The 265,944-nt window shown below is 40.5% G+C and overlaps 45 protein-coding genes and 1 long non-coding RNA gene across 65 annotated transcripts; 22 read left to right on the top strand and 24 right to left on the bottom strand.

The window, feature by feature from the left end:
• Positions 1-45,301: 45,301 nt before the first annotated feature.
• On the top strand, positions 45,302-47,487 carry LOC130685545 (ceramide synthase 6-like). Of its 2 annotated transcripts, XR_009421430.1 has the most exons (6): positions 45,302-45,615; positions 45,681-46,035; positions 46,093-46,433; positions 46,531-46,675; positions 46,753-47,241; positions 47,327-47,487. XR_009421430.1 is itself a non-coding variant. In XM_057508860.2 (5 exons), exons 1-5 carry the CDS (start codon positions 45,422-45,424, stop codon positions 46,900-46,902), a joined length of 1,185 nt encoding a protein of 394 aa, XP_057364843.1. In that variant the 5' UTR covers positions 45,302-45,421; the 3' UTR covers positions 46,903-47,487. The 2 variants fall into 2 exon arrangements, 1 of the variants encoding a protein (XP_057364843.1); XM_057508860.2 differs by having other exon boundaries at positions 46,753-47,487.
• A 705-nt stretch (positions 47,488-48,192) lies between these two features.
• LOC130685472 (zinc finger and BTB domain-containing protein 14-like) lies at positions 48,193-51,023 on the top strand. Its single transcript, XM_057508773.2, has 7 exons — positions 48,193-48,389; positions 48,664-48,806; positions 48,928-48,972; positions 49,049-49,336; positions 49,409-49,775; positions 49,838-50,027; positions 50,088-51,023. Exons 2-7 carry the CDS (start codon positions 48,666-48,668, stop codon positions 50,443-50,445), a joined length of 1,389 nt encoding a protein of 462 aa, XP_057364756.1. The 5' UTR covers positions 48,193-48,389; positions 48,664-48,665; the 3' UTR covers positions 50,446-51,023.
• Positions 51,024-53,646: 2,623 nt separating this feature from the next.
• Positions 53,647-56,483, bottom strand: LOC130685440 (delta-1-pyrroline-5-carboxylate dehydrogenase, mitochondrial-like). The gene is made up of 11 exons (XM_057508742.2): positions 56,183-56,483; positions 56,034-56,122; positions 55,832-55,965; positions 55,714-55,761; positions 55,436-55,650; positions 55,298-55,370; positions 55,139-55,234; positions 54,893-55,080; positions 54,603-54,825; positions 54,048-54,534; positions 53,647-53,986 (listed from the first exon to the last, which is right to left on the bottom strand). The coding sequence occupies exons 1-11, from the start codon at positions 56,242-56,244 to the stop codon at positions 53,871-53,873; spliced, it is 1,731 nt and encodes a 576-aa protein (XP_057364725.1). The 5' UTR covers positions 56,245-56,483; the 3' UTR covers positions 53,647-53,870.
• A 4,606-nt stretch (positions 56,484-61,089) lies between these two features.
• On the top strand, positions 61,090-63,108 carry LOC130685845 (transformer-2 protein homolog alpha-like). 2 transcript variants are annotated; one of them, XM_059496240.1, is made up of 7 exons: positions 61,090-61,225; positions 61,419-61,472; positions 61,638-61,908; positions 61,985-62,113; positions 62,174-62,349; positions 62,413-62,553; positions 63,009-63,108. In XM_059496240.1, coding segments are annotated over exons 2-7 (753 nt in total). In that variant the 5' UTR covers positions 61,090-61,225; positions 61,419-61,437; the 3' UTR covers positions 63,010-63,108. The 2 variants fall into 2 exon arrangements, with proteins under 2 accessions (XP_059352223.1, XP_057365117.1); XM_057509134.2 differs by lacking the exon at positions 63,009-63,108 and adding an exon at positions 62,635-62,862 and having other exon boundaries at positions 61,092-61,225; positions 62,413-62,546.
• Positions 63,109-64,009: 901 nt separating this feature from the next.
• On the bottom strand, positions 64,010-67,192 carry LOC130685555 (uncharacterized). Its single transcript, XM_057508873.2, has 4 exons — positions 67,031-67,192; positions 65,415-65,731; positions 64,771-65,327; positions 64,010-64,314 (listed from the first exon to the last, which is right to left on the bottom strand). The coding sequence occupies exons 1-4, from the start codon at positions 67,076-67,078 to the stop codon at positions 64,202-64,204; spliced, it is 1,035 nt and encodes a 344-aa protein (XP_057364856.1). The 5' UTR covers positions 67,079-67,192; the 3' UTR covers positions 64,010-64,201.
• A 949-nt stretch (positions 67,193-68,141) lies between these two features.
• Positions 68,142-70,403, bottom strand: LOC130685681 (uncharacterized). The gene is made up of 6 exons (XM_057509013.2): positions 70,332-70,403; positions 69,676-70,034; positions 69,409-69,604; positions 69,122-69,308; positions 68,905-69,050; positions 68,142-68,718 (listed from the first exon to the last, which is right to left on the bottom strand). The coding sequence occupies exons 1-6, from the start codon at positions 70,401-70,403 to the stop codon at positions 68,329-68,331; spliced, it is 1,350 nt and encodes a 449-aa protein (XP_057364996.2). The 3' UTR covers positions 68,142-68,328.
• Positions 70,404-71,306: 903 nt separating this feature from the next.
• On the top strand, positions 71,307-73,371 carry LOC130685671 (26S proteasome non-ATPase regulatory subunit 10-like). 2 transcript variants are annotated; one of them, XM_059496073.1, is made up of 7 exons: positions 71,307-71,520; positions 72,217-72,396; positions 72,470-72,583; positions 72,655-72,706; positions 72,784-72,939; positions 73,029-73,187; positions 73,266-73,371. In XM_059496073.1, exons 2-7 carry the CDS (start codon positions 72,253-72,255, stop codon positions 73,304-73,306), a joined length of 666 nt encoding a protein of 221 aa, XP_059352056.1. In that variant the 5' UTR covers positions 71,307-71,520; positions 72,217-72,252; the 3' UTR covers positions 73,307-73,371. The 2 variants fall into 2 exon arrangements, with proteins under 2 accessions (XP_059352056.1, XP_057364985.1); XM_057509002.2 differs by having other exon boundaries at positions 71,307-71,530.
• On the bottom strand, positions 73,315-74,266 carry LOC130686823 (gamma-aminobutyric acid receptor-associated protein). The gene is made up of 2 exons (XM_057509992.2): positions 74,025-74,266; positions 73,315-73,843 (listed from the first exon to the last, which is right to left on the bottom strand). The coding sequence occupies exons 1-2, from the start codon at positions 74,112-74,114 to the stop codon at positions 73,580-73,582; spliced, it is 354 nt and encodes a 117-aa protein (XP_057365975.1). The 5' UTR covers positions 74,115-74,266; the 3' UTR covers positions 73,315-73,579.
• Positions 74,267-76,279: 2,013 nt separating this feature from the next.
• LOC130685267 (thyroid receptor-interacting protein 11-like) lies at positions 76,280-88,189 on the bottom strand. 3 transcript variants are annotated; one of them, XM_057508544.1, is made up of 13 exons: positions 88,031-88,189; positions 87,769-87,848; positions 87,615-87,704; positions 82,943-83,002; positions 81,751-81,826; positions 81,609-81,670; positions 80,873-81,052; positions 79,016-80,812; positions 78,382-78,955; positions 76,978-77,059; positions 76,668-76,899; positions 76,533-76,610; positions 76,280-76,467 (listed from the first exon to the last, which is right to left on the bottom strand). In XM_057508544.1, exons 1-13 carry the CDS (start codon positions 88,122-88,124, stop codon positions 76,357-76,359), a joined length of 3,516 nt encoding a protein of 1,171 aa, XP_057364527.1. In that variant the 5' UTR covers positions 88,125-88,189; the 3' UTR covers positions 76,280-76,356. The 3 variants fall into 3 exon arrangements, with proteins under 3 accessions (XP_057364527.1, XP_057364536.1, XP_059352205.1); XM_057508553.1 differs by lacking the exon at positions 82,943-83,002; XM_059496222.1 differs by lacking the exons at positions 82,943-83,002; positions 87,615-87,704; positions 87,769-87,848; positions 88,031-88,189 and adding an exon at positions 82,265-82,294.
• On the top strand, positions 87,120-88,737 carry LOC130685744 (uncharacterized). Its single transcript, XM_057509071.2, has 4 exons — positions 87,120-87,168; positions 88,192-88,299; positions 88,371-88,538; positions 88,602-88,737. The coding sequence occupies exons 1-4, from the start codon at positions 87,135-87,137 to the stop codon at positions 88,673-88,675; spliced, it is 384 nt and encodes a 127-aa protein (XP_057365054.1). The 5' UTR covers positions 87,120-87,134; the 3' UTR covers positions 88,676-88,737.
• On the bottom strand, positions 88,736-90,729 carry LOC130685829 (presenilin homolog). The gene is made up of 7 exons (XM_059496234.1): positions 90,276-90,729; positions 90,006-90,215; positions 89,729-89,949; positions 89,525-89,623; positions 89,228-89,467; positions 89,055-89,167; positions 88,736-88,995 (listed from the first exon to the last, which is right to left on the bottom strand). Exons 1-7 carry the CDS (start codon positions 90,572-90,574, stop codon positions 88,840-88,842), a joined length of 1,338 nt encoding a protein of 445 aa, XP_059352217.1. The 5' UTR covers positions 90,575-90,729; the 3' UTR covers positions 88,736-88,839.
• A 2,760-nt stretch (positions 90,730-93,489) lies between these two features.
• On the bottom strand, positions 93,490-96,583 carry LOC130685431 (V-type proton ATPase catalytic subunit A). Its single transcript, XM_057508730.2, has 11 exons — positions 96,460-96,583; positions 96,072-96,184; positions 95,785-96,012; positions 95,529-95,723; positions 95,373-95,467; positions 95,034-95,305; positions 94,841-94,967; positions 94,518-94,766; positions 94,254-94,460; positions 93,986-94,175; positions 93,490-93,900 (listed from the first exon to the last, which is right to left on the bottom strand). Exons 1-11 carry the CDS (start codon positions 96,542-96,544, stop codon positions 93,808-93,810), a joined length of 1,854 nt encoding a protein of 617 aa, XP_057364713.1. The 5' UTR covers positions 96,545-96,583; the 3' UTR covers positions 93,490-93,807.
• Positions 96,584-96,863: 280 nt separating this feature from the next.
• LOC130686833 (large ribosomal subunit protein mL41-like) lies at positions 96,864-98,037 on the top strand. The gene is made up of 5 exons (XM_057510001.1): positions 96,864-96,870; positions 97,165-97,178; positions 97,261-97,522; positions 97,591-97,691; positions 97,752-98,037. Exons 1-5 carry the CDS (start codon positions 96,864-96,866, stop codon positions 97,968-97,970), a joined length of 603 nt encoding a protein of 200 aa, XP_057365984.1. The 3' UTR covers positions 97,971-98,037.
• Positions 98,038-98,385: 348 nt separating this feature from the next.
• LOC130685410 (serine/threonine-protein kinase SIK2-like) lies at positions 98,386-106,456 on the bottom strand. The gene is made up of 7 exons (XM_057508710.2): positions 104,806-106,456; positions 103,227-103,343; positions 103,029-103,092; positions 100,318-100,433; positions 100,070-100,240; positions 99,811-99,934; positions 98,386-99,732 (listed from the first exon to the last, which is right to left on the bottom strand). Exons 1-7 carry the CDS (start codon positions 104,983-104,985, stop codon positions 98,531-98,533), a joined length of 1,974 nt encoding a protein of 657 aa, XP_057364693.1. The 5' UTR covers positions 104,986-106,456; the 3' UTR covers positions 98,386-98,530.
• Positions 106,457-106,571: 115 nt separating this feature from the next.
• LOC130685724 (endoplasmic reticulum-Golgi intermediate compartment protein 2-like) lies at positions 106,572-108,814 on the bottom strand. The gene is made up of 7 exons (XM_057509051.2): positions 108,552-108,814; positions 108,326-108,481; positions 108,050-108,266; positions 107,711-107,961; positions 107,481-107,655; positions 107,294-107,400; positions 106,572-106,766 (listed from the first exon to the last, which is right to left on the bottom strand). Exons 1-7 carry the CDS (start codon positions 108,652-108,654, stop codon positions 106,672-106,674), a joined length of 1,104 nt encoding a protein of 367 aa, XP_057365034.1. The 5' UTR covers positions 108,655-108,814; the 3' UTR covers positions 106,572-106,671.
• Positions 108,815-109,015: 201 nt separating this feature from the next.
• LOC130685564 (DNA-(apurinic or apyrimidinic site) endonuclease-like) lies at positions 109,016-110,654 on the top strand. Its single transcript, XM_057508885.2, has 6 exons — positions 109,016-109,416; positions 109,485-109,755; positions 109,818-109,918; positions 109,998-110,040; positions 110,165-110,348; positions 110,422-110,654. Exons 1-6 carry the CDS (start codon positions 109,105-109,107, stop codon positions 110,537-110,539), a joined length of 1,029 nt encoding a protein of 342 aa, XP_057364868.1. The 5' UTR covers positions 109,016-109,104; the 3' UTR covers positions 110,540-110,654.
• A 266-nt stretch (positions 110,655-110,920) lies between these two features.
• On the bottom strand, positions 110,921-115,671 carry LOC130685258 (chromosome-associated kinesin KIF4-like). The gene is made up of 15 exons (XM_057508533.2): positions 115,493-115,671; positions 115,027-115,428; positions 114,732-114,968; positions 114,434-114,668; positions 113,951-114,330; positions 113,652-113,890; positions 113,210-113,574; positions 112,805-113,152; positions 112,444-112,748; positions 112,217-112,369; positions 112,030-112,155; positions 111,828-111,970; positions 111,400-111,769; positions 111,197-111,309; positions 110,921-111,120 (listed from the first exon to the last, which is right to left on the bottom strand). Exons 1-15 carry the CDS (start codon positions 115,520-115,522, stop codon positions 111,012-111,014), a joined length of 3,555 nt encoding a protein of 1,184 aa, XP_057364516.1. The 5' UTR covers positions 115,523-115,671; the 3' UTR covers positions 110,921-111,011.
• Positions 115,672-116,358: 687 nt separating this feature from the next.
• LOC130685279 (receptor-type guanylate cyclase Gyc76C-like) lies at positions 116,359-122,355 on the top strand. Its single transcript, XM_057508566.2, has 20 exons — positions 116,359-116,547; positions 116,944-117,417; positions 117,483-117,557; positions 117,617-117,887; positions 117,951-118,097; positions 118,156-118,430; positions 118,492-118,675; positions 118,730-118,884; positions 118,943-119,218; positions 119,376-119,510; positions 119,570-119,674; positions 119,747-119,984; positions 120,087-120,236; positions 120,298-120,362; positions 120,424-120,545; positions 120,608-120,727; positions 120,793-120,916; positions 120,979-121,077; positions 121,191-121,332; positions 121,508-122,355. The coding sequence occupies exons 2-20, from the start codon at positions 116,989-116,991 to the stop codon at positions 121,882-121,884; spliced, it is 3,489 nt and encodes a 1,162-aa protein (XP_057364549.1). The 5' UTR covers positions 116,359-116,547; positions 116,944-116,988; the 3' UTR covers positions 121,885-122,355.
• Positions 122,356-122,756: 401 nt separating this feature from the next.
• On the top strand, positions 122,757-123,542 carry LOC130685735 (uncharacterized). Its single transcript, XM_057509062.2, has 4 exons — positions 122,757-122,886; positions 122,964-123,091; positions 123,192-123,322; positions 123,416-123,542. Exons 1-4 carry the CDS (start codon positions 122,806-122,808, stop codon positions 123,523-123,525), a joined length of 450 nt encoding a protein of 149 aa, XP_057365045.1. The 5' UTR covers positions 122,757-122,805; the 3' UTR covers positions 123,526-123,542.
• Positions 123,543-124,266: 724 nt separating this feature from the next.
• LOC130685692 (uncharacterized) lies at positions 124,267-125,206 on the top strand. 2 transcript variants are annotated; one of them, XM_059496241.1, is made up of 4 exons: positions 124,267-124,479; positions 124,554-124,678; positions 124,752-124,922; positions 125,006-125,206. In XM_059496241.1, exons 1-4 carry the CDS (start codon positions 124,390-124,392, stop codon positions 125,130-125,132), a joined length of 513 nt encoding a protein of 170 aa, XP_059352224.1. In that variant the 5' UTR covers positions 124,267-124,389; the 3' UTR covers positions 125,133-125,206. The 2 variants fall into 2 exon arrangements, with proteins under 2 accessions (XP_059352224.1, XP_057365004.1); XM_057509021.2 differs by having other exon boundaries at positions 124,270-124,479; positions 124,752-124,918; positions 125,002-125,198.
• Positions 125,207-125,370: 164 nt separating this feature from the next.
• Positions 125,371-127,731, top strand: LOC130685512 (bestrophin-2-like). Of its 2 annotated transcripts, none has more exons than XM_057508818.2 (10): positions 125,371-125,788; positions 125,855-125,877; positions 125,961-126,049; positions 126,157-126,202; positions 126,266-126,432; positions 126,511-126,665; positions 126,722-126,799; positions 126,874-127,020; positions 127,096-127,334; positions 127,412-127,731. In XM_057508818.2, exons 1-10 carry the CDS (start codon positions 125,639-125,641, stop codon positions 127,587-127,589), a joined length of 1,272 nt encoding a protein of 423 aa, XP_057364801.1. In that variant the 5' UTR covers positions 125,371-125,638; the 3' UTR covers positions 127,590-127,731. The 2 variants fall into 2 exon arrangements, with proteins under 2 accessions (XP_057364801.1, XP_059352019.1); XM_059496036.1 differs by having other exon boundaries at positions 127,408-127,454.
• Positions 127,732-128,499: 768 nt separating this feature from the next.
• On the bottom strand, positions 128,500-131,606 carry LOC130685376 (ribosomal RNA processing protein 1 homolog). Its single transcript, XM_057508680.2, has 8 exons — positions 131,362-131,606; positions 131,075-131,298; positions 130,821-131,012; positions 130,226-130,758; positions 129,656-130,163; positions 129,211-129,447; positions 129,073-129,148; positions 128,500-128,823 (listed from the first exon to the last, which is right to left on the bottom strand). Exons 1-8 carry the CDS (start codon positions 131,549-131,551, stop codon positions 128,654-128,656), a joined length of 2,130 nt encoding a protein of 709 aa, XP_057364663.1. The 5' UTR covers positions 131,552-131,606; the 3' UTR covers positions 128,500-128,653.
• A 3,207-nt stretch (positions 131,607-134,813) lies between these two features.
• LOC130686842 (gremlin-2-like) lies at positions 134,814-135,647 on the bottom strand. The gene has a single exon (XM_057510013.2). It carries the CDS (start codon positions 135,645-135,647, stop codon positions 135,027-135,029), a length of 621 nt encoding a protein of 206 aa, XP_057365996.1. The 3' UTR covers positions 134,814-135,026.
• A 1,317-nt stretch (positions 135,648-136,964) lies between these two features.
• Positions 136,965-139,955, bottom strand: LOC130685836 (neuroendocrine protein 7B2-like). 4 transcript variants are annotated; one of them, XM_059496237.1, is made up of 10 exons: positions 139,740-139,947; positions 139,453-139,534; positions 139,101-139,210; positions 138,723-138,913; positions 138,243-138,380; positions 138,088-138,182; positions 137,917-138,024; positions 137,715-137,759; positions 137,432-137,509; positions 136,965-137,257 (listed from the first exon to the last, which is right to left on the bottom strand). In XM_059496237.1, the coding sequence occupies exons 1-10, from the start codon at positions 139,763-139,765 to the stop codon at positions 137,186-137,188; spliced, it is 945 nt and encodes a 314-aa protein (XP_059352220.1). In that variant the 5' UTR covers positions 139,766-139,947; the 3' UTR covers positions 136,965-137,185. The 4 variants fall into 4 exon arrangements, with proteins under 4 accessions (XP_059352220.1, XP_057365106.1, XP_059352222.1 ...); XM_057509123.2 differs by having other exon boundaries at positions 138,243-138,374; XM_059496238.1 differs by lacking the exons at positions 136,965-137,257; positions 137,432-137,509 and adding an exon at positions 137,577-137,637 and having other exon boundaries at positions 137,674-137,759; positions 139,740-139,955.
• A 2,345-nt stretch (positions 139,956-142,300) lies between these two features.
• LOC130685480 (uncharacterized) lies at positions 142,301-180,883 on the top strand. 2 transcript variants are annotated; one of them, XM_059496235.1, is made up of 9 exons: positions 142,301-142,305; positions 178,908-179,423; positions 179,510-179,635; positions 179,712-179,793; positions 179,872-180,009; positions 180,081-180,174; positions 180,248-180,364; positions 180,432-180,580; positions 180,651-180,883. In XM_059496235.1, exons 2-9 carry the CDS (start codon positions 178,928-178,930, stop codon positions 180,775-180,777), a joined length of 1,329 nt encoding a protein of 442 aa, XP_059352218.1. In that variant the 5' UTR covers positions 142,301-142,305; positions 178,908-178,927; the 3' UTR covers positions 180,778-180,883. The 2 variants fall into 2 exon arrangements, with proteins under 2 accessions (XP_059352218.1, XP_057364762.1); XM_057508779.2 differs by lacking the exon at positions 142,301-142,305 and adding an exon at positions 176,637-176,979 and having other exon boundaries at positions 178,894-179,423.
• Positions 149,972-152,510, top strand: LOC130685535 (uncharacterized). The gene is made up of 3 exons (XM_057508850.2): positions 149,972-150,114; positions 150,261-151,337; positions 151,447-152,510. Exons 2-3 carry the CDS (start codon positions 150,261-150,263, stop codon positions 151,591-151,593), a joined length of 1,224 nt encoding a protein of 407 aa, XP_057364833.1. The 5' UTR covers positions 149,972-150,114; the 3' UTR covers positions 151,594-152,510.
• Positions 153,140-155,648, bottom strand: LOC130686853 (acid-sensing ion channel 2-like). The gene is made up of 9 exons (XM_057510023.1): positions 155,498-155,648; positions 155,317-155,420; positions 155,004-155,125; positions 154,758-154,914; positions 154,282-154,566; positions 153,925-154,173; positions 153,693-153,809; positions 153,377-153,443; positions 153,140-153,306 (listed from the first exon to the last, which is right to left on the bottom strand). Exons 1-9 carry the CDS (start codon positions 155,646-155,648, stop codon positions 153,140-153,142), a joined length of 1,419 nt encoding a protein of 472 aa, XP_057366006.1.
• LOC130685571 (aldo-keto reductase family 1 member B1-like) lies at positions 156,753-158,555 on the bottom strand. Its single transcript, XM_057508898.2, has 6 exons — positions 158,265-158,555; positions 157,920-158,087; positions 157,628-157,744; positions 157,363-157,557; positions 157,078-157,284; positions 156,753-156,973 (listed from the first exon to the last, which is right to left on the bottom strand). Exons 1-6 carry the CDS (start codon positions 158,337-158,339, stop codon positions 156,782-156,784), a joined length of 954 nt encoding a protein of 317 aa, XP_057364881.1. The 5' UTR covers positions 158,340-158,555; the 3' UTR covers positions 156,753-156,781.
• LOC130685584 (aldo-keto reductase family 1 member B1-like) lies at positions 159,511-161,100 on the bottom strand. Its single transcript, XM_057508903.2, has 7 exons — positions 160,966-161,100; positions 160,851-160,906; positions 160,664-160,775; positions 160,446-160,562; positions 160,156-160,350; positions 159,886-160,089; positions 159,511-159,770 (listed from the first exon to the last, which is right to left on the bottom strand). The coding sequence occupies exons 1-7, from the start codon at positions 161,038-161,040 to the stop codon at positions 159,579-159,581; spliced, it is 951 nt and encodes a 316-aa protein (XP_057364886.1). The 5' UTR covers positions 161,041-161,100; the 3' UTR covers positions 159,511-159,578.
• Positions 161,818-163,132, top strand: LOC130685664 (putative cyclin-dependent serine/threonine-protein kinase DDB_G0272797/DDB_G0274007). The gene is made up of 4 exons (XM_057508990.2): positions 161,818-161,962; positions 162,028-162,468; positions 162,526-162,674; positions 162,733-163,132. The coding sequence occupies exons 2-4, from the start codon at positions 162,038-162,040 to the stop codon at positions 162,909-162,911; spliced, it is 759 nt and encodes a 252-aa protein (XP_057364973.1). The 5' UTR covers positions 161,818-161,962; positions 162,028-162,037; the 3' UTR covers positions 162,912-163,132.
• On the bottom strand, positions 164,700-165,508 carry LOC130686864 (uncharacterized). Its single transcript, XM_057510035.2, has one exon. The coding sequence runs from the start codon at positions 165,506-165,508 to the stop codon at positions 164,762-164,764; it is 747 nt and encodes a 248-aa protein (XP_057366018.2). The 3' UTR covers positions 164,700-164,761.
• On the top strand, positions 167,944-176,127 carry LOC130685819 (hexokinase type 2-like). Of its 3 annotated transcripts, none has more exons than XM_059496232.1 (9): positions 167,944-168,122; positions 171,793-171,955; positions 172,474-172,559; positions 172,635-172,688; positions 172,768-172,962; positions 173,020-173,333; positions 173,404-173,559; positions 173,678-173,954; positions 174,332-176,127. In XM_059496232.1, the coding sequence occupies exons 1-9, from the start codon at positions 168,090-168,092 to the stop codon at positions 174,422-174,424; spliced, it is 1,371 nt and encodes a 456-aa protein (XP_059352215.1). In that variant the 5' UTR covers positions 167,944-168,089; the 3' UTR covers positions 174,425-176,127. The 3 variants fall into 3 exon arrangements, with proteins under 3 accessions (XP_059352215.1, XP_059352214.1, XP_057365081.1); XM_059496231.1 differs by lacking the exon at positions 167,944-168,122 and adding an exon at positions 169,017-169,252; XM_057509098.2 differs by lacking the exon at positions 167,944-168,122 and adding an exon at positions 171,216-171,367.
• A 140-nt stretch (positions 180,884-181,023) lies between the features above and the next one.
• Positions 181,024-182,805, top strand: LOC130685493 (complement C1q tumor necrosis factor-related protein 2-like). The gene is made up of 4 exons (XM_057508795.2): positions 181,024-181,553; positions 181,609-182,343; positions 182,423-182,553; positions 182,644-182,805. The coding sequence occupies exons 1-4, from the start codon at positions 181,171-181,173 to the stop codon at positions 182,709-182,711; spliced, it is 1,317 nt and encodes a 438-aa protein (XP_057364778.1). The 5' UTR covers positions 181,024-181,170; the 3' UTR covers positions 182,712-182,805.
• A 2,126-nt stretch (positions 182,806-184,931) lies between these two features.
• LOC130685310 (A disintegrin and metalloproteinase with thrombospondin motifs adt-1-like) lies at positions 184,932-189,484 on the bottom strand. 2 transcript variants are annotated; one of them, XM_057508612.2, is made up of 18 exons: positions 189,143-189,191; positions 189,008-189,050; positions 188,779-188,909; positions 188,389-188,700; positions 188,084-188,268; positions 187,887-188,014; positions 187,664-187,769; positions 187,470-187,604; positions 187,302-187,408; positions 187,056-187,231; positions 186,806-186,999; positions 186,692-186,743; positions 186,515-186,632; positions 186,282-186,451; positions 185,752-186,213; positions 185,594-185,687; positions 185,390-185,535; positions 184,932-185,291 (listed from the first exon to the last, which is right to left on the bottom strand). In XM_057508612.2, exons 3-18 carry the CDS (start codon positions 188,779-188,781, stop codon positions 185,262-185,264), a joined length of 2,418 nt encoding a protein of 805 aa, XP_057364595.1. In that variant the 5' UTR covers positions 188,782-188,909; positions 189,008-189,050; positions 189,143-189,191; the 3' UTR covers positions 184,932-185,261. The 2 variants fall into 2 exon arrangements, with proteins under 2 accessions (XP_057364595.1, XP_057364584.1); XM_057508601.2 differs by adding an exon at positions 189,258-189,484 and having other exon boundaries at positions 185,088-185,291; positions 188,779-189,050.
• A 275-nt stretch (positions 189,485-189,759) lies between these two features.
• On the bottom strand, positions 189,760-192,256 carry LOC130685594 (probable dimethyladenosine transferase). Of its 2 annotated transcripts, none has more exons than XM_057508915.2 (7): positions 192,081-192,256; positions 191,851-192,017; positions 191,453-191,782; positions 191,173-191,394; positions 191,000-191,106; positions 190,842-190,922; positions 189,760-190,100 (listed from the first exon to the last, which is right to left on the bottom strand). In XM_057508915.2, the coding sequence occupies exons 1-6, from the start codon at positions 192,142-192,144 to the stop codon at positions 190,880-190,882; spliced, it is 933 nt and encodes a 310-aa protein (XP_057364898.1). In that variant the 5' UTR covers positions 192,145-192,256; the 3' UTR covers positions 189,760-190,100; positions 190,842-190,879. The 2 variants fall into 2 exon arrangements, with proteins under 2 accessions (XP_057364898.1, XP_057364914.1); XM_057508931.2 differs by lacking the exon at positions 189,760-190,100 and adding an exon at positions 190,659-190,753.
• Positions 192,257-193,536: 1,280 nt separating this feature from the next.
• On the top strand, positions 193,537-198,392 carry LOC130685329 (glutamate receptor ionotropic, kainate 2-like). The gene is made up of 19 exons (XM_059496224.1): positions 193,537-194,137; positions 194,201-194,377; positions 194,450-194,688; positions 194,770-194,927; positions 195,035-195,179; positions 195,284-195,451; positions 195,534-195,686; positions 195,759-195,837; positions 195,931-196,070; positions 196,131-196,337; positions 196,400-196,448; positions 196,519-196,554; positions 196,687-196,825; positions 196,943-197,080; positions 197,150-197,348; positions 197,443-197,468; positions 197,539-197,744; positions 197,841-197,956; positions 198,027-198,392. Exons 1-19 carry the CDS (start codon positions 194,050-194,052, stop codon positions 198,294-198,296), a joined length of 2,733 nt encoding a protein of 910 aa, XP_059352207.1. The 5' UTR covers positions 193,537-194,049; the 3' UTR covers positions 198,297-198,392.
• Positions 198,393-211,206: 12,814 nt separating this feature from the next.
• Positions 211,207-223,078, top strand: LOC130686875 (protein patched-like). The gene is made up of 11 exons (XM_057510039.2): positions 211,207-211,356; positions 211,902-212,094; positions 214,739-214,943; positions 217,835-217,904; positions 217,999-218,096; positions 218,976-219,090; positions 219,230-219,322; positions 219,459-219,580; positions 219,667-219,814; positions 219,952-222,222; positions 222,301-223,078. Exons 1-11 carry the CDS (start codon positions 211,207-211,209, stop codon positions 222,856-222,858), a joined length of 4,023 nt encoding a protein of 1,340 aa, XP_057366022.1. The 3' UTR covers positions 222,859-223,078.
• Positions 223,079-224,170: 1,092 nt separating this feature from the next.
• Positions 224,171-225,366, top strand: LOC130685861 (uncharacterized). The gene is made up of 2 exons (XR_008999717.1): positions 224,171-224,610; positions 224,674-225,366. It is a non-coding gene; the product is annotated as an uncharacterized LOC130685861 (long non-coding RNA).
• LOC130685461 (cytochrome P450 2C70-like) lies at positions 224,732-227,113 on the bottom strand. Its single transcript, XM_057508764.2, has 9 exons — positions 226,882-227,113; positions 226,423-226,573; positions 226,211-226,350; positions 225,959-226,149; positions 225,697-225,899; positions 225,467-225,629; positions 225,260-225,374; positions 225,011-225,170; positions 224,732-224,935 (listed from the first exon to the last, which is right to left on the bottom strand). The coding sequence occupies exons 1-9, from the start codon at positions 227,083-227,085 to the stop codon at positions 224,751-224,753; spliced, it is 1,512 nt and encodes a 503-aa protein (XP_057364747.1). The 5' UTR covers positions 227,086-227,113; the 3' UTR covers positions 224,732-224,750.
• A 1,130-nt stretch (positions 227,114-228,243) lies between these two features.
• LOC130685800 (tripeptidyl-peptidase 2-like) lies at positions 228,244-233,666 on the top strand. Its single transcript, XM_057509092.1, has 22 exons — positions 228,244-228,518; positions 228,580-228,705; positions 228,770-228,812; positions 228,877-229,159; positions 229,218-229,381; positions 229,456-229,696; positions 229,760-229,890; positions 229,948-230,040; positions 230,104-230,244; positions 230,309-230,783; positions 230,843-231,015; positions 231,080-231,246; positions 231,308-231,528; positions 231,602-231,727; positions 231,783-231,891; positions 231,984-232,067; positions 232,124-232,284; positions 232,346-232,424; positions 232,575-232,725; positions 232,785-233,016; positions 233,138-233,309; positions 233,383-233,666. The coding sequence occupies exons 1-22, from the start codon at positions 228,270-228,272 to the stop codon at positions 233,590-233,592; spliced, it is 3,831 nt and encodes a 1,276-aa protein (XP_057365075.1). The 5' UTR covers positions 228,244-228,269; the 3' UTR covers positions 233,593-233,666.
• A 2,244-nt stretch (positions 233,667-235,910) lies between these two features.
• LOC130685299 (DNA excision repair protein ERCC-5-like) lies at positions 235,911-241,423 on the bottom strand. The gene is made up of 14 exons (XM_059496223.1): positions 241,405-241,423; positions 241,212-241,333; positions 241,058-241,138; positions 240,906-241,000; positions 240,645-240,847; positions 240,348-240,567; positions 238,862-240,214; positions 238,565-238,778; positions 238,404-238,463; positions 238,252-238,342; positions 238,071-238,153; positions 236,535-236,722; positions 236,293-236,464; positions 235,911-236,215 (listed from the first exon to the last, which is right to left on the bottom strand). The coding sequence occupies exons 2-14, from the start codon at positions 241,297-241,299 to the stop codon at positions 235,944-235,946; spliced, it is 3,120 nt and encodes a 1,039-aa protein (XP_059352206.1). The 5' UTR covers positions 241,300-241,333; positions 241,405-241,423; the 3' UTR covers positions 235,911-235,943.
• A 1,291-nt stretch (positions 241,424-242,714) lies between these two features.
• On the top strand, positions 242,715-246,934 carry LOC130685808 (ubiquitin-protein ligase E3C-like). The gene is made up of 14 exons (XM_057509094.2): positions 242,715-242,927; positions 243,005-243,482; positions 243,545-243,698; positions 243,769-243,965; positions 244,025-244,182; positions 244,249-244,397; positions 244,462-244,703; positions 244,766-244,962; positions 245,025-245,211; positions 245,269-245,505; positions 245,568-245,812; positions 245,881-246,096; positions 246,182-246,310; positions 246,375-246,934. Exons 1-14 carry the CDS (start codon positions 242,808-242,810, stop codon positions 246,798-246,800), a joined length of 3,135 nt encoding a protein of 1,044 aa, XP_057365077.1. The 5' UTR covers positions 242,715-242,807; the 3' UTR covers positions 246,801-246,934.
• A 22-nt stretch (positions 246,935-246,956) lies between these two features.
• On the bottom strand, positions 246,957-258,220 carry LOC130685249 (SLIT-ROBO Rho GTPase-activating protein 1-like). Of its 5 annotated transcripts, none has more exons than XM_059496276.1 (15): positions 257,719-258,220; positions 254,102-254,285; positions 252,891-253,056; positions 252,224-252,574; positions 252,067-252,153; positions 251,853-251,993; positions 251,456-251,764; positions 250,862-251,381; positions 250,696-250,801; positions 250,379-250,597; positions 250,237-250,307; positions 250,088-250,132; positions 249,569-249,971; positions 249,277-249,490; positions 246,957-248,756 (listed from the first exon to the last, which is right to left on the bottom strand). In XM_059496276.1, the coding sequence occupies exons 1-15, from the start codon at positions 257,858-257,860 to the stop codon at positions 247,503-247,505; spliced, it is 4,212 nt and encodes a 1,403-aa protein (XP_059352259.1). In that variant the 5' UTR covers positions 257,861-258,220; the 3' UTR covers positions 246,957-247,502. The 5 variants fall into 5 exon arrangements, with proteins under 5 accessions (XP_059352259.1, XP_057364504.1, XP_059352261.1 ...); XM_057508521.2 differs by having other exon boundaries at positions 246,957-248,759; positions 257,719-258,219; XM_059496278.1 differs by lacking the exon at positions 257,719-258,220 and adding an exon at positions 256,450-256,558 and having other exon boundaries at positions 246,957-248,759.
• Positions 258,221-258,472: 252 nt separating this feature from the next.
• Positions 258,473-258,990, top strand: LOC130685769 (probable protein BRICK1-B). The gene is made up of 3 exons (XM_057509086.2): positions 258,473-258,640; positions 258,711-258,793; positions 258,861-258,990. The coding sequence occupies exons 1-3, from the start codon at positions 258,526-258,528 to the stop codon at positions 258,885-258,887; spliced, it is 225 nt and encodes a 74-aa protein (XP_057365069.1). The 5' UTR covers positions 258,473-258,525; the 3' UTR covers positions 258,888-258,990.
• A 945-nt stretch (positions 258,991-259,935) lies between these two features.
• LOC130685632 (protein rolling stone-like) lies at positions 259,936-261,193 on the bottom strand. The gene is made up of 4 exons (XM_057508960.2): positions 261,038-261,193; positions 260,715-260,937; positions 260,523-260,633; positions 259,936-260,413 (listed from the first exon to the last, which is right to left on the bottom strand). Exons 1-4 carry the CDS (start codon positions 261,119-261,121, stop codon positions 260,013-260,015), a joined length of 819 nt encoding a protein of 272 aa, XP_057364943.1. The 5' UTR covers positions 261,122-261,193; the 3' UTR covers positions 259,936-260,012.
• Positions 261,194-262,217: 1,024 nt separating this feature from the next.
• LOC130685615 (protein rolling stone-like) lies at positions 262,218-263,756 on the bottom strand. The gene is made up of 4 exons (XM_057508943.2): positions 263,478-263,756; positions 263,179-263,395; positions 263,000-263,116; positions 262,218-262,941 (listed from the first exon to the last, which is right to left on the bottom strand). The coding sequence occupies exons 1-4, from the start codon at positions 263,559-263,561 to the stop codon at positions 262,514-262,516; spliced, it is 846 nt and encodes a 281-aa protein (XP_057364926.1). The 5' UTR covers positions 263,562-263,756; the 3' UTR covers positions 262,218-262,513.
• Positions 263,757-265,944: the final 2,188 nt, after the last annotated feature.

Raw genomic sequence — 265,944 nt, 5'->3', positions numbered from 1 at the left:
CTTTGCTTTCTTCAATTATCTCACTCTCTACGCCTTTGCCTCAGTTCTCATCGTCAGGATTGGATTAGCTGAATTGGACCATGTTCCTTATAGTAGTCAGACTTTGACGCGTACACACTCGTTGTGTATACACAGCACATAAATCATCAATTATCTACATACTCCAGCCGGGCAGCTGTAGAAGAAGTGTGTATACGTACATCTACCCATGTATATATGTATATATGTTTACACATTGTTGTTGGACTAATAGAACTGTGCAGCGTTTAGGCTCGAGAGACGAAAGAATTGAGAAAATAACAAGAAAGAACATGGCAGATGAAATGAAGAGAGACAGGCATAGAAAATGAAAAAAAAAAGAAAGAAAAGCTTTCCTGGTAGGAAAGAGTGGGAGGGCCGACCACTGGGAATGATGAAGAAGAGGTTCCCGTTGATTGGATACACGTCTTTGATTGAATTCCTCGGGCCGTCGGCATTTGTTGTTTCGCACGCTCCTCTGAGTTCACAGACGATGTTTACACACTCAGCCAAAGTTATACAAGATTATTTTTCTCATCCTTCTTTTTTTTTTTTCTTGTTCTATTTAGACTCCACATGCTGGACGCCGTCAGCCAAGCAGCTGGAAATGCATAGTACCCCTCCTGACAGCTCCCGGCAAACTCGGTTTTTCTTCTTCCAGAAGTCAAAGCTTCTTCTTTGATTATCACCCGTAACGGCCGTTATAACAACAACGGAGAGAAAGAAAGGTAAGCGCCTTGTCATTTCGTTTTTGTCGTTTCTGTCTCGATCCCATAAGAAGGTGTGCTCTTCCACGTAGAAACCAATTCTGATTTGCAACAGCAACACAAAGAAGCGGCTGATTGGGTAAAAAGGGAGGGAGAAAACAATAAGCTTTAAGCTGGTATAAATATAGCGAAAGCTATAAAGAAGTATAGACAGAGAGGGAAGCTGTCGCTGCACAGCTCAATAGTTTTCTTATTGTGTTACGTACACGACCGAGAGATTGAGGTGATCAAGCATTTTGGCTGGCTTGTCCGGGGTCATTCGATTGCGTAGCCAACGAACGTGAACCCGTTATCGGTGCGCTGCTGTTCGTGACGCACAGTCTATCGGGATAGGGGTGGAGAGTTGCACTATTGATTCGCTGATCAACCGAGAGACTGTCTGCAGACACATCACTGTCCGTCTCCCTTTGCTTTTTTTTTCTACGCTCTTTTTTTTTTGTCTCGTCATTTAACAAAGACTGCATTATCGAGGTGATTTGGCAAAAGAGTACGTATTTTTTCTTAACTACGCAGTTGCACCTGACGCATTTCTTCAGGCCATTTGAATTGCTGGAATTTTGTTTGTTTGTTTTTTTTTTCTTTTTTTTTTTTTTTTTTGCATGAAATGAAGTAGCGATGAATCAATAGTTGATGTGGTGCTTGCCAACAGAATTTTTCTGAATTTTCCTGGAAGTCCTATTTCGTCTTCTCCCTTTTTTTACGTTCAAGAACGTAAAAAAAAGTTCTTGCCTGTTTCTCGATTTGAACCAGATCTATTCGACCGCAAAAAAAAAAAACCTTCGTCGTCGATGACTTGGGTCTCTCCCTTTTTTTTTTTTGCACTCTCAAAATATCAAATCCTAAAGCCGCGTGACGTGATACAACCGTATTGATCCGCTTCGTGATGAGACCTTTTGCCTACCCAGCTGAAGGCGCCCGCAACCCTCTGCTATGTAGACTTTAGCGCCGACAAAACGGGTCCCGAAAGCGCCACAAAAAAAGAGGGGGAAAATGCCCGAATGACGACAACGCCCGGCCATTGTTACAGGCTTCTTTTTTTTTTTTTTTTTTATGTATGTATATATTTATACTTAAATAGCCCTATTCAATGTAGTCTAGCCTTCTGGCCCGTCCCTGACATCCATAATAATCGTCATTGCCGTCTGGCCCCGTTTTTCCTAAACTGCCTGTTCTCTTTCTTTCTACCGTCCTTTGCTTGGATAATTGCGTTAATGTATACGTACACATACAAAAGTAAGACGATACATCGATCCGATTAAGACAGCTTGTCCTCACGTTGATGCGTATACATGTTCCAAAGTCGCGTTATATACGTGCACGGACGAATAGACTCTAATTAGTGGCCAACATGGACGACGGGGATAATTTATAGAGCGCAGACCTTGGCTGCCACTCTCGGCAATTTTCATACACGGAAGGCAGAATTCAATTTGATGTGACTGATGGTCCAAAGATCTTATAAGTGCACATGAGACGTGCTATTCATTAACAACGAACCCAGTTCGACAATGGCTACGGCGACATATTGTCCGTGCTATTTTCAGCTACGGTTTTTCTTTTCTTTCTTTCCCTCGCAACATCGACCAATTCTATTTGTTCTTACAACACTAGCAGCGCCTTTTCTCCCCCCATTTGTAACGTATACAAAATAGCCGGCTAAATGGTCACTCTAAATATATACACTGACGTGTTTTACGATGCATTTTATGAAAGAAAAAGGATGGCTTTAAAGGTTATCTCGCGGCATTGAAGACGGGCGGTAGGACAAGCGCATTTCCTATCTTTTTTTTTTTTTTTTTTTTTTTTTTTACCGATAATTAGAGCTGAAAAGAGCTGCGGAACGCCGAAGAACTGACTTACGGTTGGCTAACTTGCCTTTGTTAGCGCTATCGATTCGGATACTAGGAATTAGGATTGCCGACAAAACTCGACATTGTTGGACAAGAGCGACGAACAGCTGGCATCGATCCTCGCATGGCCAAGACTTGGCTATTCCTTTTGCCGCAGACCCAAAGTTTCCTCTTGGAAAGGATAACAAACATCAACTGAATCAATTGCAAAACTTCGTGGAATGTGAATGCTCTTTTTCTTTTGGCTTGTTGGTACGAATTCGAGGTCGGAAAGTCTGGCCTGCGTAACGTGAATCAAATGCTGCATCCTACGGCGCTTTCGGGTTATGGATGCTCAAGTGGGTGTACGTAGCATAAAAGACAGTGCACCATCGTTTGTATAGACAAGTAAAAATAGTGTGGGTGGAATACGCTGGCGTATCCTTCGTCGAACCCTTTACCAATTCAACGAATTTTCAAAACACACTTGGCATTTAAGTTTTCTGTTTTCTTGCCGAAAATAAGGCGGCAGTCGCTTCCTATAAGTCACGCTCATCCGATCAAAGGCATTGCGCATCAGTTAGTTTTTTTTTTCTAAGTTTTTCATGGATGTCGCCCTTTCCGCCCCATCCTTTTTTGATTTTTCAATGAAGAACATGAAACCGACAAGAGAATTAGCGATAATCGGTGAGAATGATGGAGTCTTCACGGAGACTAGATATACGCAGTACATCTAACGGTAAAAAAAATCGTGTAGTCTTTGATGATATCATGTGGAACAAAGAAAGCTCTATGGGGATGAAATCAATCACGACACTGTCGTGGTACTAGCGGGAAATCAAAACACGAAACGATTAAAACGAGAGGGAGGAAAACAACTGCGGTTCGTCGTGCGCGTCCTACAGGCGAACAAAGTTAGACGAAAGATGATCAGAACTAGATTTTCAAACACAATAAAAAAGAGGGCTGTGCCGTAAGTGTCTGTCAAAATGTCTAAAGTATTACTGATTGTACAGCCAAATGTAAACAACAACAGACACACACACACACGAATGTCAGACAGTATGCGTACTACTGGACGCGCGCGGCCATTTCCATTATAACGGAGTCCATTTGCATGGAACACCCCACCTACTTTCCCATGTCACTCACGGACATTTTTCTTGTGATTTCTGTTCCTTTCAGTTTACACATTTTTCATGTTTAAATCTCGAGAAAAAAAAAACTTGATTGCGACCTCATTTCGGTAAGACCCGCATACGTCGGGCAAGTGTGTGTTGACGTTATCCTGTTGATGGAAACCTTGTTTCAAAACACACCGGTGATGGAGGAGAGACGTGGGCGTCATTATAACTGCGTGCGGAAATGAGACAAAAGTCAACGACCTTCCTCCTTTTTTTTTTTTTTTTTTTTTTTTTTTTTTTTTTTTCAAATGGTGACACAAAGTACCATCTTGTCGCCTCAGTGCCTCACGCCGTTGACGATGGCAAGTGTGTAGACGTGTTTGATGATTCACGTGCGACGTCGTTGCACATCAATCGACCATTTTAATCATAGAAAACGGTTTACCAATTCTTGAAAAAGACAATCAAAAAACAAATTAAATCGTTCACATCGTCTGCTGCCATTACGAAGAATTGCATTTGTTTTTTAAAAGATGTATTAAAGGCTGTTGATTGCGAGCGAACGTTACACGTAGAGTCATCGGAAAGCGACGGGACGTAAAAAAAAGGGGGTTAGCGAACGTAATCGAACAGCGCCCGCGTTTCACGGCCGTCAAGTGCTGAGCCAAGTTCGGAAATTACTCGTGTGAATCGTGATAATCGTAATGGAGGAAGGAAGGGGGTAACGAAAAGCTTCCAGCTCGCTTGATCTATTATATTACAAGCGGGCTGCCCGCCTTTTTTTTTTTTTTTTTTTATGCCGAGGGTTGACTATACCCGAACGACCACGAATACTAAGACCAAAAGCTGAGTGACTCTTTGATGGTATATAGCGACTCACGTTTTTACTAGCATTATGTTATATGTGTTTATTTTTTTCTATGCTATCGTTTCACCTCCTCGGCCTCCCGTCGTGCCCTTTATTATTTATGGGCACCCATTTTTTATTTAGCGTTCTTTTTTTATTCTTAATTTTTATTTGTAATGCTTCTCTTTTTTGTGTGCGGGAGGCGTTGATCGTTCGGCTGACGGGAATTCCCGCAGCTCAACATCATCCTGTTAATGATGTGCGAGTTGAACTGATGATTTCGATGGCTCCCGAATCCTTGTGTGTGTGTGCAAGCGTATAGACGTAATAACATAATCAGCAATCATAAATCACGGATCCCATTTTTATTTTCAAGGCTCGCTTCCTTTACGGTTGATTATATTTAATGGCGATAGCTCCGCATCGGCTCAATTGATCAACGAAATTCTTTTTTTCTCACATTTCGAAATATGGAATATTTGAATTTAAAAAAAAAATGATATCGGAATTGTAACGAAAGAAAGTGACGAATAAAACGGACACGAAAACAAAAGGAAGAAGAGAAATGAAAAAAAAAGGAGAAAAACAATCAGCATGGCCGGCTATTCTCTCGTCTGAAAAGGATTAGTTTCTCTATACGCGTGTCTTTTGTTGGCTTCGTTGAGGCTTTCGGGACAACAAAGAAGCAACTGAGGGAAAGAAAAAAAGAGCAGAAAACGAGAAGCGGATGATTACAACAATGAGTCGCGAGGCGCGTTCTGTCGTCATACGCTTCGGAAATCCGCCATTGTGCCCGCCCGTCGAGTCAAATTATTGCGGGCTTTCAATCATTTTTTTTTTTTTTTATCCCTTTTTTCCTCCCTCCTTTTTATGTCTTTCTTGACACGAGATTGCCTGTTTCTCTCTTGTCTCCGTTGCTTTCTCGTTTCGTCTTCAATCTTCTGTTGTTCATCGTTCTCTCGGAGACGGCCAACCAGTTTGAGCATGAGGGTACAGAACGAAACGCATTTCTTTTTGGACATACAACAGGGAAAGGAGGGATTTGTGCGCTACACGACCCAGCTTTTATGCCTAAGTATCTGTAGTCTACACAATGCGATGAATAGCGAACGATCTAGATTGCGCCAACGTGTAGACATGCTGCGTGTAAACATAATATAACCATCAATCGGTAAGAAAAAAATATCGACATTTTATTATTTCCCCTGTTTGTTTTTTTTGGAGGGTAAAATGGCAAACGACAGAAAGACGTGGATGAAACAGACGAGGTAAAAGGCACACTGCGTTGCTTTCCGGAATATTAAACAGAAGGCGGATATATAATATAAAATAAAGGGTGAATCTCTTTGACAAGGATATGATGGCAAGGATGTATCGTCTCGTCTTTGCGACATTTTTACGTGGGTGTGTTTCCATTTTTGATCCGTTGATTTTTTTTTTTTTTTTTTCTTCCGTAGCCTAGGGTCTCGCTTTGCAGCTGACAATCCGATTGACTTTACTGCACGCACCAATCGCTTTGAGTCCAATCTTCTAGTTTCCTTTTTTCTTTTGCCTTTTTTTTTTCTGTTAACATTTCGATTTGATCAATAACAAGCGGAAACGATTTTCAGTGACTCGATGCTACCCGTCTTCTTCGTTTTTTTTTTTTTTTTTTTTTTTTTGTTTTGTTCATTCACTCGACGCAACTGGAAGCAGCCGCCCTGTTGTTTCTATTTATATATACACAGTGATGCAATGGGCGGAAAGAGCGGCACGAATGGCATATGAAAGTGGCATCACGAAACGTGAATCTACACTCGCGAAATATGGCAAACGACTTGCGTAGGAAATGACGTTGCCATTTTTTATGATGATAAATTCTTTTGCGTTCTTTTTGTTCTTTTTTTTTTTTGCATTTCGTTTTCGCTATTTGTTTTCGTGTAGGTCATTTATTTTTTTTTGTTTGTCACGACCTCTTTTATTATTCGTTTTTGTTTGCTCTTTTCCTCTTTGATTGCGATCGGAACATTCGCAATCTACCCGAGATTTTTAAACGATTTTTTCTTTTCGGGAAGAACCAATTAAAGTTTTCGGGAGTCTTAGACGACAGTAATCTGAGTATTAAAATAGTAATTTAGGAACACCCACGCTCCCGCTCTTGGGTGTCGATTACGATGAAAGCTCTTCGAGACATGAAACTCCGCTTTTTGCCCTTGTTATTCTCCGGCCAGGGCTTCCTTTCATCTTACACAGCATTAAATATAGTAAATGATCGCGTGGCTCTTTGATAGTTGCCCGTCGCCAGAGAGCGTAGACAGACGAAACTGTGAAAGATGATGGCTAGAAGTGCCCCCGTTCAGAGTGCGTCAAAAAGAGAAAACGCAGTAAAAAAAAAAAAAAAAAAAAAAGTAGGAAGAAAAGAAGAAGAGCAATGATTAACGATCTCTTCTGCTGGCATTGACAAGCCAAGAGACCAGACCCGCCATTTCCTGTTGGCTTTCTATCTCTGAAAAATGCACGAAAGTGAGCTGGCTAGCTTTGTTGGCGGCTGCTGGCCGCGTACCAATAACCGCATTCGATCAAGGACCATAAACTGTTTTCGAACGGGACGTATTCGCAGTCAAGATCGATATTGTACAAAATGTATTGGACACGTTTCCTTTTTTTTTTTTTTTTGGAGGGGGTATTTTTCGGGATGCTTCCGTTGTGTCGGGGCCGCCAGCGTGCAATCGTTCCTGCCGATCTTTTCCTAATATTTTCATTGTCAGATTGTCCCACTTTCTCTCTCACACTCTCTCTTTTTCTGACGGTGAAAAAGCAGATTAAACTAAACACGACACGGGCCATTATCTTAATGAAGCCGGAAATCCTCCCTCTATAATTTATTGCTATCTCTCTATCTACTGTTTTTATATTCATTTATGTTTATTTCGTTATTTTCTTGTTGTCTTGTTGGTTAATGAACTACCCAATTTCTCTCCTCACTCCATCTCCGTCTTTCGGGCCCTCCGCCTCCTGGCATCGTCTTGTCAACTATTACCAGAGTCCATCCTTCATGAAATTCATCTGCGTGCGCGCTCTTCGTCAATGACTCACGTTAAACGATGGAATCAAACAGCTCGTTGCAAAAAAAAAAAAAAACGGGGCTTTAAAGACTAAAAACTTAAGCCAAACAGAGATTCTATTCAACAGTGTCTATGTATAGAATGTGATGCGCACGAACACTGACGCTGTAAGAAACTCAATCCGGGGCTGTGTGATTTTCATTCCGGAGGCGCACGGCTGTGTGACCGTCTTGTGTGTTAGCCGAGTGAAAAGCTCCGGCATTTAGTGACACACGACGGGCTCGCACAACACAAAGAGAAACAAAATTCAATAGAGTTTGAATTGTCGTTGTCGTGGGCCCCGCTCACGATGACCGGGCAACTTTGTGATATCACCTTGACATCGAGTGCGGGGTTCAGCACCGCAGACCTTTTAAGTTAAAGAAGGAAGAAAAAAAAAAAAGTTCGTTGTTGTCTCCTTTCGTAGCTTTTTTTTTTTTTTTTTATTCTTCTTTTTCCATCTCTTTTCTCCCCACTCTTTCGTTTCTTCAGTACCCGTAAAAAAAAAACGTGTGGTTGATGATTCCGGCCGCGACCGTCGCTCTTTTGTTGGATGGCGCCACCGTGTACAGGAGACGGTGAATCATTTAATCAGATCTGGCCAAATAGTTTTTCTTTGTCTCGTCACCAAGTTGGACGATTCCGATCGTGTTGCATTCTTTCTTTTCAAAAAAGAACATTGCTGTCTAGAGACGATGAATCTTTGAACGGTCCTCACCGTAGCCGTTTGTTAGGGAAACGATAAATGAAAGAGCAAAGAGGCCGAAGAAAAGAAGAACACACGGTGGAAAGAAGTGGGGGACAGACATGACCGGTTGCGGTTCAAAGTTCACGATCCTTTTTCTTTTGTGTTATCGTGAGCGACATTGGCAGGAAACAACGGCGCGTATCGACTCGATCGTTTTCAGTCAAGTCCCTCGGGCGCTATCCGACCGGAACGCCGACTCCGGTTCGTTGCTTATTTTTATTCACCGGCAGACGGTGCGTGTGTATTATTGCCTCTTTTTATTTTATTTTTTTTTATTTTTTTCCTACTTCTTCTCCCTCTATTTGCTTTTGTTATTTTTGTCCACAAGTAAAATAGCACCGGCTACGAAGTGGCAATAACGGGGCATCCGTCTGCAAACACGAATGAAGAAATCAAAATGAGTAAAAAATATAGAAAACTAAAAAAAAAAAAAAAAAAAAAAAAAAAAAAAAAGAAATAGAAATAAAACTGGCAATGACGTGTGCGCTACCGGCTGGAAAGGGAAAAAAAAATCGACTTCAAAGTTATTGTCGCCTTAATGATACGCTGCGGATGTTTGTAATCTCCACCAGTCTAACTATAAGATGCAGAACATCGTCGTTTGCTTTCATAGTTCCCCTTCTATTCTGTTGTTTGACGACCCTCTTTTTTTTTTTTTTTTTTTTTTGAATAAAAAAAAATAAAAGAGCGTATTGAGGAAGAAAGAAAGGGGCATGAAGTATTATCTACCAAAGAAGGAAGGAGGGTCGAGGTCGGCCGGGTCACGGCGCTTGATGATACACGACATGCACGGCGCAAACCCCCTTCCAAAAAATTCCAGACGAGTCCCGACGCCAATTTCCATACCACGGACTAATTGTATACTAAAAGTGCAAGGTGTGTGCATCCTCATGTTGACTATTTCTAAAAATGAAACCGCCTCGTCTCTCTACACTCTATAACGGTGTGTACCACTGTTATATAGCCCCCCTCTTTTTTTTTTTTAGTGGGGAAGGAAATGAGGTGGTTTCAATTCGTCTTTCTCGCTCTGCCTATTCTTATCGTTCTATTGATTTGTCGAGCACGACACAAGGCAATAGCCTACACGATTCGATGCTTTCCAGTTGCCTTTCTTTTTTTCTATTCTTTTTAACATTTTTTTTTTTTTCACTCCCCTCTTTCTTTCCATCTATTGTTGGGGGGAGGTATATCGAGACACTCACTATTTGTGGGGTTGCTCCGGCAATCAACCAAGTCGAAGCAATAAACACCTCCGTCTTCGCTTCTTGTCGAAAAAGGGAGCCTCGTATTCAATCTATCGTTCGTGATGGGAGGGAGGCACACGTTGGACACGCCAATAACTATAAGTCGATTGAAGAGATGGTGTGTGTGTGTGTGTGTGGGCGACCAATGGCCAACGGTCCGTTTGTCTTGATCTATGGTAACGACCAGCAGCTTGTCTGTTCTTCGTTGGAAGACGCTCGACAATCGAACGTAATTGATAGATTGGAGCAAGACAAGGACGAAGGCGAACGATGTAGCCGACCTTTTTTTTTTTTTTTTTTTTTTCTCTTTTTTTGGCCTTTTACCTTCACTTGAATGGATTGCACATTGTCGTGTGTTTTCTCGTCTTAAAGCGCATAACACCGTTGCTCTGGGAAACGAATCAAGTCGCAGTTATGACCACCACCACACCAATCAAACTTGAGCTTTTACGTAACCGCATTGTATACTATATTCAATCTATAAATAGATGTCCGGCTGAGCGATAAGGAAGAGATGAGCCTTGATGCGCGCGAATAATTCGAATGTTCATGCAAGTTTTCTGTTGGGCCTAATCTTGGCAACCAAACGTGACAACTCATTTTTCACGGTGATGGCCAGTTGTGTAAAAAAAACAAAATCATTTCGTAGTCTGCGAAATTTTCTTTTCTTTTGAAATCGATGCCAAGTGTACGTGGTGAAATGAGTCGAACACGGTTGATCTTTTCTTTTTTTTTTTCCCCCCTGCGTCTTCCGTCAGCGTTCAAACGGCGAACATGCACTTTTAGTTTGGCTGCTTTGTGTATACACTGCGTACCGGGGCTGCAAGTGTTTGATCTTTCCAACAGTCGGATGGCCGCTGAAAAGGTTAAATATTGACAAGACCTTGTGCAAATGGTGGCCCGCGTCTAGCGCTAAATGGCGACGAGACCGCAAAGCCCAAAAACAAATGACGCTGGATTATTAAGTGGACAGCACATAGCCACATAGAAAAGAAAGGGAATTGACAAAGAATCGAGTTCTTCTTCTTCTTCTTCTCCTCTCTATTCGACGACGACAACAAAGGAAAGCGAAGTTTCATTGGGTCGCACACAACGCGTCTTTTTTCATTACTAAGCGACTCTGTTTCGTCTCAACAATCAAGTTCCCACGATACAGTGGTTTTTCATTTGATTCAAGTCCAACCCCCTTTTTTTTTCGTCTACCCTTTTCGGGTTTTTTTTTTTTTTTATTTTATTTTTAGCTTGCAATCAATGTTGGAACGTCTGGAAACGACACAAAAAGTATAGTGGCATATAAAAAAACGCTTGCGCGTCTCTTTCCCAAAGTCAGTGTTCTAGAAAAAAAAAAATATATTGGAGTTTGAATAACAAAGTCTTCCAGTGAGATTGTTACGTTGTCTCTTGTAAATCGGCCCCAACAGTCTGATCCTTACTTGTTTAGACCCACTCACGGAAGTATTTCAATGCCGCATTCCCGTTTTCAAAGACGTTTTCTTTTTTTTTTGTTTTGTTTCCTCCGTCTTTTTTTTTTTCAGTTTGTTTTTGTTTTTCAACTATTCCGTCTTTCAAAACGCATCGTTTTATGCTCAACGACGACACGTCAATATCCCTAAAGGATTTCCGTAATGTTAAAAGTTTTCGCTTGTCTCCATCGCTCTTCGTTTGCACATTGATTTATTGATTGCCTTTGTTTTTACAGTGTTGGTACCGGTACGTGATGGCGTGACAGTCAATGACTGTTGCTTCGCATTTTTATTGGTTTTCGCGTTTCGTAACGTGAAAAGAAAGAAAAACTAAAAGATCGAGATTGAAAAAAAAAACAAACAAACAAACAAACAGACGAGATAGTCTAAGAAATGAACGAATGTTTGCCAGGACAACTTGCAGTTGTATTAGGAATGAGGGGGGATAGTCTATAAAGAAAACAATAACGTTAAAACAATGGCTACAGATAGGGAAGTCGTCGCTTGTCCACGGCTGGTTGAGAAAGAACGTAAGAAAACGAGCAAAGATGGTGGGCGATGACAAGTAGCCAAAGCTGAACAGCCTTTCGTTTGCCCAGGGGTAGCACTGAAACGCATCAGAGAACGACAAGAAAAAAGAAAGAACATCATTGGACCCGAACGAAATTTGCCTATTTTTTTTTTTTTACTTGAAAATAATATAAATCTTTTAAAAGCTCGATGCAAAGGGCTGGTGTCAATGATCCGGCGGAACGTTGCTACCGGGGTCTCGCTTTTAAACTCTGTGGGAGTTTAATCTTGAATCATCATAACCAAAACCGACTACATAATAGCTGTAAAGGCCAACTACAATGGCAAGGGGGGAGCGCAAGGCCGAATTCCGAGAAACCGAAGCTTTTGTCCTTTGAAAAACACAGTGCCAGTCAGAAAATGTTGGCACTTGGTTCTACTGTTTAATTCCGCTTCAAAAATATCTTACTGCCATTTCAATTGTTCCATGTTACCGCCGTTTAGCGTATCGTACCGACATAATGTGCACAACCACTACTTGGTTAATAGAAAATAGAATTGTTGATTCGTATGGTCATTTCTAAAACCAAATAGACGACGTATTTGTTCGTCAAGGATAGAATGCCAAAGTCTCCGACGATGACGATTTTGATTTGAGCTAGCCGCTGCGAGGCTTGTGTGTATTGAAAATATTGTTGCGTCATGTCGAAACAGTTTTCAATCCCCGCTCTATCAATGTTGAGCCATAACTCAAACAGTGACGAATGTTCCGACAGCATTCAACAGAGAGTTTAGCTCATGGCAGTTATAAAACAAATAAAGAACAAGCGTTTCTTTCGAAACGCGTAACTTTGTATTTTTTTTTTTTTTTTTTTTTTTTTTAAGAAATCAGATAAAGTCAATAACAAATTTGCTTTTATAACACAATAGCTTGTTGTTTCAGAAAGAGGTTGGCGTTATTCGGTTATTGTGATGCGCTCTCTGGCAGGAATTTTTTTTTTACTTTGTTTGAGCACATCATAAGTTGGCCTTGTTTCCTCTTTCTGCTCTTGTTGTAATTATAATTATTTTGTACTCTATCTGTCACAGTCTATTCCCCCCCCCCATTCCTGTTGGCTGACTTGGCTTGCCACACACCCAGCAGGTACTACACAGTATCTTTCACGCTCTGCCTACTGATTTACCGTACATTCTCTTTGTCCCCTCCGCTTATTTTGTTGGATTATTCAGCCTAGTACAAAGGAAAAAGATAGGGAAAACAGATTCATGTTATTTTTTTAAATCAAATAACAAATAAGTGCAGGGTTCTTTTTGTGTGTGTGTGTGTGTGTGCTCCGGACGGGCGTGTCGTTAGCGGAATCCGGTCGACAAAAAAAAAAAAATGTAGGAAATGCTGAAAAGAATGAAAGTGGGACGTGGGGAGGAGGACGTCAACTCAAATGACCTCCTCCCCACGCAAAATCGAATAGGGAAAAATAAAAATCCCTCTTTTTTTTTTTTTTCTCGTCATTCTTACATGCGTGCGTGGCTCTTTTTCTCCATTCCATCTTTAATTGCGCTGAATAACAAGACACGAGTCGACGAGGAACGATATGAAAAGACTAAAGATAAGTTGATATTGCAGTTAGTATACCCGTCTATAGGACAAGAGTAGGAAAGAAGAACACGTGCAGAGAGAGAGTTTTCTAAGGCTTCCTGTGTCGGTTATATCAACAATCGCAGATCGAAAAGAGAATGAGGAACAAGAAGCCAGTGACATTTGACATGTACGGCTTTCTCTGTCCTCTCGTTCTTTCTTCTCCAAGTTCAAGTATTACACATCTAATAATACGGATATGTGGTACACATGGAAGATCAAGATGGGGGTTCGTAAGACGTGATCGGCTAACGGAACCATATCCTTCTTTTCCCTTTATGGCACATAACCGTGAAAAACAAAGACATGGTGAGATAACGTCTGTTTGACGCAAAAAAAAAAAAAAACATACTGGGAAATCGCTATGACAGTTGAGCATTCAAAATAACGGCTGGTTCAGGTCTAGACGTGCAGCTGATTACCTTCGTAATCCCGGCACCTTTTGTTTTATTTTTATGAAAATATTTAATAAAAATGGAATTTCTAAGAGTTTCGCCAGTTTCATAATTTTGGAAGCGGATAGTCATGTTGACTGGAATTTCAAGTCTTTTCTTTTTTTTTTTTTTTTAGTCGTAAATCTAAAGTTAAAATGCGGTGGAGCGTGAGGGCGACACGTGCATGCCTAATTGTATCCAATTGCGTTGGACGTTACCGTCCGACACCGAAACCATCGCCATCTCTCACCTCGCCCACTTGTATTTTCGTCGACGGTTTGGCTTATTTATTTGAATTTTTTTCTTTTTGTGTGTGCATGTTCCCTCAACTCTTTTGCCACAAGATCAGGTTATGTCCACCAACTGCGTGTAAACTCCCTCTCATTTTTTTTTTTTTTTTTTACAAACATTTATTTAGTTTTTTCTTCGATTTTTTTTTTTTTTTTTTTTTTTTTTTAGCCCATTCGTCACGAAGCAAAACGAGTTTTTAGAATAGGGCAACGTTTCCGACATTTCTCGGGGCTTGGGGTTGATGTATTATCGACCTAAAGTCGCCTAGTGCACTGCTGTATATGTGTATCGAGGATTGAGCTTCGAAATGTATTCATGAGATTCCAATGGAGGGGAATTTTCTTGGAAAACGAATGTGCCAGAGACGTAAGACCTATGAACACGTTCAAGTGTGTACACTCGGACGGATCACGCAAGAAAACGGGGCTTGTTGCTTTGCTTGGGTTTACTTTCAGCCCCAGTAGCTTTTGTGCACGGGCCCAATTCGATTATTCAACTCTATACTCGAACTAATTACCTCGTCGACCTTAACGCCCTGTCCTCAGAAACTTGGTCGAAAAAAAAAAAAAAAAAGAACGTTGGCCGATGTCGTCTGCATGCCTAAGAGCTCGCTTTGCATCCGCATTGCTCCGGACCTACGCATCTCTGTACTCAACTCACCGTCTTCTTTGTTAAAGAGATTTGTTGTTGTTAAATGGTCGTTTGGTGCCGCATGTTAGACGTTGTTTTAAAGTACCTTTTGTTGGGGATTTTTCTTTACCAACGGCAATGTAGAAAAGGCAGGATTCGTTCCACTATCGAAAATTTCCTGGAATGTTTTGGGGTTGTTTCGTTTTCAGTTTCGCTTGTCCCGCGAACCTAACGGCGATGGCTTCGAATTTCACGGGGAAAATTTCCCCTTTTTTTTCCTTCACCTTTTTATTTTTATTTTTTTTTTTTTGAGGGGGGGGGGTGTTTTTTTCCAACTTCATCTCGTCGTTTCGGTGGTACAGCCCATTAAGAAATGAACATAACAAGCACACACACGTCAACTTGTCTTTCCGCCCTTTTTCTTTGGTGTAGTAGAGGGTATTTTTTTATCCCCCCTCCAATTATCCGGAAAATATGAAACTGGAGAGTTGATGTTAATCTATTCTGCCTTCGTTATGAGCGAAAAAAAAACAAAAAACAAACGGGACGGACGGTGAAACTTAAAAAAAAAAACGACTTGACTTTTGACTGGATTTTTTGCCCGGCGACCGGTTTTGCCTTGTTCCATTTCCTGCCCGCCAAAGACACCCCATACGCTGATAAGCCATTAACAGTGAGATGAAGCTTGACGTCATCTTAATCATTCAAATGAGCCGTTGCTTTCTTGAGCAAACAAACTATCTCCACTTCGTTTTCAGGATGTGGATTCGGGCGTGCGCCAATCGGATTCGGGAAAATGTTCACGAAAAAAAAAAAAAGGAACAGGGGGGAACGGGGAAAAATGTGAACGATTCATTTCAATCAATTTAGACACATTTTAGATTGAACTAAGAAAGAAAAAAAAAAAGGAAACGAAATAGCATAAAACTCTGTGCAATAGACAAATCAAATGAAGTATCGAGCGAAGGACCGGTTTTATCTGTTACAAGATGATTGATGGTGTCTGTCTATCATCGGCGTTACCGTTCGCAACGGATGCACGTCGTGCCTTGGGCTTGATTTTGTACTAAATGTTGGCTTGTTGTTTTTGTGTGTTGACAGAAAATATCGGGTGGCCTGGGCTGGAGCACAAACCGAATGGAACAATGAAGAAACAGAGGGCGTTCTCCTCACTGGCGAACATCGTGCAGGAAGTCGATCGGGTTGAGTCGTTGGCTCTTTTGATGTCTTCCAGTCGGAGACACGCAGAATTACGGCGAACGAAGAAAAGAAACAACAACAGCAAAAAAAAAATGGGAAGATTCCGGATGAACGCGGACAGTACCCCCCCGCACTCCACGAACGGATGGGAGGAGCCCTTTTTTCTGTGAACAAAAACGAATCTGACAGACACGATTTACGTCTACCAGCCAACGACCAGGTAACAGGTAACAATTCCAAATAACAATATACAAGTAATGCACCAAACTCTAAAAGCATGTCTTCAAAAATGGCGAAAGAAGTCGAAAACACATTAGCAAAGGATACCCTGTATCCGTAAATATGGAACCCTTACACAAATGGCGGGAAATGTTTTGTCCTTTGTGCCGCTGTAATTTTTGTTTCACAGCCAATGTATGGAAGGAAACCATTTTGTTTTCAGCAATCGAGAGGGAAGGGGTTAGAAAAAGCAAAACAATGCAAACATAGCAGCGGCACAAACACGTTCCCGCCACGTGCAGAGCTCCCATCTTTTTCGATTTCTCTTAATGTCACTTTCATTTCCAAAATCAAATTAAATATAATTACATTTTTATTTCTGGCTCTTCCTCCCTTCTTTCTCGTCCTTGCCACTGGCATTTTTTTTTTTGTTTCGTTCTGTTAGCCAGTGCAAGTGTAATTTTATATCAACGACAACGCCGAGGTTGTGCGTCTACGTGTCCGTGTGCGCGCGCGCGAACCATTGCCTCCATGTGTGTGTGTAATGGGGCCGAGGGTTTAAAGCAACGTCGGTGTAGTTGCTAAGCCCGCAGTCTTTGGTTGGCTTTTCGACAGTCTACACCTCTCGTCTTTTGTTGGACTGCCATTCTCGTGGCCTCCCTGTACCTTCGATTCCTATCATTCCTGACATCCTTTGTTGCGTTTCTCGTTGCCACTCATTCGTCTTATCCTGCCCTGATATTACACGCCTTCGTTTTCATAGACTTGTGGTGATGGAATTATACATTTAAAGTGTTGTGTGTTAACGTAGACGCTATCGAGTCATCTGTCCTGATCACCCAGTGAAAGCGCCTTGCAGTTTCCAGCTCTGCTCAACGTGGTCGACTCGAGTTTTCGGAAGTCAATGCACAGGTTAGTTACCATCCTGTTCTTATTTCATTTTTCTGAAAGTTTCATTGTCCCCCATGTTTTTGTCGAACAAAAACTGACAATGGATTTGTTGCTATGTAAGAGCTGGCGTAGAAAATGGCCGCTGACAATATCAGTATGGCATTTTTTTCTGTGTACCCGTAGCTTTTAAAAGAAGGAAATCTTTGTAGCTCTTTCTCTTTCCCTTTGTTTCGTTCATTGTCATTATTTTGAAACGCCGAATATCGATAGGGAAGCCATACCAATTCGAACTGGAAGGGCAACATTAGCGAGGGCAGAACACTCGGGATAACTTGAACGTGGAAATGATCAGATACTGTCTAATGCGAAGCATTTCATTGCGTATTCATTTCAGTGAATCGGGATGAAATACTAGGCCTGTAGGGGGTGGGGGGGGGGAGGAAACGACATTCTTGGCTTCGTGGTCGTGACTGTGTGGGGGCATAGGCTCTTAAGTATCTGTTTATACGTGTGTATTAAATACCTAGAGCTATAGACGAATGAAAAGGAAACCTTAAGCTTTAAGCTTTAGAACGCCCTTCAACCTTTTTCTCTGTTTCTTTTTTTTTCTCGCCATCTATCATCTTTTTTTTTTCTTTTTTTTTTCGTTTTTTTTTATGGCGTAAGTAACGAAGCCTTATCTTAACCCCGGAGTCATTTTTACAGAGAATTCGTTTGCTGGTTTTGAGAAGGAAAAACATTTCAGCGCCAACAAAACTTATCATTGAATATTTCCGCTGTCTTTCTCTGATATTGAATGATGGATTTGGATAATGAGCCTACCTGCATTGGCTGTCAGGCCCACTGTTGGTGTGGTCGAAGAGAAAGTTGTTTTTGAGTTAATGCATGGATTGAGCAAAGATGGAAGTAGGCACACACACACAGACACACACAAAAACGAGAATAATTCGGTGACAAATTCGAAACGTGTTTAAAAAGATTGGAGTCGGCGATTGGAGAAAGAGGTGACGAACGGTAGAGAATGAGGTGAATGTGTTTCTTTATTGGGGGGGGGGGAGAGAGATGTTGTCGATTCGAAACTTAACCGGGCACCTGTTCTTTTATTCCTTGTCATTATCATTCTTTATCGTATCTGATGCTGAATTGTTAAGCATATCGTTTCCGGCTATTGTTTTTTTTTTTGGTTTTTACCTGGGCCACCTGATGAAATCGATCATTAAGTATTTCCTGGTTCGGTGATTTAGTCCGCTAGCTCATTAGAGCGCAACCGACCAACTCCTCGACTCGATGGGCAACGATGGCAAACTGACAACCCGTCGACAGTCAGGTCACGGATTTTATTTCTAGTTTTTTTGGAGTATTTTTTTTTTTCTTTAGTTTTTTTTTTTTTTTTTACCTTGACTTATCTTCTTTGATCGCCGCCTCGTTGTTCTCTTCGGCATCAATAAAAAACATTCAAATCGTTGGCGCGTAACTTCCAAATGAACGTTCCGTCGTGCGCTGGCACGTTTGACATCGTGTACGTTGCGCCATGGCCGACTGGATCGGCATTTTTTTTTGTTACTTTTTTTTTTTAATCATTTGAAAATTCCCGCGCCTTAAATTGCTCTTTTAAAGTCGCATTCACGGTTTTAATTGTTTTGGTCCCTTAAGAGCAATTCTATCATTAAAAATTCTTCACCGGAAGGAGCTAAATAGGTTAAGAAGATTTGATGTTTCTCCGTGAATACGGTCCGTAATTTCATTGACCAGGCCATTAATCCGCCGATTACCCTTCGGCTGCGCTAGTCGGATAAGGCAATTTTGTTTGCATTTCCATCTCCATGTTTTTTTAACGATTTTTTTTTTAAATAGCGGTTGACATAATTCTAAACATGGCCGCTCTTCCGCCCTTATTTTTTTTGTCCATGAATTGATACCACTGTGTGGGTGTCTCGCATGATGATAATCCCCATCCTGTGTGTCTGCCACCACCAACTGCCTTTTCCGACTTGGCAGTCCTTATGCGTGTATGAATTATTGATTGACAAGCTAGCATAAATTTTTCTTTTTCTCTCCCTTTATTCCTCGTGTTTTTATTTTATTCCATATTTTTTATTATTGCCTTTTTTATTCCCCACTTTTCCTCTTCCGTCCAACCAGTCCCCGTTCCGGGGCAGCTCCAGACGATTTTATTTATTTTTTTTTTGTTGCACATGAACGAACCTATATATTTAACCCGCATAATCCTATCCATTAAGTCTGGCCTCAAACCCCGGAGACCTGAGCACTCCGCGTACTCTCTTCGATCGAACCCCGTTGTTGGTTTTTCTTTTTTTTTTTTTTCTTTCTGGATTTCATTATTTTTCTCTTGCGCATATCCGGAGACTTTAACATGCGCATATAGAAAACAGATTCTCTTTTCTTTTTTTTTTTTTCGCGTAATATCCAGTATATAAATATATGTATATATAGACTTACGAATGGCTACTGTGCGCAACGCCTGGATGGGATGGACACTACAAAAGAGATGAGAAAGAAGTTGCAAGAAGCCGAAAAAAAAAAGAGGAAATCATAAAAAAAAAAAAAAAAGTGTCTATAAAGGCTGGCTTTTTTTTTTTTTTTTTTCTTTTTTTCTCTCTCTCTCGCTCCTCTTACTCTTTCCCGGAGGTGCCCGTATGGGCACACATAGAATGTAAGAGAAAGAGAGAGAGACTTACGACCGTGCGGATACCCACAAGATGAGGGCCATATATTCACTAGTACCTATATCTATGCGTCGATAACTCTCTCTTTCCCGACTGACTCGTTCCGGTTGCCACTGAAGCCCTCGCCAGACAGTAGAGTGGGTGGAAATGAACTTTTTTGTGGGGGGGTGGGAGAGGGGTGGGACATCAAAAAGCCCCGAATATCCCACAGCGAATATAATAGAATCGTTAACTCAAACGTGTTCCAAGTAAAAAAAAAAAAAAAAAAGGAAGAAGCAATAGAATGAAAATGAAGAAAAAGAAAAAAAAAAGGGACACAAAGGAAACCTTACTTCGTGCGTTTCTAGCGTTGCTAGCGTTGGTGACTGAAGAAGGTGACTAACGACCCGCAACGCTTGTAACAGTAAAAAGAAAAAAGGAGGGCTGGGAGAGCGACAAGTCAAAAGAAAACCCTCAACGACAAAAAGAGAAATAAGAGAAACAGATAAAAAGAGACAAAAGAAAATGCTATGGCAGAAGAAAATGTAAATAACCCCTCCACCAAAAAAAAAAAAAAAAAAAAGAAACCCGCTTCACGTGTTCACATGATCGTCGATGCGGAACTATCAAATAGTTGCACTGCAACGCGAGAACGAAAGGTGCGGCCCACCTTTTCACGTCGGACGTGGTCGCTAAATCTGCTCCCCAAAAATGGCAACGAATTAAATGAAGAAAATAAATAAACAAGAAATCAAATAGCAGAAACTATCGAATTGAAAGCCAACACTCGCACCAAAAAAAAAATAATAATAATAAACCGACCTTTTTTCGTTCCCGAGTTTGAACCGTCATCTTTCCCTCGTCTTCTATTCATATCGTATATTATTTGTGTGTCCCCGCTGTGTGCGTTGCGCGTCCATCTTGACTCGAGTCCCACTCTTTCTCTTGTCTACCGTAAATGGTCACTTCCGTTGACGTGGGTGCGTGCACACACCTCCCATCTCTCGCGAGTGTCTCTTTGTCTTTCGCTTCACACTCTCCCGGCATGCTGCGTTTATTTGTTTATTCTGATCAAATATTGGTTTTATTATACCAACCTTCTCCCTTTTTTTTTTTTTTTTTTTTCGTTTCCCTCCATACACGTCAGTGCCTCTATGGGTTCGTTTAAAAAAAAAAAAAAAAAAAAAATAGAAAGGATAGTAAGACAACAACTCAAGAGTCCCCACAAGAAGAAAAAAAAATGTCGCGCCCTCCCTCCCCTCAACGAGCCGATGTTGAATAATTGAGCCTCTCTGTGAGATGGTATGCGCGCATTATAGTGATGGGCGTCGTAGATTTAGGGCTCCTTCTGCAATGGCTTCTGGAGCTCTCTTTTGTTCGTCGAGGGTTTCTGTCTGTTTCACCTTTTCTCTTTAATGTTTTCTACATCGTAGGAGTTTTTTGTTTTTTTTTTTAACTGCTTTTGATATTATTCAATTTTGTGTGTGTGATCATTTTATTTTTTTTTACATCCGTCGTTGATGGCTGTCCCACAAAAAGTAAGGATGTATCCACTTTTCGCTTGCACCTGTCATTTCATATGCTCGACGTTGGCGAGGATATTAAAGTTTGCGCATAAAAAAGATTATTTTTTGGAATCTTTAGTTTTTATTCGTGTCCATTGTCAACGTAGCGCTGCGTTAAAAAAAAAAATGCATTTTGATGGTAGCTTCATCAACGACTGTAACGTGTTCGTCTTGGGCTTTCATTGTTTACCTCTTTGTTGTTTGAGAAGCTCTATGTGGGGCTAGGCAAAACAAAAAAAAACAAAAAACAAAAGCGATGCATTAGGGAAATGATGAAAAATGGAAAGAATCTCAAAAATCGTGCCGAGTTCAAACCGCAGCTACCGGAGAGCGTCGAGATCACCGTTAGATGATCCCCCCCCCCCCCTTTTTTTTTTCCTTCTCCATTTTCTTGTAGATTATCAACAAGAGGAAAGCGTCAAAAGTTCGAAATTATTATTATTTTTTTTTTTTTTTTTAACCGACTCGGATTTTGTGGCTACGGGGCCGACGAGGTCAAAGCTCTTTTCGGTTGATATCAGAATTTATTTTATTTGTCTTTAAGGAAAAGAAATTATTATTCCGTTTTCTTTCATTTGTCTTTTCCTCCTCCACTTTTTATTTCCTTTTCTGCATCAAGTAGCGAATGAGGCAAAAAGAACGAAACAAAAAACGTAGCGAAGGAATAAGGATATCAGGGGAGGAAAAATGATGGAACGAGTTCCCACCCACTATCCCCTCCTTTCAGGAAAAGCAAAAGAGAAAGACAAAAAAAAAAACAAGCGGATAGGACGTAGAAGTCCTTTGAACCCCCCCCCCCCCTTTTTTTTTTAAATATAACAGAAAAATGCCCCGGTCTTTAAAAAAAAAAAAAAAAACAACGTCGACTTTGTTTCGAATCGTTGTCGACGTCGTTGTCATCGTTCGAAAAACGACCGACACAACAAAGTGCTGACATGGCGGTTCCTAGTAGAGTGGGCTTTCGCTCTAAAGAATCGAGCGACGGTAACTATGGGAAGTGTCATCGCTACGTAATTTTTGGGCTTTTTCAATGATGATGGAAGAGCAATTTATAAATTGTGTGTCTGCGTGGTTATGCGTGTGTGTGTGTGCGAAGCTTTTGATTTGGTAATGAGCGACGAGCTCTCGCAGGATCCTCTTTGCGTGACTACAGGACGAACGATTCAAAAGAAAAATGAAAAACTAAAAAAAAAAAAGGGAATGAAAAGGACAGGATGAAACATGGAAGTACCGAGCGTGTGCATACAACGAACAATGCCAAGGGAAAAAAAAAAAAACAAACATTAAAGTGACAACTCTCAATCAAAAAAAAAAAAAAAAAAGAGTCCAATGGCCGATGTGTGAAAAGTTTTTTTTGGCTGCTGTCCAAACTGGCGGCCGCCTGCCAGAAAAGTATCGAACGTCAAACGATCGCGCCCGTCTGATTGCCGTTTTTTTTTTTTTTTTTGTTTTTTATTTTATTTGTCCGTCTTTTTTTATATACATTTTTTTTCGTAGCGTCCAATCGTTTCAAATCGCCCGCCATACTTACCCTGACTTCTTGATCATTTTATCGTCGGTTCCTCAAGGACAAGATTTTGTTTTAGACAATACAAACTTGCGGGCTTTTCTGTGAAACAAAAGAGGGAAAAAAAAAAAAAAAAAAAAAAAACTAAATAAAACAATAGTGCAGTGAAAATTAGGTATGAACTACCATGTTTGTATTTTTTTAACCTGTTTTTTTTTTTTGTTTTGTTTTTCTTGCGTTGGTTTTGCGTGGCGTTGATGGATGAAATGCCTGTTCATGTGATGTGATCCCATGCCATATACGACGTTTATCGCGTCATTTTCGAATTCGCCTCTCAGAAGCGCGATATGTTTTTCATTTGAATTTGGATTGATTTAAGACCCATGGTAATGCAAATCAATTGCCTGCCCTCCCCCTTCCCCCCCAAAAAAATTCGCTATCGAACGTGTTAAACAACGTACCACTCGCAATAGCTTTCCTTTAACAGTGACAAAGAATCATCTCGAAAATACGTGTATGCGTACTCCTCCTATTTTTAAATGACGCCCTTTCCGTCTTTTAGCGCCGTCGTCAGTTGTTTGGCCTTTTTTTTTTGGGGGGGGGGGGGGTTTCCTACCCCTCGTCTGCTTATTTTTTTTTTTCCTTCTGTGAACCACAATGACTTGTAGAGACCGGTTACCATGCCATTGTCGTCGTAATGGGTTAATTAGCGTGCAACATGCACTGAACAAAAAATAAATTAAACGAAAAAGATGTTGGACGGGCGAAATAATGTAACGAATGAGCATCGAGAATTTCAAAAAAAAAAAAAAAAAAGAAGTGGGGGAGGTAGACAGAGAGGCTGGACTGGTTGGCTCTCGTGTAAGACATCACGCAACCCGCTGCTGTATCATGCCTCATCTTCTAAATCTGTCTCGCAATTTTCAGTGTCGGTCGCAGCTCTGACTGGGGCGTCGCTTGTGTTACACGATACAGAGCTTTCTCACGTGAGACGATCGCACTATATACGGTCCGCAAACGTTATGCATTTTTCATTTTGAGAAAAATTTCGCTTAGAATTTGACTCTTGTATAAAAAAAAATAGATCGTTTTTAAAATGGCAGTTTTCTTTCATTTTTGTTTGAAGGATTGATTTGGAGCCCATACGTCACGGGAAACGGGATTCTTGCGGCGCGGCCATCTTGTGGGCGTCGCGATAACGACAATGGCGTCACTCCTCCTCATTCCTGAAATATCTTCGCTTTTTTTTTTACTACAGCCCATCGGAAACACGCCGTTGAAAAACACGTTTACTGCACCGGTAAGTGTTAACAACAACAAGAATTTCTATAAAGAAACTGTAGAACGGAGAGGCGGGGTGCTGTTTAGTATGTGTACGATGTAATAGATAATGGGCAAAAAACATGTGGATCCATCTTGGCGCCGTCTCAGATCCCCGCAATATACCTGGATCACGTTAATGAGACTCATTGGCGAAGCCCGTTAGGGGGACCCCCTTCTGATGATGATCGTCATCACGGCCATCGTATTTTCAAGTCCCAAATAAGGGGAGAAAAGAATGGGAGGGTTAGCGATAGGACCGGCGGCATTGCTGGCCGTTGACGCCGGATCCAAACTAACAGAAAACGCCTTTTTTTTTTTTTTTTTTCCCTTTCTTTTCCTTTATGTCTGACATACAATGCAACTTGTACACAACCGTAGGTGCTAGCGTATGTATAGCTCGCGATAGCGGTCACGTGTCACGTAGGAGAAGTTGGCAAGCCGGTCTTGTCTTGCAACAATTTTCTAGAGTGTGGGAAAACGGAGAAAAGCGCATGAAATTTAAATGGGAGAACAACGACAGCCCCCCCCCCCCCCCCCCAAAAAAAAAAAAAAAAATAAATGCCTAATGGGGTTATCGAGGTTGGTCTTGCGAGTTAAATGGCTTGTTTGGGATGGCATCTTCGTGCCTCATGTCGATCAAAAAATTTTTATTTTATTTTTTTCTCGTTGATTACAAAAACGCGCCAAGGTACGTGAAGTCGTTCAAACACACGCAACTTGTCCGGCCGTGAGTTTAAACGATTTCCAGTTGAAGTCGCTAGAACCCCAATTTTTTTTTTTTCTTTCGGGGATTATCTTAAAGGCTTGCCTGTTATCGTAGATGATTACATTCCAATCTGCTTGTTTTGGTAGTTTCTTTTGTTCCCAATTAAAAAAAAAAAAAAAAAAAGTTGTTTGAAAAAAAGAAATGCAAAATTAGGCAACGATGATTAAATGTGAAAAGTAAGGAAATATCACAACGACAGAAACATTATCTTTTTTTTTTTTTTTTTTTTTTTTTAAAGTGTAGTCTGTAACTTTGTTCGGCTTCCTCACCGGAGTATAACCCCCCCCCCCCCCCCCCCCCCCCCCCCTTCTTCCGCTTCTTTTGTACATTTTTTTTTTTTTCACGCCATTTTGCTTTTTTTTTTTTTTTTTTTCTTGCGCCTTTTTTGATGTTTCTCCCAATCGAAAATGTTAAGGTCTGATGCTCACTTTTTGTTGTATCGCTCTTCCTCTCCTGGAAAATCCCGGACCGGTGGTGACGACGTCTGTTTTCACCCGTTTTACCTCCACCGGTCCAAGGCCGCGACTAATCCCCAACCTTCTCCTCCTCCTCCTCCCCCCGCCCTTCCTCCGTACCTGTCCCGCAACTGTACACAGTTGCCTCTCTCTCTCTCTACCTTCTAAAGACTCTCTCACGGTTATTCACGCGGCTCGTAGAATAGCCGCATTTTCTATTTCTCTTTCTTCACCGTCCACACTGTAGAAAATAACTTTCTTTAGGGCGAGGGGGGGAGGGGGAGAGGGAGGGGAGCCATGTGTACCATCGTCTTTCATTCTCCCTCGATTCGTCTGTTAGAGCACATTGAACTTTTATTTTTAATTCCCTCGCCGTCTTTCTTTCTCTCTCTTGATGATTGCCACTCTGGTTGTGCGGAATGACATAGAAGAAAGAAAGAAAGAAAGAAAGAGCAGCAAAACAAACTCCTGGAATTGCTGGCTCGAGTTCACTTGAACGCGGTCCAAGTTTTTGCGGGCGACATACTCGCGGCTGTACATCTGAGTGTTGTTGCGCATCGTTTCCTCCGCTCTTCCCCTGCTTGCGTTTGTTGTTTTTGTTTTGATTTTTCTTTTCAAAATATTTGTATGCGTCTGTGCATACAAAACGATGAGAGAGAGAGGATCCATGCCTTTATAAGGTCGTCAAATGCTTGGCGTACAAGTACCCGCCTAGTTTTTTGTTTTCCCCCCCCCCTTTTTTTCTCTTTTCAATGTTTTTGCTTGTTTTTGTTTGTTTTTTTCTCCGTGTATGTGCGCATCGGCGTGATGAGGATTTTTCGTGATGAGTAGCGACGGTCGTGTCAAGCGCGGGCCCACCTTTTCAACTTACCATCCGACTGAGAAACGCTACCACCGAGAAGGAGGGAGAAACGTAGTGGGATGGGAACACAAGAAAAAAAAAAGAGTAACGTGACGGGAGGGAAAAAAAAAAGAAAAAGGAAGAGGTTGAAATAGGATACGAAGAAGAAGAAGAAGAAGGAAAAAAAAAAGCAACGATAAGTAGAGAAAATAAGAGAACAATAATAATAGTTTGTAGACAACAGCGTGAATTCCCGATTTGTGCTATCTCGCGGAAAGAAAGAGGGCGCATTATTTTATTTTTTTTTACTTTTTTCAAACCAACGCGAATTAAGGCGACGCCGAAAACAAAACAAAACGTGAAAAGAAAAAGAACAAGTTGAACAAGAAGAAGAAGAAAAAAAGCAGAGTTTTTTTACAAGCCTGCGGGAGCTGGTGAGGGAGCCAACTTACCTTGACCAAGGACGTTGTGACGTCATTCACCAGCAGGATGTGAACATGATCGTAAAATATAATCATCTCTCCCCCCCCCACACACACATTTTCCCCCCTCCTGGTCCCCGCCTATCTACTACTCTTTCGGGTTGATCCCGACCAAAGGCGAAGAAGTAGAAAGAGAGAGAGAGAGAGAGAGAGAGAAGAAAAAAAAAAGGTGATGAGATGATGATGACGAAAAAAAAAATAAATGAAAAAAATGGGGGGGGGAACAAACTTTTACAAATGTTTTTCCTACGCTGCTTCTTGCAGAGGTGCCTGACTGTGTTAAGGACGATGGGGTGGTGCCTCTGCCTAGTGGTTTTCATGTTACGTACGTACGAGGAGGACGCCCTATGGTCTGGAAGGAAAGGGGGGGAGGAGGAGGAGAAAGAAATGCGTTTAATTGATAACGATTTTTTTTTTGTGTGTGTGTGTGGAACCGCGTGGAATGTCTCGTGTGTCATTTGAAGGAAATTTTTTTTTATTTTTCTTCATTCTTTTTGTTCGCCCCGTTCATATTTTATTGTCGAACGGAGAATCAGAAGAAAGTAGGGGATGATGAAAGAAAGAGAGAGAGAGAGAAAAAAAAAAAAAAAAAAAAAAAAAAAAGAACTGGATAAAGCAGTGCATAAAGGGATGAAGAAAAAAAAAAGGGCCTGCAAGCGAAGATATATTAGACACAAGAAGAAGAATAGGAAGAAGGAAAAGGATGAAAAAAGCAAAGAAGAGAATCCACGGTAACGTTTTCTTAATGTACACTCGTCCGAACCGGATGAATCAAACTCTAATAGCGATGACGGAATACGGTTGGTCATACAATCAGTTAAAATGCGGGGAAGTAAAAAAAAAAAAAACGAAGAAGAGCTGAGTCATTTTCCAACGCTGTAACGCTGTCGGAAACAAAAGAAGAACAGACAACAAAAAAAAAATGAGGGGGAAAATTCCCGAAAAAAAAAAAAAAAAAAAGAAAAGAAATTGAATAATACGAAAAAAAAAGAAAAAAAGAAATCAATGAAAAGAATTGGACATCCGCAAGAGTGGACCGCTGGACACGACAAACAACAACAGGTCGGTGCAAAAAAAAAAAACCCGACAGCCTTTGAATGAGAGTCCCCCCCCCCAACCCTCACCGAGTAGCCCCACAATTCGGCACGCCGTGTGATGATGGAATTTCCAGTCCAAAAAACACACTCACACGCACGAAAAAAAAAGGACTTCAATGCAAAAAAAAAAAAAAAAAAAAGGGAGGAAAAAGAACAAAAATATAAATATACACAGTACTATATATATACCCTCGTGCCAAAGCCGGAAGGGCGTTTACCTCTCGACTGTCAAAAAAGAGTGGGGGGGAAAAAAAAAGGGAGAGATTTGTGTGCGCCCTCCTCCTGTTCGGCACAAATAATACGGACGATCTCCCCCCCCCCCCCCCCCCCCCCCCCCCCCCCCACTCGTGTCCTTTCTCACTTGTTACTCCTCATCCGTTTGTCAGATGAAACATTGCAACCAAAATAAAACACGACAAATCCGGGGGCCATGGAGAGTCAAAAAAAAAAAAAAAAAAAAAAAAAAAAAAGAGCGAAATAGAAGGAATGACATCAGCGCGCGAGAAGGAGACGTCAAAAGCGCACGACAGCGGACGCGGATCTCATTCTAATGGAATCAATAGCAAAAGAGGAGGGGAGGGGAGGGAGGACACACAAGAGAAACGGGATCGGGCGGTAGTGTAGAGCTTCTGGCACGAACGAAACTGTACAAATGCACGGATGCAGTAAGGGCGTCGATACCTTGTCCTGCCCCCGCGTTCCATGTTTTGTTTTTTTGTTTTTTTCAGCTATTTTCATTCTCGGTTCGTTTCCTTTCTCGTTCAACGTTTTCTTACATTGCAATCGTCTTTTCTCGCTTTCGTTCCAAATCAGTTGGTGATCGTTATCTTTTTCTTTTCTTTCATACGTTTCTCTTACAATTCTGTTAAAAAAAAAAAAAAAAAGAAAGAAAGAAAAGAAATGCGTGTTTTTTATCCGCGCAACGGTCCGCCCCGATGGTCTCGCAAACGGAAGAAGCGATCGATTGTCGGCTTAGTTTGGGAACACATCCAGCGCTTTGTAAGGGGAAAAAGAAAAATGCATCGACTCTTATTCCTACGCGTTTTTTTTTTTTTTTTTGGGGGGGGGGGGGGGGGGGGGGGCTTGTCGTTACAAGACTGTACAAACACAACGTCTCCGTATGTTTGTATCAGCAAAAATACACACGCACGTGCTGCATGGCAGTGCATATATAGGCCTTGTTACGACTCGGCCACCAATGCTCCAGTCCTCGTTATCTGTCGGAAAGGAAAATGTACAAGAGAAAATATATATAAAAAAAAAAAAAAAAGGAAGAGTGTGTGTGTGTGTATTCGTTCCGTTTCCTTCTCTTTATTTTTCCTGTGCGTCATTTGGCCAGGACCGAAAAAGGAAGAATATAAAAAGGACTGGAACATTTTTTTTTTTTTTTTCTACTTTCCCCTGTTTTGTTTCGTCTCTTTTACTTTTCAAAGTGAGGTCTCGGTGCAGCTGTTTTGGCACAGGCGTGTTGTATAGCTGGTATCATTTCTAAATGTGTGCATGCTTGTGGGTGTGTTCCGCCGCGTGTGTGTGTGTGTGTGTGTGTGTCAGCGAGTCTATCTATGGTACTGCCGGCTGTGCCCAGTATCAATGTCTTTTTTTCTTTTTTTTTTCTCTCTCTCTCTCTCTCTCTCTCTCTTTCTCTCTCCCGGCTTGTTCTCTTCCCTTATTCGCAGCCACACTCACGGCAGCCCTTGTGTCATCCATTTGATGTTTTTTATTTGTAGTTTGACAGTTGTCTTGTTTGTGCGAATGATGTCGTTTTCTTTCATCGGAACCTACTCGATAGCTGTCGGGACTGAATTTATTTAATTGGTTCATTAATATTTTAATGGCGAGCCGAAAAACACGAAGGGGAGCCCTACCATTTGCACTTGACCGTTTTCGCTCCGTAAAAAGAAATAAGGAAAAGGGGGGGGGGGGGGGGGGAGAGAGATGAAAGGAACACCGGGGTTTTCTCCACCTGGCCGCGGACGGAATTGTGTGTTATCTGGCGGTGAGCCATGCCCTAGTCTTCTAATGGATTGGAACATATGGTCACATCGTATGGTCAAACATATATTTCCCTGTTAAATGTGAACATTTTCTTCTTCTTTTTTTTCAAAAATGTCCTTTATTTTTTTCTTCTTCCCCACCCTAACCCTGAACGACGAATAAGAGAGAGGCGTTTGATTTCCGTGAACGCCTTGAACGCGAAAGAAAAAGAAAAGTTCCCCTTTCAAAAAAAAATAAATAAAATAATCTTTTGGATTCAGTTCAAATCCGCCTTCCGGACTGAATGTGACTCTTCATTTCGCTTTTCGTTTATCGGGAAGAAAAAAAAATTAAATAAAAAGTAGGATTGCTTTTTTTTTTTTTTTTGTTTGGAAAAATCTACAGGGGGTTTCTTGTTCCATTTTTGTGGTTGGCATTTTTAACTCCCTTTTTTTTTTTTTTTTTTTTTTTCGTGTGTGTTTCATTCTGGTTATGTGGTGTCCCTTTATAGTGGCCGATGTCATCGACTCGTTGATCGTCATCAACAGTCCCCGGCCAGTCGGCAGTGCGTTGTGCCGGACGCAGAAGAAAACTTGGGACAATAACAGAGAAACGAGTCAAATAAATTTGGAACTTCACACACGTACACACACACACACACACACACAAAAAAAAAATTAAAGGGAAATAAGAAAAAGAAAAAGCCGAAGACACAAAAAAGAATTGAAGGGGCGAAGGAATATAAAGCTGAAATTAGAAATTGAGGCGAACCTTTGAGTGCGTTAGTTGATTAGAACTGGTATTGAGCTGACTGTAAAAAAAAACAAAAATTTAAAAAAAAAAAAAAAAAAAAAAAAAAAAAACCTGCAACAGAACAAAACAAAAAGAAAGGGAGGAGTCGGTTGGATAACGACACGAATGACGACAAACGACCCCGAAAATTATTCGATTTTCCCGCGGAATGTTTCATTTCTTGGTAACGCCCCCCCCCCTTTTTTTTTTTTTTTTTTGTTTATTCGAAATGCCCAGCAATTGGCTAAATTTTGCTTGTTTTTTTCAGATGAAAATCTTATTTTATTTTTTTTTTTTGCTTGGATACTGTCAATTAAAAATTTCACCATTTTCAAATTATTATTAATTTTTTTTTTAAGAGTTGATCTCAATTTCGCAAAATAAAAAAATCGTGAGCGAGTTGATAGGTCGGGAGAGAGCAGCTAACCCGCAAGACTCCCGGGCCGACACGAGTTCCGTCACCCGAAGGAAAAAAAAGGTACGGACTTGGCCGTCTTAGTGGCGCCAAAATATCCAGCCCCGAGTAACTCAGTCGAGAGAGTTTTTTTTTTTTTTTTTAGAAGGGAAAAAAAAAAAAAGACCTTCTTCCTTTCTTTTTCGCTCTTTTTTATTTCTTTGTTGTTGTAAAAATTTGGAAAAAAAAAAAGAAGAAAGATGAAGCAACCAGAGAAATTGGAAGTCAGCATCTAGTGGAACATCAGCTGAGAAGCTCTTTAAAAAAAAACAAAAAAAAAACAGTCGGGATTTTTCGGGAGTAGAAAAACGAGTTGAAGGAACACGCCGCTAGAGGCGCTGGTGTGCGAATGACGTCAACCTCGGTTTAGGTTGAAAGAGGAGGGGGAGGGATGAATAACAACAGGCAGTCACGCTCGCCCAGTCGACAGTCTCTCTCCAGATATCCCTTCTCTCATTCGCTCTCTCGCTCGCTCTCCCCCACTTGTTTTTCTCGTTTTTTTTTTTTTTTTTTGTTTGTTTCATTTTTTTTTTTTAAGGGAAAATAAAAACGAAAATTCTTATTTCCTCGGTTTCCCGGTCCAGACCAGACCAGACCAGAAAGTGTGTGCTCTGCGTGTGCGCGTCGAGTGGATTTTGGTGGCGTGCGCTCCGTCGACGCACACACAGTCGTCGCCCAGTCGCGGTTCGCACCGGATCCCCCTCATTTCTTTTTTTTTTTTTTTTTTTTAAGTTTTTTCTTCTTTACTTCGCTCCTCGTTTCCCCCCCCCCCTTTTTTTTCTTTTCATTTGACTCTTTCTCTCTCTCTCTCTCTCTCTCTCTCGATTCGTTCAAAGTTAGTGAAGCTTGCCCCCGCCAGCAATGTCGACCTTTGTTGGAAAGAAAAAACCGAACGCCCCAAACGTTCATCTCGCACGGATGGATGGCTAGTCCTGTGCAACTTTGGCATTTATCAAGTCTCTTTCTCTCACACACACACACACACACACACACACACAGCCACCGCGAGATAAGAGCTCGAAACCGGAGTGGACCTTTTTTTTTTTTCATTTCGAAATCATCGACATTCTCTTTTTTTAAACGACAAAAATCTCAAACAAACTTCCACGAAATTCGTGTGATTTTTTTTTTTTTCTCTCACATTTGTGGTGATTGATTTCTGAGGGGGGAGGAGAGCGAGGTTTACCAGTGAACATATTTCTTTTTGTACCGTCCAATTGGTTTTTCCAACAACGCCAATTTCATTTCGGGTAAGTCTTATTTGTCTTTAAAAAAAAAAAATATTTTTTTTTTTTGTTCTTTCTATTAGGTTGCCTCCCTTCCCTTTTTTTTATTAGGCGTAAACCGCATTTGATCAATAAAAAAAAAAAAAGAAAAAAAAAAAGAGCGGTGGTATGCGTGTCGGTTGGCCGCGGCCGGGTCGATCGGTCGTTTTCGGTAATTTTAGTTTATGTGACGGCGATTGGCGTTGCGTTTCGCCCCTTACCATAGCCGCCAATGTGTTGTGTTCTTCTGTTTGAGTGGAACGAGACAAACACTCTTCTTGATTAGTGAGACAACCAAGATGAGGCAAAAAGAAAATGGGGAAACAAAAGTTGAGCAACGGTCGTCAGCCGCATCGATTTTTCTCCTTCGTGATACCCAGGCCATTTCTGGGCTCTTGTTTTTTTTTCTTTTGCTCGTTTCGTCACGTCAGGAAGGTGTTCCCTCCTTTCATCTTCTCATATTCGTTTTTTTTTTTTTAAATATTCCAAACCGGCTCGATTGGACAGCACTAGATCGTCTTGCTTAGTTTGGCCTTTTTCTCCTTTTGCAGACGTTATTAGCTCATCATTTATTCCTGATTTATTTTCTCTTTTCACTTCTCCTCTCTTTTGATTTGGGGTCAGTAATGAGTCAAGTTTATTATGCAAAAGAAAAACGGGATTAAGAAAAAAAAAAAGAAAGGAAAGAAGGACTAAAAGGGGCGAAATGTTCCGAGACGAGTTTACAGACGTGCCACCCGTTTTTTTTTTTTTTTTTTTTTTTTTTTTTATTCCGCATAATTCCAAAGGCACGGCAACCTTGGTCTCATGCCATCACGCACCTGGTCGTGCCGGTTGGTTTTATTTTTAGGAAAAAATAATAATTCCGCTGAAACTAGGAATCGTTTAGTTTTTGTTTTTTTTTCGTTTTTTTTTTAAAGATTGTCAGACGCCAGTCGTAGACCCTTAATTAAATTCAAATGACGTGTATGTATGTGATTACATGGTTGGTATGCATATGCATGTGTATGTGTGTGTGTGTGTGTGTGTGTGGTGAAGGGATTGAGTTTTGGAGGGGGAAAGGTGGGGCGTGAGTTGCCGTTGAAATTCAATCCGATTTATGTGTTACCATCCGAGTGCGGACAAAGTGGCCGTCGTGGCAGGACGTCTGTCAGCCAAAGACGAGTTTAACAATTTATTATTTTTTTTATTTATTTTTTTTTTTATGTTTTTGTCGAGTGTTTTTTTTTTCGAAAGGTAATTGATTATCTTGCGCACTCTGAACCTTTTCCGGTTGCGCTTTGTATCCGTTTTCATCCATTTCATGCTCGTCTTGCATCGCTCGTCTTGCGCAAACTGTTCGATTTGAATCCGATCCACAGGGTTTGTGTTTTCTGGATGGCACATTTCATTAAGATGCACGTCTTCCGATGCCAACAGAGTCCAAAGAGGATTTGTTAGGGCGGCTTTGGATATCCTCATTACGTGTAGTAGAGCTTTGACTATTAATGGCGTTTCTCCATTTTCGGCCTATTCTGTACACACCGAGGCAGCAAACGACTAATGAAGAACAAAAAAAAAAAAGAGACAAGCAGTTTGTTCTATTCGCTTCTATTTTATTATACAGCCAAACTCTTGTTAAGTCTGGCAATGGGGTCGCCACTTGGCTGCGACCCGCTTGCCCGCTGCTTGCACTGCAGATTGGTCGCTTCAGTTTGTGGGTGGAGGACATTTTGTCAGACGAAAAAGAAGGGAGAAAAAAGGCGAAACAAAAGAAGAAGACGAAGAAAAAAAAAAGTACATGTAAGAAGAATTGCGCCACAGGGCGAATAAGAGAGAAGAAGGAAAAAAAAAAAAAAAAAAAAAAAACCAGTTTCTTATCTATAAAAGGTAACCTCGTTTCCTGGTGTTTCCCCCCTCCTTCACGTATATATCTGCGTTTCACGTCGCATTGGCTATCTCGCCATCAAAATCATCACTCTCCCCACCATCCCAAACATCCGTTACCACCCTCTTCTTTTCTCCGGGAAAAAAAAACGGACTTTTTATTTCGTTCAAACTGTCTTCACGCCGTGTGGCGCATCCAACCGCTCTCCTCTCTTATCCGGCATCCATTTTAATATATCATCCGACGCTCGCCGAGTTCCCTCGTGACTCGTCTAGATTTTTTTTTTTTTTTTCAACGATGATATCTAATATCTAACATGGCATAGCCCACAGTAATGTAGCATATATACATGGCAGTTCATCTTGTGCAATTCCCTCCCCATTTGGTCGGGTGTGTGTGTGTGTATATATATATATATATAATGTAAGTACGTGCGTTCCAGCCCAGCCTTTTTCTTTTTTTTTTTTTTTTTTTTTTGTTTGCATCATCAGTTTTGGTTGAATAGAAGACGCAGCCGTACTGGGGCGTCGTCTCATCCGGATGGAATTTTTTTTTCTTCTTAGTTTGCTCTTTTTTTTTTTCACGGTTTTTTTTTTTTTCTTTCATTCGTTTCTTTTGAATTCTGACAAAAATGGACGACCGGCACGAACTTTCCTGTTTCACGGTAAACACGACACAGAGCCATTTTATTTATTTTTTTTCCCCCCTTCCAAAATCTACATTTTGTACCTGAAGTTTTGTTCTTTTTTTTTTTTTTTGCGGTAAGAGTTGAGCTAAAATACGCACATACTCACACGCAGTATATAATAGCACTCCCTTCAACTCTTTTGGGTACGTAATCGATCCGGTTGCAGGCCAGCAACGCCAAAAGAATTCACGTTTTTCTTTCTTTTTTTTTTTTCGTGATTCTTTTCGTTTCTATTGTTTTAGTGCATCCCTTTTTTTTTTTTCATCTTTTTGTTTAGTCGAGTGCCTATTTTTGTTTTTTCCATACCTTGATGAAGCGACACTTTGAAGTTGAAGATGCGAGAGCGCGTTTTTGATTCGATGCTGGGAAATGAGAGCCGTTGTTTTTGATCGAGTTTCTCTTTCACGCTACCAGATCCGGCTGCTAAAAATAAGCGACGGACCTGCCCGTTCTATACCGAGGCCATTTGCCTGTGCAACCTCGTCTGTTTCATTATGCGCACACTGCTGCTCACGAAGGGCAATTTTTTTTTTTTTTTTTTTTTCTCGCGGTTCTCTTCTTTTCGATTCAACCGTGAAACAGTCCGTTTTCATCTGTTCGTTTTGCCCACGTGAGTCGCCCGAACGCTCGTGCACGTGCCGGGTGACTAACGGAATTCAAACATTGACACATTTTCCCTTTCCACCTATCCTTTTTGAGACACGCGAATCCGTTTCGCATTTCATTTTTTTTTTTTTTTCTATTCAAAAGTTTCGTTCTTTTCTTCTTCGTGTTTCGTCTTGCTTTTGATGCGGCTTCTGAATTTTCCCTATTGTTCGTGTCGTCATTGTTGCATTTGTCTTTTCCGGCCCCCTTCTATTTTGCCCTATTGAATACGCTGTTTTTTTTTGTTTTTTTTTTAGGGGCAATCAGAAGAAAAAAAAAAAAGAGGGTTTTTGTATCGTGCGGGAAACGGGGGATATTTGTGTGTGCCGGATGGTCGTGGATCAAAAGTTAAAGAGGTTACTTCGAGCGTGTCGTCCTCTCTTGGATGGCCGATGTCGGGTACGCCACTCGGTGGCAGCAGCAACATCTTCTCTTTTGTTCTGCTTTTCGGTCCTGGCCAACCCCGACGGCCAACAGTTAAAATAAAAAGTAGACCGACGAGGGTTGGGAGCAGGGCGTTGGTCCTTCTGCGCGAGCTCGTCACGGTTTCATTCTCCCCTTCTTCGTCGTGACTTATCACCGTGAACTCACCGAAAGAGTGCGTAGTCTTCTCTTTCCTCTTTTTTTTTTTTTTTCTTTTTTTTCCTTTTTCATGGCTCATTTTCTTTCTTTTCAAAACCTCGACATAAAGGGGGGAGAGAGAGAAAAAAAAACAAACATCCTTCAAATTGAGGAAACGCACGGAATCCGCCCCCTGAAAAAAAAAAAAAAAAAAAGAAGAGAAAACTGTAGTCCCGATTTGCAGATAAGCACGTCATGTTTAATATGTAGTCTACATAGTTGCCTAGTTGCACGACGTGTGTATAGCGGTACAGACAAGTTATTGGGATGAGATTGATTCCAATCCGCGCTCTTTAAAAAAAAAAAAAAAAAAAATAGAGGGCAAAACTAACGGCTCGGTGCATCCGCACCAGACTGAATCGGCCCGATGGTGTTTGGAGACGGGAAGCGGATGAGGATGGATCGCGAGTCGTTGGCCCGCTTATTAGGGAAACCGATTTCCTCTTTGTCTGACATGCGTGACCATCAAACACTGACGTTCTTCATTTTTTTTTTTTTTTTTTTTTCGCCTCTGTCTTTCGTGTCTGGACGCGGGACAACCTCTCGTCGGAACAGACATAGACGCGTCAAAACTGCGTGAGCTCGTTGATTGAACATGGAACAGTGTTATGTGTCTGATGCATAGAAAAAAAAGGGGGTTACTTGGGGCTCGGTCCGTACGTGTCTCCACCTTTTTTTTTTGTAGATATGAGCGTGAACAATAGAGAAAGGACGAACTCACTGGAACAACTTTGTTTTTTTTTTTTTTGTTTGTACACATTTATTCTCTTTTGTTTTCTTTGTTGTTGTTGTTTGACGGTTTTTATTTTGTCGGGACCGGTCAATGGAGTAATCCATCACGTTTTTGTTTCCATATTCTTTGTTACCATGTGCTAACTCGTTTGGTATTTTCCGAAGAACCGGGGAAGGGTTTTTGCCATCGTTTTTCCAAGTTTTGTTTTCTGGTTTACGAAAACTTTCATCTTGGCGCGCCAAGTTTTTTTGCGTTTTTTTTTTTTTTTTTTCTTTTTCATTATTTATTTATTTTTTTATTTTCCACTCGTTTCGAACGAAAATGCCATCATCAACCAACCACCGTGTTTTCTTCCCTTTTTTTTTTTTTTTTTTTAAAGCGTTTTCTCTTTGTTTTTTTTTTTTTTATATCTTTCATGTTGTTTTTCTTGTTTCGTTGTTGTTGTTGTTTAAGACTTTGTCATTCCGCTAAGTGCGTTTTTAATTTTCATTTACGTTCGGAGTGCTCGAAACAGGTCAGAGTTCAGGTCATGTCGTGTAACGGCAAAGAAGCAAGGCCTTTTCTTTTTTTTCTTTTCCCCCCATTCGTTGCGGCCATTTTGGCTCTACCAGGATATACGAAAGAAAAAAAAAAAAGATTGGAACGATGACGCTTCTGGGAAATAGAGCCATTTTTGAGCTGTGATGGAAAACCGCTTGTGAAGGATGATACTTAATTAGGGAAACCAAGGGGAAAACAAAAACAAAACAAGAAATCGAAAAGATAAACGCTCGTAAGCGAAGAAAGCAACGGTTTCTACGGCCTTGCGGAAGGCGGGAAAAATGAAACGCGTTCATCGGCAGTCATCCCGAAGGGGAACCAGACCCGACAGACACCAGAAGCAATCTGCTTATTTTCTCCCATCTTTCCATTCCCTTTTCTTTCCTTTTTTTTCTTTCTCCTTTTCATTTTCTGGAACATTTTTTTTATTTTTTTTTATTTTAAATTTGGTGTTACAGACGGTTCGACCGTAATAGAAGAGTCAAGGGCCGCAATCAAGTCGCGACGTCGTCAACAACACGGGAATATTTAAAGACAAAAAAAAAAAAAAAAAAAAAAAAAAGGAAAAAGAGTTGCTAATCTGAAAATAATGACCCATCCCCAATGATGGCCCGTTGGCCGCCTTGTCCGTCTTTTTCCCGTCGGCTGCGCTGTCTCCCCCCCCCCCTTTCTTTTTTCTTTCTCGTCAACATGTTTATGTCATTAACGAAGAATCATAGAGAAAAGAAAAAAAAAAAAACGAAAGAGACTTGTTCGTTCGCAACCAAAGAAGCCTGTCCGTCTCTTACTCGTCTACTACGTGTGTGTGTGTGTGTGTGTGTAAAGAGCTCTTTGTGCCTTGATTCATACGTACCAGTTTTTGGCGTGGCTTGCAACTACGGCAGCTACGGTTTTTTTTTTTATCTTACCTTAATCCACACGCACAAACGAAACGGACGGAATCGTGCGTGTCGAGACAGATTTTTTTGCCCACATCTGTGAAGTGTTTCTGACCTCTTTTTTTTTTTTTTTCCATCACTTTGTCTTTCCTTTGTGTGTGTGCGTATGCAGTTCTCCCCTGTTGAACTGATGTAGTTGTTTCGTATCACACACTGTCACGCCCTTGCAGTCGCCATACTTTAAAAAAGTCCCGCGATATCGCCAAGTTGTTCAAGCGGTTGGACAAATTATCCAAATTTTTTAAAATTTCGATGATATCACGATAGTTTGCGTTGTGAACCATTAGCGTGTTTTTTTTTTTGTTTTTTTTTCGTTTATGGAGCTTTACAAAATAGTTGAGTTGAATAATTATCATGTTTTTTTTTTTTTTTTTTTTTTTTTTTTTTTAAACATCCGTGTGCGTGCAAAACAGTGTAAGTGAGAAGGCGAATGAAAAGGGGAAAAGGCAGAGCCGTTTTGAAACTGCAGTTGTGTATGGAGGTGCAGTCGGTCATGATGATCAACAGCTGCTCTACGCTGGCCCTCAATTTAGAACGTATTTCGTTTTGCGTGCTCGTCTTTTTCGTCTCGTTTCCAGCCTTTTCGAATTGATTACCTCGCTCGTTTCATGAGTGATCATATGAGACAGGCCAACAAACTCGCCCTGTGTCACTCACTGTTTGTAACCTGACGTAAATTGTCTACGCATACGGACCACTACTCGACACAGTAGATCTTTTATTATTATTATTATTCGTTTTCTTTTCTCCGTTGACTGACGCAGGGCTTCTTGTACGCGTAACTTGTTTCCGAGAAGCCCCTCTTCAGGATTATAATAAAACTCGTTCTGTGTGTCTGACTAAACTCATCTTTTCGTCTTCAATCAAAACGAGAAGGAAAATAAATAAATGAAAACGTTGGTCAAGTTTAGAAATGGAAGAACAAGTGGGAAAGAGGTGGATGTGGGGAATTAGAAGGAGAAAAGCCATTTATTTATTTATTTGATTTATTTAAACGTCAAGATTATTCAGCAGTTTTCTTTCTTTTTTTTTTTTTTTTTCTTGCCTTTCTTCCCTTCTTTTTGAATATTATTGTAATTATTATTATTATTATTCTATTTCCTCTAGTGGTCAGACGAAGTGAGAACACACGCTGCGGCCAGGACCCAGAAAAAAAGCTTTGCGGGACTTGGGTCTGTTATGATGGGAACGTGATTCCCGCCACCTCATTGCCGCTGCTGGCCATGCATGAAAGCAAACTCCTTAACGCTAGAAGAGCTTTAGTCCGTCCGAAAGGCCGGCAATGGTTGCCGAAACCCATCTCTCTCTTTCTCTCTCTCTCTCTTTCTCCAACCCGCTGGCAAATCACTTAAAAAGACTGCGGTCGATTGGGAACTCGAGTACCAGCCAACGACTGGTTTTCTTTCCCCCCTCTTGTTGAAGTCAAAATAAAACGAAGATGGGGAAAGACAGAAAAAAGAAATCAAATCCAAATCGAAAAAGAATTGTGACGTGATAAAACCCTGAAAAAAAAAAAAAAAAAAAATGTGACGGGTTTAAAATTCCCCCCCATCTTCTTGTATATATTTATGTATATTTTGTTTGTGTGATAGATCTCTTTCTCTTCCCTAATCTTCCCCTCGATTTTTTTTTAAAAATTTTTTTTAAATTTTTATTTTCTTGTTTTGGGTTGGACAAACATTCTCTCCTCTCTTGAAGACGGACTGGCTTTTTGGCATCTTTTTAGCCATGCGGGCGCCCTATTCTCGACTGCTGCTATAAAGATCGTGAGAGCTCCCGCCCGTCTTGCGCGTGAGTCCTCGTACGCGTCGTTATCGTTCTCTTCTTCTTCTTTCCTTCACTTGGTCGTTTTCGGTTCAACAGAGGACGAAGAAGAAGAAGAAAAATGAAAAAGCTTTAAGGGACAATTGGGAAACGATTCAAAATGGATATCGACTAGACAGTTGGTGGGTTTTGTTTTTATTTTATCCCCGTTTATTTCTTTTTCTGTCGCAGATCGAACGAGGTCGTTTTGATTTATTTTTTTTTTCCCCTCTCCGCTGCCGTGCCCTCTAGTAACGATTTTTTGTTTTGTTTCTTTTCGGACGGCACTAACCCCGACGCGGATCGCCCCGGATGGGTGTGAAGCACGCGCTCGGTCACGACCAAGCGCGTGCGCTCCGTCTGCCAAAGGGCGTCGTCTTGGTTCGTTCCAACAAAGACGTCCTCCTTTTTCTTGATTCCTTTTTTCCCCGGCCAAGCCAATCGCAGATCTGTGCGGACTCGGTTTTCATTTCTCTCTCTTTTCTCCCGGTTATTGTGTAAGCCCTCAACCCGAACACACCGATTCGCCTTTACCCCGTACGCCACACAGACCATCTTTGACGTCGACAAGAAGACGAGGGGAAAACCGAAAGAAGACGAAGAGACGCTGACGCGTGCAAACGCAATCCCTTTTCTTTTTTTTTTTCTTTTTTTTTTTTGTTTGTTATCTATTTTCTTCTTTCTCTTCCCCCCCCCCCAAAAAAAGTCTTTTTTCTGTCTGCCTTTCCTTTTTTTTTTTTTTTTTTTTTTTTTTTTTCCAGACGTTTTGTATATAGCCCCGAGACTCGGGAATGATGGATCGTTTTTTTTTTTTTTTTTTCTTTCTTTCTCTCTTGGTTATACATCAAGAAGAAGGAAAAGGAAAAAAGAGGGGGTGTATAGTGCTGTTACTAGCTTTCTTATATGGCCAGAGTCTCCTTTGGAGCGTACTGGAAATAATTTGTTCAACTGTCAGTAAATTTGTCTCGCGCCCTTGCTCATTCCTCTCCACCCCCCCTATCATACATCAAGCTGATTTTCCCTTTTAGAAACGACTACTGCACAAATGTTCGTGATCGCAACGTTCAATGTGTCGGCGTTCGGCAAAAATCTCCGTGCTAAAAACGCGCTTTTTGGCCGAGCACATAGTCTACCAAGACTAGAGAGAGTCATTGCTACTCAAATGCAATCGTGTGCGATGGTTAACTTTGAGGCAACACGGAAAGAAGAAGAAAAAAAAACGTTTTCTGGTTCGTGAACAAAGAAAATAACTTGAAATCTATTTGTTCCTTTTTGCTTAGTGAGTTTCCAGCAAGGGCTCCAGTCGCTTCCAAAATTGTTCTAGCGTCATTGGTAGTAGTCATTTTTCATATGTTATTTCTTCCTCTTTTCTCTTCATTTTCTACGTTATTTTATTTTTTTTTTTTCCAACTTTTTCGAACAGAAAAACGCCCAAAAAAAACCCGGTCCGTCTTTTTTCTCCCCATCACCCACCCTTTTTTTTTTTTTTATATATATATATATCCTTTTCTCGCAACTGGGCGAAGCAAACGTTTCCAATGAGGTTTCAAGTCGTAACGCTTCTTCTACAAACAAAATCTACAGACATACGCAGACGCGCGCATATTGAAAGAATGACGGACAGACAGCTACGGTCTTTCCTTTTTCTGTTTTGAAAAATTTTTCATTTTTGAATTTTTTTTTTTTTCTCCAGTTCTTGACCAATCCCCCTCGTAGAAGAAGCCTGTGGCCCGTCTCTTGTTGAAGAGGTTTTTTGGTGAGTCGGTAGGATGTAAAAATCATCAGTATTTGTGCAGCCACTTTGAGTTAAAGACTGTGCGTCCAACTCGGTCCGCCTTTTCTCGCACTGTGTAACGCTCATTCGTAAAAAAAAAAAAAAAAAAATGTGCCTAAACATCTGGAGGCGTTTGTGGTGGACGAACTTGTCGACAAGGATGGAGTTGGGTTTTTCTTGGTTTTGATTTGTGTCTTTTTAGGAGCCATTATGAATTGCGCGCGTGAAGTCAGGCACGAGCGTGACGGTGACATCATGGAACGCTGGCGTCATCGAGTTGGAAGAGCGCACGTCCCTCACGCTCCGCCTGGCCGATTGTACGAGTCTCTTTTTTTTTTTTTTTTCATTTATATGAACAGAATTTGATTTGTTTTGTTTGCCAACACTTTTTCACGTCTGCCTGTCGGGCCTGATCCTTTGCTCAACCTGTGATCGTAAACTTAGCATTACCCTCCGTCAAGGGAGGAGGTGAGCAAAGTTTCAGGTGCGTCAGTTTGTTTCGTGCATCTCATCTGACGAAAATTATCACGAGCTGCGTTTGTTTTTTTTTTTTTAACTTGTCGATTGCTACACATCAAAACTCGTCGTCGAGATCGGTGTATTTTCGCTCTCAGCCTGATTCTTGCTCGACCTATGCCTATAACAATGTGCGAGGTGAGCAAAGTTTCAGGTGCGTAAGCGGCACCGGCAATCATCGGATCAATTCAACGCCTCCATTCACTTAAACCGTATTTTTTTTTCTTGAATAATCATCGTGATTCGTTCAATTGCTTTGTTCCGCAAATATTACGTGTGGTGCAACATGTTCGCCGAGCTTTCGTTTGTTTTTTTTTTATGTTGTTCGTCTTGAATAATACACGACGTGCTTGCGAATTAAAACAGAGTAATGATTGGGTTTTTTTTTTTTTTTTATTTGCGGGTGCTGCGTTAGCGATGGCTGATGGGGTCGATGAGAACACGGTAAGAATGGCAGCGGCGGTCCACATCGTTGGTTGCCGATATGGCCGGCCGCGCGCACACCGAAACACGAACGCTGACACGTCCACGCGCATTTTTTTTTTTTTTCGATGAGAAAAGAACAGCGGGCGTTTATTCGAAACGTTGACACGAAAGACGAATGAGAGACGGCCAGGAAAAAAAAAAGAAGGGGGCGCCTGCCACAGCCCTCCACCACATCATTAAATAATCATAAGACGAAAGAGAGAGAAAAAAAAAAAGGGCTGAACGAAAATGACCGTGTCATCGTGTTCATTCTTTTTTTTTTTTTTTTTTCTCTTCTCTAGACACAGCCTTTTTGCTTTGCTTGTGTTACCTGTTTGTATTATTATAGCTCTCTATCGACCTCCCTTTTTCTTTCCATCTTTATCTAACGACAAGTGGGCGACCCCATCGCAGCGCCCTTCTCCACATTCGTGTAGCTTTAACCGCTTTTCATCGTTCGGTAGTCGGCAGTCGTACTGACGACGTTCAAACATGACGGCACTAATATCACAAGAAATCGTTGACCTGATGTAGTCTCTCGACTGCAGAGCGAATCGCAGACGGTCAACATTGACTCCTAGATAATTCCAGAAGTGGTTTGTCCTTTTTCCATTTTCGTTTCACATTTCTCCTAGTTTTTGGCGAATTAGAGGGGCACAAAGAAAACGCCCTTCAGTAATTGAAACCTGCGTCACCTGCGTCACCAATTTTAATAATCGACATAAAACAACGAGGGTTAAAAAATGGAATTGGGCAGTTGAAAACAAGGTGGGGTAAGTGAAAAAGAACAGTTGGCTTTAAACTGAAAACGAGGAACGAAAAAAGGCACATTAAAGACGGACTAAAAATAAAATGCAAATTTGCCATTGTCAACGCGAAATTGATTTATGAAAGTCACGTTTGTTTTATTTCCCAAAGCAACCACGTACGTATGTCTATGTATATGTGTCTGCATTTATATCCAAAAAGTCTAGTGCATGTATAAATCTATACGGTTTAGTTGTTTTCGTCCGATGATGTGTGCCAGGAAACTACCAAGAGCTTGAAAGAGCCATTTGTTAACTCTCATTTTGGAAGATGGGCAGGAAATGGCTGGGAAATATGGCGCAAATATAAATGTTTTTTTAAAAAAGAAAAAGTTAAGAACAAACCCGATTGGGACAACAGCCAGTTAGTACAGGATTGTATCCTGTCCTTCTTTCCTTTTGTGATGGCTAACTTCGAATGGAGAGGCCGTTACTTAAGTACTGAACGTTTGTCTCTATGGTTTTTCTATGGGAAAAAAAAGTGTTGGAATAATAACCGGTCAGTGGGTCTGGTTCTCGTCTCGGCCCGACGAAGCGTGGGGCTTGCCCAGACGGCAGCCCATTTATTATATACCGTGCACGCACCGCGCGCATATCACGCTTCGAAGGTGCTCCCAAACGGCCCCGATAATTTGTCAAGCCGACTTTCTCGATGTCTTCTTCTCTCCAGACAGTTTCTCTCCTTTCGGCCCTTGTTTTCACACACACATGTCGTGATGTTTAAGTCATGATGTCGGTCGTTCGGTTCCGTTATTTTTTTGTTTTCTGAGCAAATGAAATTCATCGATCATAGGCCTTCCCTATCTGTCATCAGCTGATAAGCACTCACGTATGTAAATACTTTATGAAAATTCTTTTAAAAAAGAATCATCAGAATTTGATCGATAATAACACAGTATCGATCGCGAACAAGCAACGTATTAATGTGTAACTAGCTTATAGCTACCAACGATGTTTCGACTTCGATTTTTCGCGAAAGACGGTCTGCTAATGTATGTTACTCCAATGGTAATCTCGTCAGTGTACGCGGGGACAAAATGCCGTTAAAGAAAGACTAACACGGGGCAAAAAAAAAAAAGTTCAGGATTCAAAGCGTGCGCACTGCGTTATGCTTGTAGACAGTGCATGGCTTTGAGTAAATCCTCCCGAAGGAATGACATGTGACCATGAAGATAAAGTGATTTCGTTGTCATTGATGAATACACTAGGCTAGGTGCGGTTTCATTGCCTTGCAATTTAGTGTGTCTGTTTTTTTTTTCCTTCTTCCTTTTTATTTTATTATTATTTTGTTCTTTTTTAGGCGGAAAGAGGGAGCTTTTTCCTCAGTGCCCTATATTCGATAGACTATACTTGGGCGTGGTTTCTATTTAACAAACACTCACCGGCCTGCCATTAGCTCCAAAATCAATACGGGCAACGTCGTGTTTCTGGTCTACGGTTTAGTCGTTTGTTTTATAATCGTGTGTGGAAACGACTACGCCATACTGAAAATCTGTTTGTTGCGAGAAGAAAAAAAAAACAACAAGAACAATGACACTTTTATCGAGTTCTATCGATATTGGTTCTAGAGAATCGTGAGTAACAATAAACAATGTATTTTTCAACAAATGATGTGACTCATCAAACTAGTCACAATGCTTTATTATTCTAAGCAGATAAAAACTGAGAGATGGTAGACAACATCGATAAACACCCGCGCGACCGCTTCGTTTGTGTTCTCCGCGCACATAGCTTTGCCGGCCCTTAGGAAATTTGTTTGGCAACGGTGCACACTATGGAAAAATAAATTAAAGAAACAAGACAAAAAAAAAGGAGAAAAAGTGAAGTCAGATTCGGGCGGAAGGAAACTGAAGTTTATAATCGGATGTGTTTACATCGGATTGTTTAAATTTCCTTGTACGAAAATGGTAGTGAATTTTTTAAGCCAGATGTCAGAATCATTCTGGTCGTCAGACGTATGGTTACCTCCTGGAGTCACCTGGAAAGATATCGAACCTAATGAGCAAAATCAACATATTGCGTATCCCCGCTTTAGTGACATTTGGTATCCTGTTTTATTTTCATTTGCTCTCACTTTTCTCAGGCTGTTATTTGAAAAGTAAGTCTTACATATAAAAGATAAAGCTGTATGCCATAACCACCACTTGGTTTTGTATTCCACAGGTATGTTTTCTTTCCGTTGGGCATAGCCAATGGTTTGAGACCTGTCAGACCATGGAAGGGACAGGCTCCTGACAATCCTGTACTTGAGAAGGCCTTCCTTGTTGCCCGAAAAGGCAGATTGAACTACAAACAGATTCAAGGACTTGCAAAGCAGTTGGATTGGTCTGAGCGGCAAGTGGAAAGATGGATACGTATGAGAAGAATGATGGACCGCCCCTCAACACTTGTCAAGTTCATGGAATGTGGCTGGAGATTCAGTTATTATGGATTTGCATTTGTCTATGGAGTGTATACCCTATGGGATAAACCATGGTTTTGGGATATCAACGAGTGCTGGTACACTTTTCCACATCAGGTAACCAAACATTACACCAATAACCTAACAAGCTCACTCAAAGTCATATCTTCTTAGGGAGTGACAAATGATGTGTGGTGGCACTATATGATGTCACTCAGTTTCTATTGGTCTCTACTCTTCTCTATGTTTGAGGACATCAAGAGGAAAGATTTTTGGGAAATGTTGACTCATCATTTTGTTACCATTATCCTGTTGGTTTTATCGTGGACGTGCAACTTGATTCGAGCAGGGACCCTAGTTCTTGTGATACACGATTGCGCCGATATTTTCTTAGAATTGGCAAAAATGATGAAGTACATCAAGTGGCAACGTACCTGCGATGTATTGTTTGGCATTTTCACGGTTACCTGGATAGGTACGCGGCTGGTGATTTACCCATATTGGTTCCTTTACAGGTACGCCTACGTTTCTATGGTTAATACCTCATATTTTCATTCAGTATTTTAAATATTTTAATTTATTTATCTTTTTAAACTCATCATTTGTTCACAGTACGTGTATTGGTGCCAAGAAGATTGTGCCCATGTTTCCTGCGTACTACATTTTCAACTCGTTGTTACTTATGTTACTGCTTTTGCACATCATCTGGACGTATTTCATACTTAAAGTATTATATCGAGCCATCCTTTCAGGACAGGTATTGTATACACTTATTCTGTGACCCCACTCATGAAAACTACGTATAGTATAATCTTTTTTTTAAATGCTATACAGATGGAAAAAGATTCGCGCAGCTCATCCAGCGAATATTTCAGCGAAGATAATAGTAAATCTGGCAATTCATCAGCCTCGCCCACGACTCCATCCAAGCGATTGCCAGTAAAGTTAGGCAGTCACAGTCGAGAACACAAAAATTCCAAATAGTCGAAATGATCGTGGTCCAATAAAGTTCAGAGTATTTGCTGAGCCTAAGCCTTTTTCTCTTGTAATCACATGGCTTGAGAAACATCAAATACGGTATGGTTTCAAGTATGAAAAAGTATGAATATTCTTAAATAAACGTAGGCATATTGTTTTTACTAAAAAGTGGATGGAAATCGTTTCGTTTCCTAAGAACGGAATAACTGCACTATCATAATTTTTTGGAGTGTGTGTGTGTGTGTGTGTGCGTGTGTGTGTGTGTGTGTGTGTGTGTGTGTGTGCATCAATCTGTGGTCGATGTTCGGTATTCAGCAGCGTCTTGTCCTGCTGGTCTTTGTTGAGGTATTTCACTTCCCACTACTGACCTTCTCCTCTACTTCTTTTCGTTTTTTAAATAGCCCATTTTTGCCCCTACCCTCCTCTGCAGTTGTCTTCCCCAAAGTTATCTGATTAACCGTATGATGTGCATCAGCAGCAGTGCCTTTACTTACGCAAAGCAAAAAGAAATCGCTTCATCTGCCGATCTAATTCTTCCGCCAAGTTGTTTTCCGTTTGTTTATGAATTGCTGTAATAAAACAGTTTCGATGGTTTCATCAGGGACATTTACTGCGGTTTTTGCAATCACCCCTTTTCGTACTGTGTTTGTTTCTACCCACTGTTTTATTGTTCAATAGAATAACCTCGAGAGCTTTGATTTCCAAACTGTCGAAGTTTCTTGTGAAACGTATTAGTATCGCTAAAAATAACTGTTGCAAGCATTTCTTTTCGAATAGTAAAATGCTTTCTGCTCACACCGTGCAAAGATAATTTTGGGTTTAGAAAATATAATCCACGCTGCTAAACAAGCTGAACTTCGTTGACGGACAAGTTAATATTGGATAGATACCGAATTGTTTTTCGTAAGGTGTTCTTAAAATTTTTTAAATGTTTTTCTTTTCAGTGAACATTAGCATAAAACCGAAGAATTTACGTACGCAGACTGCAAGAAGTTGGAGAACAGTCGTACGAGAACTGCTTAAGGCGGGATTTCGTCAAACACCGTTATAAGACTTGTTTTTTGAATAACGTAATGGCCAAAATCGTGTATTTTGTTAAACCTTGAATTGGTAAATGTTTACTTCGCTGTTTAATCATGGTAATCACATTCGATTTTAAGCCTACCCTGGCCACGTATCGGCTCAAGAAGTCAAGATTGACATTCAGAGATTGTTTATTTTTAACACCAGAAAGGGCCGATTTCCTGCTGTGAACTGACAACGTAGCATCATTTCCATTCCCGTCTAGTAAAGAAAATGAAAGCAGACGCTTATCAAACAGGGTTATTGCGGGGAATAACCGGAAAGAAAAAAACAAGAAATCCTTGAAGTTGTGTTTGTATAAAATACACGCTAGTTGCTTGCGGCTCGAATATTCCTTAAGGGGTACCAGAATTTCCTATATAGTGAGTGTGCTGATCTTGGTGCCCTGGTAGAATGCTACGATAAACCGAGTAAGTAACCCGTATCTATTTTTTCAAAAGTTCGAATTGTAATGCCCGTTAATGCAGTCTTTTCGACACTAATGAAACGATTTTCCCATTTATTAAGTGCTTATTTTTCGTGACAGTTTAAATGTTCTATTAAATTGCTTTGTGTAGTATCTGATTTGGTTTGATTTTCATGCCCAATAGCAAAATGCTTGAAAATCAGCAATCAAGTTGGGAAATAGAATATTATGTGGTGATAGCTTGCCTTGAGGATTTTCATTGGATATTTTCTTTTTAGGCATGGCTAATGAACAAGAATTTTTCCTTCGCTGGAATAATCATCAGTCCAATCTCATAACTGCATTTCATGACCTGAGGATTGGTGAAGATTTTGTTGATGTAACTCTAGCTTGTGAAGGCCAAAGCTTACAAGCTCACAAGGTAAAAAACAAGGTTTTATTTTGTTTTATTTTATTTTAATTTTCAGTACAAGTATATTACTTGAGCCAATAATCATCTCCTCTATGTGAAACACTTAATCAAATTTTTTTTCTATTTAAAGGTGGTATTGTCAGCCTGCAGTCCATATTTCAGAGATTTATTAAAGGTAAATAATTTATATTTGTGAGTGAAATGATAGGAATTTACAACTTAAATAATTGATTTTATTATTTTCGCCATAGACAACACCATGCAAACATCCAGTTATTGTTTTAAAAGACATTCTGTTTTACGACCTTTTAGCATTAGTCGAATTTGTTTATCACGGAGAAGTGAGAGTCAAGCACCAAAGACTTCCATCTTTTCTGAGGACGGCCGAAGTACTTAAAGTTCGGGGTCTCACTGAATCTTCGTCCGAATTGAAAACTTATCAGTTATCCGAGAGTAATTCTTCAGTTCTACGTGTACGCAATAATAACCCTCCATCAGTATCCGATTCCATATCGGATAATGACTTGATTTCAACTCAGGTGTGTATATAACAACTCATGACGTCTGGAGAATCGTAATTACACAATGCATATTTATTTTACTTCCTGTAGTTGGGGGACTCTTCCATGTTTTCCTCGGGTCCAGAAAATGTCGGAGCCGATTCAATTGGGCATTTGGCGAATGTTAAAATAGAAGAAGTGGATCTCGATTCGGTTTCTGATGAAAATGACGATTTAATAGGATCTCCTGGAACATTCCAATTCCAACAAGGGCGGAATATCGCTACAAGTGCTGAAGAAAAAAAAGAGCAACGAAGAGACGAGGATGCGTTAATTCCTCCTCTATTAACTCTTCAGAGTTTCGCAAGGATACCTGTGTCAGACCCACAAGATATTGCACCATCTTTCAACCAATATTCAAATCGAGCATTTTCTGTACCCGGTCATGATGAAACACGGCAACAACTAGAGACATCTGGTAATAATTTCAAAAATTTGGTTCCAGGTTGTTCAATACCAAAAAGTTCAATCTTCTGTCAGATCAAAATGAATGTGACATTCATCCTGGCCGGACACCAGGCCGTATGTCAACCTCTGACCGACCGCGATGGCCATGCCCATTCTGTATGCGACTCTTGTCAAGCCGTTCCAGCGTAAGGCGACATATTGAGGATCGTCATACTAACGACACTTCGCGACATCCCTGCCCTCTGTGTGAACGTCTTTACAGGTTTGTTACATGAAATGATTGCATAATTTAGAAAACCATGTATCTATATTGTTTTTACAGAACCCGAAACAGTCTTCAATATCACTTATCGACTGCCCATCGGGATCGTGAACCTGGCCCTAGAGGACGACCGCGCACCCGCCCACGATCACCGATGGAAAATAACGTGACCAAAAATAAAAGTCCTTTTGAATCTGAAATGAGTTCTGGATACCAGAGCAGCATCTCAATTCCATTCGTCAATTTGAACAGGAATTCTTTATCGGGAAATCAGCAGCCATCTTCGACGGGTAAGGGCAACCCGTCTGGAACTAAAAGTCCTGATGAGTTGGAAATGAACCTAGGAAATCAAATCAATATTTCTCATCCATGCACACAGCTAAATCGCAGTCCCCCGGCTGGGATTCCCCCAGCGTAAATTGCTGCAAATAAGCAGATTTCCGTGATTGTGAAAAGAGGTTAATCGCATTGGTGGTAACTAATGCGAATAATTGTGGCAAAGGCTTTAAACAATGGTTTAAACATAGTAAAACGTGGGTGCCTTCGTTAGAGGGAAAAGGCCCTTGAGGTTCGTTTGGTGTTTTTTAAATGTATTAACTTTGCCATATTTAAACCGCTATAACGGCACTGTGTACAAGCATCTCTCATTATATGTAGGATATAAGGAAAAGCTCGAGTTCTAACTTAAATGCTCTAAACTGTGTTACTCCATGTAAATTCAAATTATGTCCTTCATGACTTGTTAACTGTTTCCCCAAACTTTATCCAGAAAGGCCTGTGCCATATCAAACCATTTTTGTTTTAGCGAAACGTATCGTTTCACGTTTCTTGATATTTATTTAGATTTGAAAGATTATAACTCGGAACGGCCAGCTGGCTCGTAGCTTCTGCCAGCATTATGTGCTCCAAACTCCTACCGGTTGCAATCGTAGTAAACTTTGTACGATATGTACGTTCCCTCTTTTTTTTTTTTTACCTATGTGATATACAGAAAATATACTCGGTAATGTACCGTGATGGTTAATTTTTAAAATTTATCTCTCATAATCGTTCTATTTCCTAGGTCAAGAAAAGATTACTTCTAGGTACGGCCTAGAAGGAGAACTGTAATGTCCAATTAAACGGACATTTATTTTTCTGAAGTTCAGGCTACAAGGATAGCTAACACGACTGCGGTGTAACGTGCTTTCGGTGTGCTAAGTCGATTTTAGAGATCCTCGTTGATTTCGAATGTAAAGTATATTTTATCACTGAGTAAAGTTCAGATTTTGGAAAAAACAAAATTTGGAAAGATTTTGGAAAAAACAAAAAATTGGTGGAAAATTAGTTTTTACTGCTTAGGTTGTTTTGTAGGTTAGTTTATTTTTCGAGAACTTTTGCTGTCTTGAATGATTTAAAGATCCAATGCAAATCCGCAAAAAATTGGATTTGCTTAAATAATTTTTAAGTTTTCACAAAAAAAGTACACCTCTTGAAGTTATATAATAAATTACACGTTATACTTCATTGGTTCCAGGAAAATTATTCATCTTCTCGCCAAAGCAGCTATTTTAAAAATATATTGAATATTGTGCTGTAGCACGATTGCGCTATACCGCACCAGCACGCCAGCACTTCTTAGTTTTTTCCGTTTATTTCAAAAATTTATGATTTTAATGACAAATACAAGCCAATTTTAGAGATCTTCGTTCACTGGGAATGTAAGTGTATTTTATCATTGAGTAAATTGAAGATTTTTGAAATAAATATATTTGGTGGAAAAGTTAGGCTTGTATTTGTCGGGCTTGTTTTGTAGGGTTTAAAGTTCCATTGGCTAAATTTTAAATTAGGTTTAAAATACATCATTTCGATCGGAAATTGAATAAAAAAGCGCAAAAATTAAGTTTATTTTTCCAATTGGCTTATATTTTTGCAGATTAACGTAAAAAATCATAACATAAAGTAGGTACGACTACAGCACACTGTTTCCGTTTATTTCAAGAACGGTTCATTTAACGAGACAATAAATCACTGAATCAGAATCAGCGTTCAATTCTGATGATACCGTATGATTTGTGTTCAATTTCAAGAGATGCCGTTTTTGGCCGATTTTGCCAAAAGTGGGAAGGGTATAGCCTTCCCACTTTTTCATTTTTGGCTAAATTTTAGATTTGGCTTAAAGCACATGATTTAGATTTAAAACTGAACGAGAATTACAAATATCAAGTTTGTTTTCTCTTTGGACAAATAGTTTTTGAGAAAAACGTAAAAAACGGTCGGTCAGCTGAAGTTTATTGTTCATAAATTACGTTTATTTCAAAAACGCCTAATTTGACAGAAAACCGAATAGCTTTTCCTGATTCAGTGTTAAATTTGGGTTATACCGTGTGATTTTAATCGAATTCCAAGAAGTGTCGGTTTTTTCAAATTTTGACAAAAATGAGAAGGCTATTGCCTTCTCACTTTTTCATTTTTGGCCAAATTTCAAATTTGACTTAAAATAAATGATTTCGATTCAGAATTGAATGCTGATCAAGGAAATCATGTTTAATTTTCAATGAGCTTTGTCGTTTTTTAAAGAAACGTAAAAAACGTAAAAATAAGAAAAGTCGCGCTTGTTTTGTCGGTCTTATTTTGTCGGGCTTAATGTTCTATTGGCTAAATTTTAAATTAGGTTTAAAATACATCATTTCGATCGGAAATTGAATAAAAAGCGCAAAAATTAAGTTTATTTTTCCACTTGGCTTATATTTTTGCAGATTAACGTTAAAAATCATAACATAAAGTAGGTGCGACTACAGCTTATTTTTCCCCCTTATTTCAAGAACGGTTCGATTAACGAGAAAATAGATCACTGAATCAGAATCAGCGTTCAATTGTGATGATACCGTGTGATTTGTGTTCAATTTTAAGAGGTTTCGTTTTTGGCCGATTTTGACAAAAGTGGGAAGGGTATAGCCTTCCCACTTTTTCATTTTTGGCCAAATTTCAAATTTGGCTTAGAATACATGATTCCGATTCAGAATTGAATGCTGATCACGGAAATCAAGTTTATTTTTCAACGAGCCTGATAGTTTTTTTAATAAACGTAAAAAACGAAAAAATAAAAAAAGTCGGGCTTATTTTATAGTCGGGCTTAATTTTTAAAACTTTTTTCTGTAAAAACTGACACTCGTCGGAATTGGTTGAAAATCACACAATATACTCACAATTAAATGCTGTTTCCGGGAAAATTGTTTTTTTTTTCATTAAGTCAACCATTATTGAAATACACCGCAAAACTAAAGCGACAGTACAACCGATTTTGACAAAAGTGGGAAGTGTATTGCCTTCCCACATTTGCATTATTGGACAACTTATAATTTTATATTACTGTTCGGGAATCGTAACTTCAGCGTATCACACCACAGCTCAACAAAGAGCCATGAATACATCTTGTTTATTGACTGTATCTCCGTTTCTTCTATAGGCAACGTATAGGCATTTCAAGTAATTATGAAAACAAAGATAGAAGAATAATGGTAAACGGCTTAATAACGCCTAAATAAGACCGAATAAAGGAGCCTGACTTTTCCCATTTTTTTAAATTACCTATTTAATTGCAAATACCAAAGAGAGTAATAAACCGAAGTCCGACAAATAAAGAACTAATGGCGTATGTTTGCCATTAAAACATATATTTGGATTGGCAGACTAGATAAAAAATGATAGTGTTTACAAAGAGAATAATTCTAACAATTTTAAAGACAATTTTCGATCTATTTACTAACACTTTAACTGCCAAAAAGTTCGACAAAGTTTCTGACGACTTGTGCTCGTCGTTTGAGTTAAAATGATTGTCGCTATTTTTATTTCAAGAACGATTTATTTTTCCATATGAGGATACCTGAACTGTGTCAGATGATTGAAAGACTGCTTGATGGCCTGTGGACTTGTCCACCGAAGCAAATAATGCGGGCTTCCCGCTTTGTCGTTAGTTCCTACGTTTAGATGACAGTAAATATTTGGAGCTTATGCAATTGGGTACTGAATTTTTCTTACCTGACAACCGACCCCCTCCAAAAGGTTGCTGGCCGACAACAGCGCCAGTTGACTTGTCGTTGATATAGAAGTTTCCAGCAGACATTTTTAGGCGTTCTGCGGCTTGTACTAGGAATTCACGATCCTCTGCAAACACTGCTCCCGTTAACGCGAAGGATGTAGAAGAATCAACTAGTTCTAATGTTTCCTCCACTGCGTTATCGTCATAAACGAATGCAGTAAGCACAGGCCCAAAAATCTCCTCAACCATTATGCGATCCCGCGGATTTTTGGTTTCTAACAACGTTGGGTGAATAAAATAACCGACACTCTTATCTCGATGTCCCCCAGCAATGATTTCGAGGTGAGGGGCCTCTTCAGCGTGTTTGATGTAGGAGGCTATGCGATTGTACGCCCGTTCATCAATGACTGATGATGTGAAGGTATCAAATTCGGTAACCGGTCCAATTTTCATTTGCTTCATACCCTCTACGAGGCCTTCTTTTATCTGCAGTGATAAAATAAAGGTTTACTGAGCAACGAGGATACCGTTAGTTAGCAAGCTATTCTTTCGACCTGTTTCCACAACGAAGATGGAACATAAAGCCTGGAACATGCCGAGCACTTTTGCCCAGAATACTCGAAAGCACCACGAAGGGTAGAGTTAACGACGTGTTCGACGTTTGCAGAAGAATGGACAAAATGATAGTTCTTCCCTCCACACTCGCCAACCAGCCGCGGTAAATTCCGAAAACGGTCCACATTTTGTCCTACTTGCTTCCACAACCAGTGAAATGTTCTATCATAGAGGGGAAAAAATTATTGCGATTTTTCGGCGTCTAATTCTAACTGCTTTCTAGAGTTACGGAACAGATCCAGTAAAATTAATGGCACTTAAGTGGGGAGAGGTGGTAATACCACGGCCAAATGTAGGCCCCTCTGCCGGTACGAAATTCACAACACCAGGCGGAATTCCGCTCTCCTCCATCAATCGGAACACGATATAATTAGATAACATTGCTGTGTCCGACGGTTTCCAGAGCACCACATTTCCCTAAAGCCAGAGCCCAATTAAGTACCACAAAATACTAACTTGGTATAAGAAAATAAACCATAATAGCAGGAGCATATGCAAGGTTTCCTCCTATTGCTGTAAAATTGAAAGGTGAAACGGCAGCAATAAATCCCTCGAGTCCTCTGTGCCGTACCTGCACAAAACAAGGAACACAATGACTCAACTTGCTTCAATGGTGCATATATCTTTGTCGTACTGAATTCCTTATATACGGATCGACATTCACGGGTTGGTAATCATACAACCTCTGAGCAAATTCTGCGTTGAATCTAAAAATTTTATTTATTTAGATTTTATAAATTTCGAAATATTGTTACTATTCGCTTTGACTTACCTTAAAAAGTCCGCCAATTCACAAGCTGCATCGATTTCAGCTTGAAATACCGTTTTTCCTTGGCCTAGCATTGTTGACGCAATAAGCTGGCTTCGGTATTTTGTAGATACCAAATCTCCTGCTTTTAGAAAAATATCAATTTTTTTGTGCAAAGGAACCTTCTCCCATGACTTTCTAGCTTCTAATGAAGCACTGATGGATTTTTGCAGCAATTCCTAATTTCACAATGTAACCATTAAAAAAGAAAACAAACAATCTTCCATTGGCTGTTAAATTACAGGAGTAGCATAACAAAATTTTGCTATCTTTTTCTGGTGATTAGATGGCTATATAAGGAAAAACAATAGTGAGTTAGTATATCACATGATCTGTACAACCATAACACATGTAGGATACCATCGTTTGGTAATGAACATCATCAGTCCAATATTCCTTGCCAGCAATTACAATTGGGATTTCTTCACAAGTGGACTGTCTGTGTTGCAATGCATCTTCTAGTAAGGATCTTTCTGAACTGCCTTTAAAATAATCTAAGGTAATCATAGACAGAAGGTCAAACACAAGCGTCACATAGCAGGTTGTTTACAGTCCATTTTACCCAGGATAGGTTCATTCACCAAATTAATTGGTTGAGCAACAGGTTCTTGAATGATGGGTGGTCCACTGAGACATCTCAAAAATGATTTCCTAAATTAGTAAAGACTAGTAGAGATTATTCACATAGCTTACAATTTGATATGTTCTCACCCCACATAGAGTCTTTTGGTAGATAAAAGATGAAGAGTAGATTTTGTAATAGAGGAAATCATTCTAAGGAAGTCTGTTGTATGTCAAATAGTGTAAAATTAAAAATGCAAAGCGCAGAAAGTGCAGCTACAGTAGGAATCTTTTGGTTCTCTTTCAGCTAAGAAAGGCAGCACCCACAACCTGATAAGCAGAAGTATATGGCAAACGTATGAATAGTGAAGGTCACGTATTCGACAACATGTTTTAAATTCTGGGAGCGTGAGAGGAGGGTGGGCTAGCGGCAGCAGATATCATATTATCAAGGTTATTGTTTCACAGCACGTTAGATTGAATATCCCACGATTTAACAGAATACATGCACAAAACAATTGTAGTTACCAAGTTTTAAAACAGAAAATAATATGTAACATTATTAGTATGGAACGTTATTACTTTTGCCGTAGGTAATTCGCGTTATTCGAGATCTTAATCCAGACGACAGATTGTTTTGCTATTGTTTACTTTACGGAGTTTTCAGATTTGGACGAGTAGATGGCGCTGCCTAACATTAAAAAAAATTCCATAATTTAAATTTTTGGAATAAAAATTTCGTTACTTCTAGCGCCATCTAGCGGTCAGATTTCTAGCTAGTTATCTACATCCACTCACCGAATATTTCTGCTGCATAGCGCTAGTGCTGTAGCGTACTGGCGCTTGGGCTTATTTATTCGGGCTTAAAATTTTTTTTCGGCAAAAACTGACACTCATCGGAGTTGGTTGAATATCACAGGATACAATCAAAATTTAATGCTGATCCGGAAAAATTGCTATTTTTTTCATTATATTAATCGTTTTTGAAATACATTGAATATTTCTGCTGCATCGCTCTAGCGCTGTAGCGTACTGGCGCGCTAGCATTGCGTCAAATATTTAGCGTATTTCAAAAACGATTAACTTAATGAAAAAAATGAAGGATGTCACATGATTCAGCAAAATACATCCAACAGAGTTGAGGTGGCCAGTCACACGGTGTTGGTCGTGCCACGTTTCCAAAGGAAAATTAGGAACTCACGCGATTCAGCGGTGGGAAAACCGAAGCAGTTAAGACGTTCAATTACGACATTAAACTGAGAATGACCTTCAATGCCGCTTCCATTGCACTATTTCTACTTGAGCCACGTTTCTTAAGATGGAAAGTCAGAGCTTGCGTATAAACCATGATAGCATCGTACGCATAAGCAGCGTTAATGGAGGGGGCAGCAAGGACACCACATCCTTTCAGAAATTCTATCTATTACGAGCTACAATTTTCACCATTTTTGAAGCCATTGCATACCTTGTCTGTTGGGTGTTTTGGCTGGAAAACAGTCGAAGTCGCCGCAAGGATTTCAGCTGTTCGTTTGCAATGTCGTGGATAATCATAATTTTTCCAGGTGTCGTTTTCGCTTTAAGTTTTTTGGCTTACGTTTGTTTGGAGCCTGTGATGTGTTGGGTAACCAAGTGTTTTGAGTAGTGTCAAGGCAGCTGAACAGGATCTAGTTACCACAAATCATGGTACTATAAAAGATGCGATAGAGGCGCTGCTAGATCCAATGTCGGATACGCCCACAATTTGTATTGTGGCGTCATGAACAAACATAAATTAATTAAAAAACATAATTGTTACACTACATTAAAATACAATCAAATACATGTGAAGAATAGTTTGAAATCCAACGCACGTGAAAAAATCTTAAATAATGATTCTAGTCGAAATAAACTGGTACCAAGGAACAAACTTTTTAGCAAGTCTCTGCGCTATTGCTTAAGTAGAGCCGAGCATATGAGCATTTTAAATTCTATTTTAACGCCTAAAACTTTTGCAAAAATGGAGTTTGTACACTTAAACACGCGTTTGGGCTTCAAACACCCTAGCAATCCACCTCGTTGTAGTTGTTGTTCATTGTGTGATGTACCTCATACTAACAGGGTTCCTGCCAAATTTGGCTCCGAGGAATCTACTAGCAGTCATCTCCCGTCTAATTGGACAAACAGCGATGTAAAACCACCGTCTATAAAGAACTAGCGCCCGCAGGTAAAGAACTCCCGCGGACAACCAGCAATGGAAAACCCATACCCATGGGAAACCAGCGATGGAAAACCCATACCCATGGGAAACCAGCGATGGAAAACCAGGACCCATGGGAAACCAGCGATGGAAAACCAGGATCCATGGGCAACCAGCGATGGAAAACCAGGGCCCACGCATAACCAGGAGACGCACACAAGCCAAAGGACAACCGATGATGGAGAGCTAGCGCCCCTAGAAAACCAAAGTCCAGGGACAAGCAGCAGTGAAGAATCGACGCCCGGTTGTAGGGGCATTAAAAAACCGAAAAAAGAGGTTATAATAAAAAAACCTTCGGAATCTGCAACGCAGAAGGCTATGGATGCAAAGGCTGCGCGGTCCCCTTATGCTGCGGTCTTTTCGCCATCATATTCCTGGCAATGCTTTTCGTTGGTGGTCTGCTTCTTTTCATGTATTTTGCAGGTCTATAAAGAACTAGCGCCCGCAGGTAAAGAACTCCCACGGACAACCAGCGATGGAAAACCCATACCCATGGGAAACCAGCGATGGAAAACCCATACCCATGGGAAACCAGCGATGGAAAACCAGGACCCATGGGCAACCAGCGATGGAAAAGCAGGGCCCACGCATAACCAGGAGACGCACACAAGCTCAAGGACAACCGATGATGGAGAGCTAGCGCCCCCAGAAAATCAGAGTCCAGGGACAAGCAGCGATGAAAAATCGACGACCGGTCGTAGGGGCATTCAAGAACAAAAAAAAAAGAGGTGGCAATAAAAACAGTCTCCGGAATCTGCAATACAAAAGGCTATGGATGTAAAGGCTGCGCGGTCCCCTTATGCTGCGGTCTTTTCGCCATCATATTCCTGGCAATGCTTTTCGTTGGTGGTCTGCTTTTTTTCATGTATTTTGCAGGTATCAGCAGCATAAGTATTTGTTCTGAACCAATGTCCCTGGAAGATGTAGCTACTGAACCTTCATGCGTCACTCTGAACTATCTTTTCAGGGATAACGTTGAAAATAATTCCGTTCAAGAGCAAACGCAAGACGACTAGTGTAAGTTAAACGAAATTTAAAATTTATGCGGTCGTGCGTAAAAATGGAGGATGCCAAAAATTTCTCAAACACTCCCGGAAACGGAAGAAAACCTTGCGACCGGAAGCCAAATGTTTATTCTAAGAAAACTGAAATGTGCCATTGATGCGATGAAAAACCAACGGCAGCCGGCAGCCAGCTGACGTGACTGGCTGCCGGATCCTAACTATAACTGTGTACCACCCAAATGATGACCAGAATACTAGATTAAGAAACTAACCTGACCGTTGTCAGTATTGTTTGTGTGTGTCGTAATCCCCCAGTTGCGTCAGACGTAGCTGGGAATTGATTATTGCAATTATAACATAACGTGAAAGGTTTTGATTTTTAGGTAACAATTCAGTTTGCTGCCCCTTTTTGTGCCCAGCAGATGGCACCTTAACGGAAACTTTAAAATTAGCTGAACCTTTTGTTGCCACTTAATGGCAGCATATTAGAGACTGAGACAATCCAAGTAGGAAGCCAACATGGTCTCACTACATATGTACTAAGTACACATAGTTGCAGATGCACTTTTTCTTATGGGCTAAACGCGCAGGGCGTCAGTCAATTTTTTTTTTGGTATGCTGTCTGCTTGTAGTTTTTCCATGCGGAAGATGCGCTTAAACGTAGTTTTCCACGCGGAAATGTGGAAAAAGATCTTTAAAATTGTAAATTTAATGAGAACCGATGGAATAAACTTGCTTAACTTATCTTAGTTAATTTCTGCGATTTGCAATCTAAGACGGATATTAAAATTCGCTAGGCACAAACAAAATGTAAATATTTACTTATAATAAAAATTTATTTCCACCTATTTACAATTTTTACAATTTGAACTTAATGGTTTGTCAAAAACCACTTTTTCAAACGCAATTTTTGGGGTTAAATGAAGCATCTTAAAAGCAATCGTTTATAACAAGTTGTTCCTGGAAACACCAGCAACAAAAATATTACAATGATTGCGTGTTTTGACGAAGATTAAGCATCAAACGATCAATGCAAAGTTTCGTATTTTTCACACACCCCCTCCTCTTTGTAAAATCATGAAAGCCTTTAATAATTATTTATGAGGAAAATAAACAGTCAAAATTTACAAATTTTGCATCAATTGATAGCTCTTTTCAAGAGCTATCTAATTCCATGAAATTTATGAAAATTATTAAATTATGAAAAGGAAAAAGTTTAAGCGTGACATCTATTTTTTTTTGTTTTTATCAGTTGCGTCGCGTAGAACCTTAGATTGAAAAACAGCAAAAATACATTTTGCCTTTAAGATTTTTTCCCTTTGAAAATGTTGATAACAATTACCCAAAAATAGATAGCCTTACCAAGGGCTATTTACTGTAAATAATCAACTAATTATTGTAATTAATTTAGCTGACAAATAATTAAAAAATTGTTTCTCTAATATTCTTTTATTTCAATTACCATACCAATTGTACATATTCAGTATATAAGTACAATATATAATATATATAATAGTATTGTATATATATAATAATATTGTGTATATATATTAGTAATATATGTACATGTAGTAATATCTATATACAGTATAATTTTAATATATATATTAGTATTTGTATTATACACCATTATGTACGGCGCGATTATGTACTTAGTAGTACATATTGCCTCGCCAGCCTGTAGAAGAATGATCACGGCTTATCGGCGAGGAGCCTTACTTCACGAACAGCATGAGAAGCAATAAAACAATTAATGATATATGGCAACGTTCACTACGACACCTATGAAGCGAAAGCAAAACTAAAACACGATAATTCGAACCACGCCGCACTTCAGTCATCATCACCCCATGTAGTACGCCATTGATGCTCTTACTCTCAGCATTGTTGGATTCCCGCCAGACACCATTTTCAAGGGTTTGATAAGAACTTCGTTTCTTTTTGACTACTGAGGTAAGCGTATCGAGTCCCCTTTTTAAATACTATCATTAGGTGTAACGTGAACCGTAAGAAATTGCTAGCGTTCACCTCACTTCTCCGCAATTAAAAAGAAAACAGAGGTGGCTTGTATAAGCACGTCCACTAGGGACTTAAGCCTGGTAGGTCGCAAGTTAATGCTTCTAAATAACGTCTTCTGTCTTTGCAGGGGAATTTTTAACATAGCTATGGACTCTCCTAGGCGGAAAGATTCTCCCTCAGGGTAAGCAAAATATATTTTACAAATTTGTTTGTTACTAGTTGTACCTTCTACGATTGAACATGAGCTTGGGTACCTGATTTTGATATAACTTTTTATTTCTAGCTAAGTTTTTCTAGCTTTATTCTTTTATCAGAAAGTTTTTGACATTGGCAATTGTTAAATTAGGAATTATCGCCATCATAAGGATAGAGGACGTAGTAGATCACCTGGACACCGCCATCAAGGACGTCGTTCTCGTTCTTATGAAGATGATAGAGGAGACAGAAGACATCATGACAGACGGGATAGAGGTGCGGAGAGAGGAGGAGATAGAGGAGGTGATCGCTACCACAGCCGTTCCAGATCTCCCATGTCAGGCAGGAAACGCCATAACAACATGGGTGGCAGTCATCGTGGTGGAGGAGGTGGTGGTGGAGGAGGAGGAGGTGGACCACCAGTAAGTGATTTTTTATACATCATACATAGATATTTTGTTATACAATACTTGAATAATAATTGTGTTTAATCTGCAGGATAATCCAGAACCTACCCGTTGCCTTGGTGTATTTGGAATGGGACTGTATACAACAGAAACTGAATTACAGCATGTGTTTGCTAAGTATGGTCCTCTAGAGAAAGTACAAGTTGTTAAAGATGCAAAGGTAATAGATACATCACAAAAGTTGCTAAATAAGCCGATGTAAGGAAAAATTTAAATCCAGACTGGCCGTTCACGAGGATTCGCCTTTGTTTACTTCGAGAGTTTAGAAGACGCAAAGTTGGCGAAAGAGCAATGCACAGGCCTAGAAATTGATGGTCGACGCATCAGGGTGGATTACTCAATTACTCAGCGACCCCATACTCCTACTCCAGGCATCTACATGGGAAGACCAACCATGTAAGAAAATGCTACATTATTACGTTTCCACTTTTTCAAGAATTGGTGATTTTTTTTAAACAGAACAAGTGGACGATACGACAGGTATGACCGCAATGAAAGAGGATATCGTCGGTCACCTTCGCCCTACTATGAGAAAAATTATCGTTCCAGCCGCCGGGGATACGAGCGCTCACGTTCGCGATCCTATTCACCACGTAAGTAGTTAAACAAACAGTAAAAGTTAGCCATATCTGTTGGTTAAAATTTCATTAAGGGTTTTGTTTTCTCTTAACTAATTATCAGGCCGTTATTGATGACAACCGATGAAAAACGGATCCGTTTTTTTGTCCTTTTCTTCATTCTAAAACCATTAGTTTTCCCGTCTTTTAAAATCGGATTTTTTTTTCACCCAACCTAGTTTTTCACGTGGGCAGTGATTTTTTTTTTTAACCCTACAAATCCCCTTTGTGTGTGTGCCCCATTCCCGAAATTCATCCCTTCAGGCACTTAATACAATAGTCGGTGTGTCTGTGCAAACGGTGTAACTGTCGATTAAGCTTAAATTTGTCGCTATTAGATAATTTTATAGAAAAGCTTAATTTAACGATGGACATTTTAATCATCCGGTATTAACGATGAAGTTATATTTTTCCCTGTTTCTTGCAAAGGTCAGCAAGACACTCGTGAGAAGTTTTGGAAGAGAGAAGTTTGACGAAGTTGATTTGAGTCAAGAACAGAAAAAGGAAAAGACAGCTCAGAAAACAGAAAAAATCGCATGGTCGGTTTGCTGTGGAAAAGGGGGAAAATTCGTTCACTGAAAAAAGGTCACTCCGAAGAGGTCGTGTTGAAAATTAACAACTCAACCGCTACCACGTTCGATGTCGGCAAGCACAGCAGTCGAAACTTATTTCCAAGATTCAGAGAACGGAAGATGAAAGCTATCTTCTGATGTCGAGTGATTAATTCGAGCATCATTCACGCTGATTGAATTGATTGACATCCAGTAAGTAGGGCTCTAAGACAATGCAGTTTGTTTGAACTGACATTTCATGTTGGTTTGGATTTATACTTCTTGATGGAATCTACAGAAACAATCCATCATAAACAGGCGGTATATGGACACCTAAATCATGTATTATTTCTGCTTCTCAAGAGTTTGACAGCGGGGATAAGGCCCAATTGTATACTGTTCCTTGACCGTGAAGCTTGTTGGGACCGACTTGCAATTGTTAGAAGAGAAAAATTAAGTACACTCGACTGAGCAGAAGTTCATCGTACGTGTGCACGGATGCATGGAGAAATAAATCAGTTGGAGGATCGTCGTTCACTATCAGCTCCGCCTCACGGTCCCAGTTGATAAATTGAAGCCGTCTGCCTTTCAAACCAGTCATTCGAAGCCAAAAATGTATTAATTTTCTGTCAAGTTCAAATTGACAAACGTCGTGCACGCGTGAAGCAGGTTGTATTCCTGATATCCATTTACTATGATAGCCGCTCAATCTTAGTCACCCTTTGTCTGTTTCGTTTATCTACAAATTTTTTTCTTTTTCGAATAGACCATCGTCATTAAGTAAAATAATGGATTCTACGAAGGATTATTTTTTTATGTGTAACGAAGAAAACTAGTAGATAATTGATTAGTTGTATTGACATTAATGACGTACATCAAAAGTAATCAAAGATTATAGGAGGACAAATTGGGATCCCCGTGCTCGTGGAAATTGCTACGTGTTGCCATCTTCCGAAGTCGTTGACATAAATAACTAATTTAGTTTCACGCACAGCAGATTCTTTTAACATTCTAACATTGTGGAGCTGAACAAAAATAGCGAGGTGTGTCGAGAGGACGATGTTGATGCACTCAAGTCTTTTAATAAGAAAAATGCGGTAAGCGATTGTAGGCTCTAGAAGGACGCGACCAACCACCTTTAGCTGCAAGTGACGCAATATTGCGTTTGTTGGATATAATTTCATCTGAATCGTCTAAAGATAGAAATTTTGTATTAGTTGTTTATTCTTAGTTTTAGAATGGTTTCGAAATGTATGTTTACATCAAGTTTATCTAAACCAAAGACTGTGCATATGAATTTCAATTTTCCGTCTGATTTGTTTCGTACAGGACGAAAAAGAAAATGGTCCGCATACGTTAAATGGTATTAGATATGACAGCTATATCATGGCAAGAGAACTTTGAATTTAAAAGTTTGTTTAACTGGCTGATCTCACTGAGCTTGGCAAACGTTTTGTATTGCTTTCTTCAGCTTTATATCAAAAGAGGATTCTCTTTGATAAGACCCTTTGTTTCTATGCTGAGTTGAAATAGCTAGAGATGGATCGAAGGCGCAACTCTCGTATAAGACGAGAATAAGCAAGTTATTGCCCTATTGGAATTTTTTCTATTCCTAAAAGAAAAGTATCTACCATCCCAATTTTTATTACCTGTTTGTTCTTCATCTTCCCCCAATCCAAGGATAACGTCGTCGGTAAATATGTCTTCAGTTGGATATTCCTCCGCTTGATTATTAAACTGAAGATTCTCACTGGTATCTGCTATCTCTGATCGGTGAACTGGATGGCGAAGCGCTCCCCAATCGATTGAAGTTCTCTTACCTGGCAAAGGAATGGCAGTTGACCCTTTGTATTGAACAAAAGGAGCAGTTGCTTTGGGACCAGTTGGAAGACCATTATTTCGGGCTAAAGCGCCTAGAAATTTCTTGCTTATCGAATTGACATTGGCGGAATTGGCTCGAGCTTCAGACAACAATCGTAGCAATCGGCTGACTGCTCTAGCCCTTGCCTCGTTGTGCGGAGGAGTAAGTATCTCGAAATTTTTGTTGCTTTTAACTCCAACATTAGGGTTGCCCCGGATCAGGACCGAGTTGGGGCGTTGGTTATTTATTCCCATGACATCTGGATATCGTTTGTCTTTGATTACGTCGTCGTCCGTGCTCTGTACATACTCCACAAAGTCGGATCCGGGTGTCATAATTTTTTTCCTGGCAATTAAGTCGTCAGAGCAATAACATTAATAATTTCATGGCTATAGCTTTCCGTCGCAGAGCTTTTTGGCAAATAAATAGTACCAATCCCTTCCAGCTGACAACGGCCATTCGGCTGCGTTAAATTTGTTGAAAGGTCCTGGCAAGCCACGAAAAGCTGCAATCGAACCGATATGCCTTCGCTGCCTTCTATTGTGCGCCGGACCCGCCTTCTCCACCGGCTGCTGGGCTGACTTTGGTTGATTATGCAGCAGAAGAGCTGCGGCGCCATCATTGTTGTTGGATTCGGCTTGCGCGTCAATAGGATATGGGCGATCTGCTCCGGACATGGCATTTGATGGGTTGCTTTTTGAGTAAACACCCTGCAGAGGCGATAGTCCGTTGCTACAATATCCTAGCCCCTTTGCAGGAAAAATAGCACACCGAAAAATATTGGTATTCACTAAATGCCACGGACGCGAAAAAAAACAAAAAAATCTTTAAGGGAACTAAGGTATATTCAAAGTTAATTCTTAAATACTACAATGAACTAGAGAAAATATTTGCTTTGGTTTTTATTCTTTCCTCTTAGCGCGGTTCTTTTAGATTGTTTAATCCCATCGCACATCCCGCGTGCTTCAGCTTGCCGCCTGTCAACAGACTGAGTATTGACCTTCACGTCTTGCCCTAGACTGTAGTGCTGAACAACTGAAATGAGATTCTGATGCCCAAACGCGTTATGTGGCAAACACCAACAAACCGTGATTGCTACTATATTAACAAAACGATTTTGGTATTTAAGTTTTTTTACGGCTGCTAAAGTGGCAATGGGATTGGCATACTGTTGTCTCTCTGTTCGTGTTGACTTGTAGCCGGTTGGTGTTACCCAGTTATCAGTAAAAGCTACGGAAAGCTTTGTGCTTCATTAAGCTACACTTCTGCAGATAATCTTATGGCGTGAATAATGCACGCCAGCCCTCTACTCCACCCTCAGAGTGCAGGGATTAGCGTACAGCTGACGAACAATTGGAGAAAGAAAAAGCTTAGCTACTCTTTATTGGAAATCAATCTCAGATAGGTTCAGCAATCTAAGCTCTAGACTTCAAGTTATCTTCATTTAACGACCTTCGGTGCATTACACTGTTGAGTTTTAGCAGCCTCTTTCACTTTCCTGATTCCTGTTTAACCCTAGAAAAAGCTTGGCAAACTAGGTCGTTTACCCAAGGGGAAAACGGGTGATACTGGTGGATTCAGAGTTCTGCACGTAAAACAATACATAACTTTTGTAGCGTGAGTAAAACGTAATAAGTTTTTTTGCCTCACCACCAAATAGAAAAAAATTCTGGCCGGACGGAAGAAACATGAAAGGAAGAAAGGAAAGAAAAAAAAATTCCTAAAAAAATAAAAGGTAGTATACAAAACGGCAAGACTTGAGGGCTCTCTTCTGCTACGACTTTGGGATGCGTCCCATTATCTACTCTTTTTGTTAATTTTTGTCCTCTCCATGTTCCGAGGTTAGGAGTCTAATCCAGAAATCAGTTAAATATAAACGACACCAACTATTCCTTTCATAGCGGCCGTCTTGTTGATTCTGTCTGACAAGTTTTATTGGCGAATACCGCGTATGTGGAAAATCCAGCTAAACAGTGGTGACTAGCTTCCACTGGAGCAAACGCTACACGATTAACGAACATGCATTCAGAAAACAATAATAACCTGACCTGGAAGTGATACAGTAGCACTATAACTGGGAGAAAACAGCGAAACATTTTCTACCGAACAGATTATTTAACTTGACGTCGATAGCAAAGGGCTTCAAACTTGTGAGGGAATTCTACAAGAGACTTGGTTTTTACAGCCTGCTACAAACTGTTCGTTATCGGGTCTCTGGTCGTCTTCGACGCGGGCCTCGTCTTTATATAACCCGATCTGTTTGCGGTGGTTGGACGGTCTTGCTCAGTAGGTCTATGACGTCACAGTGTTTGCTACCCCTTCCCCTACAAAGAAAAATCTTGGAAAATTTACGTGGCATTTCGTACATGCAAACATTAAATACAAAACCGAACGCGAGAACTTCTTGCGTGAAATTCATGGTTTTTGAATCATTTAAAATATAAAAAAGTTGCAATACTTTGACTACTACTAACTACTTTCATTGCTCATAATTAAAACAATTCATATGTAACGGAAAATTTAACATTTTCATTTGTAATTCTCATTTATTTCGAATTTAAAACAAATCTGTTCATTGTTCAATTGAAGATTTTGTGAAAATACAAAATTTGTGGAAAAGTCGGGCTTGTTATTTTTGGCGGGCTTATTTTTTGGTCGGGCTTATTTTCAGATATGGCAAAATTTTAAATTTGGCTCAAAATACACCCTTTCGATCGGGAGTTGAATGAGAAGCTCGAAATTAAGTTTATTTTTCCAACTGACTTATATTTATTCAAAAAACGTAAAAAACCATAACACAAAGTTGATGCGCCTACAGCACATTGTTTCCGTTTATTTCAAAAACGGCTCGTTTGACGAGAAAATAAATCACTTAATCAGAATTAGCGTTCAATTCTGATTATGCCGTGTGATTTTTGTTCAATTTTAAGAGGTTTCGTTTTTGGCCGATTTTGACAAAAGTGGCAAGGCTATAGCCTTCCCACTTTTTCATTTTTGGCTAAATTTTAGATTTCGCTTAAAATACATGATTTAGATTCAAAATTGAACGAGAATAGCAAATATGAGGTTTGTTTTCTCTTTGAACTGATAGTTTTTGAGAAAAACGTAAAAAGCGGTCGGTCAGCTGAAATTAATTGTTCATAAATGCACGCGCTAAAATTGTTTACTTTTAAAACTGTTTGTATTGTCATGCCATTCAAATAACGATACAAACAAAACATACTATAGTACCAAACCCAAATGAGATAACCAATAAGCCAATTTTAGACCAAAATCTCAAACAAAACAAAAGTTGGAATGATTAGGCGCTATAGATGATGAAGCATTTGCGCCGTGCAACAGAATTTCAGTTGTTTTCAGCCAGTATAACGATGCGCTGATTGATGGTTAACAGCTGATTCATGAATTCGGCGTTGTTTAACGCTGAGCATATTTCCTTTAAGAGTTTAATCAAACCATCAGAATCACCAAGTTCCAACTGACTCTGGCATCGACGCAACGATGCATCAATAGTTTCAGGTAGCTCACGGGCATGGAAGATATCTTTGAAACTAATCTTGAAATCGACTTGTTGTTTTTCATCCTGATAGAATAATGCAAAATGGCCTAACTCGAACGGTTTCAATCCAAAGTATAATCCAGCTATCACGTTTCCTTTCGCGTCTCGCTTCAATAGTGATTTGAAGTTATACACCAAGTTCCGTCGCTCTGTGCAGTCTACTGGAGACAAAAACGCCTAAAATGGTAAGAAAGTCGAAATCAATACTCCCCTTTCAATAAAAATTTCCATAAACAAGGAACTTAGAAAACAAAACAGCCAAATCAGCATATACATGTCATGATAGAGTACCGTAAGGATACCCAAGAGACATTTAAAACCTCCAACTAGTCCAAAAACCTGTAGAAAAATCGATGAAAATACCTGATGTGTATAGATCAGGGCAGATTCACATTCTTCAATTCCTTTCCGGGTTTCCTTGACATCCCAGAGTACGTAGCGGCCACTGGGATGTAGGGTGTAGTTGTACAGGCGCCGTGAGCGACTTGTGCCACCCGGTTTGAACCAGCCTATAGATCCCCAGAGAAAAATTTTACAAATACAAATGACTTGCATTTGCTCAGTAAGTATAAAACCATACCAGTGTGAGGATACAGGCGATCCTCCATGACTATCACAGGTCGTGGAACATGGTAGCCAGTATCTAGTATTAGTACGCCTACTCGACCTTCCAGTTCAATGTTTAAAGCAATGACGACGTGCTCTTTTTCTGACGTGCGGGTATCTGGAGTTGGAGTCGAAACATATCGATTGACGTTTCCAATATCCTTTTCATATTATACCACAAACAGATCGTTCAGTTAGAAGGATAATAGTAAACAGAGAAGTTCGATATATCGATGTTGATCGACCGGATTATTTACGTACCTCTTCGCAGGACGCCAAAAAGAGAGCCGAACTGATACCAGGGTAAACCTTTCCCAATTCTAGTACTCTTTCGGCCAAGTCCAAGCCCAAACCGACGCAAGTGTGGTGCTTGGCCGTGATTGGAGGATTGTACTCACGGTAGAAGCTTTCCAAAGACTGTGTCAAATCCTTCCGATTCTTATAGCTCTCAAAGAAACTAAATAAGAAAATTTATAATATTTCAGATAAATTAATTTTGCTATCATAGATTCTGATTTCGTTTGTTACGTTAAGAAATTTCCAACAGTATTGTAGCAATGGCTTTTCAGTTGGTCTTCCACACAAGTTGTCAATGCCAAAATTAATTCATGGAAGCGTTCTAGACTTGCTACATGAAGTCGCGTCTTGATTGCCCCCCACGCTGGATATGGAAGTGGGCGATCAGGTGGCCACAAGATATCTCCCAATGTACAAAGCGCGTGACCATATTCGCCATAATGATTATGCTTGGCGAGAATGTCATTGAAGATATTTAGAATTCCATGGTGACTGACAGGGAACGTCTCATGGCCTTTTGCTAGATGACACACGGTTACTTGGAAGAGTTCCTTTTCGTCTTTGTTCCCATGACGTTCGGTAGAGGAAGCCTATCGGGGATAGAGTAACCAAAAAAGGTTTTAACTTTGACGTCGAAAGCCATTTCAATGCATGAGGTAAAGTGGGATGGTAAGGACTTTTAGTACTAAGTGCTGAATAAACTTCACCTGCTTGAAGCAAATAAACTCGGAATCATGTCGATCATAATCATTATCGAGCCGAGGTCTCGTCGGGATGGAAAGTGGTATGGCTTGAGTATTGCTGAGTCAGCTTGGCCATGTTGAGCCCCAGCCGAATCTGCGATAAGACTCGGGCTCGGCCAAGCCAGCTACACAGTCATCATCAACCTGCGACTCCTGTGCCGTCCATTGGCATACTTTTTCCCCAATTTTTTCTTTGTCCTCCAGATCTATAAGCATGTAAAAATAATTATACTGTTCCAGAAACGATTCATTTATTTTGTAATTATTTAACACTTCTTATCTTCTGGCTTCGCAGCAAAGCTTCTACAGTTTTATCATCATCATCACTTTGTCATATCACTGCCTATCATGATCTATAAAGATGACATGTAAGCAGACAATCTCAATGTGCAAAGTGCAGTTTGCACAAACAAGATATGGTCTGACAAACAAGCTCAGTATTTACTTTGCTAAGACATCATCCATTGCATCAATAGGGCAACTGACGAGCCAATAATGTTTGTAACACCTTTGCTAATGCAACAGAAATTTTTTTAAAATTTACAAGTAATTTAATAGACACATAATGTTTAAGATTTAACAGAACCCAATGATTAACATTGAGTAGGCCCAGAAGGAGAAAAGCAAAACTGGGTAAAAAAAAATTTGATTTCTTCTTAAGCCCAACTACTGTTGGTGGTAGAGTAAACATATGGCAACTTATAATAGTAGTAGCATAATAATGAGGCTAATTCTAATTTAGTTACAAAAATTACAACAAAAGACATTTCTTTCTTTCTATAAGCTCAATGGTTCATCGAAAGGGATGAGATTGGTCAGAAATATAAAAACAAATTCCGTTATTGAATGCATTGACACTTACCCATAAAAATAAAGGTAAGCCAATAAAAAAAACACGAACTCGCTACTCTCGCAAATCTGATAAATTGATGAGAAGAATCGCGTAATATTCTTCTCTTGTTGTGAAATCACCTGCACACTGGGGTAAACATTGATGGGCTTATATAGTACTCAGAAGCTGAGAGCACGCCATCTACATTCTGTCTTTTGAATTCCAACGTTATTTTCTTACTTTTTTCCCCTTTCTATTTCTTTTTTAAAATCTGAGCTTCGTTACATTTTACGGACAAATTTTTAAAATGGAACCTCTATTATCATAGCTAATGATGTATTGCAGATCATTTTGTTTAAACTTTAGTTATGACTTTGCAAAAAACATATGCTAGCATGTGTTCCATGAAAATAGAACATGCCAGCTAGAAGTCGAGAAAGTTGAGACGGCTTTGAGAAATCATCGTTGGCGCGTGTAACAATTATTGTAAAATCCCACAACGTTAGACAAGGTAAATTCACCCACTATCTGCATTTTTTAATGTCTAAAGTTCACGGGTTTTCAAGGACACCCAGTTTACTACAATGTTAGATCATGATCTTGTGAGGGATTCCCACGTGTAACCTAGTCTTATTCACCTAATCTCTTCGAATGCACGTTCACAATGCTTCATTAGTTATTCGAAACAAAACTCTAACACAACAGTTAAGTGTAAAACTGCGTATTAAAAAAATGCCACTTGGATACTACCTTAAGCCTTAAAATAGCTTCCAGCTTTGCGTCATACAATGAAAAGAATAAAGTCACTATTCTTTTTTTGCTCAAAACCAAAAGTATACATTACATGGGTGTTGCTACCCAGGACAAATTCTTTAGAGCAAAAACGGCGTAGGCGATGCATTTATTGGCGAGTTATCCTTATTCAAGAGCCAAAGACGCCATTCAAAGCTATGCCATAGCTAGGTATAGCCACAATGTTAAAATAGTAATTAGAATTATAAAATAGATGATATTTTAAAGAATAAAACAAAAGAGTAGTAGTAAATTAGTAGTAGTAAACATTTCATAGCTTTTTAAAACCGATTGAACTCAGTTTTACATAACAAATGTGCATTACTTTTTTAAGTCGAATGGTTGTATCTACCTAATACCACACGGCACGATTTTTCTTTCTTTCTTTGTTTTTCTTCCATTCAGCGTTTATTTGCCATTGACGACGACCGCCTCAAAGCTATGTTTGCATTAGCAGTTTTTTGGGTTTTCACGCTTTCCACATCGTTGATTGCTGCTATTTGCCTTTTTGACTTATATCGCCGCCAGAAAAGGCAATCATGTGTCGAAAAAGAAGACCTTGATCTTATTTGCAACTTAGCAAAGGTTGTCATATGACTCAGACATCATTCTTGATCGCAGTATAAATTTTTTTTTGATTTAATGGTTTTTCCTACAGTTCCCATACGAAATGAAAAACGAAGATCGTTGTATAACTTTAATGGAAAAATATCAGCTTTGTCCTAATGCATTTGACGACCATTGGCCTCATTCGGAAATGACGCCTTTTTTGGTAACTGGGTTTCATACACTGTTTATTCGGTTCGTTAACGATATTGCATTCTGATGCCTCTATGTCTATAGTCATCTTGCTACGGTGGATCGCTGAAGTTAATTCAGTTCATGTTAGAAGCTGGTAATTTTTCGAGAAATTCATGTGTTTAATTATAAAATGTACAAAATGATTAACGGAAATGGGTCATCTTATTTTAGGTGCTGACAGTAAATTCCAGAATCTGAACGGAGACGGTGCCCTTTACATGGCTACCTACGGAATTGCCTGTCGGCTTCGATCTGCTCAGTGTCCTCAACAACGCAGCAGCGAAATTCAACTTGGTGTTCTTATTCTCGACTGCCTTATTAAACAAGGTTTTTCATCTGTTAGCGATAACAAAATATTCGTATCTCTTTGTATAGTACATAGATATATTTTAGTCATGTACTTACTTTTGCTACAGGATGTGACATAAATTCACGAAATAATTTCGGTTTCACCCCGTTACACTGGGCTGCAACTACGGGAGAAAAATGGCTGGTAGACCATCTTCTAAAAAGAGGAGCTGATCCGTCCATTCTTACTTCTCTTAGTAGAGCTCCAGCTTCTGCTTTTGCTAAAGGTATAATTCATTTTAAAGCTTATTGACAGCAATAAGAAAATTGCAGCTGTGTTTCTAAATCGACATCTTCTATGATAGACGAAGTTCTGCAACTATTGAAAGAGGCGGAAAACATTTAACACTCATCCTAATTTGACTTTCGTGTATCTACCGCCAGTAACTGTATTACAGCTGTATCATACACACTGTGTACTGTACACGAGAAACGAAAAGACCGAAACACCCAAACATCATGTAGAAACTGAAACAGATTGACAAAACAAAAAAAAAAAAAGGAGTATGATTATTAGTCAAGAAAATATGGAGAAGAGAGCAGCAGAATGGTTTATAATGTGCTCAAATAAGGAAACATGTCACTGACATTTCAACGGAAAGCACCTGTAAGAAAAAAGTTAGTTTCCATAGACACTTTCATCACTATAGGCTATGTAGAGAAAATAGTCTTCCTCATGATGCTCCTGATACAAGGTCCCCATAGTAGCACAAGTAGGAGGAATTACATTATTGACAAAGAAAAACAGAGCATCTTCTGGTCTGAGGTGGATTCGTTTGCGGATTAGGAAGTAGAATTGTCCAACAGTTAGGTCTGATGGCACCAGATACTTTTTTTTATCCAGATCTCCAATCCTTGCCTTTGGAGCCTTTTCAACAATAACCTAATTTTTTAAAGCAAGCAATTAGGAAAAATTCAAATAATTGGAACATTTTTCTCAGACACACAAGTATAGCTTTAATGAATGTTATACAAATATAATGACATGATATCCAGAAGAAGATTGGGAGAAGAAAAGTAAACCAAATATTCAGAATGAGTAAGAACAAAGAAAGTCAACTTACAGGCACACGATCTGGATATTTACGGCGAATTTTCTCTCCTTCGGCTCTTCGTTTTTCGAAAGGATGTTCTTCTTTGTATTGCCACTTCATGATGGTTGATACTTCTTTATTTGACAGTTTGAGATGGGCGCACAACGCGAATAACTTGACCAAAAGTTAAAAATGGTGAACGACAAAGAATTTAGGTCTCAGCACTAGTCAACAAACGACGCAGTACGTTTTTGTGTTTTGCTGAGACGGTTCGTGACCAAAAAGTATCGATAACTAAGAATTTCGCAACATTTCGATTTCTGGCAATACTGTAGTTAGTTCTTTATTATGAATGTTTAGTGTTCCTAGCAACCTCATGAAAAAGTTCTTAATATTTATCTAATTAAAATCCACTTCGCATTTGCATTTGCATCGAAATTATCGATCGGCATTATCGGTTGGTATTGGCCAGTATCGGCGCAACCGATATTGGCCAATTCAAACGAAAATTTTGTAATCGCATTACGCAATACAGGAGCCGTAGGCGCATGCTTGCGACAGGATTACTGAATGGCTTTTCTGACATTAACAACAATGAGGTAGTCGAGCGAAGCAAACTACGTGACAACTACAATACTGATATTCTTTTAAATCGTAAGAAAATATCATGTGAATCTCTACGTTCCAGTCCAAACCTGATTTCCAAAAATAAAATGCAGTATGTCGTGCTAAAGTTAGGAATTCGATGGTTTATTTGTAAAGCATAATGTTGGCTGGTAACATTAAAAAGTTTAGAATTTTTGCAAATTTAATACATCATAGAAGAAATATAATAATAGCAATTACAGAAAATGTGTATTGGCAAAACTACCAGAAGCAACAAAAACTGAACTATTTAGTCAATACCTTCTTGCTGCTTCCAATTTTCTTTCATTTCCTTTAACTTTTCTGATCTTTTGGTGCGTTCTTTGCTTTTTTTGTCTAGCACTTTTGTTTTTTGCGCTTCCAAACTGTTTTCTCCATTAATTAGTTGATCAAGTTTTTGGGTTAAAATCTCTCGTGCTAACTCCCTATTCCTTGCTAATGATCGTGTCTGATGGCATTTCACAATTAATCCTGAGGGTGTGTGACGTAAGATAACAGCATTTGATGTTTTATTGACCGCTTGTCCTCCTGGACCACTTCCTCTAACAAACTCCTCTTCTAAATCTTCTGTGTTTAATATTGGCACTTTAGAATGATCAAATGTATGCTTGCATTGATAAATGAAAGGATGCATCTTAACAGACGACTGAATAAATCTTGCAAATAGTCGAAGCATGTCTATTAGAGGATTCTTCTTTTCAAGAGGAAACTATGGGCTTTCTTTAAAAAAAAATAAAAACAGTTTCCGTTAAATAATTATTGTAAACAGGAATATAAAAATACTACCTCGCAAGCTTGGTGAATTTCTTCCGGTTTTGTCAAAAATTTATTTTTGCGAAATTCACTTTTAATCCGTTTAGAAATAAATGTCTTGTCACTGAGCTTAAGTAGCTGAGTATAACGGATGCAAGACCGGAATAACTGAAATATCTGCGATTTATTGGTGACGTTCATCATTAAAAAATTGCTGATCGTAAGAATTGGGAAACGAGATTTTTCGTCTGCTAAATAGGGACCTGATGCTCCGTTGCAAATTTCTTTATTTGGTAACTGATTTTTTATATTTGGAAGAAGGCTCGGCCCCGGGTATCAAAAACCCGGATTACCCACGGATCGTCACCAAAAAAAGTCAAAAATAAAAAAAATGGCCAAAAATGAACAGGTGCAATGGGTAACAAGAGGAGCGGGAGGGGGAGAGAAACTCTTTTTTTACGTTTATTTCAAAAACTATACGGCCGTACAATCGTTCTGGAAATAGATTGAATATTTCTGCTGCATCGCGCTAGCGCTGTAGCGTACTGGCGCGCTAGCATTGTATCAAATACTCAGTGTATTTAAAAAACGATTGACTTAATGAAAAAATAGCAATTTTCCCGAAATCAGCATTTAATTTTGAGTATATCCTGTGATATTCAACCAATTCCGATGAGTGGGAGTTTTTACAGAAAAAATTTTAAGCCCGACTAAATAAGCCCAACTTTTCTTATTTTTTCATTTTTTACGTTTATTTCAAAAACTACAAGGCCAATTGAAAAATAAGCTTCATTTCCATGATTGCCATTCAATTCTGAATCGAAACGCATGACACATTTGGGGATATGTACCCATAATCATTGAAATTATGAGGAAATGACGTAGAATTTGTGTAGCATTTTAAATTTTATTATATTCGTTATCAGCAAACAATGTACAATTGATGTATCTGGGCCATGATGTTTTAAGTTTCCGTGTCACGAAGTACGTCTCTTAAGATCGTTGGCTCATTCCGACCAGGCTGGAATTCCGCCATACTGTTATTTAATTTCGTTTGGGATGGAGAACCATCAACCTGGAAACAAACAATACGCAATATAAAACATAGGGAACAAACTTTTTGAATGCTATAGTACTGACTTTCTGGGAAGGCAGTTTGGGTGGACTTGGACGTGTCGATTCCGTTTCTAAGAAGCTGATGAACGCCTCCGACAATGACTAAGCAGAACCCACAACTAAAGAATGGAAAAAAGTATTTGCTTTACAAAGAACTACCTTCTCTCCATCTCCTGTGCTGGAGTTTCCAGAAGATGTCCTTGATCTAGTAGTCATTTTCAACAAACCAGTAGCCCATCCGCTCAACCCGGATGAGGATTCTTCAACTCCTGATTTTCGGCGCTCTTCGTTTGAAAAATCCATAACTGTTGCAATAATTCGCAAAACTTCAATCCGACTTTTGGCTGAAGGGGCAGAGAAGTAACCCATCAGAAGATTTTTAACCAGCGATCTATTTTCATAAATAGATTAAAGTTAAATTTAAACTAGCAGAAATACCGACAAAAAACCGAAGATGGTGCTGTTTTACCTATCAACCTTGCTATCGGTGCCACTCCGCATTTCCTCCATCTGATGGCGGATGTGAGCTAGTTCAGCTTCTTTAGTCCGCACTACAATCCCCACAATACAGAAAAAGAAAATTCTATTACATGAAAACTTATTTTCCTGTTTTCTTCACATTTTCACTTTCAAAATGAAAAAAAAAAAAAAAAATACAACAAAAAAATTTCAGGTGAACTCTGGATATTACTAACTATAGTTTTGGACAAAGACGGCGAGGTATTCCCGGTGAGAGCGTTACAATGGTACTGGTACCATGCACATACAACCAGTACCTGATGTAATACTCACGGACGGGAACACCAAAATCAAGAGTGTGAATTCAGCCAAACTTGGCATGCCTTACCACGATGCAGAATCAACAGGTTTGCGCGAACATGCATCGCCGAATAACGCAACTCAAACAAACAGAACACACTTTAGGAACGGAGGATGGATTTCGGGTTGAGGAAATACGGTGAGTAACTGCTAGTGTTTGAAATTATGATTTTGCTTTTTGTTTAGAATATTGGTAGAATAGAGACGACAGGCCGGCTCACAGATGTCCAGAAGATACCAAGAAAAAGAGCTGATAGGAAACACGATATGTCATCAAACTGGGCTGGTCGGTTAGGGGTTAGTAGCTTCTGGGATGATCGCCTGGTCACCCCAGGCGGCAATTCGGATACTGGGCAATGGAGAATCGAGCTGGTGCGCGATAAACCAAGCATTCCCCTATTTTTTTCCAAATTACCGTATGAGATTTCCAGGCGAATGCCATTGCTCAATGTAATGGGTTTTTGAAAAAAAAGAAAAAAAATTGAAGAAAAAAAATAAAAGAAACAAGAAATCAAAAACTTTTGCGAGATGATATGATAAAAATGCGTCGTATAGCCACTTCAGCTAATTGTAGGTCAAAACATGTGGCAAAATCTTTACCAAGCTTTGCAAGCATACTAAAAAATTCGGTTTTAGTTTAAAAATAGAAAATATAACTGATTGTGCAAAAAAAAAAAGCCCAAGCAAACGAGACTATGAATTCAGCAGAATAAGGTAAGGGAACAACCAAACTTAACAGATTAACAAAAACTCAATGAAAATAAAAATAAAATAAAAGTGCCAGGTGGATTTGGTATATGTGTGGGGATGTGGGCATTCTCACGGCCTGATACCAGCCGGCAGTCTGGGTTTCCCTCGTATTTGAATCAAGTCAAGGATATTATGGCCCAGAATTACCTGCTGATATTTGGTCGTGTCAGAAGCCATCAGCGGTGTTTCAAATAATGCTAAATAATATTCGAAAAATTCAACGAGCAACTGAAAACAAGCAATCCAATGCCTCTACAAGAATACACGAGAAATTGTGACGATACCGGAATTAAGTAAAAGATACCTTCATGTTTGGCAGTTGCCAGAGCGGCGGTTGTTTTGTCCAACTGCTGAGTTAGTCTACCCGCTGCTTCCAATCCTAGTTGTGCCTCCGAGAGTTTCCGTCGAAGCATGTTCATCTCGCTGTCCTTTTCATTTTGTAGGCTCTCCGCGAACGCCAGTTTTTGCGCCAATTCTTTTTGTGCCAAAACGATGTCTCTTTCTCTTTCTCGAGTTAGCTGTTGTAGGGCATGTTGAAGCCGGTCCAACGATTTTTCTAGATCCACTTTTTCTTTTTCCAGACGATCTTTGTCAGTAACGCATTGCCGATACTTGTCTTGCCAAACATTTAGCTGATCTCCTAATCGCCATTGCTCTGTTGCCCTCTCTTCAGCCGACTGAAGCGATTCTCTGAGAGTCTTTTCCTTCGTTTGGCTTTTCAGCAGCTCTTGGGTGTACGTCTCTTCGACGCTCAGGAGATGGCTTCTCAGCCGTTCGATCTCTGCTTGCTTTTGGGCAACAACTGATTTGAAGGTTTCAGCTTCCGACCTCAGGCGAACTGTTTCCTGTTCCAACTCATTCTGCTCGTTCAACCTTATCTGCAATTAAAAATGTGAGTTATTTCGAATGTTCAGCTTCAATATGTACGTTTAGTATACCTGAAGTTCTTCACATATTTTGGCCAAACGTAGAGTTTCAGCATGATAATTGACAGCTTCTTGGTGTTTTTGTTGAACAGTTTGTACTAACTGTTCCCGTTGTTGCTGGAATGCCTGTATAGTTTCTCTAAGTCCTTCCTTCTCCGTATTCGATTCCGATATTTTTCTGTTAAGGTCGTCTCGCTCCCTACGGATGAGTTCCAGTTGTTCAACTATTTGGTTCATTTCTTCGCTCTTGATTTCAATCTCTTTCGTTAGAGCCAGTATTTGCTTCTCCAAATCAGAGTTACGGTTCTTCCCTTCTTCCAGTACAAGTTGACGCGTATGAAGAATTTCTATTTCTTCTTGTAACCTCTGTGCTTCTTTGGTTTTTACGTCGCAAAGTTGACTAAGTTCCTCATTCCGTCTACTTTCCTTCTCGCAGAGATCGCGAGTTTCAGATAATGTAAGACGATATTCTTCAAGGTCGGATTGCAACCGAGACACTACCTCATCTTGAACAGCATTGCTATTGGATAGCTCGTCATATTGTTTCCTTGCCACATCGAGTTCGTCTTGAAGTTGACCTAATTTTGCCTCCAAATCCAGCCGACGGCCTTCAGCTTCTTCTACGTGGATTTGAGCTTTCTTCGCGGCTTCGTCGTATTCAACTAATCGTTGGCTGAGCTGGTCATTGGAATGCTTTAGAGTACTGAATTCTTGTTCGTGTTGACGACACAAGTCTTTTATTTTGGCTTGAAGCAAAAGATTTTCCTCAGTCAAAGTTTGAATGTCTTGCTCGTCAGAGTTTGTCTCTGTGCTGGCTTCTATTTTGTTACTTTCTTGGAAGCCCCGCAATCTCTCCAGTTCCTCCAAGAAATTTTGCCGTTCAATTTGTATATGGTCAACTTGTTCTTGGCGAACAGTGAGAACTTGATTCAAGGAATCGATATTTGATTCCAGGAGCCGTTTTTCTTCTTGGATTCGTTCTAGTTCGGACTTACATAACATTAGTTCGCAATGATTCTTTGTTGAATCCGTTTCCAATTTCAGTCGGGTCGCTTCAGCTTCTTCCATCTTGATTTGGCAACTGTCGAAAGCTTTTCGAACTTCTAACATTTGCTGGGCCAGAATTTCGTTTTCTTTGCTCAGCTCTTCAATTCGACTTGTCTCCGATGATGTTTGAGCCTTCAGTTCTTCTAGCTCGGCTTGAAGTTGACATTTTTCATCAATCTGCCTCTGGATGTCTGGCCAGTCCAAATGAGGTTCTGTGGTGGCATCATTTTGAACCAAGGAGGGGGGGATTGTCGTTTGCTGTTTGGTTTGTAGGCTGAGCAATTCAGCTTTGAGTTGTTCAATGAGATCAGATTTGACCTGAACAGTTTCATTGGCTGATTCAAGATTGGATTCGAGAAGCCGATTTTCATTCGTGACTCGATCCAGGACCGACGTCATGGAAGAAAGGATCTGATTTTGACTCTGGAGAGCTTCAAATTTCGCTTTCAAATCGGTGTTTTCTTCATTTAACCGCAATTCCTTCGCTTGGCAATTTGATTCCCATTTAGAGGCAGTTTCCCGTAAAGCAGTAATCTCTTGCTTCAGTTTATCATTTTCGAACTGAATTGATTCAAATCCTTTTAGACTATCGCTCATAGCTTGAAATTGCTGTTGAAATTGAAAGATTTCTTGTCGGAAACTATTTTGATCGTCTTCAAGCCTTTTGATGTCATCTTCCGTCGCTGGCTTTGTATCAACGGCAAGTTCGACATCCACCTCTTCGAACTCTTCATGAATTGGAAACAATGGTCCACTTTTAGTCTAATCAAGATACAAGAGATGAAATTTGATCGAGACAACACAATGAAAAGCTAAACCAACCTGTTGTTCTTGCTGTCTATCGTTGAGCAGTTGCATCAACTGTAATTGAAGCTGTCGATTTTCTTCCTTGAGTTGGTCCCTGCTGGTGACAGCTACTTCAAGGGCCGCTTGGTGCTGTTGATCCAGATCAACTAACTGTTCTTCAAGCGAGGCCACTTTTTTATTAAGGAATGTGTATGCCTGTAATCCAGAAGATATTATTACGACAGTCATAAACAAGCTTTGTACGTCTTTTTTTTTCTTTCTTTCTTTTTCTTTCTCTTTTTCTTTTTTTCTTTTTTTCTTTCTTTCTTTCTTTCTTTCTTTCTTTCTCTCTTTTTTTTTTTAATCAGAAAGTTTAAGAATGCTTTAAGGTTTGCCGAAGTGGAAAAGTATCTAACAACAAGGCCTTTGGCCTATCTTATCTTTAGTTAGCTTAGAGCTGGCACATAAGCTAGAGAGAGTGAGAGAAAGCCAGAGGGAGAGGACTCGGCAAACTAGGAACAACCATGGCAAACAAATATAAAAACCAATGGGGAGAGTGTCATCACCACACAAAGAGCCCTTGTTACTTCAAACAATCGAAATTTCACGTACGCGAGTCTTTCACAATAGGCGCATACAGCATTATTCACCCAACAAATATTTTAGATCAACTGGTAAACGACGATAAGTGATAATGTAGAATTATTATCGGTCTAATTACACTGGCTTAGGAAACAAGAACAAGCAAATGGTACTTAAAGAAAGATTTTACCTCATCTTCTTCGTCGTGGCCAGGTCCATCTCTATTTAATCGGTTGGATATTATTCGCTCGCCTAGTAAGAATGAGGTGGACAGTCCAAAGAATATCAATATCTCGTTTCAGACAAAAGAATTAAAATGTAAACTAACTTACTGAGAGCTGGAGGTAACTCGAGACCTTGCGATTTCAACCACTGCTGGACGTCTTTTTGCCACGACAACTCGACCACCTGCGATACAGAATACACGACATGTTTCACCAATGGTTTCTATTTTTCTTTTCAATTCTCAAATTTTTCCTCCCTTCCTGTCTCAAATGTCAGAAATGTTTCAGGGTGTAGACTGTTGAGGGGTTCGCCTATCTACCCTAACAAGGTCAGTTTTTTTAACCTCCTAAAAAAATACTTGGGTTTAGCCCTACTCCGCAAACTGTGGAGTGTCAATCAAACTTGGGCGCACTCTGTTCAAAATCTATTCTTAAACATAGGGTCAGTTTTGTAGGGCGTGGGTTAACATAGAAAAAAAATGTAAAAAGGTAAACGAGGAGCAATGGGGAAAAACTTAAGTGTTTTAAGTTGTAACAGTCGGCGTAAGAAGATCAATAAGGTGAGGCAACGGGCTTTAGCAACGTGTATGGTAAACGAGCCCGCATGAGGCCTGTAAAGTACCCGGTTTGAAATCATTCAATATGCGCAGGTGATGACGTCTACAGTTAGAGCTTGGCATCTGAAAGTAGACTAGAACCCAGAGCGTTATGGTAGGAAAAAGTTGGTTATCGTCGAGGATAAACACTTATCGCGTACGTACATCTCAGCGCATACTTTTCGAAACCGAGTTTTGTAAGCTGCGTTCGTTCCAATCCGTCGACACGCAATATGGCATAGATGCACGGTGAATCATCTAAAAGTGAATCGCATTCTATGCACGGTCGTGTCTGTATATGCTTGTAAACGTAATCTAGGCTACGCAGCTGAGTCCACACCTGACCAGGTACCTGCATATGCAGGGAGGCAGACTCGTTCGGCGTCTCGCCATTCCAGCCTTTCACGTCGACAGCTGCTGCTAGACCGTATGGCATCACGCTATCGCTCTCTCTCGTTTTGACTGGTCTCTTTCGCTCTCTCTTTTTCTCATCCTTCCTTCCACACTCGCCGTTGACACATTCGGCTTTTTTTTATTATATTTTTTATTATTTTAATATTTGCCTAACTGACACGTAGGTGCAATGTGTGAAGGGGACGTTCTTAAACTAGCCCTCGTCTTACCAAACGCCTTTTTGTCTTCCCCTTTTTTGTGCATCACTTTTCTATGCAACGAGTATTGGAATATATATCATAGAAACATACCTGGGATTGATGATCGTTTTGCCCTTCCACGCTAGCACTCGTGATCGTCTCATGATTGCCCTATTAAGAAAAGGAAAAGCAAAAAGAACAGGGATCATTAGACAACCATTCATTACAAATGCAGCCCTCGAAAAGGGTAGCTTTGACAAATCTATTATGTGTGCGTTGATTGGCAGAGTCGTTGGGTGCCGTGCTTTGAGAGAAAATTAAAAACGATGGAGCATTGGGCACTAACCAGCGCATTCCGGCTCAGTTACATTGCCAGACTTGAAAAGTGGATGCTACTTTTGGTAATAAATTTTGTTTTTTTCTACTATCAACGTTCTCTTTTTTTAATGAGCAAGTTGATGTGCGAAGGCACACCGGGTTTCTACCGGTTTTGACCCCGTGGTTTGACACGGGGTTAACAAATAGAAAAAGGGGGAAGGAAACAGTAAGCCGGACACAGACTCACGGTAAGCAAACAGAGGCTAGCCATCATTTAGAAGGAAGGAGGAACCAACCGGATTGGTCCGGCGTGTTTGATTACAACAATCATTTGGCACTTGGCATGAGAAATCTTTTCATATCTGAAAAAAATCTCATGCCATAAATTTTAACTGTCGACCAAGAACATTAAATTAGAGGAAAATCGCACTAACAAAGGAAAGGCTAGCCGAAATTTTTTTTCAAATAAGGCTATCTTGCCCGAATTTGATCTGAGCGGGGTCACATGGTCTAATAAAACTTTTTTTTTTTATCTTAACGACGGGGTTTTTAGCACCTTAAAGAATTATTCTTTTGATTTCTAGTTCAAAGGTATGGGATTTGGTTCGTTCCTGTACAACAAACTGGAAGAAAAGTAGCATGGGCAGGAAATGGATATTGACACGAGTACGCAGAGGACGACAGGACGAAGGAGGTGAAGTATGTAAGGGGCGGAGGGGGAGGGGTACAACTTCCTTCTGTTTCCCAAATAAAAGAGGGGAGGAAATGCCATAACGTGCCGTGGAATACTGATTGCACGTCAACCCAATACACTCGATGAGGATGATGTGGAGCGCGCAATTGTTTAGACCCCGGAACTGGACGGAAAATATTGCAGGCAGACAGGATAGACTATGAAGTAACGCATATTTTTATCCATTTCAAAGTCTACTGTTTTAAGAAATTTGGGGAAAACGTTTAAACAAAACAAGCAAAAATCTACCGGATAAACCCGCCAACCGCGTTCGGTCTTGAGCAGATACTACATCTTGTCTTATCGGGGCGGAACTTGGCTATGTTTGGTAACCGCAAAACCGTAATGGATTTCCAGATACTAGCCCCCGCATTGTCAAAGATAGCAAACGAATACGAGCGTAGTATCTAGTGAAAAACGGAAAAAAAAAAAAAAAACTATCCACAAAATGATAATGTGGACTTACTTTAAAGAGTGGGAGTTGCCGGGAGACGTGCGGACGTTAGCAGGAGTGACGACTGTTCTCAACTCCTTCTCGTCGAAAAGTGCAGCGACTTTAGCGCCGACCAAAACGGATAAGTCACCGTTTGCTTTTCGGCCGCCATCTAGCTCCTCCCACATGGGTAAGTCGAGTCGGACCAATAGCCACCGCGCACGCTATGAAGGGCGCCATACTGTTTTCTTCGCTGTTTGAAATGCCTGTCCTGACTTGTTGCTCGCTTGCCACAACGTCGAAGACTGTTGGACGTTCAACTCGAGTATTCGCTTTTTAAATGCCCCAATGTCCAACGCCCATATCCCAATTAACAAAGAAAAAAGAAACAACCACATCGGGGCGGCCGTCAGGTCAGATCATCACCATCTTGCGCTTCATTAAAAGCCGTACTGGCGTTGAGGGTCTGACCGACAGTGAAGTTATTGCCAGCATTCACCTGTTTCAACTGGAATGACTTCCTTTCAACTTCAACGACTTGTCAAAAATGAATATCTTTTCCTATTGGCGATCTTTATTATTATTAACATACGTCCTGATGTACATTAACAGAAATGATTTAAAAACAGCGACTTCCAATTTAGCGGCGGTAAATAATTTGAAAAGGGATTTTTTTTCTTTTTTTGAAAATCTGAAGGGATACGTTAAACTACTGGTAAACTGTCGACGTCACCCAACTTAATCATACGTAACATTACGTCGCTGACAACAGATAACCAATAACTTGGACTATCGAATGAATGACGGGTTAACATTATCCCTGACAATTTCTGATCGAAAGTGTAGATGGATATCAATATGTCTCCGTTTTTTTTATATAATACTGTCTTGTTGCGACAAATACTCAAACAGTATTTAGTCACACTTCCTTCGGCCAGGGCTGTCGTGAGCTCTAGATATATTTGCGTCATTCTTAGACGGAAAGCGAAAAAGGGGAAAGTAGTCATACTATAGATTCTTCAAAAGGATATTTTTTTAACGTAAGTCTGTATTTGTGGTGTTACTACTAATTTATGAGTAAATTTGAAGTTGTCACATTCTCCCTTAAACTTTTGGTAAGTACATCATCCGGAGTTATGACAACCCTGAATGACCTGTACGAAGGCTGGGACGACAATGCTCTTGAGGTGAATAGCCTATATGCAAATAACAAGCGGCACATTTCGTGTTCCCGTCCGCGTATGGGTCTCTTTTCTTTCTTCTATATCGTTCGACGGAAACGGATATTGTCACGCTCGCGATTGTCCTTTTCTTTTTTTCTCCCATATACTGACATTTATTTTTCACTGTCTTCCTTTTCGCTAGAATATCTAGCCTCCACCCTCTCTTCCCAATTTTAGTTTCATTTGTGTAGAGAGCAAAATGGCGCGAGGGAGGAACTTTGCCGGCACTCTCCCCTACATCTATTGATTCAAAAGTTGCCGAGAAAATAACACCTGACCCAACCAAACACGGTCGAAGCATAATCATATTACCCGTTTAACAGTTGGGGGAAAAAAAACTCCCTCCCCCCCCCCCACCCCACCCCACCCCTGCCACACGTACAACTGTTGATACTTTCCGTCTGGCGGATATATGCCCACTTGTGTGAGAGACCGATTGTGGGGAAACATATACACACATATACTCGGTATAGATTTGCATGACAAAACGTCCGTGTAATGGGTGCTACATCCGCCCTCCCGCCCTATTCTTCTAAAAACAAGAGATGAGGGCGCCATCATTCCAAACTGGGAGGAACGACAAAAAACTTCAAATTTGGCCTATCTGTCGACCGTATTCATTTACGAATGATGGCCAGGTGCGAACAACAGATGTCTGACAAAAACAGTGAGGCTGATAATCTTTTGGATCACAAGATTTCACTTAATTTTTTAGCAGAACGTACGTAATACTAATAGAAACACGGCGTCGTATCAACGGAAAATTTTAGGTATTTTTTAGTCGTATTACGATTTCCCTGCTGTTATTCGGCAACGTTTTACTAAAGGCATACTGTTTGTTGATGCGACACACAAACAGGTCATGGAAAAGAAAGCGATATAATACAATCCTGTTGGAACCATACCTTTATTTGTCTTCTCTTTTTTCGTCCCTCCCCCTCTCTTTCTCTCTCTCTCCGATATTCTAAGCATGTTTTCAAAACCCATTTCCTGGACGCTAAGAATCATCTTACATCCCACTTTCCTCATTATTATTTCATTCTTTACTTTTCCATTTTCGCCTATACTCCCACCCTCAAAAAAAAAAAAAGTCCTCCACTAGCCAGCCGCAAAAATTTGATCTATCCAAGAATCGGTTGTCAACTATATGTTTCATTTAACAGGTTAACCTTCAAAGTAGCGAACCCAAATTAATCATAACAAAGGTTACTTCTGTAGCCTGATCAGGTACGCGATTAACTACGTACGTGGCCAGATAAGCCAATGCGATCACGTGATTTGTAAGAATGCGAGAGAATAAAAATAGGAAAAAGGGGAGTATGTTGGGTCTTTTTTCCGCTTCCGATTTCAGCATTTCTCGTTCGTAAATCGTTCAAGAGTTCAAAGGTGACTTTCATTTAATCGGCACCGGACAACGAACTCATTAGTGTCCCAATAGAATCAGGAGAAGTGGTTTTTTACGGTTGGTAGCAACTGGTAACGGCAAGGAAAGACGTGTGGGTTTACGTTCGATGAAATAATTCAGTCGTATGCGGTACGCATAGTCACGAGTAGACCAAGGGGAAGCGGTAACGAGAGAGATAACAAGGAGAATTAATGAAGCAGCGGCTTAAAGGAGAACCAAAACCAGGTAGAACAGTCTTGCTCGGCACTCCCCCATTCCCCCTCCCGTCCTATCCACTTCTCCCCTAGCTGTCACACAAAGGTCAACAGCATCACATGTGAAGGGCTGAACAAGCACAATTGGGATATAACCAACTGTTGGGCTAACTTATCGCTCCAAGATAAGAAAAAACGGCGCGCACAAGGCCCCTTTATTAAAAATATTAAAAAATGCTCCCTTTACCGAGAGTATGTGTGGGGCACCATCAAATGCTCGATAAACAGCTCAACCTCGCTCACTAGGCCTGCTAAACTGATAAGGGATATCACATAGGTTCTCTGGGCAATTAAGCTCAACGTGACACTGTAACCAACTGACAGAACTGAGCAGTTAAGCAGAAATGAATAAAAATTTATCATTCCACATACATTGGAATAAACCTATTAGAAAAATTTTAACTAATAGTACATTACCTTAGAGGAGCTGAGAAGATTGCGGTATTGCCGTGAAAGTGTTGAAAGCTGTGATTCAATTTCACGGTTGATTGAAATCAATTCCTCATTCTAGGAAAATCGAAGGATTGAAAATGTTTGGAAAAATGGGAGAGTAGATGGCACAGATATTTACCTGTTTTTTTAATTGAAAAATTTCACCTGTGGTACCAGCAACTTCTTCTGCCTGTTCTAGGGTTAGTTGGTTGTCATTCTCTGAAAAGGAAGAAGGCATGGCTATTATATCTGCAACTTAATTGAGTTCAAAATTTACAACGTGAATTATTGCGTAATTCCACAACATAGAATCAGATGCTGTAACCAAAATAAAACCACGAACCGCCTGATGACGTGTCAAAAGTTTGTCTATAGATTCTTTTTTTGCTCAAAACACTTACCTTGAACGCTTTCGGCTACTTCGTTAAGAACTTGGGCTGTAAAAGAGGAAATTTTTCCCTGTAAATTGCTTAATCCTCCGCCAAACCATGACATTTTAATTCGGAGTTTCTATAAAAATGTTTAAGTATTTACAAAAAAAAAGGTCGTCTGTATGTTTCAGAGACCACCTACCGTTGGAGCTGCGAACTTCCACGTTTAGTTCATCTCTGCCATTTGGGAATCGGCCATATTGGTGTTCTTTCTTCATCCCGGTCGGTAACACGCAACAGTAAGCTTCGTTTACAATGATATTGTAGAACTTTTTATGTTAAATTTGTAAGCCTGATTTTTTCCCTTAAGGTTCATTTTTGAAAATGTCTGGACGCATGATGAAATATCCTTACACATTCACGGCCAAGTTGGCCATGTTTCCGTGGAAACATCATATGACGAATAGCTGGCTCTACAAATATTACGCTATTGGAGTTGTTACTACTCTTCCCGTCTTCGTGTGGTTGAACGGGAAAAGTATGAAAGTTTTTTTATTTGTTTTAACTGTGTCTTTTAATGTATTCAATTTCACTTTTATAGTTAACTCGCCTGGCAATATCAAGAAGTACGAAGACCAGATGGCAAAGGAAGCTGCTCTTGCCCATGGTCATTAGTGTACGAAAATATCACTGTTGTAAAGAATTTGAAAATAGTAAATGAATACCAACAAAGCATTCTTCATGATCTTTTTTATTTTTCAAATGCAATTAAAATCATTACAGTTAATGAGTTACAGTTTTTTGGACACAGTGGTAGACTTAAATACAAGTGTAAATAATCAAATGAAAATCTGTTGGGCAGTAAGTGAATCTGCAAATGGAGCAACAAGCTTGCTAGTTGCAAAATAAAATACCAGACCAAAAGTAATTGAAATAGGAAGTGCAGGCAGGGCCTTTCGAAAGATGGCTAGTAACAGCAAAGTCAAGCACAGTCCCTGTAATAATAAATTTGTATTTGAAAGTTACACTACTTAATTATCACAACAATACTTACAATTAGAATTGCAACAAAGCAGGCAATTGTTGTGTTCCAGTCTCCATATGAAGAAGCCTTACCAACCAAAACACTGTAGAAGATGAAGTCTCCCAACCCCAGTTTTATACCTCCTATAATAATGATATGCTAAATCCGAATTATAATCAAACAATTTTATCAAGTGAGCTCACTCTCTTCTTCATCGTCTTCAATCTCTTCTGTAACTGGTTGGGGCTGGGGAGGAGCTCTGTGGACATCTGTGGCTGCTGCTTGGATTCTATTCCTTCTTGCTTCTGTTCGCTGCTCAGCTTCTTGGTTCCAGGTAGGCGTGAAGCCGCCTTCTGTTGGGCTCCTTGATCCATTTGCAGAAGCTTCATTATTGCTGGTTGGTAATTGGTCCGTGGCCATTACGGCTATGTATGCCACCGTAGCTAAATGAATTAATCGAAGGTAAAGAATTTGTCGCAAGAAAGTGTTGAATCTCATACATGAATAAATAAGAGCAGGAAAAAGAGGCTCGTTTCTGGATTGTGCCGTTTCAACCAGGATACGTAGAGGTCCACGAGGCGAGAGGACAGCTACCAAGTCTGAAATAGACGCAATAAAACGAGCAAAAAAAAATATTATACACATATATACCCATGTATACCAAAAAATGATTGTTCTTAAACTCAAAGAAAATGGTTACTTACCCCATATAGAAATGACACCCAAAACAACCCATGTGGTCCACTCAGGAAGGTATTTAATAAAAACCAGTGCCATGAGCGCAGCAACAAAAATCAAATAGGCTTGCTGCAAATGAAGAGGAGCTTTCCAGTGAATTGCAATCATCCCGACAACTCCAAAGTTCCACATGATGAAGACTAGTGAAGGGTAGTCTAATGGAATGTTGTATGTCCGTAGAACCTCGCTGGAGAATAACAAGTTAACAGCAACATAATTTTGTGTTATAAAAATGTTTCTTACCCAAGATATAGGTAGGCAAATATGAACAAAAGCATTAGAGATGACATGATCAACCACCCATGAATGATTTTGTAGCATCGATACTTGTACAACAGAATTAGAAATACTGTCATCACTACAATAACACCCAAAAGAATAGCTGAATTAGCTACAGCATTCCAAACTTTTGTTCCTGTATCTGGACTGTCTTCATGGAATGGTGTATATACCCTGAAAATTAAAAAGGAAAATTAATCATAAGCTCAAGAGTGTAAAATAAAACTTGCTTACAAGTAGATTCCTTTTTGTGTATAGTAGGTTACTGAGCTGATGGTGGCCACAACAACCATCATGCATAGGGAGACAGGCACAAAAAGTTTAATTACATGAGCTGCTCCATATTTCAACTCTTCTTCATCCTCAAGTTCTTCCTGGTCAATTTCTTGATTATGATTTTCCCTTCTTGATGCATGCTGCCTTTCCTGCAAAGCTGGCGTTGTGTTAAATCGCGCCGATGGGCGGTCGTTTGGAATAAGCGATGTTCCGTTTTCTGGTGGGTTTGATGAAGTTGATGAACGAGGACTAGCCATTCCAGTTATCTCTATTTTCGCCTTTCAAAAAATCAAGCAATCATGTTCTTGACAGCAGTAAAAAGAAATTCCGGTTTTCTGAAATCCTTAGCCTATTGAATTTTTCAATAATTGAACGTAATCCTGACCAAATTATTAGACACTTCTCAACTGTCACAACTAATGTATATCAAGAGCTTTGAGACGTGGAGCGGTATATCGTGGAAATCGTCATGGAAAGGGGAGGCGTTAGCATCCATGGAAATCGGAGCCAACAGTGTATATTGTGGGAAATTTTGGAATGCTATGCGAATTCACGCTAACAATATTTCCTGAGGATTATAATTTTGCCAATAGTTTGTGATCTGCTATATTTTATCCACTGATGCGGAAATAGGTTCGCAGCTGAACACAACGTGGGGAACTATGATAAAAAAAAATTGAACTGAGTTTGACCATGCTTTTAAGGATGGGCAATGCTGAGACTGTTTCAAAACATTTTGTACAGAAATAGTTTTCACTTTTTATTGTACGACGAATACTCTATGTTTACGAATAAACAATCATTTAAAAATTTTAGCAATAGTAATTTCAGTTCTTATTGTCCGTCAGGTAGGTTGAATAATAATTTGGGAAGCGCAGAGATGAAGGGCCTCATTCTGGGGAAGCGTTTTTGGTACTCTTACCGGCTCACAGCGACGTTGATTTAATGTGATCGTCAATAGCTTTGAATATTATTGAATTTTGTAAATTGAAATCTGTTATACCAAATAAAACAATTAGTATGCGTGACAGCGAGTTGTGATGAATATGAACAACGATTTCGAATCCCCATATCCAATACTGTATACATGTTTATAACATTACCTAATTTAACCTTGACCGTCGTTGAAACGAGTGGGTCAAAAGTTGTCGGTTCTGGTCCTTCGTCAGGACCCAATAAAACAATGCATGGCACTATGACGGCTGTGATGACAAAGAATGTGATGAGACCTATGATAATCCACTTAGTCAGCTTTCCTGTTAAAATACGAAGAAAAGTTAATGAAAAAGGAATTACACATTAGAATAACCGCTTACCACAACACATGCATGCTGCGCAGCATGCTAAACACATTTTCAATATTTATAACTTAAAACGTGAATTTAGGATGTGCTCCTTCCGTCAGACTAAACTAATGTCGATTTTAAAGTATTGGTATTGCGTATATATACAATACGTCAAAAAAATCAGTCTCGTCAAAACGCGTACAAACTTATCTATGACTGGTTGCATACGTACCGATAAGATAAAACGAGGGTTAATCCCTGTGATCCCCGCTCTTTTTCCTTGTCCCTACAATAACCTGGGAATTACGTTGATCCACTTATTTCTGACGTAATCCAGGATCAGTGGCCATCCAGAATAATTGATGAAGTACTGCACAGCTGAGACACATGAGTCCCAAATAGAAGACCAAACATGACGACTTTACATTTAATATTTGCATTTGCTGTAGTGAACTGAAAACTGTTGCAGCTATCTCCGGTATTGGTCTCGTGTACAGCACCTAGAAAGAAAAAACCAAACAAGTATTTCTTAACCGTTGGTTTAAATCCGCCGATCTGTCAAGATAAGCACATCCTGTTTATCGTTTTTTTTTCGATTTTCTCGTGGATGATTCATAGATATATATATTGACTTAGTAATTTGACAAACATGTTACAGGAGGCACAGCGTCAGGAAATTTTTCACGACTTAGTTGACATTTCCTTCACATTCTTAACATGTCTGCCGGCATGTTATTCAACCCTCGAAACCTATAGTCAGGCTAACGGTTACGTTTGTCACATTAAAAAAATCTTTTACTGTTGATAGCCCGGTAATTGATTGATATTTTCAGGTGTATATTGCGGCTCCTTACTGCCTCCAATAGCTTTGAAAATAACTGAATCCTGGAGTAAGTCTATTACAGGGAAAACAAGCATTACGATTTTTTGGCAAAAAAAAATCAAAGCAACAAAAATGTATAAGTACGACGTAATCTAAAGAACGTAAAGACATTTTACCAAAGGACGTAGGACTTGGCGAAGTCGGAGAAGGCCCTTCGTCTGGACCCAACAGAAGAATGCAGCTGGTTATAATGGAGACCGTGAAGAAAATAATAACGGCAATTATAATCCACTTGGTTATCTTTCCTATTTGAAGTTCAAAATATAAATTTCATTTTTGCTGTTCAAATTTTGAAAAGTAACGTAATATGTTTTGAAAAATTCTAACCACAGCATGTGCACAGGGCAGCACACGCATTGCACATTTTTTCTTTTGTTCTCGCTTGGTCAGTTCAAAATGAAATCTGGAATGCTGACGGTTAGTGAACATCAATACCAAACGCATCTGGCTATACGTATGGATCCGTGGGCTAATATGGGAGATAAGATGGTTATCTTGTTGGAACTCATCAATTTTTCTCGTTCGTGTTTACTTAGCAACAACGGAAATGATGACTTAATGTTTTAAGCCAAGGTAGAGTGCTTACCATTGTCGCTCAGTGGTTGGCAATAGCAGGTCTGATGACTCTTTCGACAAAACGAAGCCTAAAGTAGAGATACTTCAGATTATTAAATAATGGTAAATTTCTGTAATAGAAAATGTATACTTTTTGTTGCTGACCACTTTGCCTAATCTCCATGCCGTACAATTCAATTATAGATAATTTAATTATAGATAACGCAAGTGTTCTTGCGATATCTATAATTGCATCAAATAATTTTTTTGTTATTTTGTTTTGCTTTCATCACAACCAACAAACAATCTGGCAATTTTCATATCGGCATCGCTTTTGGCGGCCAGGTTAAGTTACGAACTATCTAACTTCGCGGTTTTATTGAACACCCAGAAATACGAATAGAGAGAAATAAATTCCTCCAACACGGGATCCAAAAAAGACGCAGTCTGTCCATCAGGAATGTTCCATGCATTAATCTCCTAGATTTGTTATGCTTTATAACGACAATAATTGGATTGGGTGATGGCTCTTTCATATGACAAAAATGGAATTATTGGTGTTCCAGGACCCAGAAAAAATTCAAAACAAACCATATACACACACGCACAGGGAAAACAAGTAGATAGAAGTAAAAAAAAGTCAACTAATGACAGAGACCTGCCTTGGCTGCGAAACAATTTTTTAAGGAACGCAGGATGAGCTACGGATGTTTCTTTATAATCTGCGAGGAGGAAAACTAACACACAAGTTGGTTATTGTATCTTATTAATCTTCCAAATTCCTAAAGGCTTGCTGCATTTGTTCGTGCAGTTCATCGTAGTCTTGCTTGATTTTGGCTTCGCCGTCTTTGACGGGATCCTATTAGAAATCAAAGATTAGTGTTTAAAACAATACACAAATAATAATAAGAATCTTTCCAACGAGAAATGAAATAGGAGCACACCTTGAATTTCATCGATGACAGTTGATAGAGGATGTTGCCCATGGATTCACGAATGGTTCCCCATGTGATCTTGTTATCTGATTGGGCGGTAGATTCAACTGCGTGGCGAGCCATATCGTAGAAACCAACCATGTTTCGCAGCATACCCACGGTTTTGTAGAATGGGCAGAATCGATCGTAAGACGAGTATCTGCCAATGACAAATCAATTCAAATGTCAACTAGCTCCTAATAACATAACATCAATATGGCCAAATATATTGATATACCCGTTTTGTTGAAGGAAATCATCCTTTAACAATTTGGCGACTTCCAACGTGATCTTGTCTGTTTCAGCAAGAGAGGCCTTGCCGACAAGTTGGACAATTTCTGAAAGATCTTCTTCTTCTTGCAAAATTTCTTTAACCTTGGTACGCAGGGGTACAAACTCAGGGAAATGACGTTCGTAATGGTCATCCAGAGCACGCATGTACTTGCTACAAAAGAAAAAGAATGACTAACTCAGTCTTGTAGAATTTCTGGGAACTATTTACCTGTAAGAGATAAGCCAGTTGATGGAAGGGAAATGCTTTCGCTGGGCAAGTTTCTTGTCAAGACCCCAAAACACTTGGACGATACCCAAAGTTGCGGAAGTAACGGGATCTGAGAAGTCACCACCAGGAGGAGAAACGGCACCGACGATAGAGACAGAGCCCTCACGTTCTGGGCTACCTTGGCACTTGACACGACCAGCGCGCTCGTAGAAAGAGGCCAAACGGGCACCCAAGTATGCTGGGTAGCCACTGTCGCAAAAGAGGGATAAATCGCCAATTATGTAGACGGCTAAAATAAAATACTTATCAGAAAATGGACGCACCTGTCGGCAGGCATTTCAGCAAGACGACCGGAAATTTCACGAAGAGCCTCGGCCCAACGTGATGTCGAGTCAGCCATCATGGAGACGTTGTAACCCATGTCACGGAAATATTCAGACAAAGTGATACCTAACAGCCGATGAAAGCAAAACTCGTTTATCTAGTACTACTAAAGAAAGGGCTAAGATATTGTACCAGTGTAAATAGAAGCTTCACGGGCAGCGACAGGCATGTTTGAGGTGTTGGCCACCAGGGCTGTACGCTTCATGATTGATTCAGTAATACCATCAACCTCGCACGTCAACTCGGGGAAGTCTCGAAGTACTTCAGACATTTCGTTACCACGTTCACCACAACCGACGTAAATAATCACGTCAGAGTTTGAGTACTTGGACAACGATTGCGAAATTACGGTTTTGCCGCAGCCGAAAGCGCCAGGAATTGCTGTTGTTCCACCTTGGACGCAACTGTACATAGACAAATGTATGTTAACTTGGTCTGTGAAGGTTTAAAAAATACATATATGATTTTTACGGGAAGAGAGCATCCAATACACGCTGTCCAGTCAAAAGAGGATGATTGGCTGGAAGTTTTTCTACAACTGGACGCGGTTGACGTACAGGCCAAACCTAATTAAAAGAAACTTGCTCGATTGTAGTTACTCTATTAACATCATGCGGCGATTCGTACTTGTAACATGGTATAATCGGTCTTTTCCCCATCAAACTCAATTTCAAGAATTTTATCAGTGACCCTGTAGTGACCAGGAGAAGCCATCCACGTAACAGTACCTCTAGCACGAGGAGGGAGCATCATTTTATGTTTAACCATTCGGTTTTCAAAAACGGTGCCGTAGATATCGCCTCCAGTTACATGGCTACCAATCTGTAACACATAAAGGATATTTAATTAAAAAATTATTGTTTCTTTGGAATGAAGTTATTACCCTAATGTTGCATGGTTTGAAATCCCATTCAGCAGTGACACTCAAGGCAGGAGTGTTAACACCACGAGGAATGTAAATACTTTGTGTAAGTTCGTTGATGTCCTTAAGCGGGCGCTGAATACCGTCAAAGATAGACTCCATGATACCAGGGCCGAGCTCCACAGACAAAGGTTTTCCCGTCCTCAATACAGGGTCTCCTACTGTGACACCTGAAGTTTCTTCATAGACCTACAGAATTCCTCTGTTACTACTATTTGGTGATAAATTATATACCACAATAAACTGACCTGGATGGTGGCCATGTCTCCTTCCAAACGAATAATTTCTCCTACAAGTTCAGAATAGCCAACTCGCACCAATTCATACATAGCTGAACCAGACATCTTTTGGGCAGTCACGACTATAAAAGATAATCGTTATGTAGCATATGGAAAACTAATGCCACTTGCTAGTATTATGGCACAGAGATAACTGTATCTAAGTAGCAAAATTTTAATGGTTTCTTTAATTCCAGTTGAAATATAAATGAGACTGGTAATAAACGGCAACCAGAGTCACTAAAAGCTACTGTACAATTGTCATTATAAACACTCTTGCCATGAAGAAATATTTCCTTTTTAATTGATAATTCCCAGGAATCTAGGTAGCAGAAAGAAAGGTTAAAAGCCAACATACCAGGACCGGAAACGGCGTAAACGTATCCATACTTTGACTCCCTCTCTTCATCTTGCAGTTTCGGCAATTTCGCCGCTCTATCCATAGCACCAGCCTAAAAACATTGGTAAACGCTTACATTTTTATCCGATGTCAATTCTTCACGCATAACAAATAATATTTTCCTACCATTTTTAGAAGTTTTGTTCAAGTGAGCTTTTTAAAACGAGGAAGCTGATGACAAGACGCGGGTATCGAGTGAATTGCTCTCGAATCAAGTCGGAATCCTAGTCATGGGGTGTCAGAGTCAGCTGAGTGGTCACGCGACTTGAGCAGAGAACTAAAAGATCAAAAACTTGAAACTTGTCGTTCAAGAACTTTCGTCGTGCCATCTATTGCCTGACACGTCTACAAAACGAATGACAATGGGAAGTACACAAAATGTCATGTTAGCTCAATTTGTTAAGTTTTCTAGTTTATTTAGCAAAACGAAATGTCAAAAGCCTGTTAACGAGACAGCAATCGTTTTCACGATTCTTTAATTCAAATACTAGCTCGTACAGAGGAATTTTCGCTAGATGGGGTAAAAATAGAATGCATTCAATTTTCAGCCGATCTCTCAAAATCCCTGAACTTATCACCAAAATAATCACAAAAAATCCTGAAATTTAGTTTTCCATAAAATTAAAAATATAATTTATAAAAGCATATTATTTTTAAAACAAGTTTTCCATTTGGAAGTAAGAACTACGAAAGTTTTTTTTCTGTAACAGGAAATTTGACTCCCAAGTCCTGCTTAGCCATGACCATTGATCTGAGCAGACGAATTGCAAATGTGGCTTTGTTTTTCAGATCAAGCTTTCGTATAAACAGAATTACGAAAACCTTGAAGATAAAAAAAGTGTAAAAATGGAACCGAGCGTGCTTTCGCTATTTGGAAAACAATTCGTTCGTGGAATTTCTACTACAGCTTGCGCGTGTGGTAAGCGCAACTTTAAGAAATTCCCTATTTACAACAAAAGAGGAACCAGGGATTTTAAAGCTCGACAAGCGAAAAATCCCCATCCTGATGTCCCGATACACAGTAAAGTGTAAAAAAACAGAAACACATAAAGTGTATACTAATATGTTTTTTTGTTTTTCTTTCCTTAGCCTACGGAGTTAGACCTATTGGTTATAAAGCTGGGACATCTTTCATGAAAATCAATGAGCTGGTTCCTGAAATCATCGTTCCAGATTTAACTGGTTTTAAGGTAGAAACTTGCAGCTTTTTTGTAATCAATTTCACACAGGGGTGTACTTTTATGTTCTAGTTGAAACCATATGTTTCTTACCGTGTTAATGATATTGTGCAACCACCAATGACTCCTGAAGAATTGTTTGGTGCTGTCTATGTAAAGAAAATAACAGAAGACTTCAAATTGGGGAAACTTGGACCTGACAACCAGCCCTTACATCCCAGTCCTGAAGAAAGTCTTTCACCTGAAGAAGCCAAAGAAAAAGTTTTAGCAATTAGAAGTGACATAGTATGAATAAATGTCTTTATTTCTCATTAAGTTTTCACTTGTGGATCAATAAGAATACATAGAGCAACGTAGATTTCCAACCATATCTTTTCTGATAGAGGGTTTTGACAACATCCATATATAATATATATGTGATAAGGGATGGGGTTCGTCGCTAACACATTTGATATAGGAAAGGACTTGTCCGAGGTTATTGCTTGACTAGATTGTGACTTAGTTCACGTATCGTCAGTATAACAGCATGATAAATCGCGAGGAAAAAAAGGTGCATTCCTCATCGTCATGAGGGTCTTTCATTGTTTTCATATCCTGGACGAATCGTTTCTAACACAACAAGTGAAAAAACTGGCATGGGTAAAAGGGAAAGATGATTTGAGATGCTGGAATAACAAGGGACTTTTTTGCCACAACTCAGGCCGCATAAGGATTTGATTGCTCGCCTAGAATGAGTAGTTTATTTGTGTTCATTACGACGTAGAGGGAGGGGAGATGGTGTACATCATCAAGTTCCTTTCAGATTTCCCTCAGGTTTTTCGCAGCCGTTTGCAATGAATTTCTTTATTTGTTCATGGCGGTGGGAGATTTAGATCGCAGGCGGCCAAAGACGATGGCAAACGACACCATTCGTCCAATTCGGAGGTGGTTTTCATCATCATGGCCGTCATTTTCGGATCATCCGGATCATGGTCAGGCGAGACTTCCAAGCTTCCTTCCGCTTCGGCGATTGGGTGGCACTGGGCCGAAACAGGAGTTCCGAGTAGCACCGGTTGCTGCTGGGCTAGTTTATACGAAACTTGGCGCAAAACGGGCCTGGCTCGTTGCTGTTGCTGTTTTTGTACCAGCTTTGACTGTTCTTCCCGACTAAACTGTAAACAAAGGGCTTTGTGTTCTCGGTGAGTTTCGGCAAGCATCATTGCACCGCCTCCCCCACTAGAGGAACCTTCCGGAGCGGTTATTCGTCGTGGGCTGGTAGGAATTTGCGCCGTTCCCGCCTGTTGACACATCAGTCCGTCAGAAGCTCGTCGTCCTTCATGAAACAAAGCAGGAAGTTCTAAGCCTTGCAATCGTTGCTGCTGGTCGGCCGTCTGCTGATGTGACTCCATTGTCGATATACCCGCTATCGCAGTTTCAAACGTCGATCCTGCGCTACCCATGGGGGATTGGCACGATTCCGACCAATCCTCGACACCTTCGTCGACGGAATACGTGTTGCTCTTGACTGGTTTAGTAGGTAAAGGTGGTATTGATTCCATCAAAGGTGAAAGAAGCGATCCACCTACCGATCCTCTTTCCGAATCGACGCTATCGCCACATGCTGAGTCCCGGAGAGGCGGACTGTGGGTCCATAAAGGCGGTCGTCGGCTTGCACTAGTGACTGGTAAGACCGGCTGGTCGGACGCAGTAGCCGTCATTTCAATAACTGATCTTCTTTGTTTCGATTGTGATGCTTGTGGTAGTTCTCCTGTTGTCGTCAAGTGAATCCGCCGTTCCAGCAGCAGATAATAGATGGCGGCGTGGTGATCGTAGCGCTGATGGAGCACCGACTCTTTCGTTTTCACCGGATCGACGCCGAGAGATTGCATTAATCGCAAAATTTGTTCGTTGATGGCCTCCTCTGGCTCGTTCCTAATCGCACCTTCCAAAAATACTGACTCCTCTTGTATGCATGGAGCTTCCGTTAGCATCCAACGATGCCGTTTGACCTGCTGGAGGCCACAGCGCTTAGTTGGATCCACTACCAGCATTTTCCGGATCAGCGACTCGCAATCTTGTTTGAAAAAATTAATGAAAATTAGTATTTATGAGTGCATGAACGGGACGAGGGAATGAGTAATGAAGCGCTCACCTGCTGACAGGAAGTAGGGGATCCGGAATCGTCCGGATAGGACTCGATCACGCAGCGCCTGTAACGTGGCGCCGTCGAACGGTAGCGCTCCACAGACTAGAACATACAGCACCACGCCCAAGCTCTGTACAAAATCATGATAAAAAAAAACGAAAAGATCCAAGGCGTCATTAAAATCGTTTCTTGAATAAAAATAAACGGCGATCGATATGCACGACGATAACGATTGTTACTAAACTTAGTAGTAGTGAAAACCTACCCAGATGTCAACTTCGGGTCCCGTGTATTTCTGTCCGAGGAAGACTTCGGGAGCGGCGTAAGGAGGCGATCCGCACCACGTGTCCAGCTGGTGCTCCGATGACCAAAAGTTACTGAAACCGAAATCGGCGATTTTGACGTTACCCTGTGCGTCCAGCAACAAGTTTTCGGCCTTTAGACAGAGGGAAAACATTGTCAAATAAACAAAAATAGATTCAGTGGTGTAAAAGAATCTAGCGGATGCTTTACTTTGAGATCTCGATGGACGATTTGCCGCTGATGACAATATTCAACAGCCGAAATAATCTGCCAGAATTTGCGACGAGCCATCGTCTCAGACATTCGCCCCTGTCTCGCGATATATTCTATTGTCAGAAAAAAAAGACATTATAAATAAAATATCCAGTCAAGCCAAAAATGCAACAAAAGGACCGTCATCTGTATGACGTCCGTCAGATGACAACAGCTACATTGACGTGAAAGACTTGTCAAACGTGAGCGATCCCAACCCCCCTCTCGATCCGGATCCAACATCGCCCACGCCCGATATCTTTGGTCAACAGGCAAACACGAAAGGCGGATGACGTTGGTTGTAGCCCACGGAACTCGACTTGCAAACAGCGCAGAAATGACTGGCCGTCGGAATGCGCTAAAATGCCTCTCTGACCTTTTTCGGTCTAAATTTCGGGGATGATTTTTTTCGATGACGTACTTACGTGGGCGTCCTACAATGACGTAGATTGACTTCAAGGGGTTGACCTTTATCACCCGCCTACAGCCCAACTAGTTTCAATGCAACTACTGTTCTCCCACTTTCGTCTTATCAAACCCTAGCACTCAGTATGAGAGTAGAGTGGCAGTCGGGCACGCGAATGGCAAATCTGTTTTCAATTTGGGTCAGATAGTCGATTCCGTCCAGAGCGATAGGGAAATTGCCTAATGCCAAAATGGCCTGAAATAAGAATTGGGGAAGGAAAAGTCAAATCTTTTAGCTATTCTCAGCTCACGACCGAACTAGCGGACGTCTTGTCTCACGGCTAATGACGTCAAATGTCACGTGCTCTCAGCCCAGCTTCTTAAATGTGAACGTTGTGCAAAAAACTCTCTTCATAGATTCTTTTCTCGAGCACTCTTTTTTGGCATTTTCACTACACTTCATAACTTATTTCTAGAATTTATTCCCCGTTTGATTACGAAGAATGCGCGGTCGGGGTAAGAGGCATGGACACACAGGAAAGGGAAAGAAGGTTCGTAAGTTTTCACACGTTTTGTCGGAAATGTAGTAAGGGCAAACTAAAGAAAGATGAACTCGAAAACCAATGTCTATTATCCGGAGAAGGCGCTGTTACTACCACTGTGCCATTTTTATTATCTGTTTTCTGTCTGACTAATTCAAAAGCATACTACGGTTGATTTTGTTTTGTTGTGCCTTTTGTGAGCTTTTTTGCATTTCTATGACTTTCGTCACGACAGAAGCAGTCGTGCTTTATTGTCACGACTGATCTTCTGCAAAACACAATGGCCTCCCTAACGTAAATTCTTATTCGATCTGGTCTGCTTCTACGATACGCTCGTTGCCGGATGGTGATGTTTGTTTTCAAATCGGGAGAATGAGGGCTCGTTTATTTATGGATGTCTGGCACAGTAGGGCTGTAGGAGGCTTCCAACAAACAGAAAATACGCTAAGATCGATGTCACCGAACGCAACTGCTGGCTAGATTCAAGGACTGGAGATCGGAGTGGAAGTTGGACGAAAGTTTACGGTCATGATTCACAACTACCCGGCAAGGGGGACCGTCCCCTCCCTTTATGTCGATTGAAATTATCCATAAAATATGGGTGTTCAAGACGCAGTTCAAGGTGCACTGCATTATGATCCCACGCTTGGCAATGGGCTTCAAATTTACGTTGTTCGTTAAACAATAGTTCAGTATGATAATCCAACTGACTCCAGCGCAGTTGGAGGGGATAGGGTCAAGAAGGAACGTGTAGGAGTTCCAAAAATGTCTTTAACAAAGTTTGGCGTGTTCGTTTGACGTCACTGAAAAGCTCCGCTTTCAAAGGATTCCTCCGTCCTGTGCAACCGGGTGGCGTAGCGAACAGAAAACGACGAAAACCCACCCAACGCTTTTCAATTAGAATAATCCTGGTAGAGGACAACAGAAAGCGAAACAAGTCTGCCCGGTACAGATGTACACCAAGCAAAGGTTGCTAAGTTGCAGCATATCGGTTCTTGCCAAATTTTTTTTCACTGTCGAAGCTCGTTTGCCAAAACACGGACAAATGTTTAAATAATTTTCTTACGTCACGCCACACTTCGAGTGTTAACAAAATGAAACAAACGCAAGGCGCACGAAAATCAGAATTTTTCTTTAAGGAATTCAGAGTCAACAGATCAATAAATGGCTTAGCACGTACTGGGTTATCCACTTTCGAGCGTCGCGCGTCTCCTTTAACAATCAGTTCCCAACAGAAATCTGGGACAAACGTGAAGAACGTTTGACGTCAGACGGCTACCATTGACGTGAGTTGCTCGACGACCTTTTTTTTTTCTTACAGAGCTAGTCGCCGACAGCGTACAACAGAAATCTCCATAATAATAGCCAAATAAAAATCGCTTAGAATTGACATCCCGTCCTCTTCACTCCTGCGGGACAGTAAATCAGTTTCTTCGGACTAGTGGTGATAAAACTTTACGTGGGAACCTTTTAACCTAAATCATTTGACTATTTCGTTAACCGTTAGGCGTGAGGTCAGCAACATTATTACTGTTTGGCTTCTGAAACCTGAATTCTTTTACCATTCTAAGGTGACAATATGACGATCGACATGGGACCCTTCTGATTTAATCAATCCTTCCCATTCCATTAAGGATAGGAGCCATCACATAAGCGAGGGAGGAAAACCGTAATCAAGGAAGACGCGAAGAAGGTTAAGTAATAAATATTGAGATGACTTACCAAATATTTCCCCCTGTCTTGCGTACTCGGACACCAGGTAAAGCATATCTTTGGTCTCCATCACCTGAAAAAAAAAGAAGTGATAGGATCAGACCCATGACATTTGATAGTTCACGTGCGTTCCGAGTGTTAATTATATATTAAGCCGGTACTAGATTTGAACTTTCCTAAAGTCTATGAAAACTTCGATGAACATACCTGATAAAGACGGACGATGTTGTCGTGCTGGAGCATTTTCAATATTTGGACTTCTCGGTAGAGCTTACGCAGGTTGCCTTCGTCCAATTGGCTCTTGTCCACAATCTTGATCGCCACCTATAAACATTTAAACAGCCAATCGAAAAGGCATTAAAAAGCTGTTCCGAACGCAGGTGTCTCTATCAAAATTTTCACTTTTAACAAGCAAACGACGCCAAATCGACCCCTGGAGAGGCCATAAAAGCAATCCCACCATACATGCTAGACCATAAAACATTTGCCGGCTTCTTTTTTTTTTTTCAGTCCCATTGGAATAAGATTTTGTAGTCTATTTTGACAGTTTGCTTTTCTACCGGCAAGTTCAACGATTGTTTTGTCAAAATGTCAAAGAATTTCGAATGGTAGCCTTCGTTTTTTTTCTCACCCTTAATATCAAGAGTTAATGGTAGCTTCTGATGTCATTAGTGATTTATCGTTAAATGGGCATACATCAAACAAGAGATTTATCTCAAGGTGTGTCGTAAGACAGGGCAATTTGCTATATTGTATACGATTCAATTTGGAAACTAGTTTTGATCGCGCATCGTTTGATTGATGCCTAATAGTTTCCAGACCCTCTAAAGCGTTGGGGGAAAAAAAACTGTCCGCTATTCGTCTTCTTTATCGATTTAAAAACATAGTGCTGACATTCACGTTGTAGAAAACAAAAAGGAACAAAGGAATTGAAAGGCAAGCGAAGAAAGACAGCACTCAAGCTTCTACCGTGTGTGACCTTCTGATGGGGATTTATTGAACGGTGGCAAAGTTTTACAGACGTCGAATCTATCGTTCGTTGATCAACCTTAGAAAGATCAAATCTCGATATGTGTACTGCGTGACTTTTGGGTGACATGTGTCGAGATGTGTCTTGTTTAAAGCGCAAATAAAGCCAATTCGTGTTTTGATCTGTAATAACTTGAGTTGGTTTAGTGTAAATTTTTACTTTTGACCGAGAATAAAAATGGTTTTTTTCACATTGTACTAAACGGGGGAAAACTACGGAGATTGCGGGAATGGAAAAACGAATAGGAAAATGTGGAGAAAAGGTATAAATAAGTATAACAAGAGCTGTAGCTGCGTAGAGACGTAAATATAACACGCATCGTATCCGAGGGAAAATCCTACAAAAACTTTGCTGCAAAGAAGGGCCAGATAGTCGCGTAGGAATTGTACAGTTTGAAATGCCAGTCAAAGGTTTTCGCAGTATGAATAACGAATTATTATTTCCTCTAATTTGTTACTCTAGAATCAATTTTTGTACCTCTAAAAGCGGCAGGAAAGACATAATTAAACGACGGCTATTGTACAAGTTTACTTCCACTACGGGAATAATTTCCAAAACGAATTTTTTTGTTAAAGAGGTATTTAAATGTTCTAGCCGAAAGCGCAAGGAATATCGAACTTTTTTCTCTTTTTCGACGGTAATATTGTACTACTCTAAATATCGACGGTCGTTGGGGCAACGCTACTAATGTATAATAAATAAGCGCGGGCGATAGCTTTCGAAAATCGATCGATGAGTTCGAGCACATTGATTTACCTCTGTTTTGGTGATGCGATGCTTAGCCAGTTTGACGACGGCGAAATTGCCGCGCCCAATAGTCCGTTCGATGTCGTAGAAACCTACTCGGATGGGATTGGATTTGTTGCCGGTTGCACTTCCTCCGTCGCTTCCATTGCTACCACAGCTACCTACTTGTTCCATCTTCACCATCTTCATACGTCCTTCATCGAAGTTCGAGTAGATCAGGTCACTGATATGATTAGTCTTCTATAACCCGATGTTTCTGTCGTGTTGTTCTGCAATCTGTTGCAGGCGAGCTCAGACTAAGTCCTACAATTCCATCAGCTCATTCCAACTTTTGGTCCCTGTTGAAACGAAATAGAATTCCGCTTCTCTCCCTTCGTAGTTTTTCTCTTTTATTTTTACTTCTCTTTTTAGCTTCTTTTCTTTTTAATGTGTTATTCTCTTTTTGTTTTTTTCCTTTGCAATATCTGTGTTGGAAGCTGCAGGGCTGTTGTGTGTGAAGGTATTTGACTGTTGGTTGTAGCTATGCACTAATGAGATCCGTTGCCAAGCGATGTTTCTAAAGCGAAGGATAGAAAACACGCTGGACTCTTGAAAGTAATGGCAAAGTAGTCACGAAGGGCAGCACGAGAAACCAGACGATACGAAGGCGGCCAGTGGCCACAGGTCAAGCGCACTTTCTGGGCACGAAAACAATAGTAGGCGGCCGAAATTGGTCCCAGAAGATGGCAAACACCTTTTACAGCCGCTTCCACTTCCATCTGAATCCAACGATTCCCAGAGGCGTGTTGACGATAGTTTTCATTCCTGGTGTCGTGGTAGACTTACACAAGCCCGCGCACTGGGATTCGTTTGAGACAATTGCATTCAAACTTTGAAAAACAGATGAAACATTCTGAGGCGACAGGTCGCACTCTGAAATCCAAAAACAGACGGCCAAAAAGAATGCCAGGGGGAACCTTGTGCAAGGTTATGTTTTCGACACGACTGACAGTGGCCGACTGTGTTTTCTCGACTATGCTTCCGCGAGCTTGAAGCGGAGCAAAAGGAGTAGGAGGATATTTCTGAGTTGACATCCCACCAGCAAAAGGCAGGTGGAAGAGAGGAGTGCTCCTCCTCCTCCTATGTTATGAGAAGCAGAAAACCTAAAAGGAAGGGTGGCAGTGGGAGGAAGCTTGCGTCAGCAATGACGTCAATGGCGTGACGTCGGTCACCGTCTCCGCCGCGGCTTTTATCGATTGCTTTTGTACGCTATTCCCTTCCACCATGGATGTTTTCAGCTATCCGTTCGCATCGATAGAACGCAATCGACTATTTACTCTAGAAGACCGTTGGAAGAAGAGCGAAAGGAGACGAGGGGTAGCTAAGATGCTCTAACGACATGGTTCTAATCGGCTTTCAAAGGAGGACCGTCACTCTACCTACAGCTCTAACATCCATCACATTCGGTTAACGTGGAAAGCGCAGGTTTCTTTTATTAGTAACGAGTCGTTCTTTTTTTCTCTTTCGTTGTCAACGAACTGGTCTAATCTTCAATTCTTCGCACCAATCATGTGGAGATAGCAGCTGCCCATCGATCGCCATTTCTCTTCGTTCAGCGACTATTTACAACGCAAAAAAGGAAAGGATTCACGTAACCTTTCTCTGTTCCTAACGGGGAATATCTGTTCGTATAATCTATATGGGTTTTAAAAAAAAAAGCGTGAAGGACGCTGCCACTAGTTGTTGTCACATCTCCATACTGTCGATACGACATCAACTTGGTAGACGACCATAGGGACATGTATACACAATGTATCTGCAAGTCACAATAAAAGACAAGACAACCGGAAACTTTATGGACTGGCATTGATAGATAATAACTTCCCGATAGGCGAGTCAAGACAAAACTTGGACGTAACTGGCATCGCTCCAAGTATTACAACGGGAGCAAATCAACCAATAAACGCCTTGCATCATCTTGTGAACGATACCTGTAACGAGACGAAATAACAAACCAGAGAACGGGAATTAGAGCCTATCTTTCAATCCTGCTACAGCGCATCGAGCTGCGCAAATAAATAGCAAAAGAAAACCAGCGAGGGGAATAATGAAACTAAAGAAATCTCCCTTATCTATCTGTGAGTGTAAACGAGACTGATTTCGACTTGACGCTATGCTTATCATCGTACAGTGAAGGAGTTGAGGTGTAAGAATCGAACGAACCAAAGCTACGGCATAGATTAATCCTTTGACAAAGGAAGCGCTTGCATAGTCTTACTGGCGTGTGTCAAAAGCGTCGTGACGCGCGGGCAACCCGTTGACCAATCAGTCGTATCGGCGCTCTGACGTCAATGCAACAAGGAACACGGTTCAACCGAGACGACTCAGTTGGATGGTTGCCCATCGAGGAGTGGAAACTCGCCCACCCATCCCCCTACTTTCCTCCAAATCCACTTCGTCGTGCTCTCCCGCCATCAAAGACATACTAACGGGGAGGCACAAGCGTGAGCTTGTTTACCTGCTGACGTATACACACCGCCTACAATAGCGCACAGACGGAGCACAAAGCGCAAAAGAGGTGGCGCGTCTGGAACCACTCGGACTCGCAACGGAGCCACATCGTACCTGATTAAATAACAAAAGATCATTACGTAGATTTAAAGAAATCTGACTGAGAGAGCGATAGAAATTCATTTAAAACTCACTTGAAATAAATTCCTGGAATCCCGTGGGATCCCTTTTCATGACCGACAACTCTCGATTGATTTCGTACTGAATATTGCCACATTTTTAGTGACCCATGGATTCCGGATGAGGCGGAAACAAGCGATTCGATTTCCGTCGGAACGGCGGTAACGAAATACTGGAATAACATAGCACCTATAAAGGAATGCATTAATTTGAATATTTCTTAAGGTAAATAATGTAACCATACCTTTATCACTGATCACTTCATCACCCTCAAGGGGTTGTACCAGCGACGAACTTTGTCCGAACGAAAATTTGTCAATTCTGTGTGAATAATTGAATCTTTCATCGTCCATCATAGGAGATAAGTGGGCGTGCGCGCGCATCGGCAAAGGTAGAACTTTCCCTGCTGTTACATGAAAATTACCCGCCACCTTTGTCAATTGTAATTTGCCATGTAACCGACAGGCGTCAGAAGGCTGGTTTGGCACAGTTTCCCTATATTATGAAATTATTATGCACGTATTAGTTATTTTTAAAAAACTTGTTATCAACTTATGCATTTGATAGTTCTTCTACTTTAGACCTTGATGGCATTTCTCCAAAGAGCTGCTGGTAGCCAGATTTCCACAACAGCTGTTGAATCCCATGAGGTTTATCTCTTAGAACACTGTTGAGCCTTTGAGCAGACTCAAAATGGGTTCTCTGTCTAGGGCTTAACTCAAACCAGGTAGCCTCTTCTGTAAGTTGACCAAAAGAAACAACACTCTGCCCAGTTGAATCCAGAACATCTGCTCCGATATCTACAATAAAGAATTATAAAGAAATAGAAATACCAGAAAAGAGAATTACACAATCTTACATCTGCAAGGCATTGCAACTGTCAAATCTACATTTAGATCCATCCGAGTGTCAAGTTCGTCATCAGGAACAAAATGAAATTTTACACCAGAATATAAAAAATCATTGACTTCAGAATACACTAAATACAATATGATGAACACACAGATCAAGGAAACTGTAAAAGAAAAAAAAAGAATATGGGGTTAAATAGGTGATGTATTGTAAATAATTTGATACTTCTGTACTTGTGCCTCCTGACATCGTTTTTTCTTTGTAAGTATCTGGAACTTTAGGAAAGGCATCAAGCTCAATCACTGCTTTCATTTTATTTTTCCTTCGTCGTTGCATTTTGAGCAAAATGTAATAGATTGAGTGTGTGAAATATTAATAATTTTTGTCAAGTGTTTTCATCACACAACTGACGTACAAGAGTGAACTATGGATTTTTAAGTATCGTTCGTATCAAACACTGCTTTCCTGAGGACCATATATAATATTTTTTAAGACACGTTTTTGTTTTATTCTTATTTTTAACTGTCAAAATCCAACGGTTGGGAATTCAATCTAATCAAACATGACTTGAAGATAACACAGCATGTAAAAAATGAAACGTGTGTTGTCGGGAAACTTATGCCTACGTTCGCTAGGTGTCACTTGCGACTTACAAATAGTCGGCGCCATCAATTCAAAGCAGCCGAGTAGGACTTGTAAACACGTTGTTGTTAATACATGAACCGATATAACAGTTGGTTGTTCTTCCCCTTGTTTTGAAACTTAAAGAATCTGTGTTCACCACGAATGCCACCAAAAAAGAAAAGTAAAGTTGATTCACCTTTAATTCCTGGTGATGATGGAAATTTGGAGTTGGACTCCGAAATGAGAAACCCAATAGCAAAAAAATCGAAAACGGCTGACGAAAAGAAACTTAAAAGGAAAAAAGCCTTATCGAATGAGGTCGACAATGTTAAAGTTACTCAAGTTTTGCAAAATAAGACTAGCACAGAATTCCATGAACAAGATTTTGGCAATGGTTCGAAAACCCCAGATGGGAAAAAGTGGAATACCAAAATTGCTACATGGAATGTTGATGGCTTGCGTGCTTGGATCAAGGTTTGTATGGACCAATATTTTCATAACTTTTGTCTGCAAAATCTTATATCTACATATTTAATTTTTAGAAGGGAGGATTGGATTACCTGGAACATGAAAGTCCTGATATTCTTTGTTTGCAAGAAACTAAATGTTCAGAATCAAAACTTCCTCAAGATGTTGTGATACCAGGTTATCACACATACTGGTGTTCTTCAGAGGCAGATGGCCATGCTGGTCTTGGTTTGTACACCAAGGTGAAACCTGACACAGTGAGTTATGGCATCGGAATTCCTGATTTTGACAAAGAAGGCCGTTTGATCATAGCAGAGTATAACACATTTTACTTAGTCAATGTTTGTAAGGGGCTTATTCTAATTCTTAGGTTCTTTCAATGGAAATTTATAATTTTTTTTAAATAGATGTACCAAATTCTGGAAGAAAATTAGTCACACTTGACAAGCGTTTGAAATGGAACCCAAAGTTTCAAGAACTTATCAAAGATCTGGACTCAAAGAAACCAGTATGTGTTAGGTTTTTAATTAACAGTAGTTATGGCACAACTCCTACTTAATTTTTACTTGATACGTACACTGTTTCAGGTTATCATTTGCGGAGACATGAATGTAGCGCACCAGGAGATCGGTATTTGTAGAAAAATGCTTTCCTAACTTTATTTTTATGCTTAGGCTTACTTATCGAATTATTGCTAAAGTAAAATAAAATTTTTTTATAGTAATTAATGTTGTGCTCTACTATATTAAAACAGATATTGCGAATCCAAAATCTAACAAGAGAAATGCTGGGTTCACCCTAGAAGAACGAGACGGTTTTTCCGAATTACTAAAATCGGCGTGCCTCACTGACTGTTTCAGGCATAAACATCCGGACGTGAAAGGTGCTTACACTTTCTGGACCTATATGGCTAATGCTCGTAAGAAGAATATTGGATGGTAATTAAACGTATAACAAAAACTCCAGACGTTTTTTCTTGAGCATCTTCTTGTTTCTGTCCTTTTTCCGTAGGCGATTAGATTATTGTTTGCTGTCCAAGAAATTGATGGCCAATTTTTGTGACTGTTGCATCCGCAGTGAAGTTTATGGAAGCGATCATTGTCCCGTCGTTGCCTTTCTTCATATTTGATTTCTTACACCAATATCTTTCTGTGACAGGCATCTTCTACGTTCTCGTGTTTTTTTAATCTCTTCAGTCAAAATGCTCCCAAGAAAACTTCCACAAATATACGGAAAAACTAAAATATCATTTTGCTTCGGAAGCCGAATTTGGAGGCCAGACAGTGGTTGTGGCTCATCGTTATCGAAATCATTGCCCATTGATAGATAAATAACCCATTCTTCAGAATTCTTATTTTTGCTTTATCTACAACCATTTTTGTCCTTTTCTAGATAACCTGACTTTCGAGGACTAGGTAGAACCATAGTTTTTAGCCAGAATACAGGACATCGGTACCTAAGAATACATCATGTAATAATAAAATCTTTGGCATTGAAACAACCCAGGCAATACAACAAAAGGCTAGCTTTATGTATTTAAGACCCATGTTTCAACCGAAGCCCAAAAACCCTTTAAAAAACTAAGAAGAAAAAATATATACTTAAGCGTTCGAATCAAAAAAGCCTCCTTTCTTAGTTAATTTACTAAGCCCTATACGGCTCTTTTTCAACGGCTGAGTTCCTGACAGATCATTTTCTACATCCTCTCCGCTAAAAAAAAAAAATAACAATAAAAATTTCTTAATGACCACGATTAGTAACACAGTTGCACAAAACAATGACTTACTTTCTGGAATTTTCCTTGGAAGAAGGCTGACTTCTTTTACGACCCAAGTCGAACGTTTCGTTCAACATCCGGTTTTGTTCTTCGTGTTGTTGACTCCGGTTTTGATCTTCCTTCTGTTAAAGAAAACGTTCATATTTCATGCAGTCCATTAAGCACACGTACGCAGGGGGGGGGGGGGGGGGGGGGGAATTTAAAAACCTTACCAAAACGTTATCTGTGTCAACATTTTTACAAACTCCTGAAGCTCTGCATCCACAGTCAATAGTGCATGCGCGATTATCCCTTGAACAGATGCAACTTCTGCAGCCCCCCGTACTACACGAGCAACGACTACGACTTAACCGCTTGGCAACTTTCTTGGCATGCTTCTCGAGATCGAACATTTTGGGCGGAATTTCATCTTCCTCCTTGAGCTTCCTAATTCGTCTAGCCATAGGAGTGTTGCGCCACTCTGGATCGTCATCCGAATTGTAGTCGTCAATGTCCTCCACATCATCGACATCCACAGAGACGGGACTCGGCTTGCGTTGGGTGGCTTTAGGCTTCTTCGGTTTGGAGGGGAAAAGTGGGGCCCTAAGAACGATTTGGTGAATAACGACGAAAACAGATGGAATAGAAGGATCTCTGCTACCTCATTTCCAGCAATGCGGGTTTTTGCTGCTTTAACGTTTCGATTTCATTCAATGCCGAGTGCAGTTGTTCTTGCAAGGTACTGCAACGTTCTAATTCCTCTTGCTGAATCCTTAGCCGCTCCATTATATCTTTTTCACTTATCTGTATTTGAATTTAATTACATAAACGTTTAGGCTAAAAGGATATTCACGCCATTTAACCTTATGATCTGCAGATTCCTTTAGTCCAACTGGTGGCAGTTGTCGGATGAGAGTCAACATCCTCTCCTCGTAGTCGCGACTTATTTTACTTATTTCTGATTGATGTTTTTGTTTCATTTGTACATTCTACAGTAAAATAAAATTATATGTTTACCAGTTTACTTCGCATATACAAAAGAAAACTTACCTCCTGATTATAGTTAGAAATTTCATGCAATGCTTCGTCTTGTTGTCGTTGAAGATCTTCAAGTTCGCTCCTCAAATCTTCTACTTCAGAGCTGAGCGAGAAGTTTTCCACGCGTGCAGCCACAGATTCTTCGAGCAAAATTTTCAATGCAACCTTCAAAATATATTGTTAAAATAGTCAAAGATTTCCTTAAAAAAAAAAAAATAATAATAAAAAAAAATTTATACTTTAGCTTCAATCATAGTCTGCAAATAATCCAGCCTAGTTTTCGCCTTGTTTTCCAAATCAGCTGCTGCAATTTTTTGGTTTAGTTCGTTAATTTGTTCACTACGTAAGTCTATATCTGCTGCAACATTCGCGATTTCACTCTTCAGAGCGTGGAGGAAAGCGTCATTCTGGTCAAGACTGGCGAGTTTAGTTTCAAGTTTGCTTTGACGTGTAGCTAAAGTTCGCCTAGACTCTTTCAAGGATTCAAGGGCCAATTCAGCTTCTTTGGTTTTGACAAGCAAATTGAGTTCGCCCAGCAACCAAGCTAAAATGAATAAATGATTATTAATTTGAAGGAATAGGCTGTTAAATCACTAATACTTTTGATTCGCTGATCGTTTTCAGATGTAGTCGAAGTACTTGAAGATTTGTTTGGTTTTGTTGACTGCAAGCTAAGGGCTTCTTTTAGCCGCTTGGTGACAGCCATGGCATCTTCCATTTTGCGCCGAAGAACATTTTGTTGTTTGGCATGCAGCACTTCCATTTTTTGGAGTTGGCCTTGGCGTTTGCGGTCCTGATCTTTAAGTCGAGCTACCTCACGGTCTTTTTGCTGGCGCCATGTCCTAAATTTTTCATTCTCTTCTCGCATTTGCCGTACAAGCTTCACTTTTTGTGCCCGCATCGCTTGAATATCGTTGTTGAACTTTTTCAACTGCTCTTCAGTTCTCTCTGCAGATAAGAATCAATGGTTATATGGAAGGTGATTTAAAGATAGTTTTAACTTACGTTTAAGTTTGATGATATTAGCTTGTTCCTGGATTTTCTTTTTCAACTCGTTGATTTGCGGTTCGAGTTCCTGTAGCCGCTTCCTTCGTTGCTCGGATATTTTACATGCGTTGACATTGCCACTAACTTGTGCTAAGAGGCTAGCTAGTTCTTCCTTTTCTTGTTGCAAAGCTGCGATTTGATTTTCCAGCTCGCTCACTGTTGCATCATAATGAGCTTTAACTGTACTGTATGGGCCTTCTTGATCTTGAGTCATTTTATTGACCATATGAACTTTAAGAGCCAACTGGGCGTTAAGCTCCTTCAGATCGTTACTCAAAGCAGCTTGTCTGAGTGCCATGTCAGCTCCCAACTTTGACAGACGTCTGCAATGCAGTGAGGAAATTATCATTCGGAAAAGACAAGCGATAGTTTCGCATACGATCAGTCACAAAAATCATACCTAGGAGAGCCAGTCGATTCGGAATCACTGTCTTTGTTTTCCTTGTCGGATCCGATACAACTCTGCATGTCGTGGTTGACCTGTTCAATCTCACCCTTCCTTTGGACATCTTGGATTTCATCAATTTTAGACTTCAAATTCAACATTTGCTCTATTGCTTTCGGGATACTCAAGTCGCCAGTATCATTAAAAGTTTGATTCATGGCTCCAAGTGTTCGATCTAAGTTCACGGCTTGCATCTAGAAATTAAAACCTATTACCTAACTTCAAGCCAGCTAGCCGGTTTCTTAGCAGAATACCTGTAATTCTTCCAGTCTCTGTTTCATTTGCATGTTGGCAGCATCTGCCAGCAGTGCTTTCTCGCACATGTTTGTGTTCTCTTCCAACGCCAACTGAAGGGCACGGGTGAGATGTATCTTCTCTTCTTCTGCAAATTTAAGTTGCTGTCGAAGTTGTTCAACTTCAGCAAAGCTTGTACTTCCGTTATTATTTGCTGCCAAAAGCTGCTGGACTTGAGCTCGTAGTGCCATCACTTCTACAATTGTCGGATCTTGATTAACAATTGGTTTGTTTTTAATTTTTCTAGCGCGGTCAGCGTATCGCAGCGTGCTCAGTGTTTCCTCGTAGTTCGAGTCGGCTGGACTCACGCAGGCAATCATCAAGGTATGAGAATTACCGCCTAGGAAACGCGAGTATCGTTAGATTGTTGTCATACTACTATTACTCTTTGTGTCACATATCAGCTTTAAACAAAAACAAACAAAAAATGAGGGTGGGACTACCAAGAGAATCTTGAAGAAGCCGCGTAAGTTTAGAATCTCTGTAAGGAATATGCCTGGGATTGCTTTCACATAGTGCACTAATGACATTTCCTAAAGACAGCAGTCCTTTATTAATGTTGACTCCTTCTGCGAATCTCTCCCCAACTGCATGCGTTTTACTGGCTCTCTCAGATCCCGCGAGATCAACCAAATGAAATTTTGAGGTTTTAACGATTGACGAACTATCTTTGTTAATCTAGAAAAATAAAAGAATTTTTTCATTGTACTGTCATTTATGGACGAGAATATAAAAACTTACTTGATTTATGGTAAGAGTAAAAATGGCGTGCGATCGACTGCTCTGGTGATTCATAGCAGTTGCTCCTGTGCGCCTGTTCAACGAACCATTTTCTAGACACTTTAATGTTTCTTCCCATGTGGAAACTGGGGTTTCAGTTAGACCATTAATTTTGATTCCATTTTTTGGATCTTCTCTAATATCTACTTCTTCATTCCTAGACTTTGACAAAAGGTCATATACTTTTTCCATATAGAGCTAGAGAAAAGCAAAAGTCAGTTAACATTGATTAAAATAAATTTTTGAAAAACTTCACCTCAAGAAAAGAGACATTAATATCAAACGTAAGACTTGCATCTTCCCCCATTTTTTGGAATAAATCTTTCACCGCCCGTTGGATAATTCCACTGTTATCGGTTAGAACTGCACTTGTTGTGCTCACCATGTCAGCAGTTCCCATGGAGAAGGTCTTTCCAGAGCCAGTTTGGCCGTACGCCAAAATGGTAACATTGTAGCCTTTAAAAATTTTCCCCACAATTTTAGTGACAGCTGTGTCATACACTTGGCTTTGACTTTCGTCTGGACCAAACACATAGTCATAGGTGAATGCTTCATTTGAACCCTTGATTGTCACTTGGGGTTGATTGGGAACTTTGGTTATAAAATGTTGGGATCCCTCTGTTATTTCTTTGGGTACTAAAGGCCGTATTCTCACCGCCTGCAAAAATATAATTATAATTTTAACAACAAATACATAATTACGAGGCAAAAACGAAACGTACCACTCGAACTGGTATAGCTTTGTCACTCATTTTCACTTTACAACAGCAACGAACTTTGTTAAAAAAAAGAAATAAGCTCGAAAATAAAATTGTATGCTCTTAAGACACAATATTGACAACGTCAACTAAAACATCGTGAACCTTTAAAATTTCAGCTCGACTTAAATTACTTAGTATAAAACATTTGCTTGCAACCGCCCCGCCAACTTTATTCTTCAAACCTTTCTTTCGCTTTTATTTTTTGAAAACACCAGTGTTGCCAGGTACCCGATGTACAACGCTGTCAAATTTCAAAACAGAAATTAGGGCAATTTTTTGTCAATCGCCCTTTTCGGTTTTCAGCCACTACGCCCAGCTACGTCCCTAACTCTCATGCTCCTTAACCCCACCTCTCTGTGTCACGGGCGCTTTGCACCTGGCAGTTTATTGCTTCAATATAGAAAACCAATTCACTTGTGCTAATAATAAAAGCATAACCTATTCCCGCAACAATAATAACACAGACTTGTTTTGTTATTTGAAGTTGTTAGGCGTTTATGTTGGTTTTATTTATTAAAGCATTTTACGCACTATAAGCATTGGGAATATAACTTTTTTCTTCAGACATTAGGATACTTTCAAAATTTCGTTAAGCATTTGTTCCAGCAAAAAAAAAAGCCTTCGTGCAGCGTTCACATATGGCTGCATGCAGAGAGCCCCTATAGCTTCCCCTCCCAATTCCTACGAGAGTTTTTTTCTGGGGTGGCACTTATCCCTCCCCCATTGGATGTTTTGGCCCTTTTTCGTATGGTGTGCCAATAAAAAAGCACGTGGACCAATGACGAAACCCTTTAATGGCCCCGGAGCTACTCAACTTCGTCGAACATCACTCATTCATCACTGTTGGGACTGTCCGAGTAGATGTGTTTTGTTTCTCTGTATATTAGCTAGTTCTTGGAAAACTTTCAAAATCCTGTATTCTGAAACCAGCGTTACATGTTGAAGGCAAACGCGTTGAATGTGTATAGTTCTTCGCGACAAACAACAAAAAATAGCTCTGATACTTACTGAACAAGGTAATTTTATTATCATGCTGTTTTTATATACGCTATTTATCTTTTTTATTATCCCCCGTTGTTGGCGAATTCTACACTCTTTCAAATCACATTTTGCCTTGTTCGTATGTATTGCGGTAAAGCAAGTGTCCGCTTTTCAAGGCAGCGTTACATTTGAATCCGAAATTTCAATTTGACAAGTCAATTGTGCATCAAACTACCCAACTTGGTTTTTTATATACTCGTCCTTGATTTTAGATGGAGCTTAAAAGGCTTCAAGGTTCCATTTGAATCTATTTCGAAGAACAGTCGCAATCTTTCGATCGTGTTTTGTTTTTTGTTACCTTTACACATTGAGATGAACCGTTGCCTGTGACTGATGTACTAAGTACTACTTTTTCTTCTAAATAAATTTAGGTGGCTCAACGACGTGGCTAATGTGAATCGCAATAACTCTAGAAGATGCGATCGAAAAGAACTTCGGAGAAAATAGTGGTTCTCCGGAACGTGATCTCGTCCTGGAGTCAATTACTTTTCGCTCTACAAGTTTCCTTAATAATTTTGCTATCTTACCTGGTTGCGGCAGACGGGTCGAGTTTGAAGCTCTCAATTGGATTTGTATCAACTCCTCAAGATCATCTGTCGCTTCAGTCACAGCAAGAAATTAGAAATGCCTTTGAAATGGCCGTAAATGAAGCTAATGCACTTGGACATTTACCAGAAAATGTAACGTTAGCGATGACGTTTCACACGGTGCAAGTGAACCATTCTGTATCAGCTGCACTAGAAGAGATGATGCGATCAGGAGCTGTGACGGCGTTTGGTCATGCTGACGTTTGCAACCACCTCACATCAGCATTGAAGTCACGAAACAGAATTGCTATATCTAACGCAAGTTAACATACCAGTGCATGTATTTTTGTGACTAGGAAATGATTTTTCACATAGCGATACAGGTGTGTGGTGACGAGAAGCTGTCCAATAAGGACCTCTTTCCAGCATTCTTGCGCACTCGACCGCCAGATTCGCAGGTATAATCAATATCTGTCTCTTATCAGACCCGGTTTTATTGTTCAACTTGTATTTATAGATGGTCGAGTCCATACTAGCGCTGTTGCAACATTACGACTGGAATAGCATCTCCGTGGTAGTCGAAAACACCACGAAATGGCGAGCAACGGCGCTTTCTCTCGAAAGAAGGACAGGGCATAAAGAGGGTCTTGCTGGACACAGACGCAATATAACAACGATTCATAGAATTTATTTTAACGATAACAGGTTATGTTGCGCACTCAAGCAACCCTGCTGCTACGTAGCCTGGCCACATGACATTTTCCAGAAAATGAAATCTTCGACAAAAAGTACGTATTTTAATGTTTAGATTTTGCGCATGACACTTGTGGTAAAAGTCGCTCTTTTGGCAGTTTTCATTTTCTTAGGAGAAAAAATATCTTTGCGGAAATTCGTTCAAGCAATTGAAGATCTGGAACAATGGCGGGCAAACCAATACCTCGTCATCTCTTGCGATTCAGAAGCTTTCAGTACTTCGTGGAGCACTAATTTCCTTCAACGTATTTAATTTTAAACAATCTGTTTGAATCAGCCTTCTCAGTTACATTGATGTTTCAGCTCCAAGAATCGAGAAAATGGTGGACGAAAACAACAACTGGGATACCGATAGTGTTTTAACAGAATCAAGGAAATTTAACGCTTACAGTAAACTGGTTGAAAACACTTGGTTACCCAACACACCACAGGCTCCAAAACATACGTATTCTAAAGAATTTAGAGCGAAAACGACACCTGGAAATATTATGATTATCCGCAACATTGCAAACGAGCAGCTGAAATCCTTTACGCGACGACTTCGACTGTTCTCCAGCCAAAAACACCCAATAGACAAGGTATACAATGGCTTCAAAAATGCTAAAAATTGTAGCTCGTAATAGATTGAATTTCTGAAAGGATGTGGTGTCCTTGCTGCCCTCATCCATTTACGCCGCTTACGCGTACGATGCTATCATGGTTTATACGCATGCTCTGGCTTTCCATGTTAAGAAACATGGCTCAAGTAGAAATAGCGTAATGGAAGCGGCCTTGAATGGCTCACTCCTATTCAACACTATATTGGAAATTCAAAACTTCTCAAGTAAGCTATTTATAAATTGCCTGGAGGTGATTGCTGATAAAGTCATTGTTGCAGGTGTTCGAGGAGGATTTATTTCCTTTAATGCAAATGGAGATACCGAAGACAGCTACATCGCTGTGGGCTCTTCAAATTTATTTCCACCAAGATTCAATTCATCCGTAGACGTCCATACGAATGTCATGGTTCCCTTTGGCTTTTTTCGTGGAACTGTAATACGACCAAAAATATGGTTGTGAAAGCGGTGTCGCATAACAATTTTTCCTCTAGATATTCCACCCGACCTCTGAGCTGAATCACACACTTCACACCAGTTTTGCCGGTTCTGAAAGCAATTCCGAAGATCAAGTGATTTATGACGTTGAATTACTCAATGACAACGTAAATATGACGATAATTGTTGCCCATCTGCTCACTTTGGCTGCGATGGTATACCTGTTTACACATCAAGCTAGAAAACTAGCCGCAAAAATGGACATCCTCACAATCAACGTAGCCATATCGACGGACGCGGAACTTAGTTCTCATCTTTTAAATGTGAAACAGGTGAAAGATCAGAATTGAAATGTAGCCTAAATATAGTTAAATTGTACCTTTTTTTAGACCAGTTTTAATAGATGGTTCTAATAGCAAAGAAAACCATTGCACAATAACAATTTGATTCACAATGTAAAACAAAATTTATAATTATTTTTGTTTCTAGATGCGGGTTATGAATTATCCTTTGCACCCAAATAAGGTGGTTGACGACTGGCGAATGAAGGTCTGGAACAAATCTATCAAATGGACATCTTCGTGGCCAGCACTCGACTGTGAAACCATTGGAGAAATTCGGCAAGTAAGTTAACTTTTAGTTGTTGTCTTAACGTGCATTGTTACACTATGGATACGATGTAGATGCGCAGGCTTCAGCACGAGAACATAAATCCATTTATATGCGCCATCGTTGAACCGGCTCGGATATGTATCATAACTGAATTTCAGTCACGGAAAAGTCTTATGGTAATTTCCTTCGCTATTGCGAATCTGTTATGACGTGTACAACACTTCGACGCAACCGTGTTTTTTTTTCAGGACGTTCTATCAACCTCTAATAACGATTTGAACTGTAAACTGATTGCTTCCCTTGCACTTGATTTGGTCAAAGGCATGCTCTACATTCATAGCTCCGATTTACGCTGCCATGGAAATCTAAAATCTGCGAATTGCTTGCTCGATTCAAATTGGACTCTTAAGGTAGCGGATTTTGGTTTACACAAATTACGGAATGCTGCAAAAGACTCTAGCAAGAACGAAAGAGACTATTACTTTGGTAAGTCCAATTTATCCTATATCTTGCGTAATAAACGTGCAGGGTTTTGGTAATAGCAATCTTGGGTAGTTTTTTAAAGTATATTTGAATTTTTCGTTTCAGATTTACTATGGACAGCCCCAGAGATCTTGCGTAAGCCATCCTTAATGGGCACACCCGAAGGTGATGTCTATTCTTTTGCTGTCATTCTACATGAAATGGCCTGTCGACAAGGTCCTTTTGCTATCTATTATGACCTTGGTGATCCTGCAAGTACTACCTTTACGTTTAATTGTCCAATTACCTATGCTGATTTAAAAAATTTGAATTCAAGGAATCATCAGTCAAATAAAGCATACCGTTCGAGGATGTCAAATTCCAGCACGGCCGCCTATTGAAGTATTTGAATTTGATCCTTGGAGGTCGCAAATGTTTTAAATCAAAGTTTTTCTTAAAATAGAGCTTAGACTGTCGCCTGGCATACATGTTTCCCTGTATGGTTGACTGCTGGATTGAGGATCCCAATGAGCGTCCTAATTTCTCCTCAGTTCTGCACTATCTCACGAAACTAGGAGGGGTCAGGTAATATTTAATTAACTACGTCTAATATGTAAATACATCTAAATTCAAGAAATTTATTGCAGCACGGATTTTACGTATAAAAAAACGTTAGCGTCAGAAGACGTGTGCATAGATGAGGAGAAGCGCGCTTTAGAAGAAGAAATCCAAAATATTGACGAAGTCCTCCATCGTATTATTCCCAAGTAACTTCCCTCTCTTGTTATGTTGTTCTTTTTAACTTATAGGTAATTATTCCTTGGTTGCATAGATCAGTAGCTAACTGTTTGGCGAATGGACTACCAGTAGAAGCGGAGCTATGGGAGAACGTGACTGTCTTTGAAGCTGATTTGGTAGGATTCACAGAAATAGCATCTGAAACGACACCGCTAGGAGTGAGTCAAGTTTTAAAGATCGAGAAAGGCGGTCATGGTTTTTAATCTCATTTGATATGCAGACCATGATCCTTTTAGACGATGTTTATACCTTGTTCGATTCCATCGCCAGGGGCTATGATGTTTGCAAAATAGGGACGATCGGAGATGCCTACATTGTGGTAAACAAAAAATTCGTAATAATTTGTTTAGGTTTTAGGGCATTCCTTATGATAGCCTAATCTCTTTGCAAAGCTTGTCTATGAGGAAAGCTAAAACAATCGGATTTGCAAAGGTTTCAGGTATGCAGCCTACCCATGGAAAGAATTCTGCTGGAGAAATTGCCTCTATGGCTTTAGAAGTTGTGGAAAAAATGAAAGGTTCCGGAATCGGACATCGAGGCAAGCCATTAGTAGTGCGCATCGGCGTTCATACCGGTAATATTTACTTTAAAATATCATTATACACGGAGTTGCACACCCGAAAGTTTGTCTCTGAAGAATGATTAGCTGAAAAACATTTTTCACGGTTCAAGTGAAGGGATGTGTCTGAACTAATTCCGAATGAAATGCACTTTTCTTGTACATATATTTTTTTTATACTTTCCCTTAGGTGACCTCGTAACGGGAGTAGTGGGCAGTACTATAATGCCTACCTATTCTATTTTTGGTGACACGGTGTCTGTAGCGTCACGATTGGAGTCCACAAGCTCGGAGCTGCGCATCCAGATTAGTGAAGCTAGCTATCAAGAGCTACAGCAAATTGGAGGCTACATAACTGAAGAACGCACTGATAGAAATGAGGCTGCAGAATCATTCAAAACTTATTGGCTGATCGGGAAAACGTCTAAAGCGGTACAAAGAAGAGAAAAAGATTGTTCGAGCGTGAAATCTCTTTGTAATCGGCAGTCAGTCATATCTTTGACAAGCACCGATATCTACATCGATCACTCGATTGACGACGATCCATCAAATCTAAGTTCCCCATAAAAAGCTTCAAGTCACCTAGCAATCTCACTTTTAAACGTAAGGCTTGTTAGCTATCATCATTTATCTTATCCCGTTTCCCAAATTCTAGGCCATTTTCGCAAACACTGTCGTGTTATTCTGATATGCTAGAGGCCTTCGTGACGGGATATTTGCTATTGTCCGTATCGGACGTTGTGTAACTCAAGTTAAATTCATGCCGGAATTCTATAGCTCTTCAGTACTGTCGACCTCCAACAAACCAAAAGGATATTTTTAACGACTTTGATTTGGAATGCGTTGGTTAGCAAATATTTCGATCACGTGATTTTCTTTGTTTGCTTCAATGTGCAATGACATGTACTGAATGCCTGTTTTACCGTGACTGAGAGCTAATGCGTATCTAAAAGCCGGTACCTCCTGATCAGCATGCATGGCAGGCAACATTTCCTTTTACAATCAGGGAAAATATATGCAAAAGTGTTTCCAGAAATATCCGTTTAGTTACCTGTTTTCTTTCAGAGGTCTTTTATAGCCCATTTCAAAAATGTCTGTGCGCAACACTGTACGCATAACCGCTACTCGTGAAGAAATTAAAACCAACTGAAAGTTCCATCTATTTTCACGTTCGCCGTAGGGTTATTTCGTTTTTCTGGCTCCCTTATAGAAGGAAAACGATACACGTGAACCGGTCTGAATCAAAAGAATTATTTAACATCTCTTCCAAAGTGCTGGCCTTAAAAAAATTCACTATTAACAAGAGATGTGTAAGCCTTTCATTGTGACATTTTGTGACGGACGCTTGAGCGTTTTCGTAGTTCAAACATCCGCAGGACAAAATGAAAGACAAAAAAAAAATGCTTCCCTGACAGATAAAGCTGCTATCTTGGCAATATATGGTTACTGATAACCTGCCTCGCCTGATATTACTTTTTGTTTTCAATTATGGAGCTCAAGTGGTTGTTTGAACCTCTGCTTCTCGTTTCAGTAGATTTTCTTCTGGGCTCGATCAGCTTCTGTTGTCAGGTAATTCAGCTATATCCATTCATAATCGCTGGCATAACTGCGGACAATATTCAACATCCGTGTTGTTTTCTTTGTAGATCGCCTTTTTCTCAACGTATTTAATTGCGACAAATTACGATTTAGCCGGGACTGGAATATGGGCTGGGATCATTTTTATAGCTACAGCTGCTGTTACATGGAAAATGGATGGGAAAATAAATAAATTGTAAGTGAACCGTTTGAATTGTAGGTGTATGCGAAGCATTTAAGCAATAACGTTTTGTTAATGAAAAATTTTTCGTGCACCTTTTTCTTATATCTGATAGCGTTCTTGGAATTGGCCCTTGTCTATCCTTCGCATGCGGAGTTATTTTGTTCAGTCTAAACGTTGCGTCACTAAGTCAGCTTACGAAGATGTGTCCACTTGCAGCTCCAATTGGAAACGCTAAGTATCACTGTAAGTTTTAATAGTATAGATTGCTTAAGGCATTACAGTTAGAAACATTAGGGAGTAATAAGTCATGCTGATTATCATGATCTTCGTCTTTAGGCTCAGCTGAAATAGGACTGGACGTTGTACTAATGTTATGCGGTTTATTTGCCATACCCGTTAATGCTATCCTGATTCTTTTTTTATTGAATCTGGTCAAATCAAATTAAACACATTTGAAACACTGTTTTGTTTTGCTTAAGACTGATTTTCGATGGCTGTTCGCCCTTATTTTACTTTAATACTCAACCGTTTTCTCTCAAAATGGTATTTAAGTGAACGCCACCATTTTAATTATAGCCATACAAAAAAGGCAATGGACAGTTGTCATTCGAGTTTATTCTACTGCCTGTCGACAGATATGCATTATCATTGAGCTGCTTCTTAGGATTGTGCGTGGCAGTTATGGCAAATACATTGCATCGCTAGTTTACTTTTTTTGCTCTACAAACGATAAGCAGCTTAACAGGTTTTACTCTTTGTTCCTTCCTTCATACTTCACCCTCTGATCGAAGCAACAGACTGTTGAAAACCGGTTACCGAGTAATATTGCTTAAGGTTAGAATACTCTTTGCTTCATTTCAAAATGATAGCACGTTGAACATGCAGGCAATACATGCAGGCAAGCATATGATACAAAACAATAAACAGACTGAAAATGAAAAATTATTACTTCAACACAAGATGTATCATTCATACGTAACGTAGGGTACCGGAAAATTTCAAACATAGGCTACTGATAACAAAGTGAACTAACTTTACATGCATTACGAGATAAGGCTTACCCAACGTGAGTAATAAAAGAAATGCGGGGCAGCGACTTATCTGAACACAAACTCACTCCGAAGATAACAAATGAAAAATTTTCCTATGCCGATGACAGCAAAAAACACCACGCAAACAGACGAGCTTTTCAGCAGAACTGGCTAGACATTATTAACGGTGAAATACGTTCATTAAAAACAGTCTTCGAGGAAGTTTAAGGTTTTTCTGGGTTTTTCGCAAAGATCGAAGTGTAACAATAATCCAGTAACATGTCTATGACAATTCCAGCCGTTTTTCTCAACGTGCAAATTCACTCAATTACCAATCTCGCACTAGGTGCTCTCTGCTTCATCTTCCAGGTCTATTTCATAAATTTTTTTTTTGTATAACGTCAACTTCCGGTTACGATTGGATTAAAATTTTTGTCGCCCAGATTGCTGCCTTGGCTGTAAGCCCGCATGATGTCTACGAACAAATTGGTATTGGCTTTTGGGGTGGACTTATTCTCATGTTTACTGCAATAACTGCTTACAAAGCAGCAACTGGAGAAGCGCCATTGTACGTCTAATAGTTTTTTTGCTGCTGGTTAGTTCAAGAAAAAAATCTAAACACAGTTTTGTGAATGTTTAAGTCTTTTAGGTTGCAGTTTTGTGCTATCAATTTTCGCATTCTTAACCAGCTTCTCTATCATGTGCATTTTTGCTGCATCAATTGATCAAATGAAACGGTACAGTGAAAACCCATGCACAGGTTACTGTGCAAAGGTAGACGAACCCATATCTCCATGCTCTCACTATAGTAAGTGCTCTGTTTTTAACTTGAAGCTTCCTCTGATTTATGTGCATTAAGCAAACTATTGACGCTTTGATTTGGGCTGACAGGCAGTGCCCACTTGGCATTTGATTCGATTCTACTTACGTGCGGACTGATTGGTATCCCGGTGAACGCTTTGTTAGTTTTAGCAGTTATTTCAATGTACAATCCTCTTCCGGCCTCTGCCCCTGCTACGTAAAACAACAATTAGAAATGTGTATGTTTGTTTATTTTGTTTTTTACGGTCGAAAGTTTCCCAGAAAGAAGTGTTCGTCACGTTTCTTAGAACCGCTTTCTTCCCGAAATATACAAATTGTTATGAAATTATATAATGCTAACTTTTTATTACCGCGAAAAAAAGCTAGTTGGGATAAAATTCTATTTCAAATTAAAAAAATCCCTGTATAGGATGACAATGGCAGAAATATCAGTATAAATAGGTCACCCGGACTACGGTATATCTCGTGACATAGTCGCCGACTGACGGCTGCAGTAGCACTCTCTGTCCATCTGCTAAAACGGTCGCATCGTTTTGTTGTTGTGTAACTTGTCAACGACATTGCACTTGCCACCAAACGTTGGGTTTCGTTTAAGTACTATTCTGGCCAGTATAGTGCGACGATTGATGTGCATCGGTTTCCACTCGTTTGTCCGTGTCTCCGGTGGAGTTCCACACAATCCAGTTGCTCATTTCGACTTTGCTATATGAATCTTAAAAAGAAACCAGGATTAGATTTGTCGGGCAGCTTTATTTCCCTTTTGTGGAGATGGCGTGGATCTTTATACAAGCTATGTTACAAGGAACTAATATGTTTTCTCGTTCCGTTCGGCATAGTTAGCATCATTTATCGTCAGGTATGCAATTCAACATATTAGATGCTTATGTTACATACCCAAAATGTTACGGTTAATTCATTCTAGGCTCTCAACGACGAACAGAAAAGGTTATTCTTTTTCTTCAGAAATACATGTAGGCATTGTAACCTTGGACTAAAATTTGTATTTACACTGGCCACCCCATGTGTAGTCTATTTGAACAGGTGGTTCGCTACTGTGACAGATACCTGAATATGATTCCCCTTTCATTTATTCTGGGTTTTTACGTCACTATCATAGGTATTTCATCAAATCATTAGCAGTAAAGAGCTCTAAATAATATTTTATTTACCAAATGGCGTTGCTGTGTTTTTCCTCTTTTAATTCAAATTGCCAACATGTAACAGCAACAAGATGGTGGCAGCAATGTATGGCTTTACCATGGCCTGACAGGTGTTACTTTTAATATGAGTATACCAATTGATCAACCATGTTGATTTCATGCTTCGGGTTTAGATTAATGTTAACAATCGCAATGTACATTCCCGGATGTGACAACGAATCGAAGCTTCTACGGAAAACACTCATGCAGAACTGCAACCTCATGGCTGTCCTTGTTTTCAGATCAATTTCAGAGTCAGTGCGTTCGCGCCTTAAATCTCTCGAGGATGTTGTCAATGCAGGTGCTGTTAGAAAATTCATTTTAAAAAATTGGCAAAATCAATCCGTTCAACGATTGGTAATTTGTTAAAACACTGCAGGTTTTATGACCTATGCCGAAATGGAAACCTATAAGGCAGTGCAATCTGATGTTAACTTGTATTGGCTACCCGGACTTTGGTTCTCTCATCGACTTCGAGAGGCGCAAGCTCGTGGACGCATTATCGACTCGTATGGAGCCCAGCTCATCATGAAGGTGTTACAATATTGGAGTTAGTTCGAAATGGTGATTTTACCTCATAGTTTTAATAGGAATTGTTGGAATTTCGTTCCAAATGCGGCATTTTATGGAGTTACGACTGGGTTTCTATTCCATTGGTTTATACTCAGGTATTCATGAATACGCCAACAGCTTTGAAGCGAAGCAGTTTTATTCTCCTTTTGTTTCTCGTCGTCTCAAACAGGTGGTTACGTTATCCACTTATTCCTTCGTCATAGCTTGCATCTTCGGCCGCCAATGCATCGATAATGGAAGCAAGGAAATTTCCATTGATGTCTATTTTCCATTGTGGACCGTATTGCAAATCCTCTTCTATATGGGGCTACTCAAGGTACGTCCTGAATTATTCAACGGCAAAAACGTTATAGAAAACAATAAATGTTCTGTAATTAACGATCGTCACTAGGTCGCAGAGCACATGATCAATCCATATGGCGACGACGACGAAGACTTTGACTTAAGTTACCTTCTCAACAGACATGCCAAGGTTATAAATCTCGGGACGAATATTTTGACTAGTGAAACATGCCCTCCAATGGAAGATGCATGTCTCCAAATAGCAGCTGGAGCTGGTATTCACACACCTAAAACTGCCGAAAGGACATCACTGAAAAACAGATTTACTCAAAGATTGACAGAGCTCTAGTAAGTTTGAAATGTTACTTCTGTTGTTAAAAAGCAAAGATATAGGTAACCGAATGATCCTTCTCTTGATGAGATAGTTCACCAGCTAAGGAGGAAAATCCTCAAAACAGAAAGCCAGACGAAAACCTCTCAACTATTAGCATGAACGTGGATTTGCACACAGTTCCTCCCGTACGAATGTCTCCGGTCGATGTGAAGCAATCGTCAGGCGATTCCGCATGGTCACACGACGGGGTCTTCATGGAACGCATTTAGCACGAGAAAGGACTTTCTTTCATCTGTAGTATGAAAACAAACATAGTCGAATGCCTAGCAGAAGTTGCCTGGATCCACAGTTCTTGGTGGATCCAGAAGTGTAGACTAAGAACTATCTACCTAATTAATTGACCAATTTCATAATAAAAGACAAATACCATTAAAAAACCACTTTTCCTCTATGCGTCATGGAGTACTATACATACGAGTACAGGGCTCAGCCATTCTAATTAAGTCAATCGTTCTTTAAATACGCCGAATATTTGACACAATGTTAGCGCGCCAGTACGCTACAGCGCTAGCGCGATGCAGCAAAAATATTCAATGTATTTCCAGAATGATTTTCTAAATGAAAAATAACAATTTTGTCGGTATCAGCATTCAATTCTTAGTATATCCTGTGAAATTCAACCAATTCCGATGACTGCCGGTTTTAGCAGAAAAAAATTTTAAGCCCGACTAAAAAATAAGCCCGACTTTTCTTATTTTTGCATTATAGGCCTATAGCCTTCCTACTTTTTCATTTTTGGCAAAAATCTAGAAATCCTTTTAAATACACGATTTTGATATAGAATTAAATGAGGATCACGAAAGTCAACATTTTTTTATGTGTGACTTATAGTTTTCGAGTTATTCTAAGTTTAAAGTGGTTTCCTTAAAATCATTTGATTCCATTTTATTCATAAAACGCTTAATTGCCGGGAAAACTAATATTTATTTGGAATCAATAAAGTAAATTAGGTTTTACCGAATTTCAAGTGGAACTATAGGTTCATATTTTTAAAATAAAAAATTGGGCTTAAAAAGTTCTTAAACCGTTGGCCTTAAAAATGTTTTTTTATATTATGGGAAGTTATGAATTGTGATAACAGGTGGCGCGGAACGCAAAAAAAAAATAAAAAAAAATAGGTAATTTAAACATGACTGTATTGCCATTTGTCAAATTTATTCGGAAGAGACTTCCTGCTACACGTTGCTGTCGTTGCGAGTCAAGGTGCGACAGAGAATTGTGGGGCGAAGTCTTGTTAACTCTTTGAATTTAGAGTAAAACTTTATTTTAGAATCTAGAACACTTTCCGACCAGTGCGTTGGGGCTTGCGAGTTACTGGAGATGAAGCCAATTTTATGGTGTTAATGTCATTTCGCTTTAACACCCCACCGCCGCTGGGTTGACGATCCGGATCATGCGGAACTCCCGGACTCTTCCGTAGAGACTCTTGATAGTCTTTAGGTTCTTAAGGAAGAGAAGTAAACCAAATATTTATTTTCTACTTGAATGTTTCCATACATGTAAATGACTTTGCCAACGGGTTTTGCAAATACTGGTTTCAATCAAACAGTGTGTGCAATAACCTGTCCGAATTGTGTGTAACGCACGATCAGCTTACGTACGGAAGTTACATTGGTAATCAAATCCAGATGTATTTTTGCAGTACAAGAGCTTTATGAATTTTAATTTCCAAACATGTCTGTTAAGTTTTACCTTGAGCAGTGTTTTTGTTGAGTACAAAATTGACTCGCCGCTTTCCACCGTTCGTCGATGAATTTGTTTTTTTGTTCTACAGGAAGGAATGGGTTAAGAAAATAAATGAATGGCGGCAAACACATTAGAAAGAGTTACCTCAGACGTGGTTTGTGTAGACTGCAATTGGTGAGAGCCTTTAAATTTCTTATTGGGAATTACAATCTCTATTTCGCCTTTTGTTGGACTTTCAGTCCATCCAGAATTTTTTTGCCTTTTTCCAGCTTTCAGCTTCTGTTTTAACTGTTGCATGGAAGCTGGAGGAAGAACTGCTTCTTCTTCCCAATTATTTTCGACTTCGAAAGTCATTTTTGGTCGTTTCGACTTTGGAGCCTCCTAAGAACATTCAAAACTTCTTTACTTAGGAGCTACATTAGTTTGTCTGGGTACAGTGCAAAAGGAAAAGTCTTGCTGTTTCGTTGCTGACATATGAAAATATTTCACGCGCAAATGGGTAGCAAAAGATAAACATATCCACAAAAGAACGAAGACGGAGGCAAACTTAGAAGCAGTGGGTATAGCGATATCTGTTTTTATGGAATACCTTTGCAATTTGTTTGGGGGCCACCACTACCTTCTTTTCGTCTGCTTCGTCATCAGAGATTTCATCTTCTTCGTCATCAGAGATTTCATCTTCTTCGTCATCAGAGATTTCATCTTCTTCGTCGTCAGAGATTTCATCTTCTTCGTCTGAAGGATTATCTTCATCAGAAGTATCTAGCTCTGGGTCAGAATCTTCATTTTCTACATCGTCATCAACGAGATCAGCAACATCCCTGCCTTCTTCATCTACTACTGCCTCGTCGGCTTCTCCTTCGAAAACATCTTCGATTGGTTCACTGAAGATGTCCGTTTTTATTCCTTGAAGTTTTTTGTATGCTTTCGACGATTTTCTCATTTCCATTCTGTCCGCATTCCTCTGTTCAGTCATGGAAAGCTCATCCCTAATAAACTGCTTAGCGGCTGATTTCATACATCTTGGTGTCAGGCCGGGTCCCACAGTTGCGAAATTAACAGCCAAAGGATATATTCCGCTGGCCAAATCACGAAATCTGTAACAGAAATAAAGGGTCTAAGCAATTTGCTGTAAGAGCAAAAAAACACTTTTACGAACTTCTTAACAATATCGTAAATGGATTTCCGATTCTTAGCACGTACGGACTTCTCCGATGCCATTTGGAAAAGCATGTCAGCTATTTGATTGTAGTCTGGTTGGATCTGAGGTATAATAGCATCAACACCACCAGCTCTTGGATCCTTAGCTCCCCAATCAAAATTTGATTCCTCCATCTCCATGTCATCTTCGTTTTCACTTTCACCATCGTCAGCATCTTCATCTTCGTCTATCTCAGAATGCGGATTTATTTCCTCTTCCTTTTCTTCATTTTGAACAATTACTGCATGATTTTTTTTAAATTTCTTTGCTTTTCGTCTATTAGCTTTAGCATCACTCATGGAAATGATGGCTTGCTTTTCAAGACCAAGTTCTTCATACTCCAACGCTTGGTCACTTTGCTTGATCAAGTAAGTGAAAACGTGCTGGTGGACATCCTTTTTCAGTCTGTAGTCATTACTGGTGGCAAGGCATTTGGCAAATGGTTCAAACATCTTTAAAATGGTTGAAGAACTTAACTCTTCTCCCCCAGCCTAGACAGATATGGAAATAAAAACAAGCCATTTTTGCATACACTACTCCTGATTATCCGTACCTTGGCTAACTCTTCAGGAAATAAGTTTGTTACATGAAGCTGAAGACCAATGGGGACATTTAATACAGCTGTGCTTTCATTTGCATTAATGATGACTTCCGATAGCATTTTTGAATAGCTATTTACTTCTTCCTTCTTCCAACCCCCTTGAGCCAGATATTCTAGGCTATGCCGAATAATCCTTCTCACAAACTGGATTAAAAAACGATAGAGTAACATCAGCAATTAGATAACAGGTACAAAAAATCCCAAACCATTAAAAATTTATCCATTCTCCAGGTGTCGATGCCAGACCAATCCCGAGCCATTGTTTTGAGGGCAGCAGTAATGAACCTTGGAGCTGTCATGCGATCAACAATGGAATGGACGAGCCCTGAAATGGTTTCAGCCAAATCTTCCTGAATCAAGGGTTTGTCAGACATCCACATACAGTAGAACAGTCCTTTCCACAATTTCATAAGTTCGTCTTCGCTAAAAGCTAAACGCAGGTTTTCAGTTTTTATAGTATAAAAATAATTTTACTGTATGACTGTCAAAATACCGTCTGGGACTGTTGATCGCGCTGCGATCCATCTTCTTAATTTTTTAAGCGACCGATCACGAATTTTTTTTTCATTTGATGCTAACTTTCTTGCAAAATAAACTTCTGGCGTCATCCTTTTGGCAGCATTTTCAATTTTCAGTTTAGGGTCGTTTTGGCTTTTACCACGTGTTTTCGTCGAGACAGCCATGACTGCAAAGGGATGATGCTACTATCTAGCAGACGAAGTATGGCAGGCTTCAGCAACCTAATATTGTCCTTTTGGCCAAGGTCTACTGTAAAGTTAGACAGCGCCACCAAGCGTACGAACTGCCTAGAGAGATCCGAGCAGCTTATAGAACAGGTTTTACCTAATCATTCCGCATAATAATACTTCGGGAATCAGAAAGGTGGTTACGTGAATCACTTCGGAGTTAAAATATTTCTTTTCAGTTTCTTATTCCATCGCTTTACGAATTTTGTTCACGTATAACGAAATAGGTATGAAAAAAAGGAGAAATGAGTTTCTAAAACTAATTATACAACATTTCGAGCTCACGTAAAAATAACAGTTGAAATTCTTGCATGACATTTACAGGTAGAAATGTTCGTTGATTCAGAAAGCTGTTATATTATACTATGGAGTCTTGGATTGTACATCACAATAGTATATCAAATGATACAATGTATGTATTGTTTCTTGAACACATCCTATTCCCTTTTCATATTGACGGCCTTCATTACCAGTATGGCCGAGACTCCGCTAAACAGGGTAAGGTGTTCGCCAATGACTGGCCAAACAGAACACTTCATCGCTCACACGTATCGGTATGAGCGAAGAAACACAGACTGGAAAGAATAAAAACATTTTGGGTTGTTTATCAATGAATACGATTTAAACTGGCTACCAATGCACCAGAAACGATAAAAAAACAAACACGCAACAGCCGGAAAAAAATTAAACGGAATAAATGGATTCATTCACCCATCTCCTAGTCCCTCCCAAATAATAAAAGAAGAAACCTGTTGAGTGCATGTAACGCTGCTTGCCTTTGACGATTAATTATTTATAGCGAGTGCCCTACAAATCTTTGATCAATAGTGCACCAATTAATTAGATGTATGGAAGTTCTAGCTAAGCTTTTTATTCCTCGTTTTAAATCTCATCAGTGATATTTGTAAGGATCCATTTGTCTCTTCACTGCGGGGGTTTCTAGTTGGCACGAACGTGGGTTAATGGGAGACTATGAGTTTACTTTTCTTTTTTATCTGACCCATCTCGAATCCCTGAGAATCTTTGGTGGCCAAGAGACTAGAAGAAGGAAAAAAAATGACACACAAGTTTATGTTCCCAAGTGAATGGAGTTGAAAAAAAAAGGCTTGCAGCCAAACAACCTGTTTGCGCCCACACCCTTGACTCACGCCTCCCCTAACTCTATCCATTATGTATTTATAGACATACAGGTAATTATGTAGAGAGTAAAGAGCACCGAAATAAGTACAGTGGGTACGTGGTCGGACTTGTGTGATGGCAGGGCAACCACTCCACATACGCTGGTTTATGCACTAAACATAATACGAAAAAAACAAAAAACAGAGGATATGGTGGAAGGTGCTACAATAGAGAAAATAAGGAGACTTAAAAACTGAGAGCAATGGCGCGCGCACTCCACTTAAGAGAAGGGCACACTGTAAAATAAAATAAATAAGACCGGAGAAAGAAAAAGGGAAAGCAACAACGAACAGTACAGGCGCCATGTATAGATAAAAAGCAAACAAATTACACGCACTCTACACAGATTGTCTTTTTTCATTTTTTTGTTTTGTTTTTTTTGGGGGGGGGAGGAATAGGAAATGGGGGGGAATGAATCCATACTATTCAGTTTTTATTTAATGCGTTTTTCCCCCTTTTGCGTCTTTTTTTAAAAATCCGTTTTTGCCCCGACGTCTCAAATTCACGACATCGCAAAAGAGAATGGCGACGTGCAACCGGAGAATGTAATTTTCCTTTTATTCTTCATATTCCTTTTTGCTGAAAAAATAGTGCGCTTCAGCGAAATAACAGGGAGCAAAATTCCATTTTTTTTTTACTATTCTATTCCGCCAAACCGTCTCGCCTGCAAATATTGTTGATATTGCGCAATCCGGATGACGCCACCGTGACGGCCACGATAACCGTTGCGATACGAGCTGTAAAGGAACCGATCTTCTAGCCAGGCACCTATCAAACTCTTATGGAACGAGTGATGACTGATGACTTTTGTATGCTGCAATAAAAGGATAGCGAATAGAAAACAGAGTAGCCGTCAGCGGAGAAAGGCGATGAACGTATCGAACGAGAAGGATTATAGAAAGAGAATAAAAATCACATTTGCAGAGGTAAAACATAGCGACGGATAGAACGCCATGTCAGCGGACCGCTGGTGGGCATCAGCAGACGAAGAATGAGAGAACATAGAAGGACAGCAACAAAAGCAACAAGATTGTGTTGATTTGTTTTGTTGTTTTTTTTCAGTTTGGCTTTTTCTTGTTTAGTTTTCTTCGTTGAATCTTGTGGCTTTTTGGGCTTTTGGCTGGTTATACATGTCGCGCCGCGACGACGACAACCAAAAAGGTGGAAACGGCGCCACCACTCTCTAGAAAAAAAAAAGATATTTTCTTTTTTCTTTTCTACTCTCTCGTCTATTTTTTATGTGAGTGTGTGTGGGTTGGTCGTTTCCGCGAGACACACATGGTATGGATACTGTGGCACCAGACCGGCTACAATATGCTCTATACTGGTGTCAGCTCTTGTTTTCTGCTTGTCTTCTTTCCATATTTTCACTTATTCATTTTTGTTGTTGTTGTTTAAATGGAAACTAGCTATTCAAAATACAAACGTCATTACGACATTGGGTCGTTTCTGTTGTATAATAATTTTGTCGCTCTCCGTTTCCCTTTTTCTAAAAGAGCTATGACTTATTAGGTTTTATGTCGCCTCAATAAGGCGCTGTTTTAGGTGAAAAGAGTGAACGCGTCGAGATACTCCATGTCAGGAGCGAAGAGCAGGAGCCGAGACAAGACGTTTCTAAAGAAGAGAGAGAAAAGACGGCTCCATTGTTATCACTGTGTCTATAGACAAGACAAGTTGTTACAACTAGCAGCGACATGGCGCCAATGTAAGCAGCCTGCCGTCGACTCATGACACGCACAATTCCCTTTTTCAAATGCTCCGGCTCTATGTTGCCTTCGTTTTATTTGTTTGTTTAATGTTTCTTATTTCCTTGTGCTCCGTCGTTGACGACGAGGTTACCCTACTTAATAGAGTGTCGGTCATACTGCTAATGGGCGTTAATCCAGAAATTGGAAAAATGAATACTGAATGTGTTCAAGAAACAATAGAATCAACTATATCGTTTGGTATATTATTGTGATTTACAATACAAGATTCCATTATATAATATGACACAGCCATCCGTTGGAAAACAGATAACGACTGAAAAGCAATTAAATCCGGTATAGCGTCATTAACAAAAACAAGTGAAAAAAAAACACAGCGGTCACTGAAACGCGGACGGTGTGGGGGATGTGGGTAAAAAAAAATTGTGTTATATGTGAATGCTTCATTTGAATAATGGGGAATGTACAAGGCGTATATAATGTGTGATGAATTCAAAGTACAAAATGGGTATGTGCATTGCAACAGTTTATGACGAAGACGACGTCGATTCTGGCTGCATGCATCGGCACTGGTTGATGACAAGGACGCGCCTCCGCCGGATGTTGGGCACCAGCGAGGGACACTTGAGAGTTACCGTCACCCAACTGGTCTTCTTCGGCTGGCAGACGGCGCAAGACCGGAAGGCTTTAGCCGTTCCGGCGATTCCGGCTCCGCTAATGGCTCCACCGGCCGCACTTTCCTGTCCTTCCTGTGTTTCTTCATCGGGACTGTCTTCTTCTTTCAGCTGATTCTTCGGGATGAAAAACGAATTGCACTGGCCGTAACAGAAGCGGTTGAGAATGGTAACGCTCAAACACTGATCCTGTCCGATGCGCTGGATGAGCGGCTGCGACTGGCACCAGTCCTTTCGCAAGTACCGGCGTTTGGTGACGATTAGCGCATCTTTCGGACTCGTTTGTAATATATTCCGTAACGTCTTGGTTGCGTTTAACTTCTCTTCATCCGACGCCAAGATTGCCGACGTCCCGTGATCCGTCCGGCGGCTGCCATCACGATGATGCTGATGCCGGCGATGTCTGAATCCCGCAACTGGATCAAACCCGCAAACGACAAGTAGCGACACAACGAGAATAACGATCCGAACCATTGATACAGCTGTTCTTATTATTATTATTTTTCCTTTAAAGCTTGATAAACAAGTGTCGGTGGTTGGCAGAGTGTTAAATGTACGAGGGTTTAAATCTTGACAGATGATGATGATGACAGAATGAAATGTGTTTCAGTAGAGGAGCCGAGTAAGGGACACCAGAATGACTGGGTTGGCGGTTTCGGCTCTGGCAACTGAACTTGCCACTCTGATGATCCACCAGCGTATATATACACACACACACACACATCTATATAGTATGACTGCAGATGCTATATATCGACTACTTCCTCTTTTTACCATACACTGCTACCGCATGCTCTTTCTTTCTCTCTTCACAAAACACACAAACATCTATAGAAAAAGAGTCGCGCCAACATATAGAGCCTTTACTGTCTAGACCGGGAGGGCTGTTGTGGGTCCTCGAGTGAGTGAAGAGGGGGGGGGGACAAGAAGGAGGGAGTCAACCGTGTGAGAGAGGACGTCGTTGTATCCCCCAGGTGAATTCGTTAGGTACCGTGTTGGGAGGTGTACATATGTGTGTGTGCACCTCAGACATTAACAAAAAATAAAATGTTTTTTCTTATTATTATAATTTCTATTCTTCTTCTTTTTCATTTTTTTTTACCATGAACAAATGGTGGATGTAGGCTACATTGAATTTACTGAACAAGAACAAGTGGACGGGCGACAGGCGCCGGTCTGCGTCAGACTACGCTTCGTAGCTCAAATATGTGTTTAAGGATGTGTATAGGTATATCATGCTCGCGCGAACCCGCCGGCAAGTCCGGCTCTCTTCTTGGTATTGGACAAAAATAAAAATGCAAAAACAAAACATCAAAAGAAAGACACACAATCTTCCGAATACGGAACTCGTCGTTGTGTTCCTAGGTACTTTTCCTATTAACAGTCGATCTGATATAGATAATTAACCCTACGGAAGGGGAAAACAAGCTTCGGTTTGACGTACTTTGATTTCTGAGATTCAGCACATAGGAACTATGGTTTCCTTTAATCCGTCTGTGATTGAAAGCTCGAGGATTTTCATAATACGTGTATATTTGATTCTTTCTTTTAGACGAAAAATGCTGCACTATACGTATGAATTGTGCGCCGATAAAGGTGTCTGGCAAGTTAATCAATTTGCGCGATATGAATCGTTATAACAGTTTAAATTTAGGTTAAGTGATGGTAACATAAGAAATTTGACTACAAACAATAACCGACAGGTAAATAGTACACAAATCAACTGTTCTATAGCGTTTCATCCTTTCAAAGAAAAAAAAATCAACACAGGATAGAGAACCAGATCACTCGTTTTCAAATCGAATGTGTTTCTTTTGAACAAATTGGAATTTCGAATGAAATCTGACATAGCAAATGGGAACATTAACGACCGTGTTTTCCTTAGTATTTTGTTTCGTTAGCGAAACACCAATAGTGGAGGATATTTCCGATTCAAAATGTAGGAGAGATAAAGTTGAAGTCATCGGTGAACCTGATTCTTCTAATGCCGGTTCGGATGACGTCGCTTTTGTTTAGACGCCGACGCGGTTACCTTTCTTGGCAGCAATCGGCAGCTTGTCTCCTTGCAGGTAAGGATTTTCGCTCTACGTAAGACAAACGGAAAGTATGTTAAGTGCATAGATATCGAGTTCAATTGCAGAAGAACTTTTAAAATCGAACTTCTAGACAATGTTTGTGTATCGGTCCACAAAAAACGCGTAAGGCTATCAAATAAAAGGCTTTGGCTAAATTTATTGTTAGGAGAAAAAGAAACTTACTGTCGAGTGTGAGTCGGCACCAGCCATATCAACGGCCTCCTGTGCGCGCTTTTTCAATCCCGTCAGTTCGTCATAATACTTTGTAGTCAGCGTGATTCAAAGTCAAAATTTAAAAAAAATACGCAAAAAGAAAAAAGGACGAACGATATAAGTAAATCGACAAGCCCAAGACCAACACTCATACGAAGGAGCCAATGAAAGAAAAGCTTTTGAAAATGGAACCTTGGATTCTAATTAAGAACAGTTGAAAGCAATTGGGGCACAAACTACTTTTGGTCCTTACCTTGTCAGCGAAGAACTTCTTGGATACCAAAGACTTGTGTTCTCCCTTTAACGAGGTAGTAACGTAACGTTCAAAAAGAAGCAGAACAAAAATGTCATTCATTTGTCATTGACGGAGGAGGTATAACGACAAAGGTAACCTATCAACTCGACTGGCATTCAGAAGGAACTTAATTAAAATGAAGAAAATCGTGTTACCCCACCTGGAAGTCGGACATGATTTTGCGGATGGCTGTATCGACCATGTTGGCTGCGGCCCGGTTTTTGGCATTGTCGTTTTTATGATTCAACGACGAGGCTGGACAGTCAAACTACAACACAATGACGCAGTTTATTAAGCAACGGTTTCAACTTTTGACCATATCGTTACAAACCATATGTTCCGTGTCGCACATGCAATCCTGGGCCGCTTGGTACTCGCGGCTGAATGCGGCTGTGTTTTCAAATTCCTCCAGGCATCCGTCTTCAGCTATCAAATGCACACGTTTAATCAACGTAATTTTCGAATAATGGAAGGCCCACTAAATACCAGTGTATCCAATCGGGCATGGATTAGGTGGATTGCAATATGCTGGAAGGACATTCTCAGATTTGCCGGACGAGCTGGATCCCGATGTTGTCGAACCAGTTTCAGAGATTTTAAGCGAACCAGTGGGGGCACCTGCAACTTAAAAATACGACCTTTACTTACATGACGTAATGACAAGTTCGTGACAAAACAAAAATGGAGCAGGTGCTCGGTGCGGCTGTTCAACCGTGATCTATATTGGGCGTTGTGACGCACATAAATCCAAGTTCGTTAGCCGCATTGACTACGCTGAAAGTTCAAGTAGCAGCTACTCGCTAAGGCCATCAAGAACTTTTCATCAAATTACACGCGATGGTAAAATACGATTCGCATCCCGTATGCAAAAACATTTTCGCTTTCTTCTTTCTTAATGAGATCATTTATGAAATGCCTATAGTAATGAATTGGTTGATAGCATAAAATGTGTATGGAGATACGTACCTGATGAAGGTTGATCATCTTCCTGTTGACGGGAGAACAACGAACTGTGCTTCAGATATTCTTGGTCGCGTAGAGACAGTCCAAGTCCCAAACGTTCACGAGGCTCGTTCAAACTCTCGGGAGCCTCTTCGTACTCTTTCATTTCGCTTTCCGCTTCGCTGGTTACCGATGGACTCATCATGTCCTCGTAGCTGTCGAACCGTATGCGTCGACGTAATTGAAAAAGGCCCGACCAGTTCATCCAGAAATGCATTAAAAAAAATAGAAGAAATGAAGGGTTTAGAAATCATTCAATCAGCATTCGTTTTATCAATAAGATTATTAAAGAAAATCTGAAGAATGGAGCTCCAAGAAAGAAGAGCAAGAAGAGTAAACAACCTTGGCAGGGGATAATCGAGGTAACCTTCGGAACCGGTAGCATCGGCCAGCATTTTGTCACCAAGGTGATTCATAATTCCTCGTAGGTAAGCATCCGACAGTACCGTTTCCTACAGCGACGTGTACAGCGTTGGAAACAGTAGAATTATAAGACAGAGTTGACACAAAGTCAGACAAATCCTTGATTCTAGTTTATCAATAATAAGACAAAGTAATTCCATTTGCGAACGAGCAAAAAAATAGCGGAAAGCTTAGATACAGCCATACGTGGCAAAAGATTGCTCATCGAATATTATTCTTTATCAGGAAGTACTCTATTTGAGTGGTTACGTAATATCACATCCAATTTTACCTGATGAGAGCGGAAAGCCGTAGTCAAGGCGATGAAGGAGCTGAGCAGCACCAAACATACAACCGTACCTGTTGCTGATCGCCTGAATAGTAATGAGATTTTCAATTGGAATAATGCCATTATGGTAAGCAAAAATCCCACATAGTAAGGGACATTAAAGTAAACAAAAAACGCATTCGCTGTTGAACCTGGTAGAGAAAAAAAAAACATGGCCACTCTTCTCTTGGAAGAGGCCAAAGCAACAAAGGAGATTGCAGATGAAAAACAGATAGGAATAGGAATTATACCTGCTAATTGCGGTAGCCACTGCCATCGTTTTGTTGTTGTTGAATAGTTTAATCTTCTTTTCAATCGGAAACAAAAAAGTTGTCAATGGCAAAGGTGGAGTGAACTGACGACGGTGGTAACAGAGACCTACACAAGTAATGGGCAACTCGGATCCCTGCTGCAGTGCTGCCGTAGAACGCGTTAGAGGCTATACACTTGGTGCATCGTGAACAGGGTTCTTGCCTTTCGATTCAACATGGCCGCCGTCACCGTGATCCAGCCCCTTCCCCTTCCGTTGCTGGCCATATTGATTTTTCGTTGTTTCCTCACATTTTCCTCTTGCAGCTATCCCGCCTCCATCTCGCATACGTGGCGCGGTTGTCAAAGACGTCTCGCGCAAGCGCTGACATTTTATTCGTCTTCGAACAGGTTTCTTTTTTTCTTCTCAGCATGTCCATTGATCCAATAAATGTTGAATAGAGGGATTTTCTAATTAAATAACTTTCCTTGGCGAAGGACAACCAATTAAATCCACCGGAAGTCGTTATTCCAACAAAACGGAAGTTACATAAAGGAAAGGAGGAATGTAAAGAACTGAGTCGAGGTGTTACTGATACCGTGAAATGTTAAACGAAGAAAACAGGTAGAAAATACTATGTGTAACGGTTAAACGATGTAGTTTTGTCCAGAGATTGCATTTGGCAGTTTAGCTGATAGTCTTGTGACTGAAAAATGAATTGAGACATGGAACAATGAAGATCAAACACAAATGGCCATTCAAGTTTCTGTGTGTGTGTGTCGTTACGGCATTCATTGCTGCTCGTTGTTGGGTAATCGACAGCTTTAGTTAAACTGTGTTGGCATATTATGCCCATAGTGGTATAGCGTTTACTGCATTGAAACAGTCTCAAGTTGCATAGTTCTCTTTGACAACAAAGAAAATAGGGGAAAGGGTCGGGAAGGGCCGCGTCTATTGGCAGTTGAATTGTGAATGAAAATCGTATCTGCGTGGAAGGTCATTGTCGGGTGAAGTGTTTTTTTTTCTTTTCTTTTTCAGCTTAGATGTATAGAGGGCCCATATCGATCGTGGTGCTCGAGTAACAAACGAAGCGAAGAAACTATAGCGACTTGCGCGAGAACGGGGTGTGATGACGTCAATCCGATTCCGCAATTCTCTCTATTCGCTTCATTTCAGCAGCATAGTTTCATTGGGGCTCTGACGTCCGCGACCGTTGTCCTTATCTCTTCTTATCAAAGCTACTGCTAAGAGAAAATGATGGCCAAATCCGTGGGGTGCAAGCCATAACGCACGTCCAAGCAGAGCCTCATATTTAATATGACAATTCCAAATGGCTAGCCCATTCCCAGTTGACTTGGCTTTCAGCTACACTTATATATACGTTTAGTACATGTACATTTTGATGAACTACATTATATTTTATTCGCTTTATCGATATACAGTTTTCGGAATAATATGGATTGGATAGAAAAGTCTTTGAAGGCGAAACCAACCATAAGTCTTTTGGATAAAGTTCTGGCCATGTCACTAGGGGAGAAAGTTGACTGCGTAATTATGCAAGTCGTATGGATTTAACGTTGACTCTTTTCTTCTGATGTTTTGCGATAGATTGGCTCATTTTCTCGTATATACAGTAGTTTGCCCCGTGAACAACTTGGGCCTTTCAATTCTTTTCCTAACTTTCATGCAGACTTTTGAATTGTTAACTATCAAACTGTAGAATCCAACTTATTAACAAACTAAGCGGAACGTGTGCAATTTCAGTTGGACGACGAGTAGTTCTGCGAAATCAAAGTCAAGAGCACAAAGGCCATAAATAGAAATCTGTTGTATCGATCGTGCCGATCACGCGAGACCGTCCACCAAGGGCATGGTAAGAATATAAGATTGCATGTATATAGCGGTATTATTATAGAAACAGTTACTCAGCAGTTGAAAACTAGCGAGTAATGCAACAACTGCATAGTAGCAATAGCGCAGTCTGTTTTATGAATGAGCCGACGACCGTGGGGTGGTTCGGATTCCTCGATAGAGCAGGATAGCGTCTAAATACGCGGTCTTGTACACGACGTGTAGAACTAGCAGGGAAACAAGAGTCCTCTGACTATCGAACGGGGAGTCTGCGGGAGGAGCACACAGACGGGGGTGGGGGAGTCGTCCTTCATGTTGTTCGTCCATAGCCAAGAAAAAGAGGAGCTGATGACGTCAATCTTTTTTCTTCTTTCTTTCTTTGTGCCCCTCGCTCTACAGATTGGCACAAGACTGTCGCCATTGCGGACGAGGACAGCGAGAACATGAATGGACGCCATTCCCACGCGAGCAGCTGCCAGCGTGAGAATTGTTTCGGGTCCATCGCATTCTCTTACAACATGATATCATTCCCGAAAGGAAAACCCGTTTTGCCATGTATACTGTGTCCAAGAGTTTTCCATGAATATCCAACGGTGGTTCTCCTTGACGACCAGTACACACAAAAAGAGATACAAATAAGGCACCTATGGATAAAGAAATACCAATATCAAGCATTGAATAATCTATTTTTTTTCCTTTATTTGTCTGTTCTAGTCGTCAAACGTGCGGATCCGTCTAGTGTATTACTGCAAAAAAAATGTATGCTCATCTTTCTTCCCTGCGGAACCAAGTTAGAAGAAATACTTTTACCCTAAGCGTCCGTAAGTTCGAGCTGCATTTATGATTGGAAGATGAAGTTATAGTAAGTAGGCGTCGTGCACAATCTTGAGCACGCGACTGGTATCTATTATGCAAAAACCAGCCGACAAGTAGGAAAGAATTTACCTCTGGAAGGTTCCGGTAGAAGCTATACCCGCCCCACATAAGCAGTTTCCTCATCATCCAGGACTGAAGACCTGATATTATCAACCCACGCACGCCACTGACTACAAAGACATCAGACGATGCAGCAACGCTCGTTGGGGCTGAACATCCATCGTGTCATTCCCCCGAGAATAACTTTCCATCTTTCCGATGCAGGCTGCACAACATCCATCGTGATCTGGAGCAGCCTACGCCATGTAGATGTAGCTACTGATATACAACAAATCTTGCTGCTTGACGGCCCCAATTCGTTTACGGATCACGGATTGGACGCGTATTACACCACACGAGCCTTGTATTACCAACAGATTTTGAATAAATTACAAATGTACTTGATACAGATATAAATAGCACACGGTATCGAAGTTGCTCGCGTAACATGGAAGTGGAAAAGAGGGAATGCTTATTGATCCAAGACCAGTTATTATTCAAAAGTTACTGGATAACACGAATGCTCGCGTCAGCAGGTAAAAATAAAGAAAAAGACATGATTTCGATTCAAAACATAGCAAAAATGTTGAAATCAAGTTCGCTTTGAATTGCGAAAAATGTACCGAATTCTAGGGCAAATTATATAAGATTGCAATTCAAAATTTAATGAAGATCACGAAAATCAATTTTGTTTTCCTGCGAGTCTTTTAGTTTTTGTGATATTCAAACCTAAAATTGTTGGGCGATATTCGGATTCAAAGCGCTCAGCTAAAGAGCTTCACGTCACTTGGTCGTTCAGATATAGAAAGCATTCTCGAAGAAAACGATGCATATGTATGAGGTCCTAAAAACTACACCCGTCAAATGGTGCTGGCATAAAAGTCATCATCGATAACAATCTAGCTAGTAAATCGTTTCATTACAAACCTATACGTGCGGATCAAACTGCGGATGTTGCGTCAGATAGGAAAACGCTGATGCGCACAGCACAATAAATTGCTAAACATAAATTGAAGGTAAAAAAAGAAGAAGAGGTAACGGCGCATGTTCCAGAGGAGAAAGGTATAATCGTGTCTGAGGCATTTTGTAAAGAGGATCGATCACCTCTGATATACGTGAAGCTTTAAAATCCTCTTTCCATCGTACACAAGAGGCTGATTTTCTCATAGATGTGCATGACACGAAGCAATAGCCAGAGAGATGTTGTCGTCGACGGACTAAAACGACGTATTACAACATTTATTTCGTACACAATGTTAGATGACACGTAACAATAGCGAGCCGTGCTTATATCCACAGAAACACCATTTCACGTACACCAACTGCGCAGCGATGAGGATTTTTTCTTGTTGTCACTTTCCGCGTTCCCATGGTTATTAGCCTTGCTCTATACTACGGTAAGCTGGAATCGCCTGTTGCTATAGCGGGACATCCATCCTACTTGCCATCACGATATTGTCATGTGGCAAGAGTCGTATATGTATATTTTAATCAACGGTAACCACCTACGTCGGTGGCCACGTGTTACGGTGCATTTATTTTCTAGCTTCTAAGATATAGGCTCCGTAGTTTATATATGCATTTGTCTTTTATACTCCTTTGCAGTTTTCTGTGAACAGATTTCGCTCAGGTGTGGCGGAGCGGAAGAGAAGAAGAATCATCTTAATTCTCTTCCCTTCTCTCTGCGAAGATAGAAACCCAAAATGATTTGGGGTTGCAGCGGATTGTAATCCATGGAGCCCTTGCCAAAAGAAAGAAAAGCCATTGTGTGTATGTCAAATATGAAATAGGCTAATTTGCTTTAATATATGCCGCTTCCGGCCATTGATACTAATATGGCCTAAGGCCTAGATGCACACATAAATACAGAGCAGTTACATATATGCAGGACGTGTATCCCCAATACAAAGCGTGTACATACAGAAGTAGGGAGCTATTATGCTAGCTATAATTCTTCGTTCCCTTCTTCTCGTTCTTTATATGCGTCTATCTGGAACTTCCTTCCTCCATCTCTTTCTTCGTTCATAGTAGCCAAGTCTTTATGCCTCGTCATCGTATTAAGTGATTGAAAAGAGGAGGGCTTGATTGAATTGACGGCTCGTCGAGCGCTCGCTCCTCTGACATTAGAACCTGAATTATGCGCTACTATATACAGCGCATATTTGTATACGCAGTATTTGACACAGTAGCCCTAAATATCCCTGTCTAACTCTGTTGCAAGTTCCAACTGCTGCGTAACTTCTTATTCTGCGTCGTTCTTCTGTCGCGTTACTACACTGTGCTGTGGTATAAACCTGCTCTATACACAGTATGTACACATATAGGATATTAAGTTCCTCACGACTGCAGCGTTGCGGTAGCTTTCTTCGCACCACAACATCCGCATCACTTCAAACTGGATTAAATGATGGCCTTGACGGTTTCCTTGTACCACCCGTTGTCAATTGCAAACTAATTGAAAGGTAACAAGCTCTTTCATCTGGTTGCTATACGGCGCACTTTTTACAAGAACTCTACATGTTTCCACTGATGTAATATATGAATTCCATCTCGTGTATCTGACTGAAGGGTAAATAGTCCTTGGGTTCTGTGAAGCCTGTAGAACTCTTCTATGGGCATAAGGGCTTAAAAAAGAAGGGATGAGCTAATGAATTGCTTTCGCTTATCTTTGACATCGTTTTGCCTTTCGTTGGGAATTGAGAATGGGCCGTGGAAAATAGGCGGAAAGAAGTCTAGATGACATAAAGAGGCGATCCTAACGACAGGATGACGGACGATACGCAAGGACATGCAAGGGACGTAGAAGATATAAGGTCCCATATGAAAGAGGCTAAGCCACTTCTTGGATATGTAAAAGGCCGTCTGTGTATGTAAGAAGATTGATTTATAATCTTATAATAAAGATCCTGACCACCATATCTCAACAAGTACCGACAGAACTCGGCTACTAGTTGGTAATAACTCAACAGCAATGATATCACATATTAACGATGGTGCATGGTACGATTATATGTGTTCCTTAATGTTCGCGTTTTTATTTTATTTTTTTTCCCTCACCGAAACATCGTTTACCGTCCTAAGGGAAGAGATGTGGATAAAATGTTATGAACGTAAGACGATCGTTTTGCGCTATTAGGTGTATAGAATAATATAGAGGGCAATGCATGGGAGAAAGGTGCAAGAAAAGTAAAACATCTGCTGTGTCTTTTCAAGAAACAAAGTGCATTGTGTGTACACAGAAACAAAATTCGCTTGCCATATTTACTATGGGCCGGCATATACAGTATTATATATAGACTAACAAGCTATATTGGAAAAAAAATTCGCAGCATCAGCAGCTCCCCCGAATGTGGTGAAAACAAGAAAAAGGGAACAAAAGAAAAACGTTCCTGTTGTCGTTGGTAACGACGTCGCAAGTCAACATCAGTACTGGACTGGCATAACTTGAATTACGTCATTCCCCGAAGACCTAACAGCTGTTGCAAATCGGATGGATTAAATGGCAATAACTATAAATAACTAAATGAAGTAGCCTACTTAGCTCGAACAGGAGCAACGAATAACTGGCATCGAGAGTGTTCACCCTTTGACGTCTACACCCGCCTACGCAAAAGCTTTTTTCTTAGCTTTCAAGTTCCAAGTTCTAATAAAGAATTGTTGATTGCTCAAAAATATGGAGTCGAATAAAAAGGTTCGGGTAACTAAGCAATTTGGGAGTTAGCATGACACAAATTATTACTGATGCATAAACTAAGACGTGTAGCTGACTTTGATATCTTGTTAATAAGGTTGGCATATGCAAAATCACATGGCCGTACGCGTGCAATAGGCTGAAAGTTCAATTACAAAACCAAGAACAGTTGCCATAGGTTAAAACGTAAAAGACATTACGATTTGCGCATAATAAAGCGCAACGCCTTCGAATAAACCCATGTCACTTCGCAACAATGCAAGAACACAAAATTACATTAACTTGAAACAAGGAACATTTTTAAGATAAACGAACACTCAAACAAAAGATTCCCCGAAAATGCGACGACCGTGGGTTTAGCGTGGGCGTTTGTACATGCAGCCTCCTGCATTCGTGAATATAAAAAAATCCTCACGTGTGTCTACTGTTCCTGGCACGTGAGAGGCAATCATGTCAAACTAAATAACCAGACTAAAAAAAAAAACCTTCCCTCTGTTCTACAATAACAGTGGCTCGATCAATATGTTGTCTAGACTTAAACATGTAGATAGTATACATAATTAAAATGCGCTGCGTGCTTACTTGAATACATCTGCTCAGGTCTTTAATAAACACAGCGATTTTGCCGAGCTGTATTGTCGTCAAAGCCGGATCAGGCCTCTGAGTGGCTCCTTTATTCATTCGTAATAGATTTTTCCACGGACTTTTTTGTATTCCACTGCCATTGCGCTAGTTAGCTGCATTGATCATTTGCTATACTGTGCTCTTTGGAGAGTCTAGCATAAAGGAAACTAAATTGGAGTGACTGAAATGTCGAGTTATTTACAGCGGATTGTACTGTTGAATAGTCAACGAACATTAGACCAAATGGAAATAGCAAGGGCGACATTTTCTCTCGCGTCATTGTGTTTATTTTTGTTACCCTAACCATACGGTGCGGCTGGAACCGACCAGTCAACATCCCCAAACCAAACGCCAGGCAGGATCACGCCCACGCCTTTCGCACAGGATACAGTTTCGTTTACGTCCATAGGAACAAAAAAAGATAACAGCAAATGGCGTTGAAGAACATCTCAATAAATGCCGGCCTCCCAGCTGTATAAGGTCGCAGTTCCGTCAACTACTGTGTACACCACAATAAAGGAAACCTTTCTTATTTGACGAGATTGCTTGTGTAACAGCTCAGTGTCTTGGCAATTCAGACACGAAAAGCCCAGAAAACAGCTTTGATTTGGATCACGTTGCTCTGGACAATAAAAGAAACCTGACAAGCTCTGTTTTCTTCGTTTCGGCTGACGTGTTGGCGTTGGCCTAGTTTTTATCAGTCTGGTGACCTTTCGTGGGTCCATGGAAGTGTATCGATTTGCAAATAATAATGAAGCAGGTGCCACAAAGGCACCAGCAAAAACCGTTGTACACGTATTGCTGAGGTCAACAGACATAATCGATTTTTACTGAGGAACTTGATGGTTATACGCCAATAGGGAAAACAACAGGTTTTCTACCGTTGCGTGAAATTGACGTGAATCATTGCGTCATATTCGTTTGCTCTTGTCTTGTTAAACAGAACATACGTGACCCCCTTTTCAGCTTTGTTTTAAACTCAGTTGAGAGTGTAAGGGAAAGACTCTGATACGGCTGTAGCAAGAACATGTGAGAAAGGCTCATTTTTTTTCGAAGAAAGTCTCCACCTGCCCACCTTAAAACAAGTTTAGATAGTACAGGGGTAGGGGTAAGAAACAGAAACAAAAGGAAAAAAAAGTTTTGCGATGACAGGATTCAAACCCAACCTTGGCATCACAACCTTGGCTCGTGCGATGGTAGATTGTGTTGAAGTGGGTGTATCTCGGTCAACCTAATTTAATAGCTGTACATGGTTATGTAATATTTTTATTGTTTTTTTGGGTATTTGATTTGGTGCTATTGATCTATTGCATATTACTTCTGCGTGTCGCTTTCCATTCTTGTATTTTTTGTTTAAGACGACGCCTTTCAATCTTTTTGTATAGGATTGATACATTGCAACTGATTTTTCGAAGAACATTCTGCAAAAATTTGGTTCTCCCACTCCATAGTTTGTCACAAAAGGAAAATAGAAAATCAATGGCTCGCAATTTTCCGTGAAACGATTGCCAGTAAGGGCCAGTCAGAGGGCAAGGAAATCGTAATTCAAGCCTTTTGGCAATCAAAACGCGTTTACTTAACAAATGTAGCTTTATTGTTTCACGCTAGCGCCGAGTATTAGCGTCCGGCCGCATACACACCACATCCATCACATGTATACTTGAATGAATAGCAGAACAAATAAGGTACTGTTTTTTTTAGTTAAAGCGACGACGTCAAGGTGTATTATGAATGAATAATACAGAGTTATCATAAAGGTTTATCTTTTAATAATGGTCAGTGCAAGTGTAACTCTGACTGCCAACCGACTTGAAGAAATATTGTCTTATTTTTTTACAGGTTAACCAGTATTACTTTTAAACAATCCCCTTATCAAAGCGCTTTCAAATTCAAATGTTTTAACAGTCCAGAATTCAGCAATTGTAGCTATAAAATCATTTTTTGTTGATTCAATCTCAGTACAATGTAGTCTATATCTCGTGTCCTTCACCCTTCTTGGACAGTCTACATATGTAACAGTACATATTTACATATCATTCCGTCCCGCTACACAGTGTCTGTCCTTTTTTTCCGCGATTCGTGAACGCTAGCGCGTGTGAGCATATACGAACAAGCAGGATCGAGTACAAGAAAACGGAGAAAAAAGGGCAAAAAAAGGGAAAGCCGTGCGCGCAGCGAGCGATCAATACATCGCCAAACCATTCTCTATTTATAGTTTCTCGTCTCTAGATGTATAGATAAGAGTCACCATGTTGCCGCATATGATATAGTCTGTACATCAACATAAATACACTGATGAAGACAAGGTAAAGTAAGGAATGACAAATTGCACTCTCGAGACGAACGGCACAGCCATCTGTTCATAAAAGCATTGCCTCTTAGTAATCAAATATTCGTCAGCCTGTTTTGCTTATATGTATCTCTATAGCGTACACAACGTCTAGCGTGCGTGTCGTTAACTGTAAAATTTCATGATGGTACACACCTCATCGGTTTGCGTGAAAGGATCGTGCAACGTGATTCAAATGTTAATGGAACAACTTCCGGTATTGTGTGAATGGAACTGGCATTCGGGTCGACGACAATTGCAATCGTAAGACCCGTCATTGCTGCAAAAAGAATGAAAGAACAAAAAACGAGACAGCCAGCGAAATGGTAAGTACAACGTTCAGTGTATAGGCCAGTGGATAAGAATGCAGTAGTTGGCGTGGCAAAATCGACGAAGCGCCTACTCAGCAGCCGTGAGGCCAACAGAGAAAACATGTACACTCACGGAAAAGCCGTTTTATGCGGTACGCGGATGAGAGATAGAGTACACAAGAGAAAGACTGGGAAAAGCCAAAGAGGTCCACAGAGGGCGGCCGTAGAACGCGCGTGCTCTCTCCTTTTTCATTGAGTTGCGTGGGTGGGCAGCAGGTTGTTTGCAGCCAGATCTACTCCGTCGCAAAAAAAAAAGGAAAACTAAAAGAAAAAAAAAAGAAAAGAAAAAAAAGAAGCCCCAACTCCTCCCGCTTTTGCCCTGTTCCCTCCCATTTGGTATATAGCGCTAGCGCTGTCCTACGTGTGGAAAGCCAGCCCGCGCGCGTTTGACGTCACGCCGGCAGCTATAAAACAGACCCCGCCGTCCACCGACTACATTCACATCTCAATCTCGTTCCGTGTGGCAAAAGGCTTAATTTTTTTTCGCTCCAAGTTATTTCTCGCCCTGTTCTTACTGGCAACTAGAGCTCCAAAAGTTCTTGTTTTGACGCAGTACACTTCAAGGCATACACCAACTATCACACTCGGGCTCAAGGTTTGTCTAACATCTTGTTATCATTCTAAAGCGAGTTCAACGAAGTTAAATACTGGTCTCGCCATTTGGATTAGATCTTTAGTTTTTAATTAAATTTAATGATCGAGAATGTATTCCCAACAATGAAACGTATTGGGTGTCTTCAGATGCATTTGACAACCCACCTGATGATGATGATGATGGCCGCCGTAGCCTGCCGAGCGGCTTTTATTCCAAACATGATGTTCGCGTCTGGACGTAGCCGTCTAGCTCAGCAAGCGAAACCGTTGGCGCAACATCAACAATCGTGGAGAGCTGGAAATCCCCTGAGCCCGTGGGATGATGGTACTGAGACGTACGGCTACCTGGCCGACCGCCATACCAACATGATGGATGATATGACAGCCGGATTCCAGCAACAACCGCAGCTGCAGCAGTCACAACAACCATTGGTTTACGGAGTTGCGCATCGTTACCTGAGCGAACAGCAGTCGCCCAGCTATCCAGTCCAGAGTCCCACTGACGAGCTGTACAACAACGAACTATACAACAACGCCCTGCTGATGCGTGGACGCGGGCCTTTCAATGCCATCAAGCGTTCGTCCCTACCAAATTACTACGACGCATCTATGGACGACGATATGGGCAACATCGACGACGGCATGTCCATGGCATCGGTTGATGACTACGAGCAGCCCATCAGCCGACAGGATGTCATCAATTTCGAAAAGTACGTCCAGCGTTTCTTCCAGCAACAGCCGTCTGAGAGAGACGCCGAAATGGAGAACCAGTACTCAGACGACTGGAGTTTGGGATCGCGCATGGATGACAACGAAGTTGGGGACAATTACAATGATATCGATAACGACGAAGAAGCTGCTAGGCAATTGCATTTGCTGCTGACTCAACAGAAGCAACAGCGCCGTCCCATTGCTCTTCGCGAGATTCAAAAGAAAAATGTTGCGCTTGGAGCTGTGACAAAGGCCCCTACTCGAACCGAAACTCCCGTCACGACGGCAACGACGACGACGACATCTTCAGCTACTTTGGCACTCCATCTGCAAAACCAACATCACCAAGGACAAAAAGAGGAACCCTTGTTGAGACCGCCCTCCCCTCAAAGACAGCCGCCTCAGATGAGCACCACCACCGCCACTCCACCTGCTTTAGCTAAAACGGATGTGGAGAACAATAGCATCTATCACACGATTCAGCGGCTCATGAACATGCACAATCGTCTCCAGGTAATCGATTTGAAATTCATTCGAGTTTGAAGAGTGGATGAGCATTGATGAAGCTAAAAAAAAAAAAGGACTAGAGAATAGTATTTGAAATGTCATTTATATGTTACAGAAATCATCCCAAGATGAAGGTCGAGAAGCTTCAACCGAGGAAGAAGAGGATAACGACACGAACAGCAGGGCGAAGCGTTTTGTCGCACCATCGCAAGATTCCCTCCTGAGCAAGCAGATTCATTCGCTGGACAAGATCAAAGCTTAAAAAACGAAGATCTGAAAGGAAAACCAACCCAAACAAGATAACCGGTGATATTTGAAACTCGGCAGGCTTCTGTAGCAGCTCGACGAACGTTTCCGTCAATGCTCTGTTATCAGTCAGGATAAAGAGAGCGTTTGTTCTTCTTTTCGCTTGTGGAAAAGGAGACGATTTTTGTTGTTATTTTTACTTCACGGATGACGGCCGCGAATCACGTCTTCCTCCCGGTCTACACGCAACCCCTCCTCCTCAACACCCACACACACAGGCACACGACACACGGTCACGTACGACACATAGGCTCATGCGTACACCCACACACGTCATCAACCCACGCATTTTTTATTTAATGGCAGGCATACAGACGCTGCGCCCCAACAGTGCCATACACATTTCACACACACACGCCCTTATGGGACAAGGCAGTAAAGAAATAACGACATGATTCTCGTCATTCTTGTCGACCTCTCTCTCTCTATTCAGCTGTTTTATCAAATATCCATTACAGAATAGACAAAGCACTTACAGACAAACACATACACACACCCACACACGTATATCTACAGACAACATACACAGGTACGACTTTTTCTCCTTATGTGCTCGCACCTGTACACATATATCACTGTTTCCTCATATGTGAACCAATATCTTCTATACATATATACATAATATAATATATATTAATTATTACACGAACAAGTACAATATATAAATGATAGAATTCTATAAACATGACATCCAAAATATATTTATCATCTCTACATTGTTGGTTGTGTTGTTCGCTGTTTGACCCCCCTCCCAAACTGACCGTCTTCTTCTATACATCCCTCATGTTGTATGCTTATTTGTATGATAATCCATTTGGGTGACATTTGTGATGACCATGGACGAGCATACTTAACAAACCACCTTCTTCGGAATTTCGTCTCACTCTTATTTTCTTTCTTCGCCATAGACATTTAGCCTAAAAGTGCAACACATCTTCCCCTCCTACATTTCGATATGATCGATCTCCGTGTTAAACATTCGTTACTTCATTCATTCCTCTTATTCACAAATTATTCATTCATTTATTTTGGATAATATTTGCATTGGACGCGCGCTTCCTACGTGCGAATCAGCACGCACGATGGCGGCGAGCTGTTCTTAAATGCGGGAAAAGAAAGAAAACGACTTGATGATATACACGTATGTTTCTGAATCAATTCTAAATATTCATATATAGTATTATACTAATTATAATAATCATGTCTTTCCGCTCCACTCCCATTTGGGATTCTATACAGGCCTATATACTACATACTTGTTTCCTCTTCTCTCTTCTTTCCCTTTCTCGATTTATCAAACTGTTACTTATTGCCTGGATATTTTTCTTACAATAAACTGAAATACAACCATATTCTGCTGTGTATTTATTTGGGCATGCAGTATTTCCAGATCAAACGTACAAAAATTATTTCCAATCCGATTATGTTTGCCAGCAATGGCGTATCATATTTTTTACTACAACGAAGTTGGCTTGTTTCTTCTTACAATTGGCTAGAAGCATCTAACCAGCTGCTGGTATTTGACAAGGATGGACCTTTTGTAATTTATTAGCTCGTCCAGCACCGGCCGTCACTGACATTAAACAATGGATGAGCCGGAAACATCCCCATTCCAACGTTTCGCATACCGTCAAAACACTGGCTCCTAGCAGCAGGCCGATTGAATTGCCTACATTTTTTTTTTTTTTCAAAGAAGCAGTTCTGTGTGCTAATGAGAACTAAAAATTTGTTGTACTTACCAATGTCGCAAAAGAGAGTTATCAGGCTGTAGACTAGACTCTCCGTGAGATATTCGTATGTTTTATCCTATAAAAAAAAATGGAGTAACATGCAAAAGAAATTCAGTATTAATGAAAGTCATAAACAACTGACACAACACGATGTAGAATTATCGGCGTCTAGTGTAAGTTCGTTTATGAGTCGGCCAGTTGTTAATAATGGGCATTACGACGATGGATCACGTACTGTACTACTTACGTCATTAACGCTGTTTACTGGTAAAGGAGAGCAATAATTTTCCATCAAAAAAAGAACGTCGATATAGAAAAATTAGACCTGAAAGAAGATCCGTAATCGAAGACGTCCTGGTCTGATGTCGGCTATCACTTTCTCTTTATCAATTTGATAATAAGTAGTGTGGCATGGAGGCTTGCAGTTGCATCTGGATCGACTCTAATGATTTGCATTACATTTAGTTGATGTATATTTCGACATACATTATCATCATTCGTTGCAAGTCGTTTTAGAATCGTCTCTTTTTTTTTTTGGTAGAAAGGAGATTGCTCACCCCTAGAGTATCGTCGCCACTAAGCATCCGTCGCAGTTCCTCGTCAGCGATGCGATAAGAGCCCGATGTGTTGCACATCGGATTAGTTTCTCTGCTGTGGAACTGTGATGAATTGGCCAATTGCATGAAAGGCAGACGGCAACCAGACCGGCGGACTAGTTGCTCACTGAGGCATTCAAGTTCACAGTTCTCAATCGTGTAGTCCACGGCGTCTTCGCATGAATGGTGCCAGACGTTTATCAACTTCTCCTACTCGCTCCCACGGGAAAATAAATCGAAAACAAAAATATTGTTCGTGAAATGGTTGTACCGAAGAACGGTCTTCCTCTTATATATCTGGATAAATCGATTCCATGCCTGATAGAAACGGATTTCAACGTCGGTGTTTGTATTAAGAAGTTCGTAATGTTTCTGATCGTATAACTTCAATGCCGGATCGATGTTGGCTGGATGAAGAGAGTAAATCCAGGAATCAGATGGTGCGTTGGTCTCCATTAGCATGTAGAGGCCGTTAAAGAGGCCAGTCTCTTTAACAGGATGTCGAACGTGGAAGGAAGAACACGGACCTAGAACGGTATGGAGCTGGTGCCATTCGCCAACCTCCTTACACAGTTTCCCGCGACCGAACCAACATTTTGAGGACTATACGAAAATAAAGCCAAACATTTTTGTTAAGAAATTTGTTGCCAGGACTTTAATGTTTACATTAGGAGGAAACCCTATTGTTCAAAATAGAATTTTCATGAGCGAGGTCATGGTGGAAGTTATATAAGATTAAACACATGAACAGTAGTTCATTCCATATACAACATAACCGCTCGATCTTTACTTACTCCAGTTTCGAACATGACGCCGATGTCGTGCCCGATATCGTTCCACAAGGTTGTCAGTTTCGTCAACGAGAGAAGGTCGTACGGCATTTGGACCTCATTCTGATTAATTCCCATTGCAAGCGAGGCATTTTGACGCATTGCCTCCATGGCTGAATGACTTTGAAACAGAGAGGAATATGATATTTTTCTCCCCTTCGCAAGGAATTGATGCAGGCAACATTTTTGATTTACATGTCTACTAATTACTTGAAAGTTCTGCCTGGTCCGAAACACATAGTCACGCGAGGAAAGACGAGAGTATCATTGTTAATAATGACCAAGTCTTTGCGTGTGGGCGTCTTCACATAATAGTCGATTCGATCCTGAACCTGTTACAATGGATTATATCGATCGGGTACAGTATGTGTGAATAAACAAAGATCAACCGTTCAGTCAATCTTAATTGGCATGTCACAGAACACGGTCTCAAAATAACAAGAAGCGCTGTCCTTCTCCCCCCCCCCCCCCCAAAAAAAAAAAAAGAAATGAAAAATCAATCAAGAGTCAAGATGGTACTGACTTGGACAACAGCCAAAACGAAGAAGAAAAGAGTCAACAAAAGCCAGAAGATTCGTCGTAATGGGTGAGTCGTTTTTCCAAAAAGAGCTCGAGACCCGGGAATGCCTTTGCAAGTTGAAACAAACACTTGGCAAATGTGAAATGCCGTTCAAGTATATGGTTCTATAGTGAATACTTTATACCGATCTTGAATTCCGGTTCTTCATCTCCTGCTAACGAATCAATGTCCAATTGATCGTCGTGATACAAACCGGAAGGTCGTTTCATCTGATCTTTCTGGCAGGTTTTCAGGCCGACAGCAACTGATCGACGTGAGTTCACCGCTCTCTTCATCGTGACGTACTTTTCGAGTCTTCGCGAGGTTTTATTCGAATATGGAAAAGAATTGCCAACACTACAACGAAATGCATGCAAACTTCGCCTAGGAAATCGAAAGAATGGTTCCGCTGTGCAGAACGATCGGAAACGACTGGAATATTTACATATATTTATGAAACAACTGACACTGTTGCCCGTCCGTGTACAGTAAAATATAGCTTACGTTCCTTAACAGGCAGATATAACAAGACCCATTGGTATAGATCGATAAAACTACAGTCATAATATAGAACAGGGTTCGATGCGTTACGCATAATTACTTGATACTAGCATGTTGTCTGTTTAAATACCCGTACTTGCTGCGTGCGTGCGGATCTCATGGCTGACCTTCAGAGTCGTGTCCAATTGTCCATAACATTGCGCCTTCCCTCGATTGCATAGTCAAAGAGAGCCGCTGACGTACAACAAACTTCCATCAATATTTTATGCAAGCGGCTCATCTCCTAATGATTGCATTGACGGCACCAAGTTCCGAATGGCATTTTGGTTAGTGATGCATGTACGCTCTAAGGGGAAAATTTAACTAATTTTCCGATTGGATGAAAGTTATGTATACGTACATCAATGCATTCACTCAATACTATTCATTAGTTGTTTCGCTATACTTTCCACTGAAAGTAAATTGGATGCCTTGAAAACAAGCTAAGTTTAATTTGCGATCAACAGGGCAGTTGTAAATCCGCGGAATTATGCTGATTGAGGTAGTTATTCGGTGTTACGAAACTTGACAAGTGGTATACGTGTAGGTGCACGTCTGCCACTTGCCGATTTTGCGGATCCAATCTCGTTGATAGTTGACGCAACAAGCTCGTACATTCAAAAGCGGATAATTGAGTTATACCTCCGGCTCATCGATTCATCGCATAACCGAGACATAAAAGCGGAGGCGTCTCATCGTCAACGCCTAATTAAAAAGCGTGTTGTTTGACGTTTGTTTGCTGACAATACCATCCGTGTAATTATTATTATAAAGAAGATAACGAAAATTAAACGAAACCCTTTAATAAACGCATTGAATGAAAGCGTCGTGAAATCGAACATGTTATAAGTTTCCTGTTGTATTATCAGACTATCGATTTTCTTACAGTTTAAAATGGGATATGGAATGGATAATGAGGGTGATGACTAGCCCACTCATTTTTCAAGTAACGATAGTCACGATTTAGGCCGGCTATAAGGGCCATGTCCTCGGTTGCAAGGTCGAAATCGACAGATGCTAAGTTTTCGATGATTCTGGCGCGGTTGGAAGACTTTGGAATGACGGGCAAACCTTGCATAGTCTACGTCACAGTAAAACAAAAGAAAAAGAGAAATATTATGTACGAATTGGAAAAAAGAACTTGAGGGTCTTTAGGGAAGTTGTGTCTTATGTGCACTTGTATACCAGGTAGCGAAGCAAAATCTGGGCAACGGTTCGGTTGTACTTGACTGCGATGTCTTTAACTTTAGGGTCATCGAGGAGAATGGGGTCGTTTTCGGGATCCTGGCTAAGTCCCGGGCGTCCAAGTGGACCGTACGCCGTCACGACAATCTCGTACTCTCTGCAGAGGTTAATCATTGGTTTCTGACTCAAATAAACGTGAGCTTCTACCTAAACAATATGATGCGCAACTGCGCCTCGATTAATAATTTGATTTTGCCAGCCCCATACGTTTGATTGTTTGATAACCTGATTAGTGACTGGCCTAATGGTGCAGTTGTCCATCAGTCTTCTTAGTTGTTGACTGTTGAAATTGGAAACGCCGATCGAACGTACCAGACCTTGGCTAACGCACGCCTCCATTGCTTTCCAGGTATGAACAAAGTCGACATTTTTGCATCTGAGAAGGCCGTTCTCGTCTAACGGTATCAAATCCGTATTCTCCTGTTCAAATGTTAAACATAGGGATATTATTTCTCGGAATAAGATATCTAGTTTGTTTCAAAATAAAAACCTCGAACGCCATTGGCCAGTGCATCACGTACAGGTCCAAGTAATTCAATTGGAGATCGTTCAGAGTTTGACGTAGGGCCGGCTCAACCAATTCGGGACTCATGAACGTGCACCACAACTAGGTTGGATAGAAGTTAATTAAGTAAAAAAAAAAAGGAGGGCGAGAATTATTTAATCCATTTCTTGCTGCCGTGCAAAAAGTAGGTCGCGTCTCTGAACGCTTTCTGCGGTTGTGAAAGGATCTAAAAGATGGGGCGGAACATGCACATCCGGCGTGACCTAATTGTATTTACCTTGCTAACAATGAAAAGATCTTTCCTATCAACCACGCCGTCTTCCATCTTCTGCCGAATGGCTTGGCCCACCTCAATTTCATTGGCGTAAAATGAAGCTCCGTCGAAATGACGATAGCCGGCCTCAGTTGCGTCTCCAACGGCCCGGATGATTTCGTCATGGTAAGCCTTTTGTCGCCAAAAGAAACCGGTCGCATTCATCGTTTTTTGGGGGGATTTTTTAAGTCATCGATCGAAGAGGCCCAGCAACAAAACAAGAAACGTGATAAGAAAAGGAAGGAATGAATAGTTGTGAAGTCAAGTAGAAAAGGACCTGTAAATTAATAATAGATACGTGGTGTATACGTTTGCTGTTCCGAAGCCAATCAACGGCATTTCGTATCCATTGTTCAAAGGAACTGTTGGAATTTTCACAACCATTTCTCTTTGATGGGTGGTTATAAAGAAAAACTGGAAATTTTTAGACTTGCTCAATTGCGAATAAACGAAATGGCAGACGTGGCTGACAGCCAGCTTTAGACTGTCCGTTTCCCGTCGATTATGTATTGACGGTTACGCATAATAATCGATTCGAGAACAACGATCGAGCTATATTGGATGGAGGTGGAGACTGACAACAGGAAGAGATAAATAAAAAACTATTTACAGAGACTCGGTTTCGCGTTACCAAGGCGATTCGTGCTTAGCCTCACAGTTGGCTCCGCAAATGGTTCAGCCTCTTTTTATCCCACTCGTATCTTGTTTATCGCTACCGGTTTTATGGCTGCCATATTACATCAAGGAAGCGAAACAATAAATAATCGTTCTCGCGTTGCGTTGTTGCCACTTGCAGGCCATGTTTCAACGTTAAAGTCGACTTAACTCGAGTTAACTCACAGTGGGAGGCGGCTGATTATAATCCCGTCTTTTGAAAGAAGCGATGTACAAAAGAGACAGTGGGATGTAACCCAAACGGCGTACGTGCATTCGCAAAGTCTGACATTGTTTCGTTAGAGGGTAAATAATGGAAGTGTTCCAAGTCTTGAAGCATCGTTTCGCATTTCGATCATGCTAGATATACGTTGCCCAGTTGCAGCCCGCTTGTCTGTTGAAGTCCCTACGCGGTGTGCCATAAAGGAAGTCTAGAATAATGCAACAATGACTGCTGTACCACGCGAAGCGTGTTTAGTTTTGTACGAATGAATTTCATTAGCTGGGAGCCATGCAAGTTTTGCCGCAGGTACGTGGGCGGATGAATCGGAAGAGGCACTATATACGGCTATTTTCATATGTATTTGCAGCTATTTTCATTCTAAATAGCTGCAAGGAAAGTTGTCTAATAAACGCAAGCCCATTCTCCTCCCATGCAATTTGCATGCAGCATGGAAGAATACGTAAAAAGGATGAAGTTGCATCAATATTTCGTTAAGCCAGAGAGGAATGATTAGGATGCTCCCAATTGCAGTAAGCAACTATCGCTGTACCGCTTCAGCGCTACTTACCATGGATGTTGTGGACCATGGAATGAACCACGGAAGTTGTGAATAAATTTTGAACGTCTAATACCAAACAAATTAAAATTCATTGGCGATGATACCGTAATCTATGTGAACTTGTGATCAAGTTTATTTCTAATAATCTCTGTGAAAATAGTTGAACTGGTTCTTAAAAACGAAGCGGCTAAAACGGTAAAGTAAATGGATATTCTGGATGTTTCAGTGCCCACTCCCACTTGTTGTTTCGATAACCGCAATCGAGGCCGTCGAGTATGGCCATGTCTTCTTTGGACAGATCGAATTCGAGTGACGCCAAATTTTCTTCGATCCTCGATTTAGTGGAGGATTTTGGAATAACAGGCAAATTTTGCATTGTCTAGAAATTTAGGGACATTTTTAAAATGAGGAAATTCAGTATTCATTAGCAGGTTTTGCTTGCGGACTTCAAGGAATTGTTTACTAAAGTTTCAAAGAGAATAAAGACGGCATACCAAGTAACGCAGAGCTATCTGAGCGGGAGTCCTTCCGTACTTTGCACTCAGTTCTTTCACTTTCGGATCGAGAATGAGAACTGGCTCTGAATCGTCTTTTTGAAATCCGGGACGGCCGAGAGGACCGTAAGCCGTTACAATAATAGCGTGTTGAGAGCAAAATTCAATTAACTTCTTCTGGTTCAAGTAGGCATGGACTTCGATCTAAATATTACGAAACATGATTACTCATTCTCGTCGATAAATATAAAATTAGACGCCAACACAAACTTGATTAGTAACTGGCTTGATGGAACAATGGCTCATTAAGCGGCTGATCTGTTGACTGTTGAAATTAGAGATGCCAATGGAGCGTACTAGACCTTGGCGTACGCAGGCCTCCATTGATTTCCAGGTGTCGACGAAATCCACAGTTTTAAACAGGATCTTTCCGTCCTCGCCCTTGGGCACCAGACCCATGTTTTCCTGTTAAATCGCACAAGAGGGAAAAATGTTGAACGTTACATGCTGGCAGCTTTACTTGTCGTTCAGCGTGATGCAGGTTACTTCGATAAACAAACCTCAAAGGCAGTAGGCCAGTGTATTAAGTAGAGATCTAGGTAATCCGTCTGGAGGTCTTTCAGAGTTTGCCGCAGCGTGGGTTCAACCAAGTGCGGGCTCATAAACGTTGGCCATAACTGTTGAAACGTTGGTTTTAAAGTTACATATTGTCAAAGGGCAAAATTTAAACCAGGTCGCTGGGCATTACGTGTTGTTCTATTGAGAATATTGTGTTTACCTTACTGACGAGGAAGAGGTCTTCTCTTTTGACGACCTTCTCTTCAATCTTTTGACGAACGGCGTTGCCTACGTCGACTTCATTCCCATAGAACATTGCGCCATCGATGTGCCTATTTGGTTGCATAAGGACACAGTACACAATTAAGGGATTACTAATATGCATAATGTGTCACGGAGTACTTTACCTATAGCCAGCGTTGATGGCATCACTTATCATGCGAGTGAACTCTTCAGGTTTGCCCTACACGGAGAAAACGGTCTTAAGTGTTATCCAACTTACATTTAATGAGCATAAGTTACGCTGTATGTGCCAAAGCCCATAATAGGCATTTCATAGCCATTATTCAAACGAACATTTGGTATTTTAATCGTCATCTTATGAGGTGTTGAAGGGCCCACTCAAGTATAACCAACAGATACGCGTATGGAAATGGACTGATGAAAAGACAGCAAGAAGAGACGTATTTATATCATGTTATCTGATTAGGCTTAAGTATGAACAGCAGCATGCCCTAGCAAATGTGCATAATATGGGGTGCAATGATACAACAGTCGAGTCACGGTGTTGGTAAAATCAATATGACTATGCATTATCTCGATTGCCTCATCCCATAGTTTAATTTCCATGAGGTGTGCAGTTTTACTATCCTTGTTCCTTCGGCTCTTCTTGTCTAATTGTGGAATAAAAAGTGTTTTTTACCCTCTGAAAATCAATGATGAAGAAAGTGAAGGAGATGCCCACAGGTATAATGAAGTAAAAATAAAAAACTATAAAATATCATATTTATTGTAACTCTATGCTAACTATGTTTTTTCCTTTACATTTGCTGTATTAAGTGCGCCCCAACACACTAAGAAAAAGACAGCCTAACTTAAATCGTACCAATTAAAAAAGATTATGTTCTTTTTTTTTTTACATACCCAGTTATTAAACAAACAGTGAGATTTTTGCATCTTTTGATACTTTTTTCTTGAATAATTTTTTTTTATTTTTAGACGGTAATATATAAAACCCGGTAGATGGCAGCCAAAAATTCTATTTTAAAAGTTTCGTAAATTTCAGATTTGCTGAAAGCCGGTAGATGGCCGTAGAAAATCAAGGTGCGCTTTTCTTTTTTGATTGAAAGAAAACGATTACTACCACACCTTATTCGTAAGCAGTGGTCTCCCTGCTACACGTCACTCTTAAATTTGACGTTTCAAAAAGAAATTTAGTACTGCATTCTGCACACCTGTACCTGGGAAAACGTCCCAAACCTGTTGCACATTTTACCTCCTGCTCAAATTAGTGATAGAGGTAAACCAATATTTATCAAGGTAACTGAATTGGCGATAAATAACTTTTTAAAAATATTTTTGTAGGTGTACCAAAATGTATAGGTGCCGGGTTGCCGTGATTTTACTGGCCTTCTCAGTGCACCTGATCAATGGACAACAGCATCCGCCAGGAGTCAATCCCCAGGTATATCAACAGCCAGGTGGACAGCAAATGTCTCAGCAACAAGCTCAGCAAATGGCCCTCCAACAGCAACAGCAGCAATATCAACAACAACAACTACAACAACAGCAGTTAGCAATGCAACAGCAGCAACAACTTGCTATGCAGCAGCAACAACAGCAACAACAGCAACAGCAACAGCAAGTGGGTGGACAGCCAATTGGTATGCAACATCAGCAACCACCAGTTGCCCATCACCAAGTATCTGCTGCCCAGGGCCATCCACCACCTCCACCAGCAGCTCATGCTCATCCTCAGCAAGGACAACAAGTTTTCAACGCCCAACACATGGCAAACGAGAGAGAGTAAGTCTATTATATTATTTTTAAATCAGTAAAGATCACCCAGTTATCAAATTATAGCCACATTGGTGAACATGTTGGAATGCCTGTAGACACCAGTAGAATGTCAGAGCAAGAATTGCAGTTCCACTACTTCAAGATGCATGATGCTGACAACAACAACAAGTTAGATGGTTGTGAGCTGGTCAAATCTCTTATTCACTGGCATGGTATAATTTAAAACAAATATTCTAATTACAAAAAATTACCATTTTCTATGGTTTGTAGACCAAGCAAATCATGATCCTAAAGCCGGCACGCCATTACCTGACCCCAAAATTTTTACCGATGCCGAGCTTTTAGCAATGATTGATCCAATTTTGGATCAGGACGACAAGAATAAGGATGGCTTTATTGATTACCCAGAATTTATTCAAGCTCAGCAAGCCACGGGTTCTGTACAGTGATGAGCTTTTCGTGGAATTTCCGATTCTCGTTCCCTCATGTGTACCTCTTAATGTCTTAACGTGACGAAAATGTTTGACAGGTAGACTATTTTTAAAATATTTGACGTGTTAATGATGAAAAGATCTGGACTGTGTATTTTTAGATCGTATAAGATGTGTGCAGGTGCTGGTGATTTTATTGAAAGAGCATAATTGAAATAGACTAACGACGATGTGTTTTATTTCTAGGTGCACTTCCATTTTATTCGCCGCCTCACATAACGTGATATTATGCTCTTTTTGCTCGCTAGACAGAAAAACTTTGGATGGGAGGTCGATGTGAATTCTAGCAGCAAGTTATTTTGGTGGAATTGCTTGTGGGTACGACAGTACGGGGGGTTGTGGCTGCGTATTTCAATAGTTGCGAATCACCTGAAAGCGGCGATATTACAGCATCGTAACTTGGCGTCATGTGAACGGGTGCTGGGGCAGAGTGGGTCATGGGCGCGGTTGTGGGCCTACTTGTCGTTGAATAGGCCAGTAGTGCAATCGCAGACGCTGAAAACGAGTAGAAAACAGAGTTGCGAATGTAAACTTTCTTCTGGGAGAAAACAGGACAACGCGTGGGTCTGGTTGAATAATTAATTGTTCCGTGACCTAAAGCCAAAAACTGCGATGTTACGTGAATCAAGCAAGGTAACGCAGCTTTTGTTAGTTTCAACTGTTTTTTAGGTGTCAATTGCACTGACCTGTCGAATCGCACATCCTTAAAAAAAAGGTGAAAGGGTTGTACTGAGATATGCTTGGTTGTAACGCCTTTTCAAAGCCTCTATGGATGAATCTCTTAAACCCGAATTTCGAAAAGTCCGTATAAAGTTTTGACTGGAATGCTCTTGTCGGCACTAATCCTTTATCTTTGGGATAAGGAAAATCAGCAAAGACGGAATAGACTATGTGAAGTAACATTAAAAATCTGCTGGAAAAAGAAATCAAAATTACACAGAAAACATGTGATAAAGTAAATTCCACTAAAAGTTACGAGAGTAATTTCATCTTTAGCTTGACTAGTGCTCTCTGTTGAGGCTGACTTGATAACTGACTGGCGAAACCGAAGCCTTTAGAACGATTTATATACATGTAGTCCTGCATTATTTTGTACACCCACGTCCAGGAAGAATTTTTGGAATTCCATTAGATACCAGTAGAATGTAGAGAAAAAAAAAGCTGCACTATTGTAACCCAAAGCTTGCCTTCCGCTAAAGAGAAAAAAAAGGGCAATAAATGTTAATGAGACTAGATGATATTGATGCATATTGATGTGATAGAGCTAGTTTTCTAGTCTGGTAGCCAGGCATTTTTCTGTACACTATCCATTCTGTTAAAATTGTTTTTCAATCTGCATTGAAATTTTTGTTCAAACTCACGCGGTGCAGACAAGCAGAGGTTATCGACTTCAATTTAGAGTGCACGCAATTCAAAAAATGCAAAAAGTCCCTAGGAATCCGCGCGATGTAAGGGAATTACAACTTCCCATTCCGCAGAATTCTCAAGAATTTAGAAATTTTACTGGGGACTTGTGGCATTTAATAGGAATTTGCCTGAGCGGTTAACGATTCATAACATATTGATATGTAAGTATATTTTTTTTTTCGTTATGTTCATTGACAATACGTTATAATACTTAGTACCATAACTTCATTTAGGAACATCATCAAGCTTAAAATCCTAATTTTAAACACCATGTGCTTTCCTCAAAAATTCTGCCAAATTTCCTTAGCTTCTTGACAAAAAAAACCAAAACGGTAACCAATTTTGATTCATAGCATGTTTTATTTGATGCCATCAATTTAAACAGAAGAAGTCATTTACTATCAATAGGTGGTGGTGACTCTGATCGGGTACGGGCGCGAAGGAGCACTCGGAGCTGGGGCTGACGAGTAAATAGATGGTGAGGGAGCACGAGGAGTAGTTACCGGATAGGATGGAGGCGCTGGAGCAGCATAGCTTGGCATAGGGGCCGGAACACGTGGGGTTGTGGCTGGATACGATGGTGGTGCTGGAGTGCCATAGTTTGGCCTTACAGCTGGAGCACGCGGGGTAGTAATCGAATAGAATGGAGATGGTGGAGCAGCATAGCTTGGCATTGCTGATGGAGCACGTGGGGTAGTAGCTGGATAGAATGGAGGTACTGGAGCAGCATAGCTTGGCACAGGGGCCGGAGCACGCGGGGTTGTGGTTGGATAAGATGGCTCTGCTGGAGCAGCATAACTTGGCATTGCTGCTGGAGCACGCGGAGTAGTGACTGGATAGGGTGACGATGCTGGAGCGGCATAGCTTGGCATGGGTGAAGGAGCACGTGGGGTAGTGGCTGGATAGCTCGGTGATGCTGGAGCGGCATACATTGGCACAGCTGGGGGAGCTGGATAGGATGGAGGTGCCGGAGCAACGTAGCTTGTCATAGCAGCCGGTGCAATCGGCATAGTGACTGGATAGGATGGGGCTGCTGGGGCGGCATAGATTGGCATGGCTGCGAGAGCTTGCGGGATAGGAGCTGGAGTGGCAGGGTACGCCGTCGGTGGAGCAGCATTGTAGCCAGCCGGGGCGGGAGTGGCAGGCATGGTATTTGTGTAAGGATTGCAGTTTCTCGTCGGGTTACACATCTGGGTCACTTGGGGTAATGCGGGTAACGAAGCAAGCCTGTACATGTCCAACTCACGATTGTTAATCTCATTGACCAAAGAATCAGCGTTTAGTTCTTTGAGAAGTGCGGGCGCCGTTGGTTGCGGAGTATCTGCTACGGGCGGCAGTGCAACCGCCGGTGGGATAAGGCCAGGTACGAATCCTTCGTCACCCGGTAGATGGAAATCGGCACCAACAATGCAGAATACAGCTAGTAAAACTGAAAACCTGTGCAAATAATAAAAGTAATGAATGTTTAAAAACGTTTATTATTCAACCAAAATTTGTATGAAATTACATAAGATGGCCCATTCTAGAAACAGAAGAAAGTATTGCTCTTGCCGAGGTAAAACGACAGAATGCTTTGACGAAATTACAACACCCGTGTCTTTATATACTACACTTGTGGGCGCAAACTCGGTAAGGCACCATAAAATTTAAAGCTAATGGGGTAATGACAAATATCGAGAACCAATTTGGGGAAGCATGTAAATAGCTCGTCCAAGGTAAGTAGATGCATCTAGGTAAAATATTTTCTCCTAATGATGTGTTCTCAGAAAATGCTTTATGTACACTCGATGTTATTAACTTCTCCCATAGACACTCACAGATTAAATTCCATGAAAATAGGGAATCTTGCAGCGTACAAATTAATTAATTCATTCTACGAGGAAATCACTTCTTCTTGCGGAAGATTAATCATGCTGAAAGTTGATTCAATGCAGTATGATTCCTCTCAAAGTTGTATTCCTATTCCCCGTACTTGTTTTGTTTTTTTGGCGTCCGATTGCGAGAAGAAAATCTTCTTTAATTATTGGGACACGATTCCTTATGTAATCTGGCTTGCCTCTTCATTTCTGTTAAATCCAAGTCATTCACCTGTGTACGTGAATTCCAAAAATACATGGCAAAGGTCACCGTGATGATCTTTGGGCTAAAATCGATAGTTGTTCCTCTACAATCGATAGTAAAAATTTCTGCTTGTTAAAAATAGAAATGTTTTGGCATCTATGTTTAGAATTGACATTCGTTTTCAAATTTTGCTATGGTACGAAGGATATCAATTGTTTATGACTGCGTATGCTTTGAGCATTGCGCTTCAGACCAAGGTGCCAAACTGTCGCTAGATGGCACGGCAAGCCCACTAATATCATTATGTGTAAATGGCTGTTCGAAGTTGGACACACTGTACAAACGTCGGACAACAATAGCTTTTTATTACGATTATTACAAGGTTTCTCCTGGGACAGATTGTTCTAAGAAAGCAAAATATACCGGTAATCCACGTAGATGGAAAATTTAAGTTCTCCGAACGACCTAGTTAATGTCAGTACACTTTCTCTCAGTCGCTATCATTGTCGTCTAGGGAAATGTTCATGTTCTATAGAGCTTAAAATATTTCAGGTCTCATTCTCGTTGCTGGCATAGGCCCTTGGTCCCAGAAGAAGGCAAGAACAAACAAAAAAGAAGCACTGGAAAAAAAAAAATTTCGGTTCTCCCAAAATACAAAAAAAAAAGCAAAACAACATTAAAGCTTAAAAAACTTGTTCGCATACGTCAGATTACCCGGCGGGCCAAGGTGAAAACGGACACTCTAAATTTACATGAACCAAGTGTGGCCGCGCGTGTTCCAGACTAGCAAAATCACCCAACCCTCCGCATTTTCCCCCCTATTATACACCCTCGTAGGAGGAGCTTATAGCGTTCACGATGTAAAATGAACTATTTCATTATCACGAAGCAAAGTAAAACGGCTGACAAAAAAATAAAATAAAAAAAAGCTTCAAACCTCCGCTTGATGTCTCTGAGCTACTGTACTATTTATATGGTTTCTTGCTCAATAGCGAGATGGTAAACGAAATCGCATGGTGACACAGGAAAATTCTGATGCGATGATCACGCATGTGATGCAAACCAGTTATCACTCTTCATTTGGTATCGCCATCCAATGTTATCATATGTTTCCGTATTATGAAGGACAATCCAATGTTCACAAGGCCTTCAGTAATTCCAGTGAGTGAGTACAAGACACAGTAGTACGATCGTGGTTTCCGTCATTTGATCGGTTTGTTTCTAAGTTCATTTGCATAGATGTTGGGCGAGATGTCTGCGTGCCAATATCTGACCTTATTTGTCGGGGTTTAGATGGCGCCCCCAGTCTCGCTTTGAGGTAGCCGTCTGCTAGTGGCTAACTCTCGCAGAGCCGAACCGGTTCTCTCCTCTCTCATTCTCTCTCCCTCTCCGGCTTGCGCTACTGAGTGGATCTGATTGCGTGTTAGTCTCGCGTGTCTTCTCTGCCGACGAGCCAGGGGCCTTGAAACTCTCTCTCGTTCGCTCTCGGACTCGGTGGGGATTGATTGTACTAGACTCATTCAAGGGAAAGGAAAGAAAAAGTCAATCAGCCCCGATTGGTGACAGTCGCGTTGGAGAGAGAGCCCAAGTTGTAATTGTTTTCCAAACCATTTCATCGCCCCACATTTTCAACGTTGATCATCATCAATACGCAGGACGCACACTTCCATGGATATCTACGATCTACCTCATTCTCCAGCCGTAAGTCTAAAACAATCTGTTGAATGTAGTTACACCTAATCGTCCATTTTGAAAGATGTCAACGGTTTTGGCCTGTTATAACTTATTTGATCAGTCGTGTTTGATTATGCAGTTTTTATGCCAAACACTTAGCGTCCTAGTCCAGCAGGTGAAGTCGGTTTTATTTTTAAGGAAAAAAGCTGAAAATAGTGGCTTGGTTTAACAAACATGTCACGGATCAGTATGTCTTCAATGTGAGATAGCCTTCTCGTAAGAGTGTCTAGGTCCTACACCTAGGATTTTAGCCCTGCCTGAGGTGAATTAATTGTGGAATTTCGATTTTAAAAAAAGAATAAGAATGTCTGTAATTGGTAGTCTTGTCTCAGTCAAATGGGAGGAAAAAAAGAAAAAATTGCTGATGATCGAGTGTGTCAATTTCTCAAGAGATGGCGTTTGGTCGCTTTATTTACATATGGTACATGGATCACCTATGGCTTCTTAAACGTTTCAGCTGGAAATTCGTAAGTTCTGAATAATGATGGAGAACCTGTCGAGTAATACGAGGAAAGATAATTTCAGATCAACCGACTGTTAGTGCCTATTTAAATTCTTTTCTTTTTGCCCAAACGCTAGAATAGACAGCTTTTGAGTTGATGAACCGCTAGGGATGCGCGCGCATTCGTTATCGATAAAGATCTTAATGAAAAAGCCCTGTCTTTCACCGTACTTCTTTATTTTGTGTGCAGTAAATCAAATGTTTTTCAGTCGAAGAAGACATCGATGACCTTTCGCTGCGCTTGTTCTTTTGTTATGGTTAATTTTACCCCCACTATGTGTCTATTTTGATTCTCGTGAGAAAAGAAGACGAGTGCTGGTCGAAGATATCACGGCAGGCGGAGCTGCACGTTGGAAGAAGCCCCGACTACGTCGGCGCAAGTTCGTGAGTTTTTTCCCGAAACAACCTCATTGCGTTTCCTTGGGCCAGTTGCCGATGTGACGTTGTCTTAGTCGATTCAATTACATTCAAGTTCCTGTGAAATTTAAGTTCGAACTCTTCTTTCAAACGTCCCGAAATTCGAGCCGACCCCATGTCCGTCTCATTCTACCTTCCCGAGTTGGATTTAGAGAACCCAAAATCAAACAGAACCGAGGTATAGTTAAATGTCGTCGTAGTGTGAGAGAAGGTTAGTCATAGAAATGTGTAGAAAAAAAGAAAGAAAAAAAACCTTGATTATTTGTATTCTAAGACAATATTGTGTAGAGCGGCCTCATTTTGCGGCTTAGCCCGGTTTTTACGTGACGCGCAAGAATGGGAGAACGGGAACGTCAATACTAAGTCGTCAGGGCCGCCGTAACGAGAAAGAAAATAAAATGGATGATGCAAGTGACCAAAACTCCGCCCATTCTTTTGGCGAGCCCACCGAGCAGCCAACCGCAGTGGTGGTGTTCGCTTTCCATGTTTTCTTATGGTTTTTCAAATTTCCATTCAGGGAAATGGAGAGCAATTTTCCTTTGTATCGATTAATCAACTTTCTTTATTAATGTGCATCATAGTAAGCCATTCAACCTAGCTGGTAGTGGCGCCATGACGCTGATGCTTATCGATCTGTTTCACAATCCGTCTGTCGATTTCATAGCCGCGCCGAAACTTTTAGAATCAGTCATGGAAACCCGCGGTTTCCTAAGATTCGTATTGCGTTAGTAAGATGGTTTTCACATTTTTTATTCGAGTCATTGTAATTGCAACGCATCCGTGAGTGGATAAATTCCCCTTATCACTTGTAACAATAAGGATTCCAACGTTTAAGATATCTCAAGGAATGATGCAAAACAAATGGAGACTGATAAGACCAGTATTAGCATTGAGATTGCTATTATTTTTACCGCTGAATTTCGAGATTGATGTTAAGATTAGCGGAAATCGCTCACGACACACGTCTATCGTTTTTGCACGAAGGTCTACGTGAGAAGTACAGGACGCCCTTTTGCGCGCGCGGCGCCCGCCAATGACCTTTACTGGATTATTGATTTTCCGTTTGCCAGCCCTCGCGCCGGTTCGCCCTTGCCTGTTCTTTTACCATCGATCCAGCCATCTATAACGGGTCTTTTTCGCTACCTACTGCACTTCTCCTGGCTACTGCAACCTTGGCTGTTAAGATCGATCGCTCTCCGTTTTTTTTTCAACTAACTTTTTGTTTGTTTTGTTATGAAAGTAGACTTGTTCGGAACTTTAGGAAAAAGAAAAAGGAAATAATAGAAGCTGATCAATATTTAATAGCCAACCAGCTCGTCAGGCACCGGTTTGCAATATTGAATTGTTCAAACGCTGTGGGTTTAAAAAGAAAGCCTTGTAAGTTACCCTAGACGGATGGATGCAATTAAGAAAAAAACGCAATAGACAAGGAAAGATGCAGGACAAGGTTGTCGTTTTGGCGGAACGGTAGAGCCGTTCCAGCAGACGGCACATTTCCATCTACACGTGTCGTGATATATAAAAGAGAGCGGCAAATTTCCTGACCAGACCTGCCACTATCTCGATCCAAATACGACAGGGCATTCCGCTCTGTGTAACAAATCTAGGAAGCATCCATTGAGTAGCATAGAGAATCAAATTTCGACTGCTCGGCCGAGTTTCACTGGAGACATTGCCTGATCAGCAGGAAACCGTGTCCTCTCCCCTCATTTTGCCAGTTTGTCACGTCGTCTACCGAGAGCGCCGAATTTTTTTTTTCAGTTTACGCAATTTAATTGATTTGATTAGGAAAAAGTGGGGGGAAAAATAACTCGACGTCGTTTTCATCTAATAACGAGCTGTCGTAAGGTTTCAGTTTGGATATCAAAGTAAAGACCGTGGATAATGTGAGGTAGAAATCTGCGCCTGCATTAGGAATACGATCCGTTCAATTCATGGTGGTTGGCCAATCATCGGACGACTGACAACTGATCCTCCGTGCTGGTTGTAACGAAATCGAACAAAAAAGTAGCGTATACACATCAAGAAACCGTGTCATTTCACGTTTTAAAAAGTCGTCAGTTTCCATAGTCGCCTTACCAGTCATTGTCAGGCCGTCTCTTGTGCACCAGGTCTATTCAAAATCACGACTAATTCATTGTCATCATCACTCTGCGTGGAAGAGTTCTCTCCACGTGCTTTACTATTAGACAAAAAACTTTTGTGTTGACACAACATGACGGGCAAGTGTCGGATCTGGCGTTCCATGTTGATGCGATTGCTTTGTCGTATCGGTAGAGCCAAACAGCGACTCGTAAGTGTTGCAAGTAAATCATCCCCTTACAAAAATATTGTAGATTTTAAGTCGATTTGAAAGGCAAGTGCAGAAGGAATGTAACGGAGATCGGTTATGAACACTTGGAGAAAAAAAAACCATGGAATTGGAAGTCGACACTTCCCGCCTGTGGAAAGAGAAAACCCCGGCTGAACGAGTTTTGACTTAATTAACATCTTGGCGCCCTTCCTAAAAAAAAATTTCAGAGGTTACTCATGTTGTAAGTTGATCCCACACGTGGGTCCATTCGTTCCCAAACGAAAAAAAAATACAGTAGATTAGATTGCATAATTTATCTAGTCCAAAGATCGAAAAGGTCGAAGAGTGTTTTAGTGACCGTAAAAATCAGAGAAAAAAAAAGAGTTGCTAAGCTAAAATTGATGTATTCTTTCATTACTTGACAGATCGAAGAGCGATGCGCGGAACTGATTCTGTCGGACGAGCAGCTTCGCGAGGTTTGCCAACGATTGCTGGTCGAGATCAATCGAGGACTTAATAAGGATACCAATAAAGAGGCCACTGTGAAATGCTTCCCCACGTACGTGAGGGAACTCCCCAACGGCGAAGGTAAATTATACAACCTTATATGCTTTTATTGGCTCCGGTGCTCGGAGGCATTTTAAACAATGTCAGCCAATCTTTAAACAAAGTAAAAACTGTGTTGGCATTTTTGGAAAACATACTCGAATACGCTGTCCTTTCTTTACCTGCGCTATAATCATATTCAGCTAAATCTTGGAACGGTTAGTTAGCAAGTCGACATGAGTTGCAAATGTGTTAACCGTCAGCGTGACCTTGCAAAGTTGCATAGTAACATTTTTGGAACCCCTTTCATGTGTCTGTAAAAAAATAGAAGGGAGATTTCATTTTAATCAGTCTGGGGCTCCCTGTTCCAAAGTCAAGGGTAAAATAATCAGACCGAACATGGCCATTAAATGCCTTTGTGCAGTCACTGACCTGATAACCTTGAGATGTGCCGCTACACACTTAAATAGTTGTCTATAACATCCTATCACGATCCTGACAGTCCATCCAAATATGCCAGAAAAACTAATTCACTTGTTGTTACCGTTTTGATCCGCCAGAATGCGGTAAGTTCTTGGCGCTCGATTTAGGCGGAACCAACTTTCGTGTTCTGCTCATCGATCTTGGACCTCATATCTTTCACATGGTTTGTTTTATATTTTAATTGAATAACTTTGAATCGATTAAGCATTGTGAATGTGTATTTCTTTATTGTTCACAGGAGTCGAAAATCTTTGCTGTGCCCCAGAGCGTCATGCTTGGTCCTGGAACAGGGGTATTAACAATTATCCCTTCATCGTTGCTTGAATTGTTATTAAAAATAATTTTGTTTTTATCGGGGGAAAAAAATGCAGTTGTTCGACCATATCGCCGAATGCTTAGCCACATTCATGCACGAGAATCAAGTCGACGTATCTCCATTGCCGCTAGGTTTCACCTTCAGTTTCCCTTGCAGCCAAGAAGGCTTAACCAAGGCCCGGCTGGCTACCTGGACCAAAGGGTTCAAGTGTTCTGGCGTTGAAGGGGAAGACGTTGTGAAACTTCTCCAGGTTCGTATTTATCCTTAATTATTTGCCAACATATCGGTTAATGATTATTGTCATTAGGAGGCCATCGCCCGACGGGGTGATATCAAAATCGACGTGATGGCTGTTCTTAACGATACGACAGGCACATTAATGGCGTGTGCGTGGAAGAATCCCGCGTGCCGGATCGGTCTTATTCTCGGTACAGGAATCAATGCGTGTTACGTCGAACGATTAGAGAACGTACAACTGTGGGACGGAGATTACGATGATCCTAAACAAGTCGTCATCAACACGGAGTGGGGTGCATTCGGTGACAACGGAACGCTCGAATTCATCCGGACCGAGTACGACCGGACGATTGACAAGCATTCGCTCAACCCCGGACGGCAATTGTACGCTTCGAATTTTTCTCGTCGCTCCTGATACCTGAAGAGTTCTCATCTTGTTCTTTTTCTGTTCCAGATTCGAGAAAATGATCTCGGGAATGTATATGGGTGAAGTGGCCCGTCTCGTTTTAGCCCAACTGACGCGAGAAGGACTCCTCTTCGACGGCATGGGCCCTGAAATGTTATTCGAGCCGGGCCAGTTTTTCACGAAATACGTCTCTGAAATCGAGAGGTAGTATATGTAGGACGTCATGTACGGCCAAACTCATAGACGAGTTGATATCCGTACCACTCAAGTGTTATGTTATTTAATATTATTGTTTATTTATCTATATTTGTTTTTCATTTAGCGACAAGAAGGGCGAATATACGTGCTGTCGTCAGGTGCTGGAAGAGTTGGGATACGAAGATGCCTCTGACGAGGATTGCGCCAACGTGCGCTACATCTGCGAAGCCGTTTCTCGGCGGGCGGCGCACATCGCCGCCGCTGGCACGGCCTGCCTCCTCAACAAGATGGGCAAGCAGCACGTGACGGTGGCCGTCGACGGCTCCGTTTACCGCTTCCACCCCCACTTCCACGATCTGATGGTCGAGAAGATCAGACAGCTCATCAATCCCGGACTAACGGTGAGCCTTTGACCATTTCTCAAAATGCACAATAACAAAGTCGCTATCTATTCTAGCCCATCGTCAACTTGGAAACCTTCAAGTTGATGAACTCTTCGATAACAAGGGTTTCAACACAAACAAGGAAAAGTCATGCATTTATCACACGCAAAATTAAAGTAAATTAAATTAATTTGAAAGAAAAAAACAAACAAACACAATGAAAGAAGCAAAAGAAAACTGACCTTTCCTTGTGCGTGGCGCTCTCTAGCGATAGCGAACAAGAACCGTTCCCAACGTTTTTCATTTCTCTCGCGATATTTGTCATAAATACGATAACATACTAGCTAGTGCCTAAAAGAAAATGATAACCGATTGCTTTGTGCTTTATATTGCAGTTCGATTTGATGTTGTCGGAAGACGGAAGTGGTCGAGGTGCTGCACTGGTGGCTGCTGTGGCCGTTCGAATAGGTGGCTTGGCTGCTAGGTGAATTCTTGCCAACATCATTTAGTTTCTCCTTCCTTTTTCCAAAATATCCCTTCCTCCCTTACCTGTAGTGGCCATTGGAATACCCTGTGACGGCGGTTTTAAAAAATATTTTCAAAATCAACACAAACGGAAACGGGAAAATGCGTCATCTGCGCGCTAAAGTCGATTATTCTTGACTAATAATAATAATAATAAGAGAGAATATTTCTCAAACAAACTCACACATCTAGCGCTCCCCCCTTTCACGCAATCAGTACATAAAATAGCACCTTGAATATAGATATGTAATTTTAACAATCCCCACTCCTATCCATACGTAATACGTATGAACGGATGGTTGATAGTAATATTAGATAGTAACGGTAGATATTATTTTAATTGAGAAGGGGGGAATTTTTTTAAAATCAATATAGGGAATATTGGCGACAATACAAATCTGCGATCTTTTTTCAAAAAAAAAAACTAAATTTCAATTTGCCCCCTCCCTCCCCGAGATCATTAGGTCCTTCATCGATCCTCCTCTTCATATTCCTGTTTCCTCCATCAGGATCTATATATTTCTTTCCTTATGTTTTCAGTAACTCGGCCTATGGTTTCTTGTAGTTCCATATCTCTTTCATCTTCATTTGAGGTTTTCTTTACTTTTTCTCCCCTAAACCTTCTTTTTATCCGTTTCTGTTCTCCTTTTTTTTTGTGTTATGTCCATTCTCCTTCTCAACTGTCCCTCTCCTTTTGTACACATTCTTCAGGGGAGGACTTCTCCTCTTTTGGGCGAATGGTCTATGTGTGTGACACGACGAAGCGGCTCGAAATCATTTGTCGATTTTGGTAAAATCACGGAAATGAAGGGTCTTGAAAAGCACAATAGTTTGTCAGAATGAATAGTTGAAAAAGAAAAAGAAAAAGAAAAAAAAAAGCTGTAGTCGTAGATCACGAAGCCGGAAGACTATTGTATTATACGTAACAACCATAACAATAAAGAAAAACAAGTCTCAGAAGAGAAGAACTTTGTTCGCTAAAAGAAATCGAAAGCAAAAGAGAGAACTCTTGTCCCTCTGTATCTGAAAAGAAGAAGAAAAGATTACCATGTAATTGACACCCCTGTCCGCTCTTGGCTGTCCTATCCGAGAGATTCCCATACGGTTGTTCGCAGTATATAATCTAATGAGAATATGCTGTACTGTACAAGACAAATGAAGATGGAACGTAGGTCTATAATGACCCCCGAGCCTTATGGGAAAAGCAACGATCGATGTCGATCGAGATGTGTAAAAAAACAAAACAAAAAAGGAATTAACATAATAATGTTGTCTGGAAAAGAAAAGTAGTATTTCTGCTACTCTTATCTCGCTTTCTCTACCCATTTTAAATCTTTTTTAGCCGTACGTGTAGAGAGCAACAGAATAATCGGAAATTTAGCCGCATAGTTACAGAATGTTATCCGTGGAAATAATCCCATCAACTCCTTCCGCACCTTGGCGTCATTTGGATCAGATGCATCTTCCCCCGCTCCCTCCCGCTGTTTATTGTTAATTTTTTTTTATTATTACTCGTTCTCCATTTTGAAATTGTTGGTAGTGATCGCCCACGCGCGCCGATGTATAGCTCTCGTTGATGATGAAAACAAGAAAATATGACAAAAAAATATATAGAGAATGAGACTTGATAGAATTCTCATGGCCAATGAAAAATTGGCACCATTGATATCAATATGTTTATTCCAGCTCTTTTTTTTAAGCAACTATTTGTCATCTTCCTTAATTCTGATTACTGTGTAATTATTTATGATTGTGGTTGCTTGCTTCCTTTTTTTTTCAAATAACCTATGGGAATCTGGAACGCAATCTTCCGTTACGGTTTTAGAAAAATAACGAAAATGCGCAGTGTTATATGCAGTGCGTGAGATTTCGTAGTGAGAATGATCGAGGTTCAAGAAGAGCGATACCAGGAAAAAGTGTAACGGAAAGTAAACTTTTTTTAATTTTACGGTTTTTCTCCTTTATTCACCACGACGAGTAAAAGATTCGAGTATTTTATAATTATTGTGGTGGCCTGGTTCCAGAGGCGAAAACCTAAACCCCCGGTACTTGGGAAAGCAACTTTTTCTTGCCAAAAAATGGTATGGTGTTGGTAACAGATTGCCACAGATGGCGTTGACCGCAAAGCCAAAACCGAAGGCCACAATGAAGACGACGAGAGAAGGAAAAATCTTAAAAACTGTTCGAAGGCAGACTGAGGAGGGGTGTTTGACACACTCTGCTCCGTCTGACTCCCCTTCTTTTCCTTTTCAAACACTGTTAAAGTCTTGCCCGACCCTCCCGCGACGTTATTTTGTTCCCCCTTTTCCATCCTTCTTGGTTCGTTTCGTCTTTTTTATCAGTGGCAAACAAGAAGATACAACAGAGGTCTAGTGAGCGCGCGGGGGTGGTGGTGAAACGGTCGCAAACAAGACCTCGCTCTTCATTATCGTCTCTTTCCTTCTATTTGTGTTACGTGTATTGCTCAACGACTCGCCGAGAATGAGACGATATTTCAACAGCAACAACATTGAATAAGGTAACTTATTTTAAGAGACTCGCCACGACTGGCACCCATCCATCTGTCAATGGTCGTCCTCGAGATGTCGAAAACCCCGAGTTGCAGACGACTGTCTATGATTGTTTTGAATGTCTGTCCATCAATTTGTTTGACGTTCCGTCATGCCGGTTGCAATAGAAATGCAAAAGCGCGGTGTGTGGCGGTATTCCAAGTGGTGTCGGGAAATTGATAGTCATTACGTTCAGCTCTGTCAGCACTTTGATTGTGGTCAATGGTGGAAAGAGGTCATTGTCCCTTGCCTCTGCCTATTCTTAAAGCTGCTGTCATCTTTCTCGTGTGGTTTTCGAATGTACTCCAATTGATTTTCCGACAGTCATTTCTTTCCTCATAGCGAAACGTGAGAGATGTGAAGAAACACCAATCCGGTGGCTTTGGGGTTCGAGCACACGACCGCGACGAACCACGTCTTCTTTTCCGAAAGTATTATTCAGTAATGGGCAGGCTTTGAAAATGAGAAAAAGAGAGCGGGATTTCTATGTATGCCGATCGTAAAAGAAATACGAGAAAAACCGACACCACCCGCACAGACATAAACATTATTTAAATCGTTAAATATATATTGAAAAAACGACTGATAGTCAGATGGCGATACAGTCTGGAAGTCTCGACCCCATTATTATAAACAAAAATCCCTCCCATATGACATCAGCCTGACTCCGTCGTCTTTTATCAACAAATCGGTAGCTCCCCCTTCGTTTTTTTCCTTTTATTGTCGTTGTGATGAAAATAAGCAAGCCTATAATGTGTTTCCTTATTTGTCGCGTCACTAGCCGTTCCTCTTAATCATCGCATCACGTTACAGTCGATCAGTGTCAAAACTCGATGAGTTAGACAAAAGAGAATTGGAACCAGCCGTTCAAAACAAGGTTGCCAGCTCGTCCATCCATATAGGGTCCATATTTTAACAGTGAAATTGCTATTCACACTGACAGATTTGTTCATGTGTGTTGAAAAAAACACGACGCATGCACGCATACGTGTAGAAAATACCCGACCGACTCACGAACGCGGTCGCATACACTGGAGCAGACCCACTCCCACATTCAGACACACACACACACACAAATACACAGTGCACACATTGGCGCGGGCACAACAGAAGCAACAGCAGACTTGTGTCCTGCCACCGTTCAGTCTGGAAGCATGTGAATTTCTGTGTTCAGTTTGACTGTCAGAAAGTTGCGGTCAAGTCAAGTGATTGTAATTTCTATTTTCAAATTACCTACTAGCGACGTTGCATCGTGACTACGACAAGGTGAGGCCGCTTCACGGTTTCATTGTTTTCTGGGAGGGAGAGCCTTTGTTAGCGATAATTCTTGTTGGTAAATCACCGTTTTGATTCACCTCGCCGGCCTGTGAAATCGAAAATAATTGCCAACGTTAGTACGTGTGTCTGTGTGTCTGTGTGTGTTCTTTCCTTTGTTTTTTTTTCAGATAGCGTATCTGATCAGATAACTCTAGAATCAGTTGTTCGTTGCAACGCACTTTTGATCGGGCGTTACAAAGTTTCACTGCAGGAAGGGTTCGTGTTGCGGCTAAAACTCGTTTTATTCGAAATGGGAACCGCAAAAAGGGAGGATCGCCTCTAATGTTATCCACACATACGAAGGGAAATGATTATCGAGATTTTTTTTTGTTTGTTTGTTTATTTGTTTGGTGTGCCCGCGTACCGGAAACCTCCACACAAGGGTATTTCCTTTTATTTGTTGAGTAATCAAAGGATAGACTGTAATGATTATTACTCTATATCAGAATGACAGAAACCGCGATTTCAACATAAGACCCGCTTCTGGAATTTATTCATGTGTTTACTTCTTTGATTGACCATGGCATTATTTATTTATTAGTTTTTCATGTTTGTTTTTTCCTAAGAGTGCTGTCTACAGTCGTCGAGAAATCGAGAACCATGTCAGCCGAAGGCGGAAGGAGCAGCAGCACTAGGCATGCAGTTCATGAATTGACACGGCAGTTCGGTCGGGAACCGACAAATTCTCCCGTTAGCGGCCCGTTGGCCAATCTTATCCATCAGAAATCACTGCCTAAAATCCTATCTCACATTGCCAAGACGCCGCCAGTGACAGCGCCGCCGGACGTGGAGAACGTCAACCATTCCTTCATCCCAACAGGCAACGGTGGAGTTGTGAAACCGTATCCGGCAGATCCGGATGACACTAAAACACAGGAAGTCATGGTAGATCAAACATCTGCATCCGAGTCGGAGTCGGATGAATCCCCACCAAATCCAGTTACGAGCATCGCTCAGATTCGGCCAACGCTCCGTCAATCGGTTCAACCGTCCAAAATAGAATCATCGGAATACGTCATTGGATTGGATCAAATACAAGAACAAGTACGACGACTAGCCCTCCGACGAGGATTCACGCTAAACATCATGGTCGTGGGTAAGTCACGATACCGTCATCATCAATCTCGTTTTTCCCTCGAATGGGTACGCCTGGATTTGACCTCCTTTTTGCCTCCTTCAAAGGGCGCAGCGGCCTGGGCAAGTCGACGCTCATCAACACCTTGTTCCGTTCCTCTGTACTTCCTCGTACATGCACCGCCTCGGGATCTGAACCTGCCAAAACAACAGAAATACGTACAACGCAAACAGGTTTGTGGCTTCAAACAATTCGTCGCGTCATTTTAACTCACCGTTTAATATTAATCTCCATGTTTTTTCATTTCAGCCATCCACGAAAATGGGGTTCGACTTGATCTGACCGTGACGGACACACCCGGCTTTGGTGATCGCATCGACAACACGAATTGGTACAATGAAATTCCTTTTTTTTTCGAAAAGTAAGACAAAAGAAGGAGAAAAATTCTTAGGATTGGTTGACTATCCAGCTGGGAGCCGGCCTTAGAATACATAAACGAACAGTATGAAAAATACTTGATCGAGGAGCAGAGTGCCGAGAGAACGCGCTGGATTCACGACACCAGAGTGCATTGTTGCCTATATTTTATACCGCCTACAGGCCATGGGTAACGGTTTTCTCGTTGCACGTGACTTGATGGATTGCAGCCGTTTTTATTTTTCTTAACCCAACACGCAGATTGCGCCCGTTGGATCTTGAAGTGCTTCAACGGCTACATAACGTGGTCAACATTATTCCAGTCATTGCCAAAGCAGATACTCTGACCCTTGAGGTAACACTTGAAACTCTTTTTATTTTCTTAGCTCTCTCATTTTATTATTTTTTTTTTCTTTAAATAACAAAAGGAAAGGCAAGAATTTAAAAAGAACATACAACTCGACTTGGCTCAACACCGGATTGACGTGTATCCCTTTGCAAAATACGATCACCCAGATGATTTTGCTGTCAACGAATCGTATAGAGTATATAAATCGTTTCTTTAAGAAATTACTTTTGTTATGCTGATCTATTGTGTTGTTGTTTTTTTAGAAAATGGTTCCTTTTGCGGTTGTTGGTAGTGAACAAGTCCATAACGTAATGGGTCAAATGGTGCTAGGACGACAAAACGGCTGGGGCCTCGTTCAGGTAGAGGACCCAGGCCATTGTGAGTTTCACCACTTGAGAAATCTTCTGATCAGGTAAATTAAGTTACTATGCCTTTTTTTAGAACTTTTTTTTTACTGTCGTTTAATGCTTTGCAAATTTCAGAAATCGCATGCAAGATTTGATTGAATTAACTTCCGCCATCCACTACGAGGCTTTCCGTCGACGCCGCTTGATGGAAACAAACGGCACCATGATTGATATGTGTTCTCTCAATGAGAGTCACATTTAATGCACCCAATTTTAACAAACAAATAATAATTTCTACTTCTTTTTTCCCTAGTGTGTTTGAGATGGATGAGAGTTTTTGACCAGTATAAAAATAAGACGCTGCGAATCATATGTTTCTAGAGTTATGCAAACAAGAACCATGTTCGTGAATTGACCAGGGAAAAATACTTTCTTCTCGGATGACGCAAGACGGGTCGTCAGAACGAAAGGCACCGTTTCCGGTCGAACGGCCGACCGGAGCCGAGGTTTAGCGTGCTTCGTGCCTTAGCAAACAAAACGCTGGGTATCAGGCTATCCGCCCTTCAACGTCTTTTCATAATAGAAAGTGAAGCTAATCTTCTTCTTTAACTCTTTTCATCTATTCAAAGCATCCGCCCTGCGCTCCGAAGCACGAATGCTTTTTTTTTTAAGTCTATGGGAATTAAGAAAGAAAATCATGCAACCTTTCAATGTCCTTTCGATAACACGTGATCGTTTCTTTGGAACGCAGCAAGAAATTTGTTTGAGTTACTTAAGAAATTTCTTTTTTATTCCCGGACATTGGGTTTCCCGATGTCACCTTGTTTCCTCTTTCCCCGCCCCACTAGGTAGACTTACACTTTCGTTTCGAGTCAACAGAGAAGGCCTCTCAACAGAACAGGAGGAAGAACGTTCGGTTGTGTACCAGAGAGAAAGTACAAAGATATGGGGAGGCATTGGTCATCCATCATATATAAGGCTAAAAGAAGTCGACTGTCACGCACAGTCCTCCAGACGTCCATCACCGAATATGTCTCCGTAAGTCTCTTGACATTTTTAAAGTCAAATTTTTATTAACGAAATCTTCTTACAGATACAGTCCGTTTATTCTTGCCTTGATTGCGTTATCCTGCCATGCCGATCAAGTCAAACCGAATGGTGAGACGATCGCCAGGAGATCTGCTACAACTACCAGACCAATACGGGTGGATAAAATCAGAGACGTTGAAGCTATAGATCCTGGCCTCCTTTCGCCACCGAGCACGAAAAACGTTACCCTAACACGTTCAGTAACAAACACACTGGGAAAACAGTTTAGCACACCGCTAGGTCAGGGTGGTTCGTTCGGGAACTCCTTTGGCAGCAATTCCTTTGGAGGAGCCGGGAACAATTTGAATCCGGACAATGGGTTCCAGTTCACTCCTGGAGTAGGACAAGCAGATAAATCTTTCTATCCTGGAGGACAAGGTGCAGGCTTTGGACAACCAGGGCAAGTTGGAATCTTCGGGCAACCGGGTCAAGTTGGGGCGTTTGGCCAACCGGGTCCAGTTGGAGGATTTCCAAACAACGGCGGAGTATTCCCTAGTGGAGGTGTTGTGCCTGGATCCACACAACTTCCTCCAGGTTCAGTGGCAGCAGATTCCGTGGCATTCAGTGCTGCTCGAGCGTCAGATTTTACTCGTGTCGGAATAACCCAAGTTCGATTTGATTTTACGTTGACCGACGTTGGGTACGGTTGGTATCCAGATCGCAGCGAGTTTGTTTGCTACTATCCAGGACTTTATTTTTTTACTTTCCATGGGCTTTCGTCGCAAACAAGACAATTCAAGTTAGTCAAAATGGAGCGATTTTACCTAAATTTTGAATTGAAAAGAATTATAAACAATCTAAACAACTTTGTTTTACAGGCTGTCTTTGGTAAAGAACAATCAAGAGGTGATTTCGGCATGGGGAGATACCAACGGATACCAAAGTGGTTCCAATACGGCTATTTTAGCACTCAACCAGGGCGACAGAGTCTATCTCGTATTGCAGGAAGGTTAGTGTAATAGTATTTATATACAATATTCAAACGCTTTTTTTGTAAGAGTTTCTTTTCTAAAGTTACTCGATATGTTCTTTTCTTCAGGGAATTTGCACGAAACCAACAATGGTGGAAGGGGATACACGACATTTTCGGGTTTCAGAATTCGTTAGCCACACATGTAGCGCTGGCGTTTTAATGTCATAAAGCTGTGCTTTTCTAATTTGTATCTTCTATGTATCGGTCAATACAAACTCACGTTACGAAGGAACCCACGGCAAACCCAGTTTCATATTATCCAGATAAATTTCTATTCGAAATTTCCCGATGCCCCTGATCTCCTGTGGAAAAGTCCACGAATTTGACACCACCAATTTGAGGAAAAAGGGTATAGCGAAAAACGAAAAAGTAAGAAAAGTCGGGCTTATTTAATGGGGCTTAAAAATTTTTACTGTAAAAACTGACACTCATCGGAATTGGTTGAATATCACAGGATATACTTAAAATTGAATGCTGATTCCGATAAAATTGTTATTTTTTTCATTAAGAAAACCATTCTGGGCATACACCGAATATTTCTGCTGTATCGCGCTAGCGCTATAGCGTACTGGCGCGCTAGCATTGTGTCCAATATTCGGTGTATTTGAAAAACGATTGACTTAAAGAAAAATTAGCAATGTTCCCCGAATCAGCATTTAATTTTGAGTATATCTTGTGATATTCAACCAATTCCGATAAGTGTCAGTTTTTACAGAAATAAATTTTAAGCCCGATAAAATAACCCCCACTTTTTTTATTTTTCCGTTTTTTACGTTTATTTAAAAAACTATTGAGCTTACCGAAAAATAAACTTGATTTCCGTGATCAGCATTCAATTCTGAATCGAAATCATGTATTTCAAGCTAAATTTGAAATTTGGCCAAAAATGAAAAAGTGGGAAGGCTATAGCCTTCCCACTTTTGTCAAAATCGGCAAAAAACGACATCTCTTGAAATTGAACAAAAATCACACGGTATCATCAGAATTGAACGCTGATCTTGATTAAGTGATTTGTTTTCTCGTCGAACGAGCCGTTTTTGAAATAAACGGAAACAATGGGCTATAAGCACAGCAACTTTATTTTATGTTTTTTTGAATAAATGTAAAACTAATGAAAAATTAAGTAACTTAATTTTCACAATTGCCATTCTATTCCCGATCGAAACGATGCATCTTAAGACAAATTTTAAATTTTGCCGTAACTGAAAATAAGCCCGACAAAAAAAATAAACCCGACTTTTCCATCAATTACGTATTTTTCAAAAATCTTTAACATAGCAATGAGTATACACAATTTCGGTTCAGGTTTGAATGGTAATCATGGAAATCAAGTTTATTTTTCAATGGGACTAATAGTTTTTTTAATAAACGATTTGCGCCAGCAATAGCGCGATTTTTCATTAGGGAGACGTCGCGTACTGGCACATTAGTTTTTGTGGTATATTTCAAAAACGGTTGACTTAAGGAGACTTAAGGACAGTTTTACCTGAATCAGCATTCAATTTTGAGTATACCCTGGGATATTCAACTAATTCCGATGAGTGTCAGTTTTTGCAGAAAAAAATGTTAAGCCCGACTAGTAAAATAAGCCCGACTTTTCTTATTTTACGTTCTTTACATTTATTTAAAAAACTACAAAGCTCATTGAAAAATAAACACGATTTCTGTGATCAGCATCCAATTCAGAATCGAAATCGTGTATTTTAAGCCAAATTTTAAATTTGGCCAAAAATGAAAAAGTGAGAAGGCTATAGCCTTCCCACTTTTGTAAAAATCGGCCAAAATGGACATCTCTTTGAATTCAACAAAAATCCCACTGTATAATCAAAATTGAATGCTGATTCCGATTCAGTGATTGGTTTTCTCGCTAAACGAACCGTTTTTTTAAATTAACAATTTGTGTTTACGTTTCGTTCAAAAACTGTCATCCATTATTGTCATTAAGACAGTTAACTTTATTCTTACAGTTTTTGAACTAAATGTAAACAAACTTAGATTTTTTTTAAATGGCTGGTTCTGGGAAAAGAAATAACTTGATCGAAATCAGCGTTCATTATTTATTATGCCGTGGGATTTCTGTCGATGGTCACAATTAAAAATTTTGTAAAAAATTGCAAAGTGGGAAGACCCTCTCTAGTGGCGATGATTTGTTTTACCTTCAAATCAGTCGTTAATGAAATTTGACGATTACTTTGCTGCATCACACTAGCACTACAGCGTACTAGCGCGCTAATTGGGCATGTTATTTATGTTTATTGAAAAAATTCACCTTCACGTAAAATAAAGTCAATTTTCGTGTTTTCCATTAAATTTTTTAGTGTAATTCATATAAAGCAAAGTAATTATTTGAAATCCTTAGGATAAAATAACAACAAATTTAAGGAAAAAGAGAACGGAATTTCTTGGACATCCCCTTAATTTTCCCCTGAAAATTTGCCAAAAGTTACATTTGTTGAGTTGGCTGAAAATCACACAATTTACAGAAAGCCAGACACAGATTCGAAGACGACCTAACGAAGGTCAATTGAGAGCCAAGGGTATGTTGCTTGACTACGGATAGGACTCAACAATGCAGGCCATGTGAAACTCTACAGGGGATAAATTCACGCTACATATTTGGAAAAAATTTCGATTGCCTAGGCATTTTAAGCACATCAGGATGGAGTTAGTAATCCAGACCAAACTCACTTCGGTATTCCATCCTCATCAAACTCCTACGTCAGAGAAAAGGGAAAAATCTCTTAAATAATTTGTAGAAGGCGTTGAACGTGTTAGCTAGCTTGGGCATGAGAAAATATCCAAAAACACTTACAACACAGCGTCCGCTGAGACAATATGCCGGTTTCAGCAGATTGCATAAAGTTCCCGAGGGAAACCAACCTGTCTCACCAACAGCTGCAGTAAGCTCACCAGACCGTGGATTACGGCATTGCACGACACATGCATCTTTTAAGCGTTCTGTTACGAAAATAATAATAGAACCTATTACAAGCAAAGAAAATCTGCAAATGAAAACCTGTCAGCTGAATTCCCCGATGAAGGTCCGACCAGTGCTGTTGCCGACAAACTTGATCGGCAAATGATGTAATGGGTTGGTATTCTGGACATTCCTGAGATATACGTATAAATAAGACCAATAGAATTAAGATGAAACAAAAGGAATTGCATCTTAACCTGTTCCGTCGGTATGCAAAGCTGGACGCTGCTACTAGAACCTAAATAACATGTTCCACTCTCACAAATCCGTTGAACTAACCGTAATCCTTTTGACGAAAAAAGACACCCTGATCGACAAGAGCTGATCGTTTTCCACGGACTCCAAACACTTTCCATCCTACTGTTGTTTGAGACGTTTAGATTTAATAGAGAGGTCTCGTCTGCTGTTGCAAATATGGCAGTTTGAGATGGATATGCAGCTATCGGTGCTGGTGGATACATCGACTGAGAAGCAAAATGTTTGGAAGTTTCAGGAAGGATAATACGAGATGGATAATATGTATTTCCACTGTATTTGAAGGCCACTGGTTTGCCTTGTGGAAATGAATAGTCATAAACGATGTTGGATTCTGCCGGTTCCTCAGTCCGACAAACATCTGCATGCAACTGGTGCATCGAGCTATAATCGCACGAAAATTCCTACACAGATCAAATACGTGTAAGCTAAACCGAATGATAACTAGTACGCAGATAAATGTAATACTGACTTGGCATCTCCCGGAGAGGCAAAGAGTAGCCACTTTTATGCGATTTACGTTACGGCCGTACTGCGCGTTTGATCCAGTTTGACACTGTGTACCATCAGGATATATCCATCCTGAAGAAGAAGTCATTCCACCTGATCTCAAATAACACCATACTTGGCACGACCGATACGCTGTGGAAGGGAATCGTCTTGATCAATATTTGTTGTACTGATTAAATAATGAAGAAGCCTTGCCATCCACGCTGAGCTGTTGGATGCCTTTCGGTAAAATAGAAGAATTTTGTTGCGCAGCCTGGTAGCAAACATCGTCGGAATACTGCTGGATTGTTGTACGGGTGACGTTCAAACACAACTAATATAGAAAAACGTTACATAACACATCTTTTAACAAAGAAATACAAACTTCAATACTTGTGATCCATCGCACGTTCGATAGCGGATTGAAACATTATCACACGGTGAACTGCGGGAAAGTGACTTTTAAAAGTGAATTTCTACCCATTTTATTATATAACGTAAACTTACTTGTATTTACAATTTTGAATGTGAGTAGATATAGCCATACTACCACTGCTCAACGAATTCGCGCCATACAGGCAACCGGAAGCACACGGCGTAACAACGGACCACGATGGATGTTCACTATTGGCGTGTGAGGTAGTGTCCGCATCAAAGTTTTGCATTCGGATTCGCGAAGAGCAACGGCTTCTTCGACACCACTAATATTTTAGTTGGTAAATTAGACAAAGTTAGACAGAGATATGGCAGAACTTACCATGCCTTCGCCACAGGCTGTCCCTTCCAAAGCTGGATGAGATCCATATGACACCAAGCTGGTGCCACTTTGACGAGCAAGTCTCGGAGGAACTTTTGTACAACGAAGATCACGGCATATTTCGTTCAAGGGTCTTTGAGTGTTTCGTCGGCTTTCTCGACCATACCTTAACATACCTGTACAATAAGTCATAATTTCAGAACCTGCCTACGAGATAATACATTAACACGCAGAATAAAAACCAACATTGCTGATCAGCTGTAAAACGCTCGCCTGGGAGCGACGCGGACGCGTTATGATCCAATCGTTGAGAGGTCCAGCTTCTATCCCGTAAACACTCTGCTTGCCTAGTGCTACAAAAACAGTCGTTTAATCGATACTCATTAACACGTTACGAAACTTTAAAAACACTACTTGAGGAAAGCATCGAGATAGTGTTTACTGCAGGGTGACCATTGCGTTTTTCCACTGCCTAGTGTAGGTGACATTAAAAAACTGCCTGAGTCGCAGTCATTACCGGCCTCTCGTCCATCGTGTTTCATACCCAGACTTGTCATAATTTTAAAAGTTAACAACTATTTTGATACTTTTCTTTCATCCTGTAATACCTGTGTCCTATTTCATGAGCCACTACATATACGGACTCGAAATGTCTTCCTTCGTTGACTGTGCAACTGCTCGTCGCTGTGCACATTCCTCCGATTGGAGCCAAACCTTGCAAAAATAAAATTTGCTCATTACTTTAGCTCTTCCCATTTTTGTCGCAGCTTTGGTTTTGCTTTTGCAACACAATCAATGCAATCCGAGCCACTTAAAGACATTTGTAATTACCAACAACCTGGTGGGTCGTGAATCCATCGCGACCGATTGCAAAGAGATCTAGGCCGGTTAGCAATAATGCATGGTCCCAATGATCAGGATCGTGGTCATCACCTGGATTTTCACGGCTTTGCCAATGACTGTAGGACGATAAAAAGCGAGTTAGAACAATACCGAAATAAAAAACAAAAAAGTAAACAAACACAGACCAAAATCGATTAAGATATCGATCAATGTCATGGATTCCTTGTTTCCCATGAATCGCTGTGGTGGATCCGGATGGAGAAGCCAAAATTGGTAGAAGGTCTAGTGGCTGACGAGTCCACATCTCTAATCGCTGCACCTGGAAATCGATCTGATGGCCCAACGAGTCATCCTGATAAAGTAATTGCACCTGAAAGTGTACAAAAAATAACACCATGGTGAATGGCCTCTCTAAATTGAGCTTACGCGATTGCGTGCCGTCGGACGGCACAAGGACGCCGGATGATAGCAATAAAACTTTAGAAATTACCGCATTAATCATGGCCAGCACGAAATGTGTCATTTCTTGTTCAGTTTCGTCCGGAAAATTTTCGCGAGCCATGTGATTATATAGATAGGCGTCCACGAAAACAGCCGTTTCAATGGTAACACCTGATTCCTTTCGAAAACTGGCATTTCGTTCAACACGTTTTTTGTTCTTCCACATATGAGGTCGGCTTTCAGAATTCCGTGACATTCGTCGGATCAAGTGACTGTGACTTTCAGTGTCCAACGACCTTCTGAGAAGCCGCAACGGCTCTACGCTCAAAAACTCAGTGGGAGATAAAAGAACAATTCCTCTCTATTGAAAAAATGGTGAACGTCAACGTCTAGGAAAAAAAACGGTTATTATTCAGTTGATAAAAGAAGTTTTTCTCACCATACTCCGACAGAGATCGAAGGCTGCGTGTTGTCCACGGTAAAAGCATTTGGCGACCGAATGTATTGGGATGGTCTGCGTTGTGTTCCTGTCACGGCGTATGACGGTGAAATAGGGAGATATCAGGCTACCTGTCGTAACAGGTTGTAGGGTCAGATCGTAAGACTGATTAAAAGCCTGGAATTGCAGCTGAGGTTGTCGAGGAGATTGAAGAAACTGTGCTCCTAACTCAGGCGTCGTCGCGCGCACGATCACCACTTCCTCTCCCGACACTGTCATAAAAACGTAAACAAAAGAAAAAGTCTTCGTTACTAACATTCGCCATGAATGGGAAAGTTGAGTTCTCAATGGAATTTCAGCGTACCTCGAAAATCCGAAAATAGGCTGAAGTAATCGCCTGCTCCAGAAGAAATCTAATAAGAAAAAAATTGTAAGTACTTTTTCATTTATAAAAAGCAGGATTAGACGAAGGAACCTACCTCCACAATGGCAAAAAGGACCAATCCTGCGCGTACGAGTGAAGTGGACATGGCGACAACGACGAGCGTAGATAGAAACGATGGCAGCAAAGGTAAATAAGTTACTGAAGAAACATCGCGCACACGCTACAACCAGACGATAGGTAAAGAAACTCTGAAGACTCGAGAAGGCAGCCGGGCGTGGCCTTGATTCTCTCTATCTTTGTCTACATAGGGTTTGAATCGCGTTCACCGCTTGGTTGCACGGTCTGTTTTTTGGGTCGTAATGAATCTTTGACGTGCTCCCTCGCGCGGCTACACTTTGAAGAGGAAAAGACACTGAATTAAATTCAGGACGAATGGTCTTTGTCTTATTTCTGTGTCGTAATAAAACTCAAATGGCCTCGAACACCCAGCAGTTATTGCTGAATCCATTCACAAGACACTTTGCACAACTCGAAACGCAAATCCGCTTGGAGAGTAGCAAGTATTCTGGGGAGAAATCAACCGAAAACAGGATATCTCATTCTTAACACTCGTGCTATCGGTCGGGTTTGATAGTACTGAACATGTAGCTGTGTCACGCAACAAGTAAAGGTAAACAAACTACACTCGAGTTCATAGAACTCACAGAATCAATCAAAAAGACGCACCTGCTGAAATTATTGGTTTCCATAAATCGTGAAAAAGGACTACTCCCTGTAATTTAGAAAACTTCACTTCCTTTTGAATAATGGTCTCAGCGGAACAGGACTGTAGACGGCAAGCAGAGCTTGAAGAAGTAACGGTGCACCGTAACTCTTCACCGCTTACAGTATGAGTGTACAGTAAGTTCTCTCTGGGATAAGGGCTCCGTCAAATATTCTGCAAGGACTAATGCGTTATTTTGATAGGAGAGACACAATTATGATTGAACAATACAATAAATGACGTTATAGCATTGCATTTACCGATGCCAATTACCGAAATGACAAAAAAAAATACACATACACATTTGTTCCATTCGAGAGAGAAAATAAAAAAAAATTTTTTTAAACGGGAAAGACTCCGGATGTCCGGCATGTATCTATTACTCATGACGCAATGTGGCCTCACGCGAAACCCAATCTCCCGATCAACATCGTTTAATCATTTTTAATGAGGGATTTTTAAAAAGAGTCGTATAGCACTAACTGAACCTGCCTAAGTCCTACGCCCTACGCTGTGGCGTTCTATCTAACTAGGTCACGTGCCGAGAGCATACGCCGTTGGCAAACGGTTGAGTTAGTTTACACTACAAAATGCAATCTGTCAAAAGTGAAACAATGCCATTTGCAATTGCGTTCCCCGATGTTACGCTTTGTCTGAAAAAGGGCGGGCAGGTGTAATTTAAGAAAAGGGAAAAAAAAATAAAAGTTGAGTAGAATGCGACACGAAATGTTCATCAATTGCACCCTGCTTGGCCGGAAGCGAAACTGCTGTTTTTTGCTATCCTCCCACGGGAGTCTAATCTTGAACCATTCGTTCCCCTGACGTGACTAAAGTTACATTGAATGGGTGCGAGAAAGCCGTGGCGAAAACAGGGGCCTATGAGACCAGCCTGGTGAAAGTGTCAATTGTATTTACCTTGAACAGTTGTCAACATTCTCTTTTATTATCTAACACTAGGCAAAATGAATTCCTTCTTTGTTGAACGCGTGAAGTAATCTGTAACGTTAAGGCAAAAAACGAAGATAAAACAAAAAAGCTGACAACTTATGTTGAGATTTATAATAATTTCATACGTAATGAAGTCATCCATATCCATAGTCCTTGCACGCTTTTGGTCAAATTTACTTTCGACGAGAATCGACTGAGCTTTGTCCTTGAGGCTAAAATTTTCCGGAATCGCCTTTTGATGTATGAAAAAATGGCATGTCAGGGATAACTATCTTTATAACAAAAAACGTAATCTTACAATATTGTGCAAAGATGCGTGTGTCCGATAATTTTTCTCGAGGACTGTGACCACGGAAGCGTGCTTAAAAAGAGCACTCATGGTTTGGTTCTTCCTTAAGAAACCAATTCTAACTAGACCATCCCACTCGCGAAAATTTATGGGAGGCGCGGGGTTCTTTGGTTCTATTCTTACGACGCTCGATTCAACCTTCGGTGGTGGTCGAAAATTATTCTTACCAACCTGTTGAAATGTTAAAAGGTGTAGTCATTTTGCTTTGTTAATAGGACAATTGATTTACCTTAAGAACATGATCAACTTTGGCAAGTAATTGAGTATTTACAGACAACCTGCAATACAGTTTGTCACCTGGTTTTGCAATCAAGCGTTCAGCAAACTCTCTCTGAAACATGAGCAACGCACAGCGAAACATTGGTCTGTGCAACAACAATTTGAAAACAAATGGGGAAGAAATTTGGTAGGGTAAATTGGCAACACAGACATCAAAGAAGGGTAACTCTGTTTTCAGGACATCTCCAACCATAATATGAAGCTTAGGTTGTAGGGAGGTGCCTAGAACACGCTTTTGTAATTCAGCAACCATCCGAGGATCAACTTCACAAGCCACAACCTATGATGGAAAACAACTGCTATATTATAACTGTTATTGAAGCTTCCACAGTAGAGAATGATCTTTACCCGTTTTGATCTCTCCAAAAGTTTGACTGTCATGTTACCAGTTCCAGGACCAATTTCCAGAACTGTATCAGTAGACCGTAGTGCAGCTTTTTCAACCATGCTTTCTACGATTTTAGGATTTTTTAGAATGTGTTGACCAAGATTGGTGTTGAAACGGAGGCCTTGAACTGTGGAGGAGAAACATGTCATTAGATAAATATAATTCGCGTTCTAATAAGAAGAGATACAACCTTCTTTGCACGAAACTTCTCCTTTGCCATTACGAGACGATTTTTCTGTTTTTACTTTAGGCATGGTGGTTCAGGTTGGCTGATGCTTGAAATTAGTCGATGTTAGTTTTGGTGACTCATTGATTTAGAACTTCAACACGTGTTGTTCACTAACACATTCAGCGTCCCAGCCTATTGGGGAAGTACTACAACTCTGAGGGAGTTTTCATAATGAACACCAGATGTCATTAGAAGTTTACAAAAAGGAGGGATTTGCGAATCCCTTGACAGGTAGATGGAAAAATACCTTTAATGAATGTCCTGTCTGAATATTATTTGTGTTTATTTGTAGTTACTACTTATTATTCGCTTGCTTACTAAGCGCACCACTGTACGTCCTACAGGTGTAGACACGCAACAAAAACTTACGGGTATCGAAGAGGGTCACATAGCTCGATGATTAGCTGCCAGCATCCATGAACCTAGTGGCCATGGGGAGGCTTACGAACAACCTACAAGGTACGATTACCTCTTCTCTACCCTTCAATTTGTGAATCGATCTTCAACGTGTAGTGAACGGTACTACAGATCGATGTGAAACGTCTGTAAACGTGTAAGTGTATGTGTGTGTGTGTGTTTTTTTTGTGTGGTGCCATTTAGCCCCTTTATAGTAGGCATGGCTCTTCTTTTTTCTTTCTTGAATTTTTGTAGATGTTCGAAGCGATGAAGAATCTTGCGTAATCCGATGAGATGAATCTTACGAATCCGTTGAGATGAATCTTGAATCTTGAACGACGAAGTGGGTGGGAGTGGAGGGTGGTGGGAGGACGGCATGGAGGGAGGGAGGGCTTGGAAATTGGCGGTGTCGGGACTTGAACCCGGGGTCGACAGAATACAAAGCGAGGGTGATAACCTCTGTGCCAGGACCGCACATCCCAACCAAATTTTGCTTTGCGTGTCATCCATTCAAATAGGCAGCTTATGTACAGTATATATATATATATATAAGTGAAGTAAGGCGATATGGCATAGTTCGGAGCTGCCATGCTGATTTTACTGGTTCGAATCTTTGTTGATACATTATTTTAAAAAATTTTTGCGCTTGCGCACAAAACAAAACTCCTCATTTTCCCTTGTTTTTTTTTTATAGAATAGAGATCCTTAGTTCACTTAACAACAATGAATTGTGTACAACTTTGAATGTCGGGAGAGCATTTGTCTTCGGAGTTGTGTTGTAGTCTTACCTCACCAATACGTTGGGTTCGATTTGTTATTTATGAACTATTTTAATAAGCAAACAAGCTTTTCTTTTGATAAGGGCCCCACTTGGGTGTATCAACGGCGAAATATAAAAGTTTTTAGTACTTTTTCCATTGTTTTTATGAAGATATTTATAAAACCCATGCCGCCACAAGACCGGCTCATTACACAGTATACACAGCTGTTTCTTTCACAACGGGTAAGCGTTATTCGAGACCTATACTGGCAGCGTTAACACCGTCGGCCGCCTCTCGAAATTTCTTCTTTCAAAAGTTTGATAGTCAAAGCAACCATTTCTTGTTTTTGTTACTTTTTTTATTGCTCTTTGTTCTTTACCTGTTTTTCTATTTCCTGTGTGAACGGCTGGGAATTTGCATGTATTTTTGGTCGCTTGACTGATGGTTTTTAAACCATGGCAGTGTGAATAATTTATACGTTGGCGTCGCCAGACCCCTGGCTTGTGTTGGTGGTAGCAATTTATTTTTAGAAGGTCGAGGGGGTAGCAAAGACATCCTGGTTGCTTGATCTGTATGCCTGCGTCTCAACTTTGTTTTGTTGGTGCCCCTTTCAGAATCTCATTCGTGAGCGGTCTTTGCATTCAATGGAAGTCCTACCTTAGACGTGCGTCTGTTTTATTCCTCCAAAACCAGTGTACTCATTCACGAAGTCCCTGTTTCCCCCACATCTAGGGTTCTTCAATCAGACAATAAGCGGCTTCTGATGAGCCAAAATGTTTAAACATTTCATTTCAATCGTGTTAGCTATAACATGGATTTCAGTGGTACGCGTCGATGCTCTTCCAGACGTCATTTATGTGGGTGAGTCCGTATTAAAGATTCATTACGTTTAGCAATTAGTTTTTTAACCTTAACTTTTTCAAGGTGGATTATTTGACACGACTTCGGATTCAGCTGTGGAAATGGCTTTTCGCTATTCGATGCAAATAGTAAACGCTAACAGACAGATTTTGACTCGTTCACAGTTATCCCGCGTTCCTCCCGGGCCTGGCAATGTCGATTTTCTGCCTCCAAACGATTCGTTCATTGCCTCAAAGAAAGGTAAAACAGATGCTATCAATAACAGACATTGGAATTATGATAACAGACATAACACACAATAAAATTTGGCAGTTTGCCAAATGATTCGCTACGGAGTGGCTGCAATTATTGGTCCCCAGTCTGAAATGTCAGCTGATCACGTTCAGTCCATGTGTCAAACGATGAAAATTCCGCACATTCAAACACACTGGGACCCTAAACGCACCACTACCATGGACCTCCTTAAAAATGAAGATCAGGGTTACAGTGGAAGGAAAAGCAATAGCCCACTGTCTGTGAATCTCTATCCTCATCCAGCGGCTGTCAGTCGGGTTCGCTTTTCCTTATTCAATCAAAAATCCAAACTAGAAAACCAACGGTCTAACGGTTCTTGTGTTATGGATAAATGACAGGCCTATGCGGATGTAATTAAGGGTTGGAGATGGAAGTCTTTCACCGTTCTCTACGAAGACGAAGATGGACTGATTCGGCTCCAGGAACTTTTGCAATTATCTAAAGATCCAGATTACAAAATTACTGTCCGGCAGTTACCCGATTCTGATGATTATCGGTAAGTAGATTTATATTTGCAAATATTGAGTTTGCACTAATAGCGCGTCTTGCGAAAGAAATTCCCATAACCTGAAAACAAACTTATTTCCGTATCTTGATTCAAAGCCCTTTGCTGAAGGAAATGAAGAAAATGGGAGAACGAAATATCGTTCTGGACTGCTCGCAACTCGGACGTGTGTCTGAGGTACTGCAACAAGCTCAGCAAGTTAGCATGACTACTTTGGCCCAGTCTTATTTCATCACATCTCTGGTACGGATAAAGCATTATTAACTATCGTAACATTCATTTTCTCAGCAACACTTCCAAAATTAATAATACCATTAATGCGAACATAAACTCTGTGTTTATCAAAGGACATGCATATTTTGGATTACGAAGAATACAAGCAAGGTGGTGCTAATATAACCGGACTCCGAATGATTAACCCCTACCGAAGAGAGACGATTGATATAGTCAACAAATGGAATATTTGGGAAATGAGTGCCGGAAAAAACCTGAATGTAACAGAGAAAACACTGACGGTAAACTTTGCCACAAGCAAATGCATGCTGGCGTTGTGTGTCTAGACATGTTTCATCTGGTTTCATCAAGTGATTCAATCAGCTAGAAGCGGCGTTAGTGCACGACGCTGTCCAGCTGCTTGCTAAAGCGTTGCACGATATGGGCACAAACCCGGATGTAATGCCCAGATCGTTTAGCTGTGATGGAGTCGATTCCTGGTCTCAAGGAAACATGCTTGTTAATTTCATAAAAACGGTACCTAGTAGCACAAATAGAAGTGTGATCTCTCGACACAAGCTTAACATTGTTCTCTTTCGATTTCAACAGACAGAAATTGAGGGACTTTCTGGAACGATAAAATTCGACTCGGAAGGATCGCGCTCAAATTTCAATTTGAGTATCGTAGGTAATCAAATGACAACGAACAAGTGCACAGCGTTCATGTGGCAATATCTTGGGCAATTGACCAATAATCTTCTCGTTACTTTACGTTATTTAGAGCTTCAGTCAGAGGGTTTGACGGTGGTAGGAGCTTGGAATTCGATTGAAGGACCAGATTTCTACCGATTACGATCCGACGGACAAAATTTAATTCAAGAAAGTCTCTTCAACAAAACGCTGGTCGTGTCCACTATTTTGGTGAGCATCTTGTATTGCGGTTGCTTTCAGATTGTGTCGCTTAACTCGTTGATTTGGCAGAGCAATCCCTACTTTATGATGAAAGATTCTGACCAAATCTTGAAGGGAAATGACCAATATGAAGGTTTCGTTTTCGACATCATCGACGAGATTAGCGAAATGCTGGGCTTCCATTACAAGTTCAAGTTGGTTGATGATTCCAATTGGGGGACCCTCAACAAAAGGACGGGTGAATGGAACGGAATGATACGAGAACTTCTAGACGGGGTACACGTCATTTCATTTGGATCAATTACGTAATACTTATTGAACGATTGGGTTGATTACAGAAAGCTGATCTGGCAATTGCTGATCTCAGTATTAACTACGACAGAGAATGTAAGGAATCTAAATCAAACAATTCAATGCGGAATTGCGCATTTGAAGACATTTTTTCTTTTTCACGTAGCTGCTGTTGATTTTACGATGCCATTTCTAAACACAGGTAGGCATGCAGTTCCGCATTGCTGCATAAATAATATAATTCTTCGAAACTGTTTCAATATACGCTGCTCATAATTTAGGAGGTTCACCGTAAATACCTCAGTGAATACTTAATTTTTTTTTCTAATGATAGGAATTAGTATCTTGTACAAGAAGCCCCAGAAAAAGCCCCCCAATTTGTTTTCTTTCCTCTCTCCACTATCGGTAGAAGTTTGGATTTACATGTGTACGGCTTACCTAGCCGTTTCGCTGGCCCTTTACGCCATGTCCAGGTACGCGAGCATTTTAATTCATTTGGTAGACACACAAACAGTCTAAGATTTCCAGGAGTCATTTCACGAAAATATTTACCGACATATATGGGACTAATTAATGTAACCCTTTCGCAGAATTACTCCGTATGAGTGGAACAATCCACACCCATGCCGGCAACAGCCAGATATGTTGGAGAATAACTTTACTATTCTGAACGCCATGTGGTTTACCATCGGTTCTTTGATGCAGCAGGGTAGTGACGTCATGCCCAAGTAACACAATTGGCAAAACTTTTATTTAGCAGTTAACAATCTACAGTGCTGATATCTGAATTCATGTAGAGCCACGTCGACTCGTATGGTTGCTGGACTTTGGTGGTTCTTTACTTTGATCATGATTTCTTCATACACCGCTAATTTGGCTGCTTTTCTTACCGTCAACGCTATGGATTCACCCATTTCATCTGCCGAAGATTTAGCAAAACAGACAAAAATTAAATACGGTTCGGTGGGATCCGGCTCTACTCTGGATTTTTTCCGAGTATGTCAAGTTATGCACAGATTTTAAATTCATTTGTGGCTTCTAATTCTGGAAATATTTGGCTTAATTAATGTGTGCTCATTGGTCGCGTTAGTATTCTACTCTTCCAACCCAACAACGGTAAATACTTTTTTTTTTTAATTATTATTGTCTGGAAATGAATTAACTTGAATCTACGTTTGAAAAAAAGGATGTGGACATTTATGGAAACGACTCGTCCCAGTGTATTCGTCAAAAGCAACATGGAAGGAGTCGAAAGAGTACAGCGTTCTAATGGCCAGTATGCCTTTTTAATGGAATCCACTTCAATCGAATTCTTCACAGAGAGGAGATGCGACTTGGTTCAAATTGGTGTCCCGATGGACTCTAAAGGCTACGGCATTGCTATGAGACCCGGTAAGACATGATTTATGGTTAAACAAAAAAGAACAAGACAATAGTTTATTGTCCATTCACAACTATAATATTATTCCATTCTGGTTTTTCGTCAAGGATCTCCATTTCGTGCTGCACTCAGCCAAGCCGTTTTAAAGATGCAGGAAACTAATCGTCTTCTGATTTTGAAAAAAAAGTGGTGGACAGAGATGCGAGGTGGAGGAGCTTGTAAAGTTCGTAAACAACAGCATTTCGCATATTTAAAAAAATCAAAAGACTTTAATCGATTTTTTTTTAATTTAGGACGATGGTACCAAATCAGCTGCCAGCGCAGCAGAACTTGGTTTGGCTAATGTGGGTGGTATCTTCGTTGTGCTCATTCTCGGCTCATCGGTAGCGCTCTTGATCGCCATGGGTGAATTTGTTTGGAAATCACGCAAATTGGCACTCGATGAAGTAGATGGAGGCGATGGTAGCGTCTGGAAAAGTATGATGTCTGAACTAAAAATCACGCTAGATTGCTCTAGTGACACGAAACCGACACGCTCACAGCGTTCGTTAACAAATTCTTAGAACAATTATAGACCGTGTAGTTTTAACAGATGACGAACGATTATTAGTTTTCATTTTTCGTGTGTTGTATCTAAAGCTAATACCAAGATTTTAATGGCTTTTCTCTCTGTAATAAAAGAATAACGAAACATGATTTTTCTTAATGCCGTTCAATGAAACGTGACGAGAGGCTTCTATAAATCTGATTCGATCCCTGTTGTTCAAGAAGAACGTAAGTTGTACTCAAAATCAAATCCCCGTCCACGACGTATTATCTTTCGTTTATTCAGAAAGAAGATTAAAATAGAGTCGATAGTTGCGTCAACGAAACTGAAGAAAGGCAAGTAATGGCTAAAAATGTTAAGCTCTCGGCTACCTGAGAGGTGTGTTCCATTTTGAAATGCAATAAGCTCCTTTTAAATTAGAAACCCGATTTACCCTTGGTTGATTTGCTGCTAGATGTCGCGATAGTTTTAAAAGGCAATGTGTCTCATTGTCACGCGAAAAGAAAATGAAATTTCCATAATGACTAACACGAAAACTTACGTCTTCCAAAGTGTTACCAAATCTATTTACAGCAATACTTTAGAAATAAAAAAATTTCGTTTCGCGACAGTGAATAAAAAGAGAAACTATAGCCAAAGATGTGTCACGTAACCGTTTGAATTCCGCCCGGATTTCGTTCATTATGCAAATTAAAAAAATTAGGTTAGTCTTTTACCATTTTGGGGGGAAAATCCTCGCCATTCAATGAAAATTCAAGTGTGCCACAAGCAGCTTAGGTGGGCTACGCATTTTTACGGCGTTGCGAAGAATCTCGTGAGTCATTCCGCAATGGGAGCCGATTTAGGAAAATGCACGGCATTCCTAATACGAAGGCCAAATAGCTGGTTGCCGTCCGAGACAAATGTTGAACGTATACATGTGAATTGTGTTCTGATTCCCAGACACTTTCAATATGGTCGCATTCGAACCGTCTGCAACCTTTTAAAACTATTCAGTTCCATAACCTAAGACGAGAAAAATGCGAACAGATTTTTCTTTAGTAATAAAAGGACTGTTTAAAAAAAAATGGACGGCGGTATGTTCGAAAAAAAAAAGAGAGAAGGTCGCTATGAATCTGTTTTTGGAAGACAACAAAAATTGCCGTCAATGCGCGTCCCTTCTCATTCAGAAAACATATCGGCAAGGGACTTGAAGGTGGGAGAGACCTGATAAATCATTGGACTTATTCAGGTGGTACAATAGCAAAAAAAAAAAAAAAAAAAGCAAAGAAGAAGAAAGTCAGGGAACACACACAAACGAGCGAATGTTCACCTTTTTCGACTTCTTTGCGCTCCATATGGGTGAGAGAAATCAGCAAAAAAAAAAAAAAAAATGTCAGAATGTCGGAATCAGCTGGGCAACAAGAAGGGCTCGGTGTCAGTTGCGGACCCGCCTCCTTTTTCAACTTATTGTATTAAAAAAAAAAAAGAATAGGAGGGTTGAATGATATGTGCGCAGAAGCCCGGCACGGAATTAGCAACGTCAGAGGGGGATATGTATGGAGTTGACGGTTCAAGTAAGTCATTAAAAAAGAAAGTACCGGTACATACAGTAGATGTACGTTTTATACCTACGATGGACATCCCCCCTCTTTTTTTTTTTTTTTCTCCCCTCATTTTTTTTTTTTTTTTGTTTTTTAATGATGTTGTTGTACCGGAAATACTCATCCATCTTGTCTGGTCATGCGCCCCATTATTAAATAGGTGCCTGGAACCAATTGATTTTTTTTGTGTGTGTGTGTGGAACGCGGGAGAGCGCAGATCGACAAGTTTATTTATCATTGACAACTTGATTATAAAATGAACTCCAATCATTAAAAAGCCGTATATAGCATATACAGTGTCTCTAACTGGTTTCGTGTTTTATCAAACCCAAACGAGTGACCGGTTCACCCACTGGGAAACATTAACAAAACAAGAGAAATAGAATAGAAAAATAAAATAAAATAAAAAGGACCACCAGAAGTGGACAGGTGGTCTGAATAACTAGATTACATTATAGCCATACCTGTTGAGCTTGGAAGTCTTGTGTTTGCGCTCCTGCTGCTGTGTGTTTATATCTAACGCACTTATCAGCCGACGACTGGTATCTATCTTCGAAAGACACGCGTCTCAAAATAAAAAAAATATATATATATATATACATTTACTGCCTGGAAGTCAAACGCAGGTTCTCCGACCTTGATTAGGACACAAAATGTTGAACGTATTCAGAATGCACGATTGACTATATACTATTATAAATCTGATTTGTTGATTTACAACATTGTGGGAGACCTGGTTTTTCTTTTTCGACCCAACAATCTAAATCCGATAATGAGAATGTCAGACAATTTCCACCATTTTCGTTCTTTTCTTCTCCCAACCCAAAAATGGAGAACAAATCAGACTATCGGCGAGACAGTCTCCGTGTCTAATACGAACACTTTGCATTTAATATAAAGCGGATCAATAGAAAAAAAAAAAAGAACTCGAAGATAAAAATGTGAAAGAAGGGCGAGGGCGTTGGGTTCGATTGGCCATACCCTTCAGTGTCACACACACACACATGTCGTTTTTTGATTTTCTTATTTTGTTCTCGATGGCCTTATTTGTTCAAGCAGAAATAATTGATAGTCGACAGTGGCACAACCGCGCATTGGACTTGAAATGGCCGTTCATGTCAACGTTTCGCCGAAACATTCCCAAAGCTATGCGAGTGTTCGAAACGCCCGCCCTCGTAGCTGTTCTTATTTTTAAATGAGCAAAAAAAAAAATGTTTAATCTGATAAACATAATGGAACTATAACGAGTATTTTAGAAAAAAAAAACCGGATTGAACCGGACTTGATAGCCTTAGCTAATCTTTGCATTCGGTTGAATGAATGAAAACTGACGCACAAACATTTTTTTTTTTACCGTTTCGAACGATGTGACACTACACGTAAAAAAAAAAAAAAGAAGAAGCAAGCATTCCTGGATAAAACTTCAGCAGCTACTTCCTCCGTGAGTTGTAAATTTTTGTTTCGTCTATCCGATGTCAGGAGTGGAAAATGGTCTCTTTGATATTGTCGTTTATTATAATGCACATGCTTCTATAGTGAAATACAAGAGGCACCACAGTAAGTAGATCCTCCGGATCAACGAAACCCAAGAACCACTGGACACAACGCAATGTGCTTAAATCCCCCCAGAAGATTTAAAAGGAAAAGAACAATGCGGACAAGAAGCTTTTGAATGTTGACGGATAGACAGAAGCCACTTTTTAAAATAAAATATTCTCATACACCTTCTGTGCTGCTGGCTATTTAAGTGTGGAGGATGTAAAAAGATCGACATTGAAGGTATATTAATCAGAATATGTAAGGGCGGCGTGTTTGATGGGAGCAAGGAAGCCGAGGATCTGCTTTCACGTCACTTCCTCAGCACTCGAGTAACACTATATCAAAAACGTTTAAATGATTACCAAATTTCCGGTACTTTGCGCCCTATTATTATTTTAATAATACATACGCCGTTTTTTTTTTTTTTAGAACGTCAGATGATATTTAAATGAAACCATTTTGTCTCCCCCCGCACTCACCTCCGGATGTCAGTCATCAAGGCGTTTAGCACAATTTAATGGCTTCTTTTCTTATTTCGTCTTCATTTACTTTCTTCCTCTTTTATGGTTTTTTTTTTTTTTTTTTTTACGTTGTCGTCTGTTGCTTTATGCACAGGTGTCTTGTTGTGGGTGTCGTTCAATCCGGAATGGATCTATTATTTATGACAAAATGTTTCCCATATGCTATACATCATCGAATTGCGTACAGAAAGCAAAGCAAAACAAAAACAATTGCAAGTATAAACATTTTTTTTTTTTCATTTAAATTTTAAGGTAATCACCTGCAGGCCAAATAAGAAATGGTAGAATAAAACTTCTATTTATTATCAGTTGGTCTGTGTGTGTTGCTTACCGAAAAAGGAGCGTGGAACTCAGACGGTCGTTTAATAATCCTCCATTCAATTCTCTTTCTTCGACGTGCATGGCTAAAAAAGAGAAAGAAAAACATACTCTCCTAGCAGAGAGTTTGGAATGTTTATGATACGTCAAAGTGTACAACTTTTTTTTTTTTTTTTTTTTTGCTTTCTTCTTCCTTCTTTCTCTATACATATATATATATGTATATGCATATAGCGTATAAGTATCGTCGTTTCTCCATGCGAACAGCAGGATAGCCCCAAAACTGTGATAAAAGCCAATCGGGATGTAGGGAAAGATGCCAAGAATGACACCTGGAAAAGAGTGTGTGTGTGTGTGTGCCCCCCCATCGGGTTGATTGTTATAGATAGAAGGAACTCCAAACAATTTATATCCGTCAATATATAGCGTCCCAAAGTCCGCACACAAGTGAGAAAGGTTCATATGAATTTAAACTGTACCTGCAATGGTATACAGCGTATCAGTCTGGAACGCCATTTAGGAAGCCTATATAACAAAACAACAAGGGAAAAAAAAAAACGTATGTAGGGGACATGTACGAGATGGGTATAGATATAAATACGGTTGAGTATATAGCGGACTGTATAATGATATGCTGGTTCAAGTGTTGTCCAAAGCAATTGAATATTCAATAGAGAAGAATATTTATCAGGAGAAAAATCAGATTGGGGTATAAAAAGGATCGTGTGCAATGAGCAAAATGTATCAATAAAGACGTTGCGATTGAACGATTGGACTCGATGGTCGCGTATTATTGAGCAAAAAAAAAAAAGACATTTGAAACGCAATAGAAAAGCGCGCAATTTGAATACATTAAATAAAAAAAAAAGGAAAATCAACATTTAACTAGACTTTTATTATTTTATCTATTTGCTTTGGTGGTATTTACGAGTTGGAATATATATACAACTGCTGGCACTGTGACATCGCCGCAGGAGGTCGTGCCATAAAACAGCCGGAAGTCGCTGGATGATGCTGGTCTCCTCAGCCTCTTCTTGAAGACGATCGTGTATCCAACTCATTTCTATTCGAAATTCTACATTATCCATATTATTATTTATTTATTTTTTAAATTCAAAAACGCTATTCAAAATTCACATAAAAATTTGAAAATGATTAAGAACTCTTTGGTCTATTTGGCTGTGTATACGATTACAATCTTCGTTTTCAAAGTCCAACAACAGTAGCATTCGTTTTTTTTTTTTAAAGATGAATAGCAATGAACTATTGCGTATTTTTTATTTTGTTCGAGTTGAAAAAAAAAAAACAACAACAAAAAATGAGCGAAGGGAAAGACGAAACGGCCGGATCGAATGTGGCCGGGAAGGGGGGGATTTCATATCATCACGTAATGGCTCTTTCTTGTGTGGATGTGCTATGTGTTGTGTGCGTGCTGCAAGACCACCCAGAAAGTCGAATACAGTCGGAAAGAAAAAAAGAAAGTGGGGGCCTCACGTGAATATTCCAGACAAAAAAAGAAGACTGGGTAGGATGCCGGTCTCTTTTGACGCCCAGTCGTCATCGTTCCATCGTCTTATAATCTCTTATGGCTTTCCTTTAAGTCACCCCCTGTAGTTATGGTGGCCTTTTGTGGGCCTTTGATTATGCCAGGATTCGATCACTTTTTCTCTAACAAAAAGAAACGCATAGAGCGCAATGGCCTGTGACACACACACGGAGAATTAGAATCGGTTCGTTCCGCCAAGACATTTGAGATATTTCAATTTGGTCGGTTTGGCTTTCGGGGGTTCTTTTTATTTCTTACGGATGAAAAGAAGAGGAGAAGAAAAAAAAAAAAACAGGGGGGGCCACGCTCGTAATGCCTTTCTTCATTGTGTTGGTAGTGGGAGGGTAAAAAGAAAGAAAGAAGAAAATTTACGACTCTATCAATTACTTAGCGCAGACGAGCTGAAAAAGGGACGAAACTTTTATTCTTTTTCCTGGTAAAAATAACCTAATGTATTTATTTAGTGTAGATGACTCATTTATCCCTTTTTTCTTAATGACCATCTGCTTTCTTAATTTTCTTTCTTCTTTTAACGAGTCAATCAGTTGTTATCTAAGAAGCCCCGAATCGCTAGTAGTCAGACCCGGTTCGTCTGCGTCCTGGAGTAAGGTCAAATCCGATCAACGAAATGCCACGAATTCAAAGGAATGAAGACATTTTCCTTCTTTCTTTTTTTTTTCTTCTTTATTTAAATGTAAAAAAACTAAACTGGAAGAAATCGCAGGATAAGAATTTTTGAAAAAAAAAACACCGTTGATTTCCAGGAATGGCTATAATATCTCAATCAGATTTGAATTCCATCTTGATTCGCCATGTTGGCAATGTGCGAGTTGACTTTTTCATTAGAAATAATCGGTTCTATTTTTTCCATTAAATCTATCGAACGTTTTTGAACCGTTAAAAAAGAACAAGACTCGTTTCCTTTTTCTTTTTTTGTTGGTTTCTTGACATTCGCATTTTGGCTCGCTGTATCATTGCGCGGGGGGTCCCATAAACAAACGTTAAAAAAAAATATATATATCTTCTTCTTCTTTCGAGAACATCATTTTTTTGTTTTGTTTTATAGTATACGAAAGAATGCCGCATAATTCGCTGTTGGGTAATTATCTTAGCGCCATGTTTTTATACACAACGCAGTTTTATGAGAGAGGGCCAATCACACGGGCTACAATGTAAAAAAAAAAAAAAAGCTGTATAGAAACATCTATCTGGTCAGATAGAAGTAAAAAAAAGAGGTGTGTGGAATTCAAGAATATGGTCTTATTATTATCAGCCAAAAAAAAAAAGCCGACAGTTCAATTAAGTCGCTGTCCTCTTTTGAAACAAATTCAAAAATGAGACGTTCTTTTCACATTGCATACATAATTGCTGCTGCTGGACAATCTCTAGCCGGATACACCCTTTTTTTTTTCTTTTAATTGAACCGCGCAATTCTTTAAAAAAAAAAAAAAACACAATTTAAATAATAAAAGAAATGGACGTCAGTTGGTACCAGATGCTTTTTTGGCCTCCGTGAAAGTCTTGTCTAAAGAAAACGAGACGAATGACTGGTTAAAGCAAAAGGAGTATCGTCGTCGGGTGTGCTGGTATTCGACACGCTGGCGAGTCGTTCGAACAACAAGGCGGGACAAAAAAAAAAAAGGAAAACGGAGAGTTTTAATATTGCGCCCTGATTGAATCCATGCAGTTCCGCAGCGGACCACCCAACACGTTTTTTCTTTTTGAGGGGCTGACGCGACCAAAAAAAAAGCCAGAAAAAAACTATTCTTATTTCAAAGAAAAAAAAAAAGATGAAAGAGATGTCGGGGGGCGATAATATACACAGAGAGAAAACGGCGGTTATGTTATTGTTGTGTATATACGTGTGTGGCTTATCGCTCATCTTGGAAAAAAGGAGTGAAAGAAACAAATCCCACGCGATGGTACAAGTCAGTTTTCTCTAGTAAGGCAATTATGTCGTCCAAAAAGAGATGAATGTAATCTTTTTCTCTTTTTCCTCTTGTCGTGGCTGTTTGACGTAAGTTTAAAAAAAAAAAAAAAAATTTCCCAGAAAAAAAAAAAAAAAAGAATGATGGGAAATGATTTATTTACTCCCGGGCAGACCAGACGCGCCAAATGGGCGGTTTAAAAAAAGAAACGTCCCAAGGAGTTTGGAGCATTGTATCAATGAGCGTGAAAAAGAAGCAACAAGAAATAAGGGGGGGGGGGAACAAAAAAGAGACCACCCAAGTTGTATATATATATATATATATATACACTATGGGTGGGTGTGTGTGTGTGTATATAGACATGCAGGCAGTTTGGGCGAGAGAGAGGCCAACAACAAGAACCCGGAGAAAGAAAATGAATTTTTTTTTTTTTTTTTTGAAGTGATGGACACCACCACAGGGTGGGCACAGTGAGGAACAACAGGCTGCAAGAAGGAAATGGAGAGGCTCGTTGGTAGTAAAAACAAGGTTCATCAACGCATCAAGGTGTCAACTGGAACTTGAGAAAGAAAGAGAGAGAAAACAAGCCAACTCCTCCTTCTCTTCGCTTCCCCTCCAACTTGGCCATTGTGAGAGAGAGAGAGAGAGAGGAAGGTTAAAGATCTTAACTTGCTCTGTCTTATTTTATGTCCTTCTCTCTCTCCTTTTTTAACGCCACCCAGCAACTTCCATCAAAGAATCCGCACATTCTCTACCCTCGAACTGAAAATACCTTTTTCTGCCTGTCTCTATTGCCCTTTTCTAAAAAAAAAAAAACGAACATAAAATCTTATATTGAGACATTGCGTATGGTCCGTTACCTGGGCCTTTATTTCTATTCTCTTTATTACATGACCTAAAAAAAAAAAAGAATTTATTCTTATCGATTTCAATGCGTCCGGCAATATCATTTGGATTTTCAAAAAAAGCGGGGTGGTACATGTCTGTGTTTAGATACAACGTCGGCCGAATTCCGTGACGCCATCAAAGTTGGTCCTCTTTTTTTTTTTTATTAGGAACACCCACACACGAAATAACAAGTGCTTACTTTGGCTTATCTCGTGTGTACATACATTTCGCGCTGTTTTTGTTTTTCTTGCGTTCGGAATTCTGTTTGGCTACGCCCCAGTGCTATTTTGATTGTGGCTTTGATTGTTTCTTTTTCTTTCTTTATCACCGGCCAAAGAAGCAAGTGGGCCCCGCTGAAGGTGTGCCCACATGTGTCTCTCCGGTTTTGTGTTTGTGCATGTTTGTCGCGATGGCCGATAGCAGAAAAAAAAAAAAAAAAAAATTGATAGCCTATCTTCTTCTTTTTTGCCCTTACAGGAATTTTTGTGATAATATGTTCCAGCAGGAGCTACAGAAGCACCGGGGAAAAACAAGAGACCACCCAGCATGTTGAAGAATATTTTCGAACTTGCCGAGTACATTATACAGATCTCTCTTAAACCCGGATAGATTATACCGAGAGTCCGTGTATACACGAAAGGAAATGTAAATAAATACTTGCATAATCACCGGTGTGTGCCAAACGTCCATTTTCGCTTTTTTTTTTTTTTCGTTTTTTTTTTTTTCGTTTGTTTGTTTGCAGTTCATTGTGAAATTTCGCTTCCAAGACTGGTGGGGGGGGGGGGGGGGGAGGGGACAAAATTTATTGGCAACGTGTTTTGCCCTTGCTACGGGGCGTAGCCATTACGATTGATGGATGAGACTCAAGACTAAGTCAACGTAAAAGAATTGGTCGATTTTGTAAAACGGCTGCCGAAAATCGAACGATTAAGGCGCACCCATTTAAGGGCAACGGATCCAACGATACATTTGTTTACCTGTACTACGAACTACACAGGGACGAGAGAGTATTCCTTAGATGGCGTAACAATGAAACTCGATTCAAAAATAATCTCTCTCTCTCGTTCGACAAAAAAAAAAAAGAAAAAAAGAAGAGAAGATCGTTTTTGAAACACATTCTTTTGCGGTAACAACAATAGACATATTCACCCAGGCTTTTGACTTTAATGGAAGTTATTAGTGGGGGTAGAATATATAAAGAAAGGTTCGTTCGATAGACGGGCCCCATTTTGAAGAAAAAAAAAGCGTAAAGAGTGCACCCCCCTCCACGAAGAAATAGCCAAGAGGTAAGAAGAAAAGAAACGATAAATTATTCTCGGCGTCGGCATCGTTCGGCGGCTGCGGCGATCTAAGGCAATGAGATCTATTGTGTGTGTGTACTAAAGAAAAAAGCCTAGGAATGAAGGAGAAAAAAAAAAAAAACAAATCTCGGCTAGAAAAATCTTTTTTTTTTTTTTTTATTTTACAAGTTGGACCTTTCATTATTTTTTTTTTTTTTTTTTTGGAACCCGCCACACAGATTTTTACCTGTGTAAAAAAGCTCCATCGGAGCATCATCCCTCCCCAACTCTCGTCCAACCTGTCAGACTCCATATCTCCATCGACCATCTTATCTTATTTATTTCCTTTCATTTTTTACAAGCAAGGGGGAAAACTCTTGAAAAATATAATAATAAAACACAAGACATGAATCGTGTGGTAGGGTAGTACAGCATTTTCCAGTTCAATTGCCATCGTTTCCTTTTTTTTTTTTCTGTAGGACGAAAATAAAAAAAAACAAAATGGAACGTATTTGTCGATAATGCAACGCTGCTCGATGTAGTACACTGTTCAATCAGTCAAGCGATCGGTTTTGATTCAGTACATTCTTTTATTTCGTTCGCGTGTAAAAGAAACCTTTTTTTTTTTTTTGTTCAAATTGTGTTTTAAGAAAATGAGAATAAAAACAACGGATCTAAGATGGCTGACTGGAAAAAAGACATGACGGGCTGTATGTATAAAAAAGAAAAAAAAAAGAGCCTTTCCCAATAGAAAAGAGTGATGGTACAGAGAAGAAAAAGAGCCAAGCAGAAAGACCACCCAACAAGCAGAACTCACAGACCCTCGTGGTGGCAGCCATTGCCAATTCTTTGTTTTCTCTCCCCTCCCTTCATCCGTTTGCCTTCACCAGTTTTGGAAAAAACAAAACTGGAAGCGAAAAAAAAAAAACTCTTTTTTTTTTTTTTTTGTTTTAATATACACAGACATGTGTGTGTGTGTGTGCTTGATTGTTGACAAATCTTTGAAAGCCGTAGACACAGTGTCTGTGTATATAAGCTGAGAAAAAAGAAGAGCAAAAGAAACAGCAGAACGGTCAAAGTTCGTTGGCAATTAAGTTGCGACCGGGTAATTGCCCCGCACATCCGCCACCAGATTACACTAACAGCGCCACTCTCTCTCGTTCTCTGCCACACCATCTTTTTTTTTTTCCCCTTCTTTCTTTTTTTTTTTTACCTGTGTCTGTCTGTGACTATAACCGTAAAAGAAACGAAAAAAGAGCGCGCGCACGAGGAACTGACAAGAGAATAGAGTCATTAAAATAATGACTTCTTTTCTCATGAAGGCATCAGAGAGAAAGATCGAAAAACGGTTGCGTCGTGATCGAAATAAATCCAACGCTCCAAGAATTTCAAAGTTGACGTGTGCTCAATTTGCATTAAAATCTTCTTGTATTCCAAGTTCATTTCTCTCTCTCTCTCGTGTCTACGTGCGTTCAAATTAACAGAAAGAAAAAAGAGGAAGTTGTGTGTGGCATGTACACACACATGTGTGTGTGTACATCTTGTATATATATATACATGTACAGAGAGAGAGAGTATAGAATGGAGGAGGAGAACCCGGACGAAGAGTAGAAAAAAAAAAGTTCGTCGTGTGGGGTCCCGGCGTTGGCCAGAAAAAAAAAAGAGAAGCGAAGGGCTTTTTGTATATGCCCGCTGGGTTTGTTCGGGTGGGGTGGGGGTTCTGCGTGTTGCCCAGGCAACCAGACCTCCACCTCCCCCCCCCCCCCTTTTTTTTACGTGTCCAGTCCACCATTCGGCGGTTCTGTTAGGTTTAAGTTCCTCTACTGCTACCACCAAACTTTACATACACACACAGTGTGTATGCGTGTATGGCTATACACACTCGCGCGCCCCCTTTCACTCGGGAAATTGTTTTGTGTCTTTTTTTTTTTTTTTTTTTCAACGGAGAGGGGGTTCTGCTGTTTGAATGGAATCCGAATCGGATCCGCCGTTGGCCAGTTTCGAGTTAGCAACACAAGACATTCATCTTTCTCGGAGTCAAGCCAAAATGGTTTCAAATTTCCCTCCCCAATATTCAGTTACAAGTTTGTATGATTGCTGAGCCGATTAGAACGACTTTACCAATTTGAAAATAAGGGGAAAAAAAAACTCGAAAGGCGTCTTTCTTTGAATTATTTAAATTTAATGTGTTTTTTTTTTTTTTCCTCGTCAATTCATTTTAACGCATTTAATTTTTGTTTTGAATTTTTGAAAGAAATGCGTGTTTAGTACGTTCAAGAGCCAAGGAAAAAGGGCGCGCTGTAGTTCGACGATCCGCCACTTGGTGGTACGCTGTGGGCGGGCGACCCGAAAAATTTCTTTTCCTCCTTTTTTTTTTTTCCTTTGCCGGCGGGCACCACCATCAAGAACTCGAAGAAAAAAGAGAGAAAAAAAAAATAGGGGGAGGCGAAAGAGGAGGATATATAGGAAAAAAGGGGTGGTGGAATGGGAATGGGGAGGGCCTTCTTCGAAACGGTTTAGCGGAGAACGGGTGTGTGTGTGTGTGTGTGTGTGTAAAAGCTAGCGGCCATCTCTGCCAGAGTTTTCAGTCGACAGCCAGGAAGCTAGACGAAGAGTCGCGTGGTTTCTTTCTCGCACAGTTCTTTTTTTTTTTTGCTCCACACTTTTGGCTTGTCTTGTGTGTGTGTCTGTGTGCTACCACAATTTCTGGTGTTTAGTTATTATTATTGTGAGTGTGTGTTGTGTGTGTGTATGTGCAGTGCACCATTGAAAAGAAAAAAAAAAAAAAACGACATCTGCACGTGAACGAACAGACATTTTCCCTTTCTCGTTTGTTCTTCCGATTTTTCGTGGAACAAAAAAAAAAAAACGAGTGTGTGTGTGTCATCGCCACACGGATAACCCTCGTCGGATGGTGTTTTTTTCAAAATTCCTTAGCAGTTGTTTGCTGCCTGCTGCCAAAAGAAAGAAACTATTGGTTAGTAGGGGGGAGGAAACGAACGGAAAGTGAATGCCATTCAATAGCCGTTAAGCCACTGGAAAAAAAAAAAAAAAGAAGTTTGAATTTCGTTGCATTGAAGTGTCACGATCCCCGATGTTTGTGTGTGAAGTCCGTCAGTATGAAACGAGGCCATGTTAGGCTGCTGGTCGGTTGCGGCCGCTACTGCAATATCTGGTGATCATCAGCGTCGTCGATTAGTGCCGCCGCCGAGTGTCTCCTTGTCGAAATTGCACGACAGCACGTCGTCATCTGCGAGGAAGAGGCGACGATTCGTCCCTTGCAAGTGCAGCAGAAGGAAAATTGTGTGCACGGTTCGCGTGCCATGGCCATTACGATGCATTCGCACGTCGTGGAGAAATCGGGCAAACCGACGCCCGAAGACGCTTATGCGGCGTTAAGGACTGTCGATTCCGACTTGTTGACCAGGACGAGCTGGACAGATGCCCGGCTCGCCCTTCATCAAATCAAAAAGGTAATTTAAAACATTTGCAAATTGTAGCTGCTTTTCTTTTCGTGTGTTTTTCAACACTGTATGTCTTTGCGTGCGTGTGTGTGTGTGTGTGTGTGTGTCGAATAATTGTATAGTCGGCGGGATATAGGGGGCTCTGGCGTCGGCGACGGAATGAAGACATCAACAACAACGGGGGCCCCGAGCCCGAACTGAGAGAGAGAGAGAGAAAAACAGTTGAGGCCAAGCCATCGCTCAAGGGCGTAGGCCCCACACAAAACCCATCAGCCACTCTCCTCTTTTTTTTTTCTTCTTAACTTGTTTTTTTTTTCCTTCTTTCCACCACCATTCGTTGTTTTTCGGCTGGGCCCACAGTGTAGAGTTATTTTGCTTCTTCCCTTATTTTTATTTTATCCTCTTTCCTCTTCTTTTTTTTTTTTTCCTGGTAAGGAGGGGAGAAGGTTTAAAAAGAAATTCCGGAATCTATGGGAAAATAAAGAGAAGAACGAAAATGTTTGACGTCTTAATATATATATATATATATTTCTTTTTTTTTTCATGAATAATAGGGTAAAGCATCGGGTAACAAAGCGGCGTTATGGCTGCGGACGAAACTACAGTGGCATCTCTTCCACCTGGGCCGATTCGTGCAGAGGCACGCCGGCAAGGTCCTCTTTGTTGGATTGCTGGTCTTATCCACCTTCTGCGTCGGCCTCAAATCTGCCAGCATCCAGACGGACGTCGAGAAACTCTGGGTCGAAGGTAATACAACACTTTTTTTTTTTGTTTTTTGCTTCCATCCGCTTTTCTCCTTTTTTTTTTTTCGGCAAATGCCAACACAACATGCGCACCGGAAAAAGGAGCTCATCCCTCCCCGAAAATAGATGGCTCCCTTTCTTTTTTGTGTTCCACCATCTTGTTTTATTTTTTAAAAAGGGGAGGTCGGTCCGTGTTTTATGTTTTGAAAAAAAAAAAAATCCGCCCGCATCGAGTGATTCTCTTTCACGAGCTATTATAGTTTTTTTTTTAACCCTCTTGGAATGTTTAGCACCTCCATTTTCATTCTTCACTATCTCCTTTCCCCCCATACAATTTTCTTTGTGTGTTAAAAGGGAGCAGAGAGAAGGGGGGAGGGGGACCATGTCTTCATTAGCGATAGAGCTGGATTATGTTTAAATTCTTCCGTCGAGTTCATTTTTTTTTTTTTTTTTTTTTAATGAACTGTAGGGTTCTCACTTATTTTTGCCAAATGCACATCTGTTCACTCTTTGCATCCAGTGGAGCCCCCATATGGAAATGACTTGAAATGAGACACTCTGACTCGTATTTTTTTTCTTTTGAACGTTACCCGCATTCACGCCGCCTCTTCTATGATGATGACCAAAATTGTCAACCTAGAAGAAAAGAAAAGAAAAAAAAAATTATATTTTAGATTCGTTAAAAGACCACCCAACAGAAGGTGGGGAAATAAAAAAAAAAGGTACAGCACCAAAATGTTAAGGTAGATGAAAAATTAAAAAAAAATCGGCTCTTTGCGAGATGGAGGGAAAGAATTTACGAGCTAGAAAAGAATGTCCCCCCCCCCTTTTTTTGACCCATTGTGAACGGACGGTGCGCGTACCTGAATTTTTTTTTTTCAGCTATCGGTCCCTTCTCAATTGACCCGTCAAACTTGTTACAATAGAGAAGAAAAAAAAAAAGGTTTTCCTCTTCTTTACATTTTTTTTTTTTTTTACCTTTCTCGTGACCTCCATTTTGTATTATTCCATCACTTCCGACAGATTGCGTCTCTCTCCGATACAGAAAGAATACGAAATCGGCATATGGGCATGATAGTATTCCACATTGTGCATGTTAAAAAGATTCCCATACGTGTGTGTTTTTATACGATAAGAAAAAGAAAAAAAAGGAATGCCATCGTATGTACATCAAGGTCAGGCTCTTTACAAGAACCTTTTTTCCTTGTGGTAGTAGTGGATGCTCTCACACAACCCTCGTTTTTTTTTTTTCCTTTTCAGGGAAGAGAGAAAGAAAAAAAAAATACAGTTCTTTTTCTTTTTTTGTGGGTCTCTTCTTTTCTTTTCACATATTTTTATCATTTTGTGTGCTTCTTTTCCTCTTCTCCTTTTTTTTTTGAGGGCCTTTGCGTTTATTTTGCTCGCGGGGAAGACGCATGCGGATGCGCAGCACTTCGAAGCCCCGGTTGAACGCGTTCGGCCCACCCAAAGAGACACGCAACACGTTCCCCCTCCCCGTCTAACACGCTGGAAGAAAGACATGGTTTCGGGGTTGATGGTTGCCGCACGATAAGCTTTGGCAATATTTTCTATCAGATATAAATTTTTGAAAAAAAAAAAAAAAAATGTTGTATTCATCATGTCGTACAATCAGTTGGATTTTTTTTTTTTTTTTTTTTTTAAGTTTTCCTCCGTTCAAAAGTTTAAAAAAAAATTTTTTTTGTTTTGTTGTTGGCTCGTTTGCTTTGGCTCGAGTTGTTTTGGATACAACAGCCGAGAATGGAATTTGCATCTGAGAAGCCTTAAAGGGACCCCTTAAGGGGGTCGAGCAATGGGCCACCCATAGCGCAGGAGAGAGTCCGAAGGCTGCTGTTTTATAAGCGTATCGTTTTAATTGACTTGTTGGCCGTGATGTCTTCACTAGACGATAGAGAAAACGAGAGAATGTATATATTAAAAAGAAAAAGGAAATATATATATAACCGGTCTTGGAGCTATATCATTTTGGCCAAAAAAAGGAATGCCTTCCAATCGCTTTTGAAAAAAAAAAAAAAACGTAAACGTTAAAGATTGGCTAGACAAACTCGGCTCTTTTTTTTTTTTTTTAAGAAAAAAAAAATAATAATAATAAAACTCTTAAAAGAAAGCCTTCCCTCCCCAAAACAAAAAAGAAAATACCAAACATTATTTACAGGAAGCTCATTAAAAACGGCGCCGCAGAGCCCGTTCGGGAAAAGAGGTTGTTCAACTTCGGAGCAACACCGAATTATTATTTTCTTTTTCTCTTTGGGTGGGACGAAGGGAGTAAAAAAAAAAAAAAAAAAAAATCCCGCGGGATTCAGAAAACATTGGCGGGCGATTGCGTATTCTGCCAACGTTTTCCCGTTTTCAAACGTATTACCGTGATTGGTTGTAACACGAAAAAAAAAAAAAGAATGTACCTTTAAAAAAAAAAAAAAAGAAGTAAACCTGTGATTATGTTTTTGGAGGGGAAACTAAAAAGGAGGCAAAATAGAGAGAGGGGTACATCGTTAAGATGAGTTCTTTAATGGCCGCGGCCCGAGTTGATGGCTCTATCTTGGCCGGAGTATGCAACATGTTTGCCCTTGAACTAATGGAGTTTTTTTTTTCTTTCCCTTTTCGTGAACGAATGACTTGATCACGCACAGAGGGTGGCCGTTTGGAGAAGGAGTTGGCCTACATGAGGCGGACGCTGGGCGAAGGAGCCGGTTCGACCCATCAGATTCTCATCCAGACGCCGAATAGCGCCGGTCAAGGGGGCACAGGCGGCTCCGTCCTCAGTCGAGATGCATTGCTGGCCCACCTGCGGGCCGTCCACGCCGCCACCAAAGTCACTGTCGAAATGTTCGATACGTAAGTGTTTTGTTTTATTCTCATTTCATTGGTGTGTTTCTTCCTTTAAAAAAAAAAGAAGAAAAAAATTCGGATGGCTAGACATTGGCTGCGCCTGCCGCCATCTTTTATTTTTTTTTTAAGGATATTGTTTGTATAGACATAAATGTTGTGTGCGTATTTACACGTGAGAGACAGGAGAAGAAGATGGAGAGAGTTAAATACTTTTTTTTGGGGGGAGTTTTAAAGTAAAAAAAAAAAAAAAAAAAAAAAAAAAAAAAAAGAGAGAGAGGTTCTCTTTTATTTTATTTTTTTGGTTGAACATTTTCTAATCTGGGGGCCCCATCGCCGTCGCTTGGGTGGCCTCTCTCCGGCGCCGACTGAATGAGTTTCAGTCTACTTTTGGCTCAGAAACAAAACACAATAACCGGTTCTTTGGGTATTTTGTTGTTGTTTTTGTTGTTGTTTTTTTTTTTTCTTTTGCTTTTTTTTTCATCCAATCTATCCTCTTCATTTCTATTGGACTGAAAGGAACGTTAAAAAAGAGAAAAAAAAAAAAAAGGAGAAAACAACAGAACGCCGTGTAGACTTGTGAATATTTGAGCCATCATCGATTTACCAACGAAAAGAAGATGAAGATATCTGGCTGCCCTCCAAAGACGACCCGCCGCGCCGTAATAAAGTCGGCTCGTTTTTTTTTTTTTTTTTTTTTTTTAAAGATGGAAGGGCGGAATTCGAAGGGAAAGAGAGAAAGATGAAAATGAGCACAAAAAGTGGAAGGGAAAAAAAAAAAAAAATCAAAGAGAATAGACGCAACACTAGCGGGTTCCGCGTTCAAGTTCTTTTTCTCTTCGTGCGGTTGTTGTTGTTTCTTTTCGGTCGAGACTGGAAAAGAAAAAAAACTGTTTGGGTGGTCGACGTCGAGACCCTCCACACGACGACACGCACAGCTCGTTTTCTTTTTTTTTTCATTTCATTTCGTTTCTCCAATTTTTTTTTTTTTTTTTTCTTCTTTGTTGTTTTATTCGAAAAATATCGTCCCCAAAAAGTTCATTCACCAAAAGAAAAACACACAAAGAATTTGGTATGTGAAGAGCTTCTGGTTATTCAATATTAGCACACACACACACTCACCATTTGTTACGTGCGTACTTTGGGGCAACAGAAGTCCAGGAAGAATCGAGAAAAAAAAAACAAAACAAGGGCCGTGAGAAAAATCAATGGTCTCGAACAGTATCGGAATTCAGTGAACGAGCACAAGAAAAATCAAGTGGACACACACCAAAGAAAGAAAATTTAAAGAAAACAAAAATCAAATCATAAAAAAGAAACGGACGCGGAAGGGACCCCCCTCTTGAGCGCGGTGAAATGTCGCCATGGAATTCCATGGGACTTGTGCACCGATCTAGTATATAGAGGAGCCCTATAGAAACGACCTTTTTTTTTTTTTTTTATAAGATGATAGAAAAAAAAAGGGGGGAAGAAAAAAAAAAAAAAAAAGTCGGCTTGTTTTTGTTTGAAAAAGAGAGCGAGGCCCGATGCAGGTGTTCCAAGGAGCTAACGTGAAAATGGAGAGAAAGGAAGACAGAAAAAAAAGAAGGGCGCAGCTGTACATATTTATATATATATATATATATATCTACACGAGTTTGAAAAAAAAAAAAAAAAGTCCAGCCACACGCACAAGAAAAAGAGAGAGAGTGAGAGAGAACCCTTTTTAGGGCCGGCGCCTAATGACCCAGCCAGTCGCCGCCGCAGCAGCAACAGCACAGTTTGAAAAAGGCGGACTCTGTGTGTGTGTTTGCTGAATACGAAAACAGCTGGAACTGTCCAACTGGAGATGTTTTTATTTCCCGAACTCTCTTCTTCGTTCAGCTCTTTCTTTAATAGTCTTCTAATAAAGTGATCTCGCGCACACGGCCCTTTTTTTTTTTTCAAACGCTTCATTTTTCTTGACGGCTTTCACCCAATTCGACCGCCTAAAAGAAATTTGATACAAAAAAAAAACCGGTCGTTACACCCACACGCGCACAATCAAGACGATTTGAGATTATAGCGAGACATACAAAGTTTTTTTTTTTTTTTTTTTTGAGTCATTCTTTACGTGTTTTTGTTAAGCAAAAGAATGAAAGAGAGAGAGAGAGAGAAGGCGGTCCGGTTAACAAAGTATCCGCTGATATGATATCGGAGAAGCGCTTTGAAAAAAAAAAAAAAGATGTTTTTTTTTTTTTTTTTTTTTTTGTTTGCCTTCTGGCAGACGCTGGACGGACAAGCATAATAAGCATGAAGCGAATGAATAAACACCAAGACAAGCATCTTCACTTTTTTTTTTGTTTTGTTTTCTTCCTCCCCTGCAGCCTGTGTATGATGGTGGTCCGTTCCATGCCCGCTCTCTTTTGTTGTCGAAAAAGATCTCGTCCAGCTGATATGTATATATAAGGGGGCTCGCTCTCCTCATGCAACGCAACGCTATATATGGTGAAGAGTATGCCAACGGGGGCCTTGGACGCAAAGAACGAGTAAGACAGCGCGGGCGGGCGCGTTTCGGTTTAGCTGGGCCATTCATCCAGCTCTCTCTCTCTCTCTGATTTTTTTTTTTTTTCTGGTCTGTGTGGGGGGAGATCAAGAAACTCGTTGAAAAGTTTAAGAAGAAAAAGAAAATGTTTTTTTTTTTTTTTTTTTTTCCTTTTATTTAAAGGGGGACATTCCAACATGAATACACGGCGTGTTGTGTGTTTGCTTAGTGACTTTGCAGCCCGGACGGTTACCTAACCCGCTATGGCGGCATTTGTTTTTTTTTGGGGGGGGGATTTTTTTTTTTTTTTGTGTAATAAACTGCGAACTTTTTATTGCACACGTTTTGTGGCAAATTTTCATATTAATAGATTTTTCTTTTTTTTTTTTAAAAATAGAACGTGGAGATTAAAAGATTTGTGCTATTCGCCCAGTTTTCCCAGTTTCGATATCCAGTACATCGATCAAGTATGTAGACTTGATTCTAAAAACAAAACAATTTCGACCTCGACGGTGTGTGCATATCATTGACAAAAATCTAATCAATTTGGTGAATTTGCAGATTTTTGAAAACATTTTCCCGTGCGCCATCATCACGCCGCTCGACTGCTTCTGGGAGGGCTCCAAGTTGCTTGGACCCGATCTACCCGTCACCGTCCCGTAAGTATTTTTCGCATCGTCATCTCTTTTTTTTTTTTTTTTTGGAAAGAATTTTATTCGGCAAAAGAATGTTCGTTTCATTATCAAAAGAAAGCGCAAAAAAAAAATATATCCTTTAAATAAATAAATAAAAAAAGTAAGGAATGAATATCAAACAGTAGCACGAAACGACCATCATGTGGGCGAAAACGTTCCAAAAGTTGTTTTCTTATGCGTTTTTTTTTTTTAATTTACCTTTTTCGGGATAAAAAGGAAAACTGGCATCGTCGACGGACACATAGAGAGTGGGGTGACATGCATGAATGGACAAGTTCCAAAGTGGTTCTTTCTCTCTCTTCGTGTCCTTTTCCAGGAGACCACCCGCCAACACTACACTCTTATAATTTTTTCATTTTCTTTTCTCTTGGCTTTTTTTTTTTTTTTTCGGCTATCACAAAGTCGCTGTCTTGACATTCTCTCCCGACTCCTGCGCGATATTTATAGATGTTGGATCTATTCGTTTTTTTTTTTTTGTTTTTGTTTTGTTTTTCTTCTTCTCCGCCTTCTTGCCCCCATTCGGTGGCTGATATCACACACCACCACGCACAGGCAACAGCTGCGCATCTTAAAGAAGAAGTTCCAACGATAATGGGCATTCTTTTTTTTTCTAAGATAGATGCTGGAATGTGTGTTCCAGCTGGGATTGTATCGGATGACAAGCCCGGCGTGACCCTCTCGGAGGAAACTAGGGGGGATTGGGGATTGTCGGGTGATTTGATATGAAACAAGCCGATGCATTTATTTTATTTTTTTTAAATGAAATCAAATAATTTTTGAAAAAAAAAAAAAAAAAGACGGTAGTCTATTAATGGAATTTTTTGGGTGTATCGATTTCGACAGGATGCTCGGATCGGGGATTCGGTGGAGCAATTTGCACCCGCAACGGTTGCTCGAGTCGATGAAGTCCTTCAACTTCAACTTTCCCTTCGACACGCTGGATGACTTCATGAAAAGGGTAAACGAAACAATAATTTTTTTTTTTTTTGTACAACAAAATTTCGATTCTTTTGTTTGTTCCACTTTCCGTCGGCAAAAAAAAAAAAAAAAAAAAAAAAATGCCATTTGTATTGATTGCAATTGTATTTGTGTTTCAGGCCGGAATCAGCAGCGCCTATCAAGAGAAGCCATGCCTGGACCCCACAGACCCCGAGTGTCCCTTGTCCGCGCCCAACAAGAATCTCACACAGGTAAAAAAAAAAAAAATAAAATAAATAAATAAGAGACAGGGACTAATTGAGATTTATCAGACCAGAAGAAAATAGCCTTTATAAAGCCTAGAAGAAAAATATGTTGAATCGTATTTTCCTTTTGGTTCTCTTTCAGAGCCCTGACATTGGCGCCGAGTTGACGGGCGGCTGCTACGGCTTCGCCACAAAGTTCATGCACTGGCCTGAAGATCTGGTCGTCGGCGGCACCAAGAAGAACAAAACAGGACACATTGTCAAGTAAGTCCGCCCTCCACTCATCAGAAAAAAAATCCCCAAAAAAAAAAAAAGAAAAGAAATTCATTTGGTATTTGAAACATTTGTAGGGCGGAAGCCTTGCAGTCGATCCTGCAGCTGATGGGCGAGAAAGAGATGTACGAGTATTGGTCGCAGACCTATCGGGTCCATAACTTGGAATGGAGCCAAGAGAAGGCCGCCGACATTCTACACGCCTGGCAGAGAAAGTTCACTCAGGTGGGTGTTTTCACTGTCATTTGAGCCCCTTCTTTTTACCTGAGCGGGCCGGCCTTTGACATGCGTCATAGGCCTCCATTCTCCCTTTATTTTCATTTCTTATTTAAAAAATCGATTTTCCGTTGGCATCGAAACAGGAGGTCCTCCGACATGCCGCCTCCTCCAACGAGACCAAGAACTACAAGATCCATCCCTTCTCGTCGGCCAGCTTGGCTAGCATCATGACGGAGTTCTCTGAATTGAGCATTGTCCGCGTCGCCGTCGGCTACATCTTGATGCTGGTCTACGCCGGAGTGTCGCTCGTCAACTGGGCCAACCCGGTGAGGTCGCAGTCTGGGCTGGGCATCGCCGGCGTGCTTCTAGTAGCCATCACGGTGGCGGCCGGCCTGGGTTTTTGCGCCCTGATCGGCATCGTTTTCAACGCTTCCACCACCCAAATTGTGCCGTTCTTGGCCTTGGGACTGGGCGTCGACAACATGTTTCTGCTGACGCACACTTACGCCCAGAGCTGGGACCAGCAGTACCGGCGCCACGACGACCACACGGGCGAGATTCTGAAGCGGTCGGGCGTCAGCATTTTACTCAGCTCCGTCAGCAACGCCTGCGCTTTCTTCGCCGCCGCTATTATTCCCATCCCGGCTCTAAGAGCCTTCTCTCTTCAGGCCGGCATTCTGGTCCTCTTCAACCTGGCTACTTTGTTGCTGGTCTTCCCGGCCATTATGAGCCTCGACATGAAGCGGAGAGTAGCCAATCGTGTCGATTTACTCTGCTGCTTGGCCGGCGTCGTTTCGATCGGCTCTTCTGAATGCGATGCGGACGCGCCGAAAATCATGTCCGTCCAGCCGGCCATCCCTGTCGAATTGAAGAAGATGGACCGATGCGGCAAAGCGGCGCCCGGCTGTTCGACGCCGACGTTGACCAAGAAAGCGCCCGTCACCATCAGCTCAACCGTCCAGCAGGGCAATGTCGAAGCTGCCGATGGCGAGACGGACCCGGCCTTGGATCCGCTGATCCACTGCGCTCCGCCCACCCAGACTGTCGAGTGTCAGACTTGGACCTTGTCCAAATTCGCTCGCCACTCCTACGGTCGTCTGCTGCTCAAAACGCCCGTCAAGGTGCTGGGCATGGTCGCCTTCATCGTTCTGTTGGCGGCCAGCGTTTGGGGTATGAGCAAGGTCAAGAACGGACTCAATTTGACCGACATTGTGCCGCACCAGACGTCCGAGTACGGCTTTTTGGCCGCTCACGACAAATACTTTGGCTTCTACAACATGTTCGCCGTGACCCAGGGCAATTTCGAGTACCCCAACAATCAGCGTTTGCTCTACGAGTACCACGACGCTTTCACGAGGGTCTCGACCATCATCAAGAACGATGATGGCGGCCTGCCCGAGTTCTGGCTCAGCCTCTTCCGCGACTGGCTTATCGGACTCCAAAGAGCTTTCGATCGCGACCAAGCGGCCGGCTGCATCAATCAAGAGCGCTGGTTCTCCAACGCTTCCGAAGACGCCATTCTCGCCTACAAGTTGCTGGTTCAGACGGGTCATGTCGACAATCCTATTGACAAGTCGCTAGTCGGTCAAGTTCGGCTGGTCGATGGCGACGGAATCATCAACCCCAAAGCTTTCTACAATTACTTGACTGCCTGGGTCACCAACGATGCCTTGGCTTACAGTGCGTCGCAGACGTCCTTGAGGCCTGAACCGCGCCAGTGGTATCACAACGCCGCTGACGTCGAGCTCAAGATACCCAAATCGCCGCCCATCATCTACGCTCAGCTGCCGTTCTACCTCAACAACCTCGGGTCGACCGAAGACATCACCGACATGATCGAACAGGTTCGAGGAATCTGCAAGAAATTCGAAGACAGAGGATTGCCAAACTTCCCGGCAGGCATCCCCTTCACATTTTGGGAGCAGTATCTCAAACTGCGTTTCTTCCTCTTCCTCGCCTTGGCTTGCGTCCTCGTCGCCATCTTCCTCGTACTCTGCGTCTCGCTCATGAGCATCTGGGCCGCCACGGTCGCCGTTTTCGTACTGGCCTCTATGGTTCTGGAACTGTTTGGCGTGCTGGGCTTGCTCGGTGTCAAGTTGAGCGCCGCTCCGGCCGTCATTCTCATCATGGCCGTCGGTGTCGGAGTCGACTTCACCATCCACATTCTGGTCGGCTTCGTTACGAGCATTGGCGGACGCAACAGACGGACTCAAATGTCCCTCGAACTGATGATGGCACCAGTTGTTCACGGCGCCATCTCAACGTTGCTCAGCATCGTCATGTTGGCCTTTTCCGATTTCGATTTCATCGTCAAATACTTCTTCTACGTCCTTTCCGCCTTGGTGCTCCTCGGTCTCGTCAACGGACTCTTCTTTTTGCCCATCCTGCTCTCCCTTGTCGGCCCTCCAGCAGAGGTAATTTCATTTCGCTAATTGATTTCTTTGCGCATTGGATGCTCATCATTTTCTTCTGTTTGATGTTGAAATTAAAAGGTCATTCCAGCCAATGGAGAAGATCGGATAGCCACTCCTACACCGATGCCGTCTCCTTGCATGGAACGCTGTTCCAGACGCGGCGACTCGAGTGGAGCCGGTTTCCGCTCCCAGTCCGAAAACGGTAGCAGTAGCAATAATAACAATAACAACAACAACAATCCGTCAGTGACGTATGTTCCGCGCCGGTTGCGCGGTTCAGACTTGTCGCTAACCACCATCACCGAAGAGCCACCTTCGTGGACATCGTCTCACGAAATTGTCGTCCAACCCGAAGTGGTGGTCGAGACGACAACTTGCAATGGGAACGGCAGCTGTAACTCTTCCAGTGGTAGTGACTGCAATTCCAGCAGTAGTAGTAGCAGCAGCAGCAGTAGTAGCAACAGCAGCGGCTCGTCACCGCCGTTGTCCGTCACGACGACTCACGGCCGCCAACATTTCACCACCAAAGTGACGGCTACGGCCAAAGTCAAGGTGGAAGTCCACGCTCCCATCTCGCACAGTTCGATGGAGCCGTCTTATTACAAGCACCGACGGCGACGAGACGGCGGCCAATAGTTTCCTTTTTATTATTCTGAAAGAGAACACAAGAATTGGATTGGGCAACAGACGGACATTTGATAACAACAAATCATTTGCCCCAATCCTTTTTCTCGTCTCTTTATTGTACAGCAGTGGAAAAACACACACACACACTTCCATTGAAAAAAAAAAAAAAAAAAAAAAAAAGAAAACTAAACAAAAGAGAGAAAAAAAACAAACAAAAACAAAAATGAATTGGATAGCGTCCAATGAACGCGCACGGGCCAGCCAGTGTTTCCTGTACAGTATATAAAAAGAAAAACAAGACAAAAAAAAAATGACTCAACAGATCTGTATCTATTTAATAATGCCAATTCTTTTTTGTTTTCTTTGATTGTCCACAACCTTGTCGTCCATCATCGTGAGTCTCTATTTTCATGTCACGCTCCTTTCTTTTATTATTATTTTTTTTTTTTTTGTGGTTCAAATTGTCTATTTTTACAGTTTCGTTTTATCCGAAAATGTTCTTCAGCCATTGACGCCAGTTGTTGTATTTGCCTCCAATGAAGTTGAAAAACTCAGGTTAAGGAACAAAGAAAAGAAGAAGAAGAAGAAGAAGAAAAACCTTAAAAAATAATAACAATTATAAAATGGTTCTGACTATTAGAGATGGGACAAGTGCCGCGAGTCCCGTTACGTCTCTCGCTAAGTTTGTGTCGTGAAAAGCGTGCGTGAAACGAGCATCGCGAGTTGAAGCATAATAGCCTCCCTCTTTTCTTTTTTTTTTTTTAAAGCCCTCCTCTTTTTTTTTTTTTTAAAGGAAAAGCAAAGAAGAAGGATTATATTATCCACCGAGCGATTACCTCATCCGACGGAACGCCAATCCATCCAATGAACTCTGATGGATCTTTTCATTTTTTAAATTGATGTTGACGATCCCTCCAAATTCACTCCGCCTTTTTTTTTTTTTTCATGTTTTGTTTTTTTGGTATTTTTTTAAAGACAACAACAAGAAAGAAAAGAAAACAAAACAAAAGAACTATAAATAAGATATATATAAATTATGAGACTCGTCGAATCGTTGTCCTCCCTTTCCATGGCTGCCACCGAATTCCTTTCGGTTTATATACAACAACAACAAATAACCAACACAACCAATTGAAAATTTCCAAGTTTTTTTTTTTTTTTTTTTTTTTAATTTTTTATTCGTGAAATTTCAACCCTCCCCCCCGCCAATCGTCATGCCAAGCGCCGCGCTGTTGTGACAACCGAGAGTATTACCGTGCTATTTTTTAATGATTTATAATTATTACTTGACAACTTTTTTTCATTGGTCTGAAATCCTGGATTTTCTCTACACTCCTGCTCAATTGTTTTTATTTTTCTGTCGATTTGTTTTGGTTTGTTTTTAAATATCGCATTTGTCTTAATATGAATGAAATCTGCCTTCTTGACTCTTTATGCCGCTGCCTCGTCCGATGTTATATGACGTGTTGTAAAGAAAGAAAAATGTCAAAGAGCAAAACCAATTTGTCAACGTTGTGTGTACCGAGTGTGTATACATACTTTGATGGACGATCGAGGCGTCATTATTGCGACCCCTGTTTACTCAAAATAAAAACACAAAAGTGCATGTGCTGTGTGTGTGTGTAATGCGTGTCAGTGAATGTCTTTGTGTGTCTGTGAAGTGTACGTGTTTTTATCCCTGTCATTTGTGGTGTACAGTTTGACATTTGATTCGAGAGTCGAGAGAAACAGAGAAAAGAAAAGAAATCCGTTTGTTGTTTGGTGTTTTTCTTTATCATTTCAGTGATTTAGTTCATTTAATTGATCAGTTTTATTCATTTTCAGATAAATAGGAATAGAATTTAGAGGGGGGGGGTGAAATCCACCAACAGTGTTTCTATCGTTTTCCAAAATGATTCTTACTACACTTCAAGAGGAATAAACTGGAGATGGTGATGGGGTGGAGTGTAGGTGACCCCAAATTGCCCAGCGTGTACGTCAATTTCTTGGCCAGCTGGCAGTGCCACTCTGAACTTTTGTAAGACACCAACAGTGAAGAGGAACAGTTCCGTCTTTGCCAGAGATTCACCTGGGCATTGTCTCTTACCTGAAGACAAATAAACATCCTTAATGTAAAGAAAGTAAAGAAGCCAAATTTCGAAACTAAAAAAAAAAATGTTACCCGCAGAAAAGGCGAGGAAATTTTCGTTTTTGCAAAACGTTCCATCGTTATTCAAAAATCTTTCTGGCCTGAATTCCTGGACATCATTCCAAAGGGCCGTGTTGTTACTCATCGCCCAAAAGTGGAGTAGGACCCACGTCTTCTTTGGTATATCGTAATTCTGCAGTTAAAAAACAAAGGAAGAAATATATTGCCGTCAGTCCATTCGCGTCAATTGCCCGTCAATATGATGAATGATGCAGAAATTACCTCGTATTTTGCATCGTGCGTCGTATTGCGCCACATGCCCGGAACCGAACAGCTAAATCGGAGCGTCTCATGAATAAATGCCTCCAAGTAAGGTAACTGCGTTCGCTGTGAGTATCTGCATTATTCAAGCGAGTACATAGACGTCACTAAAGGATGAATTAAATCAAAATAAATAAAAACCTAGAAGCAAAAATGAAACTGAATTACGATGGCGATGATTCAAGACCAAAGTTCTCTATAATTTCGTGTCGCAAACGCTGCTGGACTTCTGGAAATTTCGCTAAACAAAGTAAGACCCAGCGAAAACTGGTAACAGTTGTCTCACCACCAGCAATAAATAGATCCGATACGAGCCAGAGTAATTGCGATTCTGTTGGATTGAAAACAAAAAAGATAAATACCCTGTGATGATTGAGGGTGAGTGTTAAAAAATGTACCGGAAAAATGGGTCAATCGGCCATTAGTTTTCGATCCTTGCATCTTAACCAAGTAGTCGTACATCATTGATTCGTCCACGTCCGAAGTTGTAGTTTCTTTCCGATGCTTTTTGTACTTGCAAATTAATTCTTTGAAGTAAAACATTCTCTTCGTAACGATGCACAGCAATCGGAACGCATTGTGCCAAATCAAATGCCAAATGCTATTCCAATTGTTTCAAGAGATTAGAGACGAATAATGTGATTAGAATGTTCTGAATACCTGAGAAGAGTTACGTAGTTGTGGGGTCCTGTAAGTTCGACAGCTTGTAGATTAGTTTCCAGATTGGCAATTATTTTATGCAGAAATGGATCGTCCCAATTGAATTTTTCTCCGCTAATGGTCGTCCAGATCACGTTATAAATGGCTGTTGCGATATTCGCATGCGGATCGTGCGCCCTGCCATTGGTTTTCTGAATTCCCAAACATCGTTAAAGTATTTCTTTATGTTATTAATAGAACAATTCAATTTACGCTAAGCTGATGAAGGTATTCGTCAACCACGTATTGAATTTTTTGCTCGATTGATTGGTTTCCAAATCCAAACTTTCGAAATTCGTGTGTGATAAAATTACGATGTTCTTTCCACGATGGTCCGTCATTAAACACGATGCCTGTGTAGATCAAATACATTCGCTATCTGATTGATAACCGGTTAGTAAGTATAGATTGAAGAACCAACATACCTTTGCCCTTTAATACTCGGGACAAAAACAATCCTGGTGGCCGAGTACTGAACTTATCTGATTGCCCAATGCATAATTGTTGAGCTACTCGAGCATCTGAAATGACAACGACACGTTGTCTGAAAAATCGCAAGTAGCATATTGGTCCGTACTAATAAATTCGAAAAGGAAACAACGTTATTTATCGATTACATCGGTAGAGGGTTTAGTCAAAACAAAATTATCTTGTAAAAAGTTATAGACAGCCATTTTATCTGTATCGATTTTAAGCAGCATATTTACTGTGTCTATTTTGCACGTGCAGTGGCAATGACCAGCTGATCAGGTAAAACATTAGATACGAGCTATTTGTTTTATCGGACTGTCACGTTCTATGCACGCCAATCGCATTTTGTTCTTTCGACATAGAGAATACAGCCCAAAGTGTGACGAAGTAACCACTAAAGTGAAGGACGTTACCTGAAAAGACCATTTGGCAAACTTGAGGATCGATGGTTCACCAGTAATCACTGAAGAGTAAATTAAATCCATCAGATTACCAAAGATAAGATTTCGCTTTGGCCCAGGTGGTAAATGGTAATTGTTAACTTTCTTTCGTCGTAAGAGGCTCACCATCACTAGCAAAACAAAACCAATGGTAAGAATGGAGATCACGTTAAGCATCTCTAAGTGATCAGCATCCAACTTGACCCGTACTTTGAGACTGGAGTGATTTCTCTTGACAGCATTGGAAGTTATGGTTCCCTAGGCTACAAATTTTAGATTATGTAATTCGACCTTGAGCAACTCGGTCTGTAATTGGCTGTGTGGCCCAAAATGACCGCGTCGCAAAAGAAACCGTATAAATCAAGCAAATAAAAAGATAATGACATTATAGTTTGACGAGTGCATAAGCTCATCAAATGTGATTACTGTTAGGCTTGCACGGACGGCTTTGCACGAATGATGAATCTACAGTACAACTGACGTAACCTGTGTTTCAAGCAACTTGCTTAAATTCGGGAAAAATTACAGACGCAACAGACCTCTGTTATTGACCAAGAACAGATGCAAAGTTTCTGTTGAAGTAGCATCTGCATCAGTTCCGGTATCAAATAACATGCAGAACACATGTCCCAGATTGTCGTCGAATCAAAATAATAAACTTCTTAATTTCTTGCAGCTGTTCGGGAAGCGTTCGTCGTTATAATTCTTTATGAGAAATCTCAGGACACCCTATTATGAGTTCTTGTCAATAATGAAAGGTTTTGAGCATACTATTGACGGGTAAGTTGGAATCATGTCGAAAAATTTTAGGTACAGTAACTGAAATATTTCTTGAATTCCTGTACGAAAAATTTAAAGAAAAGCAAAAATATTCCTAGACTGTGTTGCCAAAGGTTGCCGTTGGATATCACATTTAATTTACTGCTTGTGATCTGCCAGTTTCACAGTTCGAGCACTAATCGACTCGGAAAACCATATTATGGTTGGGTGCCGCCGAAATGAGAATCAGAAAGACACGCAAAATATTCTATTTTAAAAAAGGAGTACGAAAATGGCAAAATGTAAACGTTCTATTTTACGAAAATACCTGTAATGCTGACTAAGGTTTTAAAAAACCTTATTTGACGCCCTCGTGTTTATCGAATGCAGTTTCGCTATTGATCTATGTTCTTTTCTTCTGTTAACCTGGCTACTTCTGTAGCCTATGTGAATTTAACTGTTCTATAACTCTACTTGGTTCTATAAACTTGACTCAGCTTAAAAATCAAAAATCTCAAAATTGAAATTTACATTCTGATCATTGGCAACGCTGCTTGATGACTGCTTGAAATTTCTTAGTAGTCTGCTGGGCTGTAAAGTTGATGCTGGCTGCTTATAGATTGACTGTGGTTCGCCAAATTGTTTTCTTCTCACCTTTTTTTTCTCATTGCTATCGTAATTTGGGGCAAGCTATGACATCCTATGATACCTCGTTTCCTCGGGATGACCTTTTGCCCAAAAAAGAGACAGGAGCCATTTCTTACCTGAACAAGTTTCCGTCTTACAATGGTCAGGGAACTGTCATTGCAATATTTGATTCCGGCGTGGATCCCAGAGCACCTGGTCTACAAGTAAATTTAGAAAATTTTACCGATGGGGTTCCATATCGTTTACCATCTTCTCATAAACTAGGTTACAAGTGATGGAAAACCAAAAATTATTGATTGTTTTGATGGAACGGGATCTGGTGATGTTGCACTGGTTCCAGCCGAAGTTAAAAATGGTGTTATTACGGGTCTTAGTGGAAGATCATTAAAGGTAGGAAGATTCTAGGTCTCACATGCATTAAGTTATTCTGCAAATTACATTTTTTTTCCTTCAGATTCCAGATTCCTGGAAAAATCCGAGTGGGGAATATCGGATTGGTATGTTCCAAGTGGTTGTGATTTTCAATGTTTTTTTTATTACACTCTTTTTTGTGTCATATAGGTTGCAAAAGTCTTTATCAGCTTTATCCAACAGCGCTCAGGGAAAGAATGCTTAAAGATTTCAAAGAAAACAAGTGGGATCCATTGCACAAAAAAACACTTGCAGAGACAACCAAGAAACTCCAAGCATTTGAGTTAGCAAATCCAGACCCTTCAGGGTCAGAGAAAGCCACCAAAGAAGATTATGAAATGCAGATTGAAATGTTAAACACTTTGGAAAAGAAATTTAGCAATCTAGGTCCATGCTTTGACTGTGTTGTTTTCAATGATGGCCAGCAATGGAGGTATATAAGCCAATATTAATACAATTTTGAATATATGGATAATATATTTCTGATTTAGAGCGTGCCTGGATACATCATATTCCGGCAGATTATCAGAATGTAAACTAATGGGCATTTATCGAGAAACATTTGATGTAGGCACCCTATCAGAGGAAGACCAGCTGTCCTACTCTATCAACGTTTATCCAGAGGAGAACATACTGGAAATCGTCTCCATGTGTTGTAGGTTTTTCAACTTACTTAGCATCTTGTACGATTGGCACTTTTTAAAATTTATTGTTTGTTCTTTTGTACAGCTAGCCATGGAACTCATGTAGCCTCGATAGCGTCTGCTTATTTTCCGGACGAGCCGGAGAAGAATGGCCTGGCCCCTGGTGCCCAAATTGTATCCATTGCAATCGGTGACAATCGACTGGGGTCCATGGAGACTGGAACATCATTAGTGCGTGCTATGAATAGAGTAATTGAACAGACGCACTATAAGGTGGATGTAATCAATATGAGCTATGGCGAACATGCTCATTGGGCTCATTCAGGGTATACAAACACATAAATAAATAAAAACAAAACAAAAATTATTACCTTATTTTGCTCGTGCAGTCGACTAGGCGAGCTTATGTCAGACGTCGTCAGTAAGCATGGAATAGTATGGGTTGTTTCCGGAAGCAACCATGGCCCAGCCTTGTCAACTGTAGGGACACCCCCAGCTATTTCCACCACCAGCTTGATTGGTAAACCTTGTTGCCATCTTCTTAATTTTAGTGTCGTTATGGTTTGTGTGATTTTAGGAGTTGGAGCCTACGTCAGTCCTGAAATGATGGCAGCAGAGTATTCTTTACGAGAGAAGTTGCCGGGTATGCCTTATACTTGGTCATCACGAGGTTTATTTAAACAAATTCCCGATTAAGCACTCCTTAATCAAGATTTTGGTACGTCTATTATAGGTCCGTGCATGGATGGAAGTATGGGCATTTCTATATGCGCCCCGGGTGGTGCTATCACGTCGGTTCCTAACTTTATGTTGAGAGGCTCTCAACTGATGAACGGCACTTCCATGGCAGCACCTCACGTCACGGGAGTTGTTGGTATTTTCGTGATTTTGTGGCGGCTGACAAGCAGGATCTATAATCTCTTTCTTTTTTCTAATAGCTCTACTGATTTCTGGATTGAAAGCCAGGAGAGTACCTTTTTCTCCATTCAGTATCAAGCGAGCTTTGGAACAGACTGCGGTCTGCCTAGAGGGTGTCGAAGTATTTGCTCAGGGCCATGGACTGATCCAAGTGGATCGTGCTTTTGATCACCTCGTAGCCTATCATAACCAACAGGAGCGGGACGTTCGCTTTCATGTAACCATAGGCAATTCGGGCCCAGCAATGAAAGGAATCTACATGAGAGACATGCTCACATCGAAACCAAAAGAGTTTTCCATATCAGTTGAGCCCTTTTATCTCAACTGTGATGAACGTGACGCCGATTCCAAAATTAAGTTCAACATCCAACTGTCTCTGGCGTGTAGTGCGTCCTGGGTTCAAATACCCAAACACTTCGATCTGATGTACATGGTACGGGGTTTCTCTGTCAAAGTAGATCCCACAGGATTAGCACCCGGAGTTCATTACACTAGGTAAGATTCTTCTTCGAACGCTGCAAATCTTAATAGTTGAATTACTATTTTGGCTTTAGTATCAAGGCGTACGACTCAGTTTGTCCTGAAAAAGGCGCTGTATTTGAAGTGCCCGTCACAATAGTCAAACCAGAAACTGTTCGCAATGAAGTTTCATACCTCAAACAACATTTTACGCCTGGCGATATTCAACGCCGTTTCGTCAACGTTCCAGAAGGTGCCTCTTGGGCGGGTAAGGCAAAAATGCTATTAAATGTGTGACGAAAAACTAGTGAAATCATTTATCTTTGTAACAGTTCTCACCATTAATCTTGAGAACTTAGAGGCAGAAGCAAACAATGCAAGGTTTATAGTGCACGCTGTTCAACTCATGCCCGAGCTGAATTGCAAAGCTGGAATGGAATTTTATAAGTTGATAGATTTGCACGAACATCCCAACACTCCCTTAGCGTTTGCCGTAAAAGTAAGAATGTGTCAAGTATTATTTACAATAAAAAGAATTTTAATAATTTGTGATCCCTCAGGGAGGACGAGTCATGGAACTGTGTATGACAAAATGGTGGGCTAGTCTGGGGACAGTTCAGATCTCCTATTCAGTCGCTTTCCGTGGGGTCACCAGTGACAAAGGTTGTGCTGTATCGATGCACGCTGGACAAGGAATTTTGAGATTAGATCTTAAAGCTAGTTTAGCTACTGAAGAAATCGCTCCTGTTGTTACTCTGAAGCACCAAGTACAACCGTTTAGGTAAATGTCCACATACTAGCCCTTTTCTTTTGTTTTGAATGGATGGAGATTCACATTTTTCTTTTTTCAACAGACCAACAGAGTTCAAAATTGTACCTCTTGGCTGTCGCGATATCATTTTCCCTGGAAGGCAAATCTATGAATTACAATTGACCTACGGTTTTAATATTGCAAAAGCAACCGAAGTCGTTCCTAACTGGTATAGTTATCGTGCTGAATTATTAGTTCAATTATGTCATCCTTGTATCCTTTAGCTCTCTGCTGAGTGACACACTATACGAATCCGAATTTGAATCCCAACTCTGGATGATATTTGATTCAAACAAGCAGTACATAAGCGCAGGCGACGCTTATCCTGGCAACGTGTGTTTGCTTATAATACTTAGTCAAAAGCTTCTTTTTTTTTTTTTTTACTTACATCTTAATCGAACTTTTTTTTAATCTGTTTACTTAAGTACACTGCCAAACTGGAAAAAGGCGACTACACACTAAGACTTCATGTCCGTCACGAAAAGAAGGAGTTTCTTGAGAAACTTCAAGTATGTATCAATGAATCGCTTTGCAGACAATTTCAAATTAATTTGGTGCTTTTCAGGATATGCCTGTATTGATTGGTCAGAAATTAGCATCGCCAATAACATTGGACATATATGGCACGCATAACCAAGCATTGATTCAAGGAAAGAAGCTGACATCTGCTACCATCCATAAAGGGACCACAGTCCCTATTTACATCTCACCATTGAGCTCGGACAAGTGAGTTATTCTGGAGGAAAAAAGCTAAATATTGAGTTACGTGTATTTTCCCATTTCAAAGGTGTACCAAAACAGTTGGCGTTGGCCAGTACTTTTCAGGGACTATTTCGTACTGCAAAGATGAACAAGGGAAAAAAGTGGTAATTTCTTAATTGTATTTATATATTTTTTTCTCCCCATACATCAATTCTCTATTCCAGTTGCCAACTTGCGTTTCTGTCTTAATTGAAAAACTTTACAGCCAAAATAGATTTTCACTTCATTCACACTCTTTCTTGGCAAATTTTTAGGGGACGTATCCTTTCGATTATACACTTGTTGAGCCTCCTAAGACAACGAATGGAAATAAAACCGAAAAGGATGGTGAAAAACGGAAAAATGCAAAAGAGGAAATGATTGAATCCCTCCGAGATCTCAAAATTACGTGGCTTACTAAACTTGGTAGTTAAGCACTGTTTGACTCAGCTAAATGAACATACTAATGTTTTCTTTTTTCACAGCCGATTCAGGAGCCACCAGTGCAGAAATGTATGAAGAATTGAAAGCTGATTTCCCGGAACATATTCCTATTTACATAGCGCGCTTGCAAGCCCTGGAGTCCGAGAAGGAACGAAACCTGAAGGCTATCGTGGAAACTGCGGATCTTGCTCTAAAGAAGATCAATATGTCAGAGCTACTCGAATTCTATGGCTTGAAATCAGATAGTAGAAAAGACGCAACTAAAATCAAAAGGTATAAAGTTAAGTAGTTAAGGTAAGTAGTTAGGTTAGGTTAGGTAGTAAAGTAATTAGGTTAGTTAAGTTAAGGTAAGTAATTTTTCAGAGCTATTCACACTAATTTTTCTTTTCTGCAGCCGCATGGATAAAAATAAAACTTACTTGTTGGAGGCTTTATGTAAGAAAGGTCTTGCCTTGTGTGAAATGTACCAAATTGAAGAAAACGTGGAAAAGTCGTCAACTATTCTTGAAGATATAAAAAATATCTTTAATGACGTTGCCAAGTTTGTTGACCCATCAGATCTAAAGGTAGTAAATACCAAAATTTCGCTTAAAATTAACTGCATTTCATAAATACGGGCGTCTCAAATTATGACTCTAGGTTATCAAATTCTCAATTCACGCTGCGCTAGTGCAAAAACATTACGGAAAAGCCTTACGTTGGGTTTACAAGCAACTAGAAGAAAAACCAACTCGTGAAGTTGATGAGAAAATGATTGAATTATTTGCTGCTCTTAAGTGGTCGCATTGTGAAGAGTGCTTTGGTAGAGCAATTCCGCTTAAATACCCCACAGCTTTCCGCCCATTTTGAACATGTTGCATTGCAAGACATCTTTTTTTATTCTTGATCCAAAAAGATTAATAAATTGCAGTTAAAAATTTCAAGACTTTGGACATGTGTATCATCGTCGTTACTAAAAGCGTTAGAGCCGATTAGCCGTGATCGGGTTGTTTCCATTTGAACATAGTTCCGTTTGAAGATGAATATATATTGATAACATTTTTAAACAAATTATTCATTCCGTCAACTTCAACTGCTGCAATATTTTTTAAAATTTATTTTGGGGTTGGAACCCCAAACCTAAATTACTCAGAACAGTGTCTGTCAAGAAAAGTGTCCGGAAAATTTCCACGCAGTAGATATAATTTGAGAATAGTTAAATAAGAACTTAAAGCATTTTAAATATTTTTCTGTTTTCCAGCAACATTTTTGGCGAACGTGTTGCTTATTTTGGTTATGAGGAAATTTATTGGCCTTATAGATTTTGAACTAAACGTAAAAAACAAAAAAAAATTTGGGGCTTTTACAGCACTTTTTTTCTATCATATGGACAACGGCTGGTTTGACAAGAAAACCAATCACTTAATCAGAATTAGCGATAAATTCTGATTATGCCGTGTGATTTTTGTTCAATTTCAAGAGATTTCGTTAATGGTCGATTTTAGCAAAACTGGGAAGGCACTTTTTCATTTTTGGCCAAATTTCAAATTTGGCTTAAAAATGCATGATTTAGATTCAAAATTGAATGGTTATCATGGAATTCAAGCTTGTTTTTCAATTGGCTTTATGGTTTTTTAATTAAACGTAAAAAACGAAAAAAATAAGAAAAGTCAGGTTTATTTATTACTCGGGCTTAAAATTTTTTCTATAAAAACTGACACTCGTTGGAATCGGTTGGAAATCACAGAATATACTCAAAATTGAATGCTGATTCCGGGAAAATTTTATTTTTTTTTCACTAGATTAACCGGTTTTGAAATGCACTGCAAAAACTAATGCGCCAGTACGCAGTGGCTTTCTAATGAAAAATCGTGCCAGCACTGTTCGCATTTTTTTTGGGTTATTTTGAAAACGGCTAGTTTATCGATAAAACCACTAACATAAATGAACTCAGCGTTTAATTTTGACTATGCCTTGTGGTTTTTATCGAATTCTACGACATTTCCATTTTGGCCGATTTTGACAAAAGTGGGAAGGCTATAGCCTTCCCACTTTTTCATTTTTGGCCAAATTTCAATTTTGGATTAAAACACATGAATTCGATGCAGAATTGAATGCCAATCACTAACATCTATTTTATTTTTCAATAGGCTTTGTAGTTTTTAAATTATAAATAAAAAACAAAAAAGTCGGGCTTATTTTTGGTCGGCCGATCGACAAAATAAGCCCGACTTTTGCCATTTTTTCAGTATATTTTGAAAACGGCTGGTCTAGAGAGAAAACCACTAACATAAATGAACTCAGCGTTTAATTTTGACTATGCCATGGGGTTTTTATCGAATTCTACGACACTTCCATTTTGACCGATTTTGACAAAAGTGGGAAGGCTATAGCCTTCCCACTTTTTCATTTTTGTCCAAATTTCAATTTTGGGTTAAAACACATGAATTCGATGCAGAATTGAATGCCAATCACTAACATCTAGTTTATTTTTCAATAGGCCTTGTAGTTTTTAAATTATAAATAAAAAACAAAAAAGTCGGGCTTATTTTTGGTCGGCCGATCGACAAAATAAGCCCGACTTTTCCCATTTTTTCAGTTTATTTTGAAAACGGCTGGTCTAGAGAGAAAACCACTAACATAATGGAACTCAGCGTTTAATTTTGATTGTGCTATGTAGTTTTTATCGAATTCCAAGAGATGTCCATTTTGGTCAATTTTGACAAAAGTGAGAATGCTTCCCACTTTTTCATTTTTGGCCAAACTTCAAATTTGGCTAAAAAAACCATGCGTTTTAGCATGGTTTAGATTCAGAATTGAATGGTAATCATGGAAATGAAGTTTTTTTTCAATGGGCCTCACAGTTTTCGAAAAAAAAAACGCAAAAAACAAACAAAAATAAAGTTGGGGCGCTAACAGGAACTTGTTTTCATTTATTTAAAAAACGGCTACATAATTAAATAAATAATTAATGATCGACCTTGCTATATTTTGTAGGACTCGGCCCCCATTTTTATAACATCGGGAACACCGCAAGACCTTATGCCTTTTCAGAATATGCATGATCCAACTTGCACGGTAACCGTTATTTCTGCTAGAGAACAATAATGCTTTTCACCCAATAATACTAACGCCGACGTTACAAAAACAAAACGAAAAATCAGGACATGTCGTGAACAGAACAGAAATAGAAAAAGGAAATCATATTATTGAAATCACAATTACGAAGAATTTGAATTTGAATCTGACAAGTATGCAGGAGAAGACGTCGGTCGAAGAGTAGGGCGTTTACTACGGCCTTTTGATTTCTTAAACAACTCGATTGCTTTCAATTTATTGGCTACCAATTTTTGCTTATCAGTTTCTTTTTGCCATATAACTTCGGCTGTTCGACGGCTGTTACCCGATGCAGACGCGGTTGGCTCACTGCACGACGTCGTAGCTGCCAAGCGCTTATGGTTTCTCACAGCATGCCGATTTTCCTGTGTTTTACCTATTTGAAAAACCAAAACAAAAATAAATACCCAAGAGTCTGGTGCGGTAACTATAGAACTTGAAATGTGTAAATACCTCGTTTTTCTTGAGATTTAGGAAGTTTTTTTGTATCGGTATTGTTATCTACTATTTCTTGCACCCCACCAAAATCCGCTTTACGCAGCGCATTCATCACTCTTTTGCTTACGATGGTGGCCGCTTTCGGTGGAAATTTAACAGAGAAGTATGAATCTATTCTAGTCTGACACTGTAAAGTGAGAAACACGTAGATTAAAGAAAACTTTTCAATGATTATCAATGTAAAACGTATTCTGTACTTGTTTGTCTTTGAATCTTTCCAGAACTGGAATCACCACTGAGTTAAATTTATCTCGATTCCAGCCAATTTTTTCGTTTAGGAAATCTCGTAAAGCATCCATATCCGGTTCATTCCACGAAAACCTACCAAGCGATTCGTTTACTTCTGGATTTTTGTATGCATCAACAACTGCTCGGTTGGGAAAGCCTAAGAGGTAAATGCACAAAGAAATGTTGTGGTTAATACCTAGTCACCGCCGATGCGCTTGTAAACGACTCAATAATGGCTTGCATCTAGAAAAACTGGATGCCGCAGCATATTTATTTCATTCGACATTCGCACAATATTATTTTTCGCGAGAAAACTCATATTCGATATCATAAATGCCGACTTCATTTTTCGCCTTTTCATCGTATTCGACCCACTCTTTGTCCGACAAGTCGATATCGCTGAATTTCATGCCGCTTTCTAGTCCCTCCGCTACCCAACCATTCTGAAAAAAAAAAAAGAACCTGATGTTGACGCAGCTTTTACTAAATTCAATTAACTATGTAACGTACTCTAGGCGAAAAATCTGCAGGTTCCATACCACGACAATCAAATTTAACGATGGTTTTAAATTTACCCTGATCTTCATCATCATAAGACAGTATACTTTCAGGAATTATATCTGGAGAAAATAATAGTATGACAAAAGTAACAATGTAAGCACATTAGTAAACACCATAACAATGTGATATTAGTACCCATATTATTTTCTCGGGAACAAAGCTTACACTTGACAACAATGTTTGCTGTCCCTCTACCTCCCTTCACTTCATTTGCTTCCGTTTGAGTGATATAAATCCATTTGTCTGACACCTCATTGCAACTTCCACATTTTACCTAATTAAAAACACATCAAAAGGCTTTGGATGATGAAGCTGTTTTATATATTAGAATCAAAGTGGCACATATCAAGATATATACCTTGAGGTACCAACGAAAATCTTCACCATCAGATCGCAAGTTTGTAAGATTCTCAAGAGTGGCTCTAATTTTCAATCCTATTTTCTGAAAACGAATAATAATTCCTATCTAATATACAGACATCGAGACAAGAAAATGTTCGATCCTGATACTTACAACCATTTCGGATGTAACTTAAAGTTAATATTAACTACAATGGCCAAGGACTGGCAACGGATTAATGCCAAACAATTTCAGACGAAAACGAAAACAACGATAGAACCTACCAAATGCCATCTGTTGGCAAAATTACGCACAAACCCGACGGATTAATGCCGAAGAATTTGAGGCAAAAACGATAGAACCTGACGAAATGCCATCTGTTGGCAAAATTACGCACAAACTCGACGGATTAATGCCGAAGAATTTGAGGCAAAAACGATAGAACCTGATGAAATGCCATCTGTGGCAAAATTACGCACAAACCACTGCTTAAAACCGGTTCAGGTACTGCGCTACCGAAACCGATAAAGTAGAAGCAAGTACTAGGCTGGGACGAAAGATTCTTCGTCTCATGAATTTATATATATTATATGATGGAGCTTACCTGGTTTAACTTGAAGATTCCTTATTTTTTGTCGAATCTTGTTTTCTGGAGGTGCATTTTTCTTCGCCTGGATACCATTTATCCTGCAAATTAAAAAAACGATATGTCACACTTGGATCTTGAACAGTTCGAATATAAAAAAAAAGGAAGCAAAAAAGAAAACGAGAAAGCATATATATACCAATCACGAAACTGCTCCAATGCTTCCAAACCCTGACTAGGGAACTCTGCTAAAATCTCCAGCGCACAAACTGGACCGACGCCTTGAATACCTTTAACATAGAAGTAAAGCTGAATACGTGCAAGCCGTTTGATTCTTGCGCATACCAATACCTTCTGTATAATCGCTGCCGGTTAAAAGAGCCAAATGAACAAGCTTTTCGCGCCCTAGTTCTGAACAAATAATGTTATAAGTAAAGAAAAGATCATGAAGTGTTGCATTTGGAATGGAAGGAGGTACAAAATAAATAAATAACAAAATGAAATAGACTTACTAAAAACCTTATGAATATCTTCTGCTTCAAAGAATTCTACATATTTTCCTTTATTGAAGAAGTTTTTGTACACTCTGCGTCCTCCAAAAAGCCAAATATCGCTGTCATCCGTTATGGTGCCTTGGGTTAAACCAGCTTCATCTAAGAAGGCACATTGCGCTTCAGCTTCCATTGGTGCCACAAGAAAAGGAATTCCAAATAGTCTTAACAATTCCTGTAACCCACATATTCATATTTTAGATTTTTTACTATTAACTTATAGTAACTAAATTTTAAAATATATTAATTAAACCTTGCCTGAGACTCGCAATACATTTGGTCAGTAATAGACGCAGCAAGACGTTCCTGCTTTCCATGTTGCTGAATCAGAATTGACTGCTCTTCTTGAATAAGGTTATCCATTTTTTCTAGTTCTTCCTTTCTTTTGTTGGAAATAATAAGTCGCTCACCAACATTCGAAGTATTAGGTAAAGTATCGCCACTCATCTGTGAGTTTCTGTCCGTGACATTGATCATGTGGGCTTCAATTATTTCGTCGACTAGTTTTCCAGTACCAGTTTTTTTGTTCCTCTCATTAATTTTACATGTTTCAATGCTGGTACTAACCAACACAGAATTTATTAAACTATCGTGCGGGAAAGGTCCTTCTGCGGAAGTATCAACTGTGGAAGCTGATGTAATATCTTCGTCCACAAACGTGGTATTTTCTGTGAAAGCACCCACTGCGGTGGCTGACGTTATATCTTCACCAACAAATGTGGCGTTAGCATCTTGCGCTCCCATAATAGCAATGCCAGTGTCAGAATTTTCGGGTAAGCTAATGTCGCATCTTTCAGAAAATGACGATCTTCCTTCCAAGAATACCTCGACATTTTTCTTTTCATTGTTTTCCTCGGGTAGAATGTACGTCGAACGTTGTTCTAAATGGTCACACTCTTTTCCGACTTCATGTAATTCGAATACAGGTTTGCTTCCCATTGATTGGGAGGCACATAGAGGCTCATGCGTTTGTACTCTTGATTTTTCTTTCACAGGCAAAATATCGGTTTCATTCGCCAATATGCTTTCTTCGACTTTTGGACTTTTTGTTGAATTTTCTGTCTTGTCTGATATCGCATGAGAAAACACATCAGCAAACATATCATCCTCTTCGTCGTAGGTCAATGTAGGATTGATTGGGATATCTAGTATGAGCCTATTTATCGGGGAATGTATAACAGGCGGAACTTCCTCAAAATCTGAATCTCCATCAGACGAACTGGAATGGGTAACTGCCTGTTCTTGCTTTTCACTTCCCATTATGGCGAATAGTTCTTGTTGGCTGAACTCGTATTGATCAAATTCCATAACATCTTCAATGGCAACACGGTCACAACTAGGAATGGATTGCTCAGATACCTTGGAATTCCCGGTTTCTCCCAATAAAATTTCTTTCGGTTTTTTATCATGTTCTAGCGCTTTTTTGATCAGGATGTAGTGAGTGGCACTTTCTGAAGCTATTTTGTACGACTCGGACACGTCTCCTTTGGGTAGGGCAAACTGTTCATGGGTTTTTTGGCCAATTTCTTTTACCACCTCGTCTAGACGTTGTTGCAGATTTCGTCGTTTCAACAGCCTTTCCATTTGAAATCCTGAAAAATCATCGGCTTCCTGTGAGTTATAAATAAACGAAACTGCATGATTAGTAATACAAGAACCGAAATTCGGATACCCTCACAATCGAGACTCGGGTAAAATTCGATTTCTTAAAAACGCTTAAATTGTTTTGAGTAAAATAGTTTACTTGAGGCATTTGATGAAGCTTATTCCAAGAAGACTGTTTGCGGGTATCTCGTAGTTCCAAAAGAATTTCATGTTGTATTTCGGTTGGTAACGCGCGAAACGCTTCACTTGTAACATCTACGGAGTGTATGTTGTGTCCTTTCATGTGAAACGAAACCGATTCCAGATCGCCGGCGACATCGTCTTCATAGGTCTCAAAATCTGAGTCTTCCGTTATTTCCCTGAATATGGACAGCAACAAACATTGAATGTTAACACACTTTTGCTTCTATTCCATATCACTAATAATGAAGCCTACTCAACAAGTTCCTTTGAGAGGGGTGGCAGCTGAAATAAGTCAGGTTCCTGTTTTTTCTTTTTTAATAATGGGGCTCCAGATTTTCTGTTGGTTTTCCCAAGTTGTTTATTTATCATTTCTGACTTAATGAAATTCGTCAGGATTTTTTCTGCTACTTCATCATTGTTCTTTACTGCAGTATCTCTCCTACTTTGACGGGAAGCCTAAATTGTATGATGGATGTATAAATGAAATATGTGAAAACTATATCAAGGAATATACCATAGTTTGTCGCTTCAACGCTGGAACACCACCATCGAAAACAAATATTGGCTTTATTTTAAAAAATAAAAGCTTGCAAAGGCGATGACATAGACCTAGAAATATTACAAAATAATGTATAGAAAATGAAAATATATCCTAAGATGTATTACCTAACAGATGTGCATTCGGTAATGGATTTCCTTGCACATCCCGAAACCCTTTTGTTGCTTGATGTAGCCATATTGACACATCTTGGGTACAAAACAAACAATATTAAGCATTATCAAAACATTTAATCATTACAACAATTTGTTAAAAACTTGCCAACAGCAAGAACTTTGTTTTCGAGTGCTTCTAGAGGAACAGGTTTGCCGACGGGTTCAAGCAGGTTCCATAATCCATGAACGCCCATATTTGCAAAGTATTTGAAAATAAGGCACAGTGACCTTTTCGACAAAAATAATTAACCAAGAGTTTATTCGCGGCACATGAATGTTCCGTTGTTTTCAAATTCCACCTATGCAAATGTTCTGCTAGAGACTGCTGGTGGCGGTGGCTTGTTTGTCGTCTGCTGTTTTCGTCGTCTGCTGTTTGCGTCTGCCATCAAATTATAAACTTGACTAACCTCCCTACTGGTGTTAGACACAGTAAGGAAAAGAAAAAGGTATCGAAGAGGGTCACATATTAGCTGCCAGCATCCATGAACCTAGTGGCCATGGGGAGGCTTACGAACAACCTACAAGCTACGATTATCTCTTCTCTACGATCTTCAACGTGTAGTGAACGGTACTACAGATCGATGTGAAACGTCTGTAAACGTGTAAGTGTATATGTGCTCACCCTTTTTAGTGTAGTGCCATTTAGCCCCTTTATAGTAGGCTCTTCTTTTTTCTTCTTCTTTCTTGAATTTTTGTAGATGATGTTCGAAGCGATGAGATGAAGAATCCGATGTGATGAAGAATATTGCGAATCCGATGTGATGAAGTGAGATGAATCTTGAATCTTGGATGAACGATGAAGTGGGTGGGAGGGGAGGGTGGTGGGAGGAGGGAAATGGAGGTGTCGGGACTTGAACCCGGGGCCGACAGAATACAAAGCGAGGGTGATAACCTCTGTGCCAGGACCGCACATCCCAACCAAATTTAGCTTTGGATGTCATACTTTCAAATAGCCAGCTTATGTACACGGTATATGTAATTGATGTATGGTACTGTGGAACAGTTCACGGCTGTTATTCTGATTTCATGGGTTCGAATCTTTGCTGCTATACTATTTTAAATATTTTTTTTTGCGTTTAGGAATGCAATAGTAATTTTCGGCCCGTCCAGGGCCGGGTTATAAGTGGTGCTAGCGCATTTTAACGCTTTCATTGCAAATCAAGACCCCTCCCTCTTTCTTCGCCCTCCGACCCACTAGCTGTCTCTACCCGTCAAAACGCTTGTTTTAGTTACCCATCTCACCCTTTTTATTGCCTCTACCCGTCCTTTCCTTCACAGTTTCTGCCCGACAAAACGCCCGCTTCTATATGCCCGTTGGAGTGAAGTTCTCCGGCGAGCCAATCACATCATTCGCACAAAGCAATACACACAAAACTCCTCCCATTTTCCCTTGTTTTTTTTTTTATAGAGAAGAGAATATTGTAAATAAAATCGTATATTGTATATTTTCAAAATAATTATGCCTTCTTATTATGGGTGACGAAAACAGTGTAAAATGCATTTTTTCATTGTTTAGAATTGAAATTTCAGTTGTGCAAGTAGCGCAACGTTGATGAAATATCCTTTCTGAGGATTTCACATGAATCAGTGAAAGACGTCTGCAGCTTCGTCTCTTAACTTCCAAATCATCATAATAAAAAAGCCAATTACGGTCACGAAAAATTAGTGTACGAGAGCAAAACCAATATTGTTATTTTTGAACATGTTTAGTTTTGAGGGAGAATACCGGAGAAAGCCGGTGCAAAGTTTAGGGGGAGCATCAAAACATAGTCAGAGGGATATTTTTCTCCAAAGAACACAACTAGAAAGGCAAAAAAGAGAAGTAAATAGTAGTAAATTATAGACTATCACTTTTTTCCCTTTAAGAAGAGGCACCTAACCGTCTAATTACCAACATAGGATTTACGACGTCAAAACCAAAGTGCTGTTATCATTCAGGCTTTTTTTCGAGGCTGTCGAGCAAGATCCCTTCAGAAACACATTCAACGTCAAGAGTTTGAAACTGTACAAGCTGCCCATCTTCAAAATGTGGACATGCAACTGTTAACGTCTTTGATGAAACATCTTAATTTCTTCTTTGATAAAGAGAAAGATGCCAACAAGCTTATCTGGTTGTCCCAGATGGTTATCAAAAACTCATCTAATATAATGAAGCAATGCCAGGCTGAGAGGCCATTCACATTTACACTTGCTCAATTCCTCAGCTTGACTATCTGTTACATATGTAATACAATTAACTCATCAACTGGAGAAAGCAAAGGATCCCATTGGAGAGTCCTGGAAATCTTCTTGAACACTGAGGGCTGGAGTAAAATTGTTGGAATCCAGTCTGCTGATATTATCTTGGGATCAATCTTTTTCTCATTGTCTCAAAAAGGTAACCTTTTGTATGGTTCTTTGAAAAAATTTTGGTTATTAACAATTCAACTATTATTTTAGGTTATTTTACCAGGCTACGTCAAATAATTGACGCCAAAGTACCTCCGCTAGTTGAGCCAACAACAAGGGCACCTAACCCACTTTCTGGTTGCCTGTTGGATTTCCTTATTCAACCTCTAGAATTTGCATGCGGCACGCTCGATATAAGCCACCGGTTGTGATATTAATCAAAAATATGGTTTTGCAGCCAACACTTTTTTGCTAAAAGAATTTTCCTCCTTCAGGAATACGATAGTTAAATCCTTTCGCCAGGAATTTCTGGAACCGGCTTATTCAGAGCCAATCATAAATTTCATTCTTCCATGCTTGACGCTGAACAATCACAAAATTCCTTTACTGTGCATGTTGGAAAATAATGAGATTTGCGGGAAAAATCCCTGGCTTTTTCACAGTATGCTAGTGCTTGCCGAGAGGCATCCTGGTAATTTGTATTAAGTACGTGTTAAAAAATTTCATAAATTAAGAGCTCTGCTCCATTAGAATTGAAACACGACAGAGTGCTTTCAGTCTACGTCGCCACAATAAGTCGTTTGAGCGGATGCCTCCAGTTTATGCATACAGCTGAAATCGAAGAAGACAACGACGACTCGGACGAAGAAGACATGAAAACTAATCTATTTAAAGCTTCAGAACACGACGTACTACTTTAGAAATTGATCTTACTTTTTCCTATTCAGAAATTACAAAATAACTTTTCCCCGCAGATAATGAATCGCTGCTGTGAAATCCTTAATAATATTAATACGGTGAACGTATTGGTATCAGCTCTACGAATCCCTGATGTTCTTTCTGATTTGTGTGTCATCGCCCACAATCTTTTGCTGTCGGATCGATTGGCACTCCATAAGTGCAGGTACAGTTCTGCAATTTGTTACAGTCTTGACTCACTTACGTAAAGTAAACCCCCCGTTTCCAAGGTTACTGTATACTCTGGCTTTCAAACCATGCTACCTACAACAATTGCTCGTCTACATCAAATCCGAAAAACAAATATCGCTATTTGGTTCATCAGATACTTCTTTGATTCTGCTTTTGGCTAAAGGTGTACATCTAACGCCTTCGGAAAGTCAGAGGATCGTACCAGTTTTGGACGTTTTCTGTTCGCTTTTCAGCCATCTTTTAGTAACGTTGGACGATTCCGAATTTTATAACGAGTCGGGTTCGTAATGATTACTGCTCAGTAATAGCGACATAGTGTAAACATTTTTTGTTTATAATTAGAATCGGTGAATGGAGCTATGCCTTTTAAGCTCTATGAAGTAGTAGAACTAGCTTCAACACTACGAGATGTTTGCCTCGGGCTGGTAGAACTTGCATATCCTGACACACGACCAAGCACCTCCTTCAACTTCATTAAGACCCGTACTTCCACGGGCAACTCTGAAGAAGATACCAGAATATGGATGCATCTTTTCAAAGTAAAATTACTTGTTTGTTTGTTTTTTTGAAAAATTGACCATAACTAATTCCCTTAAAATAGTCGACAGTTAATCTTGTTAGCCAGCTGCACACAAGGGATACCCGTCGACCATTCTGCCAAAGTGGACTTTGGGTAACTGGAAGAATTGCTCTACCTTTAGAGAGGAATGGGCAAGTGTCTCTCCGTAGGCAGGGTAGACTCCAACGCCCGTTTAGGGCTATACGGCCCTTAACTAGAAATGAAATTGGTAATCAGTTATTTAAAACTCATGTTATCTTACGAAAATGACTTCCTTTGTAAGTAGAAGAGGAAGGAAATTCCATGTTATCCACGAGAGAAGTGCGTACTTTAGCCATTCTTCGGGAAATTCCGTTTGTGTTCTCGTTTACCGATAGAGTCAAAATGTGGCAGCAATGGATCCTCAATGACAAAAAGCAGCAGCAAGGCGAAGCCAATTTTCTTCGAGGGCCTTCCATTCAGGTCATGATTCGTAGAAATTACATTTACGAAGATGCGTTTGATAAACTCTCGCTTGAAAATGGTGATCTACAACTCTTCATCTAAATTTAAATGCGGAAGATTAGTAATTCATATTTCTATTAGAACCCAATCTGAGATGGAAGATGAGAGTTCAACTAACAAACGCTGTAGGATTAGACGAAGCAGGTGTAGATGGTGGGGGTATCTTTCGCGAGTTTCTGTCTGAGCTACTGAAGACGAGTTTCGACCCGAATCGTGGGTTTTTTCGCTTAACCCATGATAACTTGCTCTACCCTAATCCCGGTGTGGCTGTACTTGTATCGGATTTCCCCGCCCATTACTATTTTATTGGTCGTATGCTGGGCAAGGTAAGATTCCATTATGCTTTCTTGTTGCTACTTGGTATAATGAAATACCAATGATACTTTACATTTAGGCATTGTACGAGAATCTTTTGGTGGAATTACCGATGGCGGACTTTTTCCTTTCTAAAATCCTCGGTCAGGCCAGCGCTAGTTTGGACGTTCATCATTTGGCTTCCTTGGATCCAGTGCTTCACAAAAACCTACTCTATCTTCGCCATTATGATGGTGATGTCACCGAATTAGGACTCGATTTCACCATAGTGAGCAGTGAACTCGGTGAAACCAGGGTAAACAACAATTTTCAGTTATATCTTTTTTCCAAGTTCAATTTTATATCCATTTATATTTCATTTTTTTAAATCCATCTTCAAGGTGGAAGAACTTAAGCCCAATGGCTCAAACATTCCTGTCACGTCTTCAAACCGTATTGAATACATTCATTTGGTGGCGGACTACAAACTGAACAAGCAAATCCGTTTGCAATGCAACGCTTTCCGACAGGTATGAAGACATCATTACGCCATTGACTACCGATCATTCATCTTTCATTACTGTCGCCATTCAGGGTCTGGCTAACGTCATTGACATCGAATGGCTGCAAACGTTTAGCTATCGAGAACTCCAGGTGTTGGTGTCAGGTGCATATACACCAGTCGACCTGGAGGATTTGAAGCAACACACCCATTATGCCGGCGGTTACACGTCAACACATCCAGTCATCCAGGGATTTTGGAGAGTTGTATCCCAGTTTGATGATTCTGGCAAACGACATCTGCTCAAGTTTGTCACCAGTTGCTCTAGACCTCCACTGCTGGGTTTTAAAGAGTTGGATCCGCCTTTCTGTATTCAAAATGCCGGCACTGACGATCGACTTCCAACCGCCAGCACTTGCATGAACCTTCTGAAGTTGCCCGAATTTCATGATGAAAACATTTTGCGAGATAAATTGGTCTACGCTCTCCAATCCGGCGCGGGATTCGAATTGAGTTAGAGATTCTTATATTCTCAACAGGTGAAATCGTCAGTTTTTTTCGCCTTTTTTTTCTTTTTTAACCAAAAAAAAAAAAGATGTATAGTTTAGCGAGATTTTTTCTTGTTCCATAAATATATGAAACGCTTACGTACCATTTGTGTATCCACAGCAAAATCGCGGATCAAAAGATCAATATTGTATTCTGGTCTACAGGTGTTTAGAATACGAAAGAAAAAAAAATATAAAAAAATTGGAGGAAATTCTGCAACTTGACAGAATGGAATTTTAAAAACGAATCGTGATAATACTTGCACTTTGTTGGATAGAAAATAGCACAGGGAATCGATATTTAATCTTGATTCAAAGTAGGACTTTTTAACGTATAGATTTAAAAAAAATGAAGATAGCGCATGAAGGTGAACCAGACAGCGACGGTGGAAGGAAGTACAACGTAAAATTTAAAAAAAACGACAAGCGCAGGAATCGGACCATTGACTGGCTCGTGACATTCGTAGGTACGCGAACGGTATAGGAAAAGACAATTCATCGGCAAGAATTGCAAAAAAAAAAATCCGCCCTCAGGACTCGGTGTTTCTATTCTCGTGTGTGGAAAATTTGGCAAGGATTCTGGAAGCGATCTGGTTTCCCGGGTTGTGGTCCCGCATCAATACCTTGTGATGTGTGTACAACTACCTTCCTCTAAAATTCAAGCAGCGGGTTTCAAAGATGAGAGTCCTGATCGAAACCCGATCGACGCGAAGATTCGGGTGAACTCAATGAAACGGGCAAAGTGGGTTTTTTGAGAACTTGGGGCTTGATTTTTAGTTGCGGCCGGATAGCGTCAACCGAGCCCGGTGACATTGCAGACGCAACGTTCGCTTCGGCTGCAAACGCTACGGGAAGGACGGGCATCGGGGTGGCGTAGAGGTTGATGCTATGGGGAAACCGATTAGCTATCTTGGGCGTGATGGGGCGGATGCCTGTTGAAATGGGCGATGCAGATCCGTAGGTAGATACGCTGACCTTAACCGATGGTCGCGGCGGTGTTTCGGTAATCTCAACGGCCATAACGGCTGCGGTTGGCTCTGTTGGTGCAGCCGAAGCGGATGCAACGGCAGCATCCGCTCTGTCTTTCTTTATCTGTTTGATGGTACTCTTCTTCAGTGTGCTCTGATTCTGCATGGCGAACGTCTCGGCTGCTGTTGTCATATCTGGACTACTGGGGCTGGAACTGTTGCTACTGCTGCTGCTACTCTCCGATTCATGCCTTTGTCTGGTGGCCGGATCGACCAAAGTCTCGCCCTCTTTCGGGCTGGAGCTGAGCGGCAGTGAAGGAGGCAAGTCCATCACCAAGTCGGGCGTGTGCTTCGGTCTTTGAGGTTGTGAAGGTATGACTGGCGATGCCACCGATGCCGTCGACGTAGAGGTGATTGATGTCCTCTTTTCCCAAAGGTCACGTTTGCGAACGAAAGAGCCCTTGGTCGGCCCTGATATGGGACCGAGATCATTGGCAGCGGTCGCACCTTCAGTCGTTTTGGCTACGCTCCAACCGCCTACTGAAATGTTCGGCTTTTCAGGCCCACTCGAGCGTTCCAAGTTAGTCATACTCCTTGTCTCCCATCTCTGGCGTCGGAAGACGGGGACGTTTTCAGCTTCCAGCGTAGATTCCAAATTCTGTAAACTGCCAGCTTGATTAGACGGCTCTGGCCGAACCTTTTCGACAGGCACGGACAACTCAGGATCCATTTCTTGGTCCAGCGTGTCTAGACTAGTGAAACTATCGCATAGGCTCTTCTCATCGCTGAGTGTTAGACTTTCCGCCAGGCTGTCCCTGTCACCGCTGTCGTCCAAATGCGTCACTGGGGTTGCATTAATCAAGACCTCGTTGGCTGCTTGCTCCATTCTCCGCACTGACGGCACCACCGGATCTGCTACCACCGCTCCCTCCATCGCTGTTGCTACCGCTGGAACGCTCTGCTAACGAAACACATCAAGAATTATATTCGGGAAATAAATTAGAAGAAAGACTCAACCGTAACCGTGAGTCCATTAGAAGTGAAGGTGTTTTTTTTTCCGATCACAGGCAGTCCAGGTATTAAATTATTGCTGTTGATTTTCTATGCTTTTTTTCACACTTGGTCGCCCAAGAAGAAGGACAAGACACTTGGAAGCACAAAGAACATTGCAATCACGCAGAACAGTGAAAAACAAAAAATAACAGAAGAAAATGATGGCGGTGTTGTTTGGAATATGTATATACGGCATCATTCCAAAAAAGAGAAAGAGAAATAACTCGGAAAGGCTCACCAACATGCAAACGATTAAACACAGCCCGAAAAGATTGCGGTGGTTCTCTAAAAAAGCAATACGGTCAAGGTTGACGCGTGCATAAAGCAAATGGACATAAGACAGGAAAAAAAATAATAACAAAGGCGAAGTAAAAAAAAAAAAAACAAAAGCGACACGTACGAGGTCAAACAGAGGTGTGAACTACCTCTTTGGCAACACTCTCCAACACCGCGGTTGTTGTCACTATCGGACAGACGACGGTAGAAGATCCGTTGCTATTGCAGACGATGGTGACTGATGATTGGGATGAAGTCGATAGTTTCGGACTGGGTGGTGGATGCAGTGCAGGCCCCTGGCATGAAAGGGTTGTCGGTCGCACCAATGCTACTGTTGGTCCAGTTCGCACACGTTTCTCCAAGCTGCCAACCCAATAGGAAACAGTCAGTATAAAATTCTTTTTTCTTCCTTATTATGCGTGTTAATGATCATATGAATACCTAGGTGATGGCAGAGAAGGAGCAGGTGATTCCGATTCAATTGATTCTGAACCCGTCAACACCCGACTGTCATGGCGGACTTTGGAAAGTCGCGCCGAGGAAGCAGACGCATCGCTGGAACTTGATGTCCGGCGGCGAGCAGCTGCGGCAGACTCTTCTGAGCTGCTACTTCCACTGGTGGTGGAAAGTTTACCTATTTCCAGACGTTCACGGTCCTCGTCCCTGATGCGTAGCATGATGTATTTATCGGGAACGAGCCCATCTCGACCGTCTTTGGTGCCTTTCCACCAATCACTCGACACTTGAGTGTAAAGCGTCAAGAGATCGCCCTTCTTGAAGCTTAATTCACGTTGGGATCTGGCCGTGAAATCAAACTGGGCAATCGCTTCCAGCGTTTCCGCTTCTACGAAGGGAAAAAGAAAAAAAAAACCAATTAAGTTCGACATTTGACGAACAAACGGTGGGAAAGAAATGAAATGAAAAAAATAAACTCAAGATGGGTTAAAAAAAAAAACTCACTTCCAAACAATTGCAAGCTGATGTCTTTCTCACGAAACACTGAATCTAAAAGGGTAACCAAAAAAAAAAAATAAGGGGAAACAAATTTTATCAACTCAAAAGCAACCAAAAAAAAAGAGGGGGCGGCATAATTGGTATGTTGTGTTTACCATCTTCTGATGGATAGACTTCGGAATCCACTTCTTCCGACATGGTATCAGATGGAGCTTCGCCTACTTCCCTGTATCACGATAATAAATTATGGATATGGCAGCGACTATCAGTAAAATACAAAAAAATGCCGGAACGTACCCTTCATCGGGCTCTCTGGAAATGTAGCGTTCGTAGACGAGACCGCCGTCGTTGGGGAATATATCTTCAGCGTTGATAATGATATTCTTGATCAATTCGTTGACCAGATTTTGATACTGCACTTGATCCTTGTCTTCAGGGACCGGGACTAGAGTTGGGCCGAAACAGATGGCCAAATTGTATGGGTCCATCATGTTCTCGTCGCTGTATTCAGACAAACTATCGTAGTCAAACAGAGAGAGCGAGAAAACAAAATAAACAAATAAACAAATTAGACGAAGGGAATGGAATAATCTTATCACGTGACCTTGACTTACTGGTTCAAGAACGAAAAGAGATAGCGCATAACGACAAAGACAGGCCGTGGCAAGGTTTGAACCACTTCCCTCATGCGAGTTTTGAAATCTTCTTTGGAAGCGAGCTCTGTCGTAAAAATATCACATGAGCAATCCGATTGGAACAAGTATTTATATTTAGACTTACGGGCCAATTCCATGAACTGATCAAAAAATAGGATTGGAAAGAGAGGCTCCCTCAGCTCGCGCAGGTACAATTTAAAAACGCCAGCAACCGAATTGATATCGGAGGCGTCGGTGACGTCGGCCAACGGATCTTCCCCGCGTTCGAAAGATTCGCGGAAATTGTTGATTTCCACCTGACTGCCGGAGACGCGGTAGATGCCTTGATGGTGTAACCCATAAAGGTTAATGACACGGATGCAACTCTTCATCACCAAAGGTATCTCTTCATTGGTAGCCTCCAAATACTCTTCCAGACTGCCACCGAAGAGTTTAGGTTGACCAATGAGTGGTGTGCGGCCAATCCTTCGCCTCCGTGGCTTACCACCTAATGGGTTTGGTGTTGTGGCCACGGCCGACAGAGAAGCCAATTTGGGGGACGTGGGCAGCTGGGAGCCATCCTGCGCCAACGCCTTGTGAATCAATTCGTATTTGGCCTGCAGCCGGTGCATCAAGTTGGACTTAAGAATATACTCGTGAAATTTCTGCATGGGCATTAAATGACAGTTAGTTCATTACAAGAAAGAAAACCGTGGTTAAAAGAAAGTATGGTCATTACGTTGAGGTAGAAATCTTCCGTTTCTTGGCGGTCGGCGCGCAATTTGAGCAGGGCGGCTTCTGGCTGTTTGAGAGGGGCCGTCGATGGTGGGAACTTATCGTCGTCAATAGCTGCGGCGACGGTGAAATACGGTGTGACGTCGTAGTCCTTGGCCGAGATCATCTCCATGAGCGAGCTCTCCGCCGTTTCAAGCGTCTTCCACACCTCCTCCGACTCGGCCCGCAGCGAGGTCAGCCGTTTGTGCAGCTGCAAGTAGCGCGACTCAAATTCCTCACGCACCTGCGGTACCATCATCAATTCGAAACCTCCCTGAAACCATAAAACAATTATGGTCTTTAAAATAGCCTCTTTACACGAAGGAAACATTTTGTAATTTATTAGAATTCAGTGTTCTAACCTCGTCAATCTTGTTCTGATAGGTGGCCGCGTCAAACTTTTTGGGAATCATGAAGGCTGCGTGATTGGCTTCCAGGAAGCGTTGCTTATCCGCCCTCGAGTCTAAATTACTCAGACATTTATTCATGCCGTCAACGCTAATCTAAAACAAAAAAGGGATGTGAGTTTTTTTTTGTTTAACCAATTAGCAAAGCCTGCCGACAAAACGGCCGTACTTGTAAGGAACGTCGAATGTTTTCTTCGGCCGAAACGTGAACTTGGAGTGCTCGGCCGACGCAATTATGGAACCCGATGTCCATACACTGTCCCACATCGCAATTGAATTGAAGTTAAATCCATTTTTTAAAATTAAAATTATATCGGTATAGTTACATCAATTATGTCGGAGAGATCGTCGATAAAGTACTTGTGGACGGCCGAATTTGCAGCGTCCATGCAGAGGACGTACTCGTTGCGGGCTTTCAGGGCCTTGAGGTGGGCGTCGTTGAATTTGGCCCGTCGTTTGGCGATTTCTTTTTCGATCAGTTTGAATTTTTTCGATTTTTCCAGCTTTTCACGAGCGATCGACGATTCCAGTTTCTGTCGCTGCGCTTCGACGTAGCGTAGCTTCGTTTCGGCTTGTCTCTGCTCAAGCTGGTACATCTGCGACGTCTTCATGGCCGCGTGTAATTCGTGTAGCACCTTCAACAGCTCTTCGTGACTCTCATAGCCTACTTCGCGACACTAAAAAAAACACAAAACGAGCGCATCGTCATTTCTCAACGTAATTTGATAGGTAGTTTTCGTCAAAAATGATTCTAACAGCCAGTTGTTTTAGTTTTATCTTTTCATAACGGTTACTTAAATGCCGTCCGGTAGCGGAAGGCGAAAGAAAAAACAAAAGAAACTTTAGCAGCTGAAAATAAAGCTTAACGACCAAAGGCGGGAAGCCATATACATGCAACGCCAGTTGAGAGTGTACACTTTACTTAGAAATCGTTCTAATGACTTTATTTTGTTAGCAGGACTACGAGAAAAAAAAGAAAAAGACGCAACTCACGCGTCGGTAAATGCGCTGGACTTCTTCGGTGACCTGGCCGAGGCGTTGGATGACTGTATTGGCGTAGATGTCGCTCAGTAGGGCGTGATCCCGAGCTTGACGTTTCGTCTGCGCCACCAGATGCTGCCACGAGGCGTAGCTGGAAAACAAGTGCCACTGCTCTCTTCTGTTTTTGTTGGTGTCAAAACAAACGGACACGAAGTGAAAAAAAAAAAAAAAAATAGAGAAAATAAATAAACGAACTTTTAGGTACAACAAAGGCAACCATCATTAAACATGACAGACGCTCCGCATTCGAAACTGAGCACCACAAGATGTTTGGGGAGTTTGCACGGCATCTCAAGACATTTTTTTTGAAAATGTATTACCACGAGCGTGGCGGAGATGTTTAAAAATGGCGTTTTCTTTAATAATGTGTTATTCTTGCTGCTCGAAGAAGGGAAAAAAAACGAAATGTGTATATATGCGAGGGAGAACGAGGGCAGCCCTTTATCAAGCTTGGAAGCTGACGTCAACTTTCACTGTTGAGCCCAGTAATCAACTTCTTTGATGTTTTTCTCCTTCTGCGTGTCTAAATTTGGAAGCAAAGAAAGGGGAATAGACGGGGGAGGAAAACTACACCCCTCTACTCTGTATTTATAGCTTTCCTCCACTTCAAGTCACCGAAATCGATCTATTCCCCCCAAACCCACGCACATGCTTCGTCCACGAGGGAACGGCAATCAAACCGGTGCAGCTCTATAATCTATTTTGACCGCTGCGAATGTAGTTAACAAACGTCAGCGACCGGAAACTTTGAATGCCATATGAAACGGGATATCCGAGCTGTTATCATTTTCTCCTTTTTTTCTTTTTTGTTTTCTTCTCATCCTTCCCAGTGTAATTGACAAATAAACAGAATGTTTGGTCCATCTTTGTGGACTCGGTCGTTAAAATATTTCCCGAAATCGTTAGGAAAACACAGAAGCTTTTCAGATAAGACGATGCACTTTAAACATTGTACAAGCTCGTACAACAAGGCGTGGACGCATGTCGTGAGACTCTGGGGGAGGGGCCTATTCATAACCAGTTCTTGTTTTCGTTTCAAAATCAAACGCAAGCTGTTTCTACTGATCAGCCTTATCTCATAACGCTTTTTTTTTTTTTTTAAGGAAAGGATACAGAAATGCGTAGTGGAGAGCGGAATTGAGAATAACAAAAATGTGTTTTACTTTTGCTTTTGTTCCTTGTGGCGGGCAGATAAACTTTTGGATAGCTTGTCCAGGTTCTTGCTGTAGTCGAGCTCCACTTCAGCTCGTCGTCGAAAGAAATCCTGCAGTTCGCCAACCACCGAAATCTGCGTCTCCATCCGGTAGTCGAGACATCGCAGTTGCTCATTCAATTGTGTCCGAATATCTGTAAAGATAAAAAGAGAAAAGAGAAAAAAATTATATGTAGTAAAAATAGAGAAATTAGGCCATCTTTCCTCATTAATATCAACAAGGAAGCGGCGTGTTGCTCCGTCGAGTTGGATGTCGGATTAAAAACGAAAAAAAAAATAGTTTTTTTTCCCTTTATTTTATTTTTAGGTCATGCCTCTTTGAAAGATGAAATTCCAGTCGACATGGGGGAAAATCATGAAGAGGCTGACTGCACGTGTGTGGTATCAACCTCAAAACAGGTAAGCTAACGGCCAGAATAAGTCAAAACTATGTCGAAAACGTGACGATGTTGAACCAAAAACCGGAAATTAAAACCAACATAGGAAGTTAATGTTCCAATCGTGGCAAAGAGTGAAATGCTAACCTGTAGCATCTTGAAGTGCTTCCGTGTACTCGAACCAGGCCGACTGGTCGTGCCCGTAGCTCATCGACGGTCCGCACCACCACTGATGCTGATTGTTGAGAAACCAGTTCTGCATTTGTATCACTGGACTCTTTGCCATGTTGATAAGAAAATTCTACAACTCGATCCCTCGAAAACACTAGCACCAGAAATGACGATCAAAATCTGTGTCTGTTCCTCGACTTTGGGAAATCAACAAGGCCCAAGAGAGGCCTACAATTTAAAGATGGCTGACTGGCAAACTGCTGCGCCTCATGTCAACGCATTCACTTGTCGTCACCGATAATGCTTTCAAACAAGACAGGCCAACAACGGATGTTCTCGTCACAGACGGCTGCAGTTTGTGTTTGTCTTGTTTCCACCCTCGAACAGAATTTAGGCGACTGTAACAATCGACCAGGGAGAAATTTGGAAATAGACCGACCACCGCATGGGCACGTGTAGCTCGTAGCACGACTGCACTGTCTACTGCGTCGACGGAGCTTTTTGAAAATGCTCAAAAACCTCCTCTGGCAATAGTATCTACGACACACACACACACACTCTGTGTTATTTTATCCCCGGCAACGCCACAGGGCGTGAATCCGGCTAGTGGTGTCGTGTGCCTGCAGGCCACGCAACCAAGACCCAATGTCCCGCCTATTCCGAAATTGTGTGTGTTTCGTTTCTCACTAAAAAAAGGCAGAGAGAGTAGAGGCACGTACGGTATGCGCTCAGATGTATCATGGAATAGAATCTTAATAGACACTCTTCTATGGACGCGCGATGACAGCGCCTCTTGTGGCCCAATTCAAACTCGACTTTCTTTTTCGGCCTTTTCGATGTCTTTCTCTCTCTCTCAATTATTACGATGATGCACACGATTTTGATTAGGTTTTCTCTCGTTGTAATTGTTCGCTTTCACGAGCAACTCAAAATAACGATGAGATTAGCCTTGTCCCAACGGGTCACTTTCTATCATTAAGGACAGGTATTCGGAATGCACAACACGGCCGGTTAGAGAAATAATTGATGCGAAATGGGAATAACAACAAAAAAATGCTTCGAAAAAAAAAAAAACGAAGGTAAATGAGAGACGTGACTGATCCTGAAAGAAGCTCGGAGCCGACTGAAGTTGGGTACAGCCCCAACTGTTGATTTATATTGTTTACTGCCAAACAAAAAAAAACAAACATATTGTTTACAAAAGGGGGGAGAGAGGGAACGAAAAAAACAGAGATCTTTTTAGCTCGAAGTGGCGCCGACAGGAAAAGAGACATTTATACTTCGTCTAACTTGTAACCGGCTACGTTTCAAAGTCACGGTTCATGCGTTTAGAATGTTATTCATTAACTCTCACTGCTCCCCCCCCCCCGTTTTATTCTTTTAAAGGTGTCTGTCTCACCACACCGGTTTGCAGAAATGTGCAACCTGAACCTTCAACTGAAGCAGCGATGCCGAAAAATGTAGTGGGTTCAATGTCACGACATACAATACACGATAAGCTTCAGAATAACAAGAATAAGGAGGTTAGTCCAAAGACTCCTTGCTTAGCATATCTAACGAGATAAATATATGATGCTCACTTGCTGCTTTTCTTTTCTTTTTTAAAACAACTATCAGCAAAACAAAAAACGTACTTGAACACATCAATAAAAAAAAACTCTTATCTCTTTTTTTTCAGTGGATGTGAAAACCGCCGCGCTAGTAGTCTATTAATTCCCTGGAGAAAATAAAGAGGAAACGAGGTGTCTACCTGGGAAGACGTCTTTGGATTCGGCGGAAGCCGGATGAATCCAGCCGTTTCTGGGCTGGATAATGCACTGAAACATGCTGGGAGATTATCGGCTACGTTGAACAAATGAGGACGAGAACAAAACGACTAAAATCCGGTGAACATTCGGCGGTGAAAGAGCGACCGGTCTCTGCCAACAGACAGACACAACTGTCTGGATGAATGGAGGGAACATATGGAACTAGTTTCTCATCCGTCGCCGACATCCGACATTCCGCCAACGACGGATGGGAGGGGAGAAAATCTACACCCACATCTGGCACAGGGGAGAACGTTACAACCCCTCTGGCCTTTTTCTTCTTCAAGAACCCCAAAAAATGGCAAAACTGTCTAGCCAAGGGAGAATATATTTAACTACATAAAGACCCCCCGTCTACCAACACCCAGCGTCTTGACGGCGATGTGGCGCAAGACTTTAGATAAAGGCATCACTTTCCAAGTCAGAAGAAATATATCCCCCAGTTCTTGGAACTCAGGAAATCTTTCCACTTCCAAAAGTGGGTAGGTCCCGTTTATCAGCCGTCCAGATGACCCCCAGTTAAGAGGACCAGTCAACGATTTTATAGAAAATGGCATCTGGTCCTGTGCGCAGCTGCCATTTAACACCAATGTCCAACAACAGCAGATTGTCAAATCAAGCGAAAAGACAAAAAGAAAAAAAAAAACTCCAACAAAAAAAGATTATTATTTACAGTATCTAATAGAGGCATACAAGAAATAAGACGATTCTCCATTTCCCTTTCCGGTTTTGACCAGAATGCGTTGTGTCGTGAGAGCATCATCACGACGATCCAAACAGTCGAATTTTCAATGATTCCTAGCGTCGTTACACAGTAACTGATAATCTGTTTTTATTTTGCTAGAGTAACGACGAAAACATGTGATAACGACTATCACCTTGAGAGTGTTTCGCAGACCGTGATAAGGAAGGGTAGGAAAAGAAAAACAGCAACCCAACGCTTCCGGTGGCTTCCGACCGCAAAAAGCCCTTCTACCTTATTGCGCCTACGAGCATACTTTCCAGCTCGACTCATTTCCTATATATACGACTTTTGCAGTTCCACCGTTTTTACGACAGAGCCTTTGTAGGGGGATAACGGGGGGATAGTGATGATTGAAAATTTGTTTTTTTTTTGTAAATGGGGAAACATTCGACTATTTGTTATAATATACTGAATACAACCGTCTTGTGTTTTGCAAGTAAGGCTAGGTGTTAAAGTGTCACTATACCTTTGACTTGTGAATCGAGTTCCCACAGAAACTCTTTGTCTTTCCGAGCCATTTTCTTGGCACTCTCTGGCGGGACGATTGTTTGTTGTTGCACTGATGAGACCGGCGCCGAAATGTTAAGCACGATTTTGTTGGCCGACATTTCACGTGTAATGAGGGACTAGAAGATCCAAAGATGGAGAGAGGGGGCCTCTCTGACGCCAACTTACACAAGCACATACAGACGACACTGGCAGACGGGGGCTTTTTCCGATTTTTGTGGGGGAGTGAGATCAAACGCCCCACCCTGACATCTCGAAAATGCCTCTTTTTCGTTAAGTTTCTGTTGTGCCAAGAACGTCTCGTCGCTTTTCGTGAAACGCTAACTTCAAACGGAGTGATCGAAAAGAGGCGGCAAGTTGAACGAGTCGGTTGAAAATCCAAAACTAACGCACGCACGGCACATATCGCTTAGCCTTACCCCGAGCTCGCGTCCCCTCCTCCACAATGTACGCTCCTCCTTTTGGTCTTCGGTACAAGCTGCAGGCCATTCGACATTTCCGTATTCAGGGCTATCGTCACGCCAGCTAGCGTTTATTGTTGGTAACAGAGCTTTCATTGTCATGGTTTCTCATAAATTTCTAGATAATTTTCTTTAATTTAGCATTTAAATATTTTAAGGTAATCTAAGCAACTAAGGTTTTTTTTACTTTTATTAAATTTTTTATTCGTTTCACTTTTATTTTTATTATACAGAAATTGGAGCGATGGTGAAACGTAGCTAATGGGGATTTGACAGTTCTCAAACACAAACAAAGCTGGCAAACGATGTCTACTAAATACACCCTTCAAAAACAAACCCAACAGGACTGGGCCAACAGGGAGTACATTGAAGTCATCACCAGTAGCATTAAGAAGATTACTGATTTCCTCAATTCATTTGGTATAACACATTTTGACTGGTGGATACTTGTTTCGTCACCAATAACTTGTTTGGTTTGACATGGTTACAGACATGTCTTGTCGTGGACGTCTAGCCGTGCTGAACGAGAAAATCACCCGACTTGAAAGAAAAATTGAATACTTAGAAGCTAGGGTAATACTTTTTTCTATGCTAACAAAATTCTGTTTATACTTAATGATTTATGTGTTTTTGATTGTAGGTGACAAAAGGCGACACCCTGACATGAGAATCTGTTTTCTTTAGCAGACATCAGTTTTGCCTTAACTTTGTATCCGCCACGTCCTATTTTAATACATATTTGGCCAAGATCCTTCCTTGACCATACACCAGGTTTTCTCATTGATGGTTCGTATTAATTAAAAGGGTGGAAGTCTTTTATGTTTTGGCTTTACATATAAAATTGGAATTAATTGTGCCATTGGTATTCCCTGGTTAGGTTTAAAATATGTGTCCAACTACATAAAGTTGAACAGGGAAGGCACAACTAAACTATTTAGAAGACCACAAGACCTTTTAACTAAACATGTTCAGAAAGTTTAGGCAAAAAAAAAAAACCCAAAACAATAAAAAACAGGTTTTCTATTTCTTGTCAGAGATTCTACATGTACTAGCCAGTTGTGTGCTTAATATGCATAGCAAAGTGTGCTCCTGCCTAAAAGGTGTAAAATTCTAGATTCCTTGATGACAATCAATTTGATGAGGGTAAATGTAATCGACATACGATTTTCATGGCCTTATAAATGGTCCACATGAACGATTTTTACTTATACGTGGTGTCTTTTTTTTTCACTACCATACCCGCTCAGGCACAGCGCATGAAACACAAGACAGGTGCGTGTCAAAACTTGGGCGTCGTTCAAGATAGTAGAGCATGTTCAGCCTAATAGAGGAGTACAAAAAAAAAAAAAAATTCTATTTGTTCTACCATTCCCAGTGTTATTTAAACTACAAGATTCGTCTAAACTACACGGTTTATTGCTTGCTTTATAAAATTCTGGTTACAAACAGGTTTATATTAAAGCAAGATAACAAGATGAGAGTACCACAGCTTTTAGTCTCGAAGTTTGGGAAAACGAGTTCCTGAATAAATGTACGCTACCAGAAAAAGGCCGCAGGGATGGTTGGTAGGGCAGCGTTAATCATGATTGGCTAATGCAGCGTAAGACCCCCACACGACTGAACCAGGCTATGGTAGAACAGGATTTGCCTTGCCTCATTGGATCTTCGGAAAGCTGATTTTTCTGTGCTATCGAGAACTCAGAGGAACAACTGGTGTTACACGTTTTAGAAAATTGTTTTGTATTTATCGAAGAAATTATGTAATAGTTTTTCTGAAACAACTATGTATGGTTCAAGCCAATTCGAATACCGGATTCTGCTCGCCGATAATTTCGGATTGGCTGAAAGATTTTCTTCGTATTCTGCCGCGTAGAACGTAATCTCTGAGTTTGTGCAATGCCCACAAAAGAGCGTGTACGATGGGTAATAATATAAACATTCCAATCGTAACGAACGGGACTGTTAGACTAAGGTTGTCCCAGTCAAGAACTGGGTAGATGTAGGATTGACCCTGCGAGTTGACTCCCCCCGCAGCCCAGTAGATAGCACTAAAGGCCACATACGCTAAAATAACGACAAATGGCTGGTAAAAGTGCATCAGTCGACATGGCCTGCCGCTCACTAGGATGTCGCCCATCGACATAATGCTGTTGAATCCGTGGACAAAAAAATTCATCGCTGTTAGTCCAGTACCTGAACGTTTGTTTGCGCCACCAACGCCAGGTCATTCAAGTTAAATATTCAAATAAATAGAGTTACAAAGCTGTATAAAATCTCATTATAAATTGCAAATACTAATTACCTGGCGTATATAGAGCGATCCAATAAATTACCGTAATGACTAGAGAGATCAAGTTCGTCACATTGTACAAAAACCAAGAGAAGCGGCCCAGAAAAGTCCATTTGACGCCATCTACTTAAGAGATCTCAAATGAGTTTCAGGATACAAGTGCCACTAAGGCTTCCGGTTTTCCTTCCTTTGTTGGCTACTCACCCTCATCATTTGACTTTTGCAGGAGAAATTCAATAGGAACGGCTGCGCTCAATACTAGGTGGAGTGTCTGAATAATGTAGCCTAGATTTGTTAAGTAAATAAAAAAGTAAGTTGGAGTTTCGCTAATGGATCCGTTAGCGACCAGAACAGACAGAAAGAACGCCGCAGCCAAGAATCGGTAGAAGACGAAATAGCCTGAAATTTTCTCACGATCAGCCTGCCACTTTTTGTTTTCCGTATTTGTAACGGTACGATTAGAAGAAAGGTATAACAAAAAAATGTTTAACAGATGGTAATTGTTGAATTAACAGTGGCGTACTTACAGCGTAAATAGCAAAATCATGGGGCTTGTCATGTTGGAAATTAAACTGACTCTTTTGAAATTCCTTTCGAATCGCTTTTTTCATCTTCGACGAACACCCACAATATGTGACAAAAGGAGAAACACGGGAAGGCAAATATGTTCAGACAAGTATAGAATACGATGCACTCTTTATTTTCGAATTGTAAACAAGCATTTGTATCCTTTGATAGCGACCAAGATAAGGCGATAAGAACTGAAATAGTTTACCAAGTTAACGTAAGTTTATTGTACCGTAAAAATGACAAAAGGCTTTTCCGTTTTTTTTTCCATTGGCTATTCTTAAATAGAAGTGTCTAATCCTTTCCGAATCCGAATATCAATAATAAATGCTTTCATTCGCTCAACAAGAAATGTGAAAAAAGAAAACCATGGAATTGACCTGCTTCAGTTTTAGTAACCAGGGAAAGCGATTGCAAAAACAAACAAACGAGAGAAATATGTTTTCATTTTGATTTTTTTTTTAAGTTTGTTTTTCCGCTCGTAACTTCATTTTTGAGTTAAAACGTTAGTCGACCTGCAACAAAATGTGTTGATAAACTAACGGCTGGCCTTCCTTGGAAACGGGGCCGTCAATTTTAATAGAACCTCCATCGCTTGCTAATGAATACAAAATAGCCTACTAAAACAAAGAACAAGCACGCAATCGATCGTCGTCTTCCAAATAGCGTTTCTCTTCAACTTTCAAATTTCCTCATAAAAGTTATTAGGCATTTGGGTCCCACGTCTATTTAGAGAAGTAGTTCAGAGCAAATAATGATTGCCATCAAATTCAAAATCCTTTTATCCCAAACTTCCAACTAGTATCAAGAGCCTCATATAACCTTATCGATAAGCGTTTAAAAACAGTTTCCTTGTAACGTAGGAATAACCCAAGTACGTGACACCTCCGCACTCTCACGAAAAACACGAAACATTCGCAAATAGGAATGATGACCTTTCAGATGTTGATTTCCGTTCCAAATCATCTGGTTCATTCGAATGACAAATTTCGCAATGACGTGTGAATAAAACATATTTCGGTCCGATACCAGGGCATAATTGCCACTATTGGAACCACGTAAGTTCGATTCTCAATACCCTCTTTTCGTTAGCAACCGTGGGAAAGTCTGAACACCTGCTGTATGTACAAATGCTTGTTTCCGATAAAAAAATAAACTTTATTTATGCGATTTTTACGTAACAAAACAAAAGCATTATTACGTGAGATACATAGTGGATCAAAAGTCATTCAAAATCCATCGCAAAGGCTAGTCATTGGAGATATTTACGACAATTTCGTGACTATAAAAAAGAAGGCAGATTTTTATATACGACAGTATCCCAGTAATAGATTCCTTGAAAATTTGCCACAACGAAGAAATACAGACGTAATAGTCATGCAAGAAGGTACTTTTTTTTTGCACTTGAACTTAAGTATTGGGATTAAGTGGACAACTTAGGTTTTAATCACAATTGCGCTATCTGCACTTTTCTCGTCTGGAACGAAAGTAGGGTTCCATTGACTTTGATGATCGTGATGGCCATCGCGTTTACAACACCTGATTAGACGATCTCTCAGCAAGTGGAGACTCCAAATGACACCGTGAACAATGGGTAGACCGAAGACTAGTCCCATCATCAGAAAGGGGACTGTTAAGCTAAGATTCTCCCAATTGAGAATCGGGTAAATGTAAGAGAGGCCGTTTTCTCTTGTACCTCCTGCTGCCCAATAAATGGCACTAAACGCGACGTACGGAATTAATGCAGCAAGTGAATGGTGGAAGTGCAACATACGACACGGTCTCCTGCTAATGAATATATCGCTGATCGACATGACAGAGTTCAGCGCGTGAACAAGGACATCTCTGTCTTTCAGTCCTTTGGCTGAAAACAAAAACAATATGAGATTAGAACGCAAATATTTTGAGTGCGAGAAACGGACCTGGAGTGAAGAGTACGGCCCAGAAGACGACCGAAATAACCAAACTGAGTAGATTCGTGACGTTGTAGAGAAACCAAGAGAACCGTGCCAAAGGAGGCATTTTATTGTCAACGCGACCTAAAGAAATTACAGATTAACAACCTAAGATTTTGTACGTCCCTATAGATAGTTTAGATTACTTCTATTGGTTAGCAAAAGAAGCTGAACTGGAAAGGCAGCGCTTATCGTCAAATGCAAAGTTTGCAGAATAAGTCCAATATGGCTAAGATAAATCATCCAGTATTCCGGGTGGTTACTTCTCGACCCGCAGAAGGTGACAACCGCTAAAAATAGAGCTGCAACCACGAAACGATAGATGAGGTAATGTCCCGACACTTGATTCCGTTTTGATTGCCACTGTTCAGAAAGATAAACAAATTTTACGCTTACTAAACAACTATCTAGTTCCCGGGGAAATCTGATACTATCAAATATTTACCGAAAATACTGCGAAGTCGTACATGTTATCATGGCTCAGACTAAGCTGCTCGCGCAGAGGAAATAGCTTGATGGCCGGAAACATTTTTTTAGGGAGTGGCGGACGGAAACGGGCAGCAATCGGAAATACGTTGATTGCACGAGATTTTTCCAGCCACTCTTTTTAGTATAGTTGTCTGAAGCTCAAACTTATCACTATTACAAATATATCATAGAATGGTGAACGTAAATCAATACCGTCCTGTTGCCAGAGATGTACGTTCAAAACTAACCCGCTTGGCTTGTTTCTCGCACGTTTATATGCCATTGGTTTGAAACGTAGAAACCCTTCGGCAGTGGGAACAAGCCCAGCCTGCATGCAAGGTCTGCCCTTCGCGTCCTAATTTTGAGACTCTTCCATCTCTGTCCTTTCTATTCCGAAATCACATGGCCTTTGGAATTGTTTCAAAAACGGAATATACAGTTCGTCGCCGTTGTGCTCGTCAAAATTTGTCCGCCTAACCCACTGTACGTTGCATTGCGCACGTACGCATATTATCCTAACGGGAAGAGATGGAATAATAATGCGAGTGAATGCGCTACGCAAATTCAGGGGAGCTCGAAGTAGGGTAACTCAAAAGCTGATTTGCTACCCAGGAAATCATCCCACCATCAAGAGCTTCTTCTGCGCGTGTGACGAAGAAGATTTTTCAAAAATTTAACGAAACATCTGAATTAGGGAAACAATAAAATTCGATCAAATATTTTATTGTGAGCGAAAGCTGTTGAAATTTAATGGAAACATTTCAACAGTTTGTGGTAATCTTTTTTAAAAATTGGGAAAACAAGGGTACGCACGCATGCTTAAAAGTTACGCCCTCATGGGCCCCAAAAATTTTGTTTGACGAAACTCTCACCATTCAAGGTAACACATCTTCTGGTCTGCGAATAAGAAAGCTCAAGGTCGGCATTCAGGTATAACTAATTCGGAGAGCTGGCAAAAGAACTTTCACTCGCTGTACAGCTTTTCTTGACAGTAATTTATACAGGGCTCTAATCAGCAGGCCAGCCAACTGTCAGAAACATAAAGGCTGTTGTCCTCAGTTTCTCTTATATTTGGATGATGTCTTGTAAACATGATATGCTTAAAACTTTGATTTTTATTTGCTGTCGAATATGTTTTGCCTGAAAATGAAGAATCGAGTAGCACAATAGCAGTTGCTCTTGTAGTTTGGATACGTTTAGAAACAAAGTAAAAATATTCGTGAACAAATGATGTATTTTAACGTGGGTAAAAAAAAATGTTTTCTTATTTTTCTCAGGAACGTGTCGTGGCTCTGGTTTCTGATCTTTTTTCTCACGATTCCGTGCCGTCTTTTTAAGCCTTTCTTTTATTATTCGATAAGAAGCTTTTCAATATTTCAAGTTTCCTTACTCCTAGATTGTTCCAGTTCCGTACAAGCAAATCGAGTGCTTCTATATAACTCTTCGGATGCAAGTTTTATCGTTCTGACTATAGATAAAACGAGCTTAAACTGAGGTTGAATGATAAAATTAAATGTAAAACTGAGTGCCAATTAGCATCATGTAAGCCAGGATGTGGCAAGGCAGCTTCATTAGCATTTCTGCCGTTCGCGTCAATTAGTAGTAGATAATAGAGTCGTCGGTTGGGCACGGGCGAAGAGAGCCACGTATAAATTGACCGAATGTCTTAAGTCCGAACGTGCGTTAGTTCCAATGATGTATGCAAGAAGCTTTGTCCGACAGGTAAACTAATATTTGTACCCTCTGATTTAAGTACAGACACCGTACATCGATCGAAAGCTTTGCCTGCATAGCGTGCAAGCTGCTTTGCCTGCTTAGCAAAGACAAACGGAATGTGCAGCTGTGCCTTCCACGCTGTGCAGGCATAAACTGGCATAACCTAATAAGTTAGTACATGCAGCGACGTTCACTTCAGAAGACTGGTTTCACATTAAAACGATGAACGAATCAGCATTATAAGAAGGCCACGCACTACAAAGTATCTCCCGAAATGAAATGTGCATAATCATTGTCAGAATGCCATCATACTTTTAACAGCCCTATGACGTCATCAGCCTCTCTCGGTTTCTATTCTGCCAACACGTTGTCTAAAAGTGTAGTGACAAAGGAGTTTAACACCCAACCATCCTGTAGTTGCGGCATGTCACGTTGTGTGGACAAAAATCCGTTTTGACCATAGAACTCGTGTGTTGTCGCAATCGTTCTCACATAGGCCAGCAAGATTAATGTGCGCATACAAGAAATGTTTAACGTTACGAGAAGTGTCATCAAATGTTCCTATTTCCTATTGCTTGTTCTTTGATTCATGTATCTCATTTATTTTGCTGGTGTGTTAGATTTTGGTCCGTTTCCCTCTCGAATTGTATTCAGCCCACTCACGGTGGTTTATTGCATCACACACAGACCTTGACGTCCGCTAGATTGGCTTTTTGATACGGAAAAGG

The sequence above is a fragment of the Daphnia carinata genome, chromosome 7 (assembly GCF_022539665.2).
Source record: "Daphnia carinata strain CSIRO-1 chromosome 7, CSIRO_AGI_Dcar_HiC_V3, whole genome shotgun sequence".
NCBI classification, from domain to species: domain Eukaryota; kingdom Metazoa; phylum Arthropoda; class Branchiopoda; order Diplostraca; family Daphniidae; genus Daphnia; species Daphnia carinata.
The sequence above is the reverse complement of the archived record's forward strand: the minus strand, read 5'-3'. Positions and strand labels throughout refer to the sequence as shown.

Excerpts from the sequence above, each read along its gene's own strand:
- LOC130685545 (XM_057508860.2), top strand. The coding sequence starts at position 45,422 with ATGGTAGTGAATTTTTTAAGCCAGATGTCAGAATCATTCTGGTCGTCA. Across the intron at positions 46,434-46,530 it reads CCATATTGGTTCCTTTACAG|TACGTGTATTGGTGCCAAGA; the intron begins GTACGCCTACGT and ends ATTTGTTCACAG. Across the intron at positions 46,676-46,752 it reads GAGCCATCCTTTCAGGACAG|ATGGAAAAAGATTCGCGCAG; the intron begins GTATTGTATACA and ends AATGCTATACAG.
- LOC130685472 (XM_057508773.2), top strand. The coding sequence starts at position 48,666 with ATGGCTAATGAACAAGAATTTTTCCTTCGCTGGAATAATCATCAGTCC. Across the intron at positions 48,973-49,048 it reads ATTTCAGAGATTTATTAAAG|ACAACACCATGCAAACATCC; the intron begins GTAAATAATTTA and ends TTTTCGCCATAG. Across the intron at positions 49,776-49,837 it reads GCAACAACTAGAGACATCTG|ATCAAAATGAATGTGACATT; the intron begins GTAATAATTTCA and ends ATCTTCTGTCAG.
- LOC130685440 (XM_057508742.2), bottom strand. The coding sequence starts at position 56,244 with ATGATTTCCTCTATTACAAAATCTACTCTTCATCTTTTATCTACCAAA. Across the intron at positions 55,235-55,297 it reads ATCCGTATATAAGGAATTCA|GTACGGCACAGAGGACTCGA; the intron begins GTACGACAAAGA and ends TGTTTTGTGCAG. Across the intron at positions 55,081-55,138 it reads CATATGCTCCTGCTATTATG|GGAAATGTGGTGCTCTGGAA; the intron begins GTTTATTTTCTT and ends CTCTGGCTTTAG.
- LOC130685845 (XM_057509134.2), top strand. The coding sequence starts at position 61,438 with ATGGACTCTCCTAGGCGGAAAGATTCTCCCTCAGG. Across the intron at positions 61,909-61,984 it reads GAGGAGGAGGTGGACCACCA|GATAATCCAGAACCTACCCG; the intron begins GTAAGTGATTTT and ends TTTAATCTGCAG. Across the intron at positions 62,350-62,412 it reads TACATGGGAAGACCAACCAT|AACAAGTGGACGATACGACA; the intron begins GTAAGAAAATGC and ends TTTTTTAAACAG.
- LOC130685555 (XM_057508873.2), bottom strand. The coding sequence starts at position 67,078 with ATGTTTCGCTGTTTTCTCCCAGTTATAGTGCTACTGTATCACTTCCAG. Across the intron at positions 65,732-67,030 it reads TGCTACTGTATCACTTCCAG|GGGCTAGGATATTGTAGCAA; the intron begins GTCAGGTTATTA and ends TTTCCTGCAAAG. Across the intron at positions 64,315-64,770 it reads GGAAGATGAAGAACAAACAG|ACGATTCAGATGAAATTATA; the intron begins GTAATAAAAATT and ends TTCTATCTTTAG.
- LOC130685681 (XM_057509013.2), bottom strand. The coding sequence starts at position 70,403 with ATGCTTATAGATCTGGAGGACAAAGAAAAAATTGGGGAAAAAGTATGC. Across the intron at positions 69,605-69,675 it reads ACTGTTGGAAATTTCTTAAC|TTTCTTTGAGAGCTATAAGA; the intron begins GTAACAAACGAA and ends TTTCTTATTTAG. Across the intron at positions 68,719-68,904 it reads CCCTGATCTATACACATCAG|GCGTTTTTGTCTCCAGTAGA; the intron begins GTATTTTCATCG and ends TTACCATTTTAG.
- LOC130685671 (XM_059496073.1), top strand. The coding sequence starts at position 72,253 with ATGTTTGCATTAGCAGTTTTTTGGGTTTTCACGCTTTCCACATCGTTG. Across the intron at positions 72,584-72,654 it reads CGGAAATGACGCCTTTTTTG|TCATCTTGCTACGGTGGATC; the intron begins GTAACTGGGTTT and ends CTATGTCTATAG. Across the intron at positions 73,188-73,265 it reads AGCTTCTGCTTTTGCTAAAG|ACGAAGTTCTGCAACTATTG; the intron begins GTATAATTCATT and ends CTTCTATGATAG.
- LOC130686823 (XM_057509992.2), bottom strand. The coding sequence starts at position 74,114 with ATGAAGTGGCAATACAAAGAAGAACATCCTTTCGAAAAACGAAGAGCC. Across the intron at positions 73,844-74,024 it reads AATATCCAGATCGTGTGCCT|GTTATTGTTGAAAAGGCTCC; the intron begins GTAAGTTGACTT and ends TTAAAAAATTAG.
- LOC130685744 (XM_057509071.2), top strand. The coding sequence starts at position 87,135 with ATGAAGCAGCGGCTTAAAGGAGAACCAAAACCAG. Across the intron at positions 87,169-88,191 it reads TAAAGGAGAACCAAAACCAG|AGACCACCTACCGTTGGAGC; the intron begins GTAGAACAGTCT and ends TGTATGTTTCAG. Across the intron at positions 88,539-88,601 it reads CGTGTGGTTGAACGGGAAAA|TTAACTCGCCTGGCAATATC; the intron begins GTATGAAAGTTT and ends TCACTTTTATAG.
- LOC130685267 (XM_057508544.1), bottom strand. The coding sequence starts at position 88,124 with ATGTCATGGTTTGGCGGAGGATTAAGCAATTTACAGGGAAAAATTTCC. Across the intron at positions 83,003-87,614 it reads ATCTTCTCAGCTCCTCTAAG|GGCAATCATGAGACGATCAC; the intron begins GTAATGTACTAT and ends TTTTCTTAATAG. Across the intron at positions 80,813-80,872 it reads ATAGACAGCAAGAACAACAG|ACTAAAAGTGGACCATTGTT; the intron begins GTTGGTTTAGCT and ends TATCTTGATTAG.
- LOC130685829 (XM_059496234.1), bottom strand. The coding sequence starts at position 90,574 with ATGGCTAGTCCTCGTTCATCAACTTCATCAAACCCACCAGAAAACGGA. Across the intron at positions 89,168-89,227 it reads TGAAGACGATGAAGAAGAGA|GAGGTATAAAACTGGGGTTG; the intron begins GTGAGCTCACTT and ends TCATTATTATAG. Across the intron at positions 88,996-89,054 it reads GCTTTGTTGCAATTCTAATT|GGACTGTGCTTGACTTTGCT; the intron begins GTAAGTATTGTT and ends TTATTATTACAG.
- LOC130685431 (XM_057508730.2), bottom strand. The coding sequence starts at position 96,544 with ATGGATAGAGCGGCGAAATTGCCGAAACTGCAAGATGAAGAGAGGGAG. Across the intron at positions 96,185-96,459 it reads TTACGCCGTTTCCGGTCCTG|TCGTGACTGCCCAAAAGATG; the intron begins GTATGTTGGCTT and ends TATCTTTTATAG. Across the intron at positions 95,724-95,784 it reads TCAAACCATGCAACATTAGG|ATTGGTAGCCATGTAACTGG; the intron begins GTAATAACTTCA and ends TATGTGTTACAG.
- LOC130686833 (XM_057510001.1), top strand. Across the intron at positions 97,523-97,590 it reads TCCTGATGTCCCGATACACA|CCTACGGAGTTAGACCTATT; the intron begins GTAAAGTGTAAA and ends TTCTTTCCTTAG. Across the intron at positions 97,692-97,751 it reads CAGATTTAACTGGTTTTAAG|TTGAAACCATATGTTTCTTA; the intron begins GTAGAAACTTGC and ends TTTATGTTCTAG.
- LOC130685410 (XM_057508710.2), bottom strand. The coding sequence starts at position 104,985 with ATGAAGATGGTGAAGATGGAACAAGTAGGTAGCTGTGGTAGCAATGGA. Across the intron at positions 103,344-104,805 it reads ATCGCATCACCAAAACAGAG|GTGGCGATCAAGATTGTGGA; the intron begins GTAAATCAATGT and ends AAATGTTTATAG. Across the intron at positions 103,093-103,226 it reads ACATCGTCCGTCTTTATCAG|GTGATGGAGACCAAAGATAT; the intron begins GTATGTTCATCG and ends TTTTTTTTTCAG.
- LOC130685724 (XM_057509051.2), bottom strand. The coding sequence starts at position 108,654 with ATGCAACGACGAAGGAAAAATAAAATGAAAGCAGTGATTGAGCTTGAT. Across the intron at positions 108,482-108,551 it reads AACGATGTCAGGAGGCACAA|TTTCCTTGATCTGTGTGTTC; the intron begins GTACAGAAGTAT and ends TTTCTTTTACAG. Across the intron at positions 107,656-107,710 it reads TGAAGTGATCAGTGATAAAG|GTGCTATGTTATTCCAGTAT; the intron begins GTATGGTTACAT and ends ATTCCTTTATAG.
- LOC130685564 (XM_057508885.2), top strand. The coding sequence starts at position 109,105 with ATGCCACCAAAAAAGAAAAGTAAAGTTGATTCACCTTTAATTCCTGGT. Across the intron at positions 109,417-109,484 it reads GCTTGCGTGCTTGGATCAAG|AAGGGAGGATTGGATTACCT; the intron begins GTTTGTATGGAC and ends TTTAATTTTTAG. Across the intron at positions 109,919-109,997 it reads ATCTGGACTCAAAGAAACCA|GTTATCATTTGCGGAGACAT; the intron begins GTATGTGTTAGG and ends ACACTGTTTCAG.
- LOC130685258 (XM_057508533.2), bottom strand. The coding sequence starts at position 115,522 with ATGAGTGACAAAGCTATACCAGTTCGAGTG. Across the intron at positions 115,429-115,492 it reads AAGCTATACCAGTTCGAGTG|GCGGTGAGAATACGGCCTTT; the intron begins GTACGTTTCGTT and ends ATATTTTTGCAG. Across the intron at positions 113,575-113,651 it reads GAATCGACTGGCTCTCCTAG|ACGTCTGTCAAAGTTGGGAG; the intron begins GTATGATTTTTG and ends ACTGCATTGCAG.
- LOC130685279 (XM_057508566.2), top strand. The coding sequence starts at position 116,989 with ATGCGATCGAAAAGAACTTCGGAGAAAATAGTGGTTCTCCGGAACGTG. Across the intron at positions 118,098-118,155 it reads GAGCACTAATTTCCTTCAAC|CTCCAAGAATCGAGAAAATG; the intron begins GTATTTAATTTT and ends TTGATGTTTCAG. Across the intron at positions 120,237-120,297 it reads TGACCTTGGTGATCCTGCAA|GAATCATCAGTCAAATAAAG; the intron begins GTACTACCTTTA and ends TTTGAATTCAAG.
- LOC130685735 (XM_057509062.2), top strand. The coding sequence starts at position 122,806 with ATGGAGCTCAAGTGGTTGTTTGAACCTCTGCTTCTCGTTTCAGTAGAT. Across the intron at positions 122,887-122,963 it reads CGATCAGCTTCTGTTGTCAG|ATCGCCTTTTTCTCAACGTA; the intron begins GTAATTCAGCTA and ends TTTTCTTTGTAG. Across the intron at positions 123,092-123,191 it reads GATGGGAAAATAAATAAATT|CGTTCTTGGAATTGGCCCTT; the intron begins GTAAGTGAACCG and ends TATATCTGATAG.
- LOC130685692 (XM_059496241.1), top strand. The coding sequence starts at position 124,390 with ATGTCTATGACAATTCCAGCCGTTTTTCTCAACGTGCAAATTCACTCA. Across the intron at positions 124,480-124,553 it reads CTCTCTGCTTCATCTTCCAG|ATTGCTGCCTTGGCTGTAAG; the intron begins GTCTATTTCATA and ends TTTGTCGCCCAG. Across the intron at positions 124,923-125,005 it reads CCATGCTCTCACTATAGTAA|TGCCCACTTGGCATTTGATT; the intron begins GTGCTCTGTTTT and ends GCTGACAGGCAG.
- LOC130685512 (XM_057508818.2), top strand. The coding sequence starts at position 125,639 with ATGAATCTTAAAAAGAAACCAGGATTAGATTTGTCGGGCAGCTTTATT. Across the intron at positions 126,433-126,510 it reads CGAGGATGTTGTCAATGCAG|GTTTTATGACCTATGCCGAA; the intron begins GTGCTGTTAGAA and ends AAAACACTGCAG. Across the intron at positions 127,021-127,095 it reads TCTATATGGGGCTACTCAAG|GTCGCAGAGCACATGATCAA; the intron begins GTACGTCCTGAA and ends GATCGTCACTAG.
- LOC130685376 (XM_057508680.2), bottom strand. The coding sequence starts at position 131,551 with ATGGCTGTCTCGACGAAAACACGTGGTAAAAGCCAAAACGACCCTAAA. Across the intron at positions 131,013-131,074 it reads GAATGGATAAATTTTTAATG|TTTGTGAGAAGGATTATTCG; the intron begins GTTTGGGATTTT and ends TTTTTAATCCAG. Across the intron at positions 130,164-130,225 it reads ATTTACGATATTGTTAAGAA|ATTTCGTGATTTGGCCAGCG; the intron begins GTTCGTAAAAGT and ends TTTCTGTTACAG.
- LOC130686842 (XM_057510013.2), bottom strand. The coding sequence starts at position 135,647 with ATGGTTCGGATCGTTATTCTCGTTGTGTCGCTACTTGTCGTTTGCGGG.
- LOC130685836 (XM_059496237.1), bottom strand. The coding sequence starts at position 139,765 with ATGGCAGTGGCTACCGCAATTAGCAG. Across the intron at positions 138,914-139,100 it reads CTCGATTATCCCCTGCCAAG|CTACGAGGACATGATGAGTC; the intron begins GTTGTTTACTCT and ends ACGGTTCGACAG. Across the intron at positions 137,258-137,431 it reads GTGCCGACTCACACTCGACA|AGCGAAAATCCTTACCTGCA; the intron begins GTAAGTTTCTTT and ends TGTCTTACGTAG.
- LOC130685535 (XM_057508850.2), top strand. The coding sequence starts at position 150,261 with ATGCATTTGACAACCCACCTGATGATGATGATGATGGCCGCCGTAGCC. Across the intron at positions 151,338-151,446 it reads ACATGCACAATCGTCTCCAG|AAATCATCCCAAGATGAAGG; the intron begins GTAATCGATTTG and ends TATATGTTACAG.
- LOC130686853 (XM_057510023.1), bottom strand. The coding sequence starts at position 155,648 with ATGAAGAGAGCGGTGAACTCACGTCGATCAGTTGCTGTCGGCCTGAAA. Across the intron at positions 154,567-154,757 it reads GCGTCATGTTCGAAACTGGA|TCCTCAAAATGTTGGTTCGG; the intron begins GTAAGTAAAGAT and ends ATTTTCGTATAG. Across the intron at positions 153,810-153,924 it reads GTGGCGACGATACTCTAGGG|AGTCGATCCAGATGCAACTG; the intron begins GTGAGCAATCTC and ends GCAAATCATTAG.
- LOC130685571 (XM_057508898.2), bottom strand. The coding sequence starts at position 158,339 with ATGGTTGTGAAAATTCCAACAGTTCCTTTGAACAATGGATACGAAATG. Across the intron at positions 157,745-157,919 it reads ATCTTTTCATTGTTAGCAAG|TTGTGGTGCACGTTCATGAG; the intron begins GTAAATACAATT and ends TATCCAACCTAG. Across the intron at positions 157,558-157,627 it reads ACTGGCCAATGGCGTTCGAG|GAGAATACGGATTTGATACC; the intron begins GTTTTTATTTTG and ends ACATTTGAACAG.
- LOC130685584 (XM_057508903.2), bottom strand. The coding sequence starts at position 161,040 with ATGACGATTAAAATACCAAATGTTCGTTTGAATAATGGCTATGAAATG. Across the intron at positions 160,563-160,663 it reads ACCTCTTCCTCGTCAGTAAG|TTATGGCCAACGTTTATGAG; the intron begins GTAAACACAATA and ends ACGTTTCAACAG. Across the intron at positions 160,090-160,155 it reads TCAAGCCAGTTACTAATCAA|ATCGAAGTCCATGCCTACTT; the intron begins GTTTGTGTTGGC and ends CGTAATATTTAG.
- LOC130685664 (XM_057508990.2), top strand. The coding sequence starts at position 162,038 with ATGTATAGGTGCCGGGTTGCCGTGATTTTACTGGCCTTCTCAGTGCAC. Across the intron at positions 162,469-162,525 it reads CACATGGCAAACGAGAGAGA|CCACATTGGTGAACATGTTG; the intron begins GTAAGTCTATTA and ends ATCAAATTATAG. Across the intron at positions 162,675-162,732 it reads ATCTCTTATTCACTGGCATG|ACCAAGCAAATCATGATCCT; the intron begins GTATAATTTAAA and ends TATGGTTTGTAG.
- LOC130686864 (XM_057510035.2), bottom strand. The coding sequence starts at position 165,508 with ATGCCTGCCACTCCCGCCCCGGCTGGCTACAATGCTGCTCCACCGACG.
- LOC130685819 (XM_057509098.2), top strand. The coding sequence starts at position 171,290 with ATGACGGGCAAGTGTCGGATCTGGCGTTCCATGTTGATGCGATTGCTT. Across the intron at positions 171,368-171,792 it reads GTAGAGCCAAACAGCGACTC|ATCGAAGAGCGATGCGCGGA; the intron begins GTAAGTGTTGCA and ends ATTACTTGACAG. Across the intron at positions 172,963-173,019 it reads ACGTTGTGAAACTTCTCCAG|GAGGCCATCGCCCGACGGGG; the intron begins GTTCGTATTTAT and ends TATTGTCATTAG.
- LOC130685480 (XM_059496235.1), top strand. The coding sequence starts at position 178,928 with ATGTCAGCCGAAGGCGGAAGGAGCAGCAGCACTAGGCATGCAGTTCAT. Across the intron at positions 179,424-179,509 it reads GCTAAACATCATGGTCGTGG|GGCGCAGCGGCCTGGGCAAG; the intron begins GTAAGTCACGAT and ends CCTCCTTCAAAG. Across the intron at positions 179,794-179,871 it reads CGCATCGACAACACGAATTG|CTGGGAGCCGGCCTTAGAAT; the intron begins GTACAATGAAAT and ends TTGACTATCCAG.
- LOC130685493 (XM_057508795.2), top strand. The coding sequence starts at position 181,171 with ATGCTTTTTTTTTTAAGTCTATGGGAATTAAGAAAGAAAATCATGCAA. Across the intron at positions 181,554-181,608 it reads CCATCACCGAATATGTCTCC|ATACAGTCCGTTTATTCTTG; the intron begins GTAAGTCTCTTG and ends ATCTTCTTACAG. Across the intron at positions 182,554-182,643 it reads CTATCTCGTATTGCAGGAAG|GGAATTTGCACGAAACCAAC; the intron begins GTTAGTGTAATA and ends TCTTTTCTTCAG.
- LOC130685310 (XM_057508601.2), bottom strand. The coding sequence starts at position 189,308 with ATGTCCACTTCACTCGTACGCGCAGGATTGGTCCTTTTTGCCATTGTG. Across the intron at positions 189,192-189,257 it reads TCCTTTTTGCCATTGTGGAG|ATTTCTTCTGGAGCAGGCGA; the intron begins GTAGGTTCCTTC and ends TTTTCTTATTAG. Across the intron at positions 187,000-187,055 it reads CAGCCTGTGGCGAAGGCATG|TGGTGTCGAAGAAGCCGTTG; the intron begins GTAAGTTCTGCC and ends CTAAAATATTAG.
- LOC130685594 (XM_057508915.2), bottom strand. The coding sequence starts at position 192,144 with ATGCCTAAAGTAAAAACAGAAAAATCGTCTCGTAATGGCAAAGGAGAA. Across the intron at positions 192,018-192,080 it reads AGAAGTTTCGTGCAAAGAAG|TTCAAGGCCTCCGTTTCAAC; the intron begins GTTGTATCTCTT and ends TCTCCTCCACAG. Across the intron at positions 191,107-191,172 it reads ACGCATCTTTGCACAATATT|GCGATTCCGGAAAATTTTAG; the intron begins GTAAGATTACGT and ends ATACATCAAAAG.
- LOC130685329 (XM_059496224.1), top strand. The coding sequence starts at position 194,050 with ATGTTTAAACATTTCATTTCAATCGTGTTAGCTATAACATGGATTTCA. Across the intron at positions 195,687-195,758 it reads TTGTTAATTTCATAAAAACG|ACAGAAATTGAGGGACTTTC; the intron begins GTACCTAGTAGC and ends CGATTTCAACAG. Across the intron at positions 197,957-198,026 it reads GAGGTGGAGGAGCTTGTAAA|GACGATGGTACCAAATCAGC; the intron begins GTTCGTAAACAA and ends TTTTTAATTTAG.
- LOC130686875 (XM_057510039.2), top strand. The coding sequence starts at position 211,207 with ATGGCCATTACGATGCATTCGCACGTCGTGGAGAAATCGGGCAAACCG. Across the intron at positions 212,095-214,738 it reads CGAGAAACTCTGGGTCGAAG|AGGGTGGCCGTTTGGAGAAG; the intron begins GTAATACAACAC and ends GATCACGCACAG. Across the intron at positions 219,323-219,458 it reads CCAACAAGAATCTCACACAG|AGCCCTGACATTGGCGCCGA; the intron begins GTAAAAAAAAAA and ends GTTCTCTTTCAG.
- LOC130685461 (XM_057508764.2), bottom strand. The coding sequence starts at position 227,085 with ATGCTTAACGTGATCTCCATTCTTACCATTGGTTTTGTTTTGCTAGTG. Across the intron at positions 226,351-226,422 it reads CCGAGTATTAAAGGGCAAAG|GCATCGTGTTTAATGACGGA; the intron begins GTATGTTGGTTC and ends TGATCTACACAG. Across the intron at positions 225,375-225,466 it reads GGTCTTGAATCATCGCCATC|ATACTCACAGCGAACGCAGT; the intron begins GTAATTCAGTTT and ends TGAATAATGCAG.
- LOC130685800 (XM_057509092.1), top strand. The coding sequence starts at position 228,270 with ATGCTGGCTGCTTATAGATTGACTGTGGTTCGCCAAATTGTTTTCTTC. Across the intron at positions 229,382-229,455 it reads GGAAATCGTCTCCATGTGTT|CTAGCCATGGAACTCATGTA; the intron begins GTAGGTTTTTCA and ends TCTTTTGTACAG. Across the intron at positions 233,017-233,137 it reads GACGCAACTAAAATCAAAAG|CCGCATGGATAAAAATAAAA; the intron begins GTATAAAGTTAA and ends TCTTTTCTGCAG.
- LOC130685299 (XM_059496223.1), bottom strand. The coding sequence starts at position 241,299 with ATGGGCGTTCATGGATTATGGAACCTGCTTGAACCCGTCGGCAAACCT. Across the intron at positions 240,215-240,347 it reads AGCTTCATCAAATGCCTCAA|GAAGCCGATGATTTTTCAGG; the intron begins GTAAACTATTTT and ends TATAACTCACAG. Across the intron at positions 238,464-238,564 it reads AGATATTCATAAGGTTTTTA|AACTAGGGCGCGAAAAGCTT; the intron begins GTAAGTCTATTT and ends TTATTTGTTCAG.
- LOC130685808 (XM_057509094.2), top strand. The coding sequence starts at position 242,808 with ATGTTTAGTTTTGAGGGAGAATACCGGAGAAAGCCGGTGCAAAGTTTA. Across the intron at positions 243,966-244,024 it reads GCTTGCCGAGAGGCATCCTG|AATTGAAACACGACAGAGTG; the intron begins GTAATTTGTATT and ends CTGCTCCATTAG. Across the intron at positions 244,398-244,461 it reads TTGGCACTCCATAAGTGCAG|GTTACTGTATACTCTGGCTT; the intron begins GTACAGTTCTGC and ends CCCGTTTCCAAG.
- LOC130685249 (XM_057508521.2), bottom strand. The coding sequence starts at position 257,860 with ATGTCGGCCAACAAAATCGTGCTTAACATTTCGGCGCCGGTCTCATCA. Across the intron at positions 253,057-254,101 it reads CACAAGGAACAAAAGCAAAA|AAGAGAGCAGTGGCACTTGT; the intron begins GTAAAACACATT and ends CAACAAAAACAG. Across the intron at positions 251,994-252,066 it reads ACATTCGACGTTCCTTACAA|ATTAGCGTTGACGGCATGAA; the intron begins GTACGGCCGTTT and ends TTTTTGTTTTAG.
- LOC130685769 (XM_057509086.2), top strand. The coding sequence starts at position 258,526 with ATGTCTACTAAATACACCCTTCAAAAACAAACCCAACAGGACTGGGCC. Across the intron at positions 258,641-258,710 it reads TGATTTCCTCAATTCATTTG|ACATGTCTTGTCGTGGACGT; the intron begins GTATAACACATT and ends ACATGGTTACAG. Across the intron at positions 258,794-258,860 it reads TTGAATACTTAGAAGCTAGG|GTGACAAAAGGCGACACCCT; the intron begins GTAATACTTTTT and ends TTTTGATTGTAG.
- LOC130685632 (XM_057508960.2), bottom strand. The coding sequence starts at position 261,121 with ATGAAAAAAGCGATTCGAAAGGAATTTCAAAAGAGTCAGTTTAATTTC. Across the intron at positions 260,938-261,037 it reads ATGATTTTGCTATTTACGCT|TGGCAGGCTGATCGTGAGAA; the intron begins GTAAGTACGCCA and ends GAAAACAAAAAG. Across the intron at positions 260,414-260,522 it reads GATCGCTCTATATACGCCAG|GTACTGGACTAACAGCGATG; the intron begins GTAATTAGTATT and ends ACAAACGTTCAG.
- LOC130685615 (XM_057508943.2), bottom strand. The coding sequence starts at position 263,561 with ATGTTTCCGGCCATCAAGCTATTTCCTCTGCGCGAGCAGCTTAGTCTG. Across the intron at positions 263,396-263,477 it reads ACGACTTCGCAGTATTTTCG|TGGCAATCAAAACGGAATCA; the intron begins GTAAATATTTGA and ends CTTTCTGAACAG. Across the intron at positions 263,117-263,178 it reads TCTTTTGCTAACCAATAGAA|GTCGCGTTGACAATAAAATG; the intron begins GTAATCTAAACT and ends TAATTTCTTTAG.